General features: G+C 35.4%; 1 protein-coding gene and 1 pseudogene across 15 annotated transcripts; one reads left to right on the forward strand and one right to left on the reverse strand.

Annotated features, from left to right (window-relative positions):
- Positions 1-23,940: 23,940 nt before the first annotated feature.
- MPDZ (multiple PDZ domain crumbs cell polarity complex component) lies at positions 23,941-189,652 on the reverse strand. 15 transcript variants are annotated; one of them, XM_069476480.1, is made up of 48 exons: positions 189,515-189,652; positions 162,397-162,471; positions 160,365-160,531; positions 135,786-135,995; positions 134,895-135,034; positions 133,022-133,235; positions 132,166-132,294; positions 129,755-129,964; positions 126,996-127,110; positions 126,579-126,667; positions 118,051-118,234; positions 117,200-117,268; positions 115,847-115,849; positions 115,408-115,514; positions 108,871-109,017; positions 107,865-108,029; positions 105,825-106,010; positions 104,489-104,698; positions 102,270-102,386; positions 99,420-99,587; positions 88,308-88,595; positions 87,927-88,050; positions 80,516-80,714; positions 75,303-75,407; positions 71,278-71,370; positions 65,143-65,320; positions 62,418-62,528; positions 58,121-58,219; positions 54,585-54,747; positions 52,056-52,252; positions 50,836-50,927; positions 50,598-50,688; positions 48,414-48,494; positions 44,966-45,058; positions 44,801-44,875; positions 43,425-43,599; positions 40,910-41,055; positions 40,130-40,213; positions 39,775-39,968; positions 37,122-37,269; positions 33,568-33,654; positions 32,580-32,670; positions 31,647-31,690; positions 30,677-30,799; positions 28,931-29,035; positions 28,231-28,343; positions 27,208-27,331; positions 23,941-25,359 (listed from the first exon to the last, which is right to left on the reverse strand). In XM_069476480.1, the coding sequence occupies exons 2-48, from the start codon at positions 162,410-162,412 to the stop codon at positions 25,213-25,215; spliced, it is 6,216 nt and encodes a 2,071-aa protein (XP_069332581.1). In that variant the 5' UTR covers positions 162,413-162,471; positions 189,515-189,652; the 3' UTR covers positions 23,941-25,212. The 15 variants fall into 15 exon arrangements, with proteins under 15 accessions (XP_069332581.1, XP_069332585.1, XP_069332580.1 ...); XM_069476484.1 differs by lacking the exon at positions 58,121-58,219 and adding an exon at positions 186,938-187,150; XM_069476479.1 differs by having other exon boundaries at positions 189,362-189,652.
- LOC138387271 (superoxide dismutase [Cu-Zn]-like) lies at positions 92,687-93,200 on the forward strand (annotated as a pseudogene).
- Positions 189,653-288,358: the final 98,706 nt, after the last annotated feature.

Below are 288,358 nucleotides of genomic sequence, written 5' to 3' on the forward strand. Positions count from 1 at the left end.
TGATGCCCAACCTCATTGGGGAGGGCAATCTACATTACTGAGTCCACCAATTCAAATGCTAATCTCATCTGAAAAACCCTCGCAGACACACCCAGAAACAATATTTAATCTGAGCACCCTGTGTCCTACTCAAGTTGACACATAAAATTAATCATTATAGTTACCTTTTTCAAGTATCCTCACATGGTCTTCTTTCTGTGTCTGTATTCTCTTCTTCTGAGTCCTCTTCTTATAAAGACAGTGGTCATGTAAAATTAGGACCCACCCATATGACTTCATTTTGCCTTAGTTACCTCTTTAAAGGTTATCTCCAAATACAGGTGCATTTTGATATACTGGGGGGTTAGAACTTCACCTTATAAATTTGGGGGAGACACAATTCAGCCCATAACACCAGATAACAATGAAATAGCATTTTTGAAATGATGAATAAAAATTAAAACTTTTAATTTCTATGTGTAAATCTAGTAAAAAAATATTAAAATATGAAAAGAAAAATAAATATGTTTTCATACAAACAAAACCTAAGAGAATTCATTATCAACATGCCTATACTACAAGAATTTCTTCAAGTGTAAAGAAAATAATACAAGATGGAAATTCAGATCCAGAAAGTTAAAGACTTTTGCTTCTGGCAAATATAGAGTAACAGACCAGATTTCCCCTCCCACATGAAACAATAAAAAATAGACAAAATATATAAAACACAGATTTGCAAGACACTATACATACAATAACAAAGGAAAATGACCATGAAAGATAGGAAACAAGTGAGGTGAGCCATATAATTTCTCCAAAATCATATGGAGAGAGTTTCCAGGTTACAACATGAGAAGGGATAACATAACCACGAGCACAATGGACTCCCTCAGTTGAGGAGATGAATGTGAGAGTCTAGATGGACCCAGGTGGCTAGAATTTGCAGGACAGAGGACCTGAGAGGAGACATCTACACAGATAGAAAACTCCAAAACCTGCAGAGGTCCCCTCAAGTATTTAGCTGAGGACTGAACAGTGAGCAAGAAAACTACTTGAGACTGTGGAAAGAATCACTCAAAAGAATTCAGGTAATAGTGTCTGGGACTTACTCAGTGATGGAAAGAGTTTGTATTCATCCCAGCCATATGAAAACTCTCATGATTCCTGGGGCACTGGGTAAAGTCCACACAAAAAAATAATTAGCTCTAGACTGAGCACTGTTCCCCAGCAAATCCTGAAAAGCAAGACCGGAAGGGATCAAACTATTTCCAAGTAACTTAACTGTGTCCTGCATATACAGTTCAATAATATTCATAGAAATATTTTTAAAAATATATCTGGCACCTCACAAGATAAAATACACAATGTCCAACATCCAACCAAAATTACCAGGCTTACCAAAAGGCAGAAAACCGTATGACATAATAAAGAGATTAATCAATCAGGAGAAACAACTCAGAACTGGCCTAAAGAAGAGAGAATTTTAAAATATTAAAAGATCATTAGTAAAGTGAGGTACAAATTCAAGCACTTAATCTCATGGGTCCCCCCTGAAGGAGAGGAATGAGAGGGCAAGTGAGAAGAAATATTTGAAATAATGGCCAAAACATTATTCAAATTTGATGAAAACTATAAACCTATAGATTTCCAAATCTCTAACACAGGACACATGTGTGACTAAAATTAAAAAGACTGGTCAGACCAAGTGTTGGTGAGACTATCAACAAACTGAAACCCTCATACTTAGATACACTTTTCAAAAAAATCAAATACTTTCCTTATGACCCAGCAATTCTATTCCTAGATTTTACCTAAAGGAAATAAAAGTGTTGTACCAATACAAACACTTTTTTATGAGTCTTCTTGATGTCTTTATTTATAACAGCTGAAAACAAAACAAATGTCCATTTTATAGGTATGAATAAATCAACTGTGGATATTCCAACAATGGAATGCTATCCAGGAATGAACTACTGAAGCACATAAACAACACAAACATAGATCTCAAAAACATGCTGAGCAAAAGAAGCCAATACAAAAAGAATACTTTATGTGATTTCATCAATATGCAATTCTAATAAAGAAAAACTAATCTGAAATAACAGGAAACAGATCAGTGGCTGCCTGTGATCAAAGTGGTGATTGGAGGAGGGAATCTTAATTGAAAAGGGACACAACTGAGCTTTTGTAGATACTGAAAGTGACTAGTGTATAGATTTGTCAACGTGTATGTAAATTGACAGTTCAATCTGGTACATTTTATTGATTATAAATTGTGCCTTATTCAAGGCGATGTTTAAAAAAATTTTCTCTATAGTCGGCTAACTTCATAAAACATCCTGCCCAGAGCATCCTTTCCATAGTGAGATCTACATCATTTTCTATACTTAATGTAGCTCAGATTTGTCCTTTACTTCAAAAAAAGAGATTTAATGGTCATCAAAGGAAGAAAGAAAAAAAAAAAACCTTCTGAAGATGTGCCAGCTTGCTTCCAAAACAATCATTTATATAACTGAGATGAAATTGTAACCGTCTTGTTTTAGCATCCCCTGTTTTCAGCTGAAGCAGATAAAGATCTGGGTTGCTGAAACTTGTTTTGCTGCTCTATAAAATAGCTGCAGTATCATTGACACTTCCTAGGCATGAATCAGGGTGCGACCTTCTTGCTTAAAGGCCTCAGCAGAATAGCTGCACTCCAAGCTATAGTGATGTGGTTAAGGTCAGTGTCGAGGCTGGAGGTGCAAGAGGCTTCTGAGGGGTTCATGCAATTGTTACCATTTAGTAACAGTGACCCTTGAACTTGACCTGTGCTTTCAAATTCTAAATTAGTCCAGTTTATACCACTTGTTCCCCCCTTGAGATGCAACTACAACTACAGTTTTGGCAAAAACAAGAGTGGCTATCAATTCAAAAGATATGGCTTTGATTCTCTCTCTCTTTTTTTTACTGTGTGCCCTTAGACCAAGTACTTAATGAAATTATTTTTATGTTCCCCATCTGAATAATGGTGTTGCTTTCCATCATGCGAGTGTTTTGAGACTTGGTTTAATAGCGTACATGAGAGAATCCAGTCGTTGTGAGCCCTGAATAAATAATGGTTGAACAAGAAATCAGAGCCTTATGCAAAAAACTAGCATGTTGGAGGCCACCGAGAAACAATGCTACAAGTAGCAGAGGATGGCTGAAGTACGACACCTATGACAGAATTGCACAATGGGAGAGGACTAATTGGCTATTATTCCCAGGGCAGTCCGTCCCTCAAATCCAACAGAGGAAATCTTGGCAAAGCAGTATAAGGTGGAATGTTAGTTGAACTGCATGAAACTTCAGGTGAACTAAGGTCATCCTCTTTCCAGTTTAACATTACCAAGCATCTCTTTTAAGCCTAATCTTACCCGTAGAGGATAAAAGGACCCCCTCACAGACCTCCTACCCCCCTGCCTCAAAAAACAACCTTCCTCAGTAAAGTTGCCAAATGAAAATATCTTATTCGAATTGGGCAATGTTCATAAGATAAACGAGACTTCTGATAGGTTTCCATTTCTGGAAAAGTCACTTTACTAATTAATGAAAGTCTTCATACCTGAAATGCCAATGGCTGCTTTGAGGTCTAAAGATTTCTCTTCTGCTCTAAGGAGACAAAGGTAACACAATTGAGGTTAGCTTCGAATGCCAAAGTATTTTTAAAGAAAGAATTATCAGAATCCACTATGGCTGTCTCCCAAATAGTCTTTTTTTAAAGCATTATTACTGGATTGCTTTGATATGAGTACAGTACACTCTCGCCTTAAGATTATACCCTTGTAGTTCCCTAAGAAGGGTCAATGTAAATCAAACCATTCCATGAGTAATAACAGACTTACTCACCAAAGAGTAAGTTGAACTGAGTCAGAACAATTTTTGTCTAAAAAGTTCCTATTGCAAAGCCTTTCGGGAAGTTGCTTGTCAAGCCGTAGGCCAGAATTAAATCCCTTGCAAATCTCCAAAATGAATTTGTGGAGGAGGAACAGAGTATCAACACTATTTGTGGAAGTTACAAAAGAAAATTTTGGTGACAACACACAGAGATTTGTAGAAAAGCCATCACCTAGGCCAGTGCAGTTTGCTTGCAATAATCTCAAAGTTTGTTTAAAAGTTTCCCACCAAAAGAATTCAGTTCGCTGTACAGGCATGCTTTGTTTTATTATCCTTCATTTTATTGCACTTTGCAATAGTGCATTTTTTAAAAATTGAAGGTTGTGACAACCCTGTGTCTATTAAACCATTTTTCCAATAACAGGTGCTCACTTCATGTCTATGTGTCACATTTTGGTAATTCTCTCAATATTTCAAACTTTTAAATTATTATTATATCCATTTTGGTGATCTGTGATCAGTGATCTCTAATGTTACTATTGTAATTGTTTGGGGGCACCACAAAGTGTGCCCGTATAACAGGGCGCACTTAATCAATAAATGTGTGTGTTCTGACTGCTCCACTGACCAGCCATTCCCCTGCCTCTCTGCCTCTCCTGGGATGCAACAATATTGAAATTAGGCCAATTAATAACCCTACAATGTCCCTTAAGAGTTCAAGTGAAGATCTGCACATCTCTCACTTTAAATCCAAAGCTAGCTGGGTGAGTAGTGCGCCCTTGTAGTCACTGCTACTTCAGAAGCCGAGGCAGGAGGATTACTTGAGGCTGGGAGTTCCAGGCTGCACATTGCACCTGTGAATAGCCCCTGCACTCCAGCCTGGCCTACATAGTGAAACCCTGACTCTCAAATAAAAGTGAAAATAAAAACAAAAATTAATTTTAAAAAATCAAAAGCTAGAAATGATTAAACTTAGTGAAGGAGGCATATTGAAACCAGAGATAGGCCCAAAGGTAAGCCTCTTGTGCCAAACAGTTAGCAAAGCTGTGAAAGCAAAGGCAGAGTTCTTGAAGGAAGTTAAAGTGCTACTCCAGTGAACACACAAATGATTAGAAGGTGAAACAGCCTTATCACCAACACAGAGAAAGTGGTAGTGGTCTGGATAGAAGATCAAACCAGCCACAACATTCCTTAAGCCAAAGCCCAACCTCAGCAAGGCAGCCCTAACTCTCTTCAATTCTATGAAGCCTGAGAGAGGTGAGGAAGCTACAAAAGAAAAGTCTGAAGCTAGCAGAGGTTGGTTCATGAGGCTTAAGGAAAGAAGCCATCTCCATAACATAAAATTACAAAGTGAAGCAGCAAGTGCTGATGTAGAAGCTGCAGCAAGTTATCCAGAAGATTTAGCTAAGAGAATTGAAGAAGGTGGCTATGCTAAACAAAAGATTTTCAATGTAGATGAAACAGTCTTCTGTTGGAGAGTGATACAATCTAGGACTTTCATAGCTAGAGAGGAGAAGTCAATGCCTGGCTCAAAGCTTCAAAGGACAGGCTGACTCTCTTGTTAAGGGCTAATGCAGCTGGTGACTTGAAGTTGAAGCCCATGTTCATTTGCCATTCCAAAAATCTTAGGGCCCTTAAGGATTATGTTAAATTTACTCTGCCTGTGCTCTGTCAATGGAAAAACAAAGCCTGGATGACAGCACATCTGTTTACTCTATGATTTACTGAATATTTTAAGCCTACTGTTGAGACCTACTGTTAAAAAAATATTCCTTTGAAATTTATTAATACCACTCATTGACAATTTACCTGGTCATCCAAGATCTCTGATGGAGGTGTACAAAAAGATTAATGATGTTTTCATGCCTTCTAACACAACATCCATTCTGAAGCCCATGTATTGAGGAGTAATTTGACTTTCAAGTCTTATTATTGAAAAAATACATTTGTGAGGCTATTATAGCTGACATAGATAGTGATTCCTCTGATGGATCTGAGCAAGGTAAATTAAAAGTCTGAAAAGGACTTATTATTTTAGATGCCATTTAGGACATTAGTGATTCATGGGAGGAGGTCAAAATATCAACATTCACAGGAGTTTAGAAGAAGTTGGTTCCAACCCTCATAGATGACTTTGAGAGGTTCAAGACTTCAAGGGAGGAAGTAACTGTAGATGTGGTGGAAAAAGCAAGAGAAGTAGAAGTAGAAATAGAACCTGAAGAGGGGAATGAATTGTTGCAATTTCATGATAAAACCTGAATGTATGAGGAATTGCTTCTTAGACTTGAGCAAAGAAGTAGTTTCTTGAGATGGAATCTATTCCTGGTGAAGATGCTCTGAATGTTGCCGAAATTATAACAAAGGATTTAGAATATTATATAAACTTAGTTGATAAAGCAGTGGCAGTGTTTGAGAGGATTAACTCCAATTTTGAAAGAAGTTCTACTGTGGGTAAAATGCTATCAAACTGCATCACATGCTACAGAGAAATATTTCTTGTCAGGCAAAGTCCATGGACAAGGCAAACTTCATTGTTGTCTTATTTTAAGAAATTGTCACAGCTATCCCAGCCTTCAGCAAACACCAGCCTGATCAGTCAGCAGCCATCAACATCAAGGCAAGACCCTCCATCACCAAAAAGATTAGGACTCACTGAAGATTCAGATGATCATTAGCAGTTTTTTTTTGTCAATAAAGTATTTTTTAATTAAGGCATGTACATTGTTATTTTAGGCACAATGCTATTGCATAGTTAATAGGCTAATGTACACTGTAAAGATAACTTTTATATGCACTGGGAAACCAAAAACTTTGTGTGAGTTGCTTTATTAAGGTACTCCCTTTATTGTGGTGGTACAGAACAGAACCTACAATAGCTCCAAGGTATGCCAGAAATTGTTAGAAAATAAGTATGTGTCATGCAGCACTTTTTTGAGGAGGGTGGAGACTTTACCAAAATTAGCCAAATACCTTAAGAGTGCTAAAATTAATTTATCTTAGAGTTAGCATAATAAACCTTTATTAATTTAGAAAATTTTAGCTCCTACCAGGCAGAGATAAGTATATCTAGCATAGTTTTTGAAATTTAGATATGCTCAATAGATGTTAATTTTTGTTGAATAAATTGAGAACCTACTCTATGCCCAGCACTGTTCTTTGGGGATAAATAGTTATTCAAAAATATAGGTTGAGGTCCAACCATGTCTAATTGAGTATTCTAAGGAAATATCAATGTAAGGCTTCATATTTCTTAGCATTTCTTAGTATTTCTATAGCATCCCATTCTTCAGCAAGTAAAATGAGCACTTCTGTATGTTTACAGAAAAATTTAATTCTACATGTTTCAAGGCCAAAGATACCAGCTAAGTTTACATTTTTTAATTCTGCAGAGGAAAGTTTATGCATAAAATATTGAAAACTGCAGTGACAATCACTGATAGAGCTGAAGCAGAAACTAGAAAAATGACTTTACTTTTATCAGTTATAAGTAATACAACAGAACCTTTCTTTATTGAATGAAACATAAAATAAGCAGTCACAAAATCCATTTAAACTTAAGTCAAAGAAAAATTTCAACCAAGTCTTTCATTTTAACACAAATGAAAGTTTTAGTTAGAGGACAGAAAGAAAAAGGAAACCAGAAAAAAAAAAAGTATTTAAAAAGGTCATTTTTCTCTTCCAATTTCCAGCAATGACACACAGTACTGATTATCAACAAAAAGTCAGGCTTCTAAGTGTCAAGTACTTCATGTGGCTATTATTTTATCTACCTCATATAGAATTTTTTCTTCTGAACACAAAAACCTGTTTTTTTTTTCACTTTTATATTTTCCCACCTTAAGTTGGATTTTTCACAAATGGGAGCTTTTCTTAAGAATTGATCTAAGAATTAACGGATTTAGTGTTTGATTTTAGTTTTTGCAATAACTACATAAGCCTGTTACTATACCCTTCTTTTTGCCTGAAGCATTCACTTCAAAAAACAGCTAATTTTCATAGAAACAAAAGAATATAATCACACCCTCAAATCTGGAAAGGGGTGTATCTTACTTTGTACTTTTGTATAAGTTTCTGAGAAAATATAATGTTGCAATACTTTAGAAATGAAAAAGAGCCCCTTGTCTGAAAAGTCCTTTTAGCCATTCACAAGGAGTAAGGACAGGCTGGGGACATAGTGGGGGTGGCGGGTGGGGCTTTGTGCTGTAGAACAAAGCAGAAGTAGCATGGACTCTACTGCCCTCTAGTGGTTCGATTCCAGAAAAAAATTAAACTTTCGTGGAGCTCATTTATTCTCTAGTGGGTTTTTCCTTGGAGAATTAAATGCAAAGGTCCTTAACCAAGTGAAAACATTACCTTGAGTATCAGGAACAGCCAAGTTTACTTCATCAGTCATAATTATCATCTGATCCTTTATTTATTTATTCAGGTCCTGAAGGAAAACACAGCAAACACAGAATCAGCACTATCTTTATTTTTTCCCCAAATAATTTAAAAGTAGAGTTTCATAACGCTATACACATTTCTTCCAATCTCCTGCATTTCTTGTAAATACCTAACTTCCTTTTTACATCTTGAAAACTCCTGAAGTCTGAGAAAGCTGGCCCAGTGGTGTCACTGTTGCGCTGTTCGTGCACCAACCCGCATGGCTGTTGAGACCTAAGTGGCTGATGCTCTCGGGGTGGGCCACATTTTTAATGTGGGTGTACGTCTCTCTCATCTGTTACATTATTTACTGTGTCTCTAAAAATTGCAGGCTAATCCTTAATTTTTTTTATTACTGAATTTCCCCTTTCAGCGGGATTTGCAATTTTTTAGAAACACCAAAACATTTTAATGATGTTCACCACTAATCTAAATTTATCCATCTGTAATGTACTTCCATTTATTGAATGTGCTTAGTAGTCACTTGTACTCTATTTGACTATACAATGCATACATGCTTTTTATTTGTTTTGTTTTTATTTTATCTTTACATTTATTTTAAAAAATACCAAGCTTGGTGCAGGCAGTGCTGAGGGAAAGGCTAAAGAACATTGTTCCCTCCTTGAGGAAGCTCATAGTAGAACAGAAGACACGAGGTGGACAAGTCAACAAAGATGGCAAGTACATATACACATAAAGGAATGCGAAATCCCAGAAAATAGCACGAAGTCATCTCTTACAAATCCTCCAAAACCTAGCAGTGTACAAAGTTCAGTTATTACTGTGGATAAGACACTCACACTAGAGTGAAGCTAGAACATTTTAACTAGTTTTCTTCCTTACCAATTTTATAATTTTCACCCTATATTTTAAAGTTCATTCTCTTTATCTCCTAGCATAAATTTGCACATTAAAATGCTAGGTAGATAATTGGTTAAGTAGAAGTGCAGCTTTTTTTTATTATAAGTAATTTGGGGGCCAATCTAAACCAATGCAATAACAGGTAAAAAAAAAAAAAAAAAAAAAAAGCAAGCCACAACAGACACCATACCTGCTCATGATATATAGCCATTCTCCACTTTCCTGAGAATGTATGTTTGTTGTAATCACTTAGTGACAAGAACAACAAGTAAGTTTCCCAGGGCTGCCAAGCCTAGAGACGTCTGCAGGATCTACAAAAACACAGGCCCTGTGTTTGTGGCTTTCTAACCAAGAATAACGTTTTCAATATTTCTGATAATCAGTTGGGTTAAGTGCCACCTGCTATGTGATTTGTGATTTAAACTCAAAAGAATGAGAGCCTAATATTATTACTCCTCGAACATTTCTCATACTTTTTAACTGAACTTGGTCATCTACCTGTTCTTGAATATATCTTTTCTTCCTAAAATAACCTTTTTAGATGCACTTGAAATAAAGGTTGAGTAGTCATGAATTAGTCAGGGCTCACTCGAGGTCTCTGGTAACAGAGGTATCACTAAGTAACTAAATATAAGTGGAGGAAAGTGGGTGTATGTGCATATCTGTATTTGTTTTCTATTTAGAGCTACTTTTTCACTAGTGCAGAACAAATGCAATCATACATGCTTTTTAAACTGCACAAAATATTAAATTATCACAGAATGGCTCTGTCTGGTAACCTGAGAGTGTAATCACTATTATATAAACATAACATTTAATCAAGCTTGTGTGGGGAACTTGTGTCCATAGTAAACACAATAGTAATCAAAATATCATTTTTGTTTAGTCTTATTTCTATGTATCTGTCTCAAGACTTAGTAGCTGGCATAATAATAAACTGATAGGGGAATGTGCCAGATATTGCTACGCTGGGAGCAGATAAAATTGAAGTCAGCTTCAAATCACATATATGACGTAAGAATCAGTGAACTGAAATAGTTGCTGAGCAAGTTGTTCATCCGCATTTTCCTCCTTGTCAAAGAAAGAGTTGAAGCTAAAAGATCTTTAAGGTAGCTTCCTGCTGGAAATTTGTATATATTGATGACTATGAACTCCAATGATTTAATATCTGAACTTTGGGAGTATAGCTCAATAAATTAATGATGATAATCAGCTATTATTCATTCACCTCCTTTACCCCAACTTCAGATGTACAAGATAAATGCTTGGGTAATTTCCTTCAGTTAAGCTAACCTGGTAAAATACTATTATTATAAATTATTTAACTACTGGATTCTTGAAAAAAAAAACATCACTTGCAAACGCTTGTGTTAAATTAAAAGAGTCACTTATTGTGAGAAAAACTGAATTTTAGTCTCAGTCTTACCACAGATTATTGGTACCATTGAGGATGGCTCATCTATAAAATCAGGGAGTGAGATTATATTCCTTCCTAATATTTTTAATATTATTGAAAATCAAGAATTCCTAGGTCTGTTATTTAGTTATTTCATTTGGAACATTAGTATTTTTAACCCATAGTATATGATCAATGTTTTGATCAAATTTAACAAGCTAGAGAGATAATAGGTAATTGGTATATAAAAATACACCCCCACACAAGAATTTACCAAGTAAGACCAGCCAACTTAGAAACATATTTGACCATTTAAGGACTGGCTTGTACTCTACACCCTAACCTTCCAATATCAACTAAATTATTTTGTTGTAACTCAGTGAATATGCCAAATGCTTGACCCAATATTTTCCTCTCCAGCTCTGTACTTCTTGCATATTGGACAACACACAGAGAATTTTCTTTTCACCACTCAAAACTCAGTTAATTCCTCCAAAATAATAAAAATATTCTCTTTTCCCTTTCTTGATTTTAACTTCTTTCCAATTTCTATAGGAAAAAAATACTGTGTATTTTCCTTTTTGAAAAAGAAAAAAAAGCATGCATTATGATCTGGTATGTGATATATTTGTGATATTTTATGGGGTAAAAAGCTGAATAAGCCCCAGTCCTTCTGTCTTGAAGCTCAAAGTCTGTTGGGGAAGAAAATATATAGCTAAATAACTCTATCAGATCAAAGTTTGGTGTGGCAGAGGTGTGTTTCCCAAAAAATATATTCCTTGGAACTTGAGTCTCTCTAGATATTTTTGGTCCCCAGTGAACATTTACAATATATTGCTATATTTGACATTCTGATAAGTCTGTCAAAACAAATTTCTTTAACTGTGTTTAAACTAATGTTCCAACACTTTATTTTTGGAGCATAGAAGTACTTTTTAATAAGTAATATATAACATTTGAAAAAAATGCTGTGCCAAAGATAAAAATTTATGAGCACAAGAAGAAAGATAAACTCTGATTAATAATAGCTACTATTTTTTGAATGTTCCTTATATTCTAGGTACTTTCTATGAGAAGGATTTTAACACATATTAGCTTATTAAACAGGAAACTTTGTGAAGAATAAGGGATTTGAGGTAGGCCTTAAAGGACAAATAAACCAAGGACATGCTGAAGAAAAGGTCATTCCAGAAAAAGATAAGTTTAAATGAAAACATGGAGGACAGTATATGCCACTCATGTTTGGAAAATGATAAAAAGAATGAAAGAGTTAGAGCTTCATGGGAACAAAGATGAGGAATTAGACTGGAAAATTTGAAGCCAAGTTGTAGATGCCTCTAATACTAAGCAAAATATGGGCTTATTTTTCTATACCGTGAGGAACCTATGACAAATTTGAGCAAGGAGTAGCAATGATTGAGCGACTGGTCCAAGAGTTTTCTCAGTGATGTATGTAGATCAAAGGAAATAGCAACCACTCCTTTGGAAGTAACATTGGGATTCACAAAGAACTAGGACTTTTCATTTCTAAAGCATTTGAACATTCTCAACAGTTTTCTCAGATATCTCCAAAAGTGTTTTACTCATCATCCTGAAGCCTAGTTTTCCTCAAACACTAGCATCCAACACACCCTGAGCACTAGTTTTTCTATCAGAATACAAAATCAGTGGTGTTTAATTGTTGCATTCAACTATAAACATTTAGCTGATTTTGTGGATTCAATATTTGGGGGTGAGAGAACCCATCTCATAAAGCATCTTATAAAGCACCGGAGAGGCATGGCCTGAGAAATGGAAGGGGACCCATCCACTCAGGAAAGACGGGGACTCCTCTGTGAGCTGGGCAGTGGACAAGCACAGGTTATCACGGCAAGCTGCCCTCCCAGTCCAGACAAACAGAAAAAGGAGGGGGACGCTAAGATAAATTAGAAGTGCATTTCATTCACAGTGTGGGTAGTTGGCAATGACAAATGCAGGGCAGGCCACACTTGAAAATGTAAAAGCATGTAGTATCTGGGCACTACGTGAGAGTTGTTTTGGATATGTAAGGGAGGAAAAATATCTTCTACATTCTCACCTGGGGCCCCTGTAACAAAAGAAAGATTGACAAGAAAAAAGCATACGAATTTATTTAACATAAGTTCTGTGTGACACAGGAGCCTTCACAAGGACATGATAATCTGAAGAAATGGCTAAACCTGAGTGTTTTTATACAGGTTTGATGAACAAGCAGAGAGTTACGGGAAACTGATGGGACAAAAAGAGGGCACAAGCTAAGAGTATAAACTGGGGGACACTTAGCAAGGCCTATGGTTCATATTCCTCTTGGGATCCCTCCGTCTTTGGAGATAAGGCTGCCCATTTACTCCAGGTATAGGAAAGGCCCCAGGTCTTATGACTTGCTTCAGAAGAAAGTCGGAAAGTCTGTCCCACACTTGCTCTTTCTCAAATTCTTTCATCTTAAAATATTCAATATGCCAACGTGTCATATTTTGGGGCAGCACATTCTGAACCCCATCAGACAGATGTGCCATCCCTGGATGGGGAACTAACAAAGGCAAGAAAATGACCAGAACAGGCAATCAGGAACAAGGACAAGGACAAGAACAACAGAAGGTCGAAGTGAAAGAGATGTGCAGCATAAAAGAATCAAGGTATGACTGGTAGCCAAGACAACCAGGATGGGCAAAACTCTTTCCTTCCTGTCTCTGCTCAAGGCACACCCTGAGAAACAGGGCTGGCTCTCTGATAGTAACCACGTACCACTGCCTCGGGGAGGAGAAGATTTACTGAACTATCTTTCAGTTCAGGGGAGGAAAATCCCTACCCTCAGTAAACCAGTCTGGATCCAGACAGCCTAACCATTAGCCAAAGCAGTGGTAAAATAGTGCTTTAAGTCCTTTCCTAAACCATCAGACCCTCCCATCCTCAATATTTCTGAAATAAAAGTCTGGAACATAAGCCACTGGGGAGTTGGAGACAGCCTCTGCTTGGGGATTTAAATACTTGTGTGTGGGAAGGAGAAGCACCGTGGTCCTTGCTAGCCTGGCTTTAGAGAACTTCTCGGCTGGTAATGGCGTGCCAGCTCCCCACCCTTCTCAGGGTTAGTGTTTTTCCCCCATGTCACCAAATCCATCCAAGTCATCCTGTAACCCCTCCCGCCCCCCTAGTCAGGGGACCTACAAGAGACTAGCTCTGTCAGATGGTGGGTTATCCACAAGCAATGGAGCTGGCAGGGGGCAGAGTCAGGGCACTATGGGTCAGTGCAAACAAGGTGGCAACTGGGGACTGTCACTCAAGGTCATTTGGTACTTAGTCCCCTTCCCCTCAACTCCTGGGTCCTTACAGTGGAGGATTCTTTTCCCCCTTCCCACTTTAAGATCTTTCATTTCCTTCCATTCCTCCATTCCTTCTCCCTTGCCAGCCCTATTCTGAGCTGGCATTTTAGGGAATAAAAACACTGGATCAGGCATCCAAACTTTTTCCTCTAACATTTTTGCCAGCAGCTGTTTTGAGACTTTGCTTATGTTTCAGTGCGGACTGGGGAGAAGAAATTTGACCCTTTGATTAAGAGAGAGCGAGAGAGAATGGATGGAAAAGACATGTATTAATACTTGCATCTCAAGTATATATAACCCTGCCTCATGCCTGTGATCACTCCATACATATTCACATACGCCTGCCTCATCTTCCCTATCTACACATCTGCCCGAGCAGACAGAATTTTTTATCTTTTGCTTGCTCTCATTTATTTATATGCTCAATCCAGGTAATGGGATGATTTGGCAAGAAAAGTGGTCAGAGTTAGAGATTAACTATATTCTTTAGTGGGCTATTCTGTGCTTCCCTCCACGACAGGGAAGAAGTGTGTAGAGTTTCTGGGTCATCCAGTCATCCTGGGTAAGCCTTACATACCTGGCAGGCAGGAGTGGCCATTCCTGTTTAAATACGGAGGGAAGAAAAGGGGCAGCATATAGCCTGAGGAGAGCATTGAGGAATCAGCAGGGGAGGAAGTATAATTTTAAACACCTATTTTGAATATAGAAGATTAGGACAAGACAGAAGTAAAAAGATTTTTAAGACTGTTTAATGGGCATAACAACTAAGATTTCATGCATGAAATAAATATTTAGACTACTTTTAGTTATATTTTTTGGTTGCCATACTGTGGTTTCTTTGAATATGGCCCATTTATATTTGGGTTATATATAAATTATGGTTTAACCATTGATCATACCTTTATGAAAACTAGCCATAGATTTCAACTTTACCGTATAAACAGCATATGTATGAGGGATTTGGAAAGGGCCCATAGAAAACAAAAGTAATTGAAATGCTATGAGTAGAAAAGGCTTAATCATCAGGAGTTCCATATCTAGCTATGGAAGAAGGAAGACTAGGTTATGGGGAAAATACACTTCTTGGAATTCTCCAATTATGTAACTCCCATAGACTTTGGTTTCTTCCTTTGTCAAGAAGGGGTTGCAAACATCAGTTCTAGATGAAATTAGAGAAATTTTGAGAATGAGCTATGGCCTGCCAGCCTTTCTAGTAAAGCAAAGGGTGAGAACTCTGAGAGCTTCCCGACTCTTCCTTCAGGTTGCTCCCTTCCTCCTTACATTTTCCTCGGGCAAAATGGGCTGTCTGCTCATCTTAACTGAGGTCATCCCTCTTAAGGAAATGCCATCCCTGCCACTTCCTACTTGTTTTTATCCAAGCCTACACACTTACACCCTTTCATTTCCAGTAACTTTGCTCGTATCTAGTCCTCTCAGAGAGGCAAGGAATCATTCTACAGACCTAAACAAGAGTGAAGACAATCACACAGCACATTGGAATTGCAAAGGAACTGCTATAATGAGGGTGTGAACAAAATATTGTGAATACAAATACCTTTACCTTTATACAAGGAGAAGGTGGGGGAAGCAGGGGAGGTAAGGGAAGATACCACCAAGGATGCCTTTTTTGCTACTGAACTTCTAATAAATCATCTGTTTCTAGAAAACATTGACTGTCTAAAGTGATCTTGCAGGATACAGGTTAAAAAAAAAAAAAATACTTCTCAGACCAAAGAGCACTCTGGTTTGGTTATCAACTCAGAAATAAAATTCATCGCCCTGTGAGTTGTTTTTGTGTTGTACTTTATTTCGATTATACCTCAAGCCAAATCTACATTAGAGAAACACTTGTGAGATTGAGCCAATTTACTTAATAACTTAATCCAGAAAACTAATTTCATCTGGAATATCTAGGTTTTGGCTTGACTTCACTTCTCCCTCTCATACCATCTGTTATGCTTCCCAAGGGACTTCAGATGTTTCATAAAGGACACAGGAAATACTCTTCTCCTTGCATGATAGGGAACAGTACCATTGGACTGCACTGTGCTGATTGTCATTAATATTACCTAAGGTAAAAGTCAAGGAGAGAAACAAGTCCTAGGTGCTAATTTCTTATGAAGATTTGTTTGTCCAGTAGATGCTGCACCCAGTTTGGAAAGGAGGTTTGATCAAATAAGATATACATCACATATTTTCTTTTTTATAATAAAGACTATATTGATTCAGAAGTGGTTCTAATTGATCGAGAGGGACTCCGGTTCTAGAAAGGTTAAAATCACACTGGCAGCATTACTTAGATTACACATCTTGATAATGTCTACAGAAAAAAGCAGCAGTTGCTTTCTGACCTTCATACACTGGAGACCCTATACATTTTTTCCTCACTTCCTCAGTGTCTGAAAAAATATCCATAACTTACCACCATTCTCTTATTCACATTTTCCCAAACTCAATAGTTATAAAAAATGTTTGGAAAGAAGTAAAAAAGACAGAACATGCAAAGCAGCATTGGACCCCATTTGCACTATTTTTGGTTGCCTTTTCCTGATTTGTCCAAGTCTGTCCCAAAATGATTCTATCATTTGTTTATAGTCATTAATTCACTTTGTTTAGTAAACATTTATGAAGCTGAGTAATTGCATGCAATATGTAAGATTTTATAAATTTTGTCTTTCATCAAAAAATTAGAATTATAAAATTGACCCTGACCTTTTGTTTTCTACTAACTCTGAGCAAGCCCACATTTAACTTTCAAACTGAATGGCAGAAATCTTATCAGAATAGACTTGAAGCTAATAATTTTCCCCATTTCTCTCAACTAACTTCTTTCTTCTTCAATCCCTTCCTTATTTCCTTCCTTCCCTTCTTCCCTCACCCTTCCTTTTCATTTCTGAGCAAAACTCTTCTGTTAATATTGTCTCCAGTATACTAACAGAGTTCATAATGTGGACAAAACAATATACTGCAATGATGTTATAAAATGTGTATGTCCAAGATACAACGATGATAAAAATGATGGGAAGTTTATGCTGGGGTGGGTGAAAGCTTGTTCCTTAATGGATCTATTGTGGATTCCAAAAAATATATATACTACCTCATACCTTTGGGAAATTGTAGGATGTATGTTCTTCATTAATACTGTGTCAGTAGAAAGGTTTCATTTCTAGGGCTATATAACAAGGACATGACAGAATACATGTTTAGACAGTATCTTGGTCAATCTGATAACTTTTAATCAAGACAACTATAAATGTGTGGCTGAGCTAATCTATAATAGCAATGACCAATGCTTTATAGTGCTTTAAAAACTTTCACATCCTTTACATATTTTACTTTCAAAACCCTGGAGGGGAAGATATTATCTCCATGAGGAAATAGGTTTAGAGAAACTGAATATCTGATTTGTACTCTAATTCCATTTTTCCCCTTCAAGTTTGGAACATTTTCCACAAATCCATTCAAAATGTTTAGCAACTTAAGTTTCTTATCGCTCCAGTATTCAGAATCTCCATTTATAAAGTTATATTAATTTTTTTCTAGGAAATTTTCTTTTTCATTTGAAAGTTGAAGAATAGGTAAGTATATCACATACAAAAAAAAAAAAAAAAAAGTCCATGGCTCATAAAAGAGAAGTTAGCAAAGATTTTCACACTTCAGAACTTCCCATCACAACTTGGACATGAACACATCTATCCATAAACGATCACTTTCACACAGGGGGCTACACACATATATCCTTTTGGATCTCAATTCTTTAATGTTTAAAAGTATTTCTTGGCTCTTTGCTATCTTCCAATATTTGAAATGTTTGATTTCTTTTATAAATATCCATAAAACATTTTACTAGCAAGTGGGGAATGAAACTGGCTTATAAACTTACCTCATCCAACGTGCAAACCTAGAAACGAGGCTTATGTGTACTAGTTGTCTGCTTTCCAGTTCAGAGAGGCACCACCCAAAGAAAAGCGTGCTACGATATTCCAAATAGAAGCTTCGATTCTCTCAAGCCTGACCTAAACTTTGAACAGTATGAACTTAGAGAGCCAGGTCTTCATAGACCATGAGGCTTATTTTATGGTCAAATGTGATCACCACTTGGCAGAAGACCTTTTCAGAAAAAAATTTCCTTTTCTTGACTGCTTAAAATAAAATAACTTTAAAAGTTAACCACTAGAAATACAAAATTCCACCTCACATTTCCCCAGTGTATTTAGTATCAACCATCGAAGAAATGATATGGAAGAAAAGAAGCATTTGTGAATCAGATTCTATCAACTTCCTTCTAGAAGATGGTTTAGATTACCAAGCTAATCTCTTCTTTTTCCCTCCTTTTAAAGAGAGATTGTGTCTAAAATAGGGATGGAATTTGAATCTACTTATCCTAATTAATTTAATACACAGGACTGGGGAGGAAGGATTATGTGAGTGATGGATATTGTGCAATTTCCCATTTACTTTTAAAGCTAGATATCTGGCTTATTATGCAAGCACTGGGGCTTTGACTGATGATAAAACCTCTCATTAATTTTAAATAATTCCCATCCAAATTATCTCTTATTTAAAATTTTAAGGAATGGCACATTCACTTCACCAAGACCTTGTAATTCTCAATTCTCCTGGAATCATTTTTGTTTTAGCTTCCCTTCCTAGCAGAAATTACGATGAAATCTCTAGAATGAGAAAACAGGAAGGCATTTTATATGTTTATTTTCAGATATAAATTAACAGAAGTGATAGAACATCCTACTGTAGATGACCCCCCTCAATTCCAGTACAAAGACTATCACAGCTCTGAAGTTACACTGACTTTTGTAATATTAACAACGTTTCTACCATGCATTAGGTGCTACCGTGTGCAGACACTTCATGTCATTTGATACTAATAGTGCTGTGAGAAAGATGTTATTATTCCCATTTTACAGACAATGGAGGCAGAGGCTCAGAGAAGTCAGCTGCCTTCTAGGCAGGAGCCACCCCAGGTTAGGAACTCAGAGCCTTGGGATCCAGAGGCCTAAGATCTTCACATGCATTTCAGAGAGATCTATTAATAGAATTCCTTCCATGTTATACATTTATCAGCTATGATTTACATCAAACGCAAGAGTAAGGCAGGCATAGTGGGGGATGAGACACTGATAATCTTGTTGCATGAATACCTGTAATGTACAGAAAGGAAAAGTTTTAATAAACAATCAACTACTGAATAGAAGGAATAATAGTCAAGTACCTATAAATAAATGTGGATGAACGGGGTAGAAATAATTCTCATAGTATCAGTTATCCAAATCTTTTTATTTAAAGAGTAAACAAATTAAATAGTAAAAGATGAAGAAATTATCTGTTTCTTAGTCTAAAAACCACTTGTTCTCGCCAATGAGCCAGAATCCTTTATTATAAACACCTGACACCAGATCACCTATTTTGATGAAACTGTGTCTGAAAAGAAGTTCTATTTTACTTGTCCTTTATTTTTAAAACGTAGGTAACAAATATTTATCTGATTATAAGAAAAAGAATAGGTATATATAACAAATAATATTAAAAAGATTTTAAAAATGACTTTGAAGCTAAAGTGTAAAAGTTGCTGGTTGTGCTTTTAATAGGTACCAATTGCAACAAAATGAAGTTCAAGGGAATTCACATTCCTTAAATGAAATCATAGTTTCACAAAGCTCAGTCACATTTCTGAAATATCTTTAGCAAAACATATCATCTGTTACAATTATAGCAAAATATTTTCTAGAGAAGCTACTTCTTCAAAAATTGAACCAGTTTATAAATATCTGACCAACGATTAACCAATCCAATTTATACCTAGAGGAGTCAAATCAATTTTTTTTTTTAGGATTATACTCCTAAATTATTCTTTCTAACTCATGTGCAGTAAGCAAAAATTTAAACTTACATTTAAGTACTTCCTTGATGGTTTGAGGATAATCTTTTTCTAAAGGGATTGACAGACATTTAATAGTCACAGAACGTATAAAGCTGACTGTAAAAATAATTTTTTAAAAATCAGGTATATATTTGATTATCTCATTTAACTTATAGAGTTACATTTTTCCCCTTAAAAAATAAGTATGTTAGGCTTTGTTTTTTCCTTATTGTCTTGCTTTACTCAAAACTTTTCTGGAGCCAGTGAATGAACATATTTTATACTCAGTTGAGATTTTTATCAGTACACTTAAAGGCAGCAGGGTGCATAATTAGGTATGCCTGCCATCTGTATGGCCCTCCAGGTGCAAAAGGCATTAGCTTTATTTAATATTACCACAACATTAATTTTACTCCATTAATTTATGTCATCTGTCCTTTATTTCAAACTTAGATTGCCAAACTAAAGCACTGGACATGATGACCCAGTTCTGATTTTAGTAAAAGCCTTATACTATAAACAAAATCTTAAGGAACCTCCCTAGCTAAGAATACTCTTAAGAACAGGCTGGCTTTCACATCTTTAAAAAAAAGGAGTCCTATAAACAAAACCTTCCTGATTTTGGTATAATAGAGTTTTTTCTAAAGAGGGAACATACCACAATATCATCATTTTTGGTGGCACTGACAAGGCATTAACAAATATTAAATCACACAATGAGAATGGTAGAAAATACCTTTCAGTTCCTTTAAGTTCAGGAAAGAGTCTCCATTGATTTGCTGACACCATTCTAACATCTGTAATTCTCCCTTTCTAACAAAGAGAGCAAGCCTCAAAGTTTGACCCTTGATAGACAAGAGTATCTTGGTAGAATTTATGAGCTTTTGCTCATATTTTGTATTTATGGCAAATGATAATGGTTCCCATTTAAAGTCAGTAGTTTCTTTTAAATACATTTAAGTTTAAAAAATTAGTCTACTATAAAGAAAAATATTAATAATAGTACAGTTACATGATATGTGAGGCATCATGAAGGTTGTATGTAAAACAACTGATATTTTGGAAAGTTTGGTATAAACTGATTGCATCCAATTTCAGAAGAAATACACAATTACACAAAAATGAAAATTGAAGGCTAAAGAAAGCACTGAATTTATATAACTCTGTCTTACAGGATAACATAAGTGCAACTACTACTACCATTTCTTAATAGCTTATTCTGTCCATGGTATTAACACTTTACATATACTTACCTAATTTAATTTTCCAAAACAAGGTAAATCTTAAGGTTTACTGAATGGAATAAAGTACCTTTAGGTTAATGAAGGTTAGGGGAGTGGAACCTTGAATGCCAAATATTTCAAGGTAGGCTCAGGTGAAAAAATCATAATTTCTAGTATATCAATAAGAAAATAAATCAGAAGAAAAAGTAGGTTTTCAAAGGATAACTGTGTTTGTTTCTGAAAATATGCATGTAAGGAGGAGGTGGGTAGGGAAAGAAAGGATCACATTCACACAACTTTCTCAAAAAATGTCCAGGTTAAGCGAACAAGTTGAAGCTTCCTCCTAGAAGCTGCCTAAGGCAGTCTTTTGATGGTACCGTACTTTTGGAAACTTCAAGAAACATTTTCAGTGAGACAACTCTGAGACCATTTCCATAGATTTGTCTCCAGCTTGACAGAATACCTCTCAAGGGCCTACTATTGAACTTTCAGTACTTGACTAACAATTCATATCCTTAGACAAATAATTTTTTTCTAATTCACACAGAAATAAAAAATACAGAGTAGTTGTTTTTTGAGGAAAAAGAAGCTGCATTGTCAAGCATACAAGAATCACTTCGAGAACATTTGCTTTCCCTGGTTTTCATATTCTATTATTTAGAAATTTTCTTGACGCCAACAATTTTTTTCCCTTGAGGTAATGGAGGCCAATCTTGCCTTACAAATAACTTTTAAACATTGATTCCTAGTAGACAAAGTTGAGGAACATCTTTGTACAAATCAAATGCATTCCAGAATATCTGTCACTGACGTGAAACAACACACCAGGGCTGTTGAAAGCAAGCGATGATAGTTTTGACATTCCCACACCTAGACATGAAACAAAAAAGGCCTATTCACTCTCGTCTCCCTGAAGACATCCTTTCAACCTCTCCATTCACTCAGAGATCTGAAGAGGACACTAAATCACTGCATGACATGCTCAGACAATAAACTAACTGACCAAACCTAAGGTGGCTTAGTGCAATGTATCTCAGAGCAGGGCTGAGCTCCTTTTGCTTCTTCCTATCCGCCAAAATCTGCTTTATCAAGATTCACGAAATGAACAACCAAAAACTCACCACTCCTCCTTTTTCTTGTCTTCTTATCTTTCATGAATTTTAATCTTTTTATGCTTCCAACTCCATCACTGTCCTAATGTATGGATTCCACCGACTTGCTGCACCTCAGTCCTACTCCTGCTGCTATGTGTCAGTCAGTGCTGAAATGAAATACCTTATTATCATCATCCTTCTGGAGTGGCGATGAAGAACACTAGAAATCCGTGGTGTTCTCCAGTTTGATTTAATCGAACAGGTAATTATTTATAGAACCATTACGGGTAATCCACTGTCTTGGGCAGTACATAGCATTAACACTATAATATTCAAGTCTTTATTTAAACTCTGCTCAAGCATTTTCTTCCTTCACCACAGAAAACTCTTATACTTCCACAAAAGAATAAGATAGGAAGCAAAAGCCTTTGTTATTTATCTCCAGTGCTGATGAATCTATATTTTTTCCTCTGAAACTTTACCTTCCTTCCTCCTTTCCCCCTTTCCTGTGCTTTGACTTTGTTAATTAATAGCAATTCATAGAATCTCTCCTCTTAGCCAGGCACAATGACAGTAGCTCAGGATATAGAAACATTTAAGATACTGTATTAGTTTTCCAGGGCTTCTGTCACAAAGTCCCACAAACTACATGGCTTAAGACAAAAATTTATTCTCTCACAGTTCTGGAGGCCAGAAGTCTGGAATCAAGGTGTCAGCAAAGCCAACCTCCCTGAAGGCTCTAGGGAGGCTTCTTTTCCTCTCCAGCTTCTAGGGCACCAGGGGTTCCTTAGCTTGTTTCTTTGCCTTCGTCTTCAATGTGGCCTTCCTCTCCTATGTCTGCACCTTCACATGGCCTTATAAGGAAACCAGTCATAGGACAGAGCACACCCTAATTCAGTATGACCTTAACTAAATACGTTTGCAAAGACTATTTCCAAGGGTCATATTCTGAAGTTCTAGGTGGATGTGACTTCTAGGGGGACATCATTTAAGCTAGTGCAGATACCCACTGGGCTATACTTACTGGAAGTACGTCTACATATTATTCAAACTTTAATTCAGCTGGTTGACTTTCCCCCATATAGTCTGGTAGGGAATGTCCTCCATAAAAATTCTTGCTTGTTCAAACTCACAAAAGAGGTCAGTTCACTTCTAGCAGCCTACCATGAAATAATCCTGGCATACCTTCATGATGGAGATCCATTAAGCGACGGCCAAGAAGCTAAATGTATCTCATTGGGACAGTAAAATAAATTTTGTTACATCAACCATTTCAATTTACAGTGGCTGGTTTAGGAGAATATCTCCCAAATTGTGGCAATATGTAGTTACGTTGCATAGCTAAGGATCACAGAATTCTTATATTTTAGAGCTAACTAGGAACTTAGGGATAAAATCATCTATCACTTTACAGCTGAGATGAATTAGAGCGATGTGCTAATGTGGTGCAAAACTAGTAGAACAAAGTTTCCCCAATTCCTTGCTCAGTGTTCAAATCAGACTTTTCATGTTTAATATAAATAATTTTCTTTGTAATTTTTCCACCTGAATACAGTTTAGCTCTTGACTACCCCAAAGAACAACTTGTAATATTACTGCATTAATAGCATCCCAGAAAAACATACAAAGGCAGGATACTTCTCTTCCTACAATGTCATCTTCCCCAGATCCATGAGAAGTCTATGAATCTTTAGTATTAGAAAAAATTGTGGAGGTAAAAAGTATTGAGCTTTTCATAATCATGTTGTCCAAAGTTCCTCTAATTGTAACTACTGACACCATATGTGGAGTTAGACATGATAAAAAACAATTTTAAGTTGTAAATCTTAAACAATATAACAGAGCTTTCCCCCAGTAAAAAGAACAACAACAAAAAAATACGCCTGTTTCTTTATTTGTGCACCACTGAGACTTCTTATTTATTCACTTTAATTCTGCATTTACACAAAAATGCTGTAATAAAATATCTGTACACTACTTCTATTACAAATATAGATAATATTTAAACTGACTTTATATATTCTAATGTAGGAGTTTCACGCTCTAAAATGGGAATGAACACATGATAATTCCTCACCAGTTGTCTCAATAAACAGCTCCATCTGTTTCCCTTAGTCTTAAACTATTGTATTATAAGATGTTAATATAAGGCAATGAAATGAAGTTATGTTAATCCTCTTAATTTTTCTATCAATTTACTAGTGGCATACAACCAAAATAATTACTAACACATTGCTTTTTTCTGTCAGTAAGATTAATACTAATTGAAAACCAATTGCACAGCACACTAACACAGTTTTAGTGTTGCATCAGTTGTTAAAACCAGGACTAAAAGATTCTGGGATGCTTCTATGCTCCTCCAAGGTTAGCAGAGTTGCTTTCTAGAAACACCACAATCAACATGGGATAGCATCACCATTTCTCTTATAGCAACATGAAAATATTTTATAACAAGTTAAAAAATGAAAGGGAACATTGAGATGTACACTAAGTATGATTTCTTTACAAACTTTGGGGACACTGCTTCTTGTATTTTCTATTTACTCAATCGTAGAAACTAATTTTAGCAGGAAAAAACATGTGCATATTAGAGATGAGGAGATGCAATTTTTCATAATACTGTATTCAAAATTTTAAAATGCTGAGAATATTTTTTAAGATTTTTAATAGAAAAAAATTCTTTTTTCTTTTTGAGTTTGGGGTGGAGAGAGGAATTAGGTTGTCAAATTTAGGCATTTTTATAAAACTGTGAGATTTTCTTCTTTATCTTATATTTTCATTTTTCACCCTAATTTACTGAAGACATTTCTCTTTGATTAGTTTTAGAATTATTTTTCTTTCTACTAACCAGCTTAGCACATAATAATTTTTGCCCGTGTGACTACAAAACGTTAGGTATCTTCACAGAGAGAAACCAGATTTACCTATGCAAATATACCTTCTCTTTGAGTTTGAGTTCACAAAATGCAAGGGGAAAGGAAAAATGACATTAGGTTGTAAGAAAACCATTTTCACATGAGGAAAACAAACTTAAATGTTATTTTCACCCTATAGTTTTGAAGACTACCAATGAACACAGCACAAGAAAGGTTATCCACAGGTCCAGTTCTATTCACTTTACAGCAGTAAGTGACAGAAGGGTTGAGCTGGCTCAGTTCTGGCTGATTCAGGAGAGAACCATCAAAGTGACAGTGCCTTTTGTCCGCTTAAGGATGGCAACAGCTTCTTCATGGGTTACCCCTTCTAGACTCTGCCCATTGACAGCAATGATCTGATCACCCCTTTTTAGACGCCCATCTTCTGAGGCTGCTCCCTGCAATTATAAAGTAGGCTTGTTTACTGCTCAAAAAATGCTGCCTCAAAGCTACATAACAGAAAAAGATCTAAACAAGAATGTAAATTGCTCTGCACGCACACACACATTGCTCCTGGTGCTCCACGGGTGCTCTGCAGCCATTAAGCAATGATGAACATACACAAAGGAGGCCTTTCTCCTAAATGGTTTTAGCACTGAGATTCCAATTTGAGAGAGAATTCAGCAGTCAATAGATTAGTTGGATGGTTTTTTGGCTGTTCAGCACAGCAGTTGGTGGGAACTCAAATTAATAAAGAGTATTTGGGAATTTGCCTAGTAGGATTGATTTAATAGAATCCAGGATTTTCTATCCTACTGTAAAGAAGCCCTACAGAAAGAAGACAAAGGATTAGGTAGGAACAAAAGCAGTTTTACAGGACAAGGACAGGAGGACTACAAAACTCAAAGGTTTGTAGAAGCATAAAGCCCACCTCAGGTGGAGGAGGGCAAGATAAAGCACAAGTCCTGAATCTAAAACCCACTGCTAATTCTAATACTTTCTGTGGTTTTGAAAAGGCTGTTCAAACTGTCTTGATTCTAACTTCCCAAGGGTAGATGAATTCTTCATATTCCTTCTGTGCGCTAAATGATTGAGATTAAACACAGGCATTGCTGTTCGAAAAAGAATCCCATCTTAAAGTATGCTTATAGAAGACAATTATGTAATTAAATATAAAATTAAAGATATGGAAAAGTTAATGAGGAATCCATAATGATGAAATTCTTAAAATATGTTCTAACTAGCATGCCTTAAATAAATTGTTCCCAGGATGAGGAAAAGGACTGTATGACTCTTCTATTCACTGGCAAATGCTGTTTATATTTTTGGACATACCAATAGCTTAAAAAATCTCATAAATTAAGCCTATAACTAGTCGTAGGTACAGCACTTTAAATTGGTTAAAAAAATATGTTTTTCCAAAATAATACAATGAAATGTCCATAAATTAAAGGGTCATTGCACTAATCTAAAGCCCCTATATCAAACCTGTAAACAGGTTTGACATAAGTTTTATTCCTTTACACTATAAAATTTTGAGTTTCTGGATTTTCTTTTTTAGGAAATTTTATCCAATTTTATAGCTCCTGAAAAAATGTCTTAACAACATATTAATTATATGGGCTTAAATTATTTTAATAGCTTTATGCATATCATAATATCTTTATTCTTATCCTAAATATTCTTAAGATAGAACAGGTTACTATATGATTACAACTATATTCAAATGGCTTTTTAAAAATCAAATCCCTTGATTGCAAATAGCTGATTTATTACAGGGCTGCTGGATACTCTTCAAATTTTTTAGTAGTGACTTTTCTATTTTATCCATGAAATTAAACGTGTAAAATAAATACTTATTTATTTTAATACTTTAAATACTTATGTGTATTTTATGTACTTTTCTGTATCTATTTTACATTTCACAACAACAAAAAAACAAACAGAAATGCCAGTGTTCCATGGCATACATATATAAAATGTCCAAGTTTTAAAAGACAACATTTGCAACTTGTTTTCAAAGGAAAAAAAACAGGCTTTTGTAACCAAAGTTGATTAATATTTTTATGTATATTGTCAAGAGTTTCCATGGAGTTTCAATTTGAGCCTATTTTTGTTTAAACATTACTATGCCTCAAATTGTACAAAAATATTTAATGACCTGTTCCTGTGGGGAGTTTTGAAAGAAAATGATCAACTGTTTAACCATTTGGCATTACCTCGGGCCATAAACTAATAAGCCAGATGCTGACCACTATTAATGAATGTTTAGGGGGGAAGAGGGTGGTTAAAATTTGCAAGCTTACCTTTGCAAACACTGTTTTAACATAAATGGGTAAGTCTCCGTGAGGGCTGCCATATCCTCCTACTATACTGAAGCCTAAGCCATCTGGTCCTCGGTCTAGCGTAATAGACTTACATTGAGGAGGTCTATAGTAAAGGGAAGAAAAAAGAAGTTATAGGTTTTTACAAAATATTAATATATATCTCTGTGAATGTGTAAGATATGGATTATCTGACATGCACCTAGAGTTAGCATAATTACCTACATTACTTACAGTGAGTATATTATGGGTATTTTTGGGATGCTTAAATTGTCAGTGCATGTTGTGCTCCGTATTTTAAATTTACATAATCTAATGAAATCCTACTTAACACCCTAATTCTATTACTCATTTACAGTTCCCTTAGACTAACGTATTCATGGCATGCTCTCATTGCACAGAGAAGCTCATTCTTTTTCCAGTTTATTTAAAGTGAGAGGGGCTATAGTTCAGGGGCTATAATGGAATAAGCCGTAGACATCAGTACTCCCAAGCTCAGAGAGAAAAATCGATTACAAGCAATGTAAAAGTTGCATCAAATTATTTAAAAATTCTAACGTGCCTCTTCTCCTGTCTCTATTTTTCAATGCTATTGTATTCAAGTCTTGTTACCTAATACTGTCAATTTTTTTCAGTTTAAAGGATTATATGTTAAATGAGTAGGTAATGCTGGAAATTTTAAAATGATAGTTTTGACTAGCTCCATCACGACTAAAATGTCCCCGCAAAAATGTCAGAGCTGAAAATGCAGGAAGGGTAGTGTAGTGGCATGCATATCTATCTATGTATATAGATATCTATCTCTTGTTTTATCTTTAATTAGCTAAATCCATGCCACAATTATTTAACAGTTTATAAGCACTTGATTTTTGCATTTCAGACCTCATATCTACTATTATTTCACCTCTCTGTGTTTTCTAGGAACATGGGACAAAGAGTGCAACTGTCAGGAAGGTTTGATTCATATGTGACAAATGACATACCAACTATAATATATGAGCTCACCCTAAATCATCCTGAAATATACTGCTTGATGTCAGCCCAGTGAAAGGAAGACTAGAACTGGCAGGCTCCTGCTGATGACCTGTGACCACACTCACATCTCCTCCAGCAACCACCTGCATGGAGCAGAAGTATAAAGAGAAAAAACATGTGTTCATGGGGCTAGGGAGACACCAGTAATTTTTCTTCAAAAAGAACATTTGGATTAAAATGTGCATTTTACTGTCCATTTAATCATTTCTGTTAAAAAAAATATAAAATGCAACCTAAAAGAAAGAAATTTTAGAAGGTCCAGAGGCCTCTTAAATGGTCCTGACAATAAAAATATTCTAATTCAATTCTGCAAAGTTCTTTGATGCTTTTGAAAACATGGTCTCATATATAATCATTTTTAAAAGATCTTTAGAATACAAGACACTCACTCATATGAATTAAAATTCTAGTAATTAATAATTTACTCCTAAGGCCCTATATTTTCCCCCTTAGATATAAAGTATGAAACAATAAATGCATCAGGATAAAACGTTACAGAATGTGTTTCATATGTACTTTCCTGGAGCTCATAATTTAATCATTTATGTTCAAGACAAATATTAAATAAAATATTAGCAGAAGATTTAATCATTTTTACTGCTTTAACGTTGAAGCGCACGTGTCCTCAAGCTACCTATATTCTGAATAGTGCTTGGGACAGAAATCTTACCTGCATTTCAATGGAGCCAGATGCATTTTTCAGTAGGTTAACTGCTTGAGTGTGGGTCATCCCCTCAGTGGATGTGCCACAGATAGTGACAATCCTATCTCCAACCTGCAAGGAAGAGAAAGAAATAGCCATCTGCTAAAGCAATCACAGAGACTGGGACTTTGCGATTTGAGCAATCGTTTCATTCTCTACCTTCCACATCACATATATACTGCTACCAGCCACTGAACTATAACTAAGGAGACCATCAATTCCAAAAGTTCCAAAAAGTTCCAAATGAAGCAGCATATAGCAGTTGAGTTCTACAGTCTCTAGGGCAGGGGGAAGGGAGAAGGAGAAAGTCACTCTTCCCTTTTCTTCATTTCTCCTGGGTAAGATAGAACTTCCTATTAAACAAATAAAATATCACCATCGTTTGGAAACTAGAATTCCTTTGGACATTATTGATATAATCATTATATGTGACTCTAAGTCAGAAGTTGAAAAAGTAAGGCCCACAGGCCAAATTTGGCCCACTGTCTGTTTTGGTTAATAAAGTTTGGTTGGAAGACAGCCATGCTTATTTGGCTGCTTTCGTAGGGGAGAGTTGAGTAGCTGCAACAGAGACGCATATGTCCCACGAAGCCTAAAATATTCCCTACCTGTTTTTACAGAAAAGTTTGCTGACCCCTGTGCTATAATGTGCAATCAGTTTTTAAGTGTCAGCCATAAATTTAGATATCAGAGGCAGCTGAATCATTCTAAATTTACAGACCAGTTAAACTGAGATGAGGTTATGTTCTGAGATGCTGTTTGTGGCATGAGCGCAGAGCGATTTACATTAGAGAGACTGAGTTGCTTTCATGGAATAGTCACATGATTTTAGAGCTGGACAGACAGCATAAATTCCATCATAGTGCTCCACGTTTGGATAATCCTTCAACTTTGAAATGAGTTTTGTATAGTTTTACATTCTAAGTCATGTTTATATTAAACTTCTGAAAAATGTATAATCCAATGCAAATAAATAATACTTTTCACTTTAATAAAGTTAGATCAGCCTTTTTTTTTTTTTTTTTTTTTTTTTGAGACAGAGTCTCACTCTGTTGCCCAGGCTAGAGTGAGTGCCGTGGCGTTAGCCTAGCTCACAGCAACCTCAAACTCCTGAGCTCAAGTGATCCTCCTGTCTCAGCCTCCCGAGTAGCTGGGACTACAGGCATGCACCACCATGCCCGGCTAATTTTTTCTATATATATTTTTAGCTGTCCATATAATTTCTTTCTATTTTTAGTAGAGATGGGGTCTCGCTCTTGCTCAGGCTGGTCTCGAACTCCTGAGCTCAAACGATCCGCCCACCTCGGCCTCCCAGAGTGCTAGGATTACAGGCGTGAGCCACCGCGCCCGGCCTAGATCAGCCTTTGAAACAATAAAATATATAAGGAAAAAGTTTCACTTCATACTGGTGGTCTGAAAATACATTGTTCTCTTTTAACTTGTTTCACAGTGTTTCAAACATGTAAAAAGAAATACATTAAGAAATAACTATATATCTTCCATTTTCATTTGTATTCGACACCATCATTTTATCCTTTCTTTTAATACTTTCTATCTTTTATTCAAAGCAATCCCTGCTGTGGCTGGATCAGCTGATTTAAAAGCAGATACAGACAATAAAACTGCCTTGAAACAGGTGTCCAAATTCAAAGGGTTTATAAGAAAACTTTTGCTACACTTGCTGGGACCACTAAGGCTGTTAGTAAAACTTACTCGGAGTTTTTGAGTCTGAGCTGCAACTCCATTCGGGTGCATCATTGCAATAAATATTGGAACGTCCCCAAGTGGGCTGCCCACTCCTCCAGCAATGCTGATTCCCAATGAGTCGGTAAGCCCCTGCCATGGAACAGATATAAATTTTGGTCAAAGTGATATTTTTAATTGATCTTTTGTTTATTCTTTGGCACAATGTTCTATAGCCAACTCCGATCTTCTACGTATGAGGGTGGAAAACTGCATTACTTTATTTGACACAGGTCCTTAGTGTGGCTTAGGAAAATAAGCATCTATTCAGGAAGTAAAAGAAATCAAGACATGCTAAATGGAAATCATGTTGTGGGACTGAAGAAAAGCAGGGAAACTCATGAAGTGCAGAGACCACAATTTTTGGAATCAGACAGACCTGTGTTCAAAGCCAGGAAGTCACACTTACAAATGCTGGGACCTAGGACAAGTCTGCTCCTCTCAATAAATCACTAGATCCTCATTTACAGAATGGAGATAACAGTGCCTCTCACAGAGAGCTGCAGTGAATATTAAATGGCATGCTGATGACATGACATGTCTGTGAGAGTGCTCAGCACACAGGGAAGGCTCACTAAATCACAACTGCTGCTATTCCCTCTCTTGTGCGTGGCTGCCAGGGGAATCTGCTTCACAAGAACTATGAAGTGTCCGTGGAAGGGAAGGGCTTACTTATCAGTACGAGAAGTGAGAGGCATGGTACCATTTTGTGTGGGGTCAGGTTGACGCACTCTCGGCAATACAGAATATGCAAACAATGATTTTTCAAACGAAGTACTATGGTCAGGAAATTTAGCAAAGATTGCATTGTATTATTTCCACTATATATGATATATATTTTTTTCAGATGGGTAACAGTAAGGCAGTTAACAGGAAAATACATACAAAGATGCTTCTAAAGACACCAGAGTTTATGTTGTTTTCTTTCCCCCCAAGTTACCTTTTTTATTTCAACTGTTCTTAATCCTTGTATTTCAGATGCCACTATAAAGGCAAAAAAGATAAAATATTGTTATTATAGTACCTTTTATATTCACTAAAATTTTAGTCAATACATGGTAGTTGGATGGGACTAAATGGGATACCCTCATTGTTTTGTTTCTGTTTTTTTTTTTTTTTTTGAAAGGAGGTATTCATGTCATGCTCAAAGTTGCTAGTACACATGATTAGATCTGTCTCACATAGGAACTCTTTATTTCTCCAGCTGGAAAAATGCACATAACATCCCATTTTTTCCTTCTCAGTTTAAGCACTGATTATATAACTGTAAAATTCACTTTGCATGAGTCAAGGGAAGAATGTGCTTTGGATAGAAAGACACATGTGCATGGCTAAGAAGAATAAAGTCATGCATGCATAAAAAAAATTCATGGACTTAAGTGCCTAAATTTCTAGAATATTAGTCACATTGCAAACGGAGACTGCCATATGGTTAGTTTCTTCAATTTGAACAAGTCTCAACCATTGCATCAAGCCAAAAAATCCTCTGCATCATGATTTCATATAATTAAAACACAGGAGGATCTTATCAATTTTCTCAAATTTTTACAATATTCATGGAAAAAGAAGGTTTCACTTAATGATATCTTCTGATTTATTAGTGTTACATTAAACAGAGAAAGGTATGAAATCAAATACACCAATTTGCTTAGTAGGAAAAAAAATTACAGGATTCTGATTATAATGCTTAGTATAGGCACAGCTTCATGTAGTTCAGATTTTTTGCCAATACATATTTTTGCACCAATATTAGGATATTGGATGATGTGGGGAGGAGGAGAGGTCAGAGGTAAATAAGAAAAAAAAAAAAATCAGTGTTGACAGCCAAAATTCACACCAGTAAATCATGCTTAAAATATTGAAACAATCTTACGTGCATTCTTCTTTGAGCTACTTTCCAGTGACTCAGATGTACTGGATCCAGAAAGTGGAAAAGTGAAAGATGACAGGCTGCCTTCACTCACCTACAAATACACAACAATTACTTAAGACAGTTTCGGAAGGAATAATATTCCCTAGATACCACTTATTTCAGAATTCAATTGTTTTAGTGCATCTAGAGATAAATATCTGTTAAGCAACAGTGGTATTTGATAATTTGAAGGACAATTTAAACATAGTTTTTACTTATTTTTTTAAGAAAGAATTTGCCTAGTGATATGAATAAATTGAAGCTAAAAGGGTAGATGAAAGTGATTCCAACTTACCTAAAATTTTAGTGGATTTTCATAATCTCATTGGAGTTAATCCTCTCTAAATTTAAACAACTGATGTTGAAGGAAGACTAAGACTTTTTAAATAACCTGCAGAATTAGGATCAATCAATAGGAAACTAATGGTGGTAATTAAGGAAGTTAGTAAGGGGTCTCTAAGGATAGATTGATGAAAATGGGCTTCTGTCATCAGAAGACAAGATTGAGGAGAGGAACTTGCCAAGAAATTTTAACTATTTAACATCCTATTTTCATACATGGTGCTGAGTACCTACAGTTCACCTATATGAGATTTTTCATTTGAATATTGATTGACGTTTGTTATAAAATACTTTCAAATATGTTATCTTGGAAGGCTTTACATACAGCAAGTAGTTAACTTTAGAGATTATGAAAAAAGAATCATATCATAAAAGAAGAATGCCTGAAATCAAGTTCCTTAGAATGACTTACAAACTACTCAAGAGCTACACCTGGCTTAACTGCCCACTCTCATTTCTTGCTCTTCCCTGTTTCAAACCTCAGTCACTATACCATGCTGCCAGAAGGCCAGATCTTGTACATGACCCTGGACAGACCAACAGTCAGGGCCATCTGTGAGTCCTCCTGACATGGATTATATCACCCTGATGTTCCACAGCTACCCACCTGGCTGCTTTGAGAAGGCCTCCTCTCTGAATGGAACGGACCGGCTTTGATTCTTCCGACTTCCAAGGATACTGTGCCTAAAGAACACTGGGGGAGTGGTTGTTTTATGGAAATGTTTAAATAAAATGCTACAATCATCTTTAGAAATACATTTTACTCTTCAAGACAGAGTTTTTGAAAGGCATCTTCTTTCTGGGATTTCTGCAGGCAAGGATATCTCTAATTATTTATGAAAAATGACTTTTTAAAATATTAAAAACTAATAAAAATAAGCAGCAGCAGCAACACCAAGTGTCTGTTTTATTACTTCATGGTTTATATGAAGACTATTTATAGCAAGGCAAAAGAAATTGAGAATTGGGGACTTACTTCATGAAACACACTGATTCAGATAGGCTGAATGAGCTGAATAACTCAGGGCTTAAAAAACAAAACAACAATAAAACCACCACCACAACTTGTTCTGCCCTCAATAGAAGAGGTTTTCAGATAATTGGGTAAATTCTCTATTGCCACAGTGTACCTATATAGACTTACTATACAAAACTTAAATAAATATAAGCACAAAACATGCACTGTAGACAATTTTCTGTAGCCCTTTACAAATAAACCATAGGCATGCAAGAAATGCTGGCAATCTAATATGGAAGTAGCACAAACAGATGTTTGAGATCCTGGGCTTTTAGTCACTAGTTAAAATCCAGACTATGTGATTGACTAACTGTGTGACCATAACAGATATCTAAACCTGATGTCTTTGATTCTGCATTTTTGAGATGTAGAGTGTTATAGGTTGTTATAAGTAAGTAATCCATGTACAATGCTTATGACAATGTCTAGCATGAATAGTATTAACCTAAATATTGAGCACTGGTATTATTATGCTGCTTCTGATGGGAGTACCAAGGGATATATTACTGTTGAACATGTTGATCATGAATTAAACTTTGAAAAACCTTACCTGTAATATTCATAAGTTGTTTTTTTGTTTCTTTGATTTGGGGTGTTTTTGGTCCAAAACTTAACAAACTCTTCTTGAATCTATTTTACTTTCAGTTTATATAACTGCCCAGATTAATTACATTAATTATTCACCAGGTAATGTTGTAACTCTTTCATCTACCTATAACACATCTTTTTCAAACATCAAGGGTTTTCATTATTATAAAAATTTTTAAGTAAATTTTTCTATTATAAAAGCAATTCATGTCCACTTAAAAAAATTTTGGAAATAAAATGGAAAAAGAAGGGGAAAATAAGCCATAATTACAATTACTTCATAATTATTGTTAAAGAAACTTGCAGGATTTTATTTTACTTAGTTGCATCTACACTGCAAATACAATTTTCTGTCTTATAATCTCCACTGATTACATTTTCCCCCCTTATCTGTGGGGAATACGTTCCAAGAACTCCAGTAGATGCCTAAAACCATGGATACTACTAAACTCCATATACACACTCTGTTTTTCCTATACATACTTACGTATGATAAAGTTTAATTTATAAATTAGGCACAGTAAGAGATTAACAACTAATAAAATAGATTAATGGTAACAATATACTGTAATAAAAGTTATGTAGATGTGATCTCTCTTTCTCTCAAAATATCTCACTGTACTGCAGGTAACTGAAACCACAGAAAGCGAAACTACAGACAAGCGAGAACCACTGTATATTGCTTTTTCATGTTAAAATAGTTGTTAAAATGGTTGTCATGAACATCATTTTAAACAGATGAAGTTTTGCCATGCATCTTTGGTACATATTCAAAGTTTATACTGTTTTTGTAAACCATGTTGCCTTCAATTTTCCTATTACTACAAAGAACACTTCAATGAACTTCATATGCATGAAGTTTTTTATTTATTGAGGATTATCTATACAAGATATTTAGATAAAGAATCACTAAGCCGAAACAACAACAAGCAGCATCAGTAGTAACCAACATGTAAGCTATACAAATATTTAAGGTTCTCATGACATACAGTCAAACTGGATTTTTAGATGACTGGTTTAACTGGTTTTAAAATCATTTATGTTGTTTTATGGATGCTTCCTTCTCTGTCTCGCTAAGATATGTCCATCTTACAGAGCTAACAATTGTTTTTAATGTATCTCCAAAAGGAAGCTATTCTTCCTTAAAGAATTCTAATTATTTTACATTCTGAAGATTGTTTAATGAAGAAATAAGTTTTAATGTGTGCTTTATTAAAAACTAAATTTATGTACACATTCACATACCAGATCCTATCCAAACCACAGAAGTTAATAACAAGAGCATCATCTGAAAATCTCTCCACGAAGCCCAACCACTGAGAGGCTCCCACCAGGGCATTAACCCTGTGGCAGCTCTATTGCTGCTGGGCCCCAACATGCAGGCTCATCTTAACATGAACACATGACATGGTACTGATGATGCTGGTTTTCTAGTCAATGCTGAATTATCTCTCTTCAGGTTATAAAATACATGTTAGGTAAAAACAAAAAACAAAATTAAAAAAAAGAGAGAGATAAGCATTGACTTCTTTGCAGAATTTGCAGAAGCTGAAATATGTCTTGAAAGGAATATGCCTACAGTCCCAAGAACTGTATTAAGTGACTATTCCATACTTAACAATTCATTTTTAAAATGAGACTGGTTCTGCCTTTCCAATCAGACACTAAGCCTTCACGAAGAGTTTTCTTTGGAGGAAATTTACTTCATAATGTAAAATGTACTTGAGCTCAGAATGGTAGTAGGGATGGGGGCCTTATAATTGTTGGAGTAATCCTCAGTGTAGGCACTGCCAAGTAAATCTGCATTAAACTACTCTTACTGCATGAGGATGACTTATCCAATCCTGATTTTAATCCTGAACTTTAAATAGTTCAATAGTTTTGAGTCCCAGTAGGATATGGACCAAACATTCCCTTCTATGGGTCATAAAGGGCAAAATCTTTCTGCCACATTCTTCACCTTTGGGGAAATATAAAGACGTCCAATCTGGTGTTCCCCAAAAGGGGTTAAGGAAGGGGCCAGGTCGGGGAAAGGCCAGAAGGGATGATCTCCAGAGGTGCTGTGGGCACCCTTCTTGCCACCTGTGATCACCCCACACCGAGCAGTTCTGCCAAGTCACTTTTCAAGAAGCATTCATGCCAGAAATGAGAATCTTCACTTAAGCCAGAGGTAATATAAATAAGCTCAGAAATAAATACAAAGGAATGAAGATTGAGACTTTTGATTTCTCCTTTGTGGTCTGAATTTTTGTTTAAGAAAAATACTCAATACTCAATATACAATACTCACCTTAAAGATAAAATATTAATATTATAGATATTCAGTTCATAATTCTTACTAATACTAAATAATTTTATAACAATATAATAAACAGTTAATCATAAATTCACTATTTAGAAATTTGTCAGTGAAACATGGTATCTTACTTAAGTTTTATTTGAGATGACACTTCAAATAAAGAGAACACAATACTAATTTGACTGTGGTAGTCCAATGTTAAACTCTCTTTCTTCCATACTATTACCCAAAAGTATCTTTGGCATTTGATTTTTACCTTCAGCAAAGCAGCAACAGCTTCCTGGGTGGCATTACGGACATCTTCTCCATTCACCATTAATATCTGGTCTCCCTGCATAAGTCTTCCATCAGCATCTGCAATTCCTCCTTTGACGATGTCTGACACAAATACTCCTGTATCATTTCTGCACACAATTTTGAATTTCAACATTATTTTTTCCTCAATAATAATAGAATGCTTATTTAACGGAAAGCTAACTTTTTAACCAAAAATTTTACTGCTATTTTTTATGACTTTAAAAGTTTTATTGTTTTGAGCAACACTGGGGCAACATTATTAGAATTATATTTTTTGATAAATAATAGCTTATCTATTATAGTATTTCACTGGTTAAAATACTCTATCATAAGCATATTTATTCTTCATCAATTATATACTATGAGTAGAAGTGGGTACTACTATTCTCATTTTATGGGTCACACAGCTAGTAAGTGGCAAAAGTAAGACTTAGGAGTCAATCTTTGGATGTTAAATCTATAGTTCTTTCCATACCCATAATGAAGCCTTGAATGGATATTGACCCGTTGCTATCATCATCATCATCATCATCATCATCGAAAATAAATAACAGATGTATATCTCAAACTAAAATCATTCATTAACTCAAAACCTAAGTATCCTTGCTGTGATGTCTTTTATTTTAAATCATTACAGATCAAACTTTCATACACAAGATAGATTTATGAAAAATGGGAAAACTCTATTCTTATTCCAATCCTTTCTTCCACAAAACTATAAAAATAAAACAACAAAAAAACCTTATTGTTAAGATCCAAAGATAACTGTCAATAGAAACGTATAGTAAAAGCTGAGTTATATCACTTGTTCTTGCCAAGGTCATGACCTCAAACAAAGCATTCGACCATCTGATTCTCTGCGTTCCCATCTCTAGAATAAGGGTGTTGGATTGGATGGTCTTTGTATGCTCTTCCCAAGGCAAACAGTTTAGGATTCATTAATGGAGGTTTTTATAGTGACCTGGTGACCCCACATATTGTGGTTGCCTGGCACCCAAACACCCAAAATGAATTTTAAGTGTATATTATTTCACAAGAATTAGACTCCTGATACTGTAGTCCAAAAGGAAGGTCTTTCTTCAGACATATTCCCACTGAGATTCAAATAATATGCTACATTTTTTTCTGTGCCCTAAAAAAGAAAAAAACAAAAATCCTTTAACCGTCTCTGAAAAAACAACTAGTGTTAATGTCCCTTTACTGCCACACAGAAACAGCACTGCAGAACCAGGTGTGCATGATGATGATTTGGGCATTCTGAAAAATGCCTATTTCCAAAGAAGGATATTCTGACATAAACATCAAAATGTCACAGATTTTTGACTCATTGGAAAAAATAAGCTGCTTTAAAACGGTGGATATCTGAGGCCCAAGAATGGCAATATTTAACTTAGGGCCACTGCAGATGATGGAATACAGAATCCCTTTTTTTTCCTTTTTTTTTTTTTTTTTTTTTTTTGAGACAGAGTCTCACTCTGTTGTCTGGGCTAGAGTGCTTTGGCGTCGGCCTAGCTCACAGCAACCTCAAACTCCTGGGCTCAAGTGATCCTTCTGCCTCAGCGTCGGACTAGCTGGAACTATAGACGTGTGCCACCATGCCCAGCTAAGTTTCTCTATATATATTTTTAGCTGTCCAGCTAATTTCTTTCTATTTTTAGTAGAAATAGGTCTTGCTCTTGCTCAGGCTGGTTTCGAACTCCTGAGCTCAAATGATCCATCCCCCTCGTCCTCCCAGAGTGCTAGGATTACAGGCATAAGCCACCGCGCCAGGCCAGAATCGCTTTTTAATGAATGCTGAGATCATTTGTTTAACTATCTGGTATATTCTAAGGATCAGAGCCAGATGAGCTGATAGTAATAAAAAGAAGAAAGATTTATGGAACTTACTGGATTACATATATGTTAATATAACTTATATATAAATTTACTCATTTATATATAAATATTTTAAAAATGTATTTACAAGTAAATATTTAAATACATTGGGTATTTAACTTTGTGTGCGTTCTAAGCTGCCACCACGGCCCCTTGCTTTATGCTTTAGGTCCCCCATTGATGTCATGCTCTTGTCCTTCTCCCTAGAATATCCTCCACTCCTCTTTAATAGACCAATTATCATTTATCACTACTAGCCTCATCCCAGGCACCTCTTTTCTTAGAAGTTTTCCCTAACCCACTTAACTTAGATAGGGTCACTTGGTCCCTTTCCCTTTTGCTTACATGGCTCCCCCATAATGCATCTGTCACTCATCAAAAGATTTCTTTGTTATAAGAATATATTTAATTCTCATTCACTAGACAGTGAGTTCTTTGAGGTCAGGAACCATGTCTTATTTAACTTTGTTCCCCAGAACCTAATGTATTTCCTGATACATAACAGGTACTCAAAAAAATACAAAAGGACTTTGTGTTGAGTACCATCAAAATCCCCCAAAATACTAATTTTAAAAGTCCAAAACCAATGTCTTTTTATGGCTCTTTAGTGATTGGACTAGCAACAGCTACTTGTAGAACATGAGCCATTGATAAAGACTCTACTACTGCTATTATTCTTTAAAAGAATTTAAGTTCCATCATTTCCAAAAGAGCGTTGGGTTTGTCCTCAGTCATACCTTTTACCAACAATACTTAATCCCAGGCCTTTTCCTGGCTTCTTCTGCAGCTCAATAGTGAGGGTGTCACACACTTCCTCCTCTTTGTACGGCGCCTCATCTCTGTAGAGTGTCAGGCGCACTCTCTGTGGCGTCTGTCTCAGGACATTTATGGCTTCATCATGTGTGGCCTTTCTCAAGTCAATTCCATTCACCTGTACAGAAAAGGGACACTGGCTGTCAGGAACCAGGTGAGTTAAGTAAATTAAAGAAAGGATGGGAGGGGGTAGAGGGAGGGGAAAGAGAGAAAGAAACATAATTCTTCCAATAGTCTTTTCTCCATTAATTTTCAAGATCAAAAACAGGCATTCAGTACCTCTAAAATCTGATCTCCAGCCCAGAGTCTTCCATCTTTACATGCTGCTCCTTCTTCATAAACTTCATGGATGATAATGGCACCCTAGGGGCCCAAACAAAATATACCCATACTTATTCCTTTCTCTAGGAATGGTAAGCAGGAATGGAGTCCAAACACACCATACTTTCACAGACAGAAATAAGGGGTATACACTCACTGCATCTACATGCAAACTATATACCATAATTCAAGGAGAAGTGTAACAACACAATTTTTGCTAAAAGGCTCAAAGAAGCTTATACTTTTTTTCTAATGATAGAGAAAAGAAAAAAAATATAAAATATATAAATCATACATACATAATATATAGAGATACATTACTTTTCCTATCCACAAATTAAATGATTTTTAAAGTATTCTTGACATTTAGAAAATTTTATCTACAAAGTATCCAATTTTTCAGAGTACTCTTAATTATGGGTCTAACTCAACCTGGAAATCATTAAAAAGGAAAGTAAAATACAGCAAGGACTGGTGAACTGATAGAAACATTTCGAAACCTAAGGTCACAATCACAGTGTAACAGAATCCTACTGATTCAGCACTGGCTTACTCAAAGTAAAAATCCTGGTATCCATTTGAATATTTGTCCTATAAAATTAAAATAACAATGAATGATACATTTTTCTCAGCCTTTACAATTCATTTATAGAACCGATAGAAATCTCCCTATGATGGGCCCTCAGGCCTGGCTGAAGGGTGTCCTGTGCGGCAGAAGCACTTCTGGGTGATGCTCACCAGCAGCGTATCTGAGCCCCCGACGATGCTCAGGCCCAGCCCTGTTCGCCCTTTGGAAATCTCAATGGTTGTCTCGCAGCCGGGGATAATGGGGCAGGTTGCAGGATCAGAAGCAAAGATTGCTGGTGTTGACGATCTGCTTGTACCTAAAAATAAGTTAAAAATGAAATGAAATACAAATAAAAATTGATTAGAAGTCAAACTCAACACACTGGGTGCCTTTGAGGGATGGAGCAGGGAAACAGGCCCAGGGCTGGGGAAAAAGGAGACCTCAAATTTACCTTAATCTTTTAATTATCTTATCATTTTTTTTAACTTTTATTTTTTTAAATTGTTTTTATTTCAGCATATTACAGGGGTACAAATGTTCAGGTTACATATATTGCCTTTGCCCCACCAGAGTCAGAGCTTCCAGCATGTCCATCCCCCAGACGTTGCGCACTGCACACATTAGGTGTGTATATACCCATCCCCTTCTCCCCCCTCCCACCTGCCTGACACCCGATGAATGTTACTACTATATGTGCACTTAAGTGTGGTCAGTTAATACCAATTTGATGGTGAGTACATGTGGTGCTTGTTTTTCCATTCTTGTGATACTTCACTTAGTAGAATGGGCTCCAGCTCTACCCAGGATAATACAAGAGGTGCTAGATCACCATTGTTTTTTTGTGGCTGAGAACTTCACGGTATACATATACCACATTTTATTAATCCACTCATTTATTGATGGGCACTTGGGTTGTTTCCTGCAAACCAATTATCTTATATTTAAGAGTAGCAGATGAATATTATCAAATTATCATCATTAATTTAGGGTAAAAATTACCTGTTTAATGATTTTCTACACTATTCTGTATTCTTTAAATTGCTAGATATATAAAGAATAGGATATGAAGGAAAGAGAATAGAGTTGAATTGAACCTCTACTTTCACTTTGATATTCTACATTTCACTGGGGCCAAACATACTTCTTGTGAAATAAAGATTTATAAAACTCAGAACAGAGATATGTGATCAAGACCTAGAAGCACATTCAGGCAGGTCCACAAAACACAAAGCACATCAATCATTGTGGTCATGGTGCCTGCTTTTCAGAGATTTTTATGTTATGTTTTCCTTTTCTTCTTACCTAGAGCATCTCTTCTTTTGTAATCAATTCTGAGCATGTGTGTACCATTTGCAGTTTTTCTGCTTGGGTCTCACTTAATGTTTTATAAACTAAGATATCAAATCCTGGTGCATACTCAGAATTGAATAGATAAGAATAGATCATGAGAAAACAAGGAGAATATAATTCGCACCTTCTTTTATGATAGTCTTCATGTCATATCATATGTTTTATGATACAACAAAGAGCATACAGCAAATAGCATGTTTTGGGAAAGTTAGGACATTTGGTAGAGTAGCGTATGCTTTAGATAAGATGTTCCCTTTTTAGGAAATCAAAAACAGACTATTTTCTTGCTCTTAAAATGGCAAGAACAGGTGTAAGATATTTTATTTTATGTTTTCATTTAGCATTTCATGTTTTTATAGACAATGCTATTTAGGGATCAGCATAAAAATAAAAAATGAGAAAATTTCCATAAAATCTTAACACTTAAGTAAATTATTCAGTCTTTCTAAATAAAGGATTACTTTCAGAGATGTATTACTTTAAGACTTTGTTGTCCAGTATATTACAAATGTTTTAAACTAGTCTTTCTTAAAAACTTGACAAAAGATCAGTTTGGAGGCCAAAGGAAATTTTTCCCCCTAGATGCAGAAAAAGCCAATGTGTTTAAGCAATTTTAAAAAAAAATTGGTGCTGTAGAGCTTGAAATTTATTGTTGCATTACACACCAGTGTAATTTGTCTCAGAAAGTAACTCGAAGGAATAATGTGCCTCCATATGCCAGGCTGGCAGTATGACACACTAACGTATCATCCCACAGTCCATACACATCCATTTCATCTCTTTTGACAGGATCTACTATTACATCAAAAGCAAAAAATTCAGCTCGACCATGTACATCATGCTAATAACTAGCATTTTTAAGAGTTTCTTGTAGTGGCAGGCAGTGTTGATCCTACCTGTGAAATGGGATCATTGTGTGTCCATTCTACAGATAAGAAAACTGGGGCTTAGAGAACTTAAATTACTTTCTCAGTATAAAAAAGAATCTACTATAAAATGATATTTCTAATTAATTGGTTAGATACCTAGAATAACAGGTATCCTCAGCAAAGTATTCCTGGAGAGCAAAGAGAATCACTCCCTCATGTTAGAAGTGAAGATGCGAAGCGTGGTGTGGGTGGGCGGGTTTCCTAAGGCCCCACGGCTGGTTAATGCACAGCACGCAGACTGCCTGCCTAACAGGCGGGTACTCTTGTTCAGGATTTCCACTCCTCACACCATCCTCTCACCAAAGGGCTCCCTCACTTCCCACAGGGAGGCACAGGCAGGCCTCCCACGCACAGGCCCTCCTCGAGGGTGCCATACGTGCAGGACTCTCAGGAGCCTGGCCCTTACTTCGGATGCTTTCCGGTTCGGGGGAGCCAGACTGTGGGATCACTGGAGACTGGGAGCTGCTCTTTTTCTCTCCATTGACTGTGCTGGCTGCTGAAGGAACAGGCTGGGAATCTTGATTCTCAGCATGAATGGTAAGTTTTACTGTCGTCTTTGCGGTCTTGAGAAGGCTGATAAACTGGCAGGGTGTTGGTGTAGAAGGGAAACAAAATTCAAATGCCAATTAGTAGACTTGTACCAATAAGTCACCATCATTGCTGGAATCTAATTCTATCTATGGTTGAGAGAAGAGACAGAGGCAAATGATTTCCTTGTTAGGACTTAAGGGGCGTAGAAAAAAATGGCTCTAGTTTCTCTCTAGCTTGCCCAAATGCCTGATATAGATTAGGGCCACAGTTTAACTTCTACATTAAGTCTAGTTTTGACCAGATTCTTCCTTATGTAAACATAAGGCTTTCAACTTTTTACATCTCTAATTAATTTTGTCCATTTTTCTGGATCTCTACAACCTTAGAAGATATATGGGGTATTTTACCCACTTCCTGACTCTAAGAGAATCTGAAGCAGCTTACACAAACACTTTTAATAAAATAGAAACACATATGTTAAAAGCAGAATAAGAAAACTATGCAACAGAAAAATCAAGGCAAATGGAAAGTTCAAACAGATTTATGGGTTAAAAGATCCAACTTATACAATTAGTAAAATTGAATTTTTAAAAAACAATTGTAAGCTTCTTGCTGGCCAACGTAGAAATGGAAACAGTTACATGGTTCTCCCTCAGTACAAGGAAGAAAAAGAACACTGCATCTCAGGGAAACAAAGCTTTTTTTTTGGCACTTACATAAGAAAGTCCTCAAGTGAGACTCCAAGAAAGTGTTATGATCTCTTTTGAGGAGAGGAAACTCAGGTACAAGAACTGTTTAATCCCAATAAAAGTTATGCATTTGATAGTTAAATCTTAAAATCTGTTCATAAAGCAGTATACACAGTGGATATTTATGGGAGCAAACATTCATAAAAAGGAATTCCTTTGATGGTAACACTAAGTTGTTGTTAAGGAGTTTCAAGTTTTCCTAAAGGAAAACAAAAACGATATTTATCAAAAATGCCCAGTGATTATTCAATAATTTTCCAGGCAACAGAAAATATCTTACTATCACCTTGACTGGAAAATAGAAATTGAAGAGCTCTTCTTTTCTTTAAGAACCTTTAAGCTCTTCTTTTCTTTAAGCTCTTCTTTTCTTGAACCTCTTCTTTTCTTTAAGAATAACTCTAATATCACTACATAGCCCTAATTCCCTAAGACCACACACAAACACTTTAGCCATGCCCAAGGATGGGTTTATATTACTATTTACTTTATTTTGAAAAAGTACCTTTTCAACAGGATAGCCAACAACAATTTCATCATCTATAGCCAAGATCTGATCTCCAACTTTGAGCCGTCCATCCTAAATGGAAATATGGAAGATTTCAAGTGATTTTCCAGAGGTAACTCCCTCCTCCACCACTTCATAACAGTAAGAAAGGTAAAACCTCACCTTAGCTGCTACACCATGCTCTGTTAAACTCTTTATGATGACTCCACTGAGTGTATCTTCTTCACTGATAGCAATGCCCAAACCCCCTTGATCCTAGAAAAGTAAAAACAAGAACACCCAGAAGACTTGAAATAGATTAGTTTTATCTAAAGGGAGGGATACCCAAGGGCTAGAAAAGCAATTAAAACTCTTCTAACGTCCACTATTAGAAATCTCTGTTTTTTAAGCAAACTTTCAAATTTTTCTAATGAGACTAAGTTCTCCATCAAACATTCCAGTGTTTTAATTCCTCCCGTATGTCTGACATCTTTAATAACATTAATAAAACATCCAGACAGCAAAAATGCATTCAGTAATTCAATCAAAACATTCAACATTTGAAAATTTCATCTTGTGTAACTGGCTGACTGAATAAGTCATTCAGAAACAACCCAAGAATCCTCCTGCCTCCTCTCTTTCTGGCCTGTAGCTTAGAACTAGCAAGCAGGTCTGGCCCCTTCATTCTTTTCTGCCCCTTCTTCCTGTAGCAGGCAGACTGCAATTACTGTTGCATGCAATGTCCTTTCTGGGGCCGAACACTCAGAGTTGTTTCTCCAGAGAATAGCATTTTGATTTGCTGCACAGTGAAAATGCTTTGTAGCCCCAAGACATGCAACGAGAACCTGCCAAAGCTGGGGAGCTACACCTACTTTCTCTGTATTTTCCACATTGTGTTTTATCAAAACCAAATGTTCAGTAACATGGGACTTTACCTTTCTTTAACATTTATTTTAATAAACTTAAAATAGAGTTTTGAACATTTTCATTCTTGCCAGAGCTAGTAATCTTTTTCACTATAGTTTTTGTCCATGGAAAAGTTACAAAAAACAAAAAAAGAACAAAGGGAATCTTGTCATGGTTCTTCTGAAATATACACACAAGAGCCTAACTTGCCATCAGAAACATTTATGGCCATGACTATGACATCAAGGTAGGTTTCACCATCCTTTTAAAGATTATCAACATTGTGGCTTTTCCAAGGTAGATTATTAATGCCTGATGAATTTCAGGCTGTCACTGAGCATCTAACACTTCTCTCTTTCCAGGCAATCAGTCATATTATCAGCCAGAGAAACCCGTACCTTTAGAGTAAGCAGAACTGAGTTTACCTTCTACCTAGCTGTAGAAATTTGGATATGTCACTTAACATCTATAATCCTCAATTTTCTTAACTAAAAAAATCTAAATTTTGTTATCTAAAAAAATAGAATAATAATACTTGGCATCTAACAGTCAGGAAAGTACCTTATTGAGGAGGCTAAAAACAGAGACCAGCTTTAATATTGTAGAATGAAGGAACCTTGCTCATTAGCTCATCCAGTCCCAACAATAACCCCATTTACAGAAGAAAGTGAGGACTAGTAGGACTCAATCATTTGTGGGAGATCACTCAGGATGTGAGAAGGGATTCTGGGAGACAGAACAGGCTTATGTCCACCCCACTGCTAAGTTCCAGGCCAAAGAACTTGAATGCATCTGTTTGACAATGAAGGTCCTTGAAAGGTTCTGAATAGAGGATTAAAACAATAAGAACATCCATCAAGCACCTTAATCAGGTTGCCTAATGCAGGAAGAGAAAGCATCAGAAAAAACCAGTGACAAGAAGCAGATAACTTTGCCAGCTTACTCTTTCCTGTTTATTATAACAATAACAAAAAGCAATTATACATGTATGCTAGGTACTGGGCGCTATACATATGCATGTTTAATTATCACAATATACACTTAATTCTTACTACAATGCTAAGAGGGAAGTACAATTATTATGCCCATCTTGGAGAGGGGAAACTAGGTACAGATTAAGAAACGTGCCCAAGGTCACAATCTCACAGTCAGTAAGAGGTGTCTGTGCTCTCAACCACTACAGTATTCTGCTCCTTATTCATCTAACAAGCTCAATTTACCAACATTTTCTGGGCACTCATCATATCCTAGGATGTACTAAGCATTAGGTGAATAAATCAGAATCAACACTATAAAAGGATATATGTAAACTAATTATCTTATTTTTGATTTTTCTAAAGATAAGCATACACTGCAATTTTTAAAAAAATTATTCATTATAAAGTATACATTTAAATGTTTCATAATTAACAAATTATAGAGAAATGATTGCACTGTTAAATACTATAAACTCTGACTATAGGATTTAGGAGGAAAAAAAACCTATGGCCTGAAATCAGAAAGTGACAGAGGAAGATATTATATCTCTTAAATGGCAATAGAATGAGTTATCCTGGAATTGAAGTGTATGGACTTCTTGACAGAAAGGGCAAAAGGCTTTAATGACTTCTTTTCTTTTCTCTCTCTCTACAACAAAAATAGCCCATAATAAGGACTTCTTTTATATGTATATTACAAGACTAGAGCAATCCACTTTTTATAGGGTTATCTATTATAAAAAAAAAAAACCCAATCAATATAGACAGAGTATTTTATTTCAGGGTATTTTATTTCCCTGAACACTTAACAGAGTCTGATCATGTGCCAGAAATTACGCTATTTTATAATCAACTCATATAAGGTTTACAATTACCTAAAAGTACTAATAATATTATAACCTTAAATTTCCAGATAAGGAGCCTGAAGCACAGAAAGATCATACAGTGCATCAAGTTTATATCTGATGAAGCAAGGATTCAACCCAGACAGAACAACCCCCAGAGCTCAGGCTCTTAAACACCATGCTGCATTGCCTCATGGCTGGAGAGTGGTGTATGGACCACTCTGCTTCTTTTTGTCTACAGCACTTCCTGCGAATATCCTCCTGTACCCCCACCCCATCTCCTTCTTTCTTCTTCTCCTTTCTGAGCACTTCACTGCTCTTTCTGCCTATACTCTTGTTCATTCACCATCTACCTGCTTTCCAGCCTGACCCTGAAGCACCTGAAAGCATTTATATGTTTCTGTTCAGCAAGTGGTCTTTTGAATATAAAGATCAGATCTTTTCAAAGAAATACCTTGCTGATGTCTATCAAAACTTCTAGCTTTATGAGCTTTCCTTTTATAAAAGACAAAGACTAAAACTTCTATTTCTTTATTTTTATTTCCTCCATAGCAGGACCTTGATAAATGAACCAAGGAGAGATGGCTAAATTTCATACCTTGGAATAATCATAAAAGGAAAGGCTAAGCCCCTGCTAAAGTATCAATTAGTACAGTGTTTCTCAAACTCAAGTGTGCATTAGAATCACCAGCAAGGCTTATTAAAACACAAACTTCTGAGCCCACCCTTAGTGCTGCTTGCTGAGCAGGTATGTCTCGGTGGGCCCAAGTGTCTGCCTTTCTAACAAGATCCCAGGTGATGCTGATCCTGCTGATCTGGAGACCACACTTTTGAAAACCAGTGAACTAGAACACTGGAGTGAAGGTACTCACATCATTTCATTCCAATTTAAAGCAGATTTACCTTGGGAAGCTCCAGATGTTGCACATTTTTAAATGAACTGAGGTCCACAGCTGCACCAGAAGTAGTAATACTTGGCTCCGTCTGACAGAGGGAAAGAAAAGGCAAAAAAGGCAACTGATTATTAGGTAATTTTTTTTGTTTTAATATAAGAGCCACTTAATCAAAATTATTTCATATATTATAATTATTACTATTTTAACATTTTATGGAATATGTGAACATTATATTCTCTTCAAAATACATACAAGGTATGATTGGACAACAATTATTTTAGAGCACAGAGAGACCAAGTGGCTCTGGAGACTGCCTGGATTTACTCCATAATGAAATCTAACAGCAACCCAGCTACCAACAGTGACACTCGCAACAGAACACCAGCACAGGCACCATTCATTGTTCTCTACTGTGTTAGTTACCAAGCGAATTTAAAATTAGTAAATTAGTTCAGTTTTACCTGAACATTATTAAAATATTTTATTTCCTTAAGGGATATATTTAGTACAATCAGTATGAAAATAAAATTTTCTCCTTTATAATCTAGACATCTTTGAATAACCACCTGACTCAGTTTCACATCAGGAACAGTTAGACAATGATTTGTATACTTATGTTGTGTATAAATAAGCCCTATGTTTATATATTCATTGAGGGAAGAGTGTTTTTGTTCCTACACCTTCCCCTGCTGATAATCACCATGACTCCTCTAATTTCAAACTTTTCACTTTCTACTACTTCCTTTTATTTATCTTATACACGGAGCCAAAGTTTTTCCAAATCAAAACAAAACTTCCACCAAAAAACCCTCTTAATTCTTTGTCACCCTCTAGCCACTTCCCTCTCCCTCCTTAATTTCTTTTCCATCATTTGCTTTCTGAAAAACCACTAAATAATCTCCTAATTGTCAAATTCAAGAGACTCTCTTTAACCGTTTCCTAACTGGACCTCTTTGCAGCACTCAGGGTGTGGAATATACACTTTTTCCTCCAACATGCTCTCCTGATTTTTCTTCATCCTGCCTGACCCCTCTTTATCAGCCTTCCTCCTTATTGGTGATATTACATGGTTCTGACCTCGCCTTCTTCTTCTCTCCAAATGCTCCCCACAGGCAAGCACCTCAACTTCCGTGGCTAACAAATGCCAAATCCACATCTATGGGAATTCATCTCCAAACTCTAGACCAAATGTCCCAATGCATACTTTTCTACCAGTCTTTCCAAGAGGCAATTCATTCTTAAGCTGCCTAAAACAGAATGTACTATATTTTTGTAAATATCTACTACTCTTTTCTGTCTTTTCTATTTTGGTGAAAGACGTCATCAAGCCAGATGTCTGAAAACCTTGTTGTACATCCTGTTTAATTCACCAGTGTATCCTCAGCCCAAAGAACAGTACCTGGCACAAGGCAGATTACGCAGGAAATATTTGTTGGATAAATAAATTCTCAACTACTCAAAATTTTTCCTCAATGAGTACATTTAGTTGGGGATGAAGTACTATCAATTTGAGTTCTAAATCTCTGACATAACTATCCTCTCTTCTCTTGCCTTAGTTCAGGCCCTCATTATCTTTCTCCTGAATTATTCCAATAATTTTCTTACTCCCACTACCTTAACTTCTTTCCCCTGCTACCTCTGATTTTTCTCTACACTACTGCTGGAGAAGTTTTTAACATTTTTTTGAGCTCTAGGCTGCCTCAAAGACAAAGTCGGCACATGTTAGCCTATTAATGTTTCTCACCCTATCCCCTTCCTCAGTGACTCTTTTCTCACCAGTCCCCATTCTTTGCCCCACACTGTTCATTAATGCTCTATAATTTTCAATTCCCTGCACTGTCTAGAGCACCCATGCCACTCCTCACTCCATGCTGGCAATGTTTTTGCCCCTAAATCTTTCAATGCATACTTCCTATGTAATGTCTTCCATAAGGTCTTACTCTCTCTACAGAGGCAGAACTGACAACTCCTATTCTACCTCCCTATTTCCTATGCGGACTACAAGTAGCCTTCATGTGTGTGGCATGCTTATTTACATGAGTGTCTTTTTGTACTAGATAAACTCCTTGAGGGCCAAAGTTATAACTTATCTACCTTTGATATCCCTGTAAGTGTTCTATAATTGGTAACTGAGTTAGTAGGGGTACAGCAATCAAATCTATCCAGAAAAACAAACAAAAGTGACACATACTTCCTTATTTTGAAGATTCTCAGAGGTAGACGGCAAAGGTTCTACCGTATTTCCAGGACATACAGCCATCTGACTCACGGCATCTTTATTTCTAAAAGAAAAAAACGCCAAATTGTCTAACCTCAAAGATCTAGAACTATAGCATTTACATATTTTTAAATGCTTTATTTTCATTCAAAAGAACTCAGAGTCAAAATGCCAACAAGTATTTGGTAAACCAGCAAAAGAAGATGCTCACCTGATAAAAATTATTTTTACTTTAGAAGGGGCACATTTAATGATTGAGGAAGCATTCTGATGACTTCTTCCATACAAAATTTGACCATTGATCTGTAAGAAATAAGTATCATTAGTTGAGCCTGAAATTCTAATTTCATAAATTATTATTCTATCTGGCCAATGAAAAGCACATTTTTTTCTTCTTTTAAAATATTATATGTATTTTCTTCCCCAGAACATGAACCTGACTTTTGATGGTAAATAAAGTTCATGTTTATAGCCAACGTTAAAATGATGTACACAAAGTGTAATATCCACAAACTGCTGGTAAAGAGGCACCACTTGGACCATCTGCAGGAGAGCAGACAGCAAACCTCCTGGCAGGCACAGGGCTTCCAGCATGCTCTGCACAAAGCAAGGGCTCTGTGGAAACACCTGTGACCTGCAAAGCCCATTCCAGGAAATCCCCTGCCATCCCATTTCCCAGTTAGTCTCAAAACCCATGGCCTGGGAATAGGCCAATGGGAGAAGCAATGCTGAGCAGATTCAGGACTTAGGCAGCAGTCTGTGCCTAGGCAGCACAGCGCCCAGTGCAAACTGCCAGCTTAGTTGTCTAGTCATTTAGCCTTCACTGACTGAGCCTCCAGAGTCAATAGAGAAACACACTTGGCATGAGTTAGAGTATAAAGGCAATGTAAAGACATGTGGATCCCAGCCTACAGGAGGCAAGGACAAACACCACAAGCAAATAAAATTCTAAACAGTATAATGTATCATCCACAAATTTCCTTTGTTTGGTGGGCTGAGTTACTGCTTTTGTATTTATCCTTAACCTCGACCCCACCCCTCCTCACCCCTATCACTTCTCCCATTAGTGATTCAACTTCCAGAATGTACAGCGGGTCAGCTTCATTACTGGGGAATGATTGGTCACTTGGCTTTTCAAAAACTCCTAATAAAAATGCAGCAGACAAAATAAATGTTTTCAAGTGTGATCTTTATTACTGTCTTGGAGCACAAATTGTTTCTGGTGCTACGTAGTCATGACCTTTTAATGGGAACATGGGCTTTACTTAGCAGAGATTTGGTCTAGAGCCAAATTTGCTGCAATGCATCTATTTTATTAGACAAGTAATAGTTTTCTCATTCAACACGAGGTCTGGGTGTTTTTCTGGAAATTGATGATTCCACTGCATGGATACAGCAAGGGTAAATATAAAATTTTCCATAAGAACTTACCTCTAGAAGCTCATCTGCAATTTGCAATCGACCATCTTTTCCCGCTGCTCCATTTGGATCAATTCCCACTATAAAAACACTCATTCTGGATCGGTCTTTGTTCCCAGCAAGACTTAGGCCCAAACCGCTACGACCTTTCTCCAGTTCAATCATATGTAGCTCTCCTGTTAGGGTTCCATAACGCTCTCTGATATTTTCTACATACAACAACAACAAAACATACATATTTAAAGTTAATTCACAAGCAAATGCTTTACAATGGAAGACTATTTAGTTTTATCTCAAAAGGGCATTATTTGTACCAAAATGTAATCTTTGGCAGTTAAAAGCTAAATAAACTGGCCACCTGAGCATCAGGCCTGGTTTCCTGGAGTGCCCAAATTTTGAGGAATTTCTTTGCATTTAGGGTGCAGAGAGCATAGTGCCTGATTGATTCACCTTGAGGTGATTAGGCCCAGGAGAAGTAACTCACATTTATAAACTCCCAAAAGACTATGATTAACCCAGAAATTTGCCTTATCATTTGCAGAAGAAAACAGAACTAAGGCATCCAGAACATCTGCGTGTACTAATCCATGGGAGCTCTTCTCCCATAGGAAAATCGACATTGTGTATCACATCATGTCGGGCAGTTGCTGGTACATATATCCTGAATGAAGGGAATGGCTTTTCTTTTTGCAAGGAGCCAGAAGGCTAGGACAAACTGATGTAACTATCCCACTTTTGGGGACACATGTCCTAATTAGATGAGCCACACCATTTACATCTCCCCATCCCACATCTTAAAAAGGTAAAGTCTATTGTCCACCCTTTTTAATCTTAGAGGGCAAGGCCCCAGATAAGTGACTGGCCGGCAGCCAGTACTAACTGCCAGCCATGTGAGTGAGGCATCTTGGAAGTCCAGTTCAGCTGAGGCCACCACCACACCTTGATAGATTAATAATAAATTATTGTTTTAAGCCAGTGGTCCCCAACCTTTTCAACACCAGGGACTGGTTTCATGGAAGATAATTTTTCCATGGACCGGGAGGCTGAAGGAGGGGGATGGTTTGGGGCTGATTCAAGCACATTATATTTATTGTGCACTTTATTTATATTATTATTAGATTGTCACTTGCCACTCACTGATGGGGTTTGGATAGGAGTCTGCAAGCAATTAATTTGTTATGGTCTCTGTGCAGTCAAACCTCTCTGCTAAAGATAATCTGTATTTGCAGCCACTCCCCAGCACTAGCGTCACCACCTCAGCTCCACCTCAGATCATCAGGCATTAGATTCTCATAAGGAGTGCGCAACCTAGAACCCTCTCATGCGCAGTTCATAGTAGGGTTCACGCTCCTATGAGAATCTAATGCCGCTGATGATCTGACAGGAGGCGGAGCTCAGGTGGTGATGTGAGCAATGGGGAGCGGCTGTAAATACAGATGAAGCTTTGCTCACTCACCTGCTGCCCACCTCCTATTGTGCGGCCCAGTTCCTAACAGGCCATGGATCAGTACTGGTCCATGGCCCAGGGGTTGGGGACCACAGTTTTAAGCCATATTTGGGGGGCAGCTCAATAATAGAAAACTGAAACATCTCAGTTCACATTTTCTTCAGAGTACATTCTGGCCACCTTGATTAGATTAGCAGTATGCTCTAATATCGCTGATAATAGACTGAGAAAACTGCAAACCACATGGCTAATGTCATGCATTCTACATTTATCCTTAACAGCATCAATTTCATAAATTGCCATCTCCTGACTCCTTATAGAATCTAGCAGTATGACTTTTACAGTCTGTATTTTTAAAAAACATGTATTGTCATATTCTTTAATGACATAAGTAGATTTTTAAAATAAAACTTTCAAAACAATGAAATTTATGACTTTTGGGTATATTTTTAATATTTTCCTATAAAATGGTTTGTTTCCATAGAAAACAGAGACACCCCATTTATCCTAATAACAGCTGCCTGTGAATGATTCCCATGCACCAGGCATCGTGCTCAGCACTCCTCAGACATTATCTAATTTAATGTTAGCAACCTGAGGGAAAAACTGGAACTCAGAGAGAGAGAGAAACTGGGCTAAAAGTTAGAGGAAGTTAAACAACTTAGCAAATGCCAAAAGTTTTGATCTCCACAATTATACTATGTTACCTTTCTAGTACAGATAATACCAGAAGTTCAAAGTATAGTATCAACAATAAACAGATTTTACAATGAGGACTCCGAGGCCGAGAAAGTGGTGCTGACTTCTTTAAGACCACAAGGTGGTTGATCCAGTACTAGCTTTTGAGATAGTGCCCTGTCCTCTTTAATTCTTATACATTAACAAAAATGCATATTTAAAGGAAACGAAGGACATGATTTCATGGCCAAGGAATGTATGCTGTATTCCAGCAAACAAACAGCATGTTTTTCTACACAGAATTGCATTACATATCACAAAAGTTGCAACATATTTATTCATCCAGGGCAGCTTTCAGAAATTCAGAGCTATTTTAACACCTCTTATAATTAAGTACATAACAAAAGACAACTTACTCCAGCTGTAACCAAACTCATCCTCTTTGTCCACCTCTTCTGAGATACTGCTTGAAGATGACTGTGCATGGTCACTGCCCATTTCTGCAAATGCTGAAGGAGGCGGTGGGGGCACGTTGCACAATGGAGCCTTCTCTGGCTCCGACTCCGACTGACTGGGTGCCTGTGGGAACAAGAAGAATGCAGTGGGTACGTGCAGTTCAAGGAAGAAAACTTCAAGGAAAAGAAGTAAGATTATCATGTCAAAAACAAAGACTGACTTTAAAGTATCTAACAAATAATGGAATGCTCACATATACAGAAAATGTTATAAAGGATTCAGGTAAAGTTTAAAAACACTAAACAAAAAAGTATCACAGCACAATTCATAAACTGCTATTTGCTATTTTAAAACAATCAATTATTCAATTTGAAGGCTTAAATGACTTAAAAATGATACAAACTTTCCCTTCTGGAAAAAAATTTTTCAATCAAAAATGTAGCATAAATATACAGGGGTTCTGGGCAAGATTTTCAGGGTCTAGAAAGGTCTTCCAAGAAACTAAAAAAAAGAAAAAGAAAATTATCAACAAAGTTGCCCTTCAAAGCTTGTTAGTGAGAATATATATGAAGAATTCTTTATTGCTACCTGAATCCTCTCTCCAAATGATTCTCTCAACAAATCCAAGAAAATGAGCATTACACATGCAGGCTTATGTACGAGGGAGCCAGTCTGTTAGCACAGAGCACACAGCCTCAGATCTGAGGGACAGCACCATCTTTCCCTTGCCAAGGCAGCTTGCAAGGTAAATTAGAAAACATAGGACAATACTTCAGACAAAGCCAAAGAGTAGCATACTTGCTGTCTGAGACCATAGGTCTTATTTCAAAAAACAAAAAAAAGATTTGGTATTTGGTATCATCCAGTTCTTATATTAATATTATAGATTATTAAACAGAATGATGGAGTTTGAAAGGTCTTTAAGTAACTGAGTTCATTTTATTCATTTTGCAGATGAATAAAACCTTTTGAACCTGAGGCCAGGAGAAGCAAAAGATTTTGTTCCAAATCACACATTGGCAAAACCTTTTGAGCCTGAGGCCTTCTCCTGAGGCCAAGAGAAACAAAAGATTTTGTTCCAAATCACACATTGGCACTAGATTTCCTTCTGCTTAATTCTCAATCCAATGCACTTTCCATTATACCATGTTGTCTCCTACAATTTCCACAGTAAGATGGTACTTAACTCAATGGTCAGGGACACCAGCTAAAGTTCTAATCTTTGTATGAAGCTGTCCCTGATGCCTTGAACTTATAGTTTTCCTATCTTTATTTTACTATTTGTTTGTTTGTTGTTTTGTTAAGATAGGGTCTTGCTCTGTCGCCTGGGCTAGAGTACAGTGGCATCATCATAGCTCACTGCAACCTTGAACTTCTGGGCTCAAACAATCCTCCTGCCTCAGCCTGCTGAGTAGCTGGGATTACAGGTACAAGCTACCACCCCCGGTTAATTTTTCTATTTTTTGTAGAAATGGGGTCCCACTCTTGCTCAGGCTGGTCTCAAACTCCTGACCTCAAGCAAACCTCCTGCCTTGGCCTCACAAAGTGCTGAGATTACAGGCATGAGCCACTATGCCCAGCCTTATTTTACTTTTTTTCTGCATAAAAATCCGTCTGACATAACTTATCTTAATTTATGTTTATATCTAGAAAAAAATATTATGATTTTTAAAAAAACCTACTTCTTTTAAGAACACACTAAAGGATAGGCATGTACAAATACTTAGGAATTATTAATTGGTGCCAAGAATCAGAATATCACTAAAACTATTTGACAGTGAATGTGATCTTTCTTTGGTGATTCAGAAAGCACTAAATTTTCTGGCAAAGCAGAGAACTGGTTGACAGAGACTTAAGAGCAATGAATTTTCAGGTCATAGAATCTTCTGTATTAAAATGTTCAACTCACACATCATTGGACAAATAGATAAGAGTTCTAGTGCAAATGAAACCCTTATCATCTTCCCAAATGCTGTGCTATAAATCTCTCAAATTAATAATGTACAAATAAAAATGAACAAACATAAAAAACTCATTTGATCCAATAAAGTTTCACTAATCATTGTAAAGACAACGGAGTATGTACTTTAGAATTTTTCTGGTTAAAAAAAATCTACTTCTCTTTAACAACAGAAAATGCTAGTAAGTATGAATTCAGTTCATTTCATTTTTAAAAAGTAGAAGAAAATCGAATTTAAACTTCCTATAGTTTTAACAAATCTATAGATGCACATTATACAGATATTGCGGTATAATTTTCCTGAGCTATTATTTTCCTTAAGAACAAACAACCAAACAAACAAACCCTGCTTATCCAAAAAAGTGTTTGGGATCTTAGGCACACTTTCATACTGTGAGTAAATCAAAACGGGGCCCTAACCTAACTGACTAATCATAAAACTAATATGAGCCTGCATTTACCTGAGGGGCAATTAGATGTTCTATTTTACTACCCCAGTACCCTTATTCTCATCAAGATCATGTATCTGGCTCATTACTGGCACTTCTTAAAATTTATTAATGAAAATATAGCTCTTTAGCAAAGATCATTTAGTCTTCATTGGCAAAAACGCAAAGTGCACTTGAAATCACTCCATGCCGCGTATGTACGGATCAAGGACAGCACACACGTACAGCACACACCCACTGAAGAACATATCACACAGGGACAAACCTTAAAGGGAGTGGGAGCAAAAGGGTTAGTTGGGGAACAGTGGAAGATAATTCTACTTGAATTCTGTAATTCCTACAGTAATAGAAAACATATTCCTTCAGATATAGCATCTTTGGTTATCCATATTACAATAACATGAAATCTGATGAATATTCATAAAATGTTTCCTGAAAGAAATTGTTGACAGCTTTTTTCCTTTTCATGATCAAATTATGGTATATAAATTCTTGTAAATTTTTGTTTTAATTTTGGTTTTATAATTTCATCAGAATATGACAATATCCAAATATAGATTTACGAGCATTGAAACAGTTATGTTTCCTGATTCAGGCATTTACATGGATATGCTTTATGAATATTCAACAGATTTCTGCATGCACACGTACACAATTATTTGCAGAGTGAAAAACTCATGGGAGAGCTTTTATGACCGCCTTGCAGAAGTCTGAAAAGGATTTAAACTAATACAAGGTTTTAAAGAAGAAATTATATGTGAAAGTAGTTCATATATTTGGCCAACTAACAAAAAATTAAATAACAGAAAATTTAAATCACACCAAAATGCAGAAAAGGCACTGGACTCATAATTCTCCCTTACTTTTCAGAAGGGCCATTTAATTTCAGCGATAAAAATGAATATTCTCTGGCAAGAAAATGTGCTTAAGAAAAGATTTGCATGCCCACTCCAAACACACAGCCGTGTTTTTTTTTTTTTTTTCCCCTGCCCAAATGTAGTAAATAGTGAACTGGGACAAAGGCACAGTAGTAACAAAGAATAAAACATTTGCAAAGGCAATGGCAAGACAATGGGCATTATCCAACCTTGTCAGCGTTGAATTGTAGAGAGTCAGCAAATGGGTTAGTGCTGCTGAAGTTGTACTTAGGATAAAGGTTGTGCGGCAAGGAAGGCAAAGGGGATTTCTAAAAGGAAACATAAGAGGCGCTGAGCGCAAAGGAAAGTATTTAAAACAACTCAGTTTTAAGAACAAAGTACTTACTGGTTTTAAAAACTGTATGAAACAAGATCCTGTCAGATCCAGTAATCAATGGCAACATCTTAAATGGTCTGGAACTAAAGATTTGTCTCTAATGACCTGAATGTACACCTGAGCCTAAATCAGTCCGCAAATCACACAGAAAACTAGCTTGTCAAATTGAGCCCAAATTGCTTTTATTTTTACTGAATGTCTTCACTATCATAGATAGAGGCACATACATTTTGCTGACTTTATATATTAATATATGCTTCATGCATATCAATAAATGTGTTTAAAAATTAAAACCACAAAAGTTTGCATTTACATTTAAAAGCTAATTATGTTTTTTTTCTTTTTTTTTTAAATAGTCTATCTGTTCCAGAATGCAAATTAAACATCTGTCTGCTAGTTTACTGGTAACCTTCATTATTCTTTTCTTTCCTTTCCCTGTAAGGAAACTTTTCATACTTTGACTAAGGGGTGGGGAACCTGTGGCCTTGGGGCCACATGTGGCCTTCTGGATTCTTGAATACGGCTTTTTGACTGAATCCAAACTTCCCTTTTAATTTGTTCAGGGAAGTTTGGATTCAGTCAAGTGGCTGCACTTGGGGATCTGGAGGGCCACACATGGCCTTGAGGCCCCAGGTTCCCGGAGGGAGCAACTGTCTTTTTTAGTTTAAAAAAAAAAAAATCAAAATCAACAATTTGTGAAAAAATGAAACCCTGTACAGTGGTGTTTTCTCTTTCTGCTCACTTTTTGTGGAGGTAGAAACATGGAGATTCACGTTTTTAAAGAATTTCCTATAAAATTTCCCATATTATTGGAGAATTTATGAGGCTTTGGATAATATTTGAAGTCCTGCCTTCGAGTTTTCCTCATAGGTTTTGTGGCTCGCCTGTAATAATCCCTGAGCCAGACTGTTAGAGTTGAATATACATTTTAAAGGCAGGATGACTGCCAGATACAATTTAGCATTTTCATAGTTAAAAAAAAAAGAAAAGTAATTTCCTTAGCACAATAAATTCTTCTTCTTTTCACACCCACTATCTTTTTCTTTTATTGACTATATCTTTCAGGGGAAATTGCAGACATTTAAAATTCATTTTGGCTCTAATTAAATGTTTGTGTTACTTCTCTCTATAAAAAAGTCCCACTGGCAGGCATCAAGTGTAGAGAAAGGTTGTCATGTGACACCACCCTGTATGGGAGAACACTCTGGAAAGACTCTATCCTCAGTACGCCTGCACTAAAGCTTATGCCACATTACCCTTTCAATCTGCTCTTCTTGCAATGTTTTTCCTACAGAGGGAAGACGGGAAAAAGAAATGGGCACAATGACATTTCTGCTCATCTCAACTTTCTCCCTGCTTTTCAGTTGAAAATGTCAACTCCTGCTTTACAAAAGTGAAGATCACAAATGCCAAGGAACAGGACCATTTATTTATTAAGGTGCAAGAAATGACTAGATAGAAATGAAAAACATATCTTAGGCAACATAATTCAATGCTATCGATTGTAGAGATTATTTCTAATCCTCATACATGGGATTTTTAGGTTTGAAGTGTTCTTTATAATTCTGTAACACAACAGAAAACAAAACTATAATGGCAAGAAATGGAGTATTTAAAGAGAATTTTAGTTTTTTAAAAGTTTTATTTTATTTCTTTTGTTTTATTTTTTTAATTTGCAGATCTCATAGGATTAGAATTTGGCCCTGATAGTAGAGTATAAAAGTACAGCACAAGCATAGCAGATGAAATGGTAGATCACTCTATTATTAGGGAAAGATTTATAGAAACAGACTATATTTCTTATTAAATTATCAGTGACAGAATTTCTGTTTATAGTCCCAAGGCCTGATAAAAGCAGAAACAGTATTAATTAAGAAGCAGCACAAAGAAGACAAAAATATTCTCCACCCCATTAATGGGGCCCAGCTTTCAGTCAAACAATGTAGTCAGACTGAATTCTGTGAATGGTCAAACTGGTAGAATTAACAGGGCTAGTTCTGGAAACTTCTGATTTTTGAACAGCCTATAGGCCAAAGAGACTGACTGGCTTTTCAGCCTATGTATAAGATTTCCTAGAAGCTTTATCCTACATCTACAAATAAAACATTTAACACTGAGAGACTCTCAAGTATTCGTACTTGTTAAGTTTTCTTGTTTTGATTACTGGAGATGTGATAGTTTCCACAGGGAAGTAAACCATTGAAAACAAAGTAAATTTCATTTTAAACGCAAAATTAATTCTAATTTCCCAAAGCAAAATGAGTATAACTTGACTAAACATGTCATTGTAAGCAAGATTTATCCTAGAATAATTGCTATAAATCAGGTGTCATTATACCTCAGACAGTAAAATAGGAACATTTTCCAGGTGTATAAAACAATATCTTCTCAGCTCATTAGAAAATATGAATGACATTGAAAGAAATGTTTGTAGCTTAAGTTTTTAAAGCAATATTGAGAATCACTATTCAGCAATTTATATTAATAGTATTATCCCAAATGATGTAAAAGTTGGAAATTAAAAATAAAACAAAAAAAAGGAATAAAACCCACCCACACACAAAAAAATAGCTTTAACTTAGCCATTTACCAACATTATCATGCTGTGTCTATGTTTAACACACCAATGGAAACAAATGTAAAAAGATTTATAGTTACTTGAACAAACTGAATAGCATTTGTAAAGAATGCAGCATGATGCAGCCCTACCATTTGGCAGATTTTCTATCTGAATGGATAATTATTACCTAACAATAAACAACTGAATGATTAAAAACTGCAGATGTGAAGATAACTGCTTACATTAAGAACTACTAAATTTATTCCTTACAGTGAACTCAGACCAATTACACCTGTCTTGACAACAAAAGGAAGGACCAGTAAGATAAATCTGGTCATTTCATTTATATTCCACGGAATAGAATATTGATAAGTTACTTTGACAGATCTCATATACAGAGGAGTCTCCTACTTTCTTTCCATCATTTGAGCATTAATATATTAAATTCTTAATTTTACAATTAAAATTAAATATATCTATGCATAAAATTACATATTTTAAGTTTTAGAAGATGCCTTTAACTTCTCTCATATATGTTGATATTTTTCTTTTAAAGGCAACCACCCTAAAAACTGGAAAGCAGATAATTCAAAGAGAGTAGGTCTGACAGGATTTGTCAACTTAAATCTGAAAGGGAAGTCTCTAAGAGCTTCAGGGCATAAAGGAAATGACTGAAATGGTACGCAAACTTTCGAGTGAATGTGTATGTTTCTGAAGAATTTTCAAAGGGGTATTGTGACCCCAATATACTTAATAATTGTTGGATATGAAAATATTTTTTTTTTCGTGAGACATAAAAAAAGAATAGAAAAAACAGTTTTAAAGTTTTGGCAAATTTTCATCTTCAGTATCATTAGGATACATCAAATACAAGAAGCCTCACTTTATATCTTCTCTCTCAACAATATTCATCAAATGTACTTATATTTTCTAAAATATTTTTTAAAGCTTTTACCTGTGATGACTGATGGTAAAAAGGGTTAGTAGGGTTTTGTCTAGAAGTAGTTATACAGTGATGAAGAGCTATACAGTGATTGTGGCTGGGGAAACAGCAATTATGAAATCACTTGTAAATAAACAAAGTCTACCCTGTGAAAATTTAATGTTCAGTGGCATACACAAATACATTAAATATCATTCACAGGTAATCATGGGATTGCATAAGCAGGAGATTCTATCTAGAGAGTAAACTTAAAGCAAATGTAATTTCTCTGGCTTCTGAGGGACTCCAGTAGAGATCATGGGCTATTAACCTGAATGACCATACTACATCCCTTTTAACAACTTGTGTGTTTTGTGATTATCATAATTACTAGATACCATCTACATACCTATGGCCAATAAATTTTACTTCCATGTGTTTTCAACAGACTTCAAAAGTCTTTATTAAACATGGTGGAAAGGATTTCCAGGATAATTCAATTTTTGAAAAAGCAAAACAAATTTTAACAAGTCTGAGATTTCAGAAATCGATGTCTTTGTTCATACAGACAACTTGGCCCTTGATACATTAGATTTCCAAGTTGAACACTGTTTGGATATGCCTACCTTGCCCTTTGTGTTCGCTTACCCTTGGTCTGTTTATAATGCTCTGTACCATAAAGACTACAGGGTTGCCTGCTTTCCGAATGGCTTCCACAGCTTGCTCATGGCTTGCATCTCTGAGGTCCATTCCATCCACCTGCAATGGAAGGCCTCAGCTTAACATTTCAAGAAGCTATAGAACAACAACAACTTGTGGATATGGAATTTTGGGGATCCTTGGTTAGGACCCTGGAAAATCTGTTTCAGCATCAAAAATAACTGAGACAACTTGTGAGGCCGCAGAACTTTTCATCTGTCCAGCAGACTTGTGGTCCCTGTTTTGGACACAGATTTCCGTCTCCAATAATCAACTGGAATAATAATAAATTGGAATGAAGGCTCTGCTTCTGGATTCCTTACATTGCTCAGCTGTTCCTTTAAATTAATAAATCAGTATCATTAAAGAAATAATACAGGGGAACTGCCTAGCAGCACTGTCTTCATCATGAAAGTCACTGTACTAATTTTCTTCTAATTCATTATGGAGTGGTTTGGGAAGTAGGATGATGATGCCCTGTATATTTCTCTCTATACAGGGGAGATTGAAGTTAAAAACAAAATTCTAATATCCAGAAAAATCAGATTATGGTAAGGTTAGTTTGGCAAAAGAATCTTTGCAGTAGACATGATAGGTGCTGTAAGCCAAGAAATTGTGCTTATTTGTTAGTAATTCTTATATAAATAGGTTGAAAATGAAAGTTATTTTGCAAATTTCATTGAATATGGCTTGCCTGAGTGATGATCAGCTCAGCTTATACACTGTATGAATAAGAAGGAAAATAGTTTAAGAGGCCAAATGCTAATCCTGTCAGAAAACTACAGGATATTATTATCATTTTATTATTTCCAATTACCATGATATGATATATACAACAAAATTATAAACTCAGAGTAGACACACTTCTGGAAAAGAAAATTAGTACATCTTTGTGTAGAACATTATCTCCTTATAAGAATTATATATATTTAGTTAAAACCCCCCTCAGATTGATACCTGAATGAAATAAAAATATTTTTTCAGTACACATTAAAAATGGCATCTAACTTTTTTGTAGAACAAAAGTCAGTATTCATGTCTACAAAATGTCTACCATATATTCCACTTGTGGGAAAATTTAACAGGATGTTAAATATCTTTACTGAAATCCAAAGAACTCTATACTCAGAATGGAATATTTTGCAGATCTCTGCTCACCTAGTCTACATACATTTTCAGAAACTCTTAGCAGAGACATATTTTAGAATCCCCAGGATTACACGGAACTAAAGCTTTCTTATTTACTGGAAAAGCCCTGGCACATATGGCACTCAGCAAATCATTGCTAAATTGCATACAGTATTTTACAACACAAAAAAGTCCTTTCTTTTCGATTTGAAAAGATGTTTTAACTCTTTTAAGACATTTAAACAACATTTAGGGAAAACTTATGACCAATTATTTCCAGAAATAATTATAAATATTTCTTACTTTTTCTATTTAGATCAAAGGTATTTAACAATGAAGTATGCATAAAATAAACTTCCTAGTGATATATAAAATTTTAACTAAAAGAGTTCTTTAAAAGGGGGCTAAGATACTAATGAAAGTCATGGCTGATATGTTATAAGCTTCTTCTAAAGAATTACAGCATTTTAATGTATAAGATATACGGGCTTAGAAAATGAGAGATAATGACTTGTATAAAGTAAATATAATGATCATTATAGTAGTAATAAAGTTGTCTTTATTTGGAAGTTGTCTCTTTTAGTCTATTCTGTAAATCCCTGAAAACTCAGAAAATCTGGGTCAGGTATCCCTTTCTCTATCCTTCTTAATAAAACTAAGCTTACGCTGATCAAATAATTTATCACGTTGTTCTGCAGTGACTTGATTACTTGTCAAGTCTGTCCTACTTGGCAGGCAGGCATGGTGCCTTGTTTACTGTGGAATGCCCAGAGCCTGTTATAGCACCTGGAATGTAACAGCTGTTCCAGGAGTATCTGTTAAGTAAATGAGTGAGTGACTCATGAGATGAGGGTCTATTTAAAATATTTAACTTTGCTTTGAATTAAGGGATTAGGTACAATTTGACCACATGCTTCTCTCTGGAACATAACAAAATACACATACATGTGTACATGCATGCACCTAAGGGTGCATGTGCACACACACACAGAGAACCTTCCATGGTGAATAGACACAGCACTGAGAAGGAGGAAGGAGATCCTCACTTGGACTAAGAAAGAAGTATTTAAATGAAAGGTAATCAATGTCTAAGCACTGAAGATTTTACCAAAAAAGACTCAGTTGGAAAAAAAAAATCTTATCCAACAAAGTTTATTTACAATGAAATAATAATGATATTGAAATTCCAATCAATAATTTAATTATGATGTGTACACTTGTGTACACATATAAGTGTGTACATATAATTTTAAACAATTGTTTTTCCCTAAAAAATTGGCTTTGTTCCTTTAAACAGAACATAATTATTTTACCTTGGAGCCAATGTTTTTTAAAATGGTTGGCTACATCTTCAAATATCAGCATCTACAGCAAGACATACAATCTGTTACCACATACTAAGAGAAAATGGATAAAAAAAACAAATAAGAAAGAAATGCTTTAACCATAAACATATTTTACTCTAATGTTGGGTCAGTTAACCATATAAAGATGACAATTCGCCTGGATGGAATAAGTGAATATTTTGACACAGAAAGCTCACTACCTCTACTATTCTATCTCCAGGTTTCAAGGTTCCATTTTTGCCAGCTGGACTATCTTCAAGAACATGTTTGATGAAAATTCCCCTCATCACTTCACCATTGCTTAGACGACTCCCCATCCCTCGTCCACCAACAATGCTGATGCCCAAAGATTTGCTTGGTTCTCTCCAAAGTTCAACCCTATAAAAAGAAATAAAATTGTACACTCTTATAAGAAAACATAGGAGAAAAGCTTCATGATATTGGATTTGGCAATGATTTCTTATATATAACACCAAAGTTATAGACAACACAAGAAAAAATAGACAAACTGGACTTCCTCAAAATTAAAAACTTTTGTTCATCAAAGTACACTATCAATAGAGTAAAAAGGCAACCTACGGAAGGGAAAAAAATATTTGCTAATCACATATCTGATAAGGGATTAATATCTAGAATATATAGAGAATTCCTGAAACTCAACAACAAAATAAAAGATATATAAATGGCCCATAAGAACATAAAAAGATGCTTAACATCACTAATCATTAGGAAAATACAAATCAAAACCACAGTAAGATACCATTTCACATCCATTAGGATGGCTACTATAAAAAAACAAACAAACAAAAAAAAAAAACAGAAAATAGCAAGTATTGGCAAGGATGTAGAGAAACTGGAACCTTTGTGCACTGTTGGTAGAAATGGAAAAGGGTGCCGCTATGGAAAACAGTATATAAGTTCCTAAAAAAAATAAAAATAGAATTATCACATAATTCAGCAATTCCACTTCTGGGTATAAACTCAAAAGAATTTAAAGCAGGGTATCAAAGAGATATTTGTACATCCATGTTCATAGAAGCATTATTCACAAGAACTAAAAGGTGGCAGCAACTCAAGTGTCTATCAACAAGTGAATGGATAAACAAAATGGTATACACATATACCAGAATATTATTCAGCCTTAAAAAGGAAGGACATTCTGAAACATGCTACAATATGGATACATCTTGAGGACATTATACTAAGTTGAAATAAGCCAGCTAAGTGAAATAAAGGACAAATGCCATATGATTCCACTCATGTAGCGTACCTACAGTGGTCAAATTCACAGAGACAGAAAGTACAGTGGAATGGTGGTCTCCAGGGGCTGGAAGGTAAGAAGAATGGGGACTTATAACTAATGGGAACAGAGTTTTAGTTTTGTAAGATGAAAGAAGGTCTGTAGATGGATGGTGGTAATGGTTGCAGAGCAAAGTGAATGTACTTAATACTGCTGAACTGTACACTGCAAATGGTTAAAATGGTTTAAAATAATAGTAAACATTTTAATACAACTGAGTATATGTTATGTATGTTAATTTTTACAAATATTATTTGCTCAATTTATTAAGGTCTTACTAGTAGTAAAACAAAATAGCTTTAAATACTTCCAACTATGTATTTTGTAAGATCTGATAAATACTAATGTATTTCTGAAGATGATTTGTTACAAGTAAATACCAGACTCACATTCCAGGCTGTGGCACATACCAATGTAAAAGTATCATTTTGCAGAAACTTTAATATTACAGACATTAAGTAATCAAGAAATTCAGCTACCACTGAACAGATGGTAGCTTCTAAGCTTAGCAACCAAAGCAAGGGGAAGAACACTCCTGCGCACACTATGTCAGAAGCTTGCCTCTGTAGAAGCCTTTCTTGCCAAGGCAAACCTGGTTACTAACATTACGGGCATGAAGATCAGTGACTGACAAACTCTTGCATGATCTGACCCCACCACTACCTCTCTAGACTCTTCTCCCAAGGCTCTGCACTTTCCCCTCTCCACTCCGGCCGCCATAGCATCTCCTTACCTTTCCCTAAGTTCCTCTAGCATTCTCCTGCCTTGGAAGCTTGGCACTTGCTACTTCCTCTGCCTTAAATGCGTATCCCATACCAACAAAATAAATCCATGAACTCCTTTGTAATAATTGCAAATAGCTACAAGAGCTATGAATGGATTTAGAGTACACATCTTGTGAAAAGGTGGGGGTATAAGAATAAGGCGATTTGCAGTGAGGTGTTTGGCCAAGACGCTCAGGGTGTTGGAAGAAAACATACCAGACAGAGCTTTAAGGAAATGATGAGATCCTGCAATCTGCTCCGTGCTGTGCAAAGGAAGACAATGTTGGACATTGAGTAGGAAAATACAGCATGGTCAAATAATACCCTCAACATTGACAGGTGAGGTTCCAGAGGAGAGGAAAGGCTGAAGTTGGGACTCCCATGAAATGAAGGATGTCCCGTAAGAAAAGGCTGGGGAATAAGAAGCACCAAAGAGAGAGGGAGTGGATGGGCAACAGGTCACATGAAAACAGATGCTGAGAGACAGCTTTCTTTGGTCAGTACTTTTTCTTAACTGGAATTCTATAATCCTAGAAACTCTACCTGTTTATCTTAAAAGGATCTCACCATGACCCTTGATCTTATAAAGTCTTTGTGAACAAACTAGTTAAAATTCTCTTCATCATTTTCTCTTACTCTAGGAATTCTGTGAAAGAAAAGAACCAATATCCTTTCCTGTTTCTTAAAGCAGTTAGGTAGAGTGGCAAAGTAAAGCAGTCAAGAGTTTTAGCCATTGAATGTACATATTTAAGGATCTAGAATATATAGCTAAGGCTCCTTAACTCTCCTTTGGAAAAAAAAAAAGTCTCCTAGGGCCCTTTGTGGTTGGCGTAAATTAGAAAGTGATTCTTGAGTGATATAAAAAAACTGTAGTACCAGCAAACATTTATTAAGGGCTTATCATGTGCTCAGCATTATTCTCTAAGTGAGTTACACATACTTTCACTTAATTTCACATCTTCCCTACAAAGCGAATACTCTTATTAGCCCATTGCCCGTAGAAGCAAGAGGCACAGGGAGATTGAGTAACCTTTGGATAACAGCACCATATATGCTCTCACAGGGTTTGGGACAGGGAGCAAAATTCTTCAACCATCCTCCCTAGAAGTAAATGCTGCAAATCCTTAAAACAGTGGAGAAGATAACCAAAGACAGAGCTGCAAAAATGACCACAGGGGCAAGGAACCAGAGTCAGTATTCACTGAACACAGTAAATATCTGTGGGGAAGGAAAAGGAGACCTAGAAAAGAACAATTTACAGAACATATTTACTTCAGAGTTAGTAACATAGAAAAAAATAGCAGCTTTTCTAGAGATTTATACATAGGTTTAAAAGAATGAAATTCAGAAAGGCAAAGGTAAAGCACAGCTCTGAGGCCAAACTGACTAAGCAGTAAACTGAGTCTCTAGGTTCAGGTCCTGCTCTTCTGCTACTTAATAATTACATGACACTGGGCATCTTAGTCTCTGTTTGTCTTACTTTCCTCAGCTCTGAAATGGAGCCAATTAGAGTCTCTACATCAGAGTTTCTGTGAGGATTAAATTAATTTTATTAATACATCTAAAGTATAAAACAAAGGCTATGTCACATAATAAGCAATCAATAAATCTTTTGGTATTATGAGAATGATGAGTATGATTATGGCAGTAATAAAAGCAAGATATGAAATTCAAACCATATAACAAATGAGCACATGTATACCCCATCCCATCAATCCTGATATACCCCTAACCTTATTTATTAAGACAAGGTAGTGTTTTCCACCCGTCAGATGGAAAAAAAAAAACTTCTAAAAAATGATCTTGTGATGGGCTAACAAGGACATGGGAAAAAGAGAAGTCTCAGAAATAGAAGTAAAAATTGGTACAGCCACCTTAAAAAGCAAATTAACAACTTCTAATAAAGTAAAAAATACATATAAATCTATGGGCCAGCAATTCTACTTCTGGATATATATTCCCTAGATAAATTATCATACGTAAGTGTAAAGAAATAAGTATATTTACTACACAGAATTATTATGATAGAAAATAACTGATAACTACCCAATATTAACCTGATAATAAACCTGAATAAACTGTGGTATATTCATATATTGAAATACAACACAACTAAATTGAATTAATTAGATCTTTAAGTATCAAACATGATAGATTTACAAAACATAGACTTGAGAGGAAAATAAAGCAAGCTGGGAAATAATACATATAGTAGTATGATATCTATTTGGTAAATGAAAATCACATGCAAAATAAAAAAGTAACACACTCTATTTCACATCTTAAAAATGACACTTTGCTAAAAAGTATTCTCTGTTTCCACACAAAGTAAATTTTTGTTGACTTCATGAATAAATGGCCCATGACATTTCCAATGCTGTGAAGCATGTTCATAACACTTACTCCTCATTTACTAAAAGCTCTGGTTATTCTGGTCAGCTTTCTCATCATGTTGTATGAACTTTCCCCTAAAAGTAGCTTAGTGCTTCTACAGATGCACTACATTAGTGAGTACAGAGTACCTTCTTTAGAAGTATTTGCGGAAGCTTCAGACATTTTCTCTATGCAAGGTAATTACCACCTTTAGAGATATCTTAGACTAATGTGAAATTTAAAATTGAGGAGAAAAACAAAAATTTTCCAGTCCAGAAGTTATGCTCTTCTTTCACATAAGAAAATTTCATCATGATTCCTGTGTTCAATGCTTTCTCTTTGCTCAGTTATTACTGACCAATATTATATCATTATATTAATAGAACAAGGCCAACCACTAATGGAGTACTCACTATGTGCCAGGTACTATGCTAAGGATTTTACATGCATTATCACAATTAATTCTCCCGCAAATTTAAAAGGTTCTATTATTATTAAAAGATTCTATTTAAAAGCCCATTTTGCAGATGAAGCAGCTGAGACCTAGCAGAGATTAAGAAACTTGTCTTAGAAAGTATCAAAGCTAGAATTCAAACGTGGCTCTTACTGACTCCAACTATTTTGCATAGTGCCTTCTAAAAACTATTATACTTTTCATCTCCTAATTTTGTTATAAAAACCAACCAACCTATCTTTTTTTCTCTGTGATTACTGTTCTCCAACAAATTTCAAGTTTATCACTATGACCACCTGCTACAAAACAGTTTCATCTAACTTATTTCTACCCCCATTGATTTTTTTAAGCAAACTAAATGACTTTTGAAGAAACTCAAATCAAAAATTTATTTTATTAATAGATGGCTGCAAATGCTTACTGTTTCTTTGAAAGCAACATAAAATGACATTTTCGGTATTTTGAAAATATTTAAATGTGATGGCCACAGGCTCAAGTTCATTTCTGAGCAGGGAAAAATCATTAAACTATATTCCATCTCTGAATAGCAGAAATTCTTCTCTTGAGCATTTTATTTACTAACTATAAGAAATACTAATGTTTGCTAAGCACAAGGCACCCTGATGATGGTTACCTTTAGATCTGTTTGGAGGGAATATCCAGTGATGATTACTTAACATTTTATACTTAAAGCAAAATACCTTGTATTGTTCTTTAATTGTTTCATGTGTTTCTACATCTTGCTCAGCCCAGTACATTAGAACTTCCCTGAAGGCAAGATTTATGTTTTATATTTACTTCCCTATTATTCACAAAATCACTGGCTTCAAGTCTGGTTCCATCATCAAGACTCAATAAATTCTTATTAAACTGAAGGTAACTTAGCATGAACATATCTATATCTTAGTAATGTACAATGATATATCTGAGTATATTTAGAAAAATAACCTCTCCGTTATATGTGAGACTGGTGCTAGACAGACATGCCTTAGGATAAACTCAGCCTGTGTGATATAACAAGGCTGCTTACTTTCTCACATACACACACACACACACACACACGCACACACATTTCGAATATATATGTTTGAATATCTGGTTTCTACAAATGCTAGATAAAATTTAAATGAGCATTTGGTATTATACCTAGGATCCAGTTCTACAGAATGTATTATCTATTCCAACTACATACACATAATTTTATCTAGTTAATTTTATTTAGTCCCTATTATGTGCCAGATCCTCACATATGTGTTAGCTTTAACCCTGTGTGATACACATTATTTTCTCCAGTGTATACATGAAGAAATGGACGGTTAGAAATAGTACACAACCTGCCCAATGTGACAAGTAGCAAGCTGTAATCCAGTACTTGAAACCAAGCTTTCCTATCTTTAAACACTATATAGCCATTGAGTGGGCAGAATACAGAAATAGTCCTTACCGCCTGGGCTGATTCCAATTGCTGTATGCTGCATTTTGAAGTTCACTTTCTTCTCCTTCTCCTTCTTCTCGCTCTGGTAGCTCTGGAATGTCTCTGTTTGAAGAGTTATACAATGAGTACTCCAAAACCCTAGTAAAATCATGTAACATTGTCTTATATGTACTTTATTGTTGGTTTAGCTAAAAATGCAGAACTGCTTTATATTTTCACCATACCTAGCCAGTAAGTATTATATATAACATTTTTATAGCAGGGGGAAAAGAAAACCTAACAAAGCAAAATAAGAACCTTACATTAGAATCAATCTACCATAACTTAGTCTGGCTATATAGCTGCATACAAAAGTCTAGACTGTCTAGTCTGTTTCTTTCTTGAGGAAACATGGGAAAACAAAAGAAAGGAGTAGGAAGAAGGGGATAAATACCAAAATTTTAAAGAAAAACTCTTCAACAAGTATTTCTTAAATTCCTACCATGTGCAAGAATCTGCTAGAGGCACCATGTGGGTTATAAGCATGCACAGCCTTGATCCCTGGCCTGAAGGAATGTCTCATCAAGTATGACAGGAATTTAGCATCTCTGCTTCCTAATAATAGAGGAATACTTTCCCTTCAACTTCGAGTAAAAAAGTAGAAAATGCTATGGTCCAGCTTCAGCCTATCCAGAGGACTGGATACAGAATACTTCTTACAGAAAGCAGTTTACCATGAACTTGTGTTCAACGTTACTTTTCAATTTCCACAGCAACTCAGATTTTGCCAAACGCCAAGCACATAGCAAAATGTATCCAGTCTGTTGACTGACCATAAATAAAACTACAATAACAGCTGTATCAAGAAATATTTTGTTTTTCCAATGGCATAACTTTGCATCAATAAATGACACTGTATGGACAATAGAGAATGGTTAAATTGATTATGGTGTGTCCTTATGCTGTTGCTAAAAATCAGATTTCTAAATAAACATGTCCACATATTCCTTTGAAAGTAGAGAAGACAATAAAAATTCTGATTCAATAAATGTTTTCAGTTGATTTTTATAGAAATGAAAAATCTAAAGAAAGTATATATTAAAATTATAGCCATTCTCCACTGAGAGGAATACTAAACTATCTCAAATTATATAATCTTTGGACTTTGAGACCAGAAGTCATGTAATCCAATAATCCATCTGGGCTTGAATGTGCTTCGCAACATTCTGGCAAGCAACTGTCCAGGCTCTCCTTGAATGTCTCATTCTTTCTTTGATCTCAATGATAAATTTGTTTTTAAACACTTACAATAAAATCTAATAGGTCCTACCCATCGGTTTTGTGTTTCAATTCCCCTCCTGTGAAAACTGAGGAATAAGGTTCTGAATGAAGCTGGGATTTCCAGAGTCTAAGCCTGATGGTAGGGCAGAACTGTTGGGAAGAGACCCAAGATGTCAAGGAGTTGACTGAGAAACAGACAGTCCAAGTGAAGTCCTCATCTAGAAGACGCAAGGGAGAGAAGTGAAAACTAGGGCTAACCCTCTAGAAATATAACTGAAGAAAATATGATAGAAAAAGCAGGTTTGGCAGATAGACAAGAATGAGAACTCAGAGACAGTCCCTAAAATATTAACATATAGTGACAGCCATGAAATGAGAGGAGGAGGTTCTTAGCCCTAAAGCCTAAGCTGTAGGAGGTACTCAGAAACATTCTTACCCATGCTGCACCACGCTTCTGCCTTTTTAGCTATAAGAAGATAAATATTCTGAATCGTCTCATACAAGAACCCCAATGTCTTCAAATGATTCTATAATCTTGAGTCTTTTCACTAACCCAACATGCTCTCCTCCTCTAACTGTGCTGCTGTTTATCCATCTTAGAGTGTGGTTTCAGGGACTCAAGTGTCATGTCCTTCTGCATTCACTCAGGCACAAAAAAAAAAAAAAAAAAAAGGCTTCTGTGCCCCTGTTACCCTGTTTGTTGCATGCCAATAAAATTTCTATCAACTATAATAACTAACTATTTATAACTGTATATAGGTTCCAGATAAAGTAACTGGCACAAAGACACAATAATGTTATAGAGCTGAGATCTGAATTGAGGCCATCATACACAAAACCTGAGCTCCTAAGCTCCATACTATATTGCCATGTATTTTTATGTGGCACATGTTTTATAGACTTGTGCAATCTTTCTTTGGATCCAATGGTTAAGAACATGAAGTCTGACTGCTTATATTCTACACTTGGCTCTGACATTTATTAGCTCTGAGACTTGGGCAAGGTACTTAACCTCTCTCTGCTGCAGATTCTTCTGTAAAATACAGATCCTTTTGTTCTGTTTTAAGAACCTGGATATCAGTAACAAATACACTTTATCTGCAGTGACACAGCTAGTCACAGCATGGGACAATCCAGGCCATTCTCCTTTCTGTGCTGGGGTGGAAGCACAATACAAAAAATGGCTTTTGTTCTAATAACTTGTGAGCATTTTAAAGCTCCAGATCTTAATAGGACTAAGATATTACCTGGTATATTCTTTAAGACATTTGAAACAATATTTCAGAAGGACACTGAAATGATTATTTTTATCATTTTGATAAGAAGTACTGGGAAACTATAATCAATTCATGCCGTTAACCCCGAGATGGAAATCCTGGAGTAGAGAGTGTGGATGAGCTTTGTACACGGTGGAGTGAATACAGTAGCCCTCGTCAACCCCTCCTACCTGTGGGTTCCACATCCATCATCAACTATAGATCAAAAATATTTGGGAAAAAAAATGGTCGGATGCATCTGTATTGAACATATATAGAATTTTTTTCTTGTCATTATTCCCTAAATAATACAGTATAACAACTATTTTCATAGTCTATACATTGTATTAGGTATTATAAGTAATCTAGAGATGATAGACAGTATTTGGGAGGATATACATAGGTTATATGCAAATACTATATTATTTTATATAAGAGACTTGAGCATGGGTGGATTTTGGTATCCTCAGGGGTCCTGGAACCAATCCCCTATGGATAACGAGGGATGATTATACTCCTTTTCCCATAAAATTCATGAGGCCCTTAAGGACCATGACATTCCTTCGCTTTATTAAACACCTAACGTACCTTCCCCTTCTCTAACACTTTCTGTGTACTGTATAATTTGCAGAGGAAACAGTGATGCAATATCATAATAAATACAGGGTCACTAGACACAAGGGTGCTGTGGGATGTTCTGACATCCTCCAAGGAACGGTAGAACTCTTATGAAAAGACCTCAGAATGCTTGCAAGGCCATTTCTGCTATATGGTGCGCTTAAAGAGAAATTTGTTTCTCAGTTACCAGTGCCAAGTGAAAAAACCAGCCTAAAAACTGAAAGTACAAAATGGTGCATTCTTCATGGAAAATCAAATTGACATTATTTCTTTCCCTGCTCTGAACTCAGTCAGCAATAGCATTAAAGCCCAGTTCTTGCCTTTCCTGAGGGGGTAAGGGGAGAATAATCTTTCCCTTTACTATTTAAAGGTTCTTAATACACTGTATATTAAGGGCCTTTAAAAAGTTTTCTAACACGCATATATGCCATCACCAACATTCTCCATAAGAACAAAAATAACTATTAAAAAATATTTCTGCATTTGTATGTATGTTAATAAAGGAATAAATATCTGAAGATATATGATAATATTTATAAAAAAGGAAAAACATTATACAAAACCATACAAATTGTAGAATTGTAGGTTCTAAGAAAATAAAATCATATTTATCTATGAGGTGAATTATCAGAATTTAACATGTTAAAAGTGCTATGCTGGATGGTAGAATTAAAGGATTATTTTAATTCCTTGACTTGAATATTTATATATTTCTGACAATTTCCATATTATATAATATGTAATTGGGAGAAAGTGAAGAATATTTTTTTAAACCTTGGAAGAGAGAAAGGAATTCAGACTTTTTCTTTGCTCTAGTCCTCTCTGACTCTGGATTCAAAATTCTTCTTTAAAACTTGCTGTATTTTTCATTCATTGTAGTTGACTTAATGTTTCACTTACCTGCCAGTGTATGAAGAAAAAATGTCCAGTGCCATTATTCCCCCAGATTGTTGTTCCAAGCTCATTTTGAACTCTTCCAAATGTTCTGCAGGCACATAAGTAATTCTGGAATAAAACGCAATCCATGAAAGCAAAGGGAAACAAAGTTTTGCCTGTCAGGAAAGCTTCCGAAATACAGAAAAAAGATTTTATTGTTTCTCCATCCCTACTTTTTCATACATCTCTTTTAATCAGCATACTCAGCAGAGAATCCAACTTCAAAATCATATTCTATAGGCAAGAATAACAACAGCAATTAATTTTTAAATGCTGCTGATAAACTATGTGTTTACAAATAATCATATGGGAGAGAAAAGCAGTATTATTTATTTTTCCAAATGAGAAGGCTAACAGCAATTTTTTGAAGTTAAGAAGACCTACAAATCCTTGGAATAATAACTGTCAGTAATAACATCAATTTTGCCCAAAGAAGTTTGGGTTCCCTAGCAGAAACAAATTAGGTTTACTCTATTAAAACACTGAATATCACAAATTACTTTCCATAATACATAATTATAGATATTAACAAGAATTATCAATAATTATTTTAGTTCTACTAAAGTTATGAACTCTTAAGTCTGAAGCAGAAGTTAAATCATTTAAGTTTATGGAAAGATTCTTACTAATTCAATGCAATTTCTTATGAATTTACTTTGGTTTCAAAGACTGACTGAATGCCTATTACGTGGAAGATACCATGCTAGATGCTGACTACTACTGTAATGATTAGATACTGACATTTGAAAATTCAAGTTTACTGCTGTCCCATAAGGCTATTTACAAAGTTGATACTTTTAAGTAAGTTGTTCCAAGATCCTCAAATTAATCAATAGAAAAGTAAGAGAAATACTGTACCTAAAGTCAATACATGATGTTTGTACAAATAAAAAAAAGTACGTACAAAATGTGCACAATATAGAAATCAGGAAGACCATTAAACCATCTGTCCATAATTTATCAGTTAAGACAATAAGTGTATAAAATCTGAGCACTGAATGGCAAGAATAAAATGATTGTCTTTTATATTTTAATAAAATAAAAATTATACCAATGATATAATTTATTGAGAAGGACGTATAATTTCAGATATATTGGTTATTCCATAGAAAGTATCCACTCGTTCACTTCCCCAACATATGAAGTCACTTATGTTTGGAGTCAGAAAAAACAGTTATATTTCACACAACAAAAAACACAGATAAATATAAAACCTAAAATCTTAAAAGAGTGATCAAGTAAACTGGTATTGTTTAAAAAGCCAGGAAAAGGAGAGGGGGTAAAAGGCAGGACACAATAACAAAAATAATGATCAGTGCAAAGTATTTAATTTTAAAATTGGTTTGAGAAGGTAAAGATGTTTCTATCACAAAGAATGTTGAAAATGAGTTTTCCTCTATATTTGTTCAAAGCTGTTTTTTCTTTTACCAAAGGGTAGAGAGTGAGGAGATTTACAAATATTTTTCTGATACTTTGGGGAGCAGTGATAAAGAGCAAAGGAGGCAGTTTTCATAAATATTTAGCCCAATGTAGACAGTGAGGCCACAAGAACAACATCCCACAATGCAATTGCACATGCAGATCAATTCTAACACACGCCTGGTCACACGACCACACAAAACCTCCAAATCACCAACAAAAAAATCCCAAAACTGAATTACGAACTGCATAAACACACAGAAGTAGTTTATTTGAGAACTGTACTAAAAAAATTCTTAAATGTAAACTAACCTTTAGTTACACAAAGAGTAGAAGAAAAAAGACTACCATTAATGATGCTGCAATGTGATATGGCTATTAATGCCGAGACTGAGCCTCCACGTGCAGACAAGATCATTCCCTTACAAAAGAGCTCGAAAGCTCAGTAGTTGGAAAATATGATTTTCAAATGAGTTCACAATAGTCAGTGCAATATGAAAATGTAACAATCTCATAGCTCTGTTGGAATTTATGTTCTTATATAAATGAAGAAAATAAGCCAAAATGTATACACCGAATCTATATCTGGATCTATCTCTTCATTGGGACATTACAAAAGCACAAAATGGTTTTTACAGACAAGTTGTAACACACAGCCATAATGAGCTTTTGAATCACCGATACTCACACATAAAAGGGGGCTCAATCATCAGCAGGTGCTGCAGAAAATCTAGAATGTGAAGCATACGCCGCAGCATCTTTTTACAATGGTGTTAACAAATGTCAATGTCTTGTGCTGAATGTGAGATGCATACATATGTAGTTAAAAGTGGGTGCTCCTGGTTGATTTTTTTCCCCCTTTCCACTTCCCTCCCGTCTACACCTCCCCCAGAAAAGCATCTGCTCTTTACTGGTGTCTATAGCAGTGATTATTAACAAGCATGGAAAAATGTAACTGCAATCAATCTTTTATTCCTTGATCAGGAATTCATCCCACACTTTAGGTTAAGGCAGGTGAATTCTGATTCAGCTCGGTAATTATCTGGCAGATGTTATGAGCAGCTGCTGCTAAGCGTAAAACCCTGGCTATTATTACAGAAATATAAGAGCTCCTGGCAAGGTGGAGTGAGAAGTGAAACAGAATGCATTCTGGTGAGGCTTCACATCTGGTTTTCCATAGAAAATAATGAAACCTGGAACTTAAACTGGCTGTTCTTGAACTCTTGAAACTCAAATTATCTACCCAGGCATGCATAAACACACACACACAAAAGTTCCTTGCTATCTATCGTAAATAGCAAAAAAGAAATCAGTGCATTGTCTCAGTAAGCAATGCTTTCCCTAAAACCAATCACTATGTAACTGAACCAGAGTCTTTTTTTAAGTCCCTACAATACACCTCTCCACCACCACCCAGATTAAGCTAGGTTCATAACAAGAAATAAAAAGAAAGAGATGTGGATGGGGCCTAGATCCAGGTAATGAGTACAAAGCTTAAAGGGCCAGAGGCAGTGCTATGGTTCCATTCAGAATAATGGAAGGACTGGACTTCCCTTTTGGAATGATTACTCACATAGCTTTCAAAGTAATTCTAAACATTTTGTTTCATTCATGTGCTAAGTTTCATTCATTCATCAGGCAAGTGATGGGAAGGGGACAGGGTCAAAAATACTTCATGCAAAATGCACAGAACATGCTGCTTAGCCCTGGTCAATCTCAATGGATTGTGCTTTATTACCTAACATATTTTTTTCTAAAAAAGAACTATGTAAGGATGATTTTAAGTTCTTTCTATCTTTCCCTCAATGAGTCAAGCTACAATTATCTGAATAAGAATATTAGTAGAACATTTGAGAAGAAATCAATGTGTTTGTTGACTAAGAGTATGAGTGTGTGTGTGTGTATGTGTGTATATATGTGCGCGCACACCCTCATGCCTGGGAGAAAGAGATTGATTGATTGATTTCTGGAGGAGGGAAGGTTGTAGAAATTTTCTTCTTTTTTGAAAATGTAATATTCTATAGAACATTTTGCCTCCTGAGAACCTAAAGCAATTACTTACGAAGCTAGCTCTCTAAAAGGCCTTTATGGTTATCATAGAGCTGCTGCCTGCATGACTGGGTAAATTCTGCTGAATCAGCAAGCAGGGGTATATAAACACACACAATAAAAAAAATGAGGATGGGGAAAAAAGACTTTTTGAGCTTGAAAATCTACCTCAAAACTTTTCTTGAGTTAACTAGATGCATAACTTATGCCAAATTGTCACAATGGTCTTATGTTTTGACCACTTTTAAAGTTCTATAGTACATTAGAACTAAGAGGTAAGGCTAGCATCAAGCACCAATTCTGGCGCTCAGCGTGCCAAAGAGTTGGCAGGGGACCTGCATCAGTGCACAGAGCAGAACACATACACCATGCCACAATAAATATCAGTTACTAGACCATCTACATTTTATACCACATCTAATCTATGTAAACTAAAACCCTTCCAATAAATATGTAAGCTCCATGTGGATCTATATCATTCATTTTCTAAGCAAAGGAAGGGACACTGGCCACAAGTGGTGAGGAATGTGAATAAAGTTTCTCTTTTCTCGTGATAGAAAGACTGATTTATCTTTAATGGCATTCACTTGTACTCGAACTATTACAAGATAATTAAGGAACAGTAACATGATCTGATGATCTCCTCAAATATAAAAGTCAAAAAGGCATTCAAAAATATGAAAGCCCGTTAGTGAAAACTCTTCCTAAAAATAATACTTCTTTTACGTAACACAGCAGAATCCACTCCAAATGGCATATACTTTTCTGCTTTTTATTGATGGCAGAATGAAAAACAGATTGTAAATATAGCTTTTGTTACCTAAGTTCTAGCAACACATAGTTTGCAAAAGAACCAGTAATATAGAATGCAGTCAGTAAAATAACATTAACACAAAAAGTCTCCCAAACTAGTAATCGTTAGATCAATTTAAGGTAAATAATCTTTCCCTGAGCTCTTATTTTATGATTTTATCCCTCATATATTAAACACAAATATTCAGTGGTTAATGCTAGAGGAAAAAGTCATATTGATGAGGTGTGACAATAAAGTCATGAACTGATTTTTATGTTAGCCCAAGGAATATTTAGTGACTTAAAAACCAAACCACATATATGATGTGCTTTTAGTACATTATGGGATTATGGGAAATTTTAAGTACTTCCCTACAAAATATCTGACATAACCTATAATCAGACTATACCAACATATTAGTGAATCCCCTCAGGTCAAGAGGTAGTTCAAGAAAGGCTAAGCTATAATTCAGACAGGCACAGTTCTACATAGCCTTTCTCATGCCTGGCCCTTAAAGAGCTGGTTTGGTTCCAGGATTCAAAAGGGCAATTAGGTACTGTACAATGCCTTCTATTAAGGCCAATCCAAATTTCTTTCTAAGATCCTAAGAGTGGACCTTCCTGCTATGTGAGAGCCATATCACCTTTCACATCCAGGGTTGTTATAGAAATCATTGGAGAAGTAAAATTAAAAACACAAAGCAACATGTTTTCAAAATTTCAACATTGTTATAGTCTTAAAGAGACTATATTTACAATCAAAAACTATTCAAAAGTAATCTCTTGAGTGATTTACATTAAATAAATATGTGATAACTTTATATCTCAAACAGAAGTATATACTAAAAAAAAATTCTGATTAATTAATTGAATTTCCTGAATTTCTCAAGCCAAACTGGGGTCCAAATGATACTTACTTTATGTCAGGCCCAATGAGTGAATGTCTCCTCAACATAGCTCGTGCCTGGGCATTGGTTAAACTGATGGTAGATTCTTCATTAATAGACAAGATGCAGTCTCCAACGGCAATCCGGCCATCTCGACTAATGGCACCGCCATGAATAATGCTTCGAACAATCATCCCCAAGCCATCTTTATTAGCACTTACTGTCATCCCTATGGGAAAAGAAAAATACAGATATGTATTAAATATAGGATTTTCAAATTCATTTTAATTTTAATTTAATAGTCCCTATGGATTTGTAGATAAAAGATAGGAATAACATTTTTAGCCAATAAAAAACAACCTAATAAAAGAAAAAAGTGTTTCTAACAAAAATATTTTTAAGTCAATTTAAAAATGTTTGCGAAATTGTATATGGATAAAAATACTCCATGTTAAATACATTAGAGATGAAACAGGTCTACACTGTGGAATGAATGTAACTTAGACTATTTGATGTATTGCTTCCTTAATGTGACAGTGTCAAATTAATTTATTCTGTAATAGCAGGTCATCTCTTATACATGTAATAGAATAAAAACAGGACTACAAATGGAAAATCAGTTCTATATATTAAAAAATTCTCTGCTTTTACCTTGTTTCTAGATCATTTGCTTATTCAGAATCTATTTACTATATGATTACAATGTGCTAAGCACTATGCTGGCTGCTTCAAATAAAAAAGCATAGCATAGAATTCCTGGCATCAAGAAGCTTATATTCAAGTCTTAATATCCAGAGCCTATCACAGTGACTGCAGGTATAGTAGTTTGTTGAACTGAACTGATAGTAATTTAATTTTAATCTATCCCCATTTCATCTCTGAACTTCTTGAGCTCCCAATTTGGATATTCACTTGTCCTCTCGACATGTTCCCTGGATGTCTCACGGGAAATGCAACCTTAGAATGTGTAAAATGAACTTGCAATTTTTCACCTCCTCTTATCTCTCCATTTTTCTTTTCCTTTTGGCAAATGGAACTCTCACATATCTCTCCCTTATTTAAAGCAGAAATACTGCAGTCATTCTTGATTCCTACCTCTTTCGTACTACCTATGTTTAATCCAACACCAAGTCCTATCATTTCTATGTTCAAAATTTGTCTTGAATCCATTTACCTTTCTCCATTTTGATACCAACCCGAGATCAAGCCAATGCCTTCTCTTGTCTGACTTTTGGCAACAGCCTCCTAACTGGTCATCTGCCTTCCAACATTGTCTCCTTCAATGCATTCTTCTCACAGCAGACAGAGAGACCATTCCAAAAAGACAAATCACACTCCAACAATCCCTTGGTTGCAACCCTTCAGCAGTTTCCTGTTACGCTAATATCTAACAAACTTGCTTGGCAAAGTCTACAGAGCAATGGTGCCCTGGCCCTCCCAATGTGTAACCCTCTCTTGTGTCATGTCCTCCTTGGCTCCCTGAGTTCCAGCCACAACGGCTTTCTTTCAGAAATACATCTAGTTTCTCCTCATTTTCAAGTCTTTGCCTGATACCCTCTTTCTGTTGCTCTTGGACAGCTAACTCCCGCTTACTCTTCAACATCACTTTCTCAAAAAGGCCTTCTCCAGACTCTATCTGAATAAATGTTCCCTTTATATGCTCCCCTCACCCTATTCCTTCAAAAATACAAAATCTTTGAAATTATGTTTAAAAATTTGCAAAAATAACACAAGTTCACTTAAAACAAAGTACTAAAAGTTTCCTCCAAAATAGGATTATAAAATTAAAGGTAAGGAGGGATATAAAGCTATAAGGGAATTTATAAAAACTTTCTTTGAAAGAAGTCACAAATTTCTTTTTAGGCTTCTATGTATTTTTTAAAAATAAGGTCTTTCTAAATATTAATTCTAATCACACCAAATTAGATATGATATTTCAAACATTTTAAAGAACAATTCTGATTATGTTTCCAGCCTAATATTTCATGCTGGAAATGGGCAATCCAGTCTCCTAGTTATTGTTTTCTGATAGAAGTAAACATTATCAAATGTATTTAAAATATTCTGTTAAGACTCATATTAATACTCAATAATACTAGTGATTTTTAAATTATTAAGATACCACTTTCTACCATAAAACGAGACAGGTGGGTTTCTTATAAGAAAAGAGGCTGGCTCTGAAATGTTTAAAAAAGTATGCTAGTTGGTCCTCATATAGCCACCCTTCCTGCCAAAACCCACCAAAAAACTGTACTATTAAAATAAAAATGTGTAACCACAAGACAAAATTTAACGCAGCCATCCACACTGGGAGTCTAACTCGTCATCCTGTTCTCCTTAGCAACACACGGTCTACAATAAAACAAGTCACAGGCATGAAACAAGTCATCATGAGCTATGGTCAACATGACCTCTGAATTCATTTTTAATAGCATATTTAATTCACAAATCTATCCGTTATTAAGGCTGTCAGGTCACATCAACCATATAAACCAAGAGGTTGACATCAGTTAGCTCAGCTTATACTTTCCTTTCATCAAATGACAATTTACGGGGTTCAACAACTTGAAGATGATAGCCAGTAGTTAGAATTTTGTTGTAACTTGTAAGATCTCTCAATTTTTTTCTTGAAAGGAGAATAGCCCAAATCAGGCACTGTGTGGAACCAGAGAATTGGTAATAAATCTGAGTTCTACCACTTTTAATCAGTGTGACTTAGGGCAACTGACTTAATCTCACACAAGGCCTCAGTTTACACATCTGTAAAATGAAGAAAATATTATTAGGGTTACTTGAAGAATTAATTGAAAAAAATATGTGGAGTACCTTTATAAGTACCTAACACAAAGTGCTCAATAAAGTGTAGTTGCAAAACTAAAAAAGAAAACTCACAGGATATATTTAAAATGTATCTCTATTCCAAACCAAAGTTACATTGCACTCTAAAGGGTAAAAACAAGTCTTAATTCAGCTTCAAAATGAAACTTGTTATTACAGCAATCATAACATGCCCTTGGATAACTCAAGTACTGGATGTATTGTGTATGCGAGAACTGGAGACAAACTGAGGTTCAAGTCTGGATTCTACCTCTTAAGAGCTGAACACTCCAGAGAAATTCCTGAGTCTGTTTATGCTTCTGTACGTAATCAGTGAAGGGAAGATAATCTCTTTCTCTTATTTTTTTTTTTTACTTCAATACCTAATACGACATAATTAGCCAATGGACCACAGACCTATCAAAAATCAAGATTAGATTTTTTTAAAAGTCACTACCTGCATGTGTACATATGCATGTATATTTGTATATAACATTCCCACCATAAATCTAATAAAACTAAAAGAAACCCCAAGTGATTAATGAAATCAAAACAAATGTATAATGACAGCTTTGACAGAAACCTATCATTTATTAATTTCTTCTGGGTAATCACTAGAGAAAGAAACATATTATCCAGAAAGCTAAAACTGCAAACAACCTCATATATCTGATTAAGGAGAAAGTATGAATCTAAGAAAATGAGCATACTGGTAGACATACTTTCCTACCAGTACAAAGTCAGCCTCTATTTAGACTCCCTAAAACATTATTTATCACACTTTTTCTTACTTCGAGTTGTAAAGGCAATACCTTCCTACATTAAAGCTTAACTGAATGCTTTAATTGAATTAATGTTTTACAAAGTTTTTCCTGATTCCTTTATATTTAGTTATTCTAAGTACTATAGAAGTCTGAAAATTGAACATTTCCTGTTAAATGAGACAACAGAGAAATGTTCTCACCTTGGTATGCTATAAATTTGAACTCCAAGATCCTAGAGGAAGGCCAGGCTCAATGGCTCACACCTGTAATCCTAGCACTCTGGGAGGCTGAGGCGGGAGGATTGCTTGAGCTCAGGGGCTCGAGACCAGCCTGAGTAAGATTGAGACCCATCTCTACTAAAAATAGAAAAATTAGCCAGGTGTCGTGGTACGCACCTGTAGTCCCAGCTACTTGGGAGGCTGAGGTAGGAGGATTGATTGAACCTAGGAGTTTTAGGTTACAGTGAATTATGATGACGTCACTGCACTCTACCCAGAGAAACATAGCAAGAGTCTGACTCCAGAAAAAAAAGATGCTAGAGGAACCTCACTGGGTCCCAGAAAATCAAACAGCCAGGGACAAAGCCCTATAAATATCTTAGGTATATAAATTAATTCAAATAATGGAAGTGAAGCAGAAAAGTAAAACTAATAGTTACTTATACTTTTATATTATAATTTGGGTAGTAAACTAATGGTGCTATGATTTCACACATAAATGTTCTACTCTCACAAAACAAATGAGAGGGTTCTTTTATACTATAATTTTAAAATCAAGCTATTGAGGTTTAAATGGATTTCTACATATGATAAAAGGAAGGACATGTCTACCTTTTACTATTTGTTTCTGAAAACTTAATCCAGTATATTTTTATATCAAAATTTAAAAACTAAGGTGGAAGCAACCCACCTTGAAGTGTCCATCAATAGATGAATGGATAAACAATAAAAAATGTAGTATACACTTACAATCAAATGTTATTCAGCCTTAAGAAGGATGGAAATTCTGACACATGCTACAACATGGATAAACTTGAAGACATTACGCTAACTGAAATAAGCCAGTCACAAAAGAACAAATATTGTATGATTCCACTTATATCAAGGACCTAGAGTAGTCAAATTCCTAGAGACAGGAAAAAGAATGGTGGTTTCCAGGGCCTTAGAGTATGGGAAGATGGGGAGCTATTGTTTAATAGAGAGTTTCAGCTGGGGAATATGAAAAAGTTCCAGAGATCGATGGTGGTAAGAGTTGCACAACAATGTAAATGTACTTAATACTACAGAAATGTACATTAAAAATGGTTTAAATGGTCAATTTTATGTTATGTATATTTTACCACAGTAAAAAAAATCAACATATCTGGACATATTAATAGAATAAATAAGAAAATCCACATAATCTTTTCAACAGATGAAGAAAAGCATCGATAAAATTCTACATTCTTTCCATAAACTAAAAATAGGTGAGCATACCAAATGGCCAGATTGCAAAACCAGGCATAATCAAACTATGGCTCTTACAAGAGCTTCTTAACTTCTAATTCTTAATGCCAATCTAACTCACCAACCCATGGAATGATCTTCTTAAAACACAAATCTGATCATGTCATTCTTCTGCCCTTGGCACTACTGCCTACAGGAATTTTAAGGCAGGAGAGGGCTGCAACAAAAGTCCTGTATCCTGCACACAAACCCACCCAGCAGTGGTCTCCATCTACCATTCCTGTAGCTTGAACGCTTGCTTTGCCGGGCATCACACCACATTTCATCCATACCAAACATGATTCAGTAATGTTTTCATCTCTCTCTGGATCAGCACTAGCAGCTTCCAGCTTTTTCCAATTCCTCAACTATGTATTGAAAACCTCCTCTTTCAAGACCTGAATCAAACATGTCCTCTCTGAAACCTTTCTAAACTCTTCCACACTCAGAGAGTAGGGACAAGGTATTTCCTCTTTTAAGTCTTTAATATTCTCTAAATGAGTATCTACCATAGCTTGTATGACATTAATATTTTAATGCCCCTAGGATTTTAAATGGTGATTAGCTTACTCTCTTAAATTCATGTTCCTTGAGAAAAGTGACTATATTATGATGCCTCTGCATAAAGTCTAGAATATAAAAAACAATAAATGATTGGTAGTTGAGTAAATAAATACATTAGAATATGGCTTTGCAAAAGCTCTGTCTTATAAGTTCAACAAAAAATGGGTTTTCAGCCTGAGCAAGAGCAAGCTCCTGGCTCTACTAAAAATAGAAAGAAATTATATGGACAACTAAAAACATATATAGAAAAAATTAGCCGGGCATGGTGGTGCATGCCTGTAGTCCCAGCTATTCGGGAAGTTGAGGCAGTAGGATTGCTTAAGCCCAGGAGTTTGAGGTTGCTGTGAGCTAGGCTGACGCCACGGCACTCTAGCCCAGGCAACAGAGTGAGACCCTGTCTCAAAAAAAAAAAAAAAAAAAAAAAAAACAGCAAAAAACAAAAAATGGGTTTTATGGCCAATTAAATGTGAGAAATGATGCATTTGATGACCTCTTCTTAGAGATCCACAATGCACATTGGGGTATCAAAGATACTGAGAAGTAATACAGACAGAAACCTGTCTTCTTAAATTTATAATACCCTAAAGCTTTTAAACTTGGAATCCATTTATAACTCCTACTAATCTCCTATAGAACTAGTATTCTGAGTAACGTGCTTTCTCAAACACTGTATTAGCAGATAATTTAATTCCAACATGGCTTAGATATCTATAATACCTGTCTCATAATTAATGAGTATTGGAAAGCTCTGGAGTTTAAATTTTGTATCATCCTATTAAATGTAATATATAAAATATTACAACAAAGTAGAAATTAGCTCCTATAATTCTCTATTTAGCTGCTGTTGGTACTACATAGCCACCACCAAATGTAACAAAACCTAGGAGATAAAGGCTAGACTCCCACTCACCAAATAAGCACTGCTGAATTCCTCTGCCAAGTCTCAAACTTAACAAGGAAACAAGACTCTGCCTAAGATACCAATATAAAGGGTATTGGTTGGTTACTTCATAGAAGGAACAGGATCTCTGATATGGAGGTAACCAGAGAACCATGGGCTACATTTGGGGATTCAGAGCAACTGATATATTATCATGTTTTCAGTACCAACTAACAGGGACAGGGCTCAGTCAAATGGCTGCTTAACTCAATGAGAGAATAAATGTGCTCTTTCTTAACACAATTTTAGCTATTGTAATTAGGATTTTATTTCTACAGGAAGTCTTCTTTGCCCAATGCATAGGATTTTGTGATTATTACCAGCCGAAACACTTTGTGGGTAATAAACAATCCTGCCACCTGGGAAAAACTGTTGAATAACTCACATTCACATTTTGGTGGTGGCACACCTGTCTGTCTTTTTAGTCTTTATTTCAGTGAATGAAAGAAATTAAATACAAACTGACTTATGCATAACTAGTAAAATTCAAAGAAACTAATAATTTACTTTTCCAAAGAATTTAGAATTCCAAATTGCTGACTTTTCATTTCTTAAGAATTCGTTTTCTGATTTGCTGTTTCATACACAAACAATTCGTATATCTTTTACTTAAATGTAAATGAGGCTTTTGAATACTTTGAAATAATTAAGAGAATGAGGGATTTATGCTAGTATGAAGTAAACAAACCTGTTAACCATTTCAGAAAAAATAATGAGCACATAGAAAGAAAACCCATAAAAACCACAAAAAGATTTCTAGCATCTGTTTTCTTATCTATAGCAAAAAATATTGAAACCTACCATGTTCAACATTTTCCGTTGTTAAGGGCTTTGGGAGAGTAGTATGTAAATGTGGAAGATAAATAACTTACCTAGGCTAGAATTGCCTTTTGCTATAGTAATAGTCCTTTCCAAAGATTCTTTGGATACATTTTGGAGCATGGCACACTCGACATTAGAGGTCAGGGAGCTCTGTTCCATTAAGTACTCAGAGCCCTGAAAAACAGAAAAAAACAGGTCACATGGAAAGGAAAACTAGACTTTGGAGTCTGATTTCAACATCATGCATGTTCTCTAATTGGTTGTGCTTTATTCAGCAACAATCTATAACCAAAACAAGTTCAGAGGTTGCCTTCTGGAAATCTCAGTGTCAGGAAGCACTTGTCTGAGATGAAGAGAATAGCCAAAATGCTCTGACACATCACTGTCTCCTAAGTCATTATAATACATAAACCATATCTTTAAGATATTACCTTTCCAGTCGAATCAGGTAGCACAGGAGAGGTAAGTTCTGCACTTGATATAACTTCACTTGGTAACTGAGATTCAGCCCACGTTATTGTGTTTTCACATTCATATTGTTGTTCAAGAGCATTTGCAGTTGTATTATAATCATTTATGGTAAAGCCAGAAACAGGCCCTATGCTCAAGTCTACTGGAGGTAGATTCTCGTCCTGTCTTTGCAGGAGATTCTGGGTGTATAGTTCCTCCAAAGACATATGCAGATCAAGTACTGGATCAGAAGACTTTTCAATGACATCCTGATGATGAAAGTATTAAAAAAAATCAAACATTGTGAGCAGAATTACATCAATGTATTTTATTAAAAAAACACTTCTTTATGAGTAACTATTTAGTGAAAAATAAAACATAACACAATTACTTGTTACTCAAAAAGCATTAACATACATATAAACCTTTCACTTAGCAGATTACCCACATATCTTTATTCTCATAAATATTTCCTGCAAATGATACCTCTCATGTTCTACTGAGTTATATTTGCCTATTATGCTGTACATAATATAATTTTGACATAATATTATGTTCTATCCACAAATAAAATTATTCCAAGTTCATATTACACAGAGAAATGAATAACTTATACTTCCAAATCTCACTTAGTTCATTTCCATTAAGTCTGACATTCCTATTTACTACGAGATCATGAGCATAAACAATATGACATTAATTAATTTGGATTCACAAGAGCATCCAAAAGAAAATTATTTTGATAGGCATTTGTAGGTATTTATGGAGAAGCTAGAAACCCTTAAAATTCATATTATTATAGGAAAATTTGCATAAATTATCTGCAAGATATAACAGAAGAAATATTAATATGGATTGTCATAAAACGTAGGTTCTAATCCAGGCTCTATTAAAAATCTGTACAAAACAGAATCACTCTTGGCTTTATATTAAGGAATTTCTAAAATTCCCCAAAACACTAAAATTTTACAGTTTTATATAAATACATGTATCTCCTTACAATAAATATACCATATCACTTACATGCTTTGGTTAAGCAGTTACTACATGAACAGTTGTTGAATAAACATTAGTTTTCCCTTCAATTCTTTTACTGATACTTTTAGAATACAAAAGTAGCACATGAATACATTATTACATAAAGGATTCAAGATAAAGACATATATTGTATACACATACAGAGTACAGTATGAAATTCTCCCCTGTGGTTCCTACTTCCATTCCCTTCCCCACTAAAAATGGCTGGGATCAATTAGGTGTTTACGTCAGATTTTTTTATGCATTGTGTAATATATACATATAGGTATACATGCACACACACACACAGGCTGATGTATATATACATTTTTAAAACCTAAAAAGAACCATTCAATAAGTAACATTTTTACTTGATTTTGCAGTATCTTTTTATCTTCACGTGAGAAATTTCCAAATCAGTAAAAGGCAACTTCATTCTTCTTACGACTGTAAATTATGCCTAAGTATGAAAAACACTGGAGTGCAGATTCCGGAGCCAGGATAACAGTTCAAATCCTGGCTCCACCACTATTTTCTGTTAGAGCTTTGGCAAGTTACTTAAATAGTCTGTGCCTTAGCTCCCTTCTATTAGTTGAGGAAAATGACAGGACCTAATATAGGACTGCTGGGCAGGTAGACAAAGAGAGTTAATAACTTTAACTTACTAAAAACAGGCCTGACAACAGAAAATGATGTTAGTTATATTACACATCTTTGTGCACAATGTGAAGATTTATTTGCTATAGACTACTAGAATTGCAATGATATGTCAAATGATATGCACATTTAACATTTTGGTATATACTACAATATTGTCTTCCAACTTTCTCTGTTAAAACCACACCAAGGAAACTACAGGTAACTACTAATTCTATTTATAGCAAAAAAAAAAAAAAAAAAAAAAAAATCATACAGAGTCTTCACTACTGCACGTACCCAGAAGCAAAGGGCCCTACCTAACCAACATCATAGTCATATCTTCAAGAAATCACCCCCATGAAAGTAAATTAAAAAATGGGAATAGACTTTTATACCAGATGCACAGAAATCAACATAAACACACAGGAAACATTAAAAAGTATGCTAATATGACACCCTCAAATGAACACAATAATTCTCCAGCAATAGATCTTAACCATAAGAAAATCCTCAAAATCTCAGATAAAGAACTCAAAATATTGATTTTAAAGAAGCAAATTACTGATTTTAAATGAGATGCAAGAGAACTATGAATAACAATAAAAAACTCAGAAAATCAATTTAGTATATGAATGTGAAATTTGCCAAAAAGATATCTTTTTAAAAAAAAAACAGAAATTTTGGAACTGAAACAATGAAAGAAATACAAAATACATTCAAAAGCTTCAACAATAGACTAGAAAAAGCAGAAGAATTTTAGAACTTGAAGTCCTTTGAAAAAAATCCAGTCAGATAAAAATAAAGAAAAAAAGAATAAAAAAGAATGAACAAAGCCTTAGAGATGTTTGTGATTACATAAAGTGAATGAACTTAGAAATAATCAGTATTCCCAAGGGTGAAGAGAAATCAAAAGGCTTACAAAAGCTATTTAACAAAATAATAGATGAAAATTGCCTAAGAGTAGCAAGAGATTTAGACATCCAGATACAGGAGGCTCAGTGATTCCCAGTCAAATACAACGCAAAAATGATTTCACTATGGCATGTTATAATCACACTGTCTAAAGTCAAAGTGAAAGAAAGAATTCTAAAAGCAGCAAGAGAAAAGCATCTAGTCACCTGTAAAGGAAACCCCATCAGACTAACAGCAGACCTCTGAGCAAAAACCTTACAGCTCAGAAGAGAATGGGATGATACAGTCCAAGTGCTGAAAGAAAAATTGAGAAAAAAAAAAAAAAAAAAAAAAAACCTGCTAGGCAAGAATTCTATATCCAACGAGATTAAACTTTATAAATAAAGTCTTTTCCAGGCATAGAAATGCTGAGGAAATTTGTCATTACCAGACTAGCCTTACAAGAAATGTTCAAAGGAGTCCAAAACAAAAGAGCAATACCATTATGAAAACACATGGAAGTATAAAACTCACTGGCAAAGCAATCACACAAAGAGGAGGAGAAAGGAATCAAATGGTGCCACTACAGAATTCAGTCAAACCACAATGACAGAGAAAAAGAAGGAAATAAAGAATTTATAAAACAACTAGAAAACAATTAATGATATGACAGAAACAAAACCTCAAATGTCAAATATTAACTATGAAAGTAAATGGATTTAATACTCCATTTGAGAGGCATAAATTGACAGGATGGATTAAAAAAAAAATCCAATAATGATCCAACTATGTGCTGCTTATAAGAAACTCACCATACCTCAAAAGACACACATAGACTGAAAGTAAAGTGATGTAAAAAGATACTCTAAGCAAACAGAAATCAAAAGTGAGATGGAGTAGTTACATTTATATTAAATAAAATAGACTTTAAATCAAAAACAGAAAGAAAAAGACTAAGGTAATTATATAATGATAAAAGAATCGATTCAGCAAAAGGATATAATAATTCTAAATAAATATTCATCCAACACTGGAGCACCCAGATTTATAAAACAAATATTACTAGACCTATAGAGAGAGAGAGACCGCAGTATGATAATAGTGAGGGACTTCAACAGCCTACTCATGACATTAAGACAGATCATCTTGACAGAAAATAAACAAAGAAATACTCAACTTAAATTGAACTTTAGACCAAATAGACCTAACAGACATTTATAAAATATCCTACTCGACAACTACAAAATATACATTCTTTTCATCAGCACATGGAACATTCTCCAAGATAGATGTTAGGCTTCAAAACACATCTTAACAAATTTTGAAAAATCAAAATGGTATCAAGTATCTCCTCAAAATACAGTAGAATAAAACTGGAATTCAATACCAAGAAGAATTTCAGAAACTATACAAATACATAGAAATTAAGCATATTCCTGAAGGACCACTGGGTAAACAAAGAAATTACGATGAAAATTTAAAAATCTTTTGAAACAAATGAAAATAGAAAGGGAACATACCAAAACGTGTTCGATACAGTAAAGCAGGGCTAGGGGTGATATTTATAGCATTAATTACATCAGAAAAGGAGAAGGATATCAAATTACCAACTTAACTATGTACCCCAAGGAAGTAGATGAGCAAGAACAAAACAAACCCCAAATTAGCAGGTTAAAGGATAAATGAAATGAAAAATTGGTTCTTCCAAAATATAAATAAGTTTGATAAAGTGCTTGCAGTGCTGTTTCCTGCAGCATCTCCTTCATCCTTTGTGGCCCTCAGCACCCGGACCGGCACTTGTCCCCAGCGAGTCATGACATTGAAGGTTGTGTGCGTATAGAAGGGTGATGGCCTGGTGCAGGGCATCATTCACTTAGAGCAGCAGGAAAATGGACTGGTTGTGGTAAATGGACGAATTACAGGATTGTCTGAAGGCCAGTATGGATTCCATGTCTATCGGTTTGGAGATAACACACAAGGCTGTACCAGTACAGGTTCTCACTTTAATCCTCAATCCCAAAAACATGGTGGGCCAAAGGATCAAGAGAGGCATGTTGGAGACCTGGGCAACGTGACTGCTGGCAAAGATGGTGAGGCCATTGTGTCTACTGAAGATTCTGTGATCTCACTCTCAGGAGAACATTCCATAATTGGCTGCACAATGGTGGTCCATGAAGAAACAGATGAATTGGGCAAAGGCAGAAATGAAGAAAGTACAAATATGGGACATGCTGGAAGTCAGTTGGCTTGCACTGTAATTGGGATCGCCCAATGAACATTCCCAAGGATATGGTCTGAGTCCTAGTAACTCATCTGTTATCCTGCTAGTTGTAGAAATGTAACTTGATAAACATCAAACACTTGTAATTTTAAAAGTGTATCTGTGTGACTTTTTTTAATTGCTTTAAGTACATGTAATGAGAACTGATTTATGATTACTTAGAAGATTTGTATAGTTTTATAAAACTCATTATCAATTAAAATGTGTTTCAATGAAAAAAAAAAAAACAAGATTGATAAATTGGTAGCTAGAATAACCAAAAAAAGAAGAGAGAAAATCCACATAAATAAAATCAGAAATGAAAAAGGAGATATTACACCTGATATCAAAGAAATAAAGAAAGCTCATCAGAGAATATTATGAACACCTACATGCTCACAAACTAGAAAACCTAGAAGAAATAGATAAATTCCTGGAAACACAACCTCCAAAGATTGAACCAGTAAGATATACAAAACCTGCACTTCAGCCTGGGTGACAGAGATACATGTAAAATAAATAAATAAATAAATAAAATTTAAAAGTAGAGTACACGAATAGACATTTTTCAAAAGAAGACATATAAATGGCCAATAGGCAAATGAAAAAATGCTCAACATCATTAATCATCAGAGAAATAAATGCAAGTTAAAACCACAATGAGATATCATATTAAACCAGTCAGAATGACTGTTATTAAAAAGGCAAAAACTAACAGATGTTGGAGAATGTGGACAAAAGGGAACTCCTATACACTGCTGGTGGGAATGTAAATTAGTACAATCTCTATGGAAAACAATATGGAGATTTCTCAAAGAACTAAAAATAAAACTATCATATGGTCCAGCAGGGTATCTACCCAAAGGAAAAGAAATCAATATATGAAAAAGATACCTGCACTCATATTTTTATTATACCACTATTCACAATAGCAAAGACATGGAATCAACCTAAGTGTCCATCAGTGGATGATTGAATAAAGAAAATGTGAATACTATTCAGCTTTGAAAAGAATGAAATCATTTCATTTGCAGGAACATGGATGGAAATGGAGGTCACTGTCTTAAATGAAGCAAGCCATAGAAAGACCAATATTGTATGTTTTCACTCACAACTGGGTGCTCAAAAATGCATACACATGAACGTAAAGAGAGGAATGATAAGATAACGGAGACTTGAAAAGGCGAGGAAGGGGATGATGAGAAATTAATGTCTACAATATTTGTTATTAGAGTGATGGAGACCCTAAAAAGCCCTGACTTGACCACTTATACAATCTAGACATGTAACAAAATAGCACTTGTACCCCATACATTTATATAAATAAAAAAAAGAATATGGAATACCTATTAACTAATCTTGCCAACTCCAGGTTAGTTTGGCAATCTGATCCATAAGAAATAGATTCATTAGTGTTTTACTATGTGTGTTCCTGACAATTAGTGAGGAGATGAGATTTGTATACCTTCCATGAACATTCTCTTCCTATAATTTATCTAACATTTTTTCACGTTTTCACTTGTTCTTGTCATTGATATATTCTGAATATAAAATCTGTGATATATATTGCAAATATTCTCCTAGTCTGCCACTTGTCTTTTTAAGTTTGTATTTGTAATATTTTGCCATGTAGAAGTTAAATCCCTTATGTAATCAAATGTGTTAATTTTTTTGTGCTACTGGGTTTAATATTGCTTAATAAGTCCTTTCACACAAAGTAAATGAAATGCTTTCTATTAATAGTATTCTTATCCTATTTTACAAATGCTTTGTTTTTAGATTTTAACCATTTAGAATTTATTTCATGGAGTGGTATGAGACATGGGTCTCTTTTCATTTTTTCTAAATGGGTAATTAACTGCTTCAGCACAATTTATTACACTCTTTTTCTTCATACAAGTTATCTCTCTCTAGAATTATTAAATATTCCTGGTACAAAGAATTGAGGCAAGTGGGAATATCATATAAGCAATTAGCACATTTAGTATCTGCAGAAAGAAATGATAGGAAGGCATCATCCTCCACATTCCCAGAATCTAAAGAATAACCTAATGGCTCATTCATCCAACTTTGATTATTTTATTAGCATGAAAAATAATAATGTACTTGCAACAGAATGGGTTAGCTTCTGTATTACTAAATTAATTATAATAATTAGCAGTAAATCATCTCCCCCATGCCTCAAATAAAGATACAATCAAAACTGCTTTTCATAAGAAAAAGAGGTCAAGTCACCCTTGTTATCAGGGGTTTACTGTAAAGGGTATGACAGAAATTTCCATGGATTATTCATGAAGGAGTTAACACAGACACATAGAAAAGAAAGAGGTAATCAACACAGTAGACAACATACGCCCACTTCAGAAACATTTCTGGTTGCCGAACAACCAACTCAGTTTTATTTTTAAAAGTCTTATGGATCTAAAAGAAAAACAGTTCTTCCCCCGTAAGATGTATAAAAATAACTCTACAATTTCCCAGTGCAACTCGGTATCTAAAATGAAGTCTTTCAAAAATCCATATTAATATGTGTCTCCACTTGATATATTCTTGTCCTCAGGAAAAATGGAAAAGAGGTTAAATTAAAATGTCAAATATACTTGAAAAAGAGGTATTTCTTAAGTGCAATGCATAAGTTAAGGTTAGACTTGGGCACGTTATTTACCCAGGTAATATATTTACTTAGACTAGCTAAATACTTAAACATTCACTAGTGAGAACTTGCTTTTCTTCAATAAGCAGCCTACCAGAAAATTCTTGCTATACCTTTAAAATATATACTGCAAACACATCTGCTCCAACTGTCATTCTCCTACTCTTTCTGAGATAAGGAATACTTCCTTTATTGTTTATACATTGACCCTAGTGAAGGAAAAGGCAACATCTTTTATGCCTTTGAGAGCCTTCAGTTGTGTCACTAAGACTTTCACAAACACCCTTATCATCTTGACTGAAGTGATTTAATTAGTCTTTGATCCTAATCCCTTCTCCAAAAAAGGATAAGAAACCGTATCAACATTCTAAACACAAATGTGAAGGCTATAATATTTTATACTAGAGAACGACACTAAGTGGAGATTTATGGGAATATACAGATTTTTTTTTTTCATGGAATCCATTAGTTGTGTTTGTTGTACATGGTACAGAGAAGGGTTCCTATCTGACAAACACTGAGTTCAACCTGCACTAGAATCAAAAGCTTTCCCTGGCAGAACTAATGGAATGAAGGACATGCACCACATTGGTAACAATCTCATCCCTAGTATGGGTATGGATAGCCAGTTGTGGGGGTATGGATAAGGAGTACAAGGGGAGACTGATTAGACAGCTATTAAATCTTTATTGGCTGTATTTTTAAGTCAAAATAGGAAAAAATAAAGCATATTCTTCCCAAAAGCCACGTTGAGCTTTTAAACAAGTCTACTAACATGTAAGTTTGAAAAATAATTATTTCTGCATTTTCTCATGTCTCTGGAGATAACAAGGAAAAGGGGTTAAAATGATTAACCAAAAAACCTAGAGCAATGAGAAAGGAAAAAAAGGAAAAAACCCACTGGCTATAGCCACGTTGTCTTTAAAATCCACGTTTCAATGACCTTCCTCTATTATACCAAATGCCATGGAAGCAGCTATATTTTTCAAGTTCTTCCATGATTGTTATTTTCCTTAAATCCTTACGTGAGATTAAATAATTAATCAAATTAAGCAAACACGTACTTTTTAAAAAGAAAAAAGCAGGATGGGCCCCCAAATAAAAGAATTTTGTGAAGAGGAACCTTAACAAATGGCTACAGTCCTTTGGTGTTTAAGCTTCTGCACAGTCCTGAGCTCTGCTTTCAAGAGTGAGGCCTCACTCTAAGACGAGTCTATGCTCTACTTAGCTCTTATAACCTCTGGTAGCACACCTGACCAAGGTCAAAAGACCTCTTCATTAAGGTGAAGAAATAGGTAAAATTATTCATCCATTTTCCAGTTGCCATTTAAGGTTACAAAATTATTACATATTTAAGTGATTCTAAAGAATCTAAAGATTCCTCATACTCCATTTTATCCTTCTTTCAATTCAGTATAGAGGCATCTTTTTCTTAAATATCATGTATTATATGATTATATATTAATGTATATATTAATATACATTAATATACATGTATATATTAATTTATTTTATAAATTTAAAAGCCCTGAAATGAGCTCACTTTTTAAGAAAAATAGTCAATTCTAAATTCTATAATAAATCACCATTATGTTTTTTTAAGATGAAATTAGTGCATAAAAACAGGAAGAATATTGTTTTTTTTTAATTTACATAAAATCTTCTAGTAAAAATCTAGGTACTAAAAAGGTGCCATCAGAAAAAAATGTTGCAGAGATTTACCATGATGCAGAACAGTCTACTTTCAAAGCAAACTGAAAGCACACAGGAGTTTCACAATGTGTTTTAAAACACCCTCATTAATGTCTTCTTTGTTGTTTTGTAGTTTAAATATTTCAGTTGATAGGCTGGCTTGCCAAAATTTGCTTCAACAAAAGAGTAAACTGCTTGGGGAAGAAAAAAAGAAGGAGGCAAACAGACTTCAGTAAGCCAATATGTTGTGCTGCATACAGCCAGCATTTGCCCTGTAAAATATACGCTTCTCAGTATGCAGATTGTGTAATCCCTTTAAGTAACAATTACTAAATTAAACAATGCAATCTGTCCCACTGGCAAGAAGTATGCTATGCTCTGGATTAGGAGATTCCATTAGGAGATGAACTCAGCTTCTAGCCCTGAGGCCAGTAAAGACTGAACACATTCCAGACAGGACGCAGCCAAACAGACAGTCTCAGGTGTGGTGAGAGAGGAGCAGCTGCTCCACTCAAGATTATACCTTGCAAGCCAATTCAAGGAGATTGCCCAGCATCATCTGCAAGGATAACAGGTGCATCTTGAACATGAAAGAAAACACTTTGAAAATATTCTGGCCAAAAACCTTATGTGTTAATCAGGAAAGGAGGAAAACTGTGCTAGACCTATGGAAATCCTACTTTCCAACTAATTTATAAATACAGACTCCTTCCCCCTGAATTCAATTTATGTGGAAAATATACATTTCATATATTTAAGAAAAAAATATTGTCCAGTCATTTTATCTTAATTTTTAATATTTATGATATATTTCCAACATAGAAAAATAAAAAAATATATCCATATATGAACTCTTTGCCAAAATTTAATAGATAGAAACATTTTGCCATATTTTCTTCAGTCTTTCTTCCTAAAATGATACAATGTATTAGAAATACAGCTAAATTCCCATACTAGTTTTTCTCCAAGGATAACTTCTTAAAATTGAGAAATATCGTGCTCACATATTTTTAGATTTTACTAGACATACAAACATATTCATAAAATATATACATTGAACTGTTTTGTGTATCAATTCCAAAAAATAAACAACTCCAACAAATCAGAAGATGAGCAACCTGATACAAAATTGGGCAAAAGATATGAAGAGATCACTGATGAAAAGTGAAAATCAAATGGCCAATATTATGAAAAACTATTCAATCTCACTAGTATTCAGGAAATACAAATTAAAATAGTAAGATGCCATTTCACACTAAAAAGAACGGATAGGTGTTAAAATATTACTCATTGGGCATTATAGAATATATCACCAAGAAAATTAACAGAGTTGGGGCATTTAACACTTAAGTCAATAATTTCTAAAAAATAAATGGGACAGATATGTCAAATAATAATTAAACCGTTTATTCAAATCCAGTGACAAACAGACTTTGCCATTCTCTGTGATTTTTATGTAAAGTATGCTTGGGAATTATTTTATATAAAAACAAATGACAGCATTAAGTTTAACTTAGCTAATAAATGTTAAATTAACACAAGAAATATTTTACTACTCAATTTTATACAGAAGTCAGTTTTAAAACCATTAAGAAAATAAAGTTATTCCTGTAATTCTTCTTAAGTACACACTGCTAAAAATACAACTTGAGAAATACATGACATTAAAATTTTTCTTTCTGACGTGCAAACTCTAATCAAAGCTTGGAACCCTGTGTCTACCACTCTGTTTCAGACATTAAATTTAAATAGTCCGTAATAGTACGAAATATACCCAGTCAACACTAGCTAAATGAAATTGTATTTTAATTTGATAATGAATCCATGATTGGAGAAATATAGCATGTCTAATATGCTATTCCCACAACTCCCCATAAGCACAGACCTCTGGAAAATTGTACACAAGGTTTTCCCATAAAAGAAATAGTATTTCCTTTGTACCTTAGGAGGAGAGGATGGAAGGGAGGAACCATAGTTCAGGCCATCGCTACAAGCACTGCCATGTAGAGATAAAATAGATGCTTGAGTAGAGTAGACACTGTCATTATCAGGAGAATACTGAGACTCAAATGTGGATTCATCTACTAAGTCAGCATCATTTGTGTCCACCTAGGAATAAAACAATAATATCAGCTGGAAATTCTATTCTATTACATATATGACAAACAGTCTCCACTGGACACTAAAAGGCATACTGGTATCATTCTTTTATCTATTCTATCTTCTATATGCCCACTTGAACACATAAAGACTGACTAATGTAGCAGAACAAGGACAATTGCCCACCTACAGCAGTGGGTGCTGGCATCCAAGGGTATTTTATTCCATCAATATAAAGGGCTAAAGGTAACATTAACAAAGGGCCTGGATCAATTCTAAATTTAAACAGTTCTATAAGTTAAAGAAAATATTTTTTTTTCCACTTCCCCTACCCAAATCTTATAATTGTATAATAAAATTAATGAGGTCATCACTTTTCCTAGTCTACTAAAATAAACTGTTACTCAACAAGGCAATTATATATTTGTAAACTGCACTAAACTATATATTTTGTTTAAATTATCTTTAACTAGATTTTGAAATCATTCAAGTTGCTGAAACCAAAGAGAAAATCTGTGATTTTATGCTAAAATTATACTAACAAACAAAAGGCCTAATTATGATCTGGTTATGATGATACATTTAGTTATAAACTTCTGTTAGAAAACTCATACAGAGTGAGACAGAGAATTTCACTACTTATTTTCTCAAAGTCCTACTACTATTTTATGTCACAGAACCAAAAGAAAGAATTAGGTCATGATGAGCTTGAAGCTCTTCTTGCAATTTATTCACAGTCACTCACACACTAGAAAAGACAGAACTGACATAAATTACTACCCTTCTCTGATATTACCAGCATTTTCTGTCTACCTTGACAAAAATCCCATATGTTCTACTTCTTTATGATATCAATTTACTTGTTTAGCCAGCAGAAGTTAGAAGCATTATAACATTATACCAGGCGACATGCTTGCAAAAGCCTATTAAAAATACAGGTGGGCCATTTCAAAGGGACCCACTCTTCAAATACATTTCACAGGCCTAAAACTATATTTTAAATACACATTCAAATTCACAAGTGAGTCACCATGTGGACATTTACCCTTACAAATGTATATTATGTACAATAATCTAGACTGTGTTAACTAAGCCTTATGTCATAAATTACAATAGATAAACATTTAAGTAACATTAAAAAAAGAATACCTCGATATAATTTGTATACCTATCACTGATGACTTTGAATTTTAGGAGAGATCCTAACAATTTGTTTAATTACTGTAGAGATAAAACACTAGAGCCCACAGCAGTTGAGTGGCCAGTCCAAGATTACACAGCTGGTTAGGGAGAAGACCCAGGACACTTGTTATCATAATAAAATGCTACGATCACATAAAAGTAGAACTAATCTTCTTTCTTACTGGCATTCATTTAAGAAGGTTCAAGGAAGCCATGTAAACTCTAGGGAGAATATTATTTCTTGAGGTACCTTAGAAACAATGACATAGAGTGCTTGTGTCCTGCAACATTTCAAAAAGAATTTGCTGTCTGAGTATTATTAACACTATCGTACCTTAGAAAGTTCACCGTATACTAAGCTATCTAGTTTTGAATTGCCAACATAATGCCCACGGAGAGTAGGGCCAAAAGTTACCTGGTATGTTAAGTATTAAAGTGCAAAACTATTGCATTTATTGTAATACATACCAAAATTTTCTAAACGGCTGTTTTAAGAGCTCAGAATTTAAAAATATTGACAAAAATAACTGCCTCCCCAAAATTAGGATAATCAATATGTACACGGAGTAAAAGAAATAATTCACACTATGGTTGAAAGCAAGATGTGCACAATCAATCATAAATACATAATGAAGAATTTGACAGATTTTAAATCTCTCTGTAGTCTAACAAAACTAAAACAAGTATTTAAAATACAGGCATATTCCTTTCTAGTGAAATAGAACAATGTTTGACCTCCCAAAAAAGTTAAGTCAGGAACCTAACTTTAACAGTAGGAGTATGGTGAATAGGACATACAATTTGTTATATTTATATTATGTGAATGTCATGTGTATATTTATGTCCGGTATTTAGTTTTATCCTTAAATTACTGACATAGCATTGTCCCCTCTACCAGACAGGAAGGTTATTAAGGGTAGAGTGGCCCTTAAATACTTTCATTCCAATGAATAATTTTTTAAAGATCAAGCAGAAATAAAATTTTAATTTAAAATTTTCTAGCAATTCAGTCTGTTTACATACATGTATTTTTAGAAAACAGTTTTACTTTTTCTGGAAACTTTCATGTTCTTGATTATTTTACCAATTTATGTAATTTTCACACTATTCATATCTCAAGTAAAAACTATGCCTGCCACTCATTAAAAGGTAGTCAAAACACTGATTTAGGATTGAATACTGAAAACAGTTAAAGAATGCCTAGACATATCCATGTATGAAATTAGAGCAAATAAGTGCCCCAACTTTAGGTATGATATAAAGATTAATTCTACATGTTGACACAATACAATGTTAACTGATTTTTCCCCACAAATTCAATAAATATTTTTCACATTTATTATGATTTTTTCTTCCCATTTCCAATTGTGAGAACCATTTGAGTTGGAGAGAATGTGTTTCCAAAACATAATGAACAAAGAATATAGTAGGACTTTTTTAGAGTATTTGGAAAAGCAAAGTAAGATACACAAGATCTGAAAGAAAGCTTGATAAATTGTGGGCACTAACCAGAGCCAAGTCAGCCCTGAAGAGGGCTTTGTCAGCCAGCCCTTCCTCCTCACATGAGTGTGGTGGATACAGAAAGGAATCCTCCTTAGCAGAAACATAACCTTCTTCTGGTGAAAGCTGCAGGGAGAATGGCGTTTTTGAGGACCAGTTCATGGAAGAGAGAAAACAGTGAAGAGGAAAGGAAAGGGAGAAGAAACAGTAAGGCAGGAAAAAAGGGGGGAGAAGAGAAAAAAATTGAAAAGTTTTCAAATGATAACACACAACTTGAACATAGATTCATAAGTATAAAATCTGATAAATATTCATATATAACATTTTTATTTGGTAAGACACAATGAGGATATTTATTCTAATATGAACATCAGCTGTTAGATGTTCCCCTTTCTACTAATTTTTTTCATCTATCTTCTTATAAAAGATTATCAAAATCAACAATTTTTTATATTATAACAATCTTCCAGGTATTTCTATCTGCAAAATATTCTGGCCAAATACTGACTTTCTAATATAGAAATAAGGCAACTTTTAGGTATTAAATAATAAAAGAAGCTGCAGAAGAACAAAACATTAAAAAGAAGGATCAATTTCTCTCTGCCATCCTTTACTAAAATATTTTAAAGACTATAATTTACTTGATAAGGAATGTTACTGAACCCTACAGTAAAATCTCTTAATTTAGCATGGCTTATAAAACAAATTAAAACAAAAAATTCTCTACATGTACACAGTCTGGTTAAATTGGACCCCTGAGCTATTATATTCTAACCTTAATTACACGGACAGAAAATCTAACATTTTTATTCCAGTCTAAGATAAAATGGGCTAAAATACTTAGATAATTGTTGTATCTACATCACTCTATATCAGCAATACATGCAGAAGAAATATTATAGGGGAAAAAAACTGTTTTTCTTCTTTTCCCATACATATGAGTTTAATAGTTATTAAACTTCACTGTAGGTAATAGAGATATTTATCATATGTTGCAATGTATACTGAATTTGAAATATCAAATACTGTCAAAACAAATTTATTTTGGAACTAGCTAGGAAAAAAAATGACTCTGCTTCTGAATAACTTGTATGATTTCTCCTGAAAGGCAGTAAAAAATATATATTGAGTCACATTTACCACTTCTAACAGAACAGAAATAAATTTATGGTCCAAACTTAATACCCAGGATCACTTTATATTTACATTCCCCACTGTACTGCTCTTTTGTTATGATTTCTACAATCCTGATTTGATTTTAGGTTGGATTAACATAGTCCTTATTCTTTCGTCCCTCCCTCTCTTTCTTTTTTCATAAATATATTTTCATAGGTTATTGAAATTCTCTGTGGACTAAAAAATGTTGCATGAATAATTTAAATAACACTTAAACTATATTAACCAAACTTACTATTTAAAACAAATTCTTCACAAAAATCAACACATCCATATTGCTAATTATGCAAATATATCTGTTTGCAATTTCTTAAGAGAAGGTATATTTGCCTTTTCAGTTAAAATTATTTTTGTATACTGGAAAAAAAATTAAATATTGAGAACGTCTCTAATATTTAATTGTAATACAGTGATAAATGCCAAGTTGCACTCATAACATCTAATAAATGTAATGTTTTATGTAACATAAATTCATTAATTGTTTCTAATAATCCAGTAATTAATGATATGGGAGCTATTCCCTCCCAAGGGGAGAGCCACAAACTGGCACACCCATTTTGGAAAATTCAATTTCCTGCTCTGCAGTAATTAGACAAATATGTTGATTCAACTGAATCCAGGAACTTAAGCCACTCTGACAGAGACTCTACTTTATGCCACTGTGATTAAAGATTCTATTGTTAGTTGCTAATGCTATTAATTTTTCTAATATCCCACAACATTGGTATAGATACTTTAAGCCATATTTCTTTGAAAATATTTGATTCTGCATTCATCACAACCTTATTACTGAATAAAAAAAGTCAAAAGTGAACCACAAAGCAATAAGTTATAAATTTATTCCTGAACTTCCTAGCTTGCTTTCTTTCCTTTATTTTTATAAAATATTACTCAAAATTAAATCTTTATCTTCATGAAGCCAATAATCATGTTGATGGAAAAAAGTACCAAAAGTCATGATTCAAACTCAGGAACATCTAAAGCTAAAAGTAAGCCAATGAACCATTTTGTTTGTAAATATAAAGAGAAAGCAATAAAATCTGAATTCTTACAGGTAAAGGCTTAGCAACTCCTATTCTCACAGTTCCTGATGGTGCTCCCTTCAGTGCTTCTACAGCTTCCTCAAGACTGCTGTTTTCCAAGTTAACATCATTGACAAACATGAGCCGATCTCCAGGAAGAAGTCGCCCATCTTTTTCAGCGATGCCTCCAGGCACCAAAGAACGAATCACAATCACAGTGCTCGCTGGATCAATTGGATCCTGACAGAACAAAAAAGGAAAGAAAAGTCAGCACATTTTTACAGAGAAAAATTCTTTTACAAAGCTTTTTCCCTCTGAATTGTAAGGGGTGGGTAATTATTTTAAGTGTCCTAAAAAAAATTCATGCAAAAAGTTTCATATAAAATTTCTATGAATTATCTAGGCAAAGGTTATCCACATTTTAGAGAGTTTAGAAAGAGTTCACCTGAAACAATGGCAACCTCAATTGCTAATGTTCCTGAGAAGATTTCCTAAATTGTACAGATAACTTTAAAACTATAATTTTAATTTTTGATAAGTTGTCAAATTTTATAACTATCATTTGAGGCCAGATGTTGGGTATATTAATTATTAACAACACCATTTGTTAAACAGGATGTTACTATGAGGAACATCAACTCATCACTAAATGTGAAGGTAGGGCCTGTTCTTTTGAAACGAAGAAATAGAGAAAGAAACCATAAAGTATGTGGTGATGCAGTGTTTTTAGATACACAGCAACCTTAATATTAGAACAAGGCTCCAGAACCAGGCCTGAGAACACAACTCCCTGGAGTCATCTGAAATGGCATTCTGATTCAGTATTAGTAAGGATCAACAGCTGCACTCTAGCAGATAGGCATTAGCATTTCCTCATTTCCTCAGCATAAGCACAACGCAGGTAAGGACACAGGCCACACTTGCCCAATTTAAGCATACTCATAAATTTAGTCAAATAACTGGAATGTTAAAATTTATAATATAGCCAATTATAAATTTATCATTCACATTACACAAAAGAAATAAATATCTAATTCTTTATGACTTACCATTAAAATATGAGCCATCAATTAAGAGCATGGAAACAAAAATAATGTAATCACACTCCTCGAATAACAAAAAACCCCACAATATTTCTATAATATTCCTAAAATGTATTCTGCATGTTCCTCAAATTTCCAAGAGCTAAAATGTAAAATAGTTCAAGGAATTCAATGTTAAAAGAAATCCTTTATGATAATCAATGAATTGTATAAATTACTATTTTGAAAGACTGAAAGAAAAATTTTTGATAGCTGTAAAATATCATCTGATCTAGATATACCATCTTTTTTTAAAAAAATTGTTAAAAGTAGGATATATTTACCTGATAATCTAAAATGCTAAAACCGAGTCCTTTGCTCCCTTTCTCCAGCTCTATGTGCTGAATGCCAGCCTCCCACATGGCCAAAGGTGCTTGAACCTCCTCCGTATTCTGATCCACATCAGTCATCGCCAGCACTGGATCCTCTGTCTCCGAGGACCCGATGAACTCACCTAGATCGACGTGAGGCTGGATAACAGATTAGATAGCTTACTTCAGAGGCACTAGATTAGCAGACACACTTAGCAATGCTACAAGGAAAGGGAGATCCCGAACAAAACATTCTGAAATAAGAGTAGCAACAGCTTATCGTGAAACCTTTAGGAATTAAGGTTCCAACTATTGAAAGTTGTAAAAGAGGAGGAAATACCTAAGTTGCAACAAACATTAAAAATATATGGTTCAAAGATCTCCTATGAAAATATACAATAGTTAACATCTCAGCATAATGATTGTGGGTGATTTTCACTTTTTTCATTAGAGTCTGAATCACCAGTATGATCAGAAAAAAAATGTAAAGCTATTTTGATATTACATAGAAAGAACTCATGATAAATAAGAGTAATTCAAGAGAAAATGGATGTGAGAAAGGGCCATACTCTATGCAAATAAGAGTTCTAAAATGCTATGACTTGTGCATTTGACTATTTCTTTATGAAGTTAACATACACACAGTGGCAAAACATAAGATTTGAAATCAGATTTGTCACAGCTTGAAGCCTGTCTCTATGATTTAAAATCTGTGTTACATTGAGCAATATTTTTAATCTGGGCTTCCGAGTTACCCATCTCATAGAGTTTTTTGAGGATTACATGAGGTAAATTTATAAAGCATCTGACACAGAAATAGGTATTCAAATTGTTAGTTTCTTTCGGTAAAAATAAAGTGAATATAGGTTAACTCAACTTTGTTCATCTGTATGAACATATCAAATTAAAGAAAGATTTGTTTATAAGGATGAAATTCTAGTTTGTATACTACCTTTCTTTTAATCAATTATTGCACAATCTAGGACCATAGATGAAAATTATATCCACCTGCTTTGTTGTAATAATTCCATTTACATATACCCATAAAAACATGTATGCATACATACGGTGCTAGCCTTTGAGTGCTATACAATTTGGAATTATGTTTCTTGTTCTATCCTATTCTAATCACCCATGTGAATATTAAACTATGTACTTTATTCTTCAAAGTTTTTAAATTATTCCACTGTGATGATTCCTTCAGTGTAATGTAAATCAAATCCTAACATCGTCTTTCATTGTACCTTAAATGAGATTTGACTAGACTACCAATTATGCAAAGTCCAAATCTTAATTTTAGATATTGATTGTGTATCCTCAGAAAAGCTGATTAGCTCCATTTCTTAACATTTTGATCTGAATGGAAAAGAATAAGCAAACAGGAAAACGGGAGTTTCTGGATGTCACACAGAATTGTCTGACAAGTAGCATTATGAGCTCAAATTTCTCATACTTTAAAGGTATAATGTCCAAATGAGTAAGACCTATATACACAGAAGTGCTGTGTCCAATTTTAGCCATTCACTAAGCACTAACTGTATGCCAGGCACATAGCTGAATAGGTTATATAAAAGTGTCTTTTACCACATATGTACTATGTACAAACTATTTACATACATCAGTTTTCTCTTCTGCAAATAGAGACAATAGGAGCATCTATTTCATAGGAATATTGCAAGTAAATTATATAAGTACATAGTGTGCAATAATATCTAATATTATTAATCACCTTAATTAACCTTCAGAGCAACTCTTTGAGACAGACATCATAACTTACATTTTACAGGGGAGAAAACTGAACATCAGAAAGATGGATGACTTGCCCAACTTTGCACAGCCAGCATTAAGTCTTATTCAAACCCAGGTCTGTCTAATTTGAAGGTCTATCTTATAAACCATGAGCTATGTGAGGAAATCAAATATTAAATTTTTTAAAAGCCTAAAAAATTTTTAAATACCATCTAGCCTTTCCATTATATATTCAGATTAGCCTCATGTCAATAAATGTAATACCTTTTCTGTTAGCTCAATATCGCATAAGTCTAGGCTATCCAATTCTGATTGGGTGGTGGGTGGCACAGTTCGACGACAACACACCATGGTCACTTCTATAGGCAGTTCTTTCAAGATATTCACGACATCTTGGTGGTTTTCCCCAAGCAAAGTTATGCCATTTACCTGTGGAAAAAGATACGTTGTCCAAGAAAGAACATTTCATAATATAAATATTTTTTAAACACATTTTTTATTAAATAAATATAAATTTTACTATGATGATTACCATAGTTCTGTGCTCAGAACTACAGTTAGACCTGTGGAAATACTATCTAGAACAATTTATGTCCAAGTTTAGAGTTTGTTGGAATTGGAGCTTCTACAGCATTGACAAGAAAATCACTAGCTTTCATTCATGTTTGATCTGCCAGTGTAAGATTTTGGAAAAAGGAGAGGTAATAAAAATATTCCCAAAGGATAAAGGTGGAAAAAAAGAAGGTTAAAAAAATTGACATTTTAATTGACAATTATTAAGTGAAAAAATGGCATATATGGTATGCTAGCATGTTATAAAAAGTGGAGGAAAAGAGCATATTCAAACTTTCTTATTTATGGATTTAAAATACCAGCAGATTACACAGAAACAAATATACTAGTAATTACCTAATGAAGGGTGATGAGAACGGGGTGGATGGGATGTTTACCTTTGTATTCTCTGCAATTTTGAAACATGTAAACGTATTGCCTATTCTCAAAATTGAATAAATATTTAAAAATTTCTAAAGAACATTTTTATAATTCTTTGGACCTAATGACAAAAAAACAGCATGGAATTAGGTCTGAAATTCAATGTACACAGAGGTGTGAAATTTCTGCTTTGGGCACTTTTTATTTGTAGATCTTCCGCAAGCACTCTTTGGAGGGGAAACTTAAAATAAGAACTTACTTATTCACCATATTAAGGCTCCTGCAGCCTTTTCAAGAGTCTTATTTAAGAATGAGAAAGAACAGCATAACTCCTTACTTCCAATAGCTCGTCTCCACTGAAAAGCTTCCCACTGTGTCCAACAGGGCCTTCTGGTAGAACAGATCTGATAAAGTGATGTCCCACCGTTGCTTCCAGACTTATCCCCAACCCACTGTTCTCACTAAACTTGCTCACGTGGGCCACCTGAAAAAAGAAAAATCACCACAATTCTAATACTTTCTTTTTTTTTTTTTTTCTATTCTCGTACACTTTATGTTCACCTAAAACTGGTCAACTTTCTCACAAAACTTCAAAAACATTATTGTAAAACTGCAAAGCTTTGGAGCTTTGCCACTGAAAGAATACTGGCGTCTTTCAGTTTCATGAAACAACACAAAATGAAAACGAAGCAGCTATTATCTAGATCTCATTTGCTTCTCATAAATAGGTACAATTTCTTGCATTGTTTCCCATAAAACAAAAATGAGATTCAGAGAGGTTACCTTAACAGAGTGACACAGACGGAAAAGAGCTTAAGAGTCTAAGCAGTCTGAACCTAGAACCACGCTCCTGACCTTATGCTGTTTCAAGGGGCAACAATGGTTTTAACATTAATAGCCTTAAATGCCTACATCAAAAAAGACAGAAAGATCATAAATTAACAATCTAATGACACTCTCAAGGAACTAGAAAAAGAAGCACAAACCAAACCCAAAGCCAGCAGAAGAAAAGAAATAACTAAGGTCAGAGCAGAACTAAATAAAATGTAAAACAAAAAAAAAACAATACAAAGGATCAACAAAACAAAATTGGTTCTTTGAAAACACAAAGAAAATTAATAGGCCTCTTGCTAGATTCACCAGGAATAGAACATAAAGGACTCAAATAAGCTCAATCAGAAATGAAAAGGAGATATTACAACTGATACCACAGAAATGCAAAACATCATCTGTAAATACTATAAAATCTCCATGCACATAAACTCGAAAACATAGAGAAAATGGACAAATTCCTGGAAACACCCAACATCCCAACACTCAATCAGGAAAAAACAGAACTCCTGAACAGAGCAATAATGAGCAGCGAGATTGAAGTAGTAATAAAAAATCTTCTAACGAAAAAAGGCCGGACCAGATGGATTCACAGCCAAATTTTACCAGACCTACAAAGAAGAGCTGGTACCCACACTGCAAAACTTATTCCATAACATTGAGAAGGAGGGAATCCTCCCCAACTCATTCTACAAAGCCAGTATCACCTTAATACCAAAGCCAGGAAAGGACACAACAAAAAAAGAAAACTACAGACCAATATCCCTTATGAATATACATGCAAAATCCTCACTAAAATACTAGAAAACCAAATTCAACAGCACATTAAAAAAAAAAAAAAGAAAAGAAAAGAAAAACACCATGACAAAGCAACCCAGGGATGCAGGAATGGTTCAACATACGTAAATCCATAAATGTGATTCACCACATAAACAGAAGCAAAAACAAAGACCATATGATCATCTCAATAGATGCAGAAAAAGCATTGGACAAAATCCAGCACTGTTTCATGATAAAAACCTTAAACAAACTAGGCATTGAAAGAACATATCTCAAAATTACAAAAGCCATATATGACAAACCCACAGCCAACATCATACTGAATGGGGAAAAGTTGAAAGCATTCCCACTTAGAACTGGAACAAGACAAGGGTGTCCACTGTCACCACTTCTATTCCTCATAGTGCTGGAAGTCCTAGTCAGAGCTATCAGGCAAAAGAAAGAAATAAAGGGTCTCCAAATCAGGAAAGAGAAGGTCAAACTATTGCTTTTTGCTAACTATATAATCTTATATCTAAAAAACCCCAAAGACTCCATGAAGAGGCTCTTGGAACTGATAAATTCAGCAGTCTCAGGTTACAAAATCAATGTACACAAATCAGTAGCATTCATATAGACAGCAATAACAGTCAAGCTGAGAGTCAAATCAGACTCAATAACATTCGTAATAGGCACAAAGAAAATAAAATACCTAGGAATCCACTTAACCAATGAGGTAAAAGACCTCTACAAAGAGAATTAGGAAACACTGAGGAAAGAAATCGCAGATGACACAAACAAATGGAAAAACGTATCATGCTCATGGAGCAGAAGAATCAACATTGTTAAAATATCCATACTACCCAAAGTGATTTAGAGATTCAATGCAATCTCCATCAAAATATTTATAACAATATCATATTTCATAGATCTAGAAAAAATAATTCTATGCTTTGTTTGGACCAGAAAAGAGCCCAAATAGCCAAAACAATCTTGAGTAGAAAGAACAAATCAGAAAGCATCACATTACCAGACTTCAAACTATACTACAAGGCCACAGTAACCAAAACACAATAGTATAGGCACAAAAATAGAGATATAGACCCATGGAACAGAACAGAAAACTCAGATATAAAACCATCCACATACAGCCAACTGATCTTTGACAAAGCAGACAAAAACATGCACTGGGGAAAAAGAAGTCCTACTCAATAAATAGTGCTTGGTAAACTGGATAGCCACATGCAGAAGAATAAAATAGAATCCATATCTCTCACCACTCACAAAAGTTAATTCAAGATGAATAAAAGACTAAAATGTAAGGCATGAAATCATAAGAATTCTAGAGGAAAATGTAGGAAAAACTCCTCTAGATATTGGCCAAGGCAAAGAATTTATGACTAAGACCCCAGTAGTAATTACAGCAACAAGAAAAATGAATGGGGCTTGATTAAATTCAAAAGCTCTGCACAGCTAAGGAAATAATCAACAAAGCAAATAGACAACCTATAGAATGGGAGAAAATATTTGCAAGCTATACATCCAATAAAGGCTAATAATCAGAATCTACAAAGAACTCAAGCAAATCAGAAAAAAAAAAACAAAACCACCGAACAACCCCATTAAAAAATAGACAAAAGATAAAAGACATGAACAGAAGTTTTTCCAAAGAAGATAGACAAATGGTCAATAAAGATAAGAGAAAATATTCAACATCACTAATCATCAGGGAAATGCAAATGAAAACCACAATGAGGTATCACCTTACCCCAGTAAGAATGTTTTCTATTAAAAGTTCAAAAACAACAGATGCTGGCATGGATGCACAGAGAAAGGAACACTTACACAATGTTGATGGGACTGCAAATTAGCACAATCCCTGTGGAAAACAGTATGCGATATCTCAAAGAACTAAAAGTAGACCTACCATTCAGTTCAGCAATCCCACTACTGGGTATTTACTCAAAAGAAAAGAAGTCATTTTATAAAAAGACACCTGCATTTGAATGTTTATTGTAACATAATTCACAATTACAAAGATATGGAATCAACCCAAGTGCCTGTCAATTCATGAGTGGATTAACAAAATGCAGTGTGTGTGTGTATATATATATATATATATATACCATAGAATACTACTCAGCCAAAAAAAGATGAATTAATGCCTTTTGCAACAATTTGGATGGAACTGGAAACAATTATCCTAAGTGAAGTATCTAAACAATGGAAAAACAAACACCACATGTACTCGCTATTAAATTGGAACTAACCAATGAGCACACGTACACAGAGGGAAGTAAAACTCAGTGGAAATTAAGTGGGGGTGGGAGAGGGGAGAAGGGAGGAGGGGATGGGTGAAAACCTACCTGATAGGCACAACGAACACTATCTTTTGATGGGTACACTTAGCCCTGACTCAAGCATTACAAAAACAATCCATGTAACCAAAAACATTTGTACCTCCATAATTTTTTTTCCCACTTCAGAATATTATGGGAGTACGAACACTTTGGTTACATACATTGCCTTTGCACCACCCAAGCCAGAGCTATAAGCGTGCCAATCCCCCAGAAAGCGCACATTGCACCCATTAGGTGTGAGTTTACCCGTCCCCTCCTCCCGTCTCCCTCCTGCTTGACACCCAGTGAATGTTACTTCCATATGTGCACATAAGTATTGATCTATTTGTGCCAATTTAATGGTGAGGACATGTGGTGCTTGTTTTTATATTCTTGTGATACTTCACTTGGAAGAACGGGCTCCAGCTCCACCCAGGATAATACAAAAGGTATTAGTTCACCATTGTTTTTTTCTTTTTTTGTGGCTGAGTAGTAATCTATGGTATACATATACCATATTTTATTAATCCATTCAGGGCACTTGGGTTGTTTCCACATCTTTGCAATTGTGAATTGTACGCTATAAACTTTTGAGCGCAGATGTCTTTCTTATAGAATGTTTTTTTTCCCTTTGGGTAAATACCCAGTAGTGGTATGCTGAATCAAATGGTAGTTCTACTTTTAGTTCTCTGAGGTACCTCCATAGTACCTTCCATAGAGGCTGTACCAGTTTGCGGTCCCACCAATAGTGTATGAGTGTTCCTATGTCTCCACATCCATGTCAACATTTGTTGTTTTGGTACTTTTTGATAAAAGCCATTTTCACTGGAGTTAAGTGATATCCCATTGTGGTTTTGATTTGCATTTCCTTGATGATTAGAGATGTTGAACAATTTTTCATATGTTTGTTGGCCATCAGTCTGTTTTCTTGTGAAAAGTTTCTGTTCATATCCTTTGCCCACTTTTTAATGGTGTTGTTTGATTTTTTTCTTGTTAATTTTCCTGAGTTCTATACAGAATCTAGTTATCAGCCCTTTATCAGATGTGTAGCATGCAAATATTTTCTCCTATTCTGTAGGCTGTCTGTTTGCTCTAGAGATAATTTCCTTGGCTGTACAGAAGCTTTTTAATTTGATAAGGTCCCATTTATTTATTTTTGTTGTTGCTGTGGTTGCTTTCGGGGGCTTCTTCATAAATTCTTTGCCTAGGCAGATGTCTGTAAGAGTTTTTCAAACATTTTCTTCTAAATTCTTATGGTTTCATGCCTCTCCATAATATTTTGAAATAAAAAAAAAAGAAAGAAGCTAAAAGAAAAAAGTGAATGAAAGCTTACAATAAGAGAATGTACTTCCAATTTCCTACGATTACACTAAATAAAGAAGAATGTTAGGAAATTACCCATTTTCACACAGACTCCAGTAATTATAATATTAAAATGAGAAGGTATGCTAAAGGTGATCAACTTCATTCCTTTTATTTTACCGTTAAGGAAACTGAGGGATAAGGACTGCTAAAAAAATTCATTTAAAAAGAGTTCTTTCAAATCTTAATAACATGTATAAGGTCAATATCAAAAGCAATATCGTCTGACCTTGAAATCTAATACTGAATGAAATCTTTCTCACCTCGAAAACCCCATTTAGACATTACTTTCTGTGAGAAACCTTTCAGGTCCCCACTGATAATGTCTATCAGTCCTTCTCTCATTACTCCTTTTGTAATTCCATTTATGCTGTATAACTGTCTTGCAACTATTTGAAATCATATCTATATCTTATTTACCTTTGACCAGGGTCCATAAATAGCTTACTTCTTTCTCACTTCTGCCCTTGACAGACTACTGGGAATGCCACCAACAAAGCATGTGCACAAAGGGTAGTTAAAAGTTTGCTCTCAGGTCTGACATCTGTGAGAAAATGGCTAAAGACTCTCCTTCATTATTTAACTGTCATCTGAAGAACAGCAGTCTCAGTTATGCATGCCAGTCACATTAACTCCACCCCATAAAAGCAATCTATGAACTTTCTTTTCATGTTAAAGTAAGTACTTTTAGGCTGGACTTTGTTATATCTTTCCTTGACTCAATTTAAAATGGTAATAACAGTTGTACTTAATTCTTATTTGACTATTAATCATCTTGAATGTTAAAAATGATTATGGTCAGGAGCATTAATTGAAACACTAAGAACACTGTTTGGTACAAAGTACTTGGTAATTACCAGTTATTAATATAATATGTCATCTATTGTGTTTCTCTTCTAATCCAGAGGCATGTGAGTATTTTAATAAATTTGAAAAATTCTACCCAAAATAGTATTTCATTTTTCCCTTTGAAAGCCCTGAAATCTGCAACTATGTATCTAAAGATTGATAATTTATGTCATCTTTGTTAGACTTCTTTTTGGGATCACTATGCTAGATATACAGACTATTAATAAACATAAAACATTCACCATGGCATAAGTGATATGAAGTAAGTACACAGAATTAACCTGTTAAGGAATGTAAATACAGAAGAGGATAAAAAAGAAGTGGGAAAGAGTCCTTATATAATTCTGTTCATAGATCATAATAATTTTTGTTTTATATTTTTAAGGAAACTGTCATTCTATTCTGATTCTTTTTACAAATCACAAGGTTTAGGAATCAGAAAAACCCCTCCTTGTGTCTACGTTGTTTATATGAATAATAGCAGTATTAAAATATTGATGAAATGTGAGTTCTGAAACTTTCATCCCTTTATTCCAGCTCCTTGGTTTCTACATAACTTTCTCCAACTTGAATTTTTTTAGTACCTGCATCACCACATTTAGTTCCTATAAAAAAGCTTTGGATATTTGATACTTCTCTGGGACTCTTTCTGATGATTACCTTTATTACTGCCATTAACTTCCTGCTCAAATACCATTATAAGTTAGGAAATTAGGGAGGGTAAGCTAACCTACCACTATTTCATAGTTAATTCCCATAATCCTTTGCCACTTTGTCAGCAGGACAGCTTCTTGTTGTGTATCTTCTATTGCTTCTATCTTGGCTGGTAGCGATGGATACCCTGAAATAATCAAGGCAACTAAGTTAGTGACAAACTACAAAAATCTCTGTATCTTTACATTCTATACCAGAGCCCCTGTGTCTGTTGTATTAAGTCAGATTTTTCACTCAATATTTAGGTTACTTTCATTTCTAGTCTTATTTTAATAATTTAATTTAGAATCCCACAGTTTGACACTATTCTCTTTTAATAGATGTCTTTTAGATCTTAACTATATTTACATTAAAGCATCCAAATATTACCTAACTTTTTGTAAAAGTATGAGGACTCTGAGTTGCTCCAGTATTCACCTGGTAGTCCTTTGGTGACTGTATAGTAGAAAACCATGTCACCTTCTATGTCAGTTTACCTTTCATTTTCATTTACTTCTTCAGAGGAAAAAGGACTATGCTATTACTTAGCAAAAAAACAAAATAACAAATAATATATAAAACTCCATGTACAATGAGAAAATATAGATAACAAATAATAAAAAAGTGAGATTGTACAATAACATAAAAGCTTATAATTGGAATCTCTCTAATTGGCCAAAAGAGAAATGATAAAGAAAAGAATACCACTAAACAAACTATGTAAACAATATTAAATTTAAAATGCTTAACTAAAACAAGAAACTGGTTGAGAAGAATTTTAAAGTCATATTCAAAGATTTTGATATTTCATCACAGTTTTTTATATTTTATTTCAAGATAGAGTCTCACTTTGTCACCCAGGTACAGCACAGTGACATGATCATAGCTTCCTGCAACTTCCAACTCCTGGTCTCGAGCGATCCTCCCACCTCAGCCTCCCAAAGTGCTAAGATTACAGGCATGAGCCACCACACCTGGTCTAATCATAGTTCTTACTCATAAAAGTTATCTATTACAAATTTCCATTATGCAGAACTCTCTAAATTATTTTTTTAATATCCCTTTTAGCATTCAGATTTCAAATTTAAAGAGTGTTCCAAAATTCAGATTTCCCCCATTCAAGTACTAACCAGGCTCAACCCAGCTTAGCTTCTGAGATCAAATAAGATTGGGTGCATTCAGGGTGGTATGGCTCTAAAAATTTTTTCAAATAGCTTAATGGTCTTCTGGTTCAAGTTGGTGTAAAAAAATGAATTAAATAGCTTAACGGATCCTAGGTTTATAGTGAGAAAATTCTCAGGAAGCCTTGATCATTTCTCTGCACAATTACTTTGCAAATCAACTTCCCAACATTAAAACTTAGAACTCTTGAAAAATTGAGAAGTGAGAAAAATCCTCCTAAAACTGAATAGTTTCATTTTGAAGAGCTTATACTTTAAAGATTCTCTTGTATTTATGTTAAAATACTTTAAAATTTTATTACTGTTTGCTCAATAAGGTAGAGATATGTTGGCTGTATAGAAACAAGGAGATTTTATCACAGCCAAATACACAGTCTATTAATTCCTAAGGGGTTCTGGTCAAAAAGAAAAACAAAATGTAGAAGAATGAGTAGACTGACTCAGCAAGAAAATATATCAGCTATAAATGAACCATTTTAATCTATAAGAGCAATTAGTCACATTTATAAATAGGGATTTAAAAACATTCCTTTTTTGGAAGATATTTATTTAAGCAACTTACAGTATATCCATAGAGGCTTAATCACATTTGCAAAAATTATTTCTCTTAAAAAATAATGAAGAACATAATAACTGGGTTCTAGGTGTTTACCTTCTTCAACTGGTAATATGCTGGTGTTTCTCCTCAAAGATAAAGAATCTTCATCTTTTTCATAATTTTCTTAAAGATAAAAATATTTTGGTAGTTACATCTTAAATATATTCAAGCATTTGAATTTTTTGAAATCCACTGCATTTATTTGAACCCCCACATGAGAGTCTGTTTTTTGGAGACAAACTTCTCAATAACGATAGGTACTTAAAGGAAAGTTCTGCTAACAGACAAAGAAGTTAACACATTTTTCCTGTGACTTGCTTCCCATCTCCTAGTACTGCAATAAATAATATATGGCATAAACATCAAAATGGTCAACAGTTTTAAAAATGAAACAGCATTTTCTAGTCAACAGCTTGACTTCTACCAATAAACCCTTCCATCAATGAGCTACATGGGGATTTTAGTAATTTACAGAGATATTCATGTAAAAACAGCTTATGAGTGATATTTCTAAATGTGTAAATTCAATTCCTTCAAGGAAAAGCTGGGCATGTAGAGTTATCATGGGGCTCACATAAATAGTCCAGGTAGAAGACTGTCCCCCTAAAGAACATTGCAATGGCATCCAGAAGTAAGGCAGGAACAGAAAAGCAAATGACTCTGCATGTTTCCAATTCAGAAATGGTGACAATGATGAATAGGATAGAAATCTACTTTATTCAGGAACCCATTCTACAGTTTATGGGCACATTTCTGGTTCCAGTTAATCCTAATTTATTAAACTTCCTTTTTCTACTTGGCTCATAATAAGTACTTGAGGGTAAAAATGATTTTTTAATTAAATTATTTCAGAATTAGAAAAAAATATAAAGGTCTAATTGAAAACCAGATTAATACGACATTACCTTTGTTTATGACAGCATTCACAGGAGAAAGATCTGCATCTTTTGTGACATCTTCCCTTGACTTGATCTCAGCTTCCTTCTTCAGTCCTCTCCTCAGTAGTGTCAGGTGCACTGTTTGTCCTGTGTGTCGCAATACCTCTACTGCTTGTTGATTAGTAAAACCCTGAAGATTTGTGCCATCTACCTGTGATAAAAAGACATGTTAAATAAATGGATATTTGTTTTACTAATTCACAAAATGCATATTTACTACTTGTTAGTGAGAAAAGAATGGAGAATGAGTATTCCCCTAACTGGGGGATAGGCAATAGTACTCTAACATCTGTTTGGGGACAGTTAACGTAAATGCTCTAGAATAACTTGGGAGGGTTCTGTTTGTCTTATTTAACATAGATTCTGAGATACCACTTCTAGGAATTATGAGCCAATAGTTCTAGGGTAGGGCCCAGGCTCTATGCTTTTTAAAATATTCTTTTACATTCTTTGGAAACTAGAATTATGCAGGATAAAAAGATATAGAGGACAGTGATGAAAGCATTCACTGAGAGCACCGAGGTATCCCTAAATCATTTATGCTGCCTTTAGAAAAAGAAAAAAAAAAAGACAATAAAACTGCCTTCCTTGTTATTTCCTTGTCTCTTCAAAAAAATATATGTGATTTTCACCATTTCTAGTTCACAAATGATAAAACATTTGAAAATTCTCCTGTGATTTTTCCAAAATATAGATGTGATCATATCACCCCAACCCTGCCTTCCGTAGAACACTCCTTAGGACAATGTTCCAAATCCTCCAAGTGTCTCCACTTCCCATCATCACTAGCGCCCACCATCACCAACCCTAGCTTGCATGATGCTGCCCATTACTCTCTGCCCTCCAGCCACAGAGGGCTCATTTCCATTCTTCTAACTTGTAGCATTCCCTTCATCCATAGGGTCTCTGCAAGTCCTGTTCATTCAGCCTGCACTCTGGACAGCTCACTCTAGCCCATACTTTTTCTTATTAGTTCACTTAAAAAACATCAGTAATTGCTTTAGATTTTAGTTCAACAGTTATTTACACAATCAAACTACCTTGATGTCCTTGACTGTGGTCAAAGCCCCCTTTTACCCATTTTCCCTCACAGTAACTTTCAAAATTTTAATTTTACATTTTCTGTCATTATGTGGTTTATAACTATATGCTGCAAGGACAGGCTCTGTGTCATTTTTGATTACAGTAGTGTCGCCAAAACACAGCACTGTCTGCACAGTAGCTATTCATCCCAAATAAAAGTATAGAGCCAGTGGCTCGTATGTCCAAGATTTATTTATAAAGCAAATTCCCTTTTGGGATAGATAAACACAGACTTTAACACAAAATTTTTAAAAATTCATAAAACCACAGTAAAAAGTTTAGAATTAGAAAAGTAGACCAACAAATTTAATGTTGAAATTCAAAATCATTGGTATTCCCTTGAATTGAGAAAGGGCTATAAAATGGCTAAGTGTCATGCTTTTCTTAAGCATAGTGCTGGCTACAGTAGGCACTCAAATATTTACTAAATGAATGAGAATTATAAGATCTAGAACAGTGGTCCCCAAGATGGAGTACCCTTACTCCAAAGGTTTCTAGAAGAATATAAGACTTCTAATTAAACATTCTAAAAACTCATTTACGTTACAGATACATGTATGAGTGTGTGTATATACACACATTTATAATGTCTATGTTAATTATATAGAGAGAATATATAACAACATATACATGAATATACGGAGAAGAGGAAAGAAAGGAAGAAATGAGTAGTTATTTTTACTAATGGGGATATTCAATCAAAAATCTAGAGTCCCCCGATCTAGATGATAATCTCATACTTTGCAGGTTCCTTAAATCTTGTATGATACATATGAACTAGATGGTAACTTGAACATAGCTGTCTGACTTTCTCTTCTTTCCCATTAGCCCCACCCTGCTGATTCCTTTTTGGAAACATTAACAAAACATAACAGAGAAAATACTGCAACAAAACTGGAAACCAAAGGACAAAGGTCCCTACACCAGTAAACTGGAGTAATTTCTAATAGAAATGGTCTGGACATAAGCAGATGGAAGGAAGGCCAGATGAACTTTCATCTGTGTGGGAATAGCTTGTCTGATCTACAATAACAAACTTCAGTAAAAATCAAACATCACCCTCTCATTAAAGGAGGCAATCAGATGGCACACGTGGATTCTAACTAGTAACTCCAAAAAATATACCAAGTGCTGGGCACATGCAGCAGCACAGAATTACTTACTTGTAATGAAATCACCTTAGCCACACATGTGTGTACACACACACACACACACACACACACACTGGCTATACAACAAACACAGAAAACAAGCCCTTTGATATACAGAGGCAAAGTTCCCCATTGTGAAGCTCTAGCATTTCCTCTCTGTTTTGTTAATCTACAAATGAATCAAGAGAAACTATAGTAAATTTAAACTTTCACCTTCCTTCTTGCTTTGTTAACACCTGAACCATCTGGACAAAACCCACACAAATCTCCAGTAGAACCCATTTCAACTCCTATTTGTACAAGCACAGCTCCTTTTGAGAATGACCAAAAGTAACAGGGTATGCAATAAGAAAACCACAGTCCAAAAGAAGGTATGCACACTAAAACATCAGTGCATGTATCTTCCTACGAAATTGTTATTGCAGTGAACAGTAAAAAAGACATTTCCTGAAACTTACATTCAAAATAATTTAGATTTCATTGTATTTATGATAGTAAGGATTATAGTTACAAAGAAGAAAAAATATTACCAAAAGAAAAAAGAAAACTGTTACAATGAAAGCAGTCAATAAGATTTTAAATACTCCAAAAATAAAATAAGCAACTGGAAGACAGGATCATACAAGTTTCCCAATATCTTGGAGGAAAAAAAGAAGCAGAAAAAAATGATCAGATAAATTAGACTAGAGATACATAGGCTAGTCTAGGAAATCCAACATACTTGTGAAAGGAATTATAAAGAGAAGAAAAAAAATGAGGGAGAAAATAATCAAAAAAAATGATTAGGGAAGGGAAATTTAGCCAAGTCTACAAATCAAAGAGACACATGAAAAAACAGAAAAGGAATGAAATAAAAATCTAACATCTGAATGTATCCTGATAAAATTCTTGTATTTCAAAGATCAAAAGAAAAAATTTATTAGCCTCCAGGCAGCAAAGAGAGAATTATCAGGTTATCTACAGAATTTGCAGTAAAGAAATTATTAACAAAGAATTCTATAATTAATGTAATGTATGTGAAAATGAAAATTGTGGTTGAGATGCTATGATTACTGATATCCTATACCAAAGTGAGTTGCAAAATTGGCCACCAAGCAGCACTTTAGTTGGTAAAGAACTATAATTCACACTTATTTAAGGCATAAAAGGTCTGAGTTGTTAAAGGTTAGGAAAAACTTAAGAGGAAGATTTGTTCTTTTTTTTTTTTTTTTTTTTAAAGAGAAAAGAGTGCTGTAAGTCCCCACCCAACCCACTCAGGTATTTCCCCCTTGGCCTCAAGTCAGAAGAGCTGCAGTAGGGGAGGATACAGTAGATTGTATCTAACTCCATCAAGAGGATAAAGGAAGAGGACTTTCAGCTGCTTTGACAATGGAGCAAGAGAAATTCGCTGTTATGTTGGGACCTGCTCAACTCCCTGACTTTGGGCATATACCAGAGGAGGACCACACACATACGAAAGCCAGGTTCAAGTCATTTTGAAACCTACCTGAGTACCTCTAGGGAATGATGGGACCCAAAAGAGAGAATCTATAGAAGAGACCGCTAAGAAACCAGGAGCCAAGGGCAAGAAGAGTCAGCTAGATAAAAAAATCCATCATCTATCCTTCATGGAAATTTAAGTCAAATAAATCTCCATTGAGACCTCCCAAGAGCCCAAGAAGGAACCCTAAGAGACAGTCGGTTTTAAACATCTGCCAGACTCATGGAGCACAAAGCCATATTACAGCAGTACCAGTAAAAGACAAAATTTCCCCTCCTCCTTCCTTCTCTTTGTTCTTGCATCCTTTACACCACAGAAACCCACAATAAGGTGAGGGAGTAGAAGAAAAGTTAGGTGGAGAAAGCTAGGCTGGGTGGTACACTCCATATCCCTAAGTAAGTCATCAGTTGGTAGCAGGCTTCTGATGGGACAGAGGGTAGTTTAAAATTAGATTATTATTTAGTATGGAAAAATTTTAATGACTAAATTGGAACTGTGTTTGGTGATTTTGATTGGTCATAGGATACGTTATTCTCTAAGAATAACCTAAGTCATGGGACTTGCTAAGATTTCTTTCAGGGGAAAGGGAAGTACCTTCCCCATTAAAAATTAAAAGGAGCAGTTGATGATAAGACTTTTAAAAGTTGTTTAAGACTGTATCCACTAAATCTTCCTTGTCCAATGTATCTGTTATCCCCAGCCAAATTGTCAAAGTATAAAAAGACAACAGAAGTAGACACAAAAAGTTTAGAAAGTCTACCAACATGTTCTCTTCCTGTAAGATTTACTCAAAACACTCTAGCTGAATGAAAGATTAATCAGATTTAAAATTCAAAGTAAGAAAACTGTGGCACACAAGATCCAGTGCTAAGCAACAAAATAAGTAAAATTCAAATCTAAATGACACTATTACAGCAACAAAACTAAATTCAAATGCTTCAAGTCCTTAAAAGAGAAGATATACAAAGTGGCATGTAATAATCTGTTTATAACAACAACTGTAAACAATATAACTGTCCATAAATAAGGCTGCTTAAATGTATCACAATAGATCTATATGTGCTTACAGACTACACCTCCCAGGTAAATTTTTAAGTAAAATAAAAAATAAAAAGGTATAGACAAATATGATACTATTTAATTATAACAACACAAAAATTTTCTAAATTTTAAAACATAAACTATTAGTGGTTTACATGAGAAAGTTTTTTTAACCATGTTCAAATTTTATACTTTATAAAATTTTACACCTCAAAGATAAAAATTAATCTAAAATAAATGAACATATTATTTACACTCACGATAACAAAGCAAAGAAAAACCAGCAAAAATCTCAATGTTGAGGTTCCATGAAAATTCTTAAAATGTACAATACTTTTGGCTGCAAGGTTTTCATTTGCAATAGATTTTTATCGTTCAACTTTTTAAAAATGAAGTTTCCTTAAGAAAAATTTAATGTGAATGGTTTTGTTTATTTAATATCAATAAACTTCAAATACGTAAAGAAAAAAATGCATTTTTTCCTTTATCTTCAAAATTTGATGACTTGGATTTCAAAATGTATTCCTTACCCAAATGTCAGATAATAGTACTAGCACAGAAGAAATTGCTATAATGGAATAATCATGGACTTTTAAACTTAGACTTCAGTTCAAATTTCTCAGTATCTTCATCTATAATATAGAAATAAAAGAACGTACTTTCCCAGAATTACAGTGCTCAGAACATTTTACTGGGAAGATACTCAGGAGCTGATATTATTATTAAAAGAGTGAAGAAGCAAGTAAAAAACATAAAATCCCCAAGGCTTTATGAGAACAGTTTTTGTTCAGTATCACCATATCCATCCAGCATATAAGCAAAAGTCACTGAAGCCTAAAGCAGGGGCCCCAGTTAGCTCTGGTCCTTCTTTATCACAAGAAGATAGTCAAGAGGTCAGTTCAGACCCAATGGTACCACTGACAAGTGTGTAGTGGAGCTGGGTACAATGACAGCAAATTGCCTATGCACTATCTCGTAAGAAGAAGAAATTTAACATCCTCATAATGTGCACTGCAGATACCACAATTAACAGGAACGATTATAGGAGAGAAATACTAGTTGGAACAACTCGCAAAACCTGGCCCCTTAGCACACCCAACCTAGCTTGCCAAGCCCTCCTCTAACACAGCCTATATGTATTAAGAGAGAACTTGAAACCTATTAACAAAATCACAGATTATCAAAAGCAACATTTGACACTTTTCCTTATTTATATGTTTGTTTAATAATTTTTATCAAATCTTTTATCATAATTCCATACAGCTTTTAGCATGGATCACTGAATATCAAAGTAAAAAAAATGAGTATATGATTTTATCTAAGGACAAGTTTGGCCAAATTTTTGAAAAAAAAAAAACCTGTTTTTGTCAAATAATTGTTATACAGAATACCAACATATAAAATGGAAAGAAAGGAAACATTTGCTCTATTCCCTGTCCCTGTAATACCTATAGTGAAACCCTAGGAGTCCACAGAATATAATTTGTAAAACAGGAATCATATAACAAAACTGTTTTAAGTTACAAAATAACACTTCCTCAAAATAGTAAGAAATAATAGATCACGGTTCCAATAGCTGCTGCTGTCAAAACAAAAATTGAACAAATAGACAAAGACTGCAGTTGTAAAAATGCAACCGGGTGTGAAGGACTTTACTAAAAATATCTCAAAAGACCACAAGATGGTGATATTTCCAACAAAATTAATGCATGACCAAAAGCACTTGCATGATGCTCAGCCAGAGTTTGAGGTGCTTCTAACTTTGTAGTAAGAAAATGCTGCTAAAAATTAAAATTAAAAATCAGAATATGGACGACAGTGAAGACAAGTGATTTTATTGAAGGCAAGAAAACAATTCAGAGAAAGGATACCTCTGCCTTCGAGTCAACAATTTCCTTCATCACTGACCTTGCCCAAAAAGAATTGTATTTGACATTCCACTTAAATAAGAATGCAAATAATGACAAATTTGAAGGGAAGTTATTGTGAGACTCTCAAATATGTAATCACTTTAGGGCCTCAATAATTATCTGATTATTAAATTGCTACCAGGTAGCAGGTACCAGGCAAACACAACTTGATCTTTAGATTTCAAAGTGAAAAGGTATAGGTAGGAGTTTCACAGAACAAAACCCAAGCAGACTCAGGGCGTTGCAATGTAGACTCAAAGGGCGGAGATAAAGGACTTCTTTATTCTCTTATTTTAAACATTGTGGTAGATAACACATAAAATTTAGCAACTTAATCATTTTTTTTTTTCTGTTGCCCAGGCTAGTCTCAAACTCCTGGGCTCAAGTGATCCTCCTGCCCTGGCCTCCCAAAGTGCTAGGATTACAAGTGTGAGCCACTGCCCCGGGCCCCGTCGTAATCAATTTTAAGTGTACAGTTTAGTAGCATTAAGTACAATATATTCACATTGTTGTGCAACAGGTCTCCAGAACTTTTCGTCTTGCAGAACTGAAACACTATACCCACTGAACAACTTTCTATCACTCTGTCCCCATTCCCTGGTAATCAACTACTACTTTATGTTTTTTTTAAGTCAGACTAGTTTCGATACTTCATATAAGTGGAATCATACAGTTTTGTCTTTCTGTGACCAGCATATTTCACTTAGCATAATGCCCTCAAGGTCTATCCATGTTGTAGCATGTGATAGGATTTCCTTCTTTTTAAAGACTAAATAACATTCCATTGTATGTATATACCACAGTTTGTTTAGCCATTCATAGACATTTGGATTGCTTCCAGGTCTTGGCTATTGTGAATAATAATACTGCTATGAACAAGGAGTCCTCTATCTTAAAATCGTATTTTTTCACTATTATTAAGAGTCCCACAGGATAAAAGAGACTTAATGAGGAAGAAACAAATAGCTATTGAGATTAATTAGCATTCCTTCCCCAAGATGTCTTTCAAATAATATATGTTCGGGGAAAAGAAAGATCCCACAAAAGTTTAAGAAACAGTGAGGTTAAAAAGGTAAACAGGTTTTTCTACTGCAGGACTTCTCAGTCTTCAGTTTTTCTGTGTGTACTGTGAATCCCTAAAGGACCATATTGTATGCAGTTTTTCCTAAACTTATTTGACCAGGAAGCATTTGGTGTAGGGTCTCTTGAATTTGTGTTTCAGGGAGCTGTTTGGGGAGTCCAGTATCCACTGAACGCTGAACTGAAAGTCGGAATCTTTTTTACACTGCCTTGAGCACCCATATGTTTAAAACATATTAATATTAGTATAACAATGATGGGTTGATCTAATTAATTAGATTTATTTCTTTCATTCTTTTATATTTTTGGGCTGAAAGAAGCCTTGGCCATGGAGTCAACCATAATAGTATCATTCCAAAAAAAAAAAAAAAAAAAAAAGAACACATCCTAAATTCAGATCCCATTACACTAAAGGCCATGACATCTGGTCTTTACCTTTGGAGTATCTGTAAGTACAGGAAAAGTGTAATATTAATGTATCAAATTCATTACAACCAGTAGTAGTTGAATATATCAGAAATTATTCAAGAAATAAGTCTCCCCTTTAGAATTGAGATTAGTAAAGCTTCTACCCAATGCTTTTATTTTACTTCCACAAAATAATAAAAAGTATAGTAATGAGAGCCTCAAGTCGCCAAAGCAAACTTAAATTAGTACAAAGTTAACTGTAGTTCTCAAAATTAAGTAAACTAGAAGAATGCAATTTTCAACCATGAAAATTAAAAAGGTATTATTAAATGTGTAACTTACTGCTATAATTTGGTCTCCAATTTGAATTCTTCCATCATGTTCAACAGCACTGCTTTTTGTAATGCTTTTTACGAAGATTCCTGAAGGTTCTAAGATTAGAAATAGGTTATTTTTCGCTATTTACAATGAATATCCATCCTCCATTGTCCAAATATAAAGTCCTAATTTTAAATAAGTATATATCAGCAAGTGATACAAGCAAAACCCGTAGTAGAAACTTAGGCTAGAGAATAAGACAATTGTTTTGTGTGTCTTAAATATAATATTAGAAACACCTACACCAAATTATTCCTAAGGAAGTTTTCAACCCGTTTACCCAACAATCTGAAAACATGTAATGTTGATTCACTATTTTATAATATACTACATATTAAATTCAATTACCAAGTTTTAAAAAAAATTAATGTTTTAAATTACCTAATTTTTTATCTCCAATGTAACCAGCAATGGTAATTCCTAATCCTTGGACATTTTTAGTGAGTTCTACATCAAATGTCTCACTTTCTTCACTTTTTTGAGTAGAAGCATCAACCTAAAATGAAATCAATAAAGATACAGAGAAATAAACATGTTAAAAAACAAGATAAGTCCAAAAAGCCACAACTTTAATTTAGGAATAATATGATATAATACAGTGTCAGAGAACTCTACAAGAGAATTATGGTAGAGATTGCTCCCTCAATCATGACAACATGGACTGAGAGTCACACTTTTGCTCAGAAAGGAAGGTCAGAATAAGTTTGACTCATCTTATCGGAGAGATATATTACTGTTTGTATATACTAAATTTTAAAAATCAAATAATTTCTTATTAACAAATTCTATTTTAAGAAATGGCTCATCTTCATTTCTAAAAGAAGTCAGGATGTAGTACAGTTGAAAGAACTCAAGTTTTGAATTCAGATCAACCAATTCAAATCTAGCTTTGTCACTTAATCTAAAAAGAAAACATCTACCAGGAAAGGAATAACAACAACCAGTCCAGCCACCACTTATTGAGCAGTTTCTATGTAACCGTCACTTGACTTGTCTTAATTCATTATTCCTTATGACAAACCCATGAGGTAAGTACAATTATATCTCCCTAAGGAACATAAACTTATCCAAGAACAAAGAGCTAGCAATCTAGTAGAGCCAGAATTCAAATCCAGATAGTTTGGTTGCAGAGCCCTTGCTCTTAAATGACATATAGTATGTAAAATCCCTAGGAGAATATGGGGGCCATAGTGCCTACATGTTAGTTACTATTATTATCTTAAATTTATAGTCGATTCTAACAACATGAATATGAGTTAATCTATCCTGCAGATATATTACTAATAGGCTGGTACCCTATTTTGAAAACCAGTGCAATGCACCAAGGAAGTATTTTAAGTAGTCTTTTTATTTGTTTTGTAAATTCAGCCTTTACCATGAAAAGGCATTTATTTATAAGGAAAATATGCCTTTCTGCATTGGCATTCTTCACTCCTGGAATGATAGCTGAAAGTGGGTTTCTCAGATGTCAACTTTCTCTAGCATGTAGAATTGTTATTAATTGCATGTTGGACAGAAGAGCAAAGCTCCCTAAAATTAAGCGTTAGTGGACTGGTACAATAAGTCATCAATAAGCTATTGGTACTATGTACTAGCTTGGTGTCAGCAGATTCTACAAAGAACCGTAAGAAGAACACAGCAAAATCAAGGCTATGGGTTGTAATGGACATGCAGGTTGGGGCTGCATGCTAATATTTTCTAATTTTCTTTAAACAGACTCTGACTGTATCTCACTGATAGTTTACCTAAATGAGATATAATTTTACAGTAAAGTTTTGTTTTTTTTCATTGCACATAATTATCTGTGCAAACTTAGCAAAAGTTTAAAGTTTAGATAATTACAAGAAAATGACAGGATGAAATCTGCTTCAATTGAAACAAATGTGTTTTCTATTTTTAATAAGACTTATGCGAGTGCTATTTTAGAGGGTGGCAATTTGACTATCGAATGGTTTTAAAAGGGGCACAAGCTTCAGAAATGATGATATGCACAGAATAGATATTTTTCTAAGCTTTCAATTACATCAAGTGGTTTTCGGTATTGCATTCATTTATATATCGCTGAACACAATGTTTTGTTTACCACAAAAGAATGCCATTTAAACAGTTTCATAAACAAGCTTTCTTTTTTCTCTTTGCAAAAAATAGCAACCAAACTCAATCCTAAAAACAACAGAATCATGGAAATTTCAAGTGTTCTAATAAAGTTTTAAAAGACTTGTGGAGGAGGTTAGGATATTAAAAAAGAATTTGTAGCAACTACATAGAAAAAACTTTGATAGGAAAAAAACTTGAATGTTTTTACATCTATAGCAAATGAATACAGAATTTGCATTTGCTATACAGCTTTTCTAGAAATTGGATCTAATTCTCTTCTTGAATGTTTAAAAGATTTCTTGATAAAATCATTTAATAATATTTTATCCACTGTAGTCTGGTGAACTGTAAACCAGCTGAGATAGCCACGATTTTCCAATAATTTTGAAATTTTCTGGCTTTTCTCATATAAAGTTAAGGACAAAAATGGAATGCTATGCCTATGAATAAAACTTCTGTTATGACACCAGAAGCATAACTTTTGTGAAAAAAATCATATAACGGGGTCAAGAATAATGACTATTGATTACAAATCTGATACAATTCTAATACATATCTTAAAACAATAACATTGAAAAGTTTTAGTAAGTCTTATTCACTCCCATCAAGCCTGCTCCCACTCTTCAACCTCCACACATCCAAAACAAACACACAAAAAAGAAAGCTGTTGACAGAAAATGATTAGAACTGTGACCCACCTTACAGAGAGCTTTCCAATTAAGAGATAGATAGAATTAAACATTTCAAGTATTATTTGAAATTTTATCCATACTCCCAAACATTATCCTCATAAATGCTCTTAGATAAAAATGTAAAATAATAATCTAGCATTTTTAAGCAACCCATTTTTCATGTTTTATACATTATTCCTAATTAACAAAAAATATTAATAATACTAAAAAATCCTTACATTTCAATTTTGTTCCATTATTTGGCACCAATATATGAACATTAATAAGTCTAGTTTCTACATAAATATCACTGTCATCTATTATAGGTGCTATTTTCTCTGACTTTCACGTTAACTATTTTTACCTACTTACCCGTGTCTCTGGTGTGGAAGATGGGGATGAGGAGAGAGTAATGCCCAAAGAGGGGGGTGCTGTGTGTTCTTCTATGGCACCTCTTGCAATCATCAATTTAACTCTATTTCCACACTGCCTAAGGACCTGTGCTACTTGCTCACTGCTCATTCCTGCTAGATCTGTGTCACCAATCTTTAGAATGTGGTCTCCACTGCATAATCGCCCATGCTGAATAAAAAGGAATTGAATAAACTATGATTATGGTAACTGCATCAGAGATATCCTAAATGAAGGAAAAAGAATTAATAAAAAATGGCAATTATATGAATTACCATTCATGGAATATTAAACATGTTATAATATCAAATGTCTTCTGAAACATCCTAGCATCACTATGTGATGTCATGAAATTCACAAATATTCCTTAAATCAATAACTGATATAGACTTTTCATTTTGATTTTTACCTACTAAAAGCAAGAAAAAAATCCCTTTTGGTGATTTTTTTTTTTTTTTTTTTTTTTTGAGGAACAGAAAGAAGAAAATTCCATTAAGCAAAGATGAAAAAAAGAAGATATTATGCAAATACACATTACTCAAAATGTGGTATGAATCACAAGAAACCATTGTACTAATATGATGATTTTATTCCTGTACATTTCAATTATAAATGTCTCAGAAGAACTCACTTGCACCTGAAATCCTTGTGAGATAAAAATCCAGATAGATGTGGGGAGTGAAAAGCAGTTTGATAAGGCTCCATACAAGAGCTGTCCAATAAAAATTTCTGCAACGGTGGAACAGTTCTACACTGTCCAATACAGCAGCTACTAGCAACATGTTGCTGTGGAGGACTTGAAATGTGGCTAGTCCAACTGAGGAACTGAATTTGCAATTTCACTTAATTTTAATTAATTTAAATTTGAATTTAAAAAGTGACATGTGGCAAGTAGCTATAGCATTAGCGAGTACAACTCTACACTGAAGATGAATTGCATATACATCAGCAAGCTTGTCAACTGGGGAAATTTCATTTGATACTGCTGAATACTGGCTAATGTTTAAAAGAAGAAAAATTTGCATACTATTGTGTTACTGTTAATAATTTTAATGACAAGATTACCATTAAATAAGCCTTTTGTTCATGAATATGGGAAATGTTTGACAAACCTGACTTCCTAGTTTAAGTTCAAATGCACATGCAAAATAACAGCTTTATAAACAAAATGTGATCTTCCAGGCAGCTTTATAAACAAAATGTTATATTACAAGTTCTTAAACTGACAGACCTGGTAAAATTAAATATTAAATTATGATTTATATTTTGTAATTAAATTAAAATCACATCTCAAAATTAAATTTGATTAAATTATAAAATGTAAATCATAATTAATGGATTAAATATTTTCTCACATATAGTGCAACAATGTTACATACCATAAATAGCAATGCTTCAGTAAACTACTCTAAATGATAAAAATAGGCTGTACTTCATATACAAAAATGATACCAGTGACCCATCACTAAAGGAACAAGTTGAATCTTGTTTTTCCCCCCTCAACAATGAAGTTTTTTTCCCACAATACTTTGTGACTATAAAACAGCAGACTAGGTTTATAATATGATTTATGTTCACAGAATAAAAGGGTAGCTACCTATACAACAATCAAAATCATAAACTTAGGCTGGGCGAGGTGGCTCACACCTATAATCCTAGCACTCTGGGAGGCCAAGGCAGGCTCAGGAGTTCGAGACCAGCCTGAGCAAGAGCAAGACCTCGTCTCTACTAAAAATAGAAAGAAATCATATGGATAGCTAAAAATATATATAGAAAAAAATGAGCCGGGCATGGTGGCTCATGCCTGTAGTCCCAGCTATTCGTGAGGCTGAAGCAGAAGGATTGCTTGAGCCCAGGAGTTTGAGGTTGCTGTGAGCTAGGCTGATGCCACGGCACTCTAGCCTGGGCAACAGAGAGAGACTCTGTCTCAAAAAAAATAAAATAAAAAATAAATAAATAAATCATAAACTTGGTTTTAGTCTATGGTTCTAAAGAGTATTAAGCTCATCATCTATGACTGTAACTTAAGATCATTGTCCCTTTTTTTTTTATTATCTTTTGTATTTTTTTTTAGAAGTGGGGTCTCGCTATGTTGCCCAGATGGTCTCAAACTCCTGGGCTCAAATAATCCTCCCACTTCAACCTCCTATGTCCACTACAGACACATACAACCATACCCAGCTTCACGGTCCCTTTTCAAAGGTATTCCTCCCCTAGGTCTAAGAGAATACTTCAGAGACAGCCCAATAAAACGAAAGACTTTAATTTGGTTTCTTTGATGTTATCTAAGGCCAAAGTTTTTCTTTCCAACAAAAAGATAAAGCCACTATTACTTGATAAAATAGCATAAAAGACCTATTGGAATTGCATACCTGGTCAGCTACTCCTCCAGGCAGAATGGTCTTTACTATCACACCAGTTGTTTTTCCTCCTATGATGCCAAATCCCAGACCAGATCCATCATTCACCAATTCAATAGTTTCCACATGCTGCCAGTGAACCTAAAAACAAAGCTTGTATATGAACTTGCAAAAATTTACAAAACACTAAAATGTTACATTACAGTAAAGATTTTTGTGATTATCACTCTGTTATTAAAATTAAATAACTGAATTCAGAGATAATAATGAGCCCTAACAATAGCCCTTTCATTTAGTATATTTCTCTTTCAACAGAATGTCACTGCTGTTTATATAATCATTCTAAAAATTATCAATACATCATCATAATGATTGTATTTCATCAGTTAAAGATAGGCACTCATTTGTAAGATCTTTTGTAGAACTTCTAAAAAAAAAACAAAAAGATCAAGGAAAAAAAAGGTCATATGTTAAGAATCTCTTCTGCATAATCCTGAAGGTAGTATTCCAAATTAGATGACTTATTAAAGTCATTGACAGCTAACTGTAATGATATAATTGTATAATTTATAAGGCAAAGTCAAGATTATATCTGTCTATAACGTCAACTTTCTTAAAGTACTAAATTTTTTTTTTGAGGAATGCTGTCAAATGAAAAACTGAACAAAGAAAAGTAAATGTTGTTTTAGAAGCTATAAACTTAATTATAACTAAATAAATACTCCAAGCTAAGAAGAAACAAAAGAATACAAAGACAAAAACTCAAGAAATACAAAGAACCTACAGGAATTAGAAACCTGGAGATAAACAAAAAGAACTATTAATAGAAAAATATGTTCGGTTCCTTTTGAAACTTTTAGGTACTCACCGGATTAGAGTGAGCTGAAATTGTGCTGGCTGCAGATGGAGAACGGGAAACTATGGGGCTCATGAGCTGAGGCAGTGAGCCTCTGGCAATAACTAGCTGGACAGTGTCTTTGGCTTTCTGCAGGATGCTGATAGCCTGTTGATGTGTAATTGTCTGATCAAGTGCCTGTCCATTGATAGCAAGGATCTGATCAGTTTCCTTTAATCTTCCATCTCTATAAAGGATGAAAAATGCGGTAAAAAGCATCTGATAGCTCTCAAGGAAATGATAGTTTCTTTGGCATGTATGTTCATATTATTTTTTATCTTTTTTTTCTTTTGAGACAGAGGGTCTCTCTGTTGCCCAGGCTAGAGTGCAGTGGTGTCATCATAGCTCACAGCAACCTCAAAATCCTGGGCTCAAGCGATCCTTCTGCCTCAGCCTCCAGAGAAGCTGGGACTACAGGCATGTGCCACCACGCCTGGCTAATTTTTCTATTTTTAGTATAGATGGGTTCCTGCTATTGCTCAGGCTGGTCTCGAACTCCTGAACTCAAGCAATCCTTTCACCTCACCACCCAGAGTGCTAGGATTACTGGCATGAGCCACTGCACCAGGCCCTAATCCTATTTTTAATTGCCACACTTTTTATCCTTCTTCCTGGAGTTCTACTTTTTAAAACATATGCTTTGTCTCTGGGTGATCAACTCTCTTAAGGTAATTCCACTGCTACCTCTGATCAACCCCTCACGTTTAAAAGTATTCTTTTTTTCAGCTCTCCAATCAACCTATACATTTTAACTTGTATGTTCCTATCTTCTAAAAATGAAAGGGTATATAGAGTTCTATAGAGTTGGGCCTCCGTATCTGTGGGTTCCAGATCCATGGATTCAACTAACTGCAGATTGAATATATTCAGTAAAAAAAAAGTAAAAAGATAACAATAAAAAGTTATATAAATAGAAAACAATACAGTATAACAACTATTTACATAGCATTTACATTGTACTTGGTATTGTAAGTAATCTAAAGATGATTTAAGGTGTACAGGAGGATATGCACAGGTTATATGCAAATGCTACAAAATTTTATATAAGGGACTTGGGCACCCACAGATTTTGGTACCTACAGGGGTCCTGGAACCAATCCCTCACAGATACTGAGGGGCAAGTTATTTAATCATTACTTTGAGTATATTAGTAAAATATAGCTCAAATTATCTTGGGTCATTTTTAGTATAGTAACTTTTTAAATCTAATCAAAAAGAGCCCATATAATAACAATGAAAATAATGTTCTACTCAAATTTTTCTTTCCTTACTAAAATGTAATTAAATTATGACTATATTTTTTTTTTTTTTTTGAGACAGAGTCTCACTCTGTTGCCCAGGCTAGAGTGAGTGCCGTGGCGTCAGCCTAGCTCACAGCAACCTCAAACTCCTGAGCTCAAGCGATCCTCCTGTCTCAGCCTCCCGAGTAGCTGGGACTACAGGCATGTGCCACCATGCCCGGCTAATTTTTTCTATATATATTTTTAGCTGTCCATATAATTTCTTTCTATTTTTAGTAGAGATGGGGTCTCGCTCTTGCTCAGGCTGGTCTCGAACTCCTGAGCTCAAACGATCCGCCCACCTCGGCCTCCCAGAGTGCTAGGATTACAGGCGTGAGCCACCACGCCCGGCCCAAATTATGACTATATTTAAAGCTATTTTCATTTCAAAGTATTTGCTTTTTTATCACAGCAATGTTAATGACTTCTAAAAACTGGTCAATAACAGATTATGTTCAGGTTTTTTGTTTGTTCCTATCCATTATTGTTTTTGTGAATTCCTCCATAGTGATCAAAACTTTCAGAATGTGGTATCAAAAACAAAGAAGATGGTGTAACAGTCTCACCTGTGAGCCACACTGCCCTCTTGTATCTCTTGTACAAATATTCCGAGCTCTCCCCTGTTTTCACTCCTTAGTCCCACAACACTAAACCCAAGGCCTCCACATGGAGGTTTGAGGAGCTCAAAAACTTCTACATGGCGACCCTGTTTAGGAAATAAAGCAAGAAATAAAATTAAAAGCCAATTAATGTAGTGACAGTCATCTTAATAGTGGTATTACATTTTTTTTAAAAAGAGAAGAAATTGAAAAAAATTTTCCAAAGCTAATTTTTAGCACTCATGGCATAGAATGGGAAATTTTATTTATCCTGAAGAATATTTCTAGAATACAACACATAATACTCAATTTAAACTGTGAAATTTAAAAGAAAGTATTTTAAAGAATTAAAATTGAATTTATGCTGAAAATTGTTTGGAAATTCAAAACACCTTGAAGTAACTGAAGATGCTCTTGGGACCAGAGGCTAGAGGTGGAAAACAGGCAGAGAGTTCAAAAACAGAAATGACATGCACAGTGTTAGACTCAGGACTGCTTTCTCAAGCATATTAATTCCTTTCTGGAGTGGACCAAATTTCTGTACATCAATAGAGAGTATTCTCAGACCCTCTGGGAATAATAAAAGCAGAGACTGCAAAGTTAGTATAGGCAGAATCAGAGATGCATGCAACTGTATATGCTATCCCTCAATAAAGAAAAATCATGTAAGAACAACAACAAAAAAAAGCATAACAGAAAAATCTGAGCCATCTAAACTCTTACAAAATTGACTTCTTTTTCATTGCAGTTTTTTCAGATATTATAAATGTCACTATACTCTTCAAATTATTCAGGACTTGATCACATTCTTAAGATATTATAGACTTTATCATAACTGACAGGAAGAAACGTTCTGACCTGGGCCATATTTTTAATCAGCTGATCAAATTCATCACAAGCAGGTTTCCCACTGATGTGTGGAGTACCAGATCCCGTAAGTGCTTCCAGATTCCCATTATTTGATGATAATAAAAATGATTCATTTTGCAGAGTAGGAATTACAGCTGGGTTGAGATGAGGAATGTGAGCATATTCAATATTTGAAGTTGCTGAAGTTGCAATGTTTACCTAAGAGTTATACAGAGATTATTAATAATTTTGACATTCCATAAACTAGTTCATAGAAAACATCACAAGAAGGGTAATAAAGACGTACAAATGAAATTTCAAATGTCCATACCCTTTGATCTACCAATTCTATTTCAAGAAATTTACTTCAAGGAGAAAAATTAGAATAACACACAAAGATGTGTGTACAAGAATGTTCAATGATAGTGCTATTTATTAGATGGAAAAATAGAAAAACCATCTCCCCTGTTCAAATTCAGGGTGCTCATTAAAATACATACACACATATTCACATCCATAACCATACTTTTCTGTCCCAAGCTCCCAGGAAGTAACCTCTACACTCTTGGACTATCCCAAGTGAGAGGGTATCTTTTTTATTCAGGGTGGGCCACAAACCCTGGGTCTAAGTTCAATCATGTGGGCAACCAATCATAAACGTGCCTATGAAATAACACCTTAATAACAATTTTGAACACCAAACTCAGGTGATCTTTCCGGATTTGCAATACTGTCCTGCTGTCACATATATGTTTCAGTCAAGAATGGACCATATATGTGATGGTGGTCCCATAAGATTATTAGGAAGATGAAAAATTCCTATCGCCTAGTGACATCATAGCTATAACACCATAGTGCAACACATTACTTACATGTTTGTGGTGATACTGGTACAAATAAACCTACTGTGCTTTTTCTCATTATTTTAGAGTATACTCTTTCCACTTATTAAAAAAAAAATATAACTATAAAGCAGCCTCAGGCAGGTCCTTCAGGAGGTATTACAGAAGAAGGCGTTGCTATCGTAGGAGATGACAGCTCCATGTGTACTACTGCCTGTGAAGATCTGCAGTGGGACAAGACTTAGAGGTGGACCTCTACACTGACCCTGTATAGGTCTAGGCTAATGTGCGTATCTCTGTCTTAGTTTTTAGCAAAAATTTTAAAAAGTGAAAGAATAAAAAATAAATAATTTTAAAATAGGAAAACGCTTATAGAATATGGATGTAGAGAAAGAAAACATTTTTGTATAGCTATACAATGTGTTTGTGTTTTAAGATAAATGCTATTATAAGAGTCAAAAGCTTAAAAAAACTAGAACCTTTAAAAAGTAAAAAAAGTTACAATAAGCTAACTGAAGAAAGATTTTTTTTTATAAATTTAGTGTAGCCTAAGTGTACAGTGTTTATAAAGTCTACAGTAATGTTCTAGGCCTTCAGATTCACTTACAACTCACTGATTCACCAAGAGCAACTTGGAGTCCTACAAGCTCCATTCATGGTAAGTGTGTCTTATACAGTTATACCATTTTTTATCTTTTATACTGTATTTTTACTGTACCTTTTCAATATTTAGATATTTTTAGATACATAAATACTTACCATTGTATTACAATTGCCAACAGTACTCAGTACAGTAACATGTGTGGCTTTGTAGCATAAGAACAATAGGACATACCATATAGTCTAGGTGTGCAGCAGGTTATACCATCTAGGTTTATGTAAGTACAATCTATGATGTTCACATAATGGCAAAATGCCTAATAGTACATTTCTCAGAATGAACCCTAGTCATTAAGCAAAGCATGACAGTGTTCCATGCATATTGTCACACATGGATTCTGGGAGGGTAACACTTCCCCAGTAAAATGAAAGCTTCAAGTTTAGAGCCACCCCATATTCTGTACTATGCATCACTTCCTTTGGCTATCTTTAACTATATCCTTTCCCTATGTATAATAGACCATAATCTTCAGTATAATAGATTTCCGTGAATTCTCTAAGACATTCTAGTGAATTATGGAACCAGAGGGTGGTTTGTGGAACTGCACGAACTTGGAGTTGGTGTTAGAAATGAGGGTGGTCTTGTGTGTACTTTACCCTTTAACTTTGTAGCTAGATCTTAATTCCTTGCAGTTGGTGTCAGAAGTGTTAGGCAGAGTTGGCAGTCTGGAGGACTGTGCCCTCAAACTTTGTAGTCTGGCTAACTCTAGGTACAATGACATAAGTAACAACAATGAAAAAGATCATTCCATTTTTGGAAAAGATTCTACAATTACTTGTGTGTGCCTGTTATAAAGAGTTGTCCAAGTGAAATCTAAACAATAGACAAAACAGTACAGTCAATCCTGATTTCCTATTTCTGTTGGGTGTCCAGAATATGACTTTTTATCTGTAATTATTCATCAGAAAGATTACATCAATGATGTTTTTGGATCACTCTCTAACCTCATTCCCTAGCACTCTGTCCCTCACCCACTTTGCTCCAGCTATACTCACCTTTTTACTGTTCTTCAAACTACCAAACTGCTCATTTTACCAGTCAGGTAGATCCTTCCCCCAGTATCCACATGCATACTTTTTTATTTCATTCAGATGTGCACAACCTCACCTCAAAGAAGCCCTCTTTGGCAACCTTGTCCAAGACAGCGGCCCACCTTTAGGTTCCATGAGCTTGCCCTGCCCTATTTTTCTTCATGGCATTTGTCACCTCCTGGTATACACCCTGCTATCATGGAGCTTCCATCCCAGTCAGTGGAAACACATTAGAATGTAAAATTCTCCAGTGGAGGAAACTGACTATTTTATTTTCTTCCATCCTCATTCTCTAGAACAGTGCCTTGCACAAAGTTGGTGTTCAATACACATTTGCAGAATAAACGTTTATCTATTTTTTAAAAAACCTACTCTGATCCAATCTCCCAGACAACCCTCCAAGTACCATTATCTCAATTTTACAGATGACAAAATTAGACAAAGTCACACATCTAGGTAGTTTATGACCTAGGCTTTTTTCATCATGGTGTTCCCATCATCTTTGTATTATACACAAAGCATACAGTCCTTTGAGATATCATTTCTGAAAATAAGACATTAAAGAGCATTCATTGACCGAAGCTATCAAAATATTTCCCAATGTGTCTCCAATCCATACATAAGAGTTTCTTATGCATCCTTAGAAATAAAACAGAAAAGTCATTAAGTTACCAATAACTCAACCATTCTATTGGCTACCTATAATCATGGATAAAAAAGAGATCACTGTGTTAAGAGAAAACTTTTGGGAATCCTTTAAATGCTTATTTTAAAATCTACAGCAGGCATGATCAATTATTATTTTTTCAAAAGCAAGCTTCTATGCCAAGACTGATTTTTTTTCATCCTCAGCCATGGCAACTTCAGTAAAGTCTGCCAGCAGAAGATACACTGCTCAGGTTGAAGCAGATGGCATAACGAAATTTGTGACAGGCTGAGGATCCCACATACCAGGACCTAAGGGCTATGGTATGTTTGCATGGGAAAAAATATTTGGACCTCTGCTATGGTAAGCCAATGAATAAATCACATTCTAAGAATAGAGAGTCTATCATTAAGAAATTCATGGTAAAGTAGAAACTCTGATATTATGAATTAGGTGTGAAGGCATTCCGAGAGTAAAGTAGAAGCAGAACACGTACAATCTTGCAATATGAGAATTGTATAAAAGTATTTAATATCAATTGTCTTCTAATTTGTTAAAGGTCTGACAAATGTCAATGACTCCCCTTGACTTTCCCCTGCTCAAGGTCTATAGAAGGTTACAGAGATAATAACTTTTAAAACTATAATTATACCATCATATGAAAGTCTTGTTTTTAAATCTGAAAATTTATAATAATAAGAAAAAGCACAAAGACATCTTTTGATTCTGCTATGATTGTTTATTAAAATAGCTTTCTGAACTGTAATCTCTTTGACAAACTGTAATGATTCTTATTTGCCTCGATAGGTCTGTTCATAGCAGACACACTATAAATGTTTAATGATTTCCATCCATGGTTTATAGAATACAAAATAAACAGAAAAAAACACAAATATCTGATAATTTTTATATACAGATAAACAATCTGTATAATTTATGGAAGTTGCTAGCAAATGAGCAAGAGTCACCAAATAATTATCTGTTCTCTGCTTAACTTCTGGCTGAGTATTTCAGTTTAAAAAGGGCTTTTATGTGCTTAGTAAATAAACATATATTAATTTATGGATTTTAATTAGTGCCATTACCTAATACATAACCTAAATAAAGATTATGCAAATTATTCATTTAAAGAGTTTGCAAATTCTTTGTGAAAGGGCAGGCTAAAACACCCTTCAGTATTTAAAAGTATAGGAGAGGCCCTTTTAGAGGATGCAGACAGAACCAGTAATTGGCTCAGATACTCCAAAGAGTCAGATAAAGCAGAAATCATAACAAAGGAAAAATATATAACTTAAGCACTTTATTTTATCTTAAAGTGTACGTGTATTCATTCCCAAATATCTTGATATATGGATAAGGTCATCATGAATATAGCCCCAAAACTGGGAAGTCCCTACCTTCATTGTTGAATAAACCAGACTCATATAATATGGTATTATTTTATACTTCAGTCTCTTTAAGGTGGAGCAAGAATTTAGACACTTGAGAGACAATTTCATTGAAGAATTCTTCTAGATTTTTATAAGACCTTTCCCCAATGTTTTACAGTTTGATCAAACATAATTAACAATTTCACCAATTATTTTATTAATTCATCTATATAGTCTTTCAAAAGAATTTAAACAGGTTTTCACAGGAAAAAAAACTGTTGTCAGAAATTTTTATATAATAAAGTCATGCAATTATAAAATAAGTATTAACTGGCATAAATAGCTTTAAAAATGACTTTTTGACAAATGCATATTTAGCTGGTATGAGCTAGAGAAGAACCCAAACTAGAGAGCATCTGAATAGACAAGTGGTTAGTGCCCTTGGCATCAGTCAATATGCCTTACAGGAGAAACTGACAGTATCTTCTTACCTAGCAAGTTACGCATTTGTAGATCGCTAAGAGAGCTGCTTCTATAATAGCAGCCCAAGAAAACAAAATTTCTCTTTGGTTCTGCATACAATTAAGCTCATCCCATGGGAATAGCTGTATCAGAGTAATCTCTCTACTGAGAACAACTAGAAAATGTGTGTAGGAGCTGTTAAAAAAAATTTAAAGATATCAAAAGGAAACCAACACTTCTGCCATATTCCATTGATGAGAAGCAAAGCAGTAAGTCCAGCCCACACCAGAGGAGAAGGGATTTACAAGAGCATGAATATTGGAAGGAATTTTAGAGGCTGACTACCACAGCATATCACAGTAAAACAGCTGAAAGCCAAAACAGGAAGAAAATCTTAAAAGCCACTAGAGCAAAAAGACATCTTATCTTCAAAGAATAAGATCATTAGCTAAGTTCTCAAGAAAAACAACACAATTCAGAATTTAACAGAATAATTAAAAAACAAAAAATAAAAATAAATACCCGACAACATAGATTTTCACAACACACACAAAAGCACACACATGCATACACGCACACATACACACAGTTACCTCAGATTTGTACAAAGAAAATTCCAAAGTGAATTCTTAGGCAGAAAGAAAATGATCTCAGATAGAAGATCCCTACTGCAGAAAAGACTGAAGAGTATAAAAAGGGTTTGAAAATGTAAATCATTAGGAATTCCTTAAAACAGTAAAAAATCTAAACTTGTGGACATTTAAACAGATGTGAAATTAAAGTACATATAATTACATGAAAGGTAGGAGTGGAATAAATACCATGTTTTAAGTCCCTTGCATTTTACAGAAGTGACAAAAGTACTAATTAAGGTAGAATCAAATAAACCAACAATACGTATAACTGACAAAAGACTCATATCTGTTAATAGAATGCATTAAAAAAACTCAAAACTCAATAGTTAAAAAATTCAATTAGGAAATAAGCAAAAAACCACACAAGGAGATATTTCATGAAATAAGATATAGGGATAGCAAATAAACACATAAAAGATGTTTGGCATCATTAGCCATTAAAGAAATACATATTAAAATCACAAAGAAATATTACTATATACCTGTCAGAATGGTGAGGAATGGTGATGATGTGGAGAAACTAAATTGCTCATACATTGCTGGTGGAAATGTAAAATGATACAGCCCTACTGAAAAAACAGTTTGGCAGTTTCTGAACAACATGCATTTACCAAGCTACCCAACAATTGCACTCCTGAATATTTATTGTAGAGGAAGAAAAATCTATGTCCACACAAAAATCTGTACACAATTGTTCACAGCAGCTTTATTTATAATAGTGAAAAACTGGAAACAAACAAAATGCTTCTCAATAGGTATATCCATATACTACCCAGCAATAAATAAGAGAATAATATTAATATACACAAGATGGATAGACCACAAGAGCATTATGAGTGAAGAAAGCTAAATTTCAAAAGGCCACATGTGTTATAATTCTATTTTTATAATTTTTAAAATGACAAAATTACAGAAATGGAGAACAGATTAAAGGATGCCAAGGGTTATGGATGTGGGGAGAGAGTAGGTAATTACTATAAAGGAGCAGAATAAGAGATATCTCTGTGGTGATAAAATAGATGATCTTCATAGTGGTGACAGCTACTCTACATAAGTAGGAAAAAATAACACAAATTGAAAAATTTATACATATTGTACCAATGTCAGTTTCCTGGTTTTGATATTTTATTACAATTATTAATATATAACCACGGGGGAAAACTTGGTGAATTAAATATAGGACTTTACTACACCATATCTAAAAATTCCTATGCATTTATAAGTATTTCAAAATAAAAATTTTCTTTAAATGTTGACTCATGTAAGTAAAGGACACATGACATATAAGGAGCTCTGACAATTCAACAGGAAAAAAATCAAATAACCTCATTAAAAAATGGGCAAAGTGTCTGAACGGACATCTCTCGAAGATATACAAATGCCCAGTACATATATGAAAAAATGCTCAACATCATTAGTCATCAGAGAAATGCAAATCAAAACTACAATGAGATATCATCTCACCCTAGTTAAAATAGCTTTCATCAAAAAGATAATAATGAATGCTGACAAGAACATGGAGAAAGAGAAACCCTCACACTGTTGATGATAATGTAAATTAGTGCAACCACTGTGGAGAACAGTATGGAGGTTTCTCAAAAAAACTAAAAACAGAACAACCATATGACCCAGCAATCCCACTGCTGGATAAATATCCAGAGGAGGGGAAATCATTATATCAAAAAGATTTCTGCATTCCCATGTTTATCACAGCACTATTCACAATAGCTAAGATTTGGAATCATCCTAAGTGCCCATCAGTGGATGAATGGATAAAAAAAAATTGTAGTACATATATAAACAATGGAATATGTATAGCCACAAAAGAATGAAATCCTGCCATTTGCAACGTGGATGGAACTAGAGAGCATTATGTTAAATGAAATAAGCCAAGCACCGAAAGACAAATTGCACATGTTCTCATTCATATGTGAGAGCTAAGTATTAAAAACAATTGAGCTCACAGAGACAGAGAATAGAATGATGGTTATCAGAACCTGGGAAGAGTAGGCAGCGAGGGAAGGATAAAATGAGGATGGTTAATGGATGCAAAAATATAGTTAGATAGTTAGACAGAATGAACAATATTTAATAGCACAAAAAAGTTACTATAATCAACAATAAGTTAGGGTATACTTTAAAATAACTAAAAAGATGGAATTAAAATGTTCCTAACATAAAGAAATGATAAATGCCCAAGGTGATGGATATCCCAATTACCTTGATTTGATTAATTCACATTGTATGCCTGTATCAAAACATCATCACATGTACCCTATAAAGACATACAACTATTATGTACCTATAATAGTTGAAAATATTTTTAAATTTTAAAAAAGCATACATGTTATAATGTTTAAGGTAACTACTAAAAGAATAATAAAATACAGTATAAATAGCATGCTAACAAAAGCAGAAAATGAAGCAAAAATATTTCATATAGGCTGGGTGTGGTGGTTCATGCCTATAGTCCTGGCACTCTAGGAGGCCAAGGTGGGATCACTTGAGGTCAGGAGTTCTAGACCAGCCTGAGCAAGAGCAAGACCCATCTAAAATAGAAAAAAATTAGCCAGGTGTGGTGGCGTGTGCTTGTAGTCCCAGCTACTCAGGAGGCTGAGGCAGGAGGATTGCTCAAGCTCTAGAGTTTGAGGTTGCCACCAGCTAGGCTGATGACAGGGCACTCTAGCCCAGGCAACAGAGCGAGACTATCTCAAAAAAAAAAAAATTTTTTTCTTTAATATAAAAGAAGACAAAAAAATGAATAAGCAAGACAAAAAGAAAAGCAAAAGATGGTAAATTTAAAATCACATTTATCAATGATTACATTAAATATAAAGTGGTTAAATAAAGACTAAAATTGTCAGACTGGGTAACAAACAAACAAAAACCAAATACATGCTGTTTACCAGAGATTCAAATTAAAACAAACATAAAAGTAAAAAGATGAAAAAAAGATACACCAGTCATGCATTAACCAAAAGAAACCTGGTGCAGCTCAAGTAATAGCAGACAAGTGGACTTTAAGACAAGAAGTATTACTAGAGATAAAGAGGGAAAATTCACAGAGAATTAATTCAGTAGGAAGATTAAACTATTTTAGCAATCTAAAAACATAACCTCAAAACATATAGGACAAAATGACTCAGAACACCAAATAAGAAACAAATCCACCATCATAACTAGAGACTATAATAACATAAACCTCTTGCGATAACTGATAGAAAAATAGAACAAGAAATCAATAAAGATATAAAAAATCTGAACAACATTCCAAATAAAATTGACTTAGTTGAATTTTATAGACTGAACTCAACAACTGCTGAATACATATTCAAGAACACAGAAATATTTATTTAATTAGACTGTAGATCTAGTGAAACAAGTCTCAGAAAAATCTCAAAGAACTGATATACAGAGGGTGTTCTCTGATTTCAGTGGAATTGAGTTAGAAACCAAAAACAGAAAGATAACAAGAAAACTCAAAAATGTTGGTCAATTAAACATCTCTAAATAAACTATCAGTCAAAGAATAAAAATTACAAATCTTGAACTGAATGCTAATTAAGATAAAATGCATCAAAAGTGTGGAATGTAACTAAAGAAATGCTTAGAAAGAAATGTATAGACAGATATACTAGGGAAATAAGGATTAAATATTAAATATCAATGAGCTGAGCATCCATACAAAAAAGCTTAGATAAAACATAAACCAAACTCAAAAAATAAAGAAAATAACAGAGTAGAGCTAAAATCAACTAGAAAAACAATACAATAAAGAAATTCAACAAAGCTAAAAGCTATTGATCTTTGAAGAATAAAAGATTAATAAAACTGATAAACCCTTAGCAATATTGATCAAAAGAAGAAAATTAAACAAACATAAATTTCTAATACTAGAAATGAAAAAAGTAACATAATTAGACTCTGAAGGTATGTAATAAACTTTATGCCAAAAATGTTTAAACAATTATATGAAATGAACAAATTCCATTAAAAACAAATTTATCAAAATGTCAACAGTTTTGTATTTATCAATGAAACTAAATCCACTAATAAAAATCTACACTAAAAAACAAAACACTAAAAAACACTAAAAACAAAACTAAAAAACAAAACATACACACTAAAAAACAAAACAAAACAAACATGGGTCTAGATAGTTTCACTGGTAAAATTCTTTCTTTTGTTTTTTTTTACAATTAACATCAGTTTTATAAAAACTCTTTTAGTGAGAAGAAAAAGAGGGAACTGTTCTCTACTCTTTGTTTGAGGTCAGCACAACCTTGATTGCAAACTCTAACAAGGTCATCACTAGACAGGAAAGCTATAGACCATAAATATAGACAGAAAATACTAAACAAGAATGTTAACATACTAAATTCAAAGATATTTAAAAGGGAAAATTATTATGACCAAGTCGAGCATTCCAGAAATACAAGGTTGAAGTAACATTTGAAAATTGTTTAGCTTAATTTACTACATTAACAGAATAAAGAAGAGAAAAACAGGATCAGCTAAAATGACAGCAGGAAAAAATACTGGATAAAACCCATACTATCACCATTTCTACTCAAAGTTTGCATGTAGTACAATAAGGCAAGGAAAAGAAATAAAAGGCATAAAGACTAGAAATGAAGAAACAAAAATTAAATATTTGCAGACCACATAGCACTGAAAACCCAAATGAGTCTATAAACAAACTATTATTATTAATAAGTGAAGTTAGTAAGGTTGGTGAACATAAAATAAATATTAAAAAATCAACTATATTTCCTAGTAAAAACAATTAGAAATTAAAACTTTAAATAAAATATTCCATTTAAAATATGATAAAAATTTTTTTAAAAATTGGAACACAATATGGAATTCAGAAACAGACCCACACATATTTAATCACTTGATTTACAATTATGGTTATCAATGTTAAGGAAGAAAGGATGGTCTTGGCAATAAGTGGTTCTGTGTCAAATGGATATTCAAATGGAAAATTATAAACACACACAAGCACATATATACTTTATTTCTACTTGATACCATATCCAAAATTTAGAAGGAAAAACAAGAAAGCTTCTGAAAGAAAACTCTCTATATTCTTGAAATAGTCAAGGATTTCATAAGTAGGGCAAAAAAAGCAATACTAATACAGAAAAAAATTTGAGAAATTGGACTTTATTAAAATAAAAAAAACTTCTGGTCACTAAAAGAGACAATTAAGAGAGTAAAAAGGTAAAACACAAAGCAGAGGAAAATAGTTACAAGATAAATGACCAACAAAGAATTTATATTCAAAATATATTAGAAAAACTCTTGTAAATCAATAAGAAAAAGACTCACAAATCAATAGAAACATGGGAAAAAACTTAGGAACATCACAAAGGAGGATACCCATATGACCAATAAGCACATACAAAGGTGTTCAGCATCGTTAGTCACCAGGAAAATGCAAATTAAAACAATAATATGACACTACAACATACACCCCAGAGTGGCTAAAATTGGAAGAAATAAATTTAAAGCTGGTAGTACAAAATGTAAGCAGCGATGTGGAGCAACAAGAACTTTCACACACTGTACGTAGCGAGAGTGTTAGACCTACAGTCACTTTAGAAAACAGTTTGGCAGAATCTATAAAAACTGAATATATAATTTAGAACCCAAAAATTTCACTCTTAAGAGAAATACATACTTACAAACACAAAAAGATAAGTAATAGAATTAAAAGAATGTTCACAGCAGATTTATTCACAACAGCCAAACACTGCAACCAACAGAAGAGAGGACAAATATATTCTAGTACATTAATACAATAGAAAATGAAAAAGAACTACAGCTACATACAGCAACACGAATGACTCTCACAGACACAACATAAAAGACAAAGAAGTCAGGCACAAAGCATATATACTCAGACTTCATTTACATAAAATTCAAATGCCTTTCTATTAGATAAAAATCAAAACAATGATTCCATTGGCGGAGGATTAAGATTTACTGAGAGGTGGCACAACAGAGTATTATGGTGTGCTGATACTATCTTGTATCTTGATTTGGGTGAGAGTTACATGTTTATATTTATTTTGTGAAAAAATATTGAGCTATATAATTTTTCCCTTTACTGTATGTTATTTCTCAATTTTTTAAAGTTTGCAAAATAAAACCTATAATTAGAGCATAGTACTTGGGGTATTCCAATGAATGACATAAAAACACACTTCTCTTAAAGCAAGTGGTAGCAACAGTTTCTATATATCAAGATAAACCTTCTCTGTCCACCACTCTGAATTTAAAGTTCAATGACCAGGTATTCACCTTAAAGTGAAGGAGAATATACAAACTGGATATTTGAAGATGAAACTTAGTTTATTACTGTGATGGATAACCCTCCACAGGCTTGATATGGATTCAACTGATTAATTCACATTCCCAGAATGAATCCTTTAACAAGTGCTCAAATAAAGACGAATCATCAGCAAATGTGTTTTAACCACTGTAGCACATTTGGATTTTTCTTCCTGAAAGATTATGAAATTTTTAAAACTTTTAATCATTTAATCGCATAATTATCTGTTATATTTTAAACGAAAGTATTTTGACCCAACCTGGTACAAGGTTGATCTAATTATGATTTAAAAATTACAAATTGTTTATGTCTTTTTTCAATAACAAAATCTATCCTGTAAAATTAATGTCATTCAAAAAGTACTTGAAGAGATCAATGACTGAAATATTTTGACCATATCAATATGATATTATGCACTTAATTTTAAACCAAAGGAATATTTTCAAATATGTACATTCATAAATCTACCATAAAATATTGAAATATCAACTTCTGTTTCATCTATACCTTCTGGGTTGTTAACTGAAAAGAAATTTAATATATTAACTCTATTTTAATGGTTGGCATCAATCTTTCTAGAAGTACTTGCATAACTTTCTACAAAAATGATTGGTTAGGATAAAACTTAATCTCCCAAAGCCCCAAAGCATTTTTTCTTAGATTATCAAAACCTGTTTTGTGGTCCTGTTATTTTGACTTATTCTGAACATACCTTACAGCAGTAAGAATAAAATAACCCAATTGTTTACTTATATTTGATGAAAACTATATTTCTATCATCTAAAAGCTAAAATATGTTATCTTAAGTTAACGAGAAAAAATGACCACTGTTTGGAAGTCTAGTGTTGGTAAATTTTAAACAAATTTATAAACATATATTACTAGTTCAATCTCCCAATTTTTTGTTTATTTGTTACTGCTTAACATAATGAGAAATAAGAAATAAGTCACTCTCCAGGGAATTTGCCATGACAGGTGCACCTCTTAGAAATGCAGACTTTTTTTTTTAATTTAATCTGCACCCTGTCTTTTCTTCTTGCAGAGCAAGAAATGTGCTTATTTTCTTGTGAATTTACAAAAATGCTGTAAAATACTCTCTGGAACTGATCCCAAATATGAAATGCAAAGATGGATAGGATGTTGAGAATATTAAATAAAAGGCAGCACCTAAAATGGTAGCAATCACAAGAAAAATTTTTTATACATAATAGGACTCCATTTCAAGTTTGGAGCCTAGGGAGGCCTCCTTTTCCATAAATCTTTCAGTGAAATACTGATTAGAGCACAACTCTGATGCATTATTGAACAGGCAAACCCTTGCGCAGTAATTGATGGTGGCACTCTGATTTAATGATCCTTATTTTTAAAGCTAATTAAAGAAATTGAGTTGCATGTTCAAAGGGGATTAGCTTAATGTGACGAAACTATTTTGGACATAAAGTAGCTTGTAGCTCCTGAACTAAATGAGATACAAAATAGAGCAGTAAGTTATAAAAGGGGAAAACAAAATTTTCAAATGAAATAAGCATAATTTTACATTTGCTATGAGACCTTCCTTTCATTCAAATATTTATTGAGCAACTTAAATGTTTAAGACAATGGGCTCTAGGTGATGGGTACAGTAATTAAAGTGAAAAAATGCTTTCCATAATTACTAACATGTTAGATGTCTTATAAAATTACTCCACTGGGCTTAGTTCACTCAGCTGCTGAGATAGGATACCTTTCTTTTCACAGCCATGAATTCTCAAATAGCAAAGCAGATAGTGGTCAAGAATACACATAATCTGTATTCTTAAAGTAGCCTTTGACTATCACTGGGTGATAAATTAAAAAGACAACCATATTCAATTTAGAAAATAATTTCTTAACCCGAGAACGTTTAAAGAGTCATTTTGAGTAATCAAAATGTAAATTTTCTGCACCTGCCCCTACGTTGTACCTACAGTACAGAGTTTCAGTGGCATATTTATTTTAAAATTATCCTGTGCTAAAAACGAAAAACTATCAGCTATGAAATTCAAGATGGAAGGCAAAGAACACTTAAAACCTAAAAAAAGAAATAATTTAAAGAGTATGTAAGATTCTAACTTTTCTCTTTTGATATTTGGGAAGATTTATATAGATGATCAACCCAAAGCAATGCTGCTTCCTAAAGCCTATCAAACGACAAGATCAAATACCAAACTGTAGACTTTGTGCATTTCTACAATGCCAACTTAAGTGAATGGCCAGATAGGTTACATTATCTTACAATGCTTCAGTTTTCACTCAAAGCTGCATCTATGAAGATTTTATTCATTTTTGAAACTATATAATAAAAGATACTTATTAAAATCAATTCACAATGCACACTGCACTAATTGTTGGATTCAGGCAGCATAATGCACAGTATCCCAAGAGCACTGTATAAATTAATTTTCTTAAAGGAGGCCTAAATGACAATAAACCTTTAGAAATACACTTAAGTGAAAAGATTCAAACTTTTTCCCCAAAATTTCATTAAATACATATGAACACTTAGGTTAAATGATTGGAAAATAACTTGAAGTTAAAAGTCACAGTTTTGTTTTAAACTCTTTTCATTGTTGCTCTAAAAAATTTTGTTTAACATTTTTAAAAGTTAGCTCCCACAATGAAGTAAAATATAACAGGATTTTTACCTATCCCCTGAGTTTCCACTGAGTTCTTAATTTCAAAAATGACGGGTTCATTTCAAACTTGTTTGATCTTTTTTAGACTATCTTTATTTTTTATTATTGTTAGTGGGTGGGGGGAGGTGTCTGTGGCAGGCTGGAAAAAAAAAGACTACAAATTCTTTTCAGCTCCTCACATCAAGAGCAATAGTCTATATCCTCGTCCCTTAGATCATTTTTAAAAGTTCTTGATGAAGTAATAAAAATTGTTAATTTTATCAAATCTTGCCCTTGACTGCATGTCTTTTTATTATCTCGTGCTTTGAAATGGTAAGTAAATATAAAACAGTTCTGCTACACAATAAATAAAATGGTTGTCTCAAGGAAGAGCACTAACTTGAGTTGCAAGCTGAACTAGCCACTTTTTTCATGAGTTATCATATTTGAAAAAAATGACTGAAAATCAAACTATAATTACATAGACTTGGGTATGTGAAAGACAGTTTCTCAAAAATAAACAAAGTAAGCCTGTCACTTCAAGGAAAACTGACAGTAATTGTTGCCCATAATAAAATTTGAGCTTTCGAGAGAAGACTAGAATTTTGAAACACTTGTATCTGTCACCGTAAGTTTGACACCTTTCCATAATTAAGGAATTTGTTAAGATTGCAACTGATATTAAGTATAATTGTTTATATTATATAATGAAATGTGAAATGTGATTTTTCCGTTTTTCAAATTTTCCAAATGGCCAATGTGATATAAATTAGACTTGGGTAAAATAAAAAAAAAAAAACAAAGGAAAAGATAGACAAATAGATTTTACTCTGAGTACAAAATATTCACTGATTTGGTTTCAGATTTAACATTGCAATGAATCTTTAAGAAACCACCACAAATTTTGGTGCATTATCAAAGATTATCCACACTTATCTGAAAAAGCTATATCCCTCTCTTTTCCAGCTTCCATATCTGTATGAGGCCAGATTTTCTCCATATACATCAACTAAAACAAATCCAAACAGAGTAAATACAGAAGCAGACATGAAAATCTAGTTTTCTTAAGCCACATATTAAAGAGATATGCAAAAATATAAAACAATGCCACTATTCTCACAAATTTTTAAACATGGGCTTACTATTATTTTTAAATGAATTAATAAATATTTAAAATATTTATGAATTTTAATTTCTAAATTGGTAAATATTGATAGATAAAACCACATAAACAAAAGCTCTCTGCAGTCCTTCATAAATTTAAGAGTATAAACTGGTCGTAAGACCAAAATGTTTGAGAACTGCTGCCTTAGTATATTAAGTTTTAGCAAGAAGGAAGAGCAACGGGAGAGAGGACTCATATTTACTGAGTGGTGGTAATGCACCAGGCTTATGCTTTAAATCTTTTATTAATATATTAATATCAATTTTATTCAGTTCTCATTTTACAACTAAAGGGAAAAAAGTCTCAGTGAAGATTATATATATAAAAAATACATATTCATCTTAAGAATAAACTCTTATTTCAGATCACCTACTTTACAAATAGCAGCACCAGAATACAAATCTGGGTCATGTCTGTCTCTAAATACTACCAGACCACATTGTCACAATCTGAGATCAGATAATCATAAAAAACCCTCATATCATCAGGAAATCCTTTAATTATGTTCATCATATTATTTAAGAAGACAATAAAACAAAAAACAATAGAGTAGGATGATTAAGACCTGGGCTCTGGAATCAGCCTGCCTGAGTTCAAATACTAGCTCCATCACTTAACCTGTCTGTGCCACTATTTACCTATCCCTATGATAAAGAAATCGCATTTTCTACTTTATAGCATAGCTGTAATGATGAAACCAGTAACTATAACTAGAATAGTTCCTGGCATATCCTAAGAATTTAATACATATTAGTTGCTATGATGATGATAAGTGATGTAACTTTTCAATGTATTATAATAGTTACTGAGAGAAAATATAAGGTCTCCAAAGTTAGTCTCCTTTAGTTAGTTGGGTTAATTTGTTTATGTTAAAAATTACTTTTCTGGTAAGAAAAGATAAATAATTAATGCACAGCTTTGAATATTTAAGAATAGTCACATATTAATTTATTAAGCAATCATTTTTGAGCTTGAGTAAAGTATCTATAAGATACAAAGTATTCAAAGATGGATACGGCATGAATTTTATCCCACAAGTTGTAAATGGACTTCACACAAACCTGAAATATAATTAATTCTAAAGTTCTTTTTATGCTTGTTAAGAACAAATGGCAAGTAGAGCACAGCATATACACCACAGTCTAGGCATGTGTGTTTATACGTATTTACAGAATGTCTTTTCTTTATTTAAATCTCAACAATTCTGTGTTTTCTTATCCAAATTTCCAAGAGAAAAAAATTTAAGGAGTATAACTTGCCCCAAGATAATATTCTTATCAAAGTATGCTAGAATTTTCTTCATCAAAGTGGAGAATGTATCAAAATTAAGTAAATTAATCTATTTGAAATGCCAAGAATCAAATAGTAAGCAATTTAGAAACAGGAAATTTAGGCAAACAACATGTTAGAATTTTTGCAGTGTTTTTCCTTTCAATCCCTATTTCCAGAAGACAAATAAAAGTGATTCACTGTTCACAATCTGCTTAGGGGAAAATAAAAATAAAATAAATCCTTACAGACAAGTATAACACATGAAGATTGATGTTATTTTGCCACACTGCCTCTCCATTCCACTATTATCTTTACCCAGGTCATTTACTTTAAAGTGTAGCATAATTTTAAATAAAACCAGAATTAAAGTTGTGGTTTATGTTAAAAAGAATCTCTGATTAAAAATTTGGAGGGCAAATTTGTGGGACATGGCAAATTTTAACTTTAATTTTAATCTAGTTTTAGTTTAGATGTTTAGCTCAAATGTATTTCTATTCGGGAATGCTATTAACTGGTTTTTTGTTGCTGTTATTATTGTGGGTTTTTTTTTTAAGATCAGGGTTCTCCCTATGTTGCCCATTCTGGGCTCAACTGATCCTCCCACCTCAGCCTTCCAAGTAGCTGGGGCTACAGGTCCAAGCCACCCTGCCCAGCTTATTAACTATTTCTTCATCTTAGTTGTTTCCTTACCGAACTAAGGGTTCAGAAAGAGTATAAATTAAAAGAAAAAACGTACTGACTTCAGGGACAGACTGACCTGAATGTTCGTCAGTCTACCAATAAATAATTGCATGGTCCAGGTTAAACTTATCTCATAGAACTGAAGGACTAGCTAAGTGAGGCCAAGTCCATAGCACATAGAGCTTCTTAGAGGTAACTTGTAGTTATAGCTTCAAAGGTAAAAAATCTCTATTGTTCTTAAATTCTTGGGTTTAAAAAACTCCTCTAGGTTATACACAGTAAATTTTTTCACATTTTTCCCTTCTTCTCCAAAGACCATTTAACATTGTCATAAAAATACCATACAATTATCACCATTTGCTGTTTCAGACACACATGCATACCCAATAGCAAGATGGTGTTGCATTTTAATCCAGCACTGTATAAAAAGCTTGAACAGTGCCTTCTTGCCCACGGTAAAACAAAAATTTTAGTCCCTTCAATGGCTCTATATTTACAAACTTTTAGTTAAAGGAACAAACATTTAAAAGCTGTTATTGTACCAAAAATAAAGTATTTGAAATTCCTACAGTAAATAAACTTTATGGTAAATGTGAAAACATAAGAATCACTCCTTCTCTTTTAACTTCTCCTAGATAATATACATTAGAGTCTCAGGAAACGGATACTTTCTCGTTGGACAGTTACAATGCGCTATCATAAAAGTAAAACATTTCAGGGGTAAGAAAAATCTTTTTCATTTTCATAAACAATATCAACTGGGAAGAATTCCATTCCATTTTTAGATAATTCCTGTTAATGTAATCAAGGCATATTTCTTTCTGTCCTTCCTCCCCTCACCAACACCAAGTCATAATTTAACCTAGACATTCTTGGGAGACAGTAGTCATTTCCCTTTTACTGATAGCAAGCCTGCATATGAATCATCTTCTCTTCAGTCTCAAATCAGAAACCATAGGGAGAGGGTCATGTTTCTGTCATTTATATAAGTAATGAAGCTGGGGAAACAAGCGTTTCTGCTCTTTAAGATGTAAATCACACAAAATAGCATCTTTCTGATTATCAAATCCAAAATACAGCAACAAAATGTACAGTTACCAAAATTTCTCATCTTTCCATCAATCTAAAAATAATAAACGTAAAAAAATTTTCCAAGCTGCTGATGCTACTACTAAAAAGCTGCATACCTCAACAATCTGGCCATGAACTTGATTTAGCAGTCTTACAAATCTATATCTACATCTTAAAGACTCTTCAGATCTGCCCCAGGATAGTGTTCCACTTAACATCCCTTACTTGCCTCAGATATTTGAAACCAAGCCTCTGAAGTACATATTGATTACCTATATCTTTAGGTTTTCTAAAATTTGCTCCTGTTTTAAGATAGAGCATAAAATATATATATATATATATGTGTACATGTATACACACACACACGGTATACATTACCTCACGTAGCCTTCAGCAGATAAGACATTAAATTAGCATGTGATGCTATATATTTCGTATTAGGAAAATAAAAGAAGTATTCCTTTGAAAAATAATTTGTGTTATTTTACAATTATAATCAAAGATTGTACTCATAAAAATGTCATTAAAACCATTCTCTTATTTTATGTGTTTCTTACCACAATAAAAAGAATGTAGGGAAATAAAAAATAAAATAAAATGATTGCTAAAATATTATATTGAATAGAAAGGTTAGACTATAAAGTTGATACAATTTCCCAAAAAACTGAATGCAAAAGAATAAAGATGATAAAAAAATAAACAAACAAATGCCTTGCCTAATAGGTCCTTCACAATCTGGTTCTATAGTTTCCTCTCCGGCCAACACCCCTCATATAATCTATTGCTTTAATGATATAGGTCTGTACGTGGTTCTGTACCAGGATTTTCCAATCTCAGCAATGCAGACGTTATAAACACAGTAACTCTTCGTTGTGGGGGGCTATGCTGTGCATTTCAGGATGCTTAGCAGCATCCCTGAACTCTACCCATTACATGCCAGTAGCAGTTCCCCTACCCCCCAATTATGACAATCAAAACTGACTCCAGACATTACCAAGTGTCCCTGGGGGAAGGAGAGTATAAAATTACCCTCAGCTGAAAACTGCTCTGTGACCTTGTAAACATTGCTCCCTCTACCTGAAATAATTTCCCCCATCTCTGCAGAAAACTCCTACTCATTTTTCAAGACCCATCTTACACATTGTTGCCTCCTACATGAAATTTTCTTCTACTCAAAGTTAGTCATTCCTTCCTCTTTCACCATTCACCTTCTTCTATTTTGCCCTGGTGTTCTGTTTTCCCCTCTAGATAGTGAGAACCTCCACCTTATTATTAATTGTATTTTTATTGATTTTAGGTGTTCAACAAAGTTTATTCATAAATGCATACAAGCCTTTTATAGAAATGTCCATGAGATTAACCCTCCCATGACCAGTGGAAAACTGGTTCACTGAATAATGTCCCACACTGAATGATGCAGAATCATTCAGTTCTTTTTTTTTTTTTTTGCCTTTGTTCCTAGAAAACTGAAATTAAATGAATACTCAATTTTAGTAACCCAAGGTCCTTGTTATATCTAATTCTGTGATATTTCTATTTGGTCTTCATTTAGAGTTACCTATGAATTATCCATTATTTAATAAGTTTTACCAGGAGAAGTTGTTTCAACTTCTTTTTTAGAATGTAATCAGGTAAAGCACACAAACATTGAAATATACAACAAAAATTTTGTACCATGAAGATTTCATTTCAAGAATACAGACTTTTTTAAATTGATCTAATTACTCTCAATATTGAATAGTAATTTCCAATCCTAATTCTATGTTAACCCAGCATCTCTCCAGTTATTTCAAGAGATGTCATAAAATTTCCAAAGAAAAATCTGCCATAGTTTTGTGTGCCTATACCTTAAGCACTTAAATGATATGTGCAAAAACCAACACTTTTGGGGAGGAAGATGAATGAACTAGAAACCTGAAAATGTCAAACATGCAACAACAACAAAACAATAGAATGTCACACTCCAAAAATGCTGGAGATCATTAACAAGGAGAGTCCAGAATATTCTGTGCCTCAAGGCTTATTTGCCATATAAGCACCTTTTGTAACCTGAGTTATCCACATTATTTCATCCACCTTAAAGAACTGGTCTCTGTTGCCATAGCCGTAAAAATAATCTTAGCAATGTCAATTTTTAAGTTTGAGCCCTAAATTTCTATTGAAATTAAGAATTTTAATTCACTTTTTCCTGGAGATAATTCCGGGTAAAAAGATTAATTTAGTGCCTGTGGTCAATTCTTAAGGCAAGGCAATTAATCAGGAAAGTAGCATCCACCTATACTGGACTGGAGAAACTTCACAGAATAAATATGCAAATCCAATATCCGCAAGGCTGACAAGTTTCTATTATTAAACTGCTAACATGTTTATTTCCCCCACAATAGCTGGATTTTTGTCATGAATACGCATTAAGCCCTGTAGTTATTAGCTGTGATGACTAGGTGACAGTGAGGACACTACTTGAGAATTTGCATTTGACAGATCATTGACACACAGTCACAGTTCTTTTTTTTCTCTTCACTTAAACAGGAATCATGCAATAGGAAATGAACTGGAGCTATTAGAGATTATTCAGGTTTAATGGCACACATCCTTTTAGCTGGCGGTTAGAACAATACACAATGTGGCAGAGTTAAACAGAGGCATCAATTATACTCTCAGACCTGTTAATATTTTTGACAATATTTAAATAGCACATCCCTTCAGGGCATGGCTTTTTTGCCCTCTCAGTTACACACCTGTCAAGTGTTTAATTTGCCAAAGGGAAACAGTTTGATTTCTAAGGGCAGTCTTAATGCTAAAGAAGCAAATTGGAAAAATTAAACATTATTGAATAGAAGTAACGAGAAGGATCTGAGGGGAAAAAAATTGCAGGCTTAATTCAACATGGCATGTCAGCATCTGTCATTAATGCAACAATATGATCATGTTCTCCAATATGCTGCACATACCTTGGGCTTTTCAATTTTCACTCCTTTTGCTTCTCTAAAAGAAAGGAGAATGATGGAGGGGAAGAATCAGAGGATTAAATCTTCTAGTAAGAGTAAAAAAGATGAAGATAGTAACTTGCACCTGTCATGCATATAAAATTATACATCTGAAAACATATAAGGTATATGGTATAAGTTAATAAATATGAGCTAGCTATTGGTCAGATTTGTATAGCCACTGGTTTAAAAGCATGAAACAAACTTTTCATTCTTTAGGTGCATTAATTAATTATTAAATTATAAATATTAATAAGTTAGTTGGTAAACTACATAGAAAATTTATATATGGCGTGATAAAATCTAGAATATTTAGATTTAGATTTTAAAATAGAAAATAAAACAAGTTTTTAAATTTTTACTCTAGTCATTCAAGGAAAAAAAACTGGTAAACAAATGAAACAGAATTAGTAAAGTATGGGGATTAAAATGAAAAGTCAAGCCAGGCACTGAGGCTCATGTATGTAATCCCAGCAACTCCAGAGGCTGAGTCAGGATGGTTGCTTTTGGCCAGGAGTTCAAGACGAGCCTGGGCAACATAGCAAGACTCTGTTTCCCAAAAAATAAGAAAAAAAATTAGCTGGATGTGGTGGTACATGCCTCTAGTTCCAGCTACTCCAGAGACTGAGGCAGGAGGTTTGCTTGAGCCCAGGAGTTCAAGGCTGCAGTGAGCCATGGTGGGCCACTGCACTCCAGCCTGGGTGACAGAGTGAGACCTTGTCTCCAAAAAGAAATATAAAGAGGAATGAATAAATGAATGAATGAATTAATTAATTAATTAAATGAAGAGTCACAGAAACTGCAAGAAGTTATCAATGGTTTTAAACAAAATGAAACTCTTGGCATCTAGGGACCAAGGTTCTGATGTAAAATAGACTGCAAAGTCAAAAAAGGGAAAGGGCCATGCCTTGTGAGCCAAGAAAACTGAGTTCTAGCTCTGGCTCTACTCTCATAAAGAAGTCATTTAACCTCTCTAAGCCACTGTAATCTACAGGGTGTAAACTAGATGTTTTCCGTAGTCTCTTTCAGTGTTAGTTTTCCCCTCTATATGAAGAAGTGACCAAGGAGTCCAAAGGCCAAAAACATGTAAGACTTGCCCATAGAATTCACAGATCTCACAACTTAGTCTTGAAATATATTCGTGTCTATCATTAATAAAATAAGATCATACTTTACTTAGTTGCAGGCTCAACAGATTTATAAGTAGGTTTCATCTGAATCACATGGGAACCAAATAGTCTTAGAGCCCATATCCTGCTTCCATTTGGAAATGGTAAAACAAGGTCAACAAGCAGGCCCATTTGTCCCGTCTTTTCATCAGAAGCAGTAGGCTCAAAGATTATTCTCCTTGCATATGGCTGGCTAGAAGGGAAATTTCAACAGTTATCTCACTTGGCTAGTGGTGTTTCCCAATACACTTGCCTTTTTGTTTCAACTTTTCCTCCAACCCTAACCATATTTTCACATAATATAATAAAGGGAGGAGATAATCTGTTCAACCTCTTTCCACTTTGAAAAAGCAGATAATTGTCCACATCAAGATTATGCTTCTATTCGGGATATTGGTTTCTCTAAAAGCTTGCCAATCCATTCTGAAAATCAGTGTCAAAAACCAATCTTTTCAATAACTTGCAAAGGGGACAAACACAACTACATATAACAAAAAAACACCTTTTTAAATTCATGATCATGCCTTTTAAAATCATTAAATAAAAATTCACTACTAAAAATATTTTGGAAGATTCTTCTGGATTTACTTTTTTCACTACAAAATATCTAGATTAAGAAGTTACATGACATAAATTCCTACTATTATTTGTTGTTTTGCATTAGGCATATTTTTTAGGGATTTTTAATTTTTAATTAAAACTGTTCTTTCACTAAATTATGAAACTAGTCTTTAAATTTCATTTTTAACCCTTTAAGGCAAAATATTTGCTAGCAACTCATCTATAACCATTAAATTAATGCTAAAAACATTAGACTGAGAACTAACTTAGATTGAAGGCATAATTAGCTTGACTTCAAATCTTGTAAAGATAACAACCCTTTTAAAAATATTTTTTTAAAAACCTGAGAAATTATTATTAAATTTAGTAAGTTCAAAGAACATGTGACTTCAATTTTCATTCTGTCATTGTGATGTTTCAATTTTAACATAAATGCTAGGGCTTTTTAATGCTCATAATTTTTACAGAAAAAAACACTGTGTTACATTTAGAAGTTCTAATGTTTATCACCATCTGACGCTGTCATGGAAGCAATTGCTACTTACACTCTTTTAAGAAGTGAGAACTGCAATTCCTTTAACTGATGACAATGTAATTATTCCTTTTACTGTCAAAATAGAGGTGATTTCCCTTCCTCATACACATGATTACACATGCAAATCCAGGCTTATCTAAAATCTTATAAGTGTACTGAATGTCTGAATCTGAATAAGCAAGATCACATGAACAATGAGCCTCAGGGATGATGGAAACCAAGTCTACAGCCTTCTACCCTAAACATATTTTTATCATCCCCTTCTCCTGTAGGGATTCATTCTTCGGCATCCACACAGCTTTCAACACAATGTCATATCATCTACAATATACAGCAACAACCATTACAAAAATAACTAGAAGGAAAAAAGTCACAGTGAATCTGAATGTCTCATTTGGAGGTTTAAATGACTTCATTAACTATTCATTAACACACAGAAAAATCAGCCTTTCAGAAAAATGCAAGTCTTTCACAAGATCTATGTCATGCCATGCCATGAATGCCTGCTTGGATGAATAATGCCCTACCTGGTCTTTCAGCTGCTGTACAGAAGTCTGAAGGTTCAGAATCTGACTGAAGAGAGGGCTCTGCAGGACTGACTTCAGAAGGCTCAGTTTGTCTTCATTTGCTACATCCCCACGTTCACGCAGCTTGGTTTGCAAGCGCTCTGCTGCCTGTAAGGCCCGATTTTTGTCTATACGAAAGAGCAGCATTAGTCAATAACAAGATTCAAAGGACATATGTCCAACCTATGAGGACTCCATCTTGTAGAAATCCTAAAACTATTCCTTTCAAGTGTACAAGAATTGCCTCTTTTTAATTGAATAAAAAATTGTAAAAAAAAAAAAAGGTAAGTTTTTTAATATAGAGGTACAAAAAAATACAAAATAGAGTATGTTTTTAATACTTTAAATGTCTTTCCCAAAATTAAATAGCAAACAGCATACTTACATATGCTTCAAAGCAATCTAATTCAAATAATTATTGAGTACTTTACGAATCAGGCACAAAGTTGAAAAAATAAATATTTTAAATAAATATCTCCTAATGGTCCTTGCATCTTACATCCATACGTCCACCAGACAATGGGACTACCACAAATAATAGTTAAAAACATCTCCCTGAAACACATACATATAAATACACATGTATTTATACTTTCTAAGTAAAGCCAATTTTTTTTTTAATGGAGATTGTTCAGATATATGTCCTAGTAGATTCATGGTGGTAACAAATGTATCTATGAAAATATATTTGTCACATCACAGTAATTAAAAAAAACTAGGGGAGTAAAAGGGGGTGGGGCAAGCTGAAATTACACAAAAAGGGGTAATTAAAACACGAATTGATGTTGATCATGAGATCATATACACACATATTGAAACGAACAATATTTACTCATATATGCAAAATTTTAAAAACAAATAATGATAAAAATACACATGAGAATTTTATTCTGGGTCATATTTCCCATGTTATCTCAGAATACAAACCTAATATTGATTCCCATGTCAATTATTGGAAGGTATGCAACTCAGTTATAGAGATAACAGAATAAAGACTAGAAAATAAGGGTTTAAATCATTCTGTCTCCCTTTTCCTTTCCACTTTCTTGTAAGGAACATTCCTATGTGGACTAGTAGTCTTTACAGTATGCGTCTTGAGTACAACATGGAGGACGAATGAAAAGGACATCTGTGAATTTTCATTACCAGCACAGTGCCAGGAAAAAAAGGTCACAGTAATAATCTCCATGATCACAAAACAGCGCCTTCTCCCTTCACTGCCACTGACTCTCACCCCACACCTCATAACCCTAAGCTGTCAAATTTTCAGCCATAATCATCAAGGTGCCTGAGTGAAATCCAGACACTTCCCATTAGTCCTATCCAAAGAGTTACCAGGAATAGGTAGGGGACTAGACTGTTAGATGATTGCAGGTAGGGAAGATACCTGATACACCTGTAAACCAGTTCTGCAAACTGGTTTCTCTAAAATTAAAGAGTAGTGGGGGAAAAGGATGAACACGAGTCCAGAAAATTTGGATATTTCAATCTAAATTATCTCAGGTAGACATTAAACTGCCTTTCATGAAGTTTGTCAGCCTAAGTGTTATTGTTCTTTTTATCAAGTAAGAGCAAGAGCTCAGTAGTTCTTGATCTGCCACAAATAAAAGTAATAATCTACTTTCAGTATTAAAAATACTGTTAAAATTTCAGGTGTTATCCAGAAATAAACATTAACGAGAATTGAGTTCATACATCAGAATTGGGCTTATATTAAGCTTTATTAAAATCTATAATTAGAAGAATATCTCATATGTTTTAACTTTTGCTTACAAATGATGTGTTTTTTAATACTTCAGATGCAACTGTCCCAATACAGAAACATATAACCCTAGTACAATTCCAGTGGTAAAGACTTTTTAAATCTAAGTTACTATAGACAGAATATTGCCATGTAGAACATATTATATTATAAAATAATATAATATATCAAAAATCCCAATGGAAGGAGTTTCAATTCTTATAAAAGTAGGCAGAAAGGAGTAAGTCTTACCAATGGTTTCCAACATTTTTTCAAAGTTCAGTGTTCTTCCCTACAATGATTAAAAATAGCAATTGAAGAGGAACTCTGAGGAGAAAAGAAATAAAATGAAATGGTTATGTTTTGTCAGAACTTTGTAATTATATTTTAAAACTAAATACTCTAAAAAACACTTGATACTACTATAATTCTTTTGACCATTAAACTCTTGCTGATTTAACTTAAGATAGTTCTCTTCATAGGCAAAAAAGTAAACATTTTAAAACTTATTCAAAATTATCTTATATATAATTTGCCCATAATACTTGCATAGTAAGATAAAAGGCATAAATTCTGTTTTGTTTTGTTTTTTTAGTTGAAAATCTTTATTAGGATTTGTAGTCAACACTGTTCCACTCAAGGTACCCTAATACTGGCTTCCTCATTATTCCATTTTGTTCTGCTTAGACACTTGAGAATGTCCCCAATAAGACAGTAGAAGTTTCCAATATATTTCCTTAAGAGCTTCTCAATACAGAATGCTGTAATCTTGGATTCACTTACAGATCCTTTACCACAGAATAAGGAGCTTACTTGACTCTGCATAAGAAATTCTGTGGGCAAAAATGTAAAATGTAGATGTGATCCTGCCCGCAAAGGCTCTCAGTCTTAACTGGGGAGACAAACATACATACCAATCAGACATCAACTGTGACACAAAAGCAGTATGTGAACTTCTGGAAGAGAATACTTTAAATCATGGATGAAAAATTGAATCAAAGAAAACACAGTATTAGGATTTTCAAAGGTTTTCAAAATACCCTTCTGATTGTAATGTTCTCTTTCCTGTTCAAAAGAATCTTCTCAACTCCTTCAATCCACAAAGATCTCATCTTTCTACAACAATCTTAACTAGACTCTTTGAAGTATTCGATACAGATCTGCACTGCCAACATCCACATCACTAACCCATCTTCAAACTTTTTACCCAACAATTCTGCACAATTATCACCCTAGTTCCATCTATCCTTTTTGCCTCACAGAAAACCCTAAGTCATCAAGAAGTCAGTCAGTCATTCCTTCAATGAAGAAAAGGAATCTTCCACCACATTCTTCATTCTTCATCTGGAAGGTGAAACAGGGTATTGCTCTGAGAAAGAACAAGTTGCCCCGTTACCTCTTTAACACAAAATACGTTTGGCAAAAAAGGAAGCATGTGATGTAGACGAGCAGATGCACAGAACATCAATCCCTGCAATTAGCTCTGTGTAATAACAGAGAACAGTACTTATTGACTTTCCTTATCCCAATTTAGAATACACTATTTAAAACATCAACTCCATTTTAAATGTCGAATTGCTCAACTACTGGCACTTGTTTTAAAAAGTCCCCTGGTGTCAAGAAAAGAGGGCACTGGCTCTGACCTGGAATTGAAACTTAAATAGCAGTGTGGCCTTTAACAAGGAGCCTATCATCTCAGCCTCAGTTTCCTAGAAAATAAACTTAGTCATTGGGTATATTGTGCTAAGTGAGATAAATAAAGTATCCCAATTTCCAGCTCACAGCATAACTCATAACTATGAAATGTGTGTTCAGGATTAATGTTAAGTCCATATAGATAAGCGTTCCAATGCCGGACGCTGCCTGTTTTCATGAAGCCTAATACAGGGACATCTTAAAAATAAATTGATAACATTTTTTATTCTTATTTATAAGGAGAATATAATACTCTTTCATAAAACAGCCTACTATTAGGTATCTACCATCAAAAAAAATGAATATCTGACAATAAAAAAATAAAAGTAAACCTACATCAATATAAGGAAGCCCAGGTCTACAAAGGTGTATTTAACTAAATAGCCTAGGAGGAATCATGATAACAATGAAAAAACATGGATTTGAGGGTCTGATGACCTGCATTTAAATTTCAACTTGACCACTTACTAGCAATATGCCCTTGTTAAGTCACTTATCTTTTCTGAATCTGGATCTCTGTTTACAAATGAATGAAAGGATAAAATTATGCACATGAGTGCTTGGTATGCACAAAAAATTTTAGCTCTATCCTCTTTCCCCTAGGAAACACTGATTCACAAAGATAGGCAGTACTCATGATGAGGGGGATAACCTACGGACTTAGAAGCTCATTGATTTATGGGGAGTCTGCAGAGAAAGTACAGAGTAGGCAGTTCCCAGCTGAGAAAAACATTGTTGTACAAAAGTTCAACTACAAGTCAGTTATTCTGATATAGAATTACTTTTTCTTCCACCAAGAAACTCTTATAAAGGTTACATAAAAAAAAAAAAAAAAAGCCAATTCAGCTGCAAGTCACTGATGGTAGCTCCCAAATGAGAGCTCTACTCCCCTGTACTTCAGTGATAAAAAAAAAAAATTAGTTTCACATTTTCTTTTCTCTACTCTCATGTTCCTAAAATAAATGCACAGTTTTGAGGTTGTCAGGGTATTTTACCATTAATAACCCTAACAAAGAGACAAGAATTACCAAAAAAAAAAAAGTTCCTTTTTATGACTTATAGTCCTATATCAGGGATTCAGTTCTAACTATAAACAAACTCATTTGTAATCACAGAATTTCTGAGATGGAGAGATTAAGTCCACTCTCTCCAACTGCAGCCATGAATTCTCCTTGTCACCCTTCTGCCACCCTACCATCACCCTTCCCTTTTTGCCCATCTGCACACTATTTAGAAATCTAAGGACACCTGGGTGACAACAGTGGGTCAGAGCCAATGTGTACAAAAAACAAGATCCCACCTGTCAGAAGAATGCCAGGTTCTGAGGGTTTTTTCTGGGCAATTCATCCTGCCAATGACGATGACAAATCAGAGGTGCAATAGGAGAAGAATGGAGCTGTGGATATGGTAACAAGGAGACACTAATGCTGGGGCGGTAACAGCAATAATGACAGCAAACACACAGCGTCTACCACAGGGGCAGCACTACTGGAAACATCTATCCAAGCAAGTCCTTTAACCCTCACACAATCTACTCACTTTACAATTGAGGAAACAGAGGCACAGAAAAGATAAGTAACTTTTCTAAGGTCAGACCACCAGTAAGTGATGGAGCCAGGATTTGAACACAGGCAGTCTAGCTCCAGAGTCCACAATTTAATTTCTACAACATGCTGCCTCTCCATAGGAAGAAGATTTTCCTTATGATTCTCTTACCTGTTCCAATGTTCAAAATTGCCACAAAGACTGTGCCCTACATAAGGTGAAACTAAAGGAAGAAATAGGGACCCAAAGTGAACAAAGTCTGATATGGAATAGACTGTTATAGACATTCAAATTAGCTAACTGTCCACAGAAGGTATGAGCAAGTTAGAATTACGTATTTTAGAAATCACTGGTAGGTCTATGAAGAAAGATTGGTAATACTCACCATTTATGCAATGTTCATATATGTTTAAACAATCACTCTTAAAATTCAAGATTTTAAGAAAAATCCTTAATAAAAAGTAAGCCTCTCTATATTAATGTTCAAAGTACATTCAAAAACATGGCTGTTACATTTCACGGTACTAAATCCCTCAACACAATGAGAGTCAAAAATACAAAGTATATTATTATAATTGTTCTACTGCATTATTAATTATTGTTGTTAATCTCTTACTGTGTCTAATTTATAACTTAAGCTTTATCACAGGTATGTTTGTTTAAGAACAAACAGTACAGGCATACCTCAGGGATATTTTGGGTTCAGTTCTAGACTAACACAAAAAAGCAAATACCACAATAAAGAGTCACACAAATCATATAAAAGATATATTTATACTATACTGTAGTGTATTAAGGGTGCAATAGCACTATATCTAAAAAAACAACATATATACCTTAATTAAAAATTACTTCATTCCTAAAAAATGCAAACAATCACCTGAACCTTCAGCAAGTCTTAATATTTCTACTGGTTGGTGGAGGGTCTTGCCCCCATGTTGCTGACTGGTGACTGATCAGGGTGGTAGTAGATGGATGCTGGGGTGGCTGTGGCAATTTCTTAAAATAAAATAACAATAAAGTTTGCTGTATGAACTGACTCATCTTTTTGTGAAAGATTTCTCTGTAGCATGCAATGCTGTTCGATAGCATTTTACCTACAGTAGAACTTCTTTCAAAATTGGAAAATTCTGTTAATGTTGTTATTTTGACCCCCTCGCATGAATCAAGAATGTGCTTATGGTATGTAGAGTGCTGAATCCTTTCCAAAAGGCTTTTCGTTGATTTTTCCCAGATCCATCAGAGGAATCACTATCTATGTCACCTATACCATTATAAAATGTATATAATATTTCTTAAATAAAACTTGAATGTCAAAATTATGACTTGATTCATGGGCTGCAGATTGGATATTGTGTTAGCAGGCATGAAAACAACATTAATCTCCTTGTACATATAGGTACATTGTCATTGAGCAATAATATATTTTGAATGGAATTTTTTCTGATGAGTAGGTTTTAACAATGGGATTAAAATATTCAGTAAACCATGTCGTAAATGTATGTGCTGTCATCTAGGCTTTGTTGTCCCATTTATAGAGCACAGAAAGAGGAGATTTAGCGTAATTCTTAAAAGCCTTAGGATTTTTAGAATGGTAAATAAGCATTGGCTTCAACTTCAAGTCACCAGCTGCATTAGCCCCTAACAAGAGAGGCAGCCTTTCCTTTGAAGCTTTGAATCCAGGCATTGACTTTTCCTCTCTAGCTATAAAAATCCTAGATGGTATTTTCTAATATATGGCTGTTTAGTTTACATCGAAAATCTCTTAGGCTGTTTAGTCTACATCGAAAATCTCTTATTTAGTGTAGCCTCCGTCTTCAATCATCTCAGCTAGAGTTTCTGGATAACTTGTTGCAGCCTCTATATCAACACTTGCTGCTCCACCTTATACTTTTAGGTCATAAAGTCGGCTTCCTTAAACTTCATGAACCAACCTCTGCCAGCTTCAAACTCTTCTGCAGCTTCCTCGCCTCTCTTAGCCTTCACAGAATTGAAGAGATTTAGGGCCTTGCTCTGGATTAGGCTTTGACTTATGGGAATGTTGTGCCTGGTTGGATCTTCTATGCAGACCACTACAACTTTCTTCCTATCAGCAGCAATAAGGCTACTTTGCTTTCTTATTATTCATGTGTTCACTGGAGTAGTACTTTTAATTTCCTTTAAGAACTTTTCCTTTGCATTCACAACTTAGCTACCTGGCACAGGAGGCTTAGCGTTTAGCCAATCTCAGCTTTAGACATGCCTTCCTCACTAAGCTTAATCATTTCTAACTTTTGATTGAAAGTGAGGGAAGTGTGACTCTTACTTTCACTTGAACACTTAGAGGCCATTGTAGGGTTATTAATTGGCCTAATTTCAATACTGTCATGTCTCAACAAATAGGGAGGCCTGTGGAGAGGAAGAGAGGAAGGGAGAACAGTCAGAACACACACATGTATCAATTAAGTTTGCCATATGGGTACGGTTTGTGCTGCCTCAAAACAATTAGAATCGTAACACCAAAGATCACTCATTGCAGATCACCATAATAGTTATAATAATAATGAAAAATTTGAAATTGTTAGAATTACCAAAAAGTGACACAGAGACACAATGTGAACACATGCTTTTGGAAAAATGGCAACAACAGACTTGCTTGATGCAGGGTTGCCACAAACCTTCAATTTATAAAACTGCAGTATCTGTGAGGCACAATAAAGGGAAGTGCAATAAAACAAAGTATGCCTATATGTATAGGATTGGGTTAGTATCATGGGTTCAGGCACCTACTGGTGGTTTTGGAATGTATCCCACATGTTCTGGGGGTGGAGGGAACAAATATATTCAAACTGTGTAGAAAATATTAGTTCCCCTTGAGCTGCTATTCATGTATTCTGCTTGTAGCCATGTCACGATTTGGTTATAACTGAACCTAAAATCTTTTCCAGTAGGCTTGGCACTCAGAACTATAAGACTTATCATTAATGGCTAATGAATTCAATATTTGTTAGGCACCATAGCACTGGGCAAGCACAGTTTATACACATAACATCATGTAAGTGAGGACTCTGACTATCTTGCTCCCCAGCGTATCTTCCAGTGCCTGGTACATTCTTCTATTTTCCAGATAACACATCAGAGAAAAAGAGGTTGAGGTCTTACTCAAGGTCACCAGTTAGTGAGTGGAGAACTTGGATTTGAACCCTACTGTGCCTGAGTTGAAAGCCTAAACTCCATCACACTACACTGCATTTTCCATATTGTCTCATAAAAATCACAAGGTGGAAATATATTGTCAAATTTTATTTTAAAAAAGGAGGAGGAAGAGAAGAACAATGTATTATGTTGCTACTATTTATATAAAGTCACCCTACAATTTTATAAAAGCACAGATTTTCTGCAAGTTTTTCAAAGACACTAGTAACAGGATATGGCAGGGCCAAAGAAAATGAGAGATACTTACTTTGCACTACATTTCTTTTGTGTTTTTTTAATTTTATATCTAAATATAGGCTTACCATATTTATCAAATAAAAATACAGGATGCCTTGTTAAATTTGAATTTCAGATAAATGAACAATTGTTTAGTGTATGTCCCATGTAATACTTGGGATACATTTATACTAAAAACTAATCTGTAATTTAACTGCAATTCAAATGTAACTGGGCATCTGTTATTTTATCTGGCAACCCTACTATGTATGTATTAGCCTAGAAAAAAATTAAATTTACAAAATCATTTTTAATTTAAGGCCTTCAGGCTTCCGGTAAAACTTCAATATAATGACAGAGTTGCCAAATCCTTAATAAAGCTCTAAAGATTTTACCTGTGACCATAAGATTTCCCACGAACTGTTTGATAACACTAGTGTCAGCAGAGAATAAAAATCAAACAGAATATTTGGTGTTATTTAGAAACAGGAGCTGATTAATTGACTAATCACTTTACTTTTCAACAAGTTGTACTAGTAACGTGTAGGCACAGCTTTTATGTAGTAGAGAATCAGTGTTAGAAACATAAAATGAATCATTCTGTCTGGTGCAGATTATACGGCAACCAACAAGTGAAAATATGTTTTATGCTAAAAATAACTCTATGAAGAGAAACTGCCCTAAATGCATACAATTTTCTAGTTATCTTAAACAATTCTGACTGAAAAAGGAATACAACATTAAAAGAGCCTGCTGCAATGGCTTGCAGCTTGTCAAAGTTGCTCAGCATCTGTTATTGCATTTAAATTTAGCATTTGCTTCATTCATAGCTGCCTTAGCACTACCTGAAGTTAGCAGACAAAGGCGCGGTTAGAGTCAGTTGTAGGTAGATTGTCGTGAATTCAATTGTCCATGACAGCAATGCTTTCAGTCATAATTCCTACTTTGGGGAAACATTATTGAACTATTGCTCCAAAAGCAGAGAAACGTCACAGCACCCAGCAACATCATGCAGTCATCCAACAGAAAACACTCAGCCTTTTCTTAGCATCTGTTCTCCCGAACTTCTCCCCTACTTTCAAAGGCTTCGATCAAAAATGCATTCATAAACACAATTTTTATTTTCAAGTCGACATGTATAAATCTTCCCAAATTTCTTCAATAATAAAATGTATTAATTCTATTTTTCTCCCAAAGTCAAAGAAAATCAAGTATCAAGGAACCTTAACTTTACAACCTACTTCAAAGGTTGACTGATATTCTTGTCCTTCCTTTATAAAACCGTAAGATAAATTACCTGTCTAAAGTGAAAGTGCAGAGGAGGCCAAGGGGTTTGAAAAGAACTCAAATTCTGTAATTTACCGATTCAGCAAACATACACAGGGCGCCTACATGACTGGCACGTGGTAGGGTGGCAGAATTGGAGGGAAATGAGGACACTGTCTGGGAGCTCACATGCAAGGGAATGAAAGAAAAAGAAGCAAACAGACAATTAAAATATAGGAACATAAAAGAGGGATGCCAAACCCAAACTGAGGAGTCAGAGAAAGCTTCCTGGGGTCACAGACCCCTGAACAGAGTCCTAAATAACAGGAATTAGTCAAAGCAGAAGGGGTAATGAAAGAGCTCCCCACATAAAGGCAGAACCACATAGTACCTTCTGAGTAGTGCAAGTAGTTCCTTATACAGTACCTGGATTGAGGCTGAGGGAGAAGCAAAGACAGAGGTGATAAGGCTAGGGATGTGAGTAAAGGCCAAATTACTGAGGGCCCTGCATACCATTCTTAAAGAGTTTAGATTTAATTTGCAATTTATTTTGGCAAAGTGAGCGGCATGGTCAGATTGTGTTTTAGAAAGATCACTCTGATGATGGTGTGGAAAACATACAAAAATCAAGAGAAACTGGGAATAAGGAGGCCAGGTAAGAGGCATTTTCAAAAATAAAGATGAAAGTGAAAATAAATGAAAATGGAAGACAGATTCAGGAATTAATTAAGAGCTGTAAGTAACATGAGCTAGTAGTGTGGAGGTAAGGAAGATGAGTCTAGGATGGATCCCGTCTTTCCTGCTTGAGTTATTGATTGGATGATAAAACTAAAAGGAATGGTCAGGGTGTATCTAGAAAATCTTTCTGATCAAGAGTTTGAATGGCTGAGTAATAGGACCTTATGATATAGGACCTTACGTTGCTCTGGACTGAAATGTGTTGCCCAAAAATTCCTATGTTGAAGCCCTAACCCCTAATGTGAATGATTTTGGAGTCTTTTAGGAGACTATTCAGGTTAAATGGGATAATAAGGGTGGGGTCCTAATTCAACAGAATTAATCTAATAGAAAACCAATAGAGAGAAAAATATCTCTCTCTCTCTCTCTCTTTCATATATATAGAATAAGCACTGCAGAAAGGCCACGTGAGAGCATAGGGAGAAGGCAGCCGTCTGTAAACCAGGAAGAAAGCCCTCACCAGAAGCCAAACCCTGTCACTGTCAGACCTTGATCTTAGACTTCTCAAACTCCAAAACCGTGAGAGAATACATTTCTGTTGTTTTAGCCACCTAGTCTAAGTAATGTGTTATGGTAGCCCAAGATAATACAGATTTCAACCTTCCCATAGCGCCCCTCCTTCAAGGAATATGCTATTGTGCACTATGCTTTACCCCTCTCCTCCAACCATAACCAAAGGAACCAGGATTGGGCTCCTTACCCAAGGGAAGTCAATCTCAGTGCTGACCTGAAAAGTAGAAATGAATTAGAGTCTCTCTTGGGAAGATAAGATATATTGAGAGAATAAGCCAATTACCGGTTGAGCAAGAGTTGAGAAGATAGAAGGCTGAGTAAGGGATGAAAAAGCTAAAATGGGTTACATGCAAGCCAGAGTTATGAGAGAGCAAAAACACATCAGTTGCTAGACATAGAATACAGCTGACATTAAGAGAGGCAGGCATTCCTTGGGAGATCCAATACAGCCAATGAAAGGGAAACAGTGTAATTGGTCCCTACATCCCTACTATCACAATCACTGATACCCATTTTGCCAGAGGCACTTTGTACGAGGCTCTATTTGCTCCATTCAAACACACCTAACTATTTCAGCTTGCTTTAATATAGCACCTTATCATCACATCCTAAACAATCCAACCCCTCAAGTATCCCCACTTACAAAATGCCATTCCTCCTTCACTTCATTTGAACACTACTTCCAAAAAGATTTGAGGGAGCTTAGAAGCAAAGAAAAGTTTAATAGGACCAGGAAGATAATTAAGAATATGACAGAATAAATAGTTACATTAGAAAAACAAGGCATAGAGAAGCTCCTACTATGGTGGGTGAATAAAATACTGTGAAGTATTCTGTCTTGCTCACCTGAGAGGAGTCACCAGGTTGCAACCAAACAAAACATAGATCCACTGTTGAAAAAAGAGGTGTGGGATCCAAATAACAAGTAGTTTTCATTATATAAATGAAACAACAGTAACTGTGAACAATATTTACAATTAATAAAAATATTTCTGGCTAGAAAATTCCATTCATAGGAGGATTAAAGTGCTTTTACTTGAAACTCCACTAAAAAAATAAACCAAATATGCATGTTAAAATTTAAGATACCACTAATAAAATCAATTAGAGTATATATAATTTATATATCAAGAGGAAGAAAGATTAACACAAAATACTCAAGCAATCTAAAGGAGATTGGGAGTGGAGAAAAAAAGAAAAAAGAAAAAAGCATAGTAAAAAACACAAAACAAGGAAGTGAAATAAATCCAGATATCCATATTCACAATAAATATGAATCAGTTAGACTCATTTATTAAAGAACAGACTCAATCTAGATCTCAAAATGAAATTGAGTTATAGAATAAGTATAGTTTATTTATCTATATTTTTAAAATAATATAAAATAATATGTGCTACATACAAATAAGTATATATGTACTTTCATTATATTCAACAATGAATTGAAAGGACACATTCTAAAAGCACTGCAGTAATTTCTAGGGGTATACAGATGGAAGTGGTAACCTCAGATAAGGGACAGGTCAAAGGGGAGATTTAGGTTTTTTTCCCCAATAAACTACATTTTTATAGTGTTTAAAATTACATATGTAAAAAGCAACTGGGGTGAAATATTTATAGACAAAATGGGGCAATGTCTGAAATTTGCTTCAAAGAAATTAGAGAGGACAGGGAAATGGCTCACAGTTCAGAAATAAAACTGGCCATGAAACTAATGGTTATTAAGACTGAATGATGAATATATGCAGATTCACTGTCTTTAGGTATATTTGGAATTTTTCATAATAATTAAAAAAAAATGACAGTTAATATGTGAAAATGTTAACAATATCTAGTTTTGGAGGCTGGGACTGGAGATGATTAGTTCATCCTTTATAATTCATAATTTTTCAAATCTTCCCTACCATCCTTCCTTGGCAAAAAAAATTCACCTTAAACTACTAATTTATCTGGTAAAAGCTTTTTTACCATTGGTAAAGGTTCCCAGAGAAATAATTTCTTCAGGCCAGATTACTTAAATCCAGCAAAACTAAGCGAAATATTATGAAAAGATTTCCTCAAAATTTAATATCTCATAAGGAGTCATCTTCAGTTTTACCATTAAAAACAAAGCTTTATTCTCATTTTCTGATGGCTACTCTGCTTCTACTTTCAGCAAGTTGTTAGAGATAAGAGCCTTAGAAGCAGAGGCTTACGGCCCTGGATTGGCCCACTCCACATCACAGAGCAATAGGAAAGGAAGTGATGAACAACTCTTGCTGTTCTACTTTTGAAGATACATGCAGTGCAAACCAAAACTCCACGTTTGGGAATGATGGATGAACCTAACAGAGTACAAAAATATAAATCTGCTTCAATTATAAAAAAATGTATTTATCTTTCATGAGTATGCAAATTGACATTTCAACATAATGAACAGTCACATAATATATGTAAGCTAATACTAAAATATGGAGAAGTGACATGTTAATCCACAATTATATAAATATACATAATTGAAAATCATCACTTTGACCAAGAATCCACATACTAAAGTTTTGGTATCATATCATTCCTTTTCCTTAGGAGTTTCCTAAAGCGAGGTGGGGCAGTTCTACTGAAAATGAAAATACATATAATATAGAAATTAAAATATTTTATTACTTGTATTTATATAACAAATGTATTTATACTAACAAATACGTTCATTAAATTTACTTTGGTTTTGAAAGTTACTTTTATTTTTAAGGCTGCTGGCCTTAGGTGGAAATGCTTTGTCCTTGCAAAAAGTATGTATCATCTTTCCTTAACTGTAGATTCTCTAAAACATGTATATACTAGTTTTATATTTTACCAGATTCATACTCACTTCCAGAATTACACATTTAAATCATATTTTGTGATGCTTTTGAGTTAAGTATCCTTATTTACTGCTTATACTCAATAATGAAGTCAATTCAATTATAGAGTTGAAAGGAGTCTCAAAAAACACGTAGGTGACAAACTAAAGCTCACTAAGGTTTGATTACATAATAAATCAGTGGTGTATCTGAGATTAGAACTTGAGACCACTATTACTTAGCTATTTGAAAGGCTGAACTTTCGTTCTTAAAAAATATATTAGACAAATCAGTTTTTAGTCCATTGTATTATAAATATTTCTTTCTTTCCCCCTCAACCCTCATCCATAATTTAAAAAAAAAAAAAGTCCAAAATACACATTAGAGAACTATGGATTCCAATACTTTCTCTCTGGACATCCATGTTCACACACTTTCCTTCCTTAATGTTCTCTTAGCATATCCCTATAGAACAGGGACCTTCCCCCAAATTAACACACACCAAACATGGTGACTCGGGGAAAAGATTTAAGTGCTATGAGAATTAAGATTTAGCCTCTTCTGTTCTCTCATCCCCTAATTAAACTCAAGGAATTTAGGTTGTTGGGCAGTTTGCCTCTGTTTGTTGCCCACATTTTCAGTGGTAAGAGCCAAGATGCAACATGCCAGGCATATTTCTTGGACAGAACCAGGCAGGGCGATTCCTTCAAAGGCTGCCCTTCCAGGTGAATGACAATGTGTCGATGCTGGACTCCAGAGAAAGCTAGCTGCCCGTAAAGCTCTTGTTTCAGCCATGTTATTTTCTTGGGGGAAACTTAAAACATGTAGAAGCGTTAACTTTTGCCATAGAATTCTCCGGTGAAATTCCTACGCTGGCAATGAATTCTCCAGAGAAATTAAAATTACTTCAGTCTCCTACCTCCTGCCCTTTTGCCTGCCTGGAAGGAGGCAATCCTCCAATGAGCCCAGGTAGACTGTGTCCTTGGTGCTTATAAAAAACATGGGTACTTACCCATGGGACCCAGAAACACAGCTGGCAGATGGTCTCTGCTAGGACTTATCAACTGCAGGGGGGAGGTGACAGTACAGAAGATGACTGTTATTTCTCAGCTGCCCTCTCAGACAGGATCTTCATTGAGTTTGTGAGATCTCAATGACGCTACTGGAGCAAAACAATACATGGCTTGTCAGTTGTGACTGAGTGACTCCTGGGGGTAAAGCACACAGGATAGTGAATAGAGACGATATTTCTAATACAAACAAAAGTGTGGAAATGGGAGGTAGAAGGGGAACCAGAGTATTACAGCCATCCTGCTTCAACTTCTCTCTCCATCTAACCTCAAGTTTACACTATTCTCCCAAGGTCATTTTCTAGGGCTTTCCCCCTAACTCTTAAAATAACTCTACTTCCACCATTGGCCCTATTATTGTTCCAAATTGCTTCTCCTGTTCTGGAATCTTTTCTATAAAAATTATGAAGAGTGTCGTCTATCATATCGCCTACATAGATATCACTGAGCAATAAGTACTACACATAATTAGATATTTTTATCCTTCCCCATCAATCAGTGCCTCCTAAATTCAGTTTGTGGCTTTCATAATTTCCCTTTGATGAATGTGGATAAGAAAAAAGATAAAGTTTACAAACTTTACTCAAGAAAGGGAAGGCTCCAATTTCTGATCTGAAGTCCTCTGGGAAGAAAAGAGAATATTGGAGTAATATTTAATGTGGCAGTTTTTCTTTCCTATACTATGCTTGTGGTGACTAGTGGTTTATTTCCAACTCCGCATAGAGAATTACCATTACCGTGCATGTACTGAGAAGGACTGTGAGCAAACACTCTTGCTCTGAGCCCACTCTTTACAATACTTTTTCATGGAGCAATTCAGAATCCTTAATTTGGCTGGCAGAAGAAATCAACATTGTTTTCAAGTATCAATTTTTATTAAAAGATGTAAAAAAATTTTGTGAGCTTTTACTGTTTCCAAACACATAATTTGTTAATACTACATTTTATTGTACAAATGTAGAAGTAGAGGGTCAAAGAGATTACTAACCTTCTCAAGGTCACCTAATCCAGACCTTTTATTAAGCAATCAGATTTCTATAGCCACTATTACATGGGGTATTGAAAAGTCTCCATAATAACATCTACAATTATCTGAACACTGTCAGCCAAAAGTAATCTCATTCAGCTACAAGAGGATTGGGGGGCAGAAAGGGAGAAGAAGGAAGAAGGAACAAAGAATGAAGAAAGTTTAAAAGGCTCACTCAATCAGATTGGATGTTCACCCTGACCAGATTGGCTAAGTTACAAACCAATTAAACATTGCCATTTTGCTGATTAAAAAAAGCAACCTTATTCCTCAAGCACAAATCCATCACCAAATACTTCCTTCAAGAGGCAAAACTTCCAAATATCTATTCATCATTGGAATGTTTACAATGTTGGCTTGGTTGCAATACACAAATTAAAGCAACAATCTGTTATTTGGGGTTTTTATAAAATGCTATTAAATAACTAATAAAATTTCATTTAAGAATTGATTGCTATTGCATCTACTATAATGATGATTTTCCCAGAGAATAAAATAGTCCTCCATAAGTGAATTTTTTTAGGCAATGAAACTGGTATCAGTTTTACTGCTTGATATGGAACTGTTTATGAAACAGTTTTCATATATCCCTGTTTTCTTAAAGCATAGATGCTTTCCACACACGCATTTCCTTTAATCCTACCAATAACTTCATATTAGATAACCCCATTGTCAGATAATAAAAGTGAGGCTCAAAAAAATAATGTTTTCCCCTATGTTCATGAAATTGTTTTTTTGGTTTTGTTTTATTTTTTATTTATTTATTTTTTTTTTTTTTTTGAGACAAGGTCTTGCTTTACTGCCCAGGTTAGAGTGTAGTGGCAGGATCATACCTCACTGTAGCCTCTAACTCCTGGGCTCAAGAGATTCTCCTGCCTCAGCCTCCCAAGTAGCTGGGACTACAGGCTCCTGCTACCACACCCAGCTAATTTAGGGTTTTGTTTTGTTTTTTTGTAGAGACAGGTTCTTGCTATGTTGTCCAGGCTGGTCTTGAACTCCTGGCCTCAAGCGATCCTCTCACCTCAGCCTCCCAAAATGCTGAGATTACAGGCATGAGTTACTGCACCCAGCTTTAAAAAACATTCTATCATTTTACAAGTTGTGAGATCCTGGGTAAATTGTTTAACTTCTGTGAACTTCTCTTTCCTTTTTGTAAAGTGCACATTAGCAATAACATATACAAAATGCCTGGAAGTGATAAGCATACAAAAGCTACTGCTATTTTTATCTTGTATTTTATTAGTGTCTATACGCCTAATATCTCAATTTTTACTGTTTCCAACTGCTATCAGATTAATCAAGCTTAGTAAGTCAGTAACTCCTTAACACAAATCAAAATTGATCATTTCTGGGGTGGGAATTGCAAATTACACCATGTCTCACCTATGCAGTAAAGTACACAGTTTTACATCTCCTTTTCCATTGCTGAAAATTATATGAACTACCAGTACTATTAAGGATCCCAAAAATTACACCCCATACTACTTCAAAGAAGCAAAAATGAACCTGAGAATTATAAACTCCAAAATTCAGCTCAAAGTACTGATATTTACAAGCATTACATTATCTACCAGAAAAGACAGATGGGGAAGAATAGATTTGATGCACGGCAAGACTCAGATAAACAAATAGGGGAGGAAAGAAAAAAGAAATAATGAGGTGAGGAAGCTAAAAGGAAGAAGGGAAAAGATGGAGTGGCAGCAAGATGATTTAGAAAACTCCCAGAAAATTCCTTAGCATTCACCAGGCTAACAGGAGGTAGAGAGGGACAGTGTGGACTGAGGTTACAGATGCACAGGAAGAACTGAGTCATTTTCCCACCAAACTGAAATCTGATCTCAAAGAAAGAACTTCAACTCTATTTTCTTTCACTCACCAAGTAACTAAACACAGTAAGACACATTAAGTCTGAGTCACTTTCCTTGTTACCTGATTGTCAGAATCCCGGTAAGATGCAAAAGTGCTCAGAAAATGGAAAGTAGTATGGAAGCATTAGACATTATTAACAATATCAGCATCAGAATGGTTAATCGATATTGTTTCCTACTTTTAAGAAAATCAACAGCAAAAAAAAATTAAATAGATCTAGATATGAATACACAGAACACACATATATAGATATCAATATGTATGACACACCCAAAAAAAACACTGCAACTATTCAACAAGTATTAACTGAGCACTTACATATTCCTAGGCATGAGACACAGGAAGACACTTGCACAGAATACTTCCATTCTCATTCAAATAAATAAGTATCCTCATACCTAACTTTGTAGTCATAATTTTAGTAATATATTATTTTTATTTAAGAGGACCACCTCAAATTCTATAAACTTCGGGCCCCCAAAAAGTCTTTATCTGCCACTGTCACTGAAGCAAATGGCAAAGGAGGAGGACAAGTACCTAATTTCTATACTCTCAATTTTGTGAAAAACAGTAAGTATTAACTATTGCACTGCAATGTGAGGGGCTAAGTTCTGAGTACAGATAAATCCAATACTGTCGGCAAGAATCAGGAAGAATTTGGAAGAGATGTGACACATGAGTCATTTTGAAGGATGAGCAGATTAGGAGAGTATGGGGGAGAGGCAGGAAAGGGAAAGGCATTTCTTGCTAAGGAAGGACATTCGCTAAGGCAACGGAATCATAATGAACCCAGAGAACTTAATGACCCTGAGGCTGTAGTACTTGGCTCTGGAACGACAGGAGCTAGAAAAGCAATGTTTCCATGGCCTCACTGGGACTTGTCCCTGCAGGCATGGTGGAGCCTGTAGAGACACTGGGGAGGGAAATTGGAGGGTAGGAATCACTAAAATTTATTTTCTGGAAACATAATTCTGGCAATAGGGTAAATAACTCACCAAAGAGAGACAAGAACTAATGATAGTACAACCAGGTCTTGGGCTTATATTAGAGAGCCTAGATTAAGGCAATGGCAAGAAAAAAGTGAAGGGATACAGACTCATCCATTAGAGGGAATCAAAAGGACTCAGTGACCACTAGATGAGTGTTGGGGGCAGGAGGAATGAGTGAATGAGAGCAATACAGGTTGACTCTCCCAAAGTTTTTAATCTGGGAAACTAGAAATGTCAGGACATCATTCCTGAAAGAATGGCAGAAAAAGAAGTATCATGAGTTTTTAGAGGAAGGAGTAGAAATGTATTCCTTTTAGACACAGTGAGTTTGATACGCCTCTAGAAAATAGGAAATAGTAGAATTTTAATTTCATGAAGGTAGGAATTTGTGTTGTAGTTGTTGCTTCCTTTTTCTCTCAGTGCTATATCCCCAGCACCAAAAATAGTGGCCGGCCCAGAGTAGGCACTCGATAAATATTTGCTGAAAGAATGTGGATCTAAGAAGAACCTGAACATATAAGATATAAAAGTAGAGAATCACTGTCTCTAAATTGTTGAAGATAATGGAGATCCATCAGGAAGAAGGTATAGATTAATAAGAGCACTGAGGTTGGAATCCCAGGGAACATAAACATTTGAAAACAAGAATTATTTTAGTGGTAAAAATCTTTTAGAACTAAAGACCCCTCATGCCTGATCACTCTAAACAAGTACCATATTCATAAAGCACCCACCTTGGCCAATACATGAGGCAAGGTATAGTGTTAAATATTTATTTAGCTAATACTATATAAGACTTTGATTCCTACATCAATGTGAAAAAAATTACTTATGGAAGATAATCTTAATAAGGTCAAATTAAATATAGGGGAAGATCAAAAATACTTTAAATGAATATCAACTAACCATCTGCGAGATAAATTAAAAATCCTAGTAGAATCAATAACATTCCGGCAAGCTCCAAAATGAAATAAAGTCTACATATATGGAAGGGAATATATCTAAAAAATATAAAGTCTGACATGATCCTCTTATTTACCTCCATTCTAAACCAAAACAAATTTACCTTTGGATCTTCTGTTAATTGAACATGCATGCACCCAAGAAGAAAATAAAATTTGTCCACAATAATAAAAGCAGTGTTTTTCATAATACATATTAAAGAATTGCTAGAGAAAACCTGTATTCCTCTGACAGCAAAGAGATGTCACTGTCTAAATCCGCTGATAAGCTTGTCAGTCACTGGTAGCCTACATTGCTGAGAATACACAAAGGAGAGTTAGCCAGAGAGACAATTTACATCTTGCTGGCAAGATTCCAAGTAGTTCAGATAAGGGAAAACTGCATAAAGAAATCCAAGTTACTATGAACCTATCTGAACATGAACCTTAGCCATATAAGATAAATAAGCATGGACCTATTCAATCCCCTACTTTTTAATAGTAATTCACAGATAATGTAACAAGCTACACTATTTAGTCACCATATGTAATTCCGTGAGATTCATTAGGGCCATCTTGATAACTGGTATTTTGTCTCTGAAAACATTTTAAAAGGTCTTATTCTCTCAATAAACATGACTATTTGCTTCTTAATTAACTCATCTACTATTTAGCTACATTCATTAACTGTATTTTGCAATGGTACTCAAAGGACTAAATGTTAATATGAAGATCATAAAACTTTTACTTTTATAATAATCCAGACAGCGTATCTGCTTCAAATAACGTTGTTTTATTTTTTGTTTGTTTGCCACTTAATTTCATTTAAGTGATCAGAAAGTAGAGACAAACATATAAACATTACAAATGACCCAAAAATAGCTGAATGGGTCTTACCAGCATATTATGTTTTCATTTAGCTGCAAGAGACAGAGCTGTGCTAACCAATATGGTAGCCACGAGCCACACATAACTAAGCACTTGAAATGTGGCTAGTTCTAAACGTGATATGCTGTAAGTGTAAAAGACAAAGCAGATATCAAAGACTTCTGTTATAAGAAAGCAAAATACCTCAATAATTTTTATATTGATTACATGTTGAAATATTTTGAAGAAATTGGGTTAAATAAAATACATTAAAATTAATTTCACCTACCCCTGCTTTTTTCTTTGCTATGACTACTAGACAATGTAAAATTACATATGTGGCTCATATTATATTTCTATTGGACATGGCTGATCTAGAACATATGTTTGATGATATCAGTTGTAACATATACAGAATGGCAATCACCTGAATAATTCAGGCACCAAATTATTCTTTTGTTATCTAATTCACTATATGATTATCATATAAATTTGTCCCAAGGAGTGACAGGTAAAGCTATCAAAAATAAGTACTATTAAAAATATGCAAGTGTATAAGGAGTATTTGGCAAGCAGTCTGAAACTAAAGCATTGAGAGTTCAATACTCAAACTGACCCTGCTGAGCTTAGACTCTTTGTAAGATTGGATACAAAAGTTTATGGAAAGCCTTAACAGTCACATGATTTTTTTTTTTTTTTTTTACTTAATCACCTGATATCTTTAAAGATACAATATTTTTAAATTTCTTCATCTTACAATTACCAGTATTTCTTAAACTATTGATTTACATATTTTAAAACTTCATATAACATCTAAATAAGGGCATTTAAATTCTATGTTTATCCAAAAGGGGTAGGAATTTAAGAAGACTGAGAAACACTAGCAAATACAAAAGTCTGACATACACAGTTGAATCTGAAGGGGATCAGGATATGCCATTCCAAAATATGCACTTTGGCATAAGGATTCTTTTGAGCTGAAGGCAAATGAGAAGCAGAAGAGAGAAGCCTTTTTCTCCTATTAATCTTTTGTCAGCTCAACTCACAGGCTCAGCTATAGAACCTAAGAGAGTAAAGTTTTTCCTCCCTCACAAAACAAAGAATGAATACACTGTAAGACAATGGACAATAATCAAGTGAGTTCTAAACTATTTTAAAATTCCTAGGCCGGGCGCGGTGGCTCACGCCTGTAATCCTAGCACTCTGGGAGGCCGAGGTGGGCGGATCGTTTGAGCTCAGGAGTTCGAGACCAGCCTGAGCAAGAGCGAGACCCCACCTCTACTAAAAATAGAAAGAAATTATATGGACAGCTAAAAATATATATAGAAAAAATTAGCCGGGCATGGTGGCGCATGCCTGTAGTCCCAGCTACTCAGGAGGCTGAGACAGGAGGATTGCTTGAGCTCAGGAGTTTGAGGTTGCTGTGAGCTAGGCTGACGCCACGGCACTCACTCTAGCCTGGGCAACAGAGTGAGACTCTGTCTCAAAAAAAAAAAAAATAAAATAAAATAAAATTCCTTAATGGTATATATACACAATGACTAGTACTCAACAACAAACCGTACTAAACTATGAATATGGGCAACATGGATGAAGCCCAAAATAATTACATAGTAAAAGAAGTCAGACAAAAAGAGACCATACTGTGTGATTCCATTTATTTAAAGCTCTAGAGAATGCAAACTAATCTAGAGTGACAGAAAGCAGATCAGTGGTTACTTGAAGATGAGAGAGTGGAGGTAAGGGAAGCAGGAAAGGCTTACAAAGGGACATGACAAAAAGTTTGGGGATGATGGATATGTCCACCATCCTGATTGTAGGGATGGTTTCACATGGGCCAAAATTTAACAAATTATACACTTTCAATATGTGCAGTTTATTGTATGTCAATTATAAATTATACCACAATACAATAGTTAAGCAGTCTTTTTCCTCTCCTTGAGAAAAAGGTAGAGGCTGAATGTCCTGAGTTTAGCATCTGCCAGATGTTCACTGAACATTTCAATAGAGCTGGCTAGAGCATAATACTCTAGGCCCGGGAGCTATTTCTTCTTTTGTTTTCCTATTTCAGCCACAAAAGAGGTCTAAAAATACTTTGTGACTTAGCCTGATCCAATATATATTCATTAGATTATAACAGAATAAAGAGGCATTCCAATGCTACACTTTCCTAAAATAGCATAGGATAAATATATTTACTACTCCCAGAAAAGCTGTGAATGTGGTGGGAGTGGCGGGGGTCAGGCATCACTCCACTGAATCTTATAACTGAGGCCCCTACCGTCCTAAAGTAGGAAATGAATGTTGTCCAGAGGTGGACTTCACACCTGACTTATTGAAAGGAAATAAATACCCTTGGGACATTTTAGGCAGGAGGGACAGGGAGGGTGGGAAAATACCTAACCTTTATGAATTTTATCTAGTAATGCCTTAGACAAAGCAGGACCTATTAAGGGGGTTACTATGGTCTAAATGTTTGTGTCCCCCTCAAACCCGTATGTTGAAATCCTAACCTCCACAGTTATGGTATTAGGAAGCAGAGCCTTTGGGAAGCTCTGCCCTCATGAATGGAATTAGTGCCCTCATAAACCAGGCCCCAAGGAGCAGCCTTGCCCTTTCTACCACGTGAAGATAAAACAAGAAGGTGTCACCTACAAGAAAGTGGGCCCTCACCAGATATGGAATCTGCTGGCACCTTAACTTGGACTTCATAGCTTCCAGAACTGTGAGAAATAAATTTTTGTTTATGAGTCACCCAGTCTACGGTATTTTGTTACGACAGCCCAAATGGACTAAAACAGACCTAGCAAGGTACAACAGAAACCGGGCATATCTTATATATAACATAGAGGATTCTTTAAATTGCAGAATGATCTTCATGATTTATTATCATGGTTTTGTTAGGTTAGTGATGTCTCACAAACATAGAATGATGGATTTCAATGACCATCTTCTACAGCCAATTCCCTGAAGCGAGGCATCCTAGGGTCCATCTGATTACATAATATAAACTTACTCTGAAATTAACAATACAGCTATTTAACATTTAAATTTAAATAGAGATCAAGATTTTTAAAAATGCATTTCCACTAGTGTCCTCTGTGCCATGTAATGGTTAACTGTATTATACCTCCTCAATGAGTAGAGACGTTGGTTCAAGCAAGTGCTATTAGTGTCAAGTCAAAATATATGAATGTTTAATAATTTCAGGTCAGATTATTGTCACTGAGAAAGAGAGCAATCAGTGAAATCAATTGATTAACAGTTCTACTTACCCATCTGTTAATATCAAAATAATTTAAGCATCCTCATTTCCAAAATATGTGAGGTTTTTTTTTTGTGGGGGGTAGTATCTAGGTAATAGAACTGCAGGCAAGTTTTTTGTTTTCTCTGCACTTGTCTACGTCTTCCATATTTTTAAAAATGTTCTGTTTTTATCATAAAAAAAGTTATAAGAATAAATAATTACCTTATTTATTTTACTATCAATATAGCTTTAAAATATAAGCAATGGTATGCTACATTTAGTGTGGTAAAGTATCCCATAACTTACTCAAACTACCAACATTAAAGTGTTAATCCAACCTAAATAGGTTTTTTTCTTAAGGGTTTTTTGTTTTTATTTTTGTTTTGTTTTGTTTTTGTAGCTGATGTTACTGTTTGGGTTTTGGGTGTTTTTTGTTTTTTTTTTTCTTTTTTACAAGAGCTTCCTTTTTCACTTTTCCCTCATGCATTTATTTATAGCACCTTAGGTATGGAGGTAGAGTGGTTTATAAGCAAAGCAAATAACAATAAATGCTCACTCTAGCCTGGGCAACAGAGCTAGACTCCGTCTCAAAAAAAAAAAAAAAACAATGAATGCTGCTTTCGAAGATCTAGATAAAACTAAAAGGAGGATAAAGATAAGAATTTCCTAAACCAAACAAATTTAACCACTGCAGGCAGCCAGGCAGGAAGAAAAAAAGCAAGAATCTGCCTCATTTTACCTTTTTTTTTTAACTCAGCTGGCCAGATTTAGAAAAATGACTTTAACATTCTCTAACTTAACAAATATAATTGCAACACCCAAGAAAAAGTTTTTGTTATTTTATCATATATGATATAAATTCCCTTACCTATCATATATTTTTCCAAAAAAGAAAGAAATTTCTGGAAAAAAAAAGATTATGCCAAATATTAGCCTACAAAAACATACATAGGACATATAGTTTTTAGATCAACGTAACTTAAGAATAAATTTTATTTTAATCAGACTCAAAAACCATCATAAGATTTACAACACTAATGTTCCATCTTTGCTAAATTTAACCCTTTGCTATTTTTTAAGAGATATTAGAAGAAATAGTTTACAAAAGTGAATGCTTTTTTGAAACACTTAAAAAGAAAACTCTGTCCACAAAAAGGAAGGGCCACAAGAGGCACATTTTCCTGGCGAACACCCAGAGAAAGAAAACAAGTGGTCTCAGGCCAAAGATAAAATACCTTTCTCCTCAAATAGCAGTTGCCCTTTCTTTTCAAACATCAAATTACCACAATAATGCTTACACTACCAAAATAGCCTCACAAGCCCATTCCTCAGGGTTCCAGCAGTTTACAGCCTAGGTCTCTCTAAGAACTGTCTGACTTTTATTAAGGGCTGAATTGTGTCCCCCTAAAATTCACAGGAAGCCCTAATTCTCCATACCTCACAATATGACTGTATTTGGAGATTACAGTTAAATGAGGTCACTGGGGCAGGTCCTAATTCAATATGACTAGTGCCCTCATAAGAAGAGATTAGGCCACAGACAGACACAGAGGGAAGATGTAAAGAAATGGGGAGAACTCAGCCATCTGCAAGCAGAGGAGAGTGGCCTCAGTAGAAACCAATCCCACCCATGGACATCTTCATTTTAGACTTCCAGCCTCCAGAACTATTGTTTCAGCCACTCACTCTTTAGTATTTTGTTAGGGCAGCACTAGCAAACTAATACATATTTTTGAAATGAAGTGCTGCTGTAACAAATGCCTAAAAATGTAGAAGTGGCTTTGGAACTGGGTAATGGGTAGAAGCTGGAAGACTTTAGGGGTGCATATTAGAAAAAGCCTAGATTACCTTGAAGAGACTGTTCATAGAAATACAAACATTAAAGGTTCTTCTGGTGAGGTCTCAGATGGAAATGAGAAACATGTTATTGGAAAGTGGAAACTTCAAGAGGATAAAACCCAAAACTCAGCTTACACCTCATTGGCCTCCATCACTTGCCCTTCCCCATACAAATTTTCCCCTGGGTGCAAACCCTTTGTCTATTCTACTCTAGAAAAATACAAATTGAATATCTATTCCAGTTCCCTCTGCCCACCCCATCCCAGCCTCTTCCCTACACAATGCCGAGTTTCAAGGCAAAACTGCTCACTTAAAGCTGTACTTCATACCAAAAAATCCTTCATTCCCCTCCTCTTCTCTAAAAGACAAAAACCCCTCCCATTTCTTGTTTATTAACCTCAGTGAGGCCAGCAAGCAATGCTACACTTATCTACTTTCTTGGAATCCTGTACCTTTTATTATGTGTAAAACCTTTCTTTCTGTTGTGTGTGTGTTTTTCCAACTAAGACAGTAAGCTTCTGGAGCAGTATCTCATATTTATTTTGTGCTCTCCCCAGTGCCTAACCCAATATGACATCCTCCTGATCCATCTATCACTACCTACTCAGATCTTCTCTTGGAAATATTTCACAGGAAGGCAACAGATTCCTTAACATTGGTTTCCTTTATCTAAATGCAGTTTATCTTCTTAGTCTATTGCCCCACATGGAACCCCACTAAAATTATTCAATCACAATCTTTCAATTTTAACCATACTAAACATCATTTCCTAACTCCACTTATATGAATGCTCTCCTATGCATGACACTAATTTACAATAAAATAAAATCTTTCTTGTTATAAAAATGGGGTTGATAATGTGTCTAACAATATCAAATGAAATCCTACTTTAGGCCAAATGTCTATTTGTAAAAGTACATGTAACTGTTTGGGAACTATACCATCACTCACATGTACCATCAAGCAGTCCTGAATTCACTAGGAAATAAGTCACCTGATTCCTTACTTTGAAGTGTAGGATCTTTCTCTGGCAGATGTGTTACTTGTTCTAGCATACTGGCAGCATTTCCAATCCAATACATCAAGTTTGCCTCAAAATATTTTATGAAATTCACAGACTGCTTTGTGTATATTATAAGTATACAAAATGGAGCCAACCTGCAACTCAACCTGAGAGGGACAAATCTACATCGTCAGACTCAGGATGTACTCTGGAGAAAATAATCTGCCTCTAAGGCAGGACAGTTATCTTCCAGGCAATTGATTGCTCCCTTCCACCTTCTAAATTCCTTACTCTTAATTCTAGACAATGGGTCCACTTTCTCATTTGTTAAGCAGTCTCTCCACACCAACAGTTAAAACTCAAAAATGCCCAACTAGGCCTGAACAGATGTGAAATTACATTTCAAGGATTTACAAAAATCTCTCTGAACACCTCCAATACTATCTCCAAAAGATACAGTAAGGCTCTATTCCCTCATGGTTATGCGCATTTAAAAAGCATCTGAAAGGAAAACACATCTTTAAGGGCCAAGCAGGGAGGGCAGCCTCTAGGTGATAAGTCGGAGCACACTAAAAACTGACTGAACATCCCTCCTTTCCCAAGGCACAACCATCAGGCTCAGGCAGTAAAAAGGAGGAGAGTGGTAAAGGGGAAAAGAAAACCAGAAAGAAGAGAAGGGAAATGTAAAGAACAAATCCAGAAAGGATCCAAGGAAAGAAAAGGAACGTATGTAAGAAATACAGTACACGCATGCTCTATTAGCAATCTGTTGAGACTAGCCTACAGCACTTTTTTTTACTTGTTTTAGCAAATAAGGTAGGGAAGAGGAGGGGAGATGAGTCAAGGAGCATCCAAAACTAGCTTTGCCTAAGTGACACACAAGGGCACAGGTGCATCCATCCACAGCCTTGTATTGTATTAGAAGTTCAAGCAAAGGAACTTCAAGTTTTGTTAAGTTTTTAAACACAATTGTTAACCAAAATTCTATCAGGCACTAAAGCATACATCTAAAAATTTTAGATGATCCCAGCCTTACAAGTTTATTGTAACCATCTATAACCAAATTTAACATATAAGAACTGCCGAAGCCCAGAGAGTAATCTCTTGGTTGGCTTTCAGATTAGGTGTTATTTATTCTATAAAACCTAACCTAAAAAGAATTTCTACGGAAACACAAAGGGGATGTTTACACCACAGATGTCCACCAAGGCAGGATGAGACAAGGATCTGGTCACTTAGATTCTTCCCCTCTAGACATCAAAAGAACATGGAGAGGTTTTCCTTTTAGGCCGGCGAACTCATTGTCCTCTTATCTGATGATACCAAGAAAACACCAGTCTCCACGAGCATCCACCCACCCCCGCACAAAGGCACGCAGCGCCCATTGCCGGGTCTTCCCAGGGAGAGCAACTGCAGCAGCCCTTCTGCCTCCACTCGACCCCTGTCACTGCGCAGAGGCCGCCACCTCCAGCCTTCGCCCGGCCACTTCTTCTCCCCCGCAGCCTCAACTTGAATTTCCATGTGATCGCAGGGAAGAATAGCCTGGCCTTTGAGCCTCTGCAAAGAATGCAAGCAAAAATGTACACCAGCACCACCCCAGACACACGCACATCTCCCCAAGACACAAAGCGTCTCCCAAACATCGCTTCCCTGGAAACATCCGGCATCCCGGGGCTGCGAAATCGCAGACAAAGGCGCCCATCGGGGCGGGGGGGCTGAGGGGGCGTGGATTAAGGGGGAGAAGAGAGCAAAATGCTCCCACCACGGTGACCAGCGGTAGATAGGGCCCGGGCTTCAGGGGCGCAGGGAGGGCCGGGTACCAATTAGCGGCTCGCCTCAGGGTTCCCCGCCACCAAGGGAGAGACGCAAGGCTGGGAGCTTGTCTCCCCACCCCCTGTCCCCACCCGGCGCAGCCCGGCGCGGCGTAACGGTGGAGGGGGCGTCCGGCCGGGGCGCGGCTACAGCAGTGGAGAGCAACAGGCTCTCGCGCCCCGGAGGGCCCGGCCTGCGCTCCAGGCCCCCAGGCTGTCCCTTCTTGGCACCGTTACTATGTCCCTCCAGGCCAAGGAAAAGAAAAAACTTTTAAACCATTCAGAGTAAGCGAGAGCAAAAGGGGAATGGCTGAAAGGACTGGAACTATCGATCCAGGCAGGGGAGGCGGAGGGAGGACTCGCAAGTAGCAAAGGAAACTTCCAGACCCCATCCTCTTAAGAAGTCTGAGAAGCAGCGGCTTCCCCGCAGCGCCGGGCAGAGCGGGTTGGGACGAGCGCACCCGACCCGCCGCCAGCCCCGCGCGCCGAGCCCCGGGCACCTTCCCGGCCGAGGCGCGCGCGTTGCGCGGGGGCGCGCTTTGGCCTCCAGGCCCCGGCGGCGCTTACCCGGCTCGCGGCGGCCGCCCCGGGCAGGCACGTGAGAGGGGCGGAGGACTGGGGCACCGGGGCCGCAGGATGCCTCGCCTCGCCCACGCTCGCTCTCTTCTCTTCTGAAGTAACCGCCTGGCAAGGGGCCCCGGGATAAACGCGCACAGACACGCGTGACCGAGAAACTTAATCCGGCCCGGCCGCGGCGGCCCGACGCCAGCCTCTCGCTCCGCCGCGCCCCCTCCCCCAGCGCGCCGCACTTGCGCCGACCGGGGCTGCGGTGGAGGCGGCGGCGGCGGGGCCGAGGCTGCCGGGGCTGCCGTGACGCCGGCGACCGGCGGGGCCTCGGCCAATCAGGGGGCGCGGCCCAGCCTGCAGGTCCTGGGTTTTGAACTGGCTGCTCTGCTCGGCCGTTGGCCTCCGGTGTGGGGAATGGACTGTCCTGGAGGTTGTCAGATCAAATATCGGGCGTCCTGTTAAATGTGAATTTCAAATTAAAAAAAGGAATATTTTTAGTGCAAATATATCCCCTCTGATATTTGAGACATACTTATACTAAAAAATTCTTAGTTGTTTTTCTGAAATTCAGATGTAACTGAGAAGCCTGTATTTTTATGTGCTGAATCTGCCAACCAAAGGAAACTGGTAGCCTTGTCTCCAGCTCTAGTTTTTCAAATTTTTATTATGTGTACTGCCCTGTGGATCCCTTCTTCGTGGGTAACTTACTAAGTGGTGTGGAATGCTGATGAGAAGCCCCTTAATGAAAAGGGAAGGGGAAGTAATCTCACTTTCTCAGTAACTTTTAGCACATCAATGTATTTTAATACATTCTTAGTTTGATGATCCAGTTAAAAAACAGTAAGCATGGAAAAGTGTTTAGAGTTGCATGGTGCCAGGAACAACACATACTGATTTCTGTTTTGTGCCACTTAAGATTGTCTTTCTGATATCCTCAATTTGGAGGTCCCATAAGTTTTTCTTGTGGAAGAAAATTGCTCCTTTTTTCAATACATATGTCTGATATTAGAGCATACGCTAGAAAAATACTCAGAAGTCCAAATTAAAATAATTTTTTAAATATTCTGAATGCAAGTACTATTTTTCTTTGTCAGACTTGTGGAGTCTTTTTTTTGTTTTGTTCACTAAAAAAAATCAATTTCCATTTCTCCAACATTCACCAAATATTTAAGGAGAAAGGTAATTTATAAAATATACAAGGTTTCAATGGGAAACTGATTTGAACCTTTTCATGGATATTTTCAGAAAGCTGCAAAGTAGATAATTTACCCGGTAACAGGAGTTGAGTAACATGAGCTCAGTGCCCTGGGTAGGGTGAGTGCCATCGGCCCAAGGCCCCTTGTGCTTTCACAAACATGAATCAGTGTAGAGTTGTCGCCAGGGAAATAAAAACACTGATGAGGCTTCCTCAGAGTCTATGGATATCCATCTCCTCTGAGTCCTTCAAAAATGAAAGCAGATGTAGGATGAGGGGAGAGAACTCATCCCATCTTATCTTTTCCCATGTGTCTTCAACACAGCACTCTCAAGTCTCCCCGTCTAGGAAGGAAGGGAGGGAGGGAGGCAGAGAGGAAGGAAGGAGAAAAAAACAAACTTCCTCCAGAGCTCATCTCTCTCCAGCTACCACCCTTTTCCCCCTTCCCTTCACAGTTAAAAGATCCTACTTTGTGCCCCATCACTGCATTGACAGGGCTCTTGCTGGGAATGGCCTTCCACTACCTAAATCCAAAGGATATATTTCTTTTCTCATATTCCTTGGCCTCGCAGATGCATTCACAGCTGTTGAACTCTCTCTTCTTAGAGTCCTCCCCACCCAACCCCCGCTCTAATTCCATGCAATCACACTCTTTATTTTGCTACTTCCTTTTAGTCAGGGGCAGATATGTGGGCCCTGAAGCTTATGCAATTTGGGGCTCTGCTTTTAAAAAAGAAAAAGAAAAATATCTTTTGAAAATTTTTAAAAATTTATGACCATGGAAATATATTGCTACAGCTCTTCCCAGGTAAGAGAAAGACCCAAAATATTAAAGTACAGTAGTTTACAGGTGGGTATGCCTCACCTCTTGTCATCAAGCCACTCCTATTCTTTGCCAACTTATCTCCTCTCCCTGACCTTTAGATGCTGGAATTCCTCAAGACTGAGTTAGGGCCCTCTTTCCTTTTTAACTCTATCTCTAAATTCATTTTCACTTCTAGCTTATCATCTAATGACCATGGATTCTGCATTTATGTCTTCAATCCAGACTTCTCCATTATGTCCAGATGTTTATTAAGCTTCTCTGTTTGCTTGTCCCAAACCTAGATTGCCCAAAATGGAACTGTGATGTTTCTGCTCAAGCATGGTCATCTTTCATAGTTCAATGTCTCAGTGCGTGATATTATCATAGATATTACTCTATGAGCCCCACAAATTAGGATAAACTCATTGTGATACATTCTCACTATACCCTATGCTTTGGCTTTATAATATTTATCCTACTTTGTAAATATATATTTAGTTTTACAATTACTTATGCAATGTTTCTCTTCCCACTTAAACCATAAACTCCGTGAGAGCAGGAACCAAGTCACCAGTTCATCCTCAGAGCCTAGCAAAATGCTTCATATCTATGTTCAAATGGCATAGGGTAAATATATGACTGCAAGATTGAACAATTTGTCTATGTAACTTTTGTGTTCTTGTCATAGAGCCATCTCAAGGCATCCCATTTGGAGAAGATTTTCTTATTGCTTAGAAATTCCAAAGGGCTCCTCCTCTTTGAATAGCAAAGCACTTCCATTTGTCAGTTTTCAAATCTGGTCATTCTCAAATGCAAAGGAGATAAATACATAAAATGTTAGCTGCTAGGGGCTACAAGTATAAGAGGAAAGAATTCCATAACTAGCTACTAAAGGTAGTCTGTAAATTCTAAAAGTTACAATGGCATTTGTTATGTTGAACATACATAGGGAAAGAGCACATAAAACCAAATTAGTGGAAAGTCTAAGAAATTTAATTCCCTGGTTTATTATAAGTAAATTAGATTAAAACAAAAGATTTTACCTTGGTTTAAAAGGCACTATTCTGATCTCATTTAGCAAAGCAAATCCTACATGCCCTCTTTAAACAACAGTGTACCACAGGACAAAAAGGCATCTTGTTTAGATTAGGTCTTCTATAAAATTATCCAGAGCTCGGGGATGATTCTACCCAGGAGCTTCTCTTTTTGAAGTTAACCCCTATAATTATTGCTCCATTCTCTTTCATTTGTTCTAACCCAGAGAGCCCAATATTTTCTAGAAGTAACAATGCAGTGTGGTGTATTGCACTAGTTAAAAAAAATAATTTTTTAAGTTGAAGTAAAATCTTACAGAAAATGCCAGAGTGTAAAGCAGATAAAGTAGAGCTGCTCTCTCCATGGGACAGGTTAGAACTCACCCCATAGATATAGATTAATAATTCTTTCTATTTCGTGTTGATCACAGCCTCTGGGGTCTGAAGATGAAGGAGCTAGGAACACTGTCTACATTCCACCTATAACCTTAGTGAGGCATTTTCCACAGCAATTTGTTTCTCTCAGATTTGATTCATGTTCAGATGACTTTTGTAAGGGAAAAATCTTGGGAACTTCTAGGATTGGTTCAAATTATTTATTTTTTTATTACTTATTTTTATTATAATTTAACAAGCACAAGCATAAACTAAGTATATAATATTATTTTACATTTGTGTCTCCTTTACAACTCTAAAACTAGTGAAAAGCCCAGGTTGTCTACTCAAAACATTTAATGGCTGCTGAAAAGGCAGATCCTAGAAATTAAAGTTTTAATCCATCAAAATACAGATGATCTTTTTAGTTGCTTCCCAAGTATACAGTCTTCATCCTGCTTTCATAACAGTGGGAAGCCCAGGTGTGGGTGAGAGCCCCTCACTGGTAGACATCATTTCGGGAGTCCAGGGGCAGAGCTCTATATGAACCAAACCTTTTGGAAAGACTAAATGATTTAAGGGAATTCTAATAATGGGACAATGGACTATTTCCACCACCTTTAACCAGCAGTGACTCATTAATAATGCTCCATTTAAATGCAAACTAGATGACATGTTTGCCTCTCCCTCTGCCTAAGGGATAACTAATATATAACAAATGTGCTGTTCTAGTTTATTATAGTTTGCAGAAAGATTTTTATATGCTGTCTACTGGCTGACTGATTTTGTGGTTTCATTTGGCCTCTAGTTTCTCAATTAAAAGAAAAGAGTTTAGATACATTTTTTTTAGTTTGTTCAATATTTTTAAAAAATCATTTTAAGTGATCTTAAGTTTTTTTTTTTTCCATTGAAAACAGGTAAGATTGAAAAAAGAAGATAAATAATAAAGACAAGAACATTAGGATAATGGATACATATGTGTTTGGGAGAAAGCCATTAGGAGGAGAGAATGGCTACGAGAGAATCCCAGGCATGAGAAAAATGTAAAAATTATTTCTCTTTTGAGAATGTGCAGAGTAATCTGTCTCTCTTCATACAACAAACTGTTTATAGAGGGATAAAGGCTCTGAAAACTCCAGTGTATCTGATTGGTGTCTCTTCTCTCTAAGATGAAAAAAGGGTATTAGGAGGTCATGACCTTTTGACCTTGAATTCATTTGCTTTTGTCCCCACAGAATTCTTGCACAGTGAAGAAATTCTAGGAGAAAGAATTGGGACCAGGTTAATTTTAAGGAGAAACACCTCCAAACTGTTCCAGAATCTGTCTCAGGTTTATGCAAGCTAGAATGACATTTTGAAATCTCTCCTAAAATATATTTCTTCCTCATGATGTACACTCTGAGGGAATAATTAAGTTGTCCAAAGAAAAAGAAATCAAGAAAAATAAGTGAGATTCTAAAAAATGGCAGATCAGTGGTGACCTCTTGGCTCTCTGCTCCCAGAGTAGGAGGTCAAGAACGCGGACAGCTACACACAAGTGGATCGCTCTCCCACAAGAACAGCATCATGAATCTGCAGAGAAGCAGCCCGGGACAAGCAGCACTAGAAAAAAAAAAGGGGGGGGGGCGGTGAATTGGAGCATTGACCACAAAGCTGGAAAGTGCAAGATATACTATAGGAAACAGAATGTGGGGCGGCCACACCCATCGGCTGGCCAGGGCAGTGTGATCTGACCCACTGAAGGACGACTCTTCGTCACCAAACTCCACATCCACTTAGGCAGGGAAGCACCTGAAGACAATGCGAAGTTGTAGCACAGGATGACAGGCTGTGTGGAGAAGAGACAATAGTGGGAAACATTTTGAACTCTCCAGTGCTCTGTGCTAGGTCCGCACTGGGTTGGGAAGGGACTGGTCTGAGTGGACACTTCCGGGTCCACAGGAGGGAATTTGGTGACAGGCACCTCACCTCTGGCAGTCAACAGGACCAGAACAAAGGAGGTGAACACCAAAAGGGAGGCTCTGCCCCTGGAAACCGCAGAAGATGCCGCTGGCACAGGGTGGAACAGAAGGTACAGGACCTCTCTACTGGACTGACATGAGACAGTGGGTCAGAGAAGCAATGGGGACAGCCAGCGGCTTGTTGAGACAGCCTGCCAAACCCAGCACCTGCTGCCCCCCAAGCAGTCACCTCCAGCGCTGGCTCTCTCTGGGTGGGCAGCCGCCATTTTGGGGGTCCATAGCCTAGAAGCACTGTGACGTGTTGCCGTTCTGGGAACCACCCATTCCCCAGCCCAGCAGGGCAGGCCCTGCCCTTGGAGGAAGGGAGTGACCGGAGAGTCTGCTTTCTGGGCTGAGACCCGTGGTGGCCTCAGGCAGTGCTCCACCCCCTGCCTGGCAGCTTGTCTTTCTGGCAGATAGGACAAGCCCTGCCCTTGGGGGTGCTGAGTGATGGGAGAAGCCATTTTCTGGGCTGAGTCCGTGGCTGCCTCAGGCAGCGCTCCTCCCCAGCCTGGCCACTTTCTTGGAGGTGGGGAGTAACAAGAGAAGCTGTTTCCTGGGCTGAGATGCACAGCGACCTCAGGCAGTACCCCTGCCCCAGCCCAGTGGCTTGACTTTCTCTCCAGCAGGGCAGACCCTGCCCTTGGAGGAGGGAAGAAACGAAAGAAGACATTTTCTGGGCTCGACTGTGGCGGTCTCAGGTAACACTCCTCCCCCAGCCCAGCAGGGCACACTCCGCCCTTGGAGTCAGGGAGAAGGGAGAAAAGTCACTTTCTCTGTGTGAGTGGTGTGAATCTTGGGGACCTTGGAGCTAAGCAAAAGAGGGCAGACTGTTGATTCAGTCTAGCGGGTTGGTTTGATCATCTGATAAGAACATAACACTAGGGCTCACCCTTGGTGCCCAGGCTGCTGCCAGTGTTGGGGCTAGTGGACTGGGAAGGAAAATCCTGGCCAGAGTCCTCAGCAATTGCACTAATTGATACCCCCCACCTGGACCTACATCGCAAGCATGACGAAAGAGCCCTGAATGACATTAGCAGCTCTCCCGTAGCAGCAGATCAAGCAACCACAGAACTATACACTCTCAGGCTTGAAGGTACCCATTGCCCTTACCCCACCTAAAGTGGCAACAGGGCTCAAGTAATCCTTGGGAATGACAAGACATTTCCCAAAGATTGGGGCACTTGTATAGCCCATTCGAGGGCTTAAAGCCCAACACAAAGGCATTGGAATACCTTGATAATCAACTCCTCCACGCAAACTACAAGCAACAACAGAGAGGGTAACCCCATAGCTCAACACAGTGCCTTCCATCTCAAACTACTGGAGGGAAGTGGAGTCACACACATAAGAGTGATTCACCACCTGAGAGCTTAAGCAAGGGGTCCAAACTCACTAATCTCCTTTGGCAAGAGATGAAGACAACAGGTCAGAGATAACCCAACAAAACACCTCTAAGGCAATACAGGACCAGAGCGAATCTCCCCAGCACTGCCAAGGAACGTCCCTTTGGGGACTTAGAGATAAACTCATAAACCAGCCTCAGCTCCCCAGGTTCTCAACAAAGTAGCCTGGTGAGAAAGAATCAGCAAAAGAACACAGGAAACATGAAAGATCAGAGAGAAAAGTCACCCCAAAATAAAACATTCGATCTCCATCAATAGATACCAACTTACATGATATGATTAAACTGACAGAGGAGGAATTCCAAATATGGATTGTAAGAAAACTCAATGGAATTGAAGGGAAAATAGAAACCCAACATAAGGAAGCCACAAGAACAATACAGGAAATGAATGAAAAATTCTCTAAAGAAATTCTGGAAATGAAAGACGTGTCTAGCGAACTACAAAACACAGTGGAAAGCCTCAAGAATAGAATGGATCACACAGAGGAAAGAATATCAGAGCTTGAAGATAATGCCTATGTGTTAAACAAATTGGATGAAGAAAACACAGAAACAAAAGACAAAACCAAAGCATACAAGAAATGTGGGATTATGTAAAGAAGCCAAATATAAGAATCATAGGCATCCCAGAGATAGAAGAAGAAAATACACAAGGGCTTGACAACTTATTTTATGGAATACTGGAGGAAAATATGGCTGGCCTGGCCATAAATCTAGATATCCAGATACAAGAAGCACACAGAACTCCTGGAAGACTCAATGTGAAAAGGCAATCACCACATCACCTAGTTACTAGGCTGACCAAAGTAAACATGAAAGAAGCAATCCTTCAAGCAGTGAGGCAAAAACAACAGATAACCTACAAAGGAAAACATCTTAGACTAACTGTAGACTTCTCAACTAAAACTTTACAAGCCAGAAGGGACTGGGTACCTATCCTTAACCTTCTAAAACAGAATAATGGCCAACCTAGAATTCTCTACCCAGCAAAACTAAGCTTCATCTATGAGGGAGAAATAAAGACCTTCCCAGACAAGCAATCACTGATGGAATTTGCAAAGACCAGACCAGCCCTACAGGAAGTACTCAGACCTGCATTACACACTGAACAGTGCAATAGACACTCTCCAAAGTAAAATCATTCAAGAGTTAAAGTCCAGAACCTGGATTCCATGATGACTCAAGGAGTAAAACAAAACAATAGGAATTCACCCAACCATATGAATAGAAATCTACCCCAAATATCAATCTTCTCAATAAGTGTGAATGGCTTTAATTGTCCTCTGAAGAGACACAGACTGGTAGAGTGGATAAAAATCCACAAGCCTAGTATTTGCTGTCTATAGGAAATGCATCTAACCCACAAAGAGATGCTTTCAGGCTCAAGGTCAAGGGATGGAAAACAATCCTCCAGGCAAATGGAATCCAAAAGAAATCAGGGGTAGGTGTACTTACTTTAGATGACATAACCTTTAAAATAACAAAAGTAAGAAAGGACAAAGACAGCCACTATATAATGGTGAAAGGGAAGATCCAACAAGAAGACTTAACTATTCTTAATATTTATGCAACCAACTCAGGAGCACCCAGATACATAAAGCAAACCCTGTCTGATCTAAATAGCATGATAAACAATAATGGCATAGTAGCTGGGGATTTCAATACCCCACTGACTGAACTGGACAGATCTTCCAAACAGAAAATAAGCAAAGAAATAATGAACTTAAACAGAGCTCTAGAACAAAAGAGTCTCACAGACATCTACAGAACATTCCACCCAAATAAAGCCGAATATACATTCTTCTCATCAGCTCATGGAACTTTCTCCAAAATTGATCACAAATCTGGCCACAAATCAGACCTCAACAAATTCAAAAAAATAGAAATTATACCATGTATCTTCTCAGATTATAGTGGTATAAAATTAGAATTCAATTCCAACAGAAATACTGACCACTTCACAAAGTCATGGAAATTAAACAATCTATTATTGAATAACTACTGGGTCAAGGAGGAAATACAGAGGGAAATCAAAAGATTCTTCAAACTAAATGATAATGGGGACACAAGTTATCAAAATCTGTGGGATACAGCAAAAGCATTCCCAAGAGGAAAACTAATAGCATTAAATGCTCCCATCCAAAAAACAGAAAGCTCAAAAATCAACAAACAAATAAACAGTCTCAAGGAACTGGAAAAGGAAGAGCAAATCAATTCCAAACCTAGCAGAAGAAAAGAAATAACTAAGATCAGAACAGAACTAAATGAAATAAAGAATAAAAGAACTATACAGAAAATCAACAAAACCAAAAGCTGGTTTTTGGAAAGGATAAACAAAATTGACATCCCTCTTGCTAGATTGATAAGAATTAGAAGGGAAAGGACTCTAATAAACTCAATTAGAAATGAAAAAGGAGAGGTCACAACAGACACCACAAAAATACAAAACATTATCTTTGAATACTATAAAAAAATATATGTCCAAAAACTACATAATGTGGAGGAAATGGACAAATTCCTGAAAACATACAACCTCCCTAAGTTCACCCAGGAGGAAACAGAATTCCTGAACAGACCAATATCAAGCACAGAAATTGGAGCAGCAATTAAAAACGTTCCAAAAAGGAAAAGTCCCAGACCAGCTGTGTTCACTTCCCAGTTTTACCAAACATACAAAGAAGAACTAATACCTATAGTACAGAAATTATTCCACAACATTGAGAAGGATGATATCCTCCCTAACTCATTCTATGAATCCAGTATCACCTTGATACCAAAGCCAGGAAAGGACACAACAAAAAAAGAAAACTACAGACCAATATCCCTCATGAATATTGATGCAAAAATCTTCAACAAAATTTTAGCAAGTCGAATCCAACAACATATCAAAAAGATAATTCACAATGACCAGGTGGGCTTTATCCCAGAGATGCAAGGCTGGTTCAACATACACAAATCTATAAATGCAATACACCTCATAAATAAAAGCCAGAGCAAAGACCATATGATTCTCTCAATAGATGCAGAAAAAGCATTTGACAAAGTCCAGCACACCTTTATGATAAAAACTGTTAACAAAATAGGCATAGACAGGACATACCTTAAAATGATTAAGGCCATATGTGATAAACCCACAGCCAATATCATACTCAATGGGGAAAAATTGAAACCATTCCCACTTAGAACTGGAACCAGACAAGGTTGCCCACTAGCTCCACTTTTATTCAACATAGTGCTAGAAGTCCTTGCCAGAACAATCAGACAAGAGAGGGGAAATACAGGTATCCCAATGGGGGCAGAAGAGGTGAAACTCTCACTCTTTGCTGATGGTATGATATTTTATCTAGAAAATCCCAAGGATTCAACCAAGAGACTCCTGGAATTGATAAATGGATTCAGTAAAGTTTCAGGATACATGTTAAGGATAACGAGCTGGAAATGAGATGAAAAGTAGCAAAACTTTCTTTTTCTTGGCTGGATGCTGAAAACTGTCTTCAATGGCAGATATCCAATGGCTGGCACCTTCTCTTATGGGGTGATTTAGTGAATTATTTGGAGATCTCCACTCTAGCTTCTTGGACCTCCACCCGATATGGGGATGATGTACATTCCTGCTGACCTTGTAAGACTTCCTTTCAACTCCTGCTTTCCTGGTGCATGCCACACACTCTTCCTGCTAAGACCCACTCATCCAGGTAGGCAGTTCTTTTGGGAAGTCCTTTCAACATGACGCTAGTCTAGACCCACTACCTTCCAAGTTTTCTGTAGGGTGGCACAGAAAAACTTAGCAGCTTAGCTCTGCCTGAATCTGTAGATTTGTCTTGAACCTGCCATCTTAGACAATTTTAGGCAGCCTCCCACATTCATACTTTTCTAGAAGAGAATCAGGCAGTATTCTCCATACTCCCTAAACTATGGGGAACCTAGGTCAAGTTTCTCTAAAGACATTCTCACTATGTTATGTTTCAATAGCTACACCAGGCATTTCTTTTCCCCTCAGTGAAAACAGAGAAAACTAGTGAAATTGGCTATAGTTTATTTATTGCCTACTTCCTCCAACTTGATTTACTTTTTCAAAAAATATTTTTTGTAGAGACAGGGTTTCACTATGTTGCTCAAGCTGGTCTTGAACTCCTTGCCTCAAGTGATCCTCCTGCCTCAGCCTCCCAAAGTGCTGAGTTTATAAGCATGAACCACCACATCTAGCCTTGATTTACTTTTGCCTTACTTTTCTGGATATCTTCTTGCTTCTTTTCACATCTTGCATGTGGTATTTTTCTTCCAGGTCCAACATTTCTGCAAAGTGACATGTAATCTTAGAAACCCACTAACTTTGACCCAACCATCAAAAATACATGTTTTCAATTGCTCTAAGGCCATTTTTACCCAACCAACTCTTGCACTACATTGCCTGACTTGACCTAGTTCAGATCCAAAAACAGTCTCAGATAGTTTCTTCTTCCTGAAGTTTTATTTTCTCTTGAATTTCAAGTAATTCTTTTCTCCTGATTGTTTCTTCCCATATTCTTTTGCAAACAAAATTTGTTGAAAATGTTTTGTTATTCACCACTTTGATATTACTTTTATTTTTAGGGACAGGTATCTTCAAAGACTTCAGAGAAGAAAAATTTCTTTCTGTATCAGAATTGCTGTACCTTGAAATCTTGATATTTTGATTATAGCTCCTATATAAAAGCAAGATTTCAATTTATACATTTTGTCACTGCTCAGATTCCCTGGGAAACTTGCAGTTTACTGGGGAATATCCTTGGGGTAAACATCTGAATGATGGAATTCTGAAAGAAAGATTGGGCAAAGGGAGGCATTGAATGCTATAGCACGTGACAAGGGCTGCAGCAGACCCCACAGGGTACTCTCGAACAAAGATGGCCAGTTAGCGTTGTCCCACCTTGATGAAAGGGGTTGGCCTTTTTGAGGTGGAAATTTCCTAACTTACACGAAATTATTCCCAAAGACTGTTTCAAATCATTATCCTTTCCTACATCTCTGTGGCCTTTGCTTAAACAAAGTGCTTTTCCAGATGTTTTCCTAATTCTATAGTTGGTTTTCAAGAGTTTTTCAATCAAAACGTAATTACATTTAGTTCGTTTTGCTCACTTTCCTCCACTCCATACACAAATGGTTAGGGAGAGTCCAATCAGAATATTAAATAATGCAATGCTGAGTATAGCAAGATTAGGGTACAGTCAGCTTGTATTAATAAAAATTTTCTCCAATAGAAGGAGACAAAGTAATGATTGACTCAAGGCTAGGAAAGCAAGTGTAAAGATCAAGTCCAAAGGCAGAAGCAGGGTGACAAACAGGAAAGGTAACTGGGTATCGGGAACAGAACAGAAACTGGAGTGGGAAAGAAACTGGGGCAGAGGAAGAGTAGACCAGAAACAAAGCAATTGCTACAAATAGTACCCAGTGACCACAGTTTGCCTGTATTGGCCATTTATCCTTGAATATTTGCTGAATGGACTTGTTAGCATGGTTTAAAAGTACAGAAAAGAGAGGGAATATTTTCATACTGGGGGTTATTTCATAAGAAAAGGTATAAGCTAAACAGGAAATCAGACGAATATTCATTCTATGTAAAACATGCCACAATATGGGATCTAAGAAAGCAAGCCCTGAACTCAAAATGCTTTGGTCTGAATCTGGAGCCAGTACTTAATCTCTTGGGTAAATTACTTCACTTTCCTAAACCTGTTTCCTCATCTGTAAATGACAATAACACTATCTCACAGAATGGCAAAGTCAGAGAACAAATTCTTGTAAACTGTAAACACGGTGCCTGGTATATAGTAAGTGCCATCAATAACTCAATATGATGGTTATGCTGCTGCTGATGATGATAACGGTGATGATGATGAAGATGAAGAAGATAATTATGAAAGTAGTTTGGTGCCTATAAAGTATTCTAGCCCCCAAATATCCACCTCATTGACCTGAAACTGCTAATCATTTTCTTTTGGATTTGGATGTTAACAGATCTTGGAACAGGGGGTTCTCATAAGCAAAACTTTTTTTTTTTTTTTTTTTTAATAACAGAGTAAATGTGCTTCTAGTTCCTTTCCTATATGATAACTGGGGCAATGATGAAAATTAAAAAAAATTCAAGAGCAGTGCCAGAGTACGTACACCCTAGGAAGATTAATTAACTGACCCAAAGTCTCAAAGCTAAAAAGTGTTAAGACAGGAATTTTTTTTTTTTAACTGTTGCAGAGAAGGATCTCCCTATGTTGCCCAGGCTGGCCTTGAACTTCTGGCCTCAAGGGATCATCCCTCCCACCCATGCCTCCCCAAACTCAGGGATTACAGGCATAAACTACCATGCCCTAAGGCAGGAATTTGAACCCAGTCTGACCTTAGAGCAATGGTTCTAAATCCCCATTGTGAATCAGCATTCCATGAATGCTTTTAGAGACCACCTCAGGTCTCTCTCTCTCTATTTTAAAATAAATTCTCTTACATGATTCTAATGTGTACCAGTGCTGAGACTTACTAGAGGGACCCAGAGAAAAAGAAAAAGATAAAGTGAGATATAGCCAGTTTTCATCACAGAAATTTAAAAAGAAATGTAACCCAACTTTTATCTCGCCTAGGTGAAGACCTAACATGTCTGCTACCCTCTGGTCAAAATCAACTCTAGAAGCAATAGGAAAACATGGGTTTAGAAATAAATAACAGCAGCAGCAACAACATGAGAAACCATTGGTGTGTGAGAAAAGGATTGCAGAAGCCTGGAGTAAATTGGCTACAGATCAATGTGGAAGGTTTGGAAGGCTTTTTGTTTTTTGTTTTTGTCAAATATGCAAAAGAGAAGAAAAAACAGTTTAATGATGTACCTATCACTCTGATTTACCAACTGTTCGTACCTGGCCACATCCACTCTATTGCCTTCTATACAGACACACATGTTCCTTTTGCCAAATCATCCACTTGTAAGCTACAGATGTCGTTGAACTATAGTCTTAAATTCTGCAGCATGTCGTCCCTAAGAAAAAGGACAGTCTCTTATGTCTTACACAACAACATCCTCATTTCCACACCTAAAAAAATCAGCATTAATTTGATAACAGTGTCTAAAATATGGTCCACACTCAAATTTTACAGCTAGATGAATAGTGTCATTTATATAGTTATGTTTTAAAATCCCAGCATTCAGATGGGGTAATTTTGTTGCATTTGGTTGTTTTTGTCTGTGCAGTATATCCACATGACCACCACCACCAATTTTACCTGACTTCCCTCCACTTTTCATGAAATTGAATCCTTTGAGAAATCCAGACCAATTGTCCACAGAACATCCAATGTCCTGGATTATCAGACTTCTTCCTCATAATTAGATTGAAGGCAAAATTTTTGGCAAGAATGTTATAAATTATGTACATTTCCAACTGCATTGTATGAGGAGGTAATACTATCAGCCTATTCTATCCCATTACTGGCAATTCCAAGCTTGACCACTTGGGTAATGGAGTAGCCCCAGATGTCTCCACTATAAATGCAAATTTTCCTCCTGATAATTAATAATAAATTTATGATGTGATAACTTGGAACCAGGTGAACAACCTATTTCCCAACAAACTTTAATCTATTAGTTTAGTAACCCCTGTCTGAATAAATTATTAAATTGGAGGTACTCCATTTAATTAGAAATTGTGGTTTTTCTAATACTGTCATTTCTTGGTATGTTTTCCAGCTAATGTATTTCTGTAAACATGAGGTTTTCTTTTATCCCTTTGTGCTCTCTCTCTCTTACACCTTTGTATGTATTAATATATAGAGTGTTTGTTATAGTATTGATTATATTATTTATTATGCTATATAATTATATGTTAATATGCATTATATGATATTTTACTTATTTACAAGTAAGTGTTGATATCCATTATGGTCAGTATTCCTTTTTTGGTGATCAAGTTGTTCCAAACTTATCAAGTGATAATCCTTTCAAGCTGGCTCCTGTATCTTTTTGAGATGATGCCTTTATTCTTTGAGCACGTTCTTATTTCCTAGAATGAGATATTCCAAGCTTCACTTTTACCTTCCATGTCCTAGGCTTGGAATTGGCCATTTCTCCAAAGGGGTTTGTTGTTGTTGTTTTGTTTTTGTTTTTGTTTTTGTTTTTTGGTGGGGGAAACAAACCGTGTACTAGAGGTGCAGGAAAGTTTTCTGTCTCTTCACAGTGTTTCTTTGGGACAATCACTGTCTACCTGCCACTTTACTACAGAAATTGGCAGCAAGAGCTCAGCCTGCCAGGGACTACTGGTAATATTAGAACAGAACAAAAATAGTTGATGAAAGCCTATAAGAATAGTTCAGGCTCCCTCAATCATTCATTTCTAATTCCTTTCCTCTCCAAAGCCTCTTGACTGGTGGATAATAACCTAGAAAGACTGTTCCTGCCAATGTCACTTATCCCTAAGGGGTTAAATATTGAATCTTGACCAGGGTTTTGCCTGGCAGATGGATAGCAAAGCCTACTGAGGAATAGTGATTCTGTGGTACCTGGGGCACTCTGCCTTAAAGCTCATGCCCTTCTCTCTTTTAAAATTTACTGACAATGATTAGAGTATGGCCTTCATAGTTATTTTTATCACTGAAGAGATCAGTCAGCTGATACCTCCACGGAACATACACTCACAGGACAAATTAACCATACAAATAAGAAATATAGCTAATAAAACAACAACAAATGAAACAACATATACCATCTGAATATATTTAAGAAGATGAAGGAAAATATTTGCAATGTGTTACAAAGACTAAAAATTTAAAAAGAAATGTGTCAATATTAGGTACAAAATATACATTGAAATAAAAAGAATAGGTGGAATAAGTTTTAGAATGTATAAAATTGAAGAACAAATTAGTGAGCTGGAAGATCAAATTGAGAAATTCTCCTGGAAGCTGGCAGGAAAGGATAAAGCAATAGAAGTTAAGAGAGAAAGATAGAGCCTTAAGGTATGTGGAGGATACCGGTGGAAGTACCAACGTCTTGATAGGTTTAGATAGTGACCGGAAATAGAAAGAAAAAAAATGAGAGAATATTTGAGGAAATAATAGATATAATTTCTTAAACTTAAGGTAAATGAAAAGCCTCGGGCTAAAAGAGTCTGTAGAGCACAGATGGACGAGAAAGGAAATGAATTTAAGAATATCATTAAGTATCATCTCTAGAAGCTCCCAGAAAGAAAGAGCGGATCACTGACAAAGCAATCTGAATCACACTGAAATCCAACTTAATAGCAACACTGGATGCAAGATGACATTGAGATAAAATTTTCAAAAGAAGTTCAGGTAGAGAACTTTAGGCCTAAAATTTTGTAACCTGCCAAACTGTGGTTCCAAACAAAAGCATTGTAAAAATAATTTCAATCACACAATCTTGAAAGTTTTGCTCTTTAAATCCACATTGAGAACATACTAGGAGCAAGTACCCATATATGAAGAACATAAAGCTAGAAGACATTGCAAAATAAGAAAATGTGAAAAATAAGGGTAATCAAATTGAAAATAAGGATAAGCTTTACTGCTGCCAAACAAAACCACAAAAAACCCACAAACCCCAAAACAATAAAAAACTAGATCCAAAAAGAAAAAAAAAAGTTTTATCTATAACACCCATGATGTGAACATACACTAGGTATTTCTTTTATTATTTTATTATAGAGAAGATAAAGATATTATGAGTTTAAGGAATCAGTAAAGGAAGAATAAACAAATGCAGCTTTTAAGATAGAGACAATTACAAAAATGCAGAAATATTAATCTTAATAGCTAACAAAATAAAATTTAAGGCAAAAGAAAGTCATCAGGGCAAAAAAAGCATTTTTATACTGGCAAAAAAGAATAACAGATGAAGAAAATATAATTGTTATAAATGCACCTAATAATACAGACTCAAAATAGATATGAAATAGTTATATTAGAATTGCCATTTCAATAATTTTAGTTGGAAATTTTAACATTCCTCATAGAAATTCACATATCAAGGAGATAAAAAAGCAGAAATATTAAAAAACTGAATACTATAATTAATAAGTTCGAATTAACAGATATACATAAAACTCTATCCCAAATAGAAAAAACATATTTTTTTCAGCACATATAAAAAGTTTAGTAAGATATTTACTAGGCAAAAAGGAAACCTAAGGAAATTCCAAAGACTCAATATAGTACATACCATATTCTTTGATCATAGTACACACAAGGAAATAAATTTACAAATTAATAATGGAATTATAGCTTTTTAAAAAAGAAATCACATCACATAGTATTAAATATCCCTTAGGTTAAAAATGAAATCACAAAATAATTTAAGAAATATTTAGAACTCAGTAATAGTGGTTATGAGCTATTATTAAGTACCAAACTACCCTAAAATCAAGAAGTTTAAAACAATAAGCATTTATTCTTGTTCATGAGAGGGGATGGTTTTTACAGACAGATCATCGTGATGTGAAAGAGTGAGCAACACACGCAGAGTAAGCAGGGATTGGAAGACAGGCATGACCACAGGATCAAATGTCCCCCAGGAATTTGCCAGCATTCTCAGGAGGGCTTTGGACATTTACATGCTGTGAAATTGGGGGTTTGAGCCAATCTTATATAGATCATAAAGGATCAGAAGATCCCAGTTGACATCTTTGCTCTTTCGGTAGCTCTAGTAGTAGCCATTTGAAGAAATGGAGTTGTCTTATTTCACACAGAATTAAACTGAGCAATGGATATATCTTCCTACTCTGAGTAACTGATTTCCTTTTTCCCTCCCAGTTTTATTTTTTTATTTTTTTATTATACCTTTTTTAAATTTCAGAATATTACAGGAGTACGAATGCTCTATTTACATATATTGCCTTTACACCACCCAAGTCAGAGCTACAAGTGTGCCCAACCCCAAGACATCATTCTCTGTACCCATTAGGTGTGAACTTACCCATCCCCTTCTCTCCCCCACCTGCCCGACACCAGATGAATGTTACTTCCATATGTGCACATAAGTGTTGATCAATTACTGCCAATTTAATAGTGAGTACATGTGGTGCTTGTTTTTCCATTCTTGTGCTACATCACTTGGAAGAATGGGCTCCAGCTTCATCCAGGATAGTACAATTGTAATGTACAAAAGTAAAACTTTATGGTTTCTCAGAGAACATTGTATAATTTCTGATCTTTAATGTTGATGATTTATTGGGTTAATACATTGTCCTGTGTCAGCAACTTGATTATCTGTACGTTAGTGTTTCTTCTTTGAAGCATAGTTATTTTATTGAATAGAATAATTATATTTGATTCTTAATGGTTAGTTTAATACTATTAGTCCTGAAGTGATATTTATAAAACACATACTCACTCACAATACCCTAAATCTATTTCACGTTGAATGGCTCCACAGAAATTTCAAGTGAAGGGCAAATTGAATTTGAATCCACAGTTTTTTCAAGTTAAGTTTTTAAAAATTATGGCAGGTTATCAAGGTACTTTAGTCCTCATTTTAGAAAGTCCTATAAAAATGTCTAAATATGAACTAAGTTTAAAGCCTAAAATACTTTCCCCTCAATCATATATATATATATATGTCTGCTAGAACTATATATATCTCTCTCTATATATATAAAACTATACATGTATGTCTCTAAATATATAACTATATATATGTGTGTCTAGTTGAACTATCACAAATATACTGAAACCTTCTAACCACATGTGAGTCCCAACATATAAAGCAAAATAACATTAATCCAGTCCTTGCTGTAATATTTCTGATACAGAGTAGTGGATCTATGATAAAATAGGTTACCTGATACTTCCCCAGCCTGCAAGTACAGGCTAACAAACAAACAATAATATCAAATTGCAATGGCTCTTAGAAGTCCTCTACTCATGCAGGACCACAGCCTCTCCCATTATTTTGGGTCGTTTCCAGTAAGACAGGAGTCATTTGTGCTCCAGAATCTAAGTAACCCTTTGCAATCTTCCTTTAGCACCTCTTGTCAATGCTTTTGGATACTTCTTCATCCAATGGTGCTTTCTGTAGGAAGGCTGCTCTACTGAACATAGATATTCTCTGCTCTGGCCACCTGAACCCTTAGGGTGCCTTGCATGACTGCACTGTGTGGGATGGAAGAATGACCTTCATCCTAGCTCTCCTTGCCAGCACTGCTTATGCACTTGGTCTAAGAGGGAGCTTCCCAACTGAAGATATACTACACGTGATAAGAGATTTATTCCCTCATCTCTTGGGTGGCTGGGCAGGGCCTGGGGGCAGCAAGAGCCCATGGGACATTTTCCTTAGTCATGAACAATTTCACCCATTTCCCCCAGAGCATTCAAATGTCATTTCTTTCTGTGTGTGTGGTAATTATGTGAAGTATGTTGGGCACCACTGGCTAAGAAGCACATTGAAGAACATAGATCTTTGAGGTTATTCTAATCTTTCTTATGGAGACACTAATCCAATTAGTGAGGCTGGGTATGTGAGGAGATGCCATCCAAATTTTCCTATAATATTCATCTTTTCTCTGCTGACCTAAAAGACATCTTCTAAACAATCCCTTCCTACAAAATAAAGATAAAATGAACATGCAATAACTTCTCCTTGCCCCAAATCAAAGACCTCATGAATCCAGCCTCTATAGGAAAGTAGTGTCTTTCCCATACTTACTCTAAATATCCAATTTCTAGAAGCAATGTAGCCAGAATGCTAGATTATAATAAAATATCTTATTTTAATACTTTAGAATACATCAAATTAGTTAAAGCTTCATTAAAAATTATTATATACCATAGAAATATCAGGGAATATAGTAAGTTTATGTGATAAAGGCTACTATGTTTATATGTAATTTCATTCTTCCCTTCTTTCTTACTGAGAGAACCCTTGTTCCAGGTGACAACATGTGTGGGGAGATACACTACATTGTGAGCCCAGAGTACACACGCACAGTCTTGCTGGATATGCCAAGAGCGCAAGGTCATGACTGCTTTTGATCCAGGGCATTTTTCCAGGTTGTTTTTGCAGCAAATAACCTTGAGAGATGAAGTACTTTCTCTTTTCTGAACCAAGAGCAGATTTGCTTACTGCTTGGTATAAAATGTTAGGTTTCCCCAAACTCAGTGCTCTTCTCCTGCGATGCACTCCCTTGCATGTGCAGGCTTTCCCTGGGGCCCATGACATCATTCCTGTGGGACTTGGGGCCAAGGCAATCTACATTAATATACTGGTGCTCATTTTTCTTGCTGTGCCATGATTATTAAGGACCTAAGAATCTCTAGTCTTCTGCAAGGATCCATGAAACAGTCATCACAGGATAACATAATAGCTTTTAAGTTAAGTAAAATCAAACTCCAGACCCAACTCGTGGAAACTACATTGCAGCTATGAGTGACCAGCTGTCTAAGTTCTGGACAAGCATTATAAGTAGAAGTTGCTGGGTGGAACCTGTGTGAAGCCTTCTTAAAAGGGAGATAGATGGCTAGAGTATACTTTTTGTTTTGGCCACCTTCTCCTCCTCTTTTTTATTGTTGGAATAAAGGTAAGATGGATTGATCTCTAGTAGCCATCATGGACCATACAGTGACCTTGAAGATGGAAGCCTACACCAAGGAAGGCAGGGCAGAAATATAGAAGAGGCTTACGTCACTGTTGAACTTTGTGGAGTTTTTAATACCTATTTTGGTACAATTGCTTGCCTCTGGATGGTAATTTTTGGTAAGAGGATAAACTTTATGTCTTGGTTATAGTCCTTAGGGCTCCCCTACTTTCAGAATAACTAAAGAATTTTTATATATTATAAATATCTATTAAATGAGATACTAGTAGTTTCAAGTGTCTCTTCAAGAAGGATCAGTCCTTTTTCAGAAGTACCTCTGGACCCCTCTGAAAAAGCAATTTGTAGAACTGGGGGTCAGAGGGTCTGTAGGGAAGGTCTTTGTTCCTTTCTTTCATCACTTTAACTAGGGAAGGCTTATTTTTTTTATCTGTTTTGTATTAATTGGCCCTCTGGATAAGATTTCATTTGAAGAGAGGCTCCACATCTATAAGAAAGTTTGAAAACTACTGTGTTAGAGAAATAGTTTATGAAACACTATCCATGTTATTATGTGAACTTGAAATTAGGAAACTTTATCTTACATTTATTACTTGGAATTCATTTGATATTTTTGTAATTGTATTTGCAAGAATAGAAAATTAGTTTTAGTTGTGATGAAATTTGTTTTGGCAGTCTCAGTGCATGGATTTCTATTTGTAAGTAATTTTAAAAGGTTATATTCTTCCCTGAGTACACATTTTCAAGTACCTATTATTACTTTTCTACTTTATGCATTAGTATCTTGGGAAGTATATGTCCCTTAATGTAGAACCAGGGATTACCATGTTATCATTTTTGAGATTTTCTTTAACAACTATTAAGAGGATGTTGCAATTACAACACATTAAAATACTTTTACTATTGTGCAAAACTTATAACAACTGCCTCAGTTTTTATCATAGTAAACATGGCAAAACTGCTGATAAAATACACAGAGGCTTAAACAAACACAAAAACTTTTTTGGGACTCTACTAGTATCTAAAGTGAAACATGATTCTGCTCTATTTTATTTTTAAATAGTCATATTTACTTTTGTTGAATTCAGATCTGATATGTAGTAATGAGAGGTATGAAGCAGTTACACTATGTACTAGCTAGTCTTGAGTTTAAATCACCAAGCTGTCTTCTGGGTAATAGATGTTTTTCACTGTTATAATGATGTAAAAGTTAGTCTAGTAAAGTTCTTCAGTAGTAATACTATTTCTTATAGCTACCAGAAAGGATGCTTTCATGAACCATTCACTACAGTTCCATTTCCTTCCTAGTAAAGGGAGATTATATAGCACAATGATCCAGGATCACCAACTGATTGAGACAGAATAGTAGTTTGAGTAAGGGTCTAACAACGTTATAGCATAGGCACTGGGAGAAGAGGGGAAAGAGATTCCTTCTCTTTATGAGATGAGTGGCAAAGTCACATGGCATTAATTCATGTGATATGGGAGGGATGTTCGTGACCAACTTTGGAAATAATCTACTTTAATTTCCTTCTTATTTCTGGTTGCTCCAACTGGCTTATATCTCAGAATTAGAAATCTCTCACAAGTGGGCTGAGAAGAGGAGGCAAACAATTATTTTTCTTTTATAGAAATTTAGGCATTCCTAAGATTCCACTTGAGCTGTAGTAAGATGACCCAGAAAGATACGAGAAAACCCAAGCCACAGTCACTAGAGTCAGAAAAAAATCAAGGGACCACAAATGGAAATCTGTGACTGAGTTCTAGTATCTTAACTAAGGTGTTAGAAAGGGTGGCATGTAGGAAAACTTCTCATGTGACCCCTGTGACTTGTCTGTACTTTCTCTGATGTCACCTATATTGTACCTAAAATAGGACTTCCCATTTCTCTAGCGAAAACACTCCAGTTACCGAACATATCCTAATCAGTAAAATGACCAATTGCAAAATTAATATCCCAAACTCAATCTCTTCCTTTTTTTTTTTTTTTTTTTGAGACAGAGTCTTGCTCTGTTGCCGGGCTAGAGTGCCGTGCCATCAAGCTCACAGCAACCTCAAACTCCTAGGCTCAGGCAATCCTTCTGCCTCAGCCTCCCGAGTTGCTGGGACTACAGGCGATGTGTCATCATGCCCGGCTAATTTTTTTCTCTCTCTATATATATATATTTTAGCTGTCCAGATCATTTCTTTCTATTTTTAGTAGAGATGGGGTCTAGCTCTTGCTCAGGCTGGTGGTCTTGAACTCCTGACCTCGAGTGATCCTCCCGCCTCGGCCTCCCAGAGTGCTAGGATTACAGGCGTGAGCCACCGCGCCCGGCCCTCTTCCTTTTTTTATAAGCAAACATAGTTAGTAAGTATATTGGAAGAAAATATCTCATTTGTAAAATAAATTATTTTAAAAAACTAGGATTGAATTTTTAATACATAGGACACATACTAAAAAGACTATATTTCTTGATTGACATCCATGAAAGAAGACTTGAATAAATGGAAAGGTATGCTTTGTTGTTAAGTAAGAAGACTCAGCACCATGTCAGTTCCCTTACAAGAAATTTAGAATTTAAGTGTAATTCTAATAAAGATTTCCATAGAAATTTTAAAAGGAGAATTTGACCTAATAATTCTAATGCATACATGGAAGGATAAATACATGGGACTTCTAATTAAAGATAGTTGATAAAGCATTCATTTTTCTCTCTATTCCTGAACCTTACTAAAATGAGAATAGATAAGACCATATAAAAAAGGCATAAATACACAAGGATAAAAATACTGGGAGAGAAGACTACAATAACAAAATTTCGAAAGTCAGAAAGAGATGGAAAGCTGCAAAACCAGTTGGTTTGTATTGCAGATTTGGGAATTGGTGGCACCCAGTACTTCTAGAATTCAACGTAAAAGTGGTGCAAAAATAGTAGAATTGACTGCAAGTATCTTTAGGCAGAAGTAGGCTCCAAGATTCTCTAACCTATTCCACAGAGCTGGATTGTGGCTTCTTTCCTATCCTGGCAGAAGACTGGGAATTGTTCTTTGTGGAGGCTGAAACCAAAGGATTTTGGTCTGGATAATATTGGGCATAGTGAAGGGCCAGGATAATGTACTGAAAATAGGGATATTCAAATGAAGACTAAGTAATTGTTAATACTCAACAGTCGTCTCCTCAATTCAGTTTCCAGAGCACTAACAGCCTGACCTACACTCTTCAGCATAATATTAGAAAATTCTACATAGAGGAATCCAATCAATTTAAGATGAAATTCCTAAAGATATTGATATTAGGTGCCCCCTAAAAACAAACAAACAAACAAACAAACAAGAAAACAAACACAGCAAAACTATTGCAGGTTAGGTTCCCCAGGAAACAGACTCTGAGATGGAGATGAGTTTGCAGGAAGTTAATTAGGGGTGCTCATCAGAACCATAGACATGTAAGGAAGAAAAGGGTGGGAAGCAGGACTGGAGAGAGGCAGTTGGGCTGTGGTCACATCTCAAGCTGACCCCATGAGGAGTTCTGAAGCAGGGATGGTCCTTCAGAGTTGTTCTGCATTATGATAAGGGGGTTGGGCTTTTATGCCTTCCCACTGACCAGTCACTGGATGCAGGTTGCCTCCAAGAAAAGGGCATGAGAGTGATTTCCAGAGCTACATAATAGGTGAGAACTGTCAGCTGGCAGAGCTACTAGCAGCTAGGGAAATAAACCCTCCACTTCTGAAGAGGGAGCTGGGGAGCACCTGCCAGATTAGCCTACAGTGAATCCTTCAATTGTCATAAATTTCTCTTTGGTTATTTAGTGTCTGTATGAGGCAGGAAAGGCTAGGCTATGCTGGAGTAACAAATCATTTCCAAATCTCCATGGCTTACAACAATGCAGTGTTCAGCTCAAAGTCAGTTTCAATTTGAGAAACCTAGACTTCTTGGTAGTAGCCTCTATATGAAACATTGCTGGCTTTTTGCATGTAGGAAGAGCATGCATACCATGCACTGATTCATAAAGCTTTTGCTCAAAAGTGACAGACATTACTTCTGCTAACACTTCATTGGGTAAAGCATGTCAAAAAGCTAAGCCTAATGTCCTAAAGTGATGATATATAATACCTCCTACACCAATTAGCACAAAGCTTAGTGACTTAATGCAATATGTATTGATGTGTTATTTTTCATATTTTAAAAAATTAGAGACAGGGTCTTGCTTCCCCTGTCTCCCAGGCTGGATTGCAGTGGCACAATCATAGCTCACTGCAGCCTTGAACTCCAGGGCTCAAGTGATCCTCCTGCCTTAGCCTCCTGAGCAGATAGGACTACAGGCATGACTACAGGCACACGCCACCATGTCTAGCTTATTTAAAAAAAAAAAAATTTGTAGAGACAGGGGTCTTGCCATGATGCCTAGACTGATCTCTAACTCCTGGCCTCAAGCGATCCTCCTGCCTCAGCCTCCCAAAATGCTGAGATTATGGGCATGAGCCACTACACATGGCCCAGTTCTTCTCTGTGGTATTGGCCAGAGTCCCTGAGGACTTATTTAACTAAGAGCTCAGCTGAGGCTAAAACGTCCAAGATATGGTCTCCTTCCCACATATGACAGTTGGTATCAGCTGTTGATTAGGACATCTTGGTTCTCCTCCATGTAGCTAATCTCTCCATGGGGTCTCTTATTACTTAGTAGTCTAGGATGAGCTTCCTTACACGATGGTGAGAGCATTTCAAGAGTTGAAATAGAATCTATCAGGCCTTTTAAGTCCTATGCCTGGAACTGGCATAGCATAACTTCAGCTTCATGCTATTGGTCCAAGTAAATCATAAGGCCAGAATGTATTCAAAGGAGGGGAAGTAGACAGGGATGGGAGAAATTATTAGCAGCTGTCATTGGAGGCCATCTACCATACTCAAATAGGGAGGAAAAACAGAATTTTTGTGCATGGTCATCTAATCTACCACCAGAGAGTCAGTAAACATCAGGTATTTGAGGAAGGCCCCAACATGAAAGAGAAATCTAAACACATAGAATAAGAAGTGACTTCGAAGAAATCATAGAGGGAGAAGAACATGCCAAGCAACAACAACAACAAACACTCTCTAAATGTAGTAAACACTCCAGTTACCAAAATCAGGCAAAAACTAATCTATGCTTTTAGAAATTTTGGATCTGGTTAACTTTGTAAGGGGGTAGTGACAAAAGAGGAAATAAGAGGCTTGGGAGAGCTTATGGGAATGCCATGTTTCTTCACGGGGGCTACTTACATGGTTGAGCAGTATACTACATGTACTTGTCTTCATTATATTTCAATAAAGTGAAAAAATAGGGGCCGGGAGTGGTGGCTCTCGCCTGTAATCCCAGCACTCTGGAAGGCAGAGGCGGGAGGATCATTTGAGTTCAGCAGTTCGAGACCAGCCTGAGCAAGAGCAAGACCCCATCTCTACTAAAAATAGAAAGAAATTACATGGACAGCTAAAAAATATACATAGAAAAATTAGCCGGGCATGGTGGCGCATGCCTGTAGTCCCAGCTACCCGGGAGGCTGCTGTGAGCTAGGCTGATACCACGGCACTCTAGCCTGGGCAACAGAGTGAGACTCTGTCTCAACAACAACAACAATATATATATATATATATATATATATATATGTGTGTGTGTGTATATATATTTCAAGTACTATGTAGAAGACCTACAAAAAAAAAAAAGTTTGGAAGAGGAAGAACAAAATATATAATGCATTAAAAAATAACATTATTTTTTATCCAAACAAGTTTTAGAAACAAAAAAAACAATAGTGGGCATAAAAAAACTGCTTTAGAAATTTTGGCTTACTAAATTGAAATCTTCCAGGACATAAAGCATAAGATAAACAGTAGAAAATAATAGAGAAAGGATAAGAAAATAAGAGCATCCATCTGGGAAGTTCAAATTTTCATTACTCAGAGATGCATGCATAGAGAACAAAGGAAACAGAGGAAAGAAAATTACTGTGTGCATAATTCTAGAAAATTTCCCAGAAATAAAGGTCATGAGTTTTCCAACTACAAAGTTCCCTGATAGCAAAATGAATTAAAATAGAGCTAAACCAAGGAACACAATTATGAAATTTCAAACATTTAGGAGAAAAGAACCTACAAGCTACTAAGGAGAAAACATGGTTTCCTATAAAAGATCAAGAATCAAAATGTCACTGGACTTAGCAATAGCAATGCTAGGAATTAGAAGGCAAAGAAGATTTGTCTTCAGATTCAAAGAAAATAAGATTTACAATTTATAACCCTAAGCTCAATTAGCTATCTATCACAACTAAGAGTATTTGATGATATTTTTCAGGTATGCAGTATCTCAAAATATCATCTTCCATTTACTAAAATAAGGGAGTAAATCAAGAAAGAGCAGGACATGCAAGCCAGGATACAAGAGATTGATTAGAATAGAGAGAAAAAGGGAGATCCCAAGATGATATCTACCTTAGAAGGCAATAAGTACAGATGAAAAAAGATGAAATTCATTGAAGACTTAATATATTTGAACAAACTGGTGATTAACCTTTCTAAAAGGAAGTTTGAGTTAAACATTAGTGCTTATGTGGCACATTTATAAATAGCAGTTACATAACTGTAGAAATATAATCTTGAATATTGAACTATATTAGAAAGTATGGGAGGGGAGGGATTTAGAAAGGGATGCATGGACCAGGGATTAGTGAAAAATTAAATCCTTATCTTCCATAATGGGAAATCAATAGATAAGTCCCACAACCGAAATATTAAGAACTAAAACTACTCATGTTATTTAGAAATAGAAGGTATACACCAATAGAAACATCCAAAAGGGTAGACTCTTCAGTTATGTGAATTAATAAATTCTCTTTTTTGCTTAAGTCAATTTGAGTTGCTTTTTCAGATTTTTCTTTTGTATTGTTTTGATTTTTGTTTCTGTATTGAAAGAATCTTGTCCAAAACATACACACATAGTCTCATCCCACACTATAAATTGTGGAAATATTTTTTAAAACTTCCTAGGTAATTCTGATGCATACCTTGGTTTGGGAATCACTACTCTGAAGAAAAAAGATCTTAGGAATGAGCTATGTTCTTCAGTAAGGATTCTAATGAGCTCATCTTTCAAATTCAGATAGAGGTGATAGCTCATGTTCCAGTATACCTCTTCACTTTTCTTATCTTCAGCTTAGGAGGCAAGATTTTATCTCATATATGCAAGTATGAAATAGTGATGATAGAGTCAGGAAGAAACACATTGATTGCTTAGGGGAAAAAACCCCACTAAAAACAAAGGCTTGAAGAAATTAGGAATTTTGTTATCTGATAAACCCATGTATTTCCTAATGTAGTTTGACTTTTCTGCCTCCCTTCTGCTCCTTCACCTCCCCTGCTCTAACCCTGGAAAAATATTTTAGTACTTTATTCTTTATAAATGAAGCTGAGCAAGGTTAGCCCCTTAATTCTATGAAGAATCCATTGCTTCTGCCAGGAGATATTTTTCCAGTTGAACTGAATCTGTAAATTCTCTTAATAAAATGGCCAACTGGACATTCTTTATTGCTATTTCACCTGACGAACAGATGTGTCTCCATTCCAATTCATTCTGTGGAAAGCAGAATTTTCATAATCTCTACCATATTCGTGTTGCTGACATAAAATTAGGTGTGAAATGCTTAAAAGATAAAACCACCAAACTTCTGCAGAAAGGGAAGAAAGTTCCAGTTACCAATTGTTGTTGCATGACAAACCACCCAAAACTTAGTGGCTTAAACAATGGCCAATTTTTTCTGCTGTCAGAGGGTACAGGAGAAAGAGAAAAAAATGGCCAATTTTTAATATCTCGTGATTTTGCACAGGAATTTGGGCTGGTCTGGGTGATTATTCTGTTCCACGTGGGACGAATAGAAGTCACTCCATAATATTCAACTAAAGAGTAGACTGATCCAGAGGGTCCAAGGTGGCTTTGCTTGCACATCTGTCACCTTCCCAGGGATGGCTGGAAGGCTGAGCTCAGATGAGACTGTTGACCACAGAGTCTACACATGACCTCTCCAGGATGATGGTCTCAGGGTAGCCGGAGTTATTAAATGACCCGACTCCTATAGGGAATGTTCCAAGAGATCCGGGCAGAAGACACAAGGCTTTTTATGACCTAGCCACAGAAGACCCAGAACGTCATTTCTGTTGTATTCTGTTGGTCAAACAAGCCACAAGGCCAGCACAGATTCAAGGAGAGGGGAATTAGAATCATCACATTTCAATGAGAAGATCAGTGAGGAACTTGTAGCTACTTTTATCATTACATTCACGTTTATGGGCATTGGAAAATCTCTTATTACCTAGGATCAATCCAGAAGTTATTCTTCTTACCAAAAAAAGTAGAAGAATATGACACTCAGATCCTTAGAAGAAGGAACAACAAGAAAGACACGAGCGAGATACCCAGATACCTGTAAAAGAGATCACTTCAATAATTAGAAAACAAAACCTTCATTGGTAATAAGAATCTGGTGTAGTCATTTAGCAGCACATACCAGAAGGGGCAAAACCTCTGCAGCAATGTAATTGAAAAATACTTTACATTTAAAATAAGTAATTGCAGATGTGATGGACAGTAAGAATTTCTGCAAATAGTGTTAAGGTATTTATATATCAAAAACTTCCCAGCTCAGGTGATGAAAGACAAGAGCAATGAGAAACCCACAAAAGTAGAACCTGGACAATGAAAAAGAAAGAGAACTGTGGATATGGCAAGAATTAAGTCAATCCCTTTAGCTGAAGATTACTACATGATTTGAGCAGTTTTTCAACATCGAGGATTAAGGTTTTACCATAAAAATACTATTATATTGTTTTCATATTTGTTGTTATACCAGTTATGCTGGTATTAACCATCTAGTAACTGAATATATATTTATCTTCTCAAACATTATTTTTGACTCTAGTATTATTTGATGATTGACTCATTGAATGTATGATGCAAGTACAAATAAAAGATTAATAATAAAGAATGGATAGTCAAGAGTAACAACATGATCATCTACGATGATATAAGATTCTCATAAACTTTGTAATCTGTAGGATAGTTGAAAACGATATTCTAAATTAGAATAGAAAAGCTAAAACCTCTGTTTTTGCACACCTAATACACAACTTTAAATATTTCCACTGTTTTAAGACAATGGGCTTTTGCCTGAAGGTTTTTCAAGTGATTGCAAATTTCTTTAAAATGTCTGCTTATATTTTGTTTTAAACTTAGAGATAATTACCCTACGGGTGTTGCGGAATGTGTATACAAGTATACAGGAAAAGCATAGATTTCCTTTTTCTCCTTATAAAATAAAAAATAATAGTCTTGCTGTTGACACTGAACCCTTTGGGGGTAAAAATATCAGGAATGTTAGAAAATTTATTCTTCCAGACTGGCAGGCGCCTCGTGAAGGAATTCCGGAATAAAAAGGGAAATGTCACAGCTTGTAATAAAGTCGATGGGAAAGCAGAGAGCAAGTTATCGAGTGTGATATAAAGAATTCAGAACAAATAGATTAAAAAAGAGAGAGAGACTTTCCTGAGAAATGATGTATAACTTTACATAACACGAAATCGGGATATAATGTTCATAGTTTAGCTTCCCGAAATTTATTATAAATTTTTTTCTGCACTGTTAATAATATTAGTTGTACAGCCTGGGAAATGATACAAACTGGAGCCAGGCCAGGCATAACCATAATGAATGTTCTTTATTCATGTGGGATTGTAATTATGCAAATTAAAACTTAGCTATAGTTACTCTTGCCTCAGTGCTGAATGGATTGTAAGCACAGCTCTTATGGAAATTTGGAATTATGGTCTTAGTGATGCATATTGCATCTGTACATCAGGAAAGGGTTTCAAGCAAAGGCTGCAGAAATATTAATAAAATGTGGCTTTGTTGAGTCTGCACTTGACTGACTTGGTAGTATGTCTTCATATAAAGAGGATTCTTTAGAATTTCTTTCTTAGCTTAAATATGTATATGTTTCTGAATATAAAATTAATATTTGCATATTGAAGGGAATTCAGAAATTACACAACAGTAATATAAGACACCTGTCATTTTCATCACCTTGAGATAGCTACCATTTACTAATATGTGTACCTGCTTTTCCTTCCAATATCTTTTCATGTATCTGTGTATACTCAGTATTTTAGAAATCAGTATGGCTTAATGGTTGAAAGTACAATCAGCCCTCCATATTCATGCATTTTGCTTCCGTAGACTTAATCAACTAGGGATCCAAAATATTCAGGAAAAAAACTCTAATAAAAAAACCAAAACAACAATAAAAATAATACAAATAAAAAACCCAATATATCATAACAACTATTTATACTATGTCAGGTATTATAAATAATATAGAGATGGTTTAAAGTATATAGGAGAACATGGGTAGGTTATATGCAAATACTATGCCATTTTATGTAAGGGACTTGAGCAACCTCGGATTTTGGTGTCTGCAGGGTCCTGGAACCAATATCCCAAGAATCCCGAGGGATGACTTTACATACTTTGGAGCCAAAGTGCTTGGATTAAATTTTGGCTTCATCAGCTCCTTTCTATATGAACTTATATGATGTCTCAGTTTCCTCATTTGTAACAGAGATAATAATCTATTATTAATAGGGTTCTTATGGACATTAAATGACATAATTCCCATTAGATCACAGTAGGAAATGCTCAAGAAAAATTAGCTCTAATTTCAGTCACATATGCACACAAATGTGCAAAACTGAGATCAACTCTGCTGTACACATATTTTGTACCTGGAATTATAACTTAACATCATATTATAACTGTTGTCATTAAAACTTATTGGAATCCCAATTTATGTCTATATAATTCTTCATCATGTGGAAATACTATAATTTATTTAGCTGTTACATATTGTATATATTATGGGTTGTTTCTAATTTTCAGCCTCATAAGTAAACCTGGGTGAATATTCATGTCTTCAATGCATTGTAAATAATTTCTCAAGGTTAAATTCAAAGAATTCTTAAAATTTTTATATATCCTGTCAAATTTCTTTGCAGAAAATATAATTCCAATTCATACTTCCTCTTAAAATTTGTGTCTGACACAATGAATTTAATATTATATATTTTTAAATGTTGATGATTTGTCACAAGAAAAATAGTTCTATGTTTGTCTTAGTTTGCAGTGTGACTACCAATAAGATTTCACATTTGTCATTTTATACCATTTGCCCATATTCCTATTGGATTATTAGAGTTTTCTTGTTATTTTGAAGATTTCTTAATGTATGAAGGACAATAATACTTTGCGTATTAGATTATTTACAAATAGATTTATTTTTCTAATTTTACATTTGAGATTTAATTTATGTTTTTTTAAAGTACAAGGTTTAAAATTTTATAATTCAAAACTATATACCTCCATGACTTTTCCATGTCTTTTATGATAAGAAAATACTTCCACTTCTATAGATTATTTATTTATAGTTTCTTCTAGTTTGTTTAAGATTTTATTTGTTAGATATTTAATTCTGGTGCACCTGAAATTAAGTTTGGTGATTATCTAACACTATATTTTTAAAAATAGATTAATTAAAACAAAACAACTTAAAAATTTAAGAAGATTAAAATCATATCAAGTTTCTCTTTTGACTATAAGGTTATTAAACTAAAAATCAGTAACAGGAGGAATTTTGGAAAATTCACAAATAACCTAGAAACTAAACAACATGATCCTAAACAACCAATAAGTCAAAAAAGAAGTTAAAAGAGAAATTAAAAAATAACTTGAGACAAACAAAGATGGACACACAACAGATCAAATCTTGATGGATGCAGCAAAAATGGTTCTACGAGGGAAGTTTATAGCAATAAACACACACATCAAAAAAGAAGAAAGATCTCAAAGAAACAACCTAATATTACAACTCAAAGAACTACAGAAAGAACAAACTAAACACACAGTCAGTAGAAGAAAGGAAATAATGAATATCAGAGAAGAAACAAATGAAATAGAGACAAGAAAAAACATATAAAAGATTAATAAAACTGAGTTGGTTTTTTGTAAATACAAACAAAATTGGCAAACCTTTCAATAGACCAAGAAAAAGAGAGAAAATATTCAAATAAATAAAACTAGAAATTAAAGAGGAGACATTACAACTAACACCACAGAAATACAAAGGATAATAAGAGACTACTATGAACATTTATATGCCAAAAATTGGATAACCTAGAAAAAGAGGATAAATTCATAGAAACATGAAACCTACCAACACTGAATCATAAAGAAATAGAAAGTCTAAATAGACCAATAATGAGTAAAAAGATTAAATCAGTACTTAAAAACCTCTTGCCAATGAAACGCCCAGGACCTGATTTGCTGTTGAATTCTACCAAACATGTAAAGAATGCCAATCCCTCGCAAACTCTTTCAAAAAATTGAGAGGGGGGAACACTTCCAAATTCACTTTATGAGGCCAGGATTACTTTGATATCAAAGCCAGACAAGCATACTTCAAGACAAAAAAATTATAGGCCAATATCCCTGGTGAATATAGACTCAAAAACCCTCAAGAAAAATACTAGCAAACTGAATTCAATGGTATATTAAAAAGATATTCACCAAGATCAAGTGGGATTTATCACTGGGATGCAAGGAGAGTTCAACATACACAAATAAATAAATGTAAAACACCACCTTAACAGAATAAAGAACAAAAACCATATGATCACCTAAATAGATGCAGAAAAATCATTTGACAAAATTTGACATCTTTTCATGGTAAAAGCTCTTAATAAGGCTGGGCGTGGTGGCTCACGCCTGTAATCCTAGCACTCTGGGAGGCCGAGGCGGGAGGATCAATTGAGGTCAGGAGTTCGAGGCCAGCCTGAGCAAGAGCAAGAACCAATTCTACTAAAAATAGAAAAACTTAGCCAGGTGTGGTAGCACATGCATGTAGTCTCAGCTACTAGGGAGGCTGAGGCAGGAGAATTGCTTGAGCCCAGGAGTTTGAGGTTGCTGTGAGCTAGGCTGATGCCACAGCACTCTAGCCCCATCAAGACTGTCTATGAATAAATAACAAATAACAAGGTATAGAAGAAATTTTCTTCAACATGATAATGGCCATATATGACAAGCCCACAACTAATATACTGAATGATAAAAAGTTGAAAGCTTTCCCTGTAAGATCAGGAACAAGACAAGGATACTCATTCACTCTTGCCATTTCTATTCAACATATTACTGGAAGTCGTAGCCAGAGCAATTAGGCAAGAGAAAAAAAAAATAAAAAGCATTCTAATTGGAAAAGAAGAAGCTAAATTGTCTCTGTTTGCAGATGACATCTTATATTTAGAAAAACCTAAAGACTCCACTAAAAATCTTAGAGCTAATAAACAAATTCAGTAGAGTTACAGGATATAAAACCAAGAAATCAGTAAGGTCTATACACTAACGATGACTTATCCAAAAAAGAAATCAAGATAACAATTCCATTTACAATGGCTACAAAAAATTTCTTAGTAAATGTAAAGGAAGTAAAAGATCTATTTGCTGAAAACTATGAAACAATGATGAAAGAAACTAAAGATACAAACAAATGGAAAGATATCCTGTATTCATGGATTCAAAAAATTAAATTGTTAAAATGTCCATACTACTCAAAGAAATCTACAGATCCAATGCAATCCCTATCAAAATCCCAACAGCATTTTTCACAGAAATAGAAAAAGCAATTCTAAAGTTTGTATGTAACCATGAAAGACACTGAATATCTAAAGCAATCTTGAGCAAAAAGAATAAAGATGGAGGATTCATACTACTTGATTTCAAAATCTACTTCAAAGGTATAGTAATCAAAACAGCATGGCACTGCCATAAGAACAGACACATAGACCAATGGAACAGAATAGCGTGCCTAGAAATAAATCCACATTGATTTTATAAATCAATACATCAATTGATTTTCAACAAAGAAGCCAAGAACATACAATTGGGAAATGACAGTCTCTTCAATAAATGGTGCTGGGAAAACAAGATATCCACATGAAGAATAAAATTAGACCATTATCTCACATCATACACAAAAATCAATAAAAAATGGACTAAAGACTTGAACATAAGCCCTGAAACTGTAAAACTATTAGAAAACATAGAGGAAAATCTCCATTGGTGTGGACAATGACTTTTTGGACATGAACCCAAAAGCACAGGCAAGAAAAGAAAAAATAAACAAATGGGATTACATCAACCTAAATGTTTTCTGCACAGGCCAAGGAAACAATCAACAGAGTGAAGAAGCAACCTATGGAAAGGGGGAAAATATTTGCAAATGGTACATCTGATAATCAGTTAATAACCAAAACACATAAGGAACTCAACTCAATAGTAAAAAAACAATGTGATTAAGAAATGGACAAAGGACCTAAATAGATATTTTTTTCAATAGAAGATATACAAATGACTAGCAGGTATATGAAAAAATGCTCAACATCACTAACAATCAGGGAAATGCAAACGAAAACCACATTGAAATATCACCTCCCATCTGTTAGAATGGCTATTATCAAAAAGATGAAAGATAGCAAGTGTTGGCAAAGATGTGGAGAAAAGGGAACCCTTGCACACTGTTGGTGAAAATGCAAATTAGTACAGCCATTATGGAAAACAATATGGAAGTTTCTCAAAATTTAGAAATAGAACTACCATATGATCCAGCAATCCCACTACTGGGTATATATCCAAAGGAAATGAAATCAGTGCATGGAAGACATAGCTGTACTCCTATGTTCATAACAGCATTATTCATGATAGCCAAGACAGGGAATCAGCCTAAGTGTCCATCAGTGGGTGAATGCATAAAGAAATTAAAAAAGAATGAAATCCTGACATTTGCAACAACATGAATGACCCTGGAGGACATTACATTAAGTGAAATAAACCAGGCACAGAAAGACAAATACTGCATGATCTCACTTACATGTGGAATCTAAAAAGATAGAACTCATAGAAGCAGAGAGTAAAATGGTGGTTACCAAGGACTGGGGGCAGGGAGAGGATTGGGGAAATGTTGGTTAAAGGACACAAAATTTCAGACAGGAGGAATAAATCCAAGAGGACATAGTGACTATAGTTAATAGTAATGCATTGCATACTTACAAATCACCAAGAGAATAGATTTTAAGTATTTGCATCACAAAAAAAGATAAGTATGTGAGGTAATGCATATGTTAATTAACTCAATTTAGCCATTCTACAAGCTATACATATTTCAAAACATCATGTCATATAACATAAATATATACAATTTTTATTTCTCAATTAAAAAATTTAATTAAAAAATTGTTAATTTTAAATGTTGGTGAAGGTGTGTGAGAAGACACACTGGTTGTTGATGGAAGAGCAAACAAATCAGTTATTTTGTAAGGCAATTTGGTGGTATTTGTTAAGATTTTAATGGGCATATGCTTAGATCCAGCAATTTTATTTCTTCAATTCTATCTCAAATAAGCATTCTTGCATATGCTTTAAATATCTTTATGATGACATTCATTGCCAAAGTGTTTATAATAAGAAAAGCCCATATTATACCAAAGTCCATCAACTTGGGTGGCAGGTAGGGAGAAGGAAGGTATGGTTAAATAAATTATAGAGCATTTACTTTCTTGGGAATATTGTGTTGCAATTAAAATAAATAAAGCAAAGTTCCATATACTGACATGGAAAGATCTCTATGACACTAGATGAAAAGTAAAATCACAGAGTAACTTTTAATTTTATCCCTTTTTAAAAAATATATGTACACAGACATGTATATAAATTCATAAAATGGATGGACTTCAATCTACTAAGAGTCCTTACTTTCATGGAGGGAAATAGGAATTGAGGTATATTTAATGAAGACTTTTGAAATTCTTTCCATATACTCTTCTATTGTTCAATACAGGTATTAGTTTTCTATTGTTGCATTTGTGTATGACTTGCACACAAAAAGTAAACTCTAATAATGCAAAATAATGAGATATTAAAAATAGATTATCCTTCATTATTTATTTAATAATCTATCATTTTCTGATTGGCTAACAATACTTCCCTATACATACATATTCTACTTTCATTGTGTCATTTGTTAAATTCTTGATAGTAAAACATGTGTTTAAAAATGTTCTTTATAAAAATAGTTTTATTACTTAGATCAGTGTTCATGTACCAGGAGAGTGGTACTACTCATTACAAAATTCCCATATTAATCAACTAATATTAAGAATTCTTCATTAATTATTAGAAAATAATTGCAAGGAATTGTAGTCCTATATTTCCAAAAGTTTATTTAGTAAAATAACTCTGCTGTGCCATTACCTTGGTGACGGTTAACAAAACTGACCTAATTTAGAAAAATGCTGAAATTTTGTCATCTGCATCATTTTCCCCCTTCTAATATTACTATAAATTTCTTTCTTCACTTAAATAAAGTATAAGGATATACTTTATTTTCTTGCTTCTATAAAAATCTGTACAATAAACATCAGCAGTGTACAATCATACTATAGCCTAAATGAGTTTTCATTTTAGCAACTTAATTTGAATTTTAAAATTAAATATTTTCTAAATCATATATATGCACACACATACATATCTCCTTATGGTTATGTAAGTAATTCTTGATCACAGGAAATTTGAAAAATACAGAGACATATAAAAAATTTAATATCATTCAAAACTGATCACCAGAGAAAACCATGTTAACATTTTGGTGCATCTGCCTCCATTTCCCTGTGCATGCTTAGGAAAAAAGACAATTTTTGAAAGAAATATAGAGTTTTTCAATTTTTTTCCTGTCAAAAACACATACACAGGGTATTTTTATGCTACACAATATTGTTAAACAAATGTCCTCAGAGTCTAGGTGGCATTTTAGTACATGAGTTTTCCATAATTTAATGAATTCTATGTCTTGAACATTTATATTGTCTACTTTAAAAAGCTATTATAATGGTATGAGTACTTGTCTAGCTAGATTGTTATTCAGTTTAATTACCTTCTAAAGATAAATTACTAAAAATTGAATTACTAGGCCAAAGAATATGAACATATTTTAGGTTCTTATCCATATTGCCAGATTGTACCCCATGAAGTTTGTACCAATTTATGCTCCTAGCAACAGTGAAAATATCCTTTTAACCACATCCCACTCTGCACTGGCTATTTAAAACAACACAGGAGGGAAAACCCTGTCAATTTGATTGGTAAAAAAGTATATTTCATAATTAAAATATTGGGTTTTTTTCCCTTAAGTTCCTCAATTGAATGGGTAAGTACCCTTTCAATAATCTTTAGAAAAAACTGCTTTTTGTCTTCTGCCAGTTTTCTTTCAAACCAGCTTTAAAGGAAATTTCAATTAAACAATACTATGGAACACTTAATTGAGATTAGGTTAAGCCTAAAATTGATTTCGGACAAAATGACATTTTGACAACATTCCATCTTTTCCAAGGAGCATGTTATTACTTGCCACTTATTTAAATCCTATTTTATATTCCTTAGTAAATGTTTTCTTTACATAGCCCCTGCATATTTTGAAGGTTTATTCCTATATATTTTATGCATTTGGTATTTTTATGTGTGAGACATATGATGAGTTTTGCTGCCACTGAGGTTAAAATCCTTTTTCTCTTTGGATCATCTAAGCACTAATTTCAAAATTAGGGAGAAGCAGTATAACCTGGTAATTAAAAGCTCAGGTACTGTAGCTAGGCTTTCCCATCTGCATCTGAATTCACTTCTTACCACGTGACTTGGGTGAGCTGGGAGTGCAGTATCTCCCTTTTCGCTTCCAGAGCCCTGAAGCCTCTGTATCCTGCATCCTGCTGTGTTCACAGAGACTGGCTCCTAAGTCTCACCGCACAGGGGCTTTCTTACCTTCTGGCTTCCGGTTAGGTCCAGCCAATGAGGGCATTAGCAAGAAATCAGATTGGGAGGAAAGTGAGGGAAAGGTACTTATTTCCAAGACCCCTTCCTGCTTAGTGCCAGGGGCTGTGTCCTATCAGGGGTCCTCCACACAACTACCTTTCAGGCTTGTATGTGGTCACATGTCCTTGCTGTTGCTAGCCTAGAGTCCTGCTGGGTCGTCTGGGGTTTCTCTAACACATTGCCCATGTCTGGGTAATGTCTCCATTATCCAGCTGGAATGTGTCATCTGCTTCTTACCAGGATCTTGAATAAAAGCAAATAGCACACAGGAATAGTACATATCCTTGTAATTTTTCACATATTATTGAAAATATCTCTTGGCTTTCACTATGATTATAATTTTGGTGATCAATGTAAGACAGGCATTCTACATTTTGTTCAGTATCATTCTCTTTGTGATTTTCTAAGTTTTATCAGGAAGGCTTGTTGAATTTTATCCTCTGCATTTTGATATATTTGTTTGTTTTTAAATTGTATTTGTTGATGTATTATTTTATATTGTGATTTTCTATCAATAAATCATCCTTTTATTCCTGAAATGGTGCAAATTAAATTTACTTTGCTAATATTTCATTTTAGATTTTTAAAAATCACTCTCAATGGAATGGCAGATATCTGGAGGCCATTTAAAACAATAGACTTAGGAAAAATAACACCCTTAAACTGACATTTATTTAAGCATAAGTCACTTGGAATAACTGGAAATTTTAGTAGCTCTTTGTTACCCAAAGTTCTTTTTTGTGCTATTTCCTACGGTTTGTAGTGCAGAAGCAATTGGACCAATACTAGCTTTTAAGAAGCAATATTTTGGCAGGTCGTGTCAGAGTGGAGGGAGACTGACCACAGACTAATATCTAGTAATAATTATGTCTATGCCGGAGTGAAGAGAGTACAAAAAGATTGAATGTCTTCCTCCTTTTCTTTTTGTTCTGAAAAAAATTACTCTGTTCTTTCAGTTGTGTTTCTTATTCCAATCCTATCAAGCTTGGATTTAGAATCCAGGCCATCAATTTATAGCAATTGGTAATTTCAATATTTTATACCTGTTATATCATGCAATACTGTTTTATTTCAAGCATGAATTTTCATTTTGGTTTCCATGAATCAATTTCATCATGGCAGGATCTTCAGCACAATATCTCCCTAGGGATGAGAATAATTTTATTTAATATTTGTGCAAGTTATTATATATTTGGTGCCAAGCGCTTGAAACATTAGAATCATAATATAAAATTGCTGAGCCATTGACATAAGGAAACAAACACTATTTAGTTCTCTCCCTGATGAGTCTGGCATTGAAAACAAGAAAGACTACAAAGATTGTGTTGGAATTTTTCAATGAGATTCTATTTGGTTTAATATAACTAAATATAAGGACAGAATCTGCAAATATTAAACTTTATATTTTCACTCAAAATTTTGTCAGGCAATAGCTAATAATGACAAAATGTTGTTTATAATAAAAGATAGTTATAAATAGCAAAGAAGACTTAGAATTTGTTTGAGAAGAGGTAAGCTGCTAAGTTCGTTAGCGGGGAGTTTACTTTTGGCGTGTTTACTTATTTATCGTTCCTCTTCACACTGCACTCCCTAGCTAAGGATGTTCCCTCACTCTGAACCCACAGGCATGTGAGAATTCCTTTCCCACAATAAACTTGCTTTTACAGGCTCTCCTTTCTAGTGTTCTTTTGTGATTTAGAAACTCCAAAAGCAAGTGTGAGAACATACAATATCTAGTAAAAGCCAGCATTACTGAATGAACTCATTAAAGCCAAGTGGGAATTGCAAACTCTGAAAATTAAAACATCTGAACATCTGTTAAAATTCAATCTGTGTTTCTTCTTTGAGAAAAATAACAAATCTGATCGACTCTTGGTGTAGCATCTCAAAAGAATAAACAAAGAAGCTTGATAAGTAAAATTAATTTGGCAGATGGTTCAATAAGATAGGATCTGGGACAATTCTTGGAAAGTTTCCTTGATTTCTTTTGCAAAGTAAATGTAAATCAAGAAAATTCCTAAGCAACAATGAAGTGAAACTGAGGTATTTATTGTATTTACCAATAGTATAAGAAATATAAAATGACTACGATCAACTAAATTATTTGTGAAGAAAAGAAGGAAAAGTCAATTGGCATGTACCTTATCAGCCTATATTTTAAGTTATCAGAAAAGTTAAAAGTTTGCTTTAATTTTATTAAAGTTGTTGGTTTACAAAGCTTTGTTTTTTACAAAGTACTTTTCTCTTCTTTAAGAACAGGCATTGTGAAATTACTTTACGTTCTTCTTTATTTTCTTTTTTTGCATGCTTTTGCAGTTGGCTTTTTCTCACAATAGCAAAATGAAATGTTTGCAGAATTTGTCAAAAAGTCAAGTTTCTATAGACTATATATTATTGACATGCAAAAAGCATCTCATATTCCAGTGTTGCTATAAATAGTACATTTAACACTTACTGTCTAGGAACAGCTAAATTCCTAACTCTCCTATCATAATTATCATTGTTTTCTGTCTAGCCTCCACATTAAGGTGCGATCTTGAGTCTCCCACTCAAGAAATTCTTAATTTTTTCATGTGGTGGCAAATTTTAAAAATGACAAGGAAAAAATTCATGATCAGTGTTACATGCTTTATGTTAGAAATATGATTTTATTCCCAAAGTCACCGTTTCCTTAAGCCACTCAAGCATACACACCTATATGGCTGGCCCCCACAAACTGAGGGCCTGAAACACGGGCTCCAGGCCCACCCCATCCCGTCACTGTACTTTTACTTCAAGTAAAACACTCGAGGGAGGAGGGATGGCTCACAAAATACTCCTGACCTTTCAATTTTGTTCTCCAGATCAGATGCTGCCAATAAGGCTGTTTGGTGTCCAGTTTCAAGCCACATGGTTTTTGAGCTCCCAGATGTAGATTTATCAAGCATGTCCGGTATTTTTGTGAAAACCATCTGGAAACATAAATCGAAAGACCTGCTTCAAGCTCTGAGAGGTAGTTCTCCACGTGGTCACCTCCACTGCGTTCACTTTTACCCAGGTGCTATTTCCACACCTGCTTCCCTTCCAGTTGCAAGTTCCAACGTCGTCTTCTGTGCTGCTATCTTTTAGGCATCTAGACTCCAGGCTGGGGTTGAGATTGAACTTCTGGAGGATTTCACTATTCCTCCATTAATATCTTCTTTTCCACAGGTCCCCTTTGTCCTCTTTTGTCTCCATTTGCTCCTTCCTCCCCTGTCACCCTAGCTCCAGCTGCCGTCAGCCTCCTTTTACACAATCTCACTTCCTTGCCAAGATTTTCACAGTCCTTATCTTACATTGGGAAAGGAAATAGTAGAGCAAATTCTGGCTTTAGATACATGATATTTCCAAAGTTAATGCGTGTACAGGATAAAAACTGAAAGTGGTACAAAAGGGTGCGAAGTTAAAGGTACATTTTCCTCCCACCCTTGGTTTCTATTCATGTGGTTCTTCACTTCAGAGGAAACTCCTACTCTTGATTTCTTATGTACCTTTCTAGAGATAGATAAGATAGGCCTATTAGACTGAGGAAGTTTGTTCTTAGTTGGCTGTGGATTTTTATCGTGAATGGGTGTAAAATTTTATCAAGTATTTTTTTAGCATCAATAGAGATAATTATATGAGAGATTTCTCCTTTACAGGCACACTTTGGAGATACTGCCAGTTCAGTTGTGGACCACTGCATTAAAGTGAATATCTCAGTAAAGTGAGTCACACAAATTTTTTGATTTCCCAGTGGACATAACAGTTATGTTTACACTGTACTGTGATCTGTTACATATGCAATAGCACTATGTCTAAAAAAGCAACATACATATCCTAATTAAAAAATACTTCATTGTTAAAAACTCCTAACAGACATCTGAGCCTTCAATGAGTCATAATCTTTCTCCTGGTAGAGGGTCTTGCCTCCACATTGATGACTGCTGACTGGTCAGAGTGGTGGTTGCTCAAGATAGGGGTGGCCATGGCAATTTCTTAAAAGAAAACAATGATGAAGTTTGTGGCATCAATTGACTCTTCTTTCCATGAAATATTTCTCTGTAGTATTCTCTGTTTATCAAAATGCTATCAGCATTTTACCCACAGTAGAACTTCTTTCACAATTGGAGTCACTCCTCGCCAACCCTGCTGCTGCTTTATCAATTGAGTTCATGTAATATTCTAAATCCTCTGTTGTCATTTCAACAATGTTCAGACCATCTCTGGCAGGGATAATTTCCATCTCAAGAAATTACTTTTTTTGCTCATCCATAAGAAACAACTCCTTATCTACTCAAGTTTTATATGACATTATAGCAATTCAGTCACTTCTTCAGGCTCCACTTCTAATTCTAGTTCTCTTGCTATTTCTACCACATCTGTAGTTACTTCTTCCACTGACGTCTTGAACCCCTCAAAGTCATCCATGAGAGAGCAATCAACTCTTTCAAATTCCTATTAATGTTGATATTTTGACCTCCTCCCATGTATCAAGAATGCTCTTAGTGTCATCTAGAGTGCTGAATCCTTTCCAAAAGGCTTTTTTTCATTGACTTTTCTCAGATCCATCAGAGGGATCACTATCTATGGCATCTTTAGCCTTATAAAAGGCATTTCTAAAATAATAAGACTTGAAAGTCACAATTACTCATTGATCCATGTGCTACAGAATGGATATTTTGTTAGCAGGCAGGAAAACAACATTAATCTCCTTGTACATCTCTATTAGAGCTCCTGGGTGACTGGGTGCATTATCAGTGGGCAGTAATATTTTAAAAAGAATCTTTTTTTCTGAGGAGTAGATCTCAACAGGGGGATTAAAATATTTAGTAAACCAGGCTGTAAATATATGTGCTGTCATCCAGGCTTTGTTTTTCCATTGATAGAGCACAGAGTAGATTTAGCATAACTCTTAAGAGCCCAGCATTTTCAGAATGATAAATAGCCATTGGCTCCAACTTCAAGTCACCAACTGCATTAGTCCCTAGCAAGAGTCATCCTTGCCCTTTGAAGCATTGATGCCAGGCACTAACTTGTCCTCTCTAACTATGGAAGTCCTAGATGGCATCATCTTCCAATATAAGGCGTTTCATCTGCATTAAAAATCTGTTGTTTAGTATAGCCACCTTCATCATTTATCTTAGCTAGATCTTTTTGATAGCTTGCTGCAATTTCTGCCTTAGCATTTGCTGCCTCATCTTGCACTTTTATGTTATGGAGACAGCTTCTTTCCTTAAATCTCATGAACCAACTTGTGCTAGCTTCAAACTTTTCTTCTGCAGCTACCTCAACTCTCTCAGCCTTCATAGAAATGAAGAGAGTTAGAGCTTTGCTGTGGATCAGGCTTTAGGTTAAGGGTATGTTGTGGCTGGTTTAATCTTTTATCCAGAGCACTGCAACTTTCTCCATATCATCAATAAGACTCTTTTACTTTCTTACCATTCATGTGTGCACTTTTAATTTCTATCAAGAACTTTTCCTTTGTATTCACAACTTGGCTGTTTGGCATAAGAGGAGTAGCTTTTGGTCTATCTCAGCTTTTGATATTCCTTCCTCACTGAGCTTAATCCTTTTTAACTTTTAATTTAAAGTAAAAGACATGTGACTCTTTCACTTGAATTCTTAGAGGTCATTGTACAGTTATTAATTGACCTAATATCAATATTGTTGTGTCTTAGGAAATTTGGAGGCCAGAGGAGAGGGAAAGAGAAGGGAGAACAGCTTGTTGGTGGAACAATCAGAACATACACATTTAATGATTAAATTTGCTGTTTTAAATGGGCATGGATCATGGCACCCCAAAATAATTACAATAGTAAAATCAAAGATCACTGATCACAGATCACTGTAACAAATAATAATAAAAAAGTTTGAAATATTGTGAGAATTACTGAAACTCGACTCAGAGACACAAAGTGAGCACATGCTATTGGAAAAATGGTACCAGTAGACTTGGCTCAATACAAGGTTGCCACAAACCTTCAATTTGTAAAAAATGCAGTATCTGTGAAGTGCAGTAATGTGAAGTGCAATAAGGCAAGATATGCCTGTACTCCATTAATGTGGTTAAATAGTAAATCACATTTGTTGATTTCCTAATGTTAAACCATGTTTGCATTGCTGAAATAAACCCTACTTAATGATGATGTATTAATATTAGTGTAATACAATATTGGATCTTATTTACTATTGTATTGGCATTTTTATATCTATGTTTATAAGGTGAAGTTAGCTTGTAATTTCATTTTATTTTACAATTATTGTCTGTTTTTTATGCTAGTCCTATAAAAGGAATTAGGTAGCTTTTCATTTCTTTCTTACTCTTTTTCACTTTTCCTCCTCTCTTTGGATCTTTTTAAAAATTCTGAATCATCTTTCATAAAATAGTGACTATCATGCTCTGATTCATGGTGGGAGTGGGAGGATTTGACTATTAGTTCATTGATTATTGATTATTCAGATCTTCTAAATTTCTTTGTAAGTCAGCGTTGGTCATTAAAAAAAAAAGCTTCCTATTATGTTTGCAAGTATATTGATGAAAAATTTTTCATTGTACTGATTCTGTGTTTCTTTTTTTCATCAGAAATATTTTTTATTTTTGCAAACTTTTTTTCTTGGTTGACTTTACTAAAACTTCTTTTATTGCATTGGCTTTTTTAAATAAATTGCTCTAATATTTGCTTATTTGTATGTTTGACTCTGTATTAGTTCACTAATCTTTGCTCTGTTCTTGATAGTACCTTCCATATACTTTCCACAGGTTTCTTTTCCAGTTTTTTGAGGGTTTTTTGGTTACTTATCATATATTTTATAATTTTCACTTTAATATATTTGTTATTTGTGAATGTGATTATATTTTCCAAACAATGTGTTTTTAATTTTTAGAAATTATTTATTTCTAATTTGATTGCATTAATGGCCAGAATGCTTTCATTATGATCTTATTTCTACCCCTTTCCCATTAATATTGTCCATTTTGTATTTTACTACCTCCATAATATTTTTAATTTATAGTTACTCATTACTTTTCATGCATTTTCTCTATTATTTTAAAACTTTAATTTTATGATTTTTAAAATATATTTCAAAATGAAAAATGTACAAAAGGGTCTATGGTGAATTTCTCTATCATTCTTCCAGCTACCCAGTTCCCTTCTCCTCTGGAGGTTCTAATCTTATTAATTTCTTAAATAGATAAAGGTAGTTAAACAGGAAAAAAAGTTCCAATAAAACCTCCAAACACATGTCAATATGAACAGATAACGGCCTTATATGCAATTAATAATGTCCAATTTCCAGGGATGTAAAGATTAACTGAGACATTAAAGCTCTTTATATGATAATTGGGATATAATAAATGCTAAACCAATTGGGAAAATGGATACACACTTGTGTTCATTATTTATTAATGCCATTGGAGGCTGGATAGTAGCTAAGAATACAGACTTATTTAGGGATATTAATTTATTTAAATAAAAATAAAATTAATAGATTTTAAAATAAATAAATAAGGTGCTCCTGGATAGAATTCCCTTTTTTGTCACTTTTTAATTGTGTGATATTGGATGAGTCACTTTAACCTCTTGAATTTTTAGATTTACTATACAAAATGGGCATCACAATAATACTTACCTCTTAGAATTTTATCAATAAATGTAATCATGGATATAAAAAGTATGTACACCTAAATCATGCTATTGCCTGGAAGATAGTAAGTACTCAGTTTGCAGATTACCATTATTATTATTTTCTTAGTGATCGTAATTAATGATATGATAATTTTAAAATCATGGTATTTATTTCAGGGACCAGTAATTGATCCAGTTTAGACTGGAGAGAGAGGCTAGATGTAGATCAGAAAATTTAAACATTGACAGTAATGTGGCTCTCTCAGCTTTTGGCCATAGGAAAAATTGTATTCAATTAGTTTCTTGGGTGTTATAATATTTTAAAACATAAAATGTAAATGTAAAAGATATTTGTGTCCGTTGTACGGAAAATGAGAATAGAGCTGCCTAAATATAATAGAGGATGATCAATCTGTGGGTTCCTAGGGGACCTCAGAGATTAAGGGAATCACAGCCATGTTACCACCTACCGCCTTACTTGCTGTCTTACTTAACTTTCTGTTTCTCCTCAACACCAGCTCCAGACAAGTCCACAGCTTTAAGTTATGCATATAGTGGGTGGGAGAAAGCAGGAGTAGGTGGGGAAGACTGATCTGGGTAGGAGGTAGGCTGATTGCCAGATTCCCCAGGGTGATAGAGAAAGCTTTTTATTATAATTTAGTAGAAAGTCTTATGCCAAAAATGTTTCCATAAATACATACAAATGTTGGTTCTTGTTGAAAAATGCAAATCAGATGGTTTCAATGTTTTAAACCTTACTTGGAATACCTTAAATAACAAGCACAAACATTTCTCTGTGTGTGTGTATATATATTTAAATATATACCAAATTAAGCACATAGAAAATATTACAAAATGGAACTAATAGGCCCCCACCAGCATCCTGACATCAGACTGAAATGCAAATCAAATAATGCAACCCTGGAAGCGCTGCAGGAACTTTCATCACCACAGCAAGTATTCATTAGACCTTTCCTTAGGTTGTATTTAAACAATCACAGCCAAAAGCAGACAGAAATAAACATCTGGTCTGTCTAGCTACATTGTTCCTATTCTAAAATATTAATCTTCTACTTAGAGGGCATCAAAACAATCTTGGGCAGATAAAATATGCCAGTATCTGATCACAAGTCTGACTGTTCTTTATCACGTAGAATTGGCCTGGTCTTTCTTCTCTACTGCTGAGGTAGGTATTATGAAGCTCTCTTAGAACTAGGATGTTGCTGTAAATTATAGAGACTTGGTGGTTAAGCTAAACTAAGATTGTCCATTCCTCATAAAACATCTGTAGAACATTTGGATATTACTTCATTTGCATAGATGATAAATATATACAATTTGCTTTATTCAAGCTTTTTTTCTGACATAACCAAAATATTTTCTAAGCTATGGTGGCCAATTCACTTCTAAGTAATGAATTTCTGGGAATGAAAAATTGTATTTTAAGACTATTGGCTGATCTAGAAAATTGAAAACTTTTCCAAATACCATTTAGATTGGTGACAGATTTCATATTTGAATTGCAAATCATCATTTAAAATTTTTTATGGAGGAGTAAAGAAAATCTCAACAATAAAAATAACAATAATGATTGTCATTATTGTTACATGTCCTATAACTGGCACATAAGTCTTGTTACAAAAAATACATAATAATAAACCTCACAAGTAGTTTTATCATTAAGTAACTTGGAGGTGGTTAGGGAGCTAAGCCATGGCAAAGTTGGAACTTAATAGTAGGTCCCATGTTCTGCCTTAAGAAAATAACCTCTTTTCCTGTTGGGGGATAATTTATCATTTATTCCAAAATTAAATGAAGTACTTAATAAAAAGACATGTTATGACCTTTAGGTAGACTTTTTAATTGCTTAGAATGAGGTGCAAATGACCTCAAAGTTACTAAATGGTTTGTGTAACTGTCTTACAATTTGACCTTGGTCAAGGGTGTTCCAATGAAGCACTTGGATAACTTAGAAACTCACATTGCCGCAGATGGAAAAAATAGATCAAATGCATATTTTAATAATGGCAGTAGATAATGTTAATGTCTTAAACATACTACAGAACCTCAGGAAGGTGAAAGGTTAATTTATTAATTTAAAAAATTACCTAGTAGGTTTTGTCAAACATTGTGATAAACCTTGTGTAGGGACAAATAAGGTTTATCTTCTGCCCTCATAGAGCTTGCAGTCTAGTAAAGTGAAGAGGGACTGATATGTTCACTCATGCCTAAGAGCCAGCTAAAAATGTATAGAGGATGCACTTTGAAGTCTTATGATTCCCTTGGTAACCGGGCTGTGAGAACATTTTCATGAGTGCTAAAGCTGGATTTATCGTTTGTCAGGTTAACAGTAGAAGCAGCAGCATGGCAGGGCTGCCCCTGGGGCAGGGAATTATTATAACACTGGGGGAAGGTCATGATCTTAATAAACTCATCTGGGTAGAGACTTGATGAAAGATAATGACAAGAGAGGAGAAAAGAGCTACAGGAGTTCAGGGCCGAACTGGGGGAGAGAAGGGAGCAGAAATCAAACCCACAGTACAGCTGTTGGGAACTCTAATCTCTTAGTGGGCACAGAAAAAGAGTCAGATGTTGGGGGCTCTGGGACAAAGATTCAGAAATGAGATGAGTGGTTGTATGCTATGTCAGGTGCACATGTAGTCTCTTACCAGGAACATGGATCTATTTTATATATGGTATGTATGTAATATAATATATATTATAATTATTATAATTCAGGGGAGACTGAAGCTGAGGAATTGCCATGGAAATGACTCCAGAGTGTTTGTGGGTAGGGCAAACTCAGCTGGCTGTCTTAGTTACAAACCATGTCCCCTTCTCTCACAGGCAACCTGAGGGCTAGAGGTACTCCAGATACACAGGAGACACTAGCACAGCAGTTTGCAGCCCTAACTGAACATTAGAGCCACGTGGGGAACTTTAAACACATACCAATACAAAGGTCTGATCCCCTAGAGATTTTGAATTATTGGCCTGGGGTGAGACCCAAGCATTGGTTGTTTTTTTAATTAATAAGCTTTATTCTTTGGTGCAGTTTTAGATTCATAGACAGATTGAGCGGAAAGTACAGACAGTTCCCACATACCCTCTGTCTGCACACACGCACAACCTTCCCTACTATCAACATTCCACACCAGAGTGGTACATTTGTTATGATCAATGAACCTATATTGCCACATTGTTCTCACTGGCAGTCCATAGTTTACATGAGAGTTCCCTGTTGGTAACGTACATTCTGTGGGTTTGGAAAAATACATAATGACACGTGCTCATCATTGTAGTATTGTACAGATTGCTAGGTGTTTTTTAAGGCTCCCTTGGTGAACCACTGCACTAGCCGGAAGGGGCCACAAAGACAGGCACGATATCCAGAAGCTGCCATATGATACTGTCCATAAAATTACCCTAGGTCTCTCACCCTCCAGGAACTCTCACCTTTAGACAAAAGCAGAAGAATATTTCTGAAACTCTGCTGGCTAGCAGAGGAAGACTAGCTTGCTAGACAGCTGTCATTGTTTGTGGGGTGGAATGGGGGCAGCCTACAGAGGATGAAATGTTCCCTGCAGCCCTCAGGGATGGAACGTGGATAGAAAGAATCCATAGATAACACACTTATGTGTCATAATGGAAGGAGAAGATGCTTGCAACTCAAGATAAATTTGGTTTAGAATCCTAATTTTGTCAAGGTCAATAACCTTGAACCAGGGGTCTGACTTCTCTTGGGTGTCAGCTTCTTCATCTGAGAAATGGAGATGACAGTACCTAACTTGAAGGGTCATGAGAATTAAAGTCATGACATCCAATTTAGCATGTTCCCAGCATTTCGTGGATGATACATAAATGAACTCTGTGATAATTATTAGTGGTAGTAACTAAACAGCATATAAACAATTTTTTTAGTGGTGTATTATAGACCAAAGAATAATGAGAATTCAAAAGCAGGGAGAGCACTGATAGTAGAGTGGTCAGAAAAGGCTTCTTAGGATTTTTAATAATTTATATAACGTTGTATAGAGGAATGAGGGGGAGAAGGACATGATCGACTGGTGAATCTGTGGGAGATACGCAATGGGAGATGTGGTCACATGTAGCTGGCTTTAAATGCAGTCAGAGAAAAGGGATGTCTGGTCGTATCTGAGGGCAGCCTTGAGGATTAACAAAAGGAATCTGAAGCTATTATATACAAAAGACCCTTGAGAAAAGACTACATTGTCAACATGGAATATATAGAGTCTATCCGGGGCCCTCAGAAATGATGGTTGGAGTGACCATGATCCTCCTATAAATTTGCAATTCATGCAAAAATCTTTTCTCCCCTTCATTTTCTCCTCAGTTTGTTATAAAGACCATTTCTCACGGGCATCTTGGCTAAGAAGAGACATCTAGTTTTACTTAAGTGTAAACAAAATGATGTGTGATAATCTGTTACCAACAAAAAAAGGGCATTTCCTCATCATACTCAATAAAGACGATAAAACTACTACATGACAAATCCTTATTCTCTAAAAGAAAATGTTTTGTGTGTATATTTTATGTTATCGAAAAGCTACTGAAATGAGTTAGTTGATGGAAAGAAAGAATTTGTTGTGAATGGTGAATTCAGGACCTGAGAATGAAAGTATGAACCTAGGATACTATTATTTTCAAGTATCTTTGAGAATTATGTGTACTTCATTACCAGTAGGTGTCACTGCAGGCATTAAACACAGCCTGTTCTGGGGAACTTTGTCCCATAAATGTTGGTGTAATTTAATTGGTAGAACATAGTTATGATAGGCATAAAGGATATTTATTCTGAAAAGCAATATATTTTATCATGGTCATGAACTTGTAAAAACATTGGCTTAAGGAAGCTAAAGTGTATGCTTTAAATGGGCTTACTTAATACAATATACAGCATAAGTAATAGAATCTTATGAGGTTTTAAATATATACAGTGGGTTTTCTTGGATAAGATAAGGTTTGCCTTTCAGAGTTATTCCATAGAATCTGATTTATAGGACTAATTTAATGAGAATTCACAGACTGAATTGCTACCTTCTAAATCTTTGTGCAATTGACATTTTTTTCTTTTACATAACTTTCTTCTGAGTTTTGTTAGAGAAGGAAAGGAAATTAAGAACTTTAACTGAAATTACATTAGTTATCCTCTTTTGTGTTTCTCTTGCCTCTTAAACATATAGTATCTAGTATCGGGAAGTTAAATCCACTAAGCTCTTTTAGAGAAGCACATTTTAGTGGCACCTTGGCATCTTACACAGAGAAATATTGGCCATAAAGAAACAGTGATCTTTGTTCCATTTCTACCATGGTTTTAGAATTAATTCATTAGTGCAATCCTGCTGGCATTGCTGGGTTGAACTTTTGAACAGAGTATTCTGAATAGAAATCCTTGCACTTTAAAATTTATTTGCCTGCTGGAGGTGCTTGTGGTTCTTATTTATTCATAACTTAAGGGCTAGGTGTGTGAATGTGCCCCTAGACTCTTTCATTGGCTCCATTTTACAAATTGAAACTGATGGTGGTGGTTGCGGTTCTTTTCAAGGGTTACTTGGGGGCAATCTAATTTACCTAGCTGTTCAAAGGTGAACTCAATATTTTCAATCATAAATTAAAAATCTATTCCAGTTTTCAAATCAGAAACAGCACAAATTTTGTATCTGCAAGTCATACGTATTCTCCTTCCCTGGCTTCACTGTACTGATTTTACCAGGATAGATGAGACATTCCCAGACACCTTGTGTTTTAACATGTCACTGTAACATCTAAAGTATTTTAGAAACATCACATTGCCTTTTTTCCTGTGCATACTAACAGGAATTTCGTGAGCCCCTGGCCTTTGCTTCTCTACATAGACCCATCTATGAGAATCTTTCTAACCTGTTAGATTCCTAGACTGTCATAATATGAACAACATCTCTGAAATACATAATATTATGGACTAAAAATTTAGATCATTGGAAAATACTTAGCAATATCAAATATGTGTACCTTCTTAGCACATAACAAACAATATGTCCATGTTAATTACAAGATATAGACACTACTCTCTACAAGGCCTACATTTTAAACTCACATTATAGATCTTCTAACAGACACAAAACAAATTGATAAAAATGTATATGAACCAACTATGTGAAACAAAAATCTCTGGATTTGTACTTTTGGAGTAGCACTCATATGTGAAGTCTGATGCACAGTGGTTACCAAAGGCCAATCTTCCAGATACTCTAAAATTTACATCTATATAAAATTGCACTTCAGAGATCAATATGCTTCCAGCATATAATTGTGACACCTAGTACCTTTTACTTTAATTAATTCTGTTGGAATGACTTTGGCTTTTATTGAGGGCCAACACTGGAAAGTTATTTTGGAAACTTGATGTGTTAAAAGTAAGAATATTGTTGAGAATAATTGTTATATTTCATGGGGCTCTAACTTTTAATCTTTGTATTAATAATGGCTTGGTTCTTCTGAGCTTGTTATAATTCTTTGTATTTAATTTTTTAACATAGTGGCTTGCTTAATAACCAGATTTCTCTCCCCCCCCCCCCAAACTTTGTCATATAAGAAAGCATAGATCCAACTAAGGCCAGGCACTGTGGGTCATGCCAGTAATCCCAGCACTTTGGGAGGCCAAGGTGGGAGGAGGCCAGGAGTTCAAGACCATTCTGGGGAAGATAGTGAGATCCCATCTCTATAACAAAGTAAGAAAATTTAGCCAGGCATGGGGGTGGGTACCTGTAGTCCTAGCTAATTAGGAGGTTGAGGCAAGAGGATTGCTTGAGCCCAGGAGTTTGTGGCTGCAGTGAGCTATGATCCCTCCATTATACTCTAGCCTGGGCGACAGCAAGATCTGTCTCAAAACAAACAAACAAAAAAAGAGCATAGAGCCAAAATTGTAGTCCTATAGCAAATAATAGTTTTTATGGTTTACATTTTTATGATAATCTTACAACTAAGCACTCATAGTTTGTTTTCATCTTTCTCATTTATTTTAACGTCACATCGCTGTATATTATATACTTTTGCAGGCTTTAGGACTTTTGGGGACAAACTGAAGAGGAGTATACAATAAAAAAAATTAGAACAGGTTTCCAGAATAGACCAATATTACACTTAAAATTCACATAGCTAACCAAGCTAATCACATCCTAACCCCTAGAGTTTACAAAAGAGGAATGAGAAGGAGACACCACCCTTTTGTTAGGAGAGAAAAGCAAACAACACTAAGATCCAACCATGATACCTATGTTTTTATTTTGTTTAACATTATACAGAGAATTGAATTTGTAGGTGTGCTAGGGTAGTAAAACTCACACAGTAATTATGTTTCTCCAGGTTATTTGAAAGATAGTGTCAGGACCTTTTCAATTCAAAACAAGAGCATCCGTTAAACTAGAAAGGGAATCTATAGTAATCCATTGTTGGTGTTCAAGAAGTAGGAATAGATATTATGAGACCAGTGAACATAAATAAATAATGAATGTGAGACTGGAATTTAAAGCATGTTTGAATTATAAAAGCAAAGAAGATCATTGAGCCAGAAAGGAGTTACCTTTCTAGGCTCAGAATATGTCTTGCTGGCAGACTGAGAGATGTAGCTGAATACGGGAGACGAAGCCTGGTCTGGGTGGAGGAGAATGACTAGACGCATGGTTAGGGTAAGGAAAAATGACTCACTGAGGTTCCTTTCAACATTATGGTTTTGCTATTTGATTTTGGACTCAGGGTATTTTGGCAAAATTTACTAAAGCTGAGACAGGAAATTAGTCTTCATTTGTAAAGCATTTGGATGGTTTTGGAATGGGAAAGATATTGTTAAAATAGAAGTAAAAGATTTAGTAGTAGAATGAGTAGTAAGGATGTTGGGTAGGTAAGTGCTCTTAAAATTGAATCCTCATTCAATATTTATTGCTCTCTTGACACATTGGACAATTGATTGATAGGAGTCTTCATTGCAAAGAAGGATTTATGTATTTCTTCATATCTTAATAATTTTCTATGATCAGTTTTTATTCTTTTTGTTTTTTATTTTAAAAATTTCCCAAAATATTTTCAATCCAACCTATATAGATATCTTTAGAAAAGATAAAAAATTTTAAAACATGTACTTTAAAAAGCCTCAAAGTCTAAAACAGTAAGAAAAAGAGTATTATATGTGAAGATTTGAGAATATCTCCTGAAATAATGTCTCCTTTTCTAACTTTGTAGATGTAGTACTGTCAAAAATGGACAAAAAGCACATATTTGTTATTTAGACTTAGTTGTCATCAAATGGATACAGGAGAAATACATTATTTTAAATTTGGGTTTTGGCTTGAAATACATTTATCCTTTTGGCATATGGATGGGTTTAGTCATTACAATTTGTCATCTCAGAAGAGAGGGCAAACAATCATTTGATTTGGAAGCCATGAATTTTCCAAAGACCAATCCAAATTTTCTGTTTAGTTGCTTATATAAGTGAGAAAGCAGAGTCCACTCTATTTAAGTGACTGAGACAAAATTACTCACTGAATCAGAGGCAAAGTTAAGCTTGTATTCATCTTATCACAATATCACTTAAACTATGGAATAATTATATTTTTACAATCCATGTGTCCACAACATGATACCTGAAAATTAACCATTAGTTAACTGTAATAGAATACTGGGTCCAGAATTAACAAATCTGAATTTGAATTTTGACTCTGCACTTACTAGATATGTAATCTTGGGAAAATTATTCATTTATTTGTTTATTTATAAATTTTTAATTTTTCAATTAACATGGGTACATAAAAGTTGTATATATTTATCGGGTACCTGTGATGTTTTGATATAGGCATACAAAGTGAATTAACCAAATCAGGGTAGTTGGGGTATCCATCCTCAGGCATTGATCACTTCTTTGTGTTAGGAACATTCCAATTCCATTTTTTTAGTTGTTATTTTTTTGTTTTTATTTCAGAATAATACAGGGCTACAAATGTTTTGGTTACAGGGATTGTTTTTGTGCTGCTTGAGACAAAGATATAAATGTGCCCGTCACCCAGATAGTGTACATTGTACCCATTAGGTATGATTTCACCCAACCCCTCCTCCTCCACAACACCTGTTTGATTTCTGTTGAGTTTTACTTCCATCTGTGAACATAAGTGTTGATAGGTTACTTCCAATTTAATAGCGAGTACATGTGGTGTTTGTTTTTGCATTCTTGTGATACTTCACTTAGGAGAATGGTCTCCATTTCCAATCAGATTGTTACAAAAGGTATTAATTCATTTTTATGGCTGAATAGTACTCCGTGGCATACATATACCACATTTTATTAATCCACTCATGAATTGATGGGCACTTGGGTTAATTCCACATGGTTGCTCTTTTAGTTATTTTAAAGTATACCCTAACTTATTGTTGATTATAGTCACTTTGTTGTGCTATCACATATTACTCATTCTGTCTAACTATCTAACTATATTTTTGTATCCATTAACTATCCCTGGTTTATCTCCGCAGCCCCTGGTGCTATCTTCCCAGCCTCTGGTAACCATTGTTCTACTGTCTGTCTCCATGAGCACAATTGTTTTTAATATTTAGCTCCCACATATGAGTGAGAATATGTGTGATTTGTCTTCCTGTGCTTGGCTTATTTCACTTAATATAATGGTCTCTGGTGCCATCCATGTTGCAAATGGCAGGATTTCATTCTTTTTTGTGGCTACATAATATTCCATTGTGTGTATGTACCACAACTTCTTTATCCATTCATCCATTGTTGGACACTTAGGTTGATTCCAAATCTTGGCTATTGTGAATAGTACTGAATAAACATGAGAACACAAATATCATTTTGACATACTAAATTTTCTTCTTTTGTATATATACTTAGCAGTGGGATTGGTGGCTTATGTGGTAGTTCTATTTTTAGTTCTTTCAGGAACTGCCATACTATTTTCCATAGTGGTTGTACTAATTTACATCTCAGGAAAATTACTTCTTACTGAATCTCGGTTATTTCTTTGTAAGGTTATTATGAGAACCATATGAGAAAACTTATGTGAAATGGCTGGCAATTTCAAATGCTAAGCAAATGGTAATTCTTTTTCTGCTGCTTTTCCAGCTATAACTATTACAGTGAACCTTACCATTTATAATGGAGACTCATCATTTTGTAAGATGATATTGATGCAAGTAGAAGTGTTGTGAGTCAAACCTAGATGGCAATTTTATCATTCTCCACACTGTGTGTATACTTAACCCTAAATGCTGAGAAAAATACACATCAACTTGGAATCTAAGAAATCACAAAAACTATTTTAATTTACTTCAAAATCTAAAGTTTTCTGAAGTTCCAAATGTATAATTTAGAATTTAATTATAAGGCTTTTTATTATCCTTTAATCATTTTTATCTGAATCTAGTTTCTGTAGACTGCAAAGTCATAGAAAGATGGAAAACAACATATTTCACATCCTTTGAAGAGATCTGTGCCTACTTGGACTTATAGTGATATTTATCTTCAATAAATACCTGATGACTGTATGAAAATTTAATTATAATGTTCTTCATATTGAAAGAATAGCATTGAAACTGACAGGACTTTTAGAAAAATAGCCTATAATTCCCTAGATTATTTGATTCACTTTTGGAATTTTAAGGATCATTATATATAACTTCCATAAACTTTTCATTAATACTTTCTAAAGATACTTAACTGAACAGAATTAGATATTATTTGGTTTGTGTAGAACACAGGACAAGAATCATTCCTTGGTTTTTGTTGTTTTCAGGGTCTTAAGAATTCACAAAATTATTAGAAGGGACAAGAAATAGTGGATTCATAGCAAAACATTGTACTTTAACAATATAAAGATGCCACAAACTTGATGCCAAGGGAAAGCAATGATATTTCTAGTCTCATTAGTCTTAAAGCTCTCCTATTAATTTCAAGTCCAAAGAATTTAGCTAATACATTTTCCATTGATAGGCACTCTAAATTGCTTTCATATGTATACGATGGTAATGAACATTTGTCCTTGGAAAGTAGGAGAGCATTTGTGGTAAATGAAAAAAGACTTTTATTTCTTCTCTTTTTGAGACACACTGATGACTCTGAGAACTTAGGTCAGTGTCGTTTTATTTTTTGCCCCAACCCCAAAGACCTAGCCAATCAATTATTAAAAATTAGGAATATCATAACTGTACCTAACAACAAATATGATTAAAATGAACAAAATCCACTAAATTTTACATCTTGGTGCCCTAATCACACCTCTGCCCCCAACTTTATCTTTTTTCCATTGGACAGTGCTATCTTCACTCCACTGTCAGCTCTAAAATGTAGAAACTAGAGGATCTTTGGGCTTCCTTCCAGGGTTTAATATTCTCAACGAGTTTGTTCATCTATATACATAATTTTCTCAAACATTTCAATAAAAGCTTGTTGAATCAATGTAGAATGAATATGCAGATGTTTGGTACCATATGGTCAAACATCTGGATATTTGAACTAAGTTTTCTTCCATTTTTAAAGGTGTTTAATTTTTTGAAGATACTGTCTGCATCTGAACTTCTGATTTAATTCCAGAAAGGTGGAATGTTAGTGTTAACTGGTCTGTAAGGAATGCAGTTCACCTGAGCCACAGGGAATTAACAAGTTAGAAAAGATTTCAGCCACTTTTTATTATCTTTTAACAGCAAGCATCTAGCACTAGTACTGAAGGATAAGTATCATTATTCATTGTTGAAATTTCTGCACATCTGCTCTCTCCACTTCTTACTCATCATTGCCACAATGTAACCATGGAATGGGAATCTGGCTTTTATTAACAAAATTAGAGAAACCTGTGTGGTAATAAGGAGGTAGCCCACCTCACACTTAACAGTAGTTGTAAGGCTCAAATACCTTAAAGGCTTTTTCCTTTATGTTGAAGTTCTTTTTCTGGTACACATAAACAGGCCTGCATACCAAAAACATGTAGTCATTGACTACAGTCACTAGATGAGAATTGGGCCTACAGCCATACCACCAACAGACTAAAAACTTGCCAAGGCTCACAAAGAAGAGTCAGGCCAGCTTTTCACTGGATATATTAACTCTGAAATATCAAGTCAGGAAAGTAACAGGATGTCAGAATAAATATATTCCAGAGAGTTGAAGACTAAGATATAATCCGATTCTGGGGTCCTAGACTGAAGGGGGTGCCACAGCGGCCTTGGTCTTTGCTAAACTAGTAATTTCCAGACGAAATCTAATTCATGTAACCTCTTTCAACAGGGGCATCTTTAATCTGTGTTTTGTTACTTTACATGAAGATTGCTTTTAAGAGTCTTTTTTAAATGTTTGAAATCGGTATTTGTGTTTGCGTAACCAGTCTACCAACACTATCTCTTGATCTCTTGTTCCTTCTATAATATTCATTTTACCCACTACTCTAGACCACCCTATTACCCCAGAAGATCTCACGATACTCCTTCTAGACAAATCTTGATATTGATATATCTTCTAGCTATAAAGCTCTCCCTTGAGGCTCAGTTTCTTACCTGTAGTTAGTTGGATCTCATTTCTCCAGTCATGAACACAGGACGCCCAATCCAAAATTATTCAGGAGCTAATGAACATGACATTTAAATATATTCTAGATTATTTCCTTAAAAAATATTACATAAAAATTACATTCAGAGGTGAGTTGTCAGTACTCATGAGGGCTCCAGAGATAGCCCTCATCATCATGCAGAGTTTTCACAAATTTAGCTGCATTAAACATAACTGAAAGAACCACTTAGCTCTATTAATTCAGTAGCTGTTGCATTCCTGGCATTTTCACCATCATTTGCCCACGTTTGAACCTCTTTTCCAGGAGGAGGCAATAGTTTTTATATTGTCTACCTCCAATGTCTCTTTGCTAGTTCTCCCCAAATGCTGCTGCCAGATGAACCATTAGAAGGTCCAAGTGTGACTATTATTGCTAACTTTTAATGACTTCCAGTTGCTTACTGATGATGATTCCAATCCTTAGCCTGACAGTCAGAACCTTCGCCGATTTCTCCCAAAGACTTTTCTATGCCGTACTTCAGTAAAATTTCATAATTTAATGTTTCCCAAATTACACTCTGTGCTTTTACACCTCTTGGTTAGCAGTTTCCTCTGTCTGCAATGCCTTTATTTATCTGAGACTTGAACTCAGGTCTTCCAATTCCTGTCCAGTGCCCTTTCAGCAATTAATTCTACCTCTCTGTAAATAATTCATGCACACAAATTATAATGTATTGCTAAAAATCCTGGTGTGATAGACAGAACAATGGCCTCGCATGATGTCCAAGCCCTAATCCCTGGAATCTGTGGATATGTTACCTTATATGGCAAAAGGGACTTTGTAAAAGTGATTAAGATTAAGGCCTTTGAGATGGAGAGATTATACTAGATTATCTGGGTGGGCCCCATATAATTACATGGGTATTTAAAAGTAAGGAAACGTTTCCACTTGCAGTCTGATAGGATGACAGGAGAAGGGTCAGACGAGGCGACATTGCTGGCATAAAGATGGAGGACGACTTCCAGGATGAATGTGACCTCTGAAAGCCTGAATAGCAAGGAGGTGGATTCTCCCACAGAGCTTTTAGAAAGAAACAAAGCCCACTGACACCTTGGTTTTAGTTCAGTGAGATCTCTGTCAGACTTCCGATCTACACAACTGTAAGACAATAAATTTGTGTTGTTTACAACTCAGAGTTTTTGGTAAATTGTTAAAACAGCAATATCAAACTAGAACTCCTGGGTTCCAATTCCAGAGTTTACTAAAATGACTATGAATCAAGGAAAGTGTAACATAAGATTTTTCAAGCTCCCTTCTGGTAACAAAATTGCTATCCTAAGCTAAGCTATCTTGTTCCTTCAGAGGCCAAGATACCACCTAATTAATATAACAAATGTATATATACTAATGTGTTAATCAGTTTTATCTCATAAAAATAAAATTTTTAAAGAGGAGAGGGGTAGAAAGAAGTTGGTTAAGGGGTACAAAAATAAAATCAGATAGAAGAAATAAATTCTAATATTTGATAGTACAATGGGGGATTTATAGTTAACAATAATTTATTATAAATTTCAAAATAGGTAAAAGAGAAGAATTGTAATGTTCCCAACATAAAGAAAAGATAAATGTTTGAGGTGATGGATATCCCAATTACCCTGATTTGATTATGAAACATTGTATACAGTTATCAAAATATCACATAGCCCCCCAAAATATATATAAATATTATATATATATCTATCAATAAAAAACTGTTAAAAGACACTTAAGTACACCATTTAAATAAAATCAATTAAATTGATGTGGAGAGATGTTTAAAGTCAATGATTGGGTGCCCTGTACATATGAGCTGCTGAATGAAGATTTGTTGGTTAAATCTCAATGTAACATATTAAGAAAATAAGACTCAGAGATATTATCCACCCAGCTATGGTTGCAGAGTTAACTGACTCATTTATGTATTTATTTATTCAACATCTATTAAGTACATTTTATCAGCCAGTTATAAATGATTAATGGAAGATCCAGAACTCTAAACTACCTCTGGTACTGAAGAAAGGTAGATTTATATTACACAAGGAAACAGAGAATCACAATTCCCAGGCAGCAGTTTTGAGGAAGTCAAAGGCAGGTCTGAAGTAAAGATAGCAGAAAATTTTTATAAAGGGGAAGCCACAGAACTAAAATGAAGAAACCGCTGAAGACAGTGTCACTAATTAATGCTTTATCCTTCAGGTTGGCCTTTAGAAACTTAAGTAATCTCATTGGGAGTATTACTTAAACAACAACTATATGCTAAGCATAGTGTGACGAGTATAGTATAGATTATGTCTGTTATAGTCCATGCTTTTCTGAAGTTTTCTATCATACTGCTTGTCAAGGAACACAGGCATTTAAGAAATAATGATAAATTAAGTGAGCACTAAAATGACAAGTGTGCCAATAGGGTTCTAATTAAGAGTCAGAGAAGATTTTTGGGGGAAAAAAATGCCATTTATGATGAGAGCCAAAGGATGAGGCAAAGAAAATAGAGTTCTCTTTAGAGAACATCCTTCACAGAGAATATTTCCCCTAAAATATTTTTTCCTCTCTGAAGGCTGATTTCCTTAATGAATTAGCATGCCAATTGTATCGCTTAAAATGTTTTAAACACAAGTAGCAAAATAAATCCAAGCAAATGTAATGTTTATTCTCTTTAGAAGTTTAGACGGAGGGATCTGAGGGTTGATGATTTTAACAGTTTAACAAAGTTGTCGAGGATCTAGGACTTTTTATCCTTCTCAGCCACCCTCAGCAGTTGGCTTTTCTCCTCAGATCTGTACAGTCAGGGTTTCTGCTTGAACTTAGGATTCAGGGTCTGCTTCCAAAGGCAGGAAGGAAATGAGGAGTAGAGTTTATTTAACATGTATCTCTCTTTTTATTAGGAAAAAGGCCAAACCCTTCCTCAAAGCAATTCATTCTTTACCCCACCTCTCAAAATATTTCCCCTTTTATGCAAGGACATGGCCAGGTCTTTTATGACTACATGATGCCATTAAAAATAGAACCTAGAGGTAAGTAACTATAACGCAGCAGGGAATTGCCTTATAAAGTAGTAGGTAGACCTTCTAGGACCAATGTGGTCTGTTAGTCCAATCATATGAAGGGCTTGAGCCTGCAGTTTCTTGGCTCCCTAAGAGCTGTTGGGTTTCTCATGCTGTGTGGATTGCACTGAGCATTGAACTTCAGGCAAGCTCCAGAAAGCTGCACATACTCATTCTTGCATACTTACCTGGTGCATATCGTTTGTACTACTTGTTTGCTAATTTAGTACTAAAGTGAAAGCAACCTCGAACCAAGTCCAAATCATTCTTCTCACCACTCCTTTGTCATGGGGCCTAGTCTTATTATCCAAAAATCATATGGCTACCCCTAGCTGCAAAAGGATTGGGAAGGTCGAGCGCAGTGGGTCACACCTGTAATCCTAGCACTCTGGGAGGCCGAGGCGGGAGGATTGCTTGACCTCAGGAGTTCGAGACCAGCCTGAGCAAGAGTGGGACTCCGTCTCTACCAAAAAAATAGAAAGAAATTATCTGGACAACTAAAAATATATAGAAAAAATTAGCCGGGCATGGTGGTGCATGCCTGTAGTCCCAGCTACTAGGGAGGCTGAGGCAGGAGGATCACTTGAGCCCAGGAGTTTGAGGTTGCTGTGAGCTAGGCTGACGCCATGGCACTCTAGCCTGGGCAACAGAGTGAGATTCTGTCTGGGAAAACAAGGATGTTTTCAGACTCTATTGTATGTCCGTATAGAAAATGGACTGTTGGTAAGGTAATACAGTGTCTGGCACCCTATGTATAGTTTTAGAAAACAAATAAGAAACATTATTTCTTTAAAAGGAAAGACCACCATAATGATATGATGGCAAAGCTTTAATTTTTCTCATGAAAAGTGATTTAAGAGTTCCTTTAATTCCATAAGTGTAAATTCTATATAGTATTTAATGTTTCTTAGGCAAATTGTAGGTAGTCCAAGTTCTTTCCCACTTCTTTCTTTTGCCAGACTTATCATAGGTAACCCAGGCTTGGAGAAACTTTTATTGCATTTTTACATCAAAACAACAGATTCTCAGCTTAAGACAATTGACATTTGAGGCAAATTTTTAAATATCAGCTGAAGAATAAGACGGCCATGGCAGACACTACAGCAAAGTAGTTTGCATTTGTGTGGTAAGGATTGCAACCGCCCACGGAGCATCTGTGTATGAGTCTAAGATTACTGTATGCTCAACATTAATGAAGCTAAAGTCATAGGTATGACGGGGTTCAGGACATACCACCCCAAAATATTTTAAGATGAAGGAATTTTTTCAAACTACAGAAGCAGAAAGGACACTCTCACCTTCCCCCAACCCTTCTCTCCTGACACGCGGGGTAAAACCTAGAAAGAATTTTATGACATTTCCCCGAAGACCTCATGTAAGAGGTGCCCTCCTCCTATCCATAGAAAAGGGACATCCTTATTGCTCTCGAACTCCTGAGCTGAAATGATCCACCCGCCTCGGCCTCCCAGAGTGCTAGGATTCCAGGCGTGAGCCACCGCGCCCAGCCAATCCTTATTGTTAAAACATAGGGACACAGAGAATCTGAACAAACAGGGCTTGCTGAGCTCCCCTCAGCTTATTACCATTAGGTCATACCTTCTTTGTTCAATCCTATTTCTCCACCATTATCCACTTTTTCATCAAACGTAGCATAAAAATACACAAGTTTAATTGTTTCTTTGGGTCCTCATTTTCTTATGAAGTTTCCTGTGTCACATAAAACTTAAATAAATTTGTATGTTTTTCTCTTCTTAATCTGTCTTTTGTTACAGGGATCTCAGCCATGGACCTCAGATAGGTGAGAAAAAGATATTTTTCCTCCCCTACAGGCGTATTCCCAATTATGGGTCAATTCCAGGACCAGAGTAAGAGATGGGGATAGTCCTATATGACTTGGCCTAGTAAGCATGCCGTAGTTTTCTTTCTGGATTGCTCTATGGAACAGGAATGTTGTCAATTTTATTGTTGTATCTCTCACAAGGCCTGGATTCAAAACCTTTCTCTACTACTTAAGGCTGGTATGACCCTGGCCAGATTACTTGATCTCAGTTTCCCCATTGGTCCAGGAAGGATTATACTAATAACTGCCCTGAGGTTTGTGCATGTGTGGGTGTGTATGTGCGTGTATGAGCAAATAAAATGTGAAAATTTATTAAAAGAATTTAGTGTGGCGTTACCCAATAAATTTGAGTTGTCATTAACAACTATATATATTGCTTAATTTGATATCAAGGCCTACTTTTTCCACTAGCTAGCTGTGTGTTTTTGGCTAAGACACTCGACTTTCTGGGTCTCATTTTCCGTATGTGCTAAAGCACAGAGGTACACTAGAAGCTGTAAGTCCGCTTTCAGCTTTAAAGTTTAGTAATTCCTGGCTTTGCTTATCACTTATTGTTGGGCTGTGGTTTGGGGAAGAAAAAACATCCCAAAAACCACCAAGGAAGAAACATAGTGTATTCAGGCAGTTTGGAAACTTTACCATGTAGTTTCATAACTAAATTTGTCTATTGATTATTCTGTTACCATGGGATGAAGACAAAATGCAGAGAGTAATGGGTAGAATGTCTAATAAGGGGAAGGACTCTTTTAAGAAAGAGAATTTTTTCTCTGTAATGTCACGTGGAGAAATGGATCCTTCCATGGTGTTTTGTAAATGAGCTCTTGGCTATTGCTGGGTTGTACTTTCCCAAGTTTAACTTTTACCATTTATTGGCATCCAACAGAGAAGCAGAGTACTTTTATTTGGAAATACATTTGGAAAGGATTTCAGAGAGCCCAGGCAACATTAATTGTACTCTAGTTTGGGAGATTTTCACCTTTTCTGTGCTCTGTAACTAGCTGGCGCTCTTCCAACTATAATTTAGACTTACCATGAACTGTAGTTTTTTTTTTTTTTTAATGTGCACAGTGATTTTTTTTCAAACCAATAACATCTTTTACTGTTGTTCTAAATTTTAATTTTACATATACTTTTCTTATTTTCAAGCACTCTCTAACCACTGTGTGTTTATTCTTGGAAAAGAAGAGTACATTTTATCAGTAGTTTTTAGGAATAGTTAAACACTTTGGATATTTGGTCAATTTTGGTTCACTCATGAAGCCCTTACTAATCCCATTATAAACTTCCATCAGGAATGTCTGCTACCCCAAGACTGCTTTATTTAAATTACAATAGGAAATGCCTCTGAACCTTCAAGCACCCCAATTTATGCTCTTTTAATCAAACAAGTGCAAGCCAGAGTGACTGTCATAGGGAACTCATTAAGCAAAACCAAGGTTCATTTGGGCAGAAATTTTATTTTCTAGAAGACAGGAGGGTAGAACAATTTTATGTGTAACTTCATCTTATAGTTTATCATCCATATATGTTATGACCTCATCATACATGTCATGACCAAATAAATAACCTGTGTTGTAATCCACTAGGCATTTGTAGAAACATCACTTGTATGAATCAGTAAACAACCAGATAACTCTGTGGTCTTCAGATTCAATTTATTAAATGGATAATTATTTTGTTGTGAGAAAGTCATTCTTTTTCAGGAACAAAGATGAGTAAGATTGATATTTGTAAGAAATTTCAATTGATTTTCTTAGTGATATAAGTAAGATAATCAGATCAGTGTTCAAATTCTTGTTCTGTTTATATGTACTCATGATAGTGATGATGCATGTTTGGTTTTATATATATATATAATATATATATAAATCTAAGAAAGGACTCCACCTTAGAAGAGTAGGAGAATAAATGTATATAGTTATCAAGCACAACAAAGTTAAAAGAAAGGCCATGTTTTGGTGGGCATGGGAGAATCAGTGTTTACTCCAGATAGAGCCAGTTAGAACTAAAGACTGAGTCAGGGACAAATATTTTTAATGTACTCACTACCCTAGTTAAGATTGGCTCAGGAACTGGGAAAGCTGCACTTGAAATGAAAGACTTCAAAGCTTACAATATTTGCCACTGGAGTCCTCTGTCCCACTGGTGTGGTGGGGGCAAGAGTGGGATGGGGGCAAGAGTGGGATGGTGGGGCGGCTGAGAGCAAAAAGAGGAGAAATCGCCTCCCTTTTTGTGAATCTTCAAGGGCCTCTCTGTTTTATTCCTATACCAAGCTTGGTGATGACTTCTCCATTGCTTTCTTCTTAAAATTATGGTTTATAAATCTTCGATTTGGCCAGCACATTGGCTCACACCTATAATACCAGCACTTTGGGAGGCCAAGGCCAGAGGATTGCTTGAGGCCAGGAGTTTGAGACCAGCTTGGGCAATGTAGTGAGACCCTGTCTCTAAAAAAAAGAAAGTTAACTGGGTGTGGTGGTGCGGGGTGTGCCTGTAGTCCCAGCTACTCGGGAGGCTAAGGCAGGAGATCACTCCAGCCCAGGAATTCAAGGTTCCAGTGAGCTATGATCGTTCCACTGCACTTTAGTCTGGGAGACAGAGCAAGACCCTATCTCTAAAATAAAATAAATAAATAAATACATAAATACTCAATCTTCAATATATTAGAAATTCACACTTGGTGTAAGGTGTCTTTTATGGGTCCACCCTATTTGGGGGCACAGTTGTCTCAATGTCATTTATTGAATATGTATTAATATTTTCTCAAATGGATTGAGAGGCCTTCCTTTTATATTCTAAATTATTTTATGTATTTGAATTTATTTCTGAATTCTTTATTTTATTCCACTTGTCAGTTGAATCATGTACTATTTTAATCACTGAGAATTTAAAATACATATCTCTTTTTTTTTTTTTTTTTGAGACAGAGTCTCACTCTGTTGCCCAGGCTAGAGTGAGTGCCGTGGCGTCAGCCTAGCTCACAGCAACCTCAAACTCCTGAGCTCAAGCGATCCTCCTGCCTCAGCCTCCCGAGTAGCTGGGACTACAGGCATGCGCCACCATGCCCGGCTAATTTTTTCTATATATATTTTTAGCTGTCCATATAATTTCTTTCTATTTTTAGTAGAGGTGGGGTCTCGCTCTTGCTCAGGCTGGTCTCGAACTCCTGAGCTCAAACGATCCGCCCACCTCGGCCTCCCAGAGTGCTAGGATTACAGGCGTGAGCCACCGCACCCAGCCTAAAATACGTATCTTTTTAATCTGGTATTGTTAGTCCCTATCCCTTCACCACTCTTCCCTACACTTAAAAGACAAATTCATTATTATTTTCAAACTTTCTTCTCCAGGGCTGATCAGGTTCAGCCTGATTCATCCTCATCATCTCCCCTCCACATAAACATTAACCTAGAACATATTTACTGTGGAAATTGAGAATTTCCACAGTGTGCTTTACCAAATAACAGATATGGCAAGGGGCAAATCTGCTGTGGAAAAAAAAAGAAAGAAAACAACTGTAGCACAGGAGGGAATTATTTCTAGAAATACAGAATCTAGATTCCAGAAAGTTTCTTCTACCAGGAATGCCACATCACATTTCATCATAAATATCTGGAAGAAAACTATCATAGGCAGAGATAAAATACAAAGACAAATAATTTTCATGCTTGGAGTATGTTAATGATTACATTTAAATATGAAATATTCGAAACCACTTTTTGAAGCAAACTATTCTGCCACTACAGAATATAAAATTGTTTTCATTCATACATCTTTCCTATATAATTCTCCTTATGATAGAACAAGTTTATCTGCAAACCACGTATGTAAAATATTTGTTTCTATTACTTCCAATTTTTAACACAATAGTTACACTTTATTAAAAGGTTGTTTTTAATTTGAAAAACCCATTAGTCAAAATTTAAAAAACATCAGGGAGCTTACTATTTAAAAAAGATTTTGGTAAATCTGTTTGTTAAATGAGCTACCCCCATTTTATATTTGGTAAATCTAGATTTTTGTTTTGCTAAAGGCAAGGTACAGTTATAAGATCATAGCTGTAGAAAGTGCTCTTTTCTATTTATTGCAGGTTTTTTTTTTTTTTTGGCACTTCTAGAAAGAAAAGAAACAAATGGATCAAGTAATAATGCAAGAGAGATCAAAGCAATTCCTTCTGTCAACAGTAGCAATTCATGCAAATCTCTAAACACCAAAGGCTTTCTCTAGCTGAGGAAAAGTCCGCAAAAGAGGATCATAGTGAAAAACACATCATAAAAAGTGGTGTCAGTTTCTAAATTAATGTTATAAGTATGTTCTGGTTCAGAACAACCAGCCTTGGTGTAGGAGAAGTGAAGTGGCATTAAGATTTATTGAGCACAAACTATGGTATTTCACTGTCATGTTAACAAGGCCTGTGTAGTGTGCTCCTCAATGGTGCACCTGAGCTGGGCTGCCTGGGGTCAGAATTCCCTCTTGGCCACTTACTAGTTGAGTAGCTTGGTGCAGGTTATTTAAACTCTCTTTGCTATCACTTTCATCGCCATCAACAGTAAAACAGGGTTACTGTAAACATAATTTGAGTTAATTCTATAATACATTTGCAACAGTGCTTGGCATATAGTACTAATTAAATATTGTCATTTTCACTTTACTGATGAAGAAACAGAAGCTCAAGTAGAAAGACACTTCATAAGCTTGTTAAATGCTGGAGCTGGGTTGCCAGTACTGGTCTGTCTGCAGGCCTAGTTAGTGATTTCTGGCCCAGCAGCCTCAGCCTCACCTGGGAACTTGTTAGAAATGCAGAGTCTTGAGTCCCACTCTAGACCAAGAGGCCCAGAATCCACATTTGAGTAAGATTCCCTGGTGATCCTTTGCACATTAAAGTTGAGAGGTGCTGCAGAACAAACCACTGCCTAAACAAACCTTTACTAAGTGAAAGGACAGAGGAGATTAATTTGCATACAATCTAATGCTTTAGAGACCTCCTGCATCCCCAGGGTGGGTCTGCTACTCTTCTGCTCTACTTTGTCAAGTGTATTATTGCCTGCAGGCTAACTCTTAGGGCTGGCTGTGAGTTTGTCTCTAGTGTGGACCAATCAAAACTATTCTTTCTCCTCTCTTTCTCTTTCACTCTCATTTTTTATTCCTAAATTTATTTCTTAAAGGATTTAATTGAGGCTATCCAAAGATAGTTGAGCCCTACGGTTCTGAGAAAAATTCTTCTGAAGCAAGCCTTGATAAAGGAAATGGAGAAATAAAACGCCAACAAAGAATGTCATCACAAGCATACTTGTTTAGCAGCAGTCTATAAAAATTGGATCGATTATGAAATTGGACCGATTATGAAATTGGACAAAACTGGGTCCAAATGATAATTCTCTTAAAATTTTTCTCTAAACTATTTTAATCTCTTGGAACCATTGTTTCCTTGTCTTTAAAAATTGTGTGTTAATAGATATATATTGGAGTTGAGAGGATCAAATAAAACAGGGGTATGAGAAAGTATCTGGTGCAGAGTAAGTGCCCAATAAGGGGGAAATAAACAAACGAACAAACTCTGACCTGTGACAGGAAGTTTCCTGTGAGTGTTAAGGAACTCTCACAGAAGACTCATTGCATTTAAAGGGATGGCAGACAGTGTGTGTGCCCCTCATGGAATGCAAGGAATTACAAACTGTATTTAAAGGAATATCTTCTGTATTTAAAGATTAAGGCAATTGCTTTCATGTGGAACAAGCCCCACGAGGGCTCTGTTTCTTGGAGAGAATCATCAGTTTCATTTTGGTCTGCACAAATATTTCTTAGGAGGATTATCACCAGAGAATTGCAAGAAATCTTGTCCCTTTTATCATGTGATTTAAAAAAAATAATAAAGAGCTGCTCCAATCTTAAGAGGAGTTTTAGTTTTATAGCAGAACTAAAATTCTTTACATGGGAACATAGCACTAATTTTATTAATGCAAAAATGGAAGGCAATGAGGAGAAACTTGCTTTCAGTTACTGTTTAGAGAGTGCACCCCTTCCATAAAGAAAGGTGCACCCGCATAGCAATAAAGGCAGAGAACAGCATTGGTAAACCTCCCTCAGTTCCGGTTCTCAGGACCACTGTGAGCAATGCACAATAGAAATGCCTTTCAAGTTGTTGCAGCTGCTCTGCTCTATGGAGCACCCACTGAGTTAAAGGCAGACACTCCACATACATGGGAAATCCTCAGGGTCCAAAGCCTAATTAATTTCCTGCAATCTATCAAAAATGGTATAATCACACATATAAAGTACACATGTATTTTGGAACTAAATATAGCTTAAAAGTAAACTGAAAAAAAGTAAACGGCTTGCAACTTAATTTTATTCTCTTCCTATGTTCACGTACTCCCAAAAGATTAAATTTAAATGCTCTCTAAACCTTTCTGCGATACAGTTTGGCTTCAGTTATTTTACAGTTTTGTGTAGTTTGGCACAAAGTTGGCTTTCATTATAATTTGTTGTTAGAGAAATTGTCATGTAGGCACACCATTCTTGCACATTTTCTCTTGATTTCTTCCCCCCTTTTAAAAGAAAGAACAATGTTTAATGAGAATAAAAAATAATCAGAAAAAATCTTGCACAGTTTGGGTACAACTTTTTGATTTCCCACTAAGATAGCTTCACAGAGACTTGGCAGACTGTGTAAACATAAGATTAGATTTCATTTTTAAGTCTTTATTTTCCCTCCCTAATTGAAGTATCCAGATATAAAAATGTCTAGGCATAGATAGCATTTTTATAGTGTCTATAAAATTTAGAATAATTTTTTTTCTGGGGAGACCCTGGGGAGATAATGCTTCTAAAATTTCCATTCCTTGGGAAACCCTAGTAGAGAACCACTTTATCACTGGGAGTTTAGAAAGATCTAGTCAGGGATGTGCTGCCGATGGCTCCATGTCTCACCCTGTAGAAGAACAGAGCTAATTCACTCCCAGATATGAAGAAGTATGTAAAAAGGCTCTGAGAATTTGCATTTTATGTCTAAAATCCATTCAGATAAACTTAACTTTCTTTCTCTATTACGGCTTAACTTTCCTATTTTCATGATCTACCTTTTTTGGGGGGAAGGGATCTTTTTACCATTCTTAATCTAACTCTTGACTATTGGGACTTGCTATTAGCCCCTGTAACCCTTTGGAATATGGCATCCAATACTTGTCCTTCATTTCCCTGTCCCCAGTAGTACATCATATTTATCTATTTATCATAATGTGGCTTAGTGAATTAAAATGGGTCCAGTGGGGAGAAGGGAGATATGAAACATTAGCTTGCCTTGGAGGAATAAACCTCTCATATTGTGAGTCTGGGATTTGCCTGGGCTGGTGGGAGGGGGTAGGTAGTGGAGATCCCTTGAGTTTTTAGAGTATATAATTAGGGATTTATTCCACTGGGAAATCCCAAAGCACTCAGAATGATGTAAGAGTTCCATCATGCCTCCTAAAGTTATTGAGTTTCCTGATTTTCCCCACATAGCATGACATGTGGTCTTCTTTGAATGTTCTTGAGATACATGGCTACATTTTAGCATCAAAATTATTATAATTTTATCAGTTCTAAGTCATCAATATTTTCACATTTTAACTTTTCTGCAATTGGAATGGGTCTTATGATTGATGGTACGTCATAGTTTGATTGTCAGTATTTTTTTCTTAGTGGTACATCAAACCAATGTTCCATTTTTACAATGAAAGTCATCTTATTTTTTTTTAAAGACACAAAGGAAATTTGCTTATTTTTGTGGCACATAAAAATTTAGTATAATAATCATAATAATTACTGAAAATATATATCAACACATTAGAATTTTAGGAATCTCATATAATTTTGGAGCACATACTAATAAACATTTATATAAATATAACTTAAGGAAATTTAGACATAATTTTATATTTGACAGTGTTTTCTGTACAATTTTGATATATATTTTTTGCTTTTTTTCCTTTATTTTCTAAAAAACTTTGGAATATTACAGGGCTATAAATGTTTTGGTTACATGGATACTTTCCGTACTGCTTGAGTCAAAGTTATAAGTGTGCCTATCACCCAGTTAATGTACATTGTACCTGTTAGGTATGATTTCACCCAACTCTCCCCTCCCCTCCCACCTGCATGATTTCCATTGAGTTTTACTTTCATCTGTGCACATGAGTACTGATCAGTTAGGTCCAATTTAATAGTGAGTACGTGTGGTGTTTAATCAAAACCACAATGAGATATCACCTAACTCCAGTGAGAATGTCTTTTAACAAAAAGTCCCCAAACAATAGATGCTGGCATGGATGCAGAAAGGAACACTTATACACTGTTGGTAGGACTGCAAACTAGTGCAACCTCTATGGAAAATAGTACGGAGATTCCTCAAAAAACTAAAAGTAGACCTACCATGTGATCCAGCAATCCCACTACTGGGTATTTACCCTAAGGAAAAAAAGTCATTTTTACAGAAAGACACTTGCACTGGAATGGAATGTTTATTGTAGCACAATTCACAATTGCAAAGATGTGGAATCAACCCAAGTGCCCCAATTCATGAGTGGATTAATAAAATGTGGTATGTGTGTACCATGGAGTACTACTCTGCCATAAAAAATGAATTAATACCTTTTGCAACAATTTGGGTGGACCTGGAGACCATCCTCCTAAGTGAAGTACTGAAAGTCATCTTAGATTTAAAAATTTATAATACACCTTTATAAGTGCACCTTCAAAGAGCTCTTACCTTTCAAATCTGAAATTCAATAGAAATCACAGCCCTGGCCATCTCTGTATTCTGTTCTCCAAAGCAAGAAAAATTGAGACTAAAATGACTTTAAAATAAAATAAAGAAAAAGCAAAAATGTTTCAAAAACATAACATTTTGACTTACTGCCATTCACTGCGAGCTGTTGGTTTGAGAACACTTTTCCTTTTAAGCCCACTCCAAGTGTCCATAATAAATGATGTATCCATTTGCAAATGGTAAGCCCTGGTAGTCAAATAGCTGCTGATGTATCATTAATCTCCACTTCCAGGAAAAAACACATCTTGAATTGGATCGATGCATTCCATCTGATCAATTACGCCAATAGTGAAAGTGTCTGAAATTCTGAATCAACTGTGCCACGACTTAGTTCTACTAGAGTCATGATATCATTAAACAAAGCCAATGTTCCAAACATTAGATTATTTTTCAATATGCACAGATTTTAGTATAGCTCTTCACCAGTTTGCTATGTTCTCTATGTATTTAATATTTGTTAAATTTGTGCTTGGTTTCGAGTAAAGTTGAGAGAGAAGGATATGAGACTTGAGATATTTATTGAGCATAACCATCCTGAATCCTTCATGGCTACTGACCAAGCAGTAATGGAAAACGGGAACCAAGAAATAAAAATCTCATCAACACAGTGAAATCTGTTCTTTTCTTCATATATATAAACCTCATGTGTTGGCTTTGGCAGCAGTTTGAACTTTGTCATTTCAATAAAGTTCCTGAAATTCACTAGATATCACTTCTTTTAAAGGAAAACATCTGCAAGTGTGTCCATCTGGTTATAAACAAAAATACTTCTTATTTTTTCAAATGATCTATCAGAAATATTTATTTGTATTTACAATTTACAATATACATCACAAAAATCTGTGAACATGTGCACATACTTAAGACATCCTTTCTGCATTTAAAAATATACTAACTAGAGAAGCATACACAGTGCTGTCTACCTCAGAATATTTTCATTGTACTGTTGAAAGATTCTTGCTTGGTTGAACAGAGGACTGCTTTTAAACTTTCTTTGGGGAAATTTAGTTAACACTTTCCACTCTTAAACTTGATTCAACAGACTTTGCATTTTAAATCTTTGAATTCACACACCATGTACACATATACACTTACTGTATTTTATAGATTTCAGATGAAACTTTTTTCACATCTAACATTATTGAGATTAGAGGTATCTTGTCATCGATGGCAGACCATAGTTGAATTGGCAGTTTTTCTTTATTTGTGGTTAACATAATGTGAAGTCTTACAACCAGTGCTATCTCAGATGAAATAATGGAATATGGTGATGGTGATGATGATAACTACCATTTATTATTTACACTGTCTCAGGCGCTGTTTGAAGCACCTTGCATAGTTACCCTACAAAGCAGATATTATTATATAATATTTACAGATGAGGAAATTATTAGGCTTGGAGAATTGGAGTATAACTTGTCCATGCTACTAATTATAAGTGTTAGGATTTAGATTCAGGTATGCCTGGTGCCAAAGCTTGATCTGTTAAGAGTTGCACAGTGAATCACTTTGAAAAACACCAACTCACATTTACTTTTGTCCAAAGGTCTGCATTTGGAAAGCATTATAATTTCTGCAGGGCACTCTCATTTTGACCATACAGTCAGATTAATGATCTATTATTAGATGGTGAAACTCATCTAAATTTCTATAACGCATCAGCCTATTCAGCCATAATAACTTGTCTTTCTTCAGTTTATATTTGCTGTGGATTTTCTCTGGGCCAAACACAGAGATGAGTAAATGTTGGAGGAATGTAATGAGGAAAAGGGATGCAATTTAAATGAAAGCGAGGAATAAGGCCTGGGTCAAGTGTGAGGATCAGCAGATTTGGGTTCCATTGCAGGGAGCTGCTGTCACTGCCTTGCTGTGAGATATGAACAAGTCTTTTTCCTTCCCTGTGACTAGGTTTCTGCATGATAATCTCTGTACTACATCTCATGATTGTGAGGATAAAATGAGATTAAATAAGATAAAGTAGTTCACAAAGCAAAAATGACAATAGATATATTTCATTTCTAGTGGACTTGTTTTAAGTGCACTATTCATTTCTAGTGGACTTGTTTTAAGTATAATCATTGAGCAAAGATCCTTTCGTGCAGACCTTGAGCCTCACAATAGAAAATGTGTGTGACAAAAGCAGAACTATGCTCTGGGAGCCTCAGATGACACATTTCACAGCTCTATATTGCCTTTCCATTACCATCAATTAAATTAATATTGCTTCTACATATAGGCACAGATTTTTAGTTCTCTCTTTCTCTCTCAGTGGACAATATATAACTTCTCTATCACTTAATTGTGCCACCTTCAGCCTGTAACATAATCTCTGTGAGCCTCAATTTCCTTATAAAATGGGAATAGCACTTTCCCTGCAAGGTTTTTATTTATTTATTTATTTATTTATTTTTTAAGAACTGAATGGCATAAAGCATTTAGAATAGGGCCTAGCACACAGTAAAGGTTTACTAAATATTGGCTGTTTATTATTGTTCTAATCAACTGCAACCATACATCACCTTTTTAGTACCACTAGCTGGTCCATATGAGCACAGCAATTCTTATATGGCAAATGTGAAAATGCTATTCGGGCACCATGGATAATATAGAAAATAATTAGATACTGTCTATGTTCTTGAAGAAATCGCACGTGGTTTAATTTTTGCCAACTCAATTATTTTGCCCTTTTAGTCCATCCAATTTGATGGGTTACAGAAAACAATGACCTAGAATTTTCATTTTTTAAAATGTATAGGCTATCACTACATTTTAATCTATAAAACTCAACTTGGTCTAAGTAATTGTTCTGGACTAACCCCAAACATAATCCCTTTCTCTAGATGAGTCGTCATGTTCACATCAGCAATTTATTCTTGCAACACTCATTGGATGCTCAATTTCATGTCTTCTACTCTTTACACAAAGGCTACTGTTTCTGAGCCTTTGGAATCTTCTCTATTTTATTTACCTGTCATTTCCTTCCAGATGGGTTTGCCACACTAAATTCCCTTGTCTGTTATATTGTTGCCCATCCCAAAATTCTCTCCAAATTTTTCTAAAAAATTGGCTTCTTTTTTTTCTTTTACTTACATTCTGTACCTGTACCATCTTCGTGTTTGGGAGGCAGTTAAGGTGAAAGACTCTGGAGCCAGACCTCCTGAATTCAACTCTTAATAGGCTGTATGGCCTTAGGCAAGGCTTCTTGTTAGTACTTGGGTTTCCTCTTCTGTAAAACAGGTTCTTAATGATTGCACCTACTGTAGAGTGTAGTTGGGATGGTTAAATGAGTTAACATGTATAAAATATTTAGAATAGTGCTTGACATATAGTATACGCTATATGTTTACCATTATTGTTACTATTTGTAATCTCTCATCCTGGGTTGTTGATGTTATCAGTATATTCATGATTTTACCATTCCAGTAAATTAGAGGATGTAAAGTAAAACCAAACAGCAGAGAGAAAAATATAGACACAGATCCAGAGGAAAAAAATGAAAAAACTACGATGAGATTGGAAAGTTATGGAAGGTTAAATAGGAGAATAATTCCAATAGATGGAAGTCCAAAGTCTCAGAAATCTGAGAAGAGCTAGCTAGAACCATGTACTAAGATATCCTAGAAAAGATAGCTGGAAAATTATCAGTGACCAGCGTGGTGATGGAAATCTTCATAGAGTGATACATTGGAAGACGGATATCAAAGTATCAAGGACTAGATGAATGCAGGAGAAAGGGGGAAGCAGAAATATGGAACAAGAAAGAATGAGGAGTGGCAACTTTTTGCCAATGTTGGAGATGACTACAAATTTGAAAGAGGAGAGGAAAGAGCCCATAGAGAGGGAAAGATCAACTGCAGAAAAGTAAGAAAGAGCTTATGATAAATTTCTCAGGATATTATCTATATGGGAGAAGAGCTTTCCTGTTGCTCCTGAAAAAAATGGTGGGGGTGATGAAGGAAAGAAGGGAAATATAGAAAGACAGGCAGCAGGAGGGTGTGGAGAGGTTACTAGACAGGAAGTCAAGACACTGAGCTTTTCTATACTTAGTTCTCCTGAGAACCAGCACCATGACCTTTGGCCAGTCTCTGAAAATTACTGAGCTAGATAATCTCTAAGTTTCCAAGGTCTATTTCATTTCTAAATTCTGATGGTAATAGATGCCAGATGAAGGTTGGGAAGGTAAAAGATATGGATGTCAGTTAACTTTTGATCTCAGGACAATAAAAGTCAAGGTCATTTTTACAGGGCAATGAAAATGAATGACTCACTGTCACACACAGGCCCTTGGATGACTCTCACATACTGAGTGATAGAAGCTAGACACAAGAACTTCACCTGGTATGATTCTGTTCATACGAGGTTCAAAACCAGGCAAAACTGGTCTTCCGTGTTATACGTCAGAAGCATTTTTACCTTCTGGAGATGGTATTGACTTGGAGAGAATATTTTGGGGTGCTAAAATGTGCTGTATCTTGATCTAAGTGGAGATTACACATGTGTGTCCAGAGGTCAAAGCAGTGGAGCTCTACACTTAAGAAGAGTTGCGGGCTTTATTGTTATAAGTTGTACCTCAACTTAAAAGAAAAGTGAAGGTTCTAATTTTTTTTGAAAGAAAAAGCCTCTGCTCAAAATGAAAAGTAGGATGAGAAATTTAGGGCCTTGGAGCAAGGTAATTTTTATGGAGATGGTGCTTGGATCAATGAGAGAAGATAAATAGATTATCTCATAGGAGGTACATAGATAGGTTAACTGCTTTAAATGGTAAATAGTTACTGTTATTGAATGACCTATCATTTGTATTAATTTTTACATATGCACTCATGATATATAACATTATATACATTGGATCAATGGCAATTAAAATGCTCTGCTAAGTGTCACAGTATTTCATGGAGAACACTCAAGGTCACCGTGTGGGGTAAGAAGGTGGCTCAGTAGTCTAAGCTCCCTACCTTCCCTGCCCCTGTGCTGGCCAGTGCCGCTCTACTTTAATCTGCTTTGTAAATTGTGGTTTGATCATAAGAGTTAATACATACACAGGATTCTACTGTTAAAAGTGTTTAAAAACATGGTCGGAAGATATACATAGGGTATACGTAGACTATATATGATTCAAAACTTTCACAGAAAATTCAAAGTGTGTTTATGCCCCTCTTCACAATTCATTTCAAATGAAAGATCCTGTGCTTGCCCTTGGGTGTTGCAAATCTGAGTGGGTGACATCCCTGTCCTTAAGTAGTTTAAAAGCCATGACAAAAGGCCCCTCAAGTCCACGGTATTTCTGATTTTCCAATATTAAAGATTCGGGATGGAAGAAGAGTTGTACTTTTTCTGTTTTGTCTGTTGGTGCTGACTCCTTGTTTCCTGGTGATGGAAAATCCTCGCTTTTACCCTCTTCTCTGCCAGGAGAATTTCTGCCCCTTTGTTGAGTTTCTAGAGCAGGGATGCACAAAAAGAGAATTGGAAGGACAATGAGATTTTATGAGCATTAAACAAAGTGTTTGTCATATGCTAGTTCCTTATTTATACAGTTGAGGGGGGAAGGAAGGAGTTGCCTGTGATGATCACTGTTATTATTATAATTCTAACCACGTATCCCACCAACTGGAGTTTCCTGTTTTCACCACCTTTGACAGCCACCTCTGCCTCCCCACCCTGCAGGTTCATTCTTCTCTCCATCTGCTCGGTTGACATTTATGACACCCATCAGGCATTTGTTTTCATACCTCTCCAAATTTAAATATTGTTCATTCTTTTTTTGCTTACTCAGAACTCACATCCATCATCAGCACAGTAACTGCTAGACTTTATCCTTAGTAAGGTTTCCTTTTCCAGGGACCTAGTGGATATTTAAAAGCTCCTGATCATGAATGTTGGCAAAGTCTTTCATTGTAGTGTGTATATGTGTGTGAGTGTGCGAGAGAGAGAGAAAGAGACAGAGAAGGAGAGAGAGAGAGACTGCCAGTTTGCTTTTTAAAGTACTGTCTACTTTAATAAAGCTATCCACATCTTATATTTCTTCTTTCTTATATACCTTGGTGTCTTTATGTACACAAACTGCCTCAATTAAAATAAATATATATAAAATAGGTATCCTAAAATTCAAAAATAGTTTCAATGACAACATTTTATTTCCATTAAAAAATTCCAGTGTGGACCATCTATGCCGATGGAGCTCCTCTTTGGCAACTTTATTATTTTGAGCATCCTGTATTTTGTATTATCTTTTGCTCATACATTTGATGCTGGCTAACTGAAATCAGGAAAAAATATCTCAATTTTGTACTTTTATACCATGAATTATTTTTCAAAAGAAGAACATGTTTTTAATCTGTGATGGTATAATTTATGTTCTAATGAGCAGGGAGTTTTAGAGGATCAGATTAGTGAAGCATTGAGAAGCTGGAACAGTGCACCACATTCCTGAACTTCCCACACAAATGTTTCCATGCACTTTGGTCCCTTTCAAAACCTCAGATTTCCTATAACCTCACGAGGAGCCTCCTGCCACTATTCTTTCCTGATAAGCTCCAGATACATTTATTTTACTGTCTCACCTTCTCCATAAAATGGAATTAGAAGGAAATAAGGGGCTCTTGGCTTTCACAATGTATTATCCCTTAGAGAATGAATGTTTGTACTTCTTAGCCACAGAAACCTTTGTTCAAATTAAACATTACTCTAAAGCCAAGTGTGGAAAACAAACAAGCATTCAGGTGCTTCAGGTGAATGAGGGTGGGGGCCTGAAGCCCAGCCAGCCAGGCCCATTCCCATCGACAGCGGCCCCAGAGGGGATTCAGAGCAATGTGGAGTCTACTGGTTTGAAGCGGTGGTTCTCAATTCTGGCTGCCCCTTGGGATCATCTGAGGAGCTTCCTTATCCAGGCCCCACTGTGGAGACTGTGATCTAATTGATGTAGGTGAAGGGCCCAGACGATTGTCTTTGTTCAGAGTCCCAGATGTTCAGTGTGCAGCCATAGTCAAGAACTATTTTTGAGCAGTGCTTCTCTAATTTGAGTGTGCATTAGAATCTCACGGGAGCTTGTTAAAGTACTGCTGGCTGGATCCCACTCCCAGAGTCTCTGACTCTGCAAGTCTGGAGTGTGGCCCAAGCATTTGCATTTCTAACAAGATCCCAGGTGATGCTGTTGTGCTGGTCCAGGGAATACATTCTGAGAACCACTGCTTTGGAAAAAATGGTGAAATTGGCCAGGATTGTATCACATCTGCTAGGAAGAAATCAGCTTCAACTGAGTTTGCTCTTTCCTATCCTTTTTTTTTTTTTTTTTTTTTTTGAGTTGAAAAATATAATTCTTATGTCTAGAAGTGCTATTGTGGAAGATATCAATTATTTTGGGCAGGCATTTGGGGTCTTGAGCTATGGTTTCCTCTCTCAGTTAAGCCTCAATCCCAAAACCTGTCATAGTATTTTTCTAGACAACCAATTATGCTGGAACCAATTTTCCAAATTATAAGAACATTTGGACAATATGTCGAACACAAGTTTCATTTTAAAATGAAGAAATGGGCCGGGCGCGGTGGCTCACGCCGGTAATCCTAGCACTCTGGGAGGCCGAGGTGGGCGGATCGTTTGAGCTCAGGAGTTCGAGACCAGCCTGAGCAAGAGCGAGACCCCATCTCTACTAAAAATAGAAAGAAATTATATGGACAGCTAAAAATATATATAGAAAAAATTAGCCGGGCATGGTGGTGCATGCCTGTAGTCCCAGCTACTCGGGAGGCTGAGACAGGAGGATCGCTTGAGCTCAGGAGTGGAGTTTGAGGTTGCTGTGAGCTAGGCTGACGCCACGGCACTCACTCTAGCCTGGGCAACAGAGTGAGACTCTGTCTCAAAAAAAAAAAAATAAAATAAAAAAAAAAATAAAATGAAGAAATGAACACAGATGATAGGGTCTGCAAAGTGTAAAGTACAAGTCCCCAGGCCATCTTGAACAAGGCAAAGCAGAGGAAGGCCTGCTTTAAACTTTGAGGAAATTAATCAAAGTGTCACCAAGCTGCCCTATTGCCTTTGCATCTCTTCCCATGTATTTCTACTACTTTCCAGACAGAGAAGATCAGGGAGAGAAACAGAAAGATATTTACTTCACAACAATCATTGGGCCAACTAGATTTGGAAAAAAAGAGGTAATAAATGTGAAAGGGTAAACAAAGATTCGGGACTACAGTAGATTTCCCATTAGGATATCTGCCTGAAGGCAAGGCGTGGGCTCAGTCACTTAGAATCACACAGCACAAGAGATCAAGCCGGGTACAAGGCACCCCCTTGAGCTGGGAGGAGGTCACAGAGTCCAGGGACTGATTTCCTGTGATAGACACAGGTGCAACAAGACAGGAGGCAATGGGAGGGGTCCGTCAGATGCACCCCCTCTTTGCCTGCAATGGGTACACTAATAGAAGCAAGAGCTTGGAGAATGACTGGCTGGCATGGGAAAGACCATTGTTGACTCTTGTGGGCTGAATTGTGATTCCCCCCAAAATTTATATATTGACGTCCTGACCCCCAGCATCTCAGAATATGATCTTATTTGGAAATAGGGTTGCTGCAGATGTATTAATAATTAGTTAGGCTGGGGTCATTAGGGTGGGTCCTAATCCAATATGATTGGCGTCCTTAATAAAAAGGGGACATGTGGATTCTGAAACACATATATGATGCCATGTCAAGATGAAATCAAAGATGGGGATGATGCTTCCATAAGCCAAGGAACCAATCCTGCTGACACCTTGACCTCAGACTTCGAGCCTCCAGAACTGTGAGACAATAAGTATATGTTATTTAAGCCACCCTAGCAAATTAATACATGGACCTAGATTGCCATATTAGACAACTGTGCTGTAGGGGAAGCCCCACAGTGCTCCTCCCTGGGAACTCAAGCATGTGTCCCCTGAGGGAACCAACATGGGGCTGGCCACAACCATCCAGAGAAGAATCAATAAGCAACAGGAACAGATCCATGGGAGCAGCCACTAAAGAAACGACGCACAGTAACCACTTGTCCCTTTCCTGCTCCCTGTTTATCCCCGTCGAAGTTGCTCAGTCTCAAAGAGGGAGCAAGAAACAGTTGTTGGAGCTAGATCACAACACCTGCTCTCCACTCTAGGTATTCAGAGTCCCAGTTCAAGGCTGTTGGGAGTTAGGATGGTGGGGACGCAGGAGATGAGAGTTATTAATTACTTTAGATGAAACAGGATTGAATTTTAATCAGCCAAAGAGACTAGAATGTTAGAGAATTTACTCAAGATAGTGCTAAGGGATGAGAAAGGGAGACAAAGAAAAGTAGTGAAAAGTGTGGCCAGAGAAAAATTAAAGTGTTTCATGGTTATATTCCACTGAGAGTTATTGGAACTGGTCAAAAACTAGTAATCGTAATAATAACAACAATACATAGCTAATATTTATTGTGCACTTAAAAATACATTCTGGGCTAGGTAATTTATATGCATTATATTAATTCTTACAGAGTCCTCATGTGATATGAGATAAACTAATTCAGTTTAAGAAACTGAGCTGGGCATAGTGGCTTACACCTGTAATCCCAGCACTTTGGGAGGCTGAGGCAGAAGTACCGCTTGAGCCCAGGAGTTTGAGGTTACAATGAGCTATGATGATGCCACTGTACTCTCACTGTACCACTGAGATAGAGTGAGACCCTATCTCAACAAACAAACAAAAACCCAAATAAACAACAAAAAAAGAAATTGAGTCCCATATAGATAACTTGACTAAGGCCACTCAGCTAGCAAGGGTTAAGAGATGGGGTTTGAACAAATGACGAAGGAGACCAACAAGTGCCTGAGTCCCCATCGAACACCCTGCCCTGCCTCTAGTACTTTGTTTCTGTTGAACCTCATTGCCTCTGTTCCCCACCTAGAAATGGGCTTTTTTCAGGAGACTTCTCTGAAGTGCTCACTCAGATATCTTAATATTACAACTGCCTATGACATGCAACTAAGAGATCTAGATGACTACTATAGACAAAAATACCCTTCAAATATTGGGATGATTTTCAGTCTCCCTCAAGATTTTTGAAAGCAAGTGCTCAACTTACCATTTTATCTGAAAACAAAATCATAATCCTAATTCATCAACCCACCCTATTCCAATTACTATGGCCTTAGTCATGACTCAGCACTTCATAAAATAAAGTTAGGTTGCTGTGAAAAATATAATTGCCATCCATGTTAAGAATAACAGGCAGAATATAAAATTATTTATATTCCTAGTTCTAATTCAATTCAATAGAAAGAAATAAATCAAAATATTAACAGTGATTATTCCTGGATAATAATATCATGTGTAATTTACATTTTCTTTTTTATTCTTCTGAATGTTTTGATGTCCTTGCAATGAGCATGTATTTCTTTAACCAGAAAAATATATACCTGCAAGATATTGTAGGTACCAATAAATACTTCAGCATAACAAAAGCTACCTCCCTGAATTTCCGTGGCTGGATAGGAAAATATTTCCTGGTCTCATCAATATTATTGTAACAAGGTCTATCCTTAAAAATTACATTTCTGCCCTTTTCCATAATTTTAAGAGCATTGTTTCTCCTTTGCCTCTGTTTTTATTGGTGTGGTTATATAGTACACCGTGATTGAAAGTAGAGAAGGAGACTTTGTGGCTTTCATTTCATTTTTGGTGAACCAGCAAAAACAAGATTGATGATTTTTCCGTGTACATTAGGTATCTTTCATCTTGCAATTGGTTTTGAAATATTCTCAAGTTCCACTTCAAACCCCACCCTGTGTGCTGAAATTTATGAGAAAAGGAATTATCTAAAAGCTCTTAATAGAATAAAATTACTGAGCAAAGAGAGATTTGTTGTTCGTCTAGTTCAACTTTCTTATTTTACAAATGAGAGAATAAATGCCAAAATGACTCGCCCATATTCATTCACCCAGCAAGCATTGGGGCCCAGGCTAAAATCCAGACCAATCATAAATAAATGAGGGGTCATCTAGGTCCATTAGCAGATAATAATCACGGTTGCAAACTCATTTGATAAGCTGGTATCAGGGTCTTCCTAAAACAGAAATAGATTCTTCTTAGGGAAATGTCTTGAAAACCTGCGGGACTGAGGTTGAAGCCTTAGGATGACTGTGGTTAGGAGAGAGAGTGTTACCCTGCCAGTTGTAAGATAAGAACCTGGTTTAGCCTAGGAGCTGGGGCCCATTAGGTTGGAATGGCCAAAGCAATTTTAAGAACAGGGATGTCTAATATTCTATTTTATGCTATTCTAACAACAGAACAACTATAAGCTGCAGAGTGAAAAACCAAAGTTTACTAGAATTGGGAAATCACAGAAAGGAAATATCAACCACTTGTCAATTATGGAAATATTGTAGAGGGCATTGAGTTTCCTGTGGGGCAAATAATGGAGTTTTGATACACTGGTCTCTGTATTTTGGGGTATGAGATATCTCCATTGACCTATGAGATATCTTCATTGACCTGTGGAGAATAATAGCATGATAGCTCTTAGCTATTGTATAGCCTTTCACGTGCTAGGAACTGCCATATATTATATTATTTGTAATACTGAGAACATCTCTACAAAGTAGTTATTATCCCTTATTTATATATTTGGGACACACAGGTTTAGATAAGTAAATAGTTAGATCCAAATGTTGCCTCCTCCACTTACTGCTAGAAGGTGATCTCAACAAGGTAATTTAGGCTCTGAGTATCTGTTTTCTCATCTACAAAATGGGGATAACTATGTCCAGATTTAATGTGTAATACTATGTAAACCACCTAGCAGTGTCTTCAATACAGAAGGTGCTCACTAAATAGATTAATAAATGGAAAATAGGACAAGATAACATGTAGTTGGAAATATTTCTGAAAATTTGGATATGGACGAGGCATAATTAAGGGAAGTCTACTAAGACACATTATTCTCATTCAGTCTTCAAACATGACTGATGAAGAAGTAAATTGAAATAGCCTATTATGATGTGGAAACATTTTTTTGCATTCCAAAAATTTAATTTGATAAAGATTGAGACTGCAAAACACTTGACCATATTTAATACTTTCCACTTCACTCCCTTGTTCCTCTTTACTCTTCTTTGCTCTTTTTCCTTTTCAATTGTTTTTGGTAGTAGAAACTATTTTTAAATAAAATAAATACTCTATCCCAACCCAAAGCAGCTCTTCTGGCCATAGCCCTTACAGAGGGTTGTGAGGCTCATATTCTTGATAGCTAGAATGGAAATTCCCTGAAAATAGGGAATTTTTGTTTTATTCACTGATTTGCTTAACCTATAAGAGGCATTCAGAAAACATTTTTGAAATAAGTGAAAAAAAATTTTAAAAATTCAATTTATACATTCTTTTTACATTTACTGTGCCATAGAATTGTACTGATAGTAGTTATTACGGCTCTAAGAGAATTTTTTGCTAGTGGGTTTTTTTGCTCAAAAGTGGTTTATAGTAGAATCTCTGCAGGTGACAGGAAGGGTAGATGCTCCTCCTTAGAATTAGGGGTTAGGGAGAAGATCCTGCCTGCTTAATCTCTGGTTCCAAACACAGGCAGCAGACATCACCATCTTTTAGGTGTTACTGGTCAATGTTAGCTCTCTTTCCTGGATGAGTGCAAAGAAGTTATAAAACTGAGTGAAGAAGCCTTTATACCATTAGTGGTTTTCTGACCAGTTGACTACAAGACTTCCCTGTTTAACTATTTCAAAACAACTGCTTGAACTGTCAGACATTTAATAGCCTGGCTATTTTATCTGTTTATGGCCTGGCTATACGGATATGAGAAAGAACAAAACTAAAGGCTCAGAATGTTGACTTACCTCTTTTTTCCTTCCCTACTCTACTCTCCTCCAGTGGATTCACTGATTATTATTTTTTTTTTTTTTAGTGAACTGAACTGTTAATTTTCCCCAGAGACTGATTAATTTCATAGTTTTCTAAATTAGAAAGCTTTGCTGAAGAATTTCTCTAATGTCTCTGTACAGGCTAGCTGTAGCACACTGCCAGTAAGAATTTGAATTTTGTGCAATTCACTGGGAATGTTTAAGAACTTGGCATTCCCAACATCTGTGCTGTCTGCCGCATTAAAATTTAAAGAGCCTCCTCTGCTGCTTTTGCAGCCCCCTACACTGGAGCCCAGACCTTGAACTCTGACTTTTCCACTCCGGCTACTCACTCAGGAGAAAGAAATGCTGGCCCCAGAATGCCTTCCTCAGAGAAGGCAATCTTAAAACCCCAAAATTCCTGGATTGGACCCATGTCAGTTTTAGTGACAGTAATCTGGAAGAGTCCTAGAGATGCTCGAAATCGCTGTACAAATTAGAAGTCCTTGTGACAAAGGGCATCTAATGCCATTGGTAGGAGGTACAACAGAAAGATTGGAGTGAGTTCTTTTAGTGACACAGTCAGGGAGCTATTGGGACTTTCCTGTAACCCCAATCAGAAGATTAGATTAGATTGCTAGAGTCAATCAGTCAGCTCACAGATAATGAATGGGGACTAAAATGTTAAAAAATATATTAATATCCTCTTTCCCTTAAGGCTGGTGGTCAAAAAAAAAAAAGAATATATATATATATATATCTCCCCAAGACTAATATTTTATGGAAAATGGACAAGAGTATCTACAATGTTTGCCATACAAACATCTGTGAGATTAATAATAAATTTTAGAAACCATGCACATGTAGATATGACTATGAGGATTTGTAGGAAAGAAATGAAGCACACCAACTTCTAAGTCATATGTCCTTCAAATCTTTCCCTCTTTCCTCTGTTTTTCATCAATCCATTGAGGTCACACAGCTGTGATTCAGGCCTTGGTGACAGAGATGAATCAGAGATGGCACAGGGTCCAGAATTCTTGGCTAGCCTTACAACAAATTGTTCATCCATCAACCAGAAATGATGCAGTGCTCTGATTCAGTTATGGTAGCCCAAAAATGTCAGCTAGGATATTTTGGAATTATTCTTTTTACTTAGGCAAAGCCTCCTATCTTATTTCTGCTTCTCCACATAATACTTATTGAAAAAATTTGCAGTAGGAAAAGTATCCTTAGTTCTTTGAGACTTCTTCAGAAATCCTGGGTGCTACCATATATTATTTTCTAGTTTATTTAGACTCTCAAATGAAACACTTTTCTTGATTCAGGTGGAAAGAATAAGACCTAATATTCCCAAATAAAAAAGTAAAATTGATGATGTAAATTATTAATATTTTCCTGAGCCCCAAGTTTAGGTATAGGTTTCCTGGCTGGCCAAGTGGTAGGTCTCTTAAATGATGTCTATCAAGTAGGCCTCACATTCAGTTAATTTTAATTCACTTTCACTTAAAAAATTATTGGTTTAGAACTTGGACTTGACAGTCATACCGGTCTAGATTCCATTAGTAGCTTTACTACTCATTTGTTATGTGTCCTTAGACAAGTTGTGTAATTTGGAAGACTCACTTTCCTCACCTGTAAAAAGAGGAAAATAATATTTACCTTACTGGTTGGTTTTAAGAAATAAATGATAAAATGTGTACTAAATGCTTAGCATAGTCCGTAAGCTAAATGGCAGCTGGTTTAACGAAATGATGTTAAGGTGCTAGGGCTTCCTTTAGCAAATAAGGCTCACAGCTGAGAATGAAGAAATTAGTCCAAATAAAATAAGTGTTCCACACTGGAAGCGTAGAGAAGCATCATTTGTAGAGGTCAGCCACCTCTCTACGGGGCAGCTAGGAGAAGCCAGCTCATCTTGCTATGGAGCAGGGGGAGGGTACCCTCTGTTTTATGGAAGTGCAGTGTTGGTGAGGAAAAACTACTCCCTCATCTGACTTCCTCGGGGAAGAGGATGCATGAGTACTTCCCCTTGTTGAAGCCAAATGAGAGGAACTTTGGGATTTGGGGAGGCTGCGATATCATACCCCGCAGGTCTGTCTAGCCACTAGAGTGCTTACCTGTGCTTGCCTTCTAACATAGATTTAATGTGCTGGAGAGAGACGCTGAGGTTTCCAAAGAGTGTGGAAGAGAGATTCCTCAGGAACCACCATGCTGACTGGGAGAGGGGAACACATGGGTCAGATGAGAATAGGGGGTTGGTGATGTTGGAGAGATAATGAGAAGAAATGGGGTCCCCTGGAATAAGTGGGGGGGGGGGCTTCCAAGGAATTGACAATACTTGAAGAGAAGATGGCTTTGAATAGAATGTCAGAGTGAAACTCTAAAATGAACTGCTGAATCATGAGAGCAAAATAAGGCCATTTTAATAACTGTCCATGAGCTTGGATAGAGCAATTAATGGAACTCCCTGTTTGGGGGTAAAAGAAAGCTTGCTAAATTATATTTATGCCATCTTAGAGCCTGTAAACAGAATGTAAAATAATTTAAATACTTTTGAGTCCCAAATGGGATCAGTCTACATATGTGATATCTCTCCTCTGATTTCATGATGCTTAATTTCTTTTTTTAAATTTTTTTTTTAAATTTCAGAATATTATGCAGGTACGAACACTTTGGTTAGATAAATTGCCTTTGCACTGCCTGAGTCAGAGCTACAAGTGTACCCACCCCCCTAGACAGAGTGCACCACACCTGTTAGGTATGGATTTAGCCATCCTCTCCTTCCCTTTGCCACCTGCCCGACACCCAATCAATGTTACTTCTGTATGTGCACATAAGTGGTGATTGATTAGTACCAATCTGATGCTGAGTACACGTGGTGCTTGTTTTTCCATTCTTGTGATACTTCACTTAGAAGAATGGTCTCCAGCTCCATCCAGGATAATACAAGAGGTAGTAGTTTACCATTTTTTTATGGCTGAGTAGTACCCCATGGTTAATTTATTTATTTAATGGAATTTCTATAGGCTTAGGTGAGTGTTTCTCAACTTTTTTCATTATTGTCCTCTTAAGAGCCATTTTAGATTTTTAAAAAATTTCCTTCACCCCACGAAATCTCAACATGCCTGTTTTACTGTACATCTCTTTTTGTGCCCTTAATATATTTGTGCTTTATACGTAAGAAGAGTAACATTTTTTCCACCCTTTAAGAACCAGTTTTAACCGCTTTGGGGGCAATATGGCCCCCATTGAGAATGAGTGGGTTTGACTGAAAGAGAGACAAGCCCAAACCAGGTCGGGTCTTAGTTTCCTCATCTCTAAAATTAAGAATTCAATTCCATTCAATAAACATTTCTTATGCTGTAGGCATTGTTCTAGGGCCTAGGGCTGCAAAGATGAAAGAAACATGCTATTCTTAAAGGTTGCTGTGTGTTCTGCAGAGAGCATTTTCAGTATGTAGCATCTGTACCTTTCATAGCAAGGTTTATGAGGGACATAGTAGTTTTGCTTGGATGACATCATTATGAGACTTTAAACATTTTTTTCTTTTCTGATTTTAAAATTTCTATTCTAAAATAAAAAATCAAAACTTTTTTGATTCAAAGAGGAGAATTCTCATAATGTTAGCGTTGAGATGATCCTAGACATCATTTCATCCAAATTTTTTGGGTCCTTAGACACATAGGGAAGAATTGCTGAGGCTGTAACTATTCATCCGGTGGTATCATTTCAGTCCTAACTCTGTCACCAGCAAACTGAGTGACGTTGGTTAAATTATTGGCTATTTCTGGGTCTCCATATCCTCACTCATAAAAACTAGGGGATGAACCAGGGGAATTTCCAAGGCTTCTTTCAATAAGAAGATTTTAAGATTCTAAGATATTTTTCCTTGTGTGTACAATGAGATGTGCTAGTACTCCAAGACACTGTAAAAAAATTAATGTAGCATATTGTTTCATAGCAGAGTACACCTTCACTTTAGGGCTTAGAAATAGGCCATTTTTAGACAACGGGGACAATTATTTGTTTTTCACATATCTTCTTAAATTGGTTGAATTATTGACGTTCGACTTGAATTGATTTCTTTACTGTCTTTGAAATTTGAATTTGGGTATACTGCCTAATACTTAATTCTTAGTTTAACGACCAGCAATCAGCAATTTACATTATTAACTAACATTAAATTGAGTTGCTATTATGAGAAGATTTTTGGCAATAACCTGTTCTGCTCCCTTCTGGATCTCATTTACCTCTGTGGTATTCCTTAACATCTTTTCATCTATAGGACGCAGGCCAAGATTGGCTAATTTTTTGTCATGATTTAGCACTGAATCATTTTGATTATTCTCTGATGTGTGTTCTCAGACTCAGACTGTCCTCCTATAGCGCTCTATGCAGAACGCACATAGCAGCATTCCCTAGTGAAATTTCATCAGTACTTTATGTGATGCCAAAATAACATCAAACACCATAAAATATGCTTTATAATAATCTTCCTTGCTTTTCTTTCTTAGCTGTCAAAGATCATACAAATGGTTTGGTGAAAAGTCCATATTTACTCCCACAGAGTTTTCGCATTTCTACTTGATAATATTTTTTAACTTTTATTCCTAACCTTTTTTTGGTATTATTAAAACAGCTTCATTTTGAGAAGTGGGACAGAAACAATTTTCTCCAGATTAGAGGATAGTAGTCCTTTCATGGGGAGTGGGAAAAAAGATTCATCACAGCCCACATATTCTCTGTGGACTTAATTCTGGTTTAAAATATTATGGCAAAGGGAAGAGAGATTGGCATGATAGCATCAGCAAGGCAAAATGGTATCCTAGAGCAGTGCCATCCAACAGAACTTTCTTGGATGATGGAAATGTTCTATCTGTACCACATAATACAGTAGCTATTGAGCATTTGAAATGTGGCCATTGTGACCGAAGAAATGAGCTTTTAATTTTATTCAATTTGTACTAATTTAAATTAACATAACCACATGTGGCTACCATGTTCATAGCACAGCCGCAGGAAGTAATGTTACTAGACCTGGATCCCAGAGACCCACTAGAAGTCGAACTTGTATTTCTGCTCCACTATTTAATAACTGTGTTCCTGGGGAGTATTTTACCTCACCTTAATAACATAGGAGCAATCATTATACATGGTTCTTAGGGCTGTTGTGGAAACTATAATAAAAGAGATAATCCATGTAAAACATCTGACACAGTACCTTTTGCATTAGCCATGTTAGACATGTTAGATATCATTGTAATTATTTCTCTTAAGAGATGTGATTTGGACCCTTGTATCCGGAAGCTGAAGTAATGTACTCAGAACCTAAGGTGGAATTTCTCCTTCATATTTCCTTCACAGGAACATCAGTTCCAGAAAAATTGAGAAAGTAGAAATCCTTCTTGAGAGAATTTAGCAAACTGGGGACCTAAGCTTCCTAAAGTTAGTATTCATTCATTCTCAGCACTGATCTTCTCAGTATTTTTCTTTTTTCCTATTTCATTTTGTGTCATTGTTAAATGTTTAAGAATGTGGAAGTTCTTCATAGAACACTTAGTTTGCAATAATTGAATTATTTCTGGTTTTAACTTTGTGTGCCTTATAAGGTATTTGTGGAAACAGACTTCTAAGGAGGAATGTTCAAATGTCAGCGTGTTGAACAGCAACCACCTTTGCAGGTCATTTTGGAAAAAACTTGTGTTTGACTCCCTTCTTCATGCTGTTGATCCCTTTCAGCCACAATAGGGAATAGAGGAATCAGAGTGTTTAATTGTATTAATAGGGATGGTCTGAGAATGGCATGCCGATTAAAGGGAAAAATTCACTTTCTTATTGACCACCACAAGTCAGCTATCTTTCATCTGATGCTTTCAAATATGCACCATAAAATTAAATTACATAAACCTTGCCTTTGGAAGCACAACAGGAATTTACGGTGCATTTAAGTAATAGTGGATTGTTACTGAATGCCAATGGACATGCTTCTAGCATCTATGTTAATGGAAATTAAATTCTTAATCAGTGATATGACAATCAGTACCTCCTATCAGTCTGATATACATTATTTTTTTCCTCTTAAGAGTCAGAATAATAAGAAACAGATTTCAACTTTAATGCTTCCTTTTTGCTTTTCATTTCTGTATGCTGCCAATATGAATGAAAAAGGATGTTGGAGCTTTTCTCCACCTTTCCCCAGAATTCTACTGACTTCTTTATTCTGCGTACTACTCAAAATTGTACAGGGTCTAGTGGCTACTACAACTGAGCCTATCTCCTTTAAGGAGTGTGTGAATGTTTGTATTCTAACCCCTTATTTGGAGCTGAGTGCCCCCAAAGCCCAGGTGTGCATTCATTATCCTTAAATCTAAATGTATAAGCAAGGGTGTCAGAGTACCGTGAGCTATGAAAAAAAAAAAGTTGTAATGTCTGGCTGAACATGCCGTCCTTCTGCGGAGGATAATTTAGTGTTTGTTTTCTTTCTCTTGCTGAACTGCCGTGCTCTACCTTTTGACCTTCTTCTTCTTCTTCTTTTTTTGAATAGGAATGTGGGCAGTTCATACCATTCTCTATTTTCCTAGTGATTCTCACTGATAATGATAAAATGTGATCCCAAAATAAATTAATTAAAGATTTTCATTAAACTTCAATCCTAGAACATTTTATTAGACTGATGGCCTCAATTGTTTTTGTTTTAATTTGTGAAACACAAGAGCTTTTGAATCATGATTCCTGATATTTTCCTAAGAATGAGACCACATTAGAATTTTAATTATTCCCTTAAGCTTTACAGACATTATTTTATTTTTATGTCTGATGCCAGTTTAGCACAAAGTACTTTTGCAGTAATTTTCCTTTGGCATTCTATTTTTTATCTTTGAGGTTTATGGGGAACGTGTACAGGGAGGGCAACTGTTATATCAATCATGTTTAATCATTCCGTCTTTTCAGAGTTACTTGCATACTGAACCTGAAAAGGAAATCTAAACTAAAATAACAATTATTATCTGAAATATTTTTTTAAAACCATACAAACATTTAACTGTGAAATTTATGAGGAATAACTTGTTGTAACAATGTTATTCACTATGCTACTATTAGATGTTTAGTTTTCAACAAGAAAACGGTATGTTATCATTAGGCAACATAGAATAACTTATTTTATTTTAATTTCAAAATTGTTAAAATGCAAGGTGGGAAGAAGGACTTTGTGTTTTAAGTATGATTTTTTTTGTCCTTTTCAAGACAATTAAAATTAGTCCTATCTCCCTGAGGCTGTCCCAATGGGAAATACACACACACACACACACACACACGCACACGTTTGACCCTGTTAATACACTGTATTGATCTACAATTTATCTAATTGGTGAGAGGATATTAATGGATTCCATTACTCCATTTTCTAATTTCCACATCTTCTAAGGACCATAAATCTTTACTTCATCTATTTGTAAGGAAGAGCCAGTTCCAATAGAACCAGCTAAAAACAGGACAAAGGAAATTTCTAGGAAAATTTATTAGCATAAGTAGGATCCATTCAAATATTCCTAAAGTCTCCCCTTTAGAGATATCAATTCCATAAAAAACCCCTGCTGATAATAGCATATTACAAATATGAATTTGTAAATGCAAATTTGTGCAAAATGTTTTCTATGACACTGGGGTTATCATCTAAGGAGGAGGTCCTGAGCCCCCAGTCCCAGCTGATCTGTGCCACTTCTACTTGTGAGTGTTACACTGATTTCAAGAACTGTTGTCTAGAAGAGATACTTATGCAGGTAAAACAATGAGGCCTACTTACCAGGGTTATTGTAAAGCAAAAGAGAAAATGTCTGTTTAATGACTATCACAGTGTCTGGAACATACAATAAGTACAGCAATTAATATTATGGGAGCTACTTTATCATCTCTAGCAATTTAGACAGTAGTGGCAGGAGTTGTAAACAAGTTCTTTCTATCACCCTTCTTTTTATCTTCTATTTTTCTATCTTCTATCACTCTCAGCTATTTATCTTATAGCTATAACAGTAGGAAACCAAATATAATCTTAAAGAATCCCAGAGTAGAGGTGATAGAATTTTCGGCTAAAAATTCACCCATGGATGGGATTTTTGGCTGAATCCATCCATGCCAAATAAAACCACCTGGGAGTTTGTAAGATTAAAGCATTAGAATTAGAATGTTGGAAGGGCAGTGAGAGATGACCCAGTCAATTCCCTTGCAATCCCAGAGGAAAAAAAATATGGTGCCCAGGAAAGAGAAGGAACTTTCTGAAGATTCCAAAGCTATTGAGTTTAATAAGCCCAGAATATAACTGAGGTTTTTCATATCAGCAAGTTTCATACTCTTTCCAATATTTCACAATGTTTCCACCTTAGTAAACATTGACTTGGGAACCATACTTCTTTGTTTGGCTTTAGTGAATATTTATTGAGTGCCTGCCATGTGCAAAATACTATGCTTGGTGTTGTGTGGAAGGTGTGAAGATAAACAAAAGCTTGGCCTTTGAAGAAGTGTGTGTGTGTGTACATGTATATTCCTTATATGCAAATTTACATCACATTTAACACCTAAAGCTCCTTATGGTCCAATCTCTATGTGGTGTAATGTATAAAGAAACAAAATTATCTACTGGCTCTTGGAAGCAAACTTCCATCTTAAAGATTCCTTAAAGGGGTTTTAGACACTATATATATATATATACATATATATATATATATATGAAATCTTTTCCCCTTTTCAGATTTTCCGCTTATAGCAGGTACTAAATCTCTTCATCTCTCTTTCATCCACACAGTCCCATCATCACCACTGTGCTTACCCTTCATTACCATTTTCCCCGACGTATGTCCTTTTTCATAAAAAGAAAGGAAGGAAGGAAGGAAGGAAGGAAGGAAGGAAGGAAGGAAGGAAGGAAATCTTTGTAGCATCTGCTTTTTGAGGGGTAAAGTTAGCCTTTTTGTCTTCCTAAGCCCTTCCTAGAATCCTGGTCAAATTTTTCTTTCTACCATGTAGCAAGCAAATAATACTGTGTGAAAAAAATGAACAAATGTTTGGCAACAGAAGATGAAACGTCTTTGAAAAGGCTGGATAGCTGACTATTGTATGCATCATTATCAAGGATGCTGTTACTAAACAATATTTCTAATCATGACTTTGACTAAGAAGGTGATTATAGGGGTCACGGAATTTGTGGCTGGGCTTCAGTCGCTCTTCATATCCTATTCCCTAAAGCTTTATGATTATCGAAGCTGAGTGAGGCAGACCTGTGAATCACTAGACTTTCTAATGTATTCTGCATGTTGAAACTGAGAACACAATTTTCTCTTAACAGTTTGACCAAGAATTTCTTTTACATGAAAGAAACTGCTGTTCTTGGAAAAGTTAGTGATATGCCTGTTTGGATTAGAAGCTACAATTTTAAAGGAGCCAGATGTGAAAGATCATTTGTCCTGTATAAGATCAGAGACAGACATAGTAATTTTGGAGGGCAGAGATACAGCAAGGGGGTGGGGGTGCAGGGCCGCTGCAAGAGTGTGATCAGAGTCCCCTTCATGACCTACAAATTCTTGGGTCATTTTTTGTCTCACTCCAGGCCATCCCACATTTTTTAATCAATAAAATAAATCACCCTATGCCTTATGGACCTTAGACTTCAAGCAATAAAAGATAGTTTCTCATTCCCAAAGATTCACTGGCTCTAGTGTATGAACTAAGCCAAAATTTGGCATCTGATTAGCTGTCTTCTGCAGTAAAGACAACATGATTTTAGCTTATTTGTCTCTTTAACCTACCAAATTAACAAGGTGACCAAGATTCTAATTCTGATTTATTTCTGCCAGATATATTTGCTGATTCTTCTTGTCTCCAAGCTACCTTAAAAGTTATCTGGGCATTGATATGTTTTTGTACAGTTTTCTCCCTAAATTTCCAATATTTATATGGATGCTGTTTCAATTTTTTTAGGTAGTTTTTTCAAGCCCCACTTCTGGATGTTTCTTATCAGTGGTTTCATGACACCTGCTTTCATTAATCTTCGACACCACGGTGTGGAGGAGTCCTCACAGAGAGCCATGAGGGGTCCTGTGCTGCTCATTAAGACTTTGCAAAATAGGGTATGGGGTTCTTCTATTGTGAATGTTTATCAATGTGTCAGCCTGCTCGGTGGACACTCTCATGAAAGGCACTTTATAATAATTTCCCTCCTCTCTAGACCTATCACAGGATTCAATAAACATTTGTTCAATTGAATTACTGAATGCATTTGAAACTTATGTATAAAACTTACTGAGAAATTAGAGCTAACCTACCAAGTATATTTTAATCACATAGAACTAAATGGGTAAGCTACTACTACTCTTCAGTTACTACAGGACTTATTTTAAACAACCAGTGATTGAACATAGTTTATGTTCCAGATGCTTCACATACATTTACTCATCTAATCTTTTTTTTTTTTTCTTCAAAATATTACAGGGATACAAATGTTTTTGGTTACATGGATTGCTTTCATTTTGCTAGAGTCAGGATTAGAAGTGTGTCCATCGCCCAGATAGTGTTCATTGTACCCATTAAGTTTTTGCCCATCTCCTCCTACTTCCTCCCCGCTGCCTGATTTTCACTGAGTTTTACTGCCCTCTGTGCACATGTGTGCTCATTGGTTAGTTCCAATTTAATAGCAAGTACACATGGTGTTTTTTTTTTTTCCATTCTTTAGATACTTCACTCAGGATAATGGTCTCCAGTTCCATCCAAATTGTTGCAAAAGGCCTTACTTAATTGGTCCTTCTTCATGGCTGAATAGTATTTCATGGTATACATATACTACATTTTGTTAATCCACTCATAAATTGATGGGCACTTGGGTTCTTCCACATCTTTGCAATCATGAATTGTGCTGCAATAAACATTTGCATGCAGGTGTCCTTTTGACAAAATGACTTCTTTTCCTTTGGGTAAATACCCAGTAGTGGGATTGCCGGAACAAATGGTGGATCTACTTTGAGTTCTTTGAGGTGTCTCCATACTGTTTTCCACAGAGGTTGTACTAATTTGGAGTGCCACCAACACTGTATAAGTGTTCTTTTCTCTCTGCATCATGCCAGCATCTATTGTTTTTGAACTTTTTAATAAAAGTCATTCTAACTGGGGTAAGGTGATATCTCATTGTGGCTTTAATTTGCATTTCCCTGATGATTAGAGACATTGAGGATTTTTTCATATGTCTATTAGCCATTAGTCTGTCTCCTTTTGTAAAGCTTCTATTCATGTCTTTTGCCCACTTTTTAATTGGGTTGTTTGTTTGTTTTTTTCCTTGCTGATTTGTGTGAGTTCTTTGTAGATTCTGATTATTAGTTCTTTATTGGATGTATAGCTTGTGAATATTTTCTCCTATTCTGTAGGTTGTCTGTTTGGGCTGTTAATTGTTTCCTTGGCTGTGCAAGAAGCTTTTTAATTTAATAAGGTCCCATTTATTTATTTTTGTTGTTGCTAAGATTGCCATTGGGGTCTTCCTAAATTCTTGCTTAAGCCAATATCTAGAAGAGTTTTTCTAACATTTCCTTTAACTCATATAATCTTTTCAATAAATATGAAGGTAAATATTATTAACATTATTTTATGGATGCAGAAGCAGAGGCAAATCATTGCAATTTGCTGGATGTTATAGAGGTAGTAAGTAGCAAATATGGGTTCAAATGTTATGTTTTTCAGGCTTAATAATCTTTGCTGCCTGCCACCAGACCCTGGCTATCCTCACAAGGGTGCAAACAGAATGACATAGTCAATGGAAGTGAATCCTTTTTTTTTTTTTTTTTTTTTTTTTTTTTATTTATTTTTTTTTTTGAGACAGAGTCTCACTCTGTTGCCCAGGCTAGAGTGAGTGCCGTGGCGTCGGCCTAGCTCACAGCAACCTCAAACTCCTAAGCTCAAGGGATCCTCCTGTCTCAGCCTCCCGAGTAGCTGGGACTACAGGCATGCACCACCATGCCCGGCTAATTTTTTGTATATATATTTTTAGCTGTCCATATAATTTCTTTCTATTTTTTTTTAGTAGAGATGGGGTCTCGCTCTTGCTCAGGCTGGTCTCGAACTCCTGAGCTCAAACGATCCGCCCACCTCGGCCTCCCAGAGTGCTAGGATTACAGGCGTGAGCCACCGCGCCCGGCCGAAAGTGAATCCTAAGAAAACAATTATTTTCTTTATTAGTTGCATTATTTTCTCTAATTTCCAGTGAAATTAGGACTTTCTTAAGCATGTTATTTTTCTATAATTACAAGGATTATAAAATAAGATCCTCTGAAGAGTAATTTCAGGCAAATGCACAATTTATAGATACATAAATATTATTAAAGTTTTCAGAGTTCGAACATACATTGGATATTTAATAGACTGAGAATCAGATGTATTGTGATGTTGGCTAGGAGCAGTACAGAAGTTCTCAGAACCTTCATCTATCACATTGTAACCTCTACCTTTCTTCACAGACACAGAAAATTGGCTTTATTTTATAGAAGTACATAGACACATCAAAAATTCTTATTCTGTGATAGTTTGTAGATTTGTTGGACTCCAGAGCTTGAATTCAAATACTATTCCACTGATTAGTGGTGATAAACTCTTCAGAGGGATGATGGTGACTGAAATGGATATGAAAGCATTTTCAGCTTCTGCCTTCTAAAAGGTGACATGTTCCTGTTCGTAGAGTCAATCTCTATTTTAAAACAGAGCCTTATCTTCAATATTTCAAAATAAGTTGTCTTGCTATATTTAAAAAATTTAAGATGCCATTAATGATAAGATGTACCATCATTTTATGGCAACAATAGAGGAAAAATGCTGCCAAAAACTTTATGTACTATCAGTTATATTAATAAGACACAGCCTTATTTTAGAGACATTAAAATGTGAAAATCTTTGTTTCTTAGAACTGAGGAATGAAATAATTCTTTTTATCAGTAATTTTCCCACATGACAGGAAAATCCCAAAGCATATGACTTTTATTTGTTGGATCCAGCTTAATGTGATTCATGTTAATAAACAATACAAATGATTGAAGTAGGAGGTGTCATAACTTAACAATCCAGTTATTCAATATGGATGAAACTCTGCTGTGAGTGAAAGAATGAAGCAAAATGCAAGTTCCTGTCAGAATCTTCAGTATACTTAGAACATTTTAACTTTGCATAACTGTTTTGTACTATGGAAAAATGCAGTGATGTGTATCTGGAAATCCTAACATCTATGAAGCATTACTAATTACAATAAAATGTAACACAGTCTTGTAAATTAACAAAATGAAATCCACAGCAATAATTGTATGTAAGCTATACATCTATTCCATGGATAGGCTGGATAACACTTGTGTGAATATTTAATTTCTCCACTTGCATGGGCATTTTACCTTATGTATTTCATTCCATAGCTGTTGCTTCACTGAAAATATATTTATAAGCATACCCAAGCACCCAATGCATAAATTATTTTGTGGGAGAAAATTAAGAACTTTCAAAACAACATAAACTTTTTGAGGTCACCAAGGTACCATTAAGTAAATTATTGGTCCACAGGTCTAAAGGTACCTAGTAGCCAGAAAGAGTTTAATGTACCTTTCAAAGTGCCTAATTTACTCCCAAGGAGTAACAGAATAGTGGACAGGGCCTGGATGATAAATTACACATTGAGATGCATTTTCTTGAGTGAACTGGGCTCACTGTTGTCTGGATAAAATTAATGCTCCACATTTATTTCAAATATGTGAACACAAAGGTCTACAGATAGTTTTAGAAATCTAAAACAAGACCATTCCATCACCTAAATGTGGTAAAGGGCAAGGCAAATTCAGTTTCATAAAATACGATGGTTGGAGATAGAAATGGCCAAGGCAGCTAAATGAAAAGTATCCTGTGTGTA

The sequence above is a fragment of the Eulemur rufifrons genome, chromosome 7 (genome assembly GCF_041146395.1).
Source record: "Eulemur rufifrons isolate Redbay chromosome 7, OSU_ERuf_1, whole genome shotgun sequence".
NCBI classification, from domain to species: domain Eukaryota; kingdom Metazoa; phylum Chordata; class Mammalia; order Primates; family Lemuridae; genus Eulemur; species Eulemur rufifrons.

Bases quoted from the DNA above. Each gene is read 5' to 3' on its own strand.
- MPDZ (XM_069476480.1), bottom strand. The intron at 135,996-160,364 runs GTAGGGCATTAT...TATAACTCTTAG, and splicing joins TACAGCAGCTGAAAGACCAG to GTAAACATTGCAACTTCAGC. The intron at 48,495-50,597 runs GTATGTGTCACT...TCCCTCTGTCAG, and splicing joins AGAATCTTCAAAATAAGGAA to ACGGAGCCAAGTATTACTAC.